The 288358-nt window shown below is 37.6% G+C and overlaps 3 protein-coding genes and 1 long non-coding RNA gene across 13 annotated transcripts; 1 reads left to right on the forward strand and 3 right to left on the reverse strand.

Annotated features, from left to right (window-relative positions):
• Positions 1-62075: 62075 nt before the first annotated feature.
• Positions 62076-182956, reverse strand: HEATR5A (HEAT repeat containing 5A). 10 transcript variants are annotated; one of them, XM_047861034.1, is made up of 37 exons: positions 182832-182956; positions 167184-167383; positions 165742-165953; positions 164422-164530; positions 161837-161986; positions 160839-161013; positions 155026-155183; positions 153637-153892; positions 152866-153021; positions 151063-151313; positions 148793-148904; positions 144741-144893; positions 143654-143753; positions 140241-140350; positions 135361-135524; positions 135094-135269; positions 126911-127016; positions 125883-126073; positions 113968-114127; positions 110386-110575; positions 109132-109301; positions 106457-106483; positions 104058-104196; positions 100702-100881; positions 96526-96765; positions 94989-95170; positions 93511-93579; positions 92131-92310; positions 89526-89748; positions 87360-87608; positions 84752-84879; positions 83294-83441; positions 81867-82139; positions 80117-80341; positions 75182-75336; positions 63843-64056; positions 62076-63545 (listed from the first exon to the last, which is right to left on the reverse strand). In XM_047861034.1, exons 2-37 carry the CDS (start codon positions 167307-167309, stop codon positions 63238-63240), a joined length of 6165 nt encoding a protein of 2054 aa, XP_047716990.1. In that variant the 5' UTR covers positions 167310-167383; positions 182832-182956; the 3' UTR covers positions 62076-63237. The 10 variants fall into 10 exon arrangements, with proteins under 10 accessions (XP_047716990.1, XP_047716989.1, XP_047716995.1 ...); XM_047861033.1 differs by having other exon boundaries at positions 75182-75333; positions 155026-155186; XM_047861039.1 differs by having other exon boundaries at positions 62076-63055; positions 155026-155186.
• LOC125167213 (uncharacterized) lies at positions 71546-89791 on the forward strand. Its single transcript, XR_007152700.1, has 3 exons — positions 71546-72475; positions 89620-89625; positions 89779-89791. It is a non-coding gene; the product is annotated as an uncharacterized LOC125167213 (long non-coding RNA).
• Positions 182957-208497: 25541 nt separating the features above from the next.
• DTD2 (D-aminoacyl-tRNA deacylase 2) lies at positions 208498-217681 on the reverse strand. Its single transcript, XM_047864549.1, has 3 exons — positions 217462-217681; positions 214389-214458; positions 208498-210327 (listed from the first exon to the last, which is right to left on the reverse strand). Exons 1-3 carry the CDS (start codon positions 217570-217572, stop codon positions 210002-210004), a joined length of 507 nt encoding a protein of 168 aa, XP_047720505.1. The 5' UTR covers positions 217573-217681; the 3' UTR covers positions 208498-210001.
• Positions 217682-231745: 14064 nt separating this feature from the next.
• GPR33 (G protein-coupled receptor 33) lies at positions 231746-236253 on the reverse strand. The gene is made up of 2 exons (XM_047864079.1): positions 236130-236253; positions 231746-232771 (listed from the first exon to the last, which is right to left on the reverse strand). Exon 2 carries the CDS (start codon positions 232763-232765, stop codon positions 231746-231748), a length of 1020 nt encoding a protein of 339 aa, XP_047720035.1. The 5' UTR covers positions 232766-232771; positions 236130-236253.
• Between the last annotated feature and the right edge of the window lie 52105 nt (positions 236254-288358).

A 288358-nucleotide genomic window follows, 5' to 3' on the forward strand; every position in this document is an offset into this window, starting at 1 on the left:
TTATTTCACTTAGGGTTATATTGTCTTGCTCTATCCATGTTCTTGCAAATGGCAAGATTTCATCCTTTTTTATGGCTAGGGAATATCCATTGAATATGTATACCACATCTTCTTTATCCAGCTATCATTGGACATTTGAGCTGCTGCCATAGTTTGGCTATTGTAAGTAATGCTACAATAAACATAGGGGTGCATATATTCTTTCATAGTGTTTTTGTATTCATTGGGTAACTACCCAATAGTACAATTACTGGATTGTAGCATAGTTGTATTTTTTTTTTTTTTTCAACGTTTATTTATTTTTGGGACAGAGAGAGACAGAGCATGAACGGGGGAGGGGCAGAGAGAGAGGGAGACACAGAATCGGAAACAGGCTCCAGGCTCTGAGCCATCAGCCCAGAGCCCGACGCGGGGCTCGAACTCATGGACCGCGAGATCGTGACCTGGCTGAAGTCGGACGCTTAACCGACTGCGCCACCCAGGCGCCCCGCATAGTTGTATTTTTAATGTTTTGAGGAACCTCCATACTGTTTTCCACAGTGGCTGCAGCAGTTTGCATTCCCACCAACAGTGCATGAGTGTTCCTTTTTCTCCACATTCTTGACAACACTTGTTGTTTCTTGTGTTGTTTTTTTAATGTTTATTCATTTCTTTTGAGAGAGAGAAAGAGCAAGAGTGTGTGTGTGCATGTAGGGGAGGGGTAGAGAGAGAGGGAGAGAGAGAATCCTAAGCAGGCCCCACGCTCAGTGCAAGATAGGGCTCAATCTGACGAATTGTGAAATCATGACCTGAGCTAAAATCAAGAGTTGGACACTTAACTGACTGAGCCACCCAGATACCACTGTTCCTTGTGTTTTTTATTTTAACTATCCTGACAGGTATGAGGTGATATCTCGTGGTAGTTTTGATTTGCATTCTCCTGATGACAAGTGATGTTGACCATCTTTTCATGTGTCAGTTGGCCATCTACATGTCTTTGCAAAATTGTTCATATTTTCTCTAAATTTTTTAATTATTTGTTTTTTTGGTGTTGGATTGTGTAAGTTCTTTATATATTTTGGATAGTAACCCTTTATTAGATATGTCATTTGCAAATTTATTCTTCCATTTAGTAGGTTGCATTTTGGTTTATTTAATTATTTCCTTTGCTGTGTAGAAGTTTTTATTTTGATGTAGTCCTGGTAGTTTATTTTTGGTTTTGTTTCCCTTGCCTCAGGAGACATAGCTACGAAAATGTTGCTGTGGTTGATGTCAAAGAAATTACTGCCTGTGTTCTCTTCTAGGATTTTTATGATTTCAGGTCTCACATTTACATCTCTAATCCATTTTGAGTTTATTTTTGTGTATGGTGTAAGAAAGTGGTTGAGTTTCATTCTTTTGCATGTAGTTGTACAGTTTTCCCAACATTATTTGTTGAAGACACTGCCTTTTCCCATTATATATTCTTGCCTCGTTTATCAAAGATTAAGTGACCATATAATCATGGGTTTGTTTCTGGGTTTTCTATCCTGTTCCATTGATTGGTGTGTCTACTTTTGTGCCAGTATCATACTATCTTGTTTACGATAGCTTTGTAGTATACCTTAAAATCTGGAATTTTGATACCTCCAGTTTTGGTGGGTTTTTTTCAAGATTGCTTTGACTATTTGGGGCCTTTTGTGGTGCCATACAAGTTTTAGGATTACTTGTTCTAGTTCTATGAAAAACATTGTTGGTATTTTGTAAGATCCCATTTTAAAACTCTATATATACTTTGAATAAACATTAAGGGAGAAGTTTAAAAGAATGTACCTCAAACTGTTAAGTGATTTCCTCTGAAAAGTGGATTCAAAGAAAGGTAATAAGGGAGAGCACTTTAATTTTTTTATATATCCCTTTTCAGTGTTTAAATTTTTTTTACAGTCACTTTTGCAATTAAAAAATTACTTTAGGGGCACCTGAGTGGCTCAGTCGGTTAAGTGTCCAACTTCTGCTCAGGTCATGATCTCGTGCAGTTCATGGGTTCGAGCCCCACGTCAGGCTCTGTGCTTACAGCTTAGAGCCTGGAGCCTGCTTTAGATTCTGTGTCTCTATCTCTCTCTGCCCCTCCCCCACTTGCACTCTGTATCTCTCACTCTCAAAAATAAACATTAAAAAATTTTTTTAATTAATGTAATGCATTAATAGTGGAAAATTTGGAAAATTTTTACAATAAAAAGAAAAAATAATCACCTACCACGTTGAGGTTATTATTAACATTTTGATAACATTTATGGCCTTTTTTTGTAGACATAAACATTTATAAAATCATACATATTACAGATTGTGATCATATTATCAAACACTATGAAGTTAATATGACATTACACAAGTCTTAAGCCTTTTTCTTGGACTTCTTACCAAAGTCCAAAATTCATCTTCCCATTACTATCCAAACTCATGTGTGAGTGAAAGAGTTTTTTATCCTTTTTATCAGGTAACTAAAGATGCCTAAGGGCTAGGTTTTGATAACCAGAGCCAGGAAAACTAGCTGTTTAAAATTCGACTCTTAGAGATCACTGTGTCTGTCTAGCAGAGTTAAAGAGGTGAACAGTTATTCAGATAAAGCTGCTTAGGATAAAAATCAATCTAGGTCATTCAAAACCAAAATTATCTTTTACTTCCCTAGAGGTCATTTGCTATAGATTATTTGTCTAAAGACCTAAGAAGGTAAATCAGAATTTAACATAAATGGAAAATTATTTTACTAACTAGGCAAATGCCAATGCCTTGAGAATACCTCCAAACTATGTATATGTATCATTAATGTGGGAATGTAGATATGCTGAGATACCTAGAGATTAAGGCAGAGAGTTTCTTGACCAAGAAAATTAACCACGAGTTAATTTTCAAGTTTTCAAGGAAATTTTATCTATACTAGTTTTTCTTTGACAATCATCATGACTATTTCTTTGCAAGGTTTTTAATTATTATTCAGTTTCTTTAGGTTTATAGTCAATTTTCTGATGTGTATATCATATGTTATATATATGTTTATATTTTATATTACAAGTCATATATATGCATTATGAAGTTTACATATAGATATATACATGTGTACATCGTAAATATGTATATATAAACTGAATAACAGGTCTATTGATGTATAATTCATATATCATGAAGTTCATCCTTTTAACGTGTACAGTTCAGTAGTTTTTAGCATATTCACAGAGTTGTGCATCAGTTACCACTGTCTAATTTCAGAACATTTTCATCACCTTAAAAAAGAAACCCTGGGGTGCCTGGGTGGCTCAGTCTTTTAAGCATGTGACTTTGGCTCAGGTCATGATCTCGTGGTTCATGAATTCGAGACCTGAGTCAGGCTCTGTGCTGACAACTCAGAGCCTGGAGCCTGCTTTGGGTTCTATGTCTTCCTCTCTCTCCCCCTGCCCCGCTCATACTGTTTCTCTCTCTCTCTCTCTCTCTCTCTCAAAAATAAATAAATGTTAAAAAAAATTTTTTTTAGGGACGCCTGGGTGGCTCAGTCGGTTAAGCTACTGACTTCGGCTCAAGTCATGATCTCATAGTTCATGAGTTCAAGGCCCACATCAGGCTCTATGCTGACAGCTCGGGGCCTGGATCCTGCTTCGGATTCTGTGTCTCCCCTTCTCTCTGCCCCTCCAATGCTCATACTCTGCCTCTCTCTGTTTCTCAATAGTAAATAAACATTAAAAAAAATTTTTTTAATAAAAAAAAAAGTAATTGAAAGTAATTGAAAAGGCAACCCATGGAGTGGGAGAAAATATTTGCAAATTATTTATCTGATAAGGCACTTTTATCCAGAATATATAAAAGCAACCCATGGAATGGGAGAAAATATTTGCAATTTTTTTTATTAAAAAAATATTTTTTAATTAAAAATAAATAAATAATAAATAAGGAAACCCCATACCCATTAGCAGTTATTACACATTCTTTCCAAGACCCAATCTCTGGAAACCATTGATCTACTTTCTATCTCTATGGATTTGCCCACTCTAGATATTTCATATAAAAGGTATCATACAATATGTGGTCTTTTGTATCTGGCTTCTTTCATTCAGTATTATGCATTCAAGTTTCATCCATATAGCATGTATCAGAACTTTCATTCCTTTTTATGGCTAAATAATATTCCATTGCATGAATATACCACATTTTCTTTTTCAATCCATCAGTTCATGGACATTTGGCCATTACCAGTTTGGGGCTATTATGAATAGTGCTGCTATGGACATTCATGTACAATATTTCTGGTAGATACATGTCTTCAATTCTCTTGGATATATACTTAGGAATGGAACTGTTGAGCTATGTTGTTTAGCTTTCAGAGGAACTGCCAAATGTTTTCCAAAGCAGCAGTACCATTTTATATCCCTACCAACAGTGTATGAGGGTTCTACACTTGTTACTATCTGTCTTTTTTTATTTCCATTTCCCTAATGACTAAGGATGTTGAGCATCTTTTACGTGCTTGTTGACTGTTCATATATTTCCTTCAGAGAAATATATATTAAAATCATTCATCCATATTTATATTAAGTTGTCTTTTCATTGTTGAGTTGTAAGAGTTCTTTATATATTCTGGGTAAAAGTGCCTTGTCAGATAAATAACTTGCAAATATTTTCTCCCATTCCATGGGTTGCCTTTTCAATTACTTTCTCTTTTATTTTTAAAAATATTTACTTATTTATTTTGAAAGAGAGAGCATGATCAGGGGAGAGGAAGAGAGAGAGGAGAGAGAATTCCAAGCAGGCTCCACGTTCAGTCAGCATGGAGCCCAACAAGGGGCTCAAACTCATGAGCGGTGACACCATGACCTGAGATGAATTCAAGAGTCAGATGCTTAACTGACTGAGCCACCCAGGTGCTCTGCCTTTTCAACTTCTTAATGGTGTGTCCTTTGAGGCACAAAATTTAAAAAAAAATTTTTTTTTTCAACGTTTATTTATTTTTGGGACAGAGAGAGACAGAGCATGAATGGGGGAGGGGCAGAGAGAGAGGGAGACACAGAATCGGAAACAGGCTCCAGGCTCTGAGCTGTCAGCCCAGAGCCCGACACGGGGCTCAAACTCCCGGACCACAAGATCGTGACCTGGCTGAAGTCGGACGCTTAACCGACTGCGCCACCCAGGCGCCCCTAAAAATTTTTTTAACATTCGTTTATTATTGAGAGACAGAGACAGACAGAGCATGAGCATGGGAGGGGCAGAGAGAGGAAACACAGAATCTGAAGCAGGCTCCAGGCTCTGAGCTGTTAGCACAGAGCCTGACATGGGGCTTGAGCTCACAAACTGTGAGATCATGATCTGAGCCTAAGTCAGATGCGTAACTGACTGAGCCACCCAGGTGCCCCTGAAACACAAAATTTTTTAATTTTTATGAAGTCAAATTTATTATTATTATTATTTTGTTAAGTACTTAAGGTACCATTGTCTAATCAAAGACCATGGAGATTTACATTTATGTTTTCATCTAAGAGTTTTATAATTTAGGCTCTTACATTAAGGTTTATGATCCACTTTGAGTTAATTTTTGTATACGTTGTGAGATGTAAATCCAACCTCATTTGCGTGTGTGTGTGTGTGTGTGTGTGTGTGTGCATGCGTATCCACTTGTCTCAGCATCATTTTTTGGAAAGATGGTTCTTTTCCCATGAATTCTTTGCCACCGTTGTTGAAAATCAACTGACTGTAAATATAAAGGTTTATCTGGACTTTCAGTTATGTTTTATTGATCTGAATTTCTATCCTTATTTCAATACCACCCTGGCTTTATTACTGTAGCTTTGTAGTGTGTTTTGAAATCAGGAAGTGTGAAGCCCCCAATTTTGTTCTTTTTCAAGATCATTTTGGCTATTGTAGGTGCCTTGCATCTCCATATGAATTTAAGATCAGCTGTCAGTTGCAAAAACAAATACAAAAGAACAGCAACAACACCAGCTCTGATTTTGATAGGGATTGCATTGAATATTTACATCAATTTGGCAAGTATTGCCATTTTAATAATAAGTCTCCCAATTTATAAACATAGGATGTCTTTCCATTTATTTGGTTCTTCTTTAATCTCTCAATGACATTTTGTAGTTTTCAGTATACAAGTTTTGTCCTTTTTTGTTAAATCATAGAGACTTTCCATGTGCATTCTGCTCTTGTTGGGTGAATGTCTGGTAGGTCTAATTGATTTATAATAGTGTTCAGGTCTTCTGTTTTCTTGTTGATTATCTGTCTGGTTGTTCTAGTCATTCTTGAAAGTAGAATAATGAGGTCTTTATTATTGTCGAATTACCTATTTCTCCCTTCAATTTAAAAAAAAATTTTTTTTACATTTATTTATTTTTGAGAAACAGAGTGAGACAAAGCATGAGTGGGGGAGGGGCAGAGAGAGAAGGAGACACAGAATCCGAAGGAGGCTCCAGGCTCTGAGCTGTCAGCACAGAACCCAACACAGGGCTCAAATTCACAAACCTTAAGATCATAACCTGAGCAGAAGTCAGATGCTCAACCAACTGAGTCACCCAGGCGCCCCTCTCCCTTCAATTTTATTACTTTTTACTTCATGTAGTTCAAGGCTCTGTTTTTAGGTGCATATATGTTTATAGTTATGTCTTCATGACAGATTAACCCTTTTATCATTATAATGTACCTTTTTTTAAGCTCTAATAACAATTTTTGTCTTAAAATCTATTTTGTGTAATATTAGTATAGCCACTTTAGATCTCTTTCACTGTTCATGTATTTTTCCATTCTTTTTCTTTCAGGTTATTTGTGGCTTTGAATCCACAGTTTGTCTTTTGTAGAGAGATATAGCTTGTATCATTTTTTTTTCATCCATTCTGCATATTTCTGCCTTTTGATTATAGCATTTAGTCCTTTTACCAAGGACTACAAATTATGTAATTATCAATAACATAGTTTTTACATTTGCCATTTTGCTACTTATTTTGTGTGCATCTTAGGTTTGTTTTTTCCTCTATTACTCCATTATTGCTTTCTTTTGTGCTAGTTATTTTCTGGTGTATTGTTTTAACTCCTTTGTTGTTTCTTTTACTAAACATTTTTGAGCTCTTCTCTTAGTGGTCATCCTAAGGATTACAATTAGCATCTTAACTTAAAAATAATCAAGTTTAGATTAATATCAACTTAATTGAGATAGTATACAAAAATGTTACTTCCTTGTGCTATTGTCATACAAATTATATTTTTATATATTGTATACCTATCAACTCAGTTTTTAATCATTGTTTTATGCACTTGTCTCTTAAATCAGAAGTGAGAATAAAAGAGTTAACAAACAAAAGTACATTTATACTATCTTTTATATTTATCTATGTATTTACCTTTACCAGTGCTCTGCACATTATATAATGGCTTATTTTATTAATATTTCTCAAAATATTCAGTTTGTGTCTGCTATTTTCCTTGAATATTTTCCCCTTTCACTAGGTTTTTACGCTGTAATTATCTAAAGCATGTGATTTAGTGAAAAGACTGAGTTTTAAATCAATAGTCCTAGCTTCTACTAATGGCTTTTCATTCATGGACTGATTTTGTAATGTAGATTAAGCCATTTTTAGTCAGTATCTGGGCTTCAATTCCTTTAACTCACAAAAGGAGAGAGTGTCATCTGGCAGTATTTGACTGGTAATTTATTTATTTATTTTAATGTTTATTTATTTTTGAGAGAGAGAGAGAAAGCAGAGGAGGGGCAGAGAGAGAGAGACATAGGATCTGAAGCAGGTTCTGTGCTGACAGCAGCGAGCAGATGCAGGGCTCAAACTCATTAACTGTGAGATTGTGACCTGAGCTGAAGTCAGATGCTCAACCAAATGAGCTACCTAGGCACCCCATGACTGATAATTTAAAATGTATCTACTCTTGGGGTGCTTCACCAGCTTAGTAGGTAGAGCATGTGAGTCTTGATCTCAGGGTTGTGATTTCAAGCCCATCTGGATCCTACTTTAAATAAGATAAGATAAGATAAGATAAAATAAAATAAAATAAAATAAAATAAAATAAAATAAAATGTATCCACTCTCCCAATTATAGGTCCTACCAGAGATGAGAGAAATTCTCTTGTAATTCTAGTCTAGCAGCTGATGTCAAGACAAAAAGGCCAAAACTTTTGCAAAATTATAGATTAGTATTTTAACAACAGAAAGAAAAAGAGAATTATTAAAAATTTATAAAAGCTACTTCAGATGATCTATTGCTGTTTGCAATATGTTTTTTTATTTTTATTTTCATTTTCATTTTTTTAATGTTTATTTTTTTATTTTTTTTAATTTTTTTAAACTTTTATTTATTTATTTATTTATTTTTTTTTAAATTTTTTTTTTCAACGTTTATTTCTGGGACAGAGAGAGAGACAGAGCATGAATGGGGGAGGGGCAGAGAGAGAGGGAGACACAGAATCGGAAATAGGCTCCAGGCCCTGAGCCATCAGCCCAGAGCCTGACGCGGGACTCGAACTCACAGACCGCGAGATCGTGACCTGGCTGAAGTCGGACGCTTAACCGACTGCGCCACCTTTTTTATTTATTTATTTATTTATTTATTTATTTTTATTTATTTTTTTTATTTTATTTTTATTTATTTTTTTTTTAATTTTTATTTATTTATTTACTTTATTTATTTTTAAGACAGAGAGAGACAGAGCATGAACAGGGGAGGGTCAGAGAGAGAGGGAGACACAGAATCTGAAACAGGCTCCAGGCTCTGAGCTGTCAGCACAGAGCCCGACGCGGGGCTCGAACTCACGGACTGTGAGATCATGACCTGAGCCGAAGTCAGCTGCTCAACCGACTGAGCCACCCAGGCGCCCCAATGTTTATTTTTTTAAATGTTAATAGACAGAGTAGGGAAGGGGAGGGACCTAGAGGGAGGGACACAGAATCCAAAGCAGAAGGTTCCAGGCTCTGAGGTATCAAAAGAGAGCCCAACATGGGACTTGAACCCACCAACCATGAGATCATGCCCTGAGCCAAAGTCGGATACTTAACCAACTGAGCCACCCAGGTGCCCCTGCAATATGGTTTTTTTTTTTTTAATTCTTCAACTTGGGGTACCTGGGTGGCTCAGTCAGTTGAGAATCCAGCTCTTGATTTTGGCTTAGGTCATGATCCCAGGGTCATGGGATTAAGCCCCACATCAGGCTCTGCACTAAGCATGGAGTCTGCTTAAGAGTCTCTCTCTCCCTCTCCCCCTCTCCCCCCCCCCGACACACACTCTCTCTAAAATAAAAAATAGTAATTAAAGTAAAATAAAATAAAAATTCTTCAACTTGAAAATTGCTTTCTAGTTGTATTTCTATAAAGAAAGTATAACTAAATGAATGATCTCATGGATACTCTCAACAATATCATAAATACCCATTGCACAGGTAAACTTATTTTGAAAAATCTAGTCATAGCTCACAATGGTTCAAAGCCTTTGGGATTCAGCAAAAGCTGTTCTTAGAGGGAAGTTTATAACAATACAGGCCTACATAAAGGAGCAAGAAAAATCTCAAATTGACAACCTAACCTTATATCTGAAGGAGCTAGAAAAACTAAGAACAGCAGAAGGAAAATAATAATAATAATAACAATAATAATAAAGATTAGAGTAGAACAAATGATATAGAAACTAAAAAAACAATGGAACAGATCAATAAAAATCTAGTCATAGCCTAACAAAGGAGTCAGGAATACCTGAATCAGCCAGCTATTTGACATAAATCTGAAAAAAAAAAAAAAAAAAAAAAAAAAAAAAAAGTAATGTTGTCTTAGTCTCCTATTCCCCTGAGTGTGAGGTCTATTATTGCTATCAGGATTTTTTTTTTTTTGGTTTTGTTTTTGGGAAAGAAAACAATTGTATTCACCTTGGAAGTGATTTTGAACAAGCCAGGTATTAGTTTTAAAGCATTAGAATCACCATCATTTACAGTATGCAATCCAGTGACCCATAAAATCCATTTTGACCATTTTCCAAAGCCCCACTAAAAAGATAATAACTGTGGTAAAATAAGGTTGAAAATATTTCCTGTTATTTAGGGGCCAAAGGTGAAATTCTTCATTGTAAACATTTAATTTAAGGATTGAATTTTAGCAGAGATTGATAAGAACAATAAGGTAATTGTTGGTGATTCATTAAACAGAAGGCAGGTTTTGGTCTTTTGCTCCTGTTGAAACAAGTCCAAGTTGAAAACACCTTCCATACCCAGGGGTTGTTGGTTGATGAGGTTCTGACCATAGTAATTCCTGAATATTAATAGAAGGACAAGTTAAAGTTGATGATCTGGTGGTTATTATATACTGGTATGATTCAGACCCTTATTTTTTAAGTTTATTTATTTTTTGTCTACACCCAATATGGGGCTCAAACTCATGACCCCAAGATCAAGAGTCACAGGCTTTTCCAACTGAGCCACCCAGGCACCCCTGATTCAGATCTATTATACAAAGATACTCTTTCTAAGGAATTTACCTTGTCCTCAATCTTGAAGAAATGTGGCCAGATTGACTGGACTGCAATCTCACTATCCATTGTATAACTCTCTCTCTCTCTCTCTCTCTCTCTCTCTTTTTTTAATGTTTATTTATTTATTTTGAGAGAGAGAGAGACACTGTGTGTGTGTGTGTGTGTGTGTGTGTGTGTGTGTGTTTGTACGTGAGTGGGGGAGGGGCAGAGAGAGAATCCTAAGCAGGCTCAATGCTGTCAGCACAGAACTCTATGTGCGGCTCAATCTCATGAACTGTGAAATGATGACCTGAGCCGAAATCAAGAGTTGGACGCTTAACTGACTGAGCCATCCAGGCTCCCCACATTGCTTAACTTTCCATATGATCCTATTTTATCAAAGGGTGGCTAGCCTTAGACTACTTAAAAACACACTCTTTTTAATAAATATATATATATATAATATTTTTAATTAAAAAACAAATATATATATTATATAAAAATGTATATATACATATCATATATATACATATACAATATATATATATTGATTTTCTTTCACACTCAAAAGAAGCTGTAGGTGTATATTCTTGTTTTCTTTAGCTAAAGAACCCTGTGTCCTGTCATTAGTGGTCTGGATCATTAGCAAACAAAGTTTGCACATGGCTTTTATATTAGTGTTACTGTCACACTGTGTACATGAGGGAGATGGAAGATTCTAAAAATAGCTATTCTAGCTTCAGAAAATGGACCAAACTATATGTGCTGCATATTCCCGCAGACTTAATCTGGGCAAGAGAATGTTTTTTCTAGGAACAAATCACAATTGAAATCCTTATTCTCTTCTCCTCTAGGGTTTTTTTCCCCTTCTCTCCCCCCAACCTGGGCATGGCTGCAGGGTTTTTTAAAAGGCAGCTTGCAGTCTCAATAAACAAAACAGAATCATCTTTTCAAGTGTTTTTTCTTCAAACGCATTCTGTATTGTTGATGAAATTTTAGTAGAGTTTTTAATAATAGGGCAATTTCTTTTCTCCATTGACCTATTTTCGTCACTGAAACAATGTTCTTCCCCCAGAGATGTGCTTATTTCTTACTGAGGGATTAATACAAATATATTTAGAGTGCTGATTTGTTTGCTTGTTCTAGTTTTTAAATTCTAAATCTTAAGTTTATTTGGGGGTGCCTGGGTGGTTCAGTCGGTTAAGCATCCGACTTCGGCTCAGGTCATGATCTCACAGTTTGTGAGTTTGAGCCCCATGTCAGGCTCTGTGCTGACAGCCCAGAGCCTGGAGGCTTCTTCAGATTCTGTGTCTCCCTCTCTCTCTGACCCTTCCCCACTCATACTCTTTCTCTCTCTCAAGAATAAATAAACATTAAGAAAAAAAATTTTTTTTAAAGAATAAGTTTATTTTTAGCTATAACACGTAAGTGGGCAGATTTTCATTTCTTTCAGAAATCAGGCAGAAAGTGATTAATATCCTCATCTGCTTCTGAATTCTTACTCATAGGTTCCCTGCCCCCCCCCCCCCCCTCATGTTACACAACATTGAGGAGCCTGGAACATAATGTCAGCGTCTTTCTAAAGGCAGTAGGTGATGTTTACACACTTAAGCTGCTGGCACTGACAGGGCGACCGGAGTCAAATGTAAACCATGGCGTTTATTATTCCTGGTCAAATATATTGTGCAATAGGTAGCAATGGGCACTGTGTGAAAGGTTGCCTAATAAGCCGCCCCAGCATCAGGATTAGTCAGCTTCTTGCTGTGAGGTGTGTGTGACCAAGATACTGGAGGTCATCAGTGATGGAAAGGCCGGCTGGCCAATAACAGGAACCAAAAGGAAAGGAAACTCGACTCTTGGCAAACAATTGCATCTTAGCATAAGGCATTTGTTCTCTGAGACACAGAGACTGAGACTCCTCTGAGAAACATCTGGGGGAAAGATTTTGTTTTCTTACTTTTTATTGTTTTACATGAAAACTTTCTTCTGTGTAAAACCTTAGATGCCAGTGCAATTTCTGGTCATGTTAATTTACACTTGAACCCAAATAATGCTTTCTGGAAAAATCTTTTTTTGTTTTGTAATACAAAGTTTTAGTATTAATAACAACATATCCACACTAAAGAAAATTAAATAAACAAACCAAGAGGAAAACATAATCCCTTTTGCTAAAAACAATCAGAATATCATAGTAGCATTCTTTCTTATCGTTTGAACTGTTTTACATGGTTGTAATCATCCAGTTATGGGATTTTGTCACATGATTTTTTGGTAACTTATCACAAGCTTTTTCCCCCACGGTGCTACATAAACATATTTTAAGTAACTGAATAATATTCCATTGAGCATATGGTTGAACCAATGTTCACTTTTTTTTTGTATTTTTCCCCACCTCATTTCACAACCCCCTCACCAATGTTCACTTAAACCATTCCAAGAGGCTGCTTCCTTTTTATTCTGTTGTTGTTATAAATAACACTAAATGGTAAAATATAGCTTTTTTAGTATAAAATGTTTAAAAATTTAAGGTGATTAGGGGCACCTGGCTGTCTCAGTCAATAGAGCATATGACTCTTTTATTTTTAATTAAAAAAAAATCGTTAGAGGGGGGTGGGAAGGGGCTGAGAGCGAGGGGGATAAAGGATCCAAAGCAGGCCTCACGCTGACAGCGGCGAGCCCCATGTGGGGCTCGAACTCAAGAGTCAGGCGCTTCTCACTCTTTATCTCAGGATCATGAGTTCAAGCTCCACATTGAGGGTAAAGATTAAAAAATAAGAGGGGTGCCTGGGTGGCTCAGTAGGTTAAGGATCTGACTTCTACTCAGGTCACAATCTGGGGGTTTGTAAGTTCGAGCAGGTGTTGGGCTCTACACTGACAGCTTGGAGCCTGGAGTCTGCTTGGGGTTCTGTGTCTCCCTCTTTGTCTGCCCCTCCCCTGCTCCCTCTCTGTTTTTCTCTCTCTCAAAAATAAACATTAAAAAGTAATAATAATAAAAATTTCAAAAAATAAAAAAATTAGGGGGACTGGGTGGGCCAGTCAGTTAAGCATTTGATTCTTGACTTCTGCTCAGGTCACAACCTCATGGTTCCCGAGTTAGAGCCCCACATAGGGCCCTGTGGTGACAGCATGGATCCTGCTTGGGATTCTGTCTCTGCCCCTCCTCCACTCATACTCATGCACTCTCTCCCTCTCAAAATAAATAAACAAATTTTTAAAAAGTAAAATAGGGGTGCCTGGGTGGCTCAGTCTGTTGAGTGACTTCAGCTTAGGTCATGATCTCAAGGTTTGTGAGTTTGAGCCCTGCATCAGGCTCTGTGCTGACAGCTCAGAGCCTGGAGCCTGCTTCGGATTCTGCGTGTCTCTCTCTCCTTCTCTCTCTGCCCCTCCCCTGCAGCACTCTGTCTGTCTCTCTCTCAAAAATAAATAAACTTTAAAAAAAAAATTTTAAGTAAAAAAATAAAATAAAATAAAAATTTAAAAAACCCTCCCTTAAAAATATTTTAAGGTGATATCGAATAAAAAACTTGTATAAAGCATAAATGAACAACTTAAAGATTAATAGTAAAATGGACACCTGAGTATCCACTTTCAACTTAAGAAATAAAACACTGCGTGTAACTTAGAAGCCTGCCTGCGTGTTTCTCTCTGGCTGCATCCTGCTCTCTTCTCCCCTACAGAAATAACCACTAGTCTAAATCTTCTGTTTATTAATTTTTTTATATTTTTTATTTTTCCTTAGGGTAAATTCTTTCTAGGAGAATTTAATAATTAAGGTAAATAGGTTGTATTTATTCTTATTAGGGCTGGTTTCTGATGTTAGTGGAAGGCATAGACTTATATTTTTCCTTCAGACATTATCAGGCTTGACACACCCAAGTAGGCAGGGCGGGCCCATACACCGGAGAAAAATTTGCCTCAGAAGGAGGTGCAGTCCATGACAGTTTTCTGCTGTATATTAAGGGTTAGGACTGAGAACCCTTATCTTGCAGAAATGATTCTGGTTTACTTACATATGGATTACCCCTCCTCTCTTAGGCATTTCTCCATTCTCTAGTTATGTCGGTTTTGGTTTCTTATTTGTATGTCATTGTTATTTTAATTACTCATTCACTTAAAATAGGCTGCTCTTTTTGTTCAACCTATTAGTGTCTGTGTTCCGGGATAAATGCCAACATAGTTGTGTTCAACTTTTATGTAGCCCCAAGGAATCAGATTGGTCAAGTTTAACTTGTCAGATTTGAAAATGGAGAAGCTAAAACAATTTAAAAATAATTGGCCAATAATAGGACCTTAAGAATGGTTAGCTTTCAGGTGAATAGCAAAAGCCCCAAATTAGTGTTTCTGATCACCTGCATCTGAATCGGTTAAGATACCTGGTAAACTGAGAGATTCCTACACCCCACCTTGAGACCTACCAAATTATAATCTCTGCATTTGGGGCCAAGGAATCTACAGTTTAATAAGCACCCCAGTTCAGTACTCTAAACTTTTTTTAAAAATTTTTTTAAACATTTATTTATTTTTGAGACAGAGAGAGACAGAGTATGAGTGGGGGAGGGTCAGAGAGAGAGGGAGACACAGAATCAGAAACAGGCTCCAGGCTCTGAGCTGTCAGCACAGAGCCCGACGCGGAGCTCAAACTCATGGACAAGATCATGACCTGAGCCGAAGTCGGACGCTTAACTGACTGAGCCACCCAGGCGCCCCTCAGTACCCTGAACTTGAGAAGCACTACTCTTGCTCAGAGGGAGCAACCCAAGAAAAGTGATATAGTGAATATTCCCATATTTTCTGGTATGTTTATATTTGTTTAGCACCCAAATGTAGGGTTGGGTGTCCACTTAGTGATCTTTTCTTTGGAGCCCATTGTGATGGATTTGGCTGGATTAAAATGGAAAAACCCTATCCATGGACATAACCACCCTGAACATGCCTGATCTCAGAAGCTAAGCAGGGGTGGTCCTGGTTAGTACTTGGATAGGAGAATTGAAAAACCCAATTCTTTACTACTATTTTGAAATATTAATACCATAGGAAGAAGTTACACTTCAAGTGAGATCTAGGGAACCACCTTAATTATTTGTGTTAAATTAGCAGCAGACTTTCATTGACTATGACCAAGAGCAAGACTGTGATACAGGATGGATGCAAGTGAAGGCATTTGCCTGAAGCAAAGACCAAGGTTCAGTTACAGTTTGTGCCAAGCACACTCTGTTTTCTTCTCGATTTGGAGGAGTGCCCTTTGTCTGTGACCTTGATACTCAAAATTGTTTTGCATGCAAACATTAGCCTGCATAGCACTGGTTCTACTTTATAATCATCTTTGAAGCAGGAATCCTTATGATCTCACCAAGTCTGGAGGGACTTACAAAGAAGAGAAGTGCGTAGAAATTAGTTGTTGAAAACCTAAAAGACAAGACTTGGAAAAAATAATATAAAGGTAGAACTAGAAAGCCAAATGGAGACAGGAAAGAAACATTAGAAGTAACCCGAGAGGCAGTGACATTCTTCATATTCATTCTCAATTAACATAGCTTGGGAGGTTGCTAAGCAAATCCATTCTGAGAATTGAACTTAAGATCCTATTTAATGCACATTTTTGTCTGGAACAGTGAGGGAACCCTCTAGCTGTAAATCACTTGCTCTGTGAAAACGATCATAACTAAAGTAGTTACTGCTGAAACTACATGATATTTGGCAAAGTTTCGCTTGCTTTTTTCATTTCATTTTTTTATGTTATCAGAAATTCGCCATATTTAAGAACCCAGTAATGATAATTAGGAATATTACTCATTTCAATATAATATGTTTAGTCTCTCTTGAAATTTGAACATAATATTTAACCCAGAGAAAATGAAGTAAAGATGAACTAGTTGGTGAATGTCAAATAGGCTATAACTATACTAAGAATCTTTCAGTTTTAGTAATAAGAATAATAGTAACAACATGAATAAAGGGGGGAGAACCAAATAATAAACTATATGTGTATTTTACATTTTATGGAGGCTATTAAAATAACATCTTAAATTAGGGGCGTCTGGGTGGCTCAGTCAGTTGGATGTCCGACTTCGGCTCAGGTCATGATCTCATGGTTCATGGGTTCAAGCCCCGTGTCAGGCTCTGTGTTGACAGCCTGTTGACTGCTCCTGATTTTGTGTCTCCTTCTCTCTCTGCCCCTCCCCAACTTGTGCCCTGTCTCTGTCTCTGTCTCTCTCTCTCAGAAATAAACATTAAAATTTTTTTAATAAAATAGCATATCCATGGTATCTTTTTTTTTTTTAATTTTTTAAATCTTTATTTATTTTTGAGAGAGACACAGTGTATGAGCAGGGGAGGAGCAGAGAGAGAGGGGGACACAGAATTGGAAGCAGGCTTCAGCCTCCGAGCTGTCAGCACAGAGCCTGATGCGAGGCTCAAAGTCATGAGATGTGAGATCATGACCTGAGCTGAAGTCAGACACCCAACTGACTGAGCCACCCAGGTGCCCCATAAGATAGTAATAATTTAGCAGTTAAGGAATTTCAGACCAATAGCCAATATCATACTGATTGATGAAACACTAATGTTGGGAGAAAGCAGGTTTCCTGCTTTATTTAACCTTATAAGGGAAATTCTAGACACTGTTCAAGAACAGAAATCATATGCATATTTAGAACAAGTTATAGATGAATATGAATCTGATGCCAAGTAGAGGTTTCCTAAACAAACAAACAAATACTAAGAACAATAAAGGCAAAAAATAAATTAAAATAATAGCTTTGACTACTTAAAAATGTAAAACTTCTTTACATAAAAGCATAAACAATGTTAAAGGTAAATAACAAAATAAATCGAAGTGATTTTCAAATATGAAATAAATCACACTACTGATGAAAGAAATGCAAATAAAAACAGTGAGAGTGCCATCATCAAATTACTCAAGATTTAGAATAAAGAAAATACTCAGTACTGGGTAAATGCAGTGAAATGGGAACTTTAAAAAAAAATTTATAATGGGATGCCTGGGTGGCTCAGTCACTTAAGTGTCCGACTTCGGCTCAGGTCATGAGCTTCCCTTTCATGGGTTAGTGCCCTGCATCGGGCTCTGTGCTGACAGCTTGGAGTCTGAAGCCTGTTTTGGATTCTGTGTCTCCCCCTCTCTCTGTCCTGCCCCACTTGTGCTCTGTCTCTCAAAAATAAACATAAAATTTATTATTTATTTATTTATTCATTCATTCATTTTAGTAATCTCTACACTAGACATGGGGCTTGAACCCATGACCCTGAAATAGTCACATGCTCTTCTGACTGAGCCAGGCAGGTGCCCCCAAATGGGAACTTTTTATTTTTGTGTATTTATTTATTTTAATGTTCTTATTTATATTTTGAAAAAGAGAGGGGCAGGGAGAGTGGGAGACACAGAATTTGAAGCAGGCTCCAGGCTGTAGGCTGTCATGACAGTACAGAGCCCAATGCAGGACTCAAACTCACAGACCACAAGATCATGACCTGAGCTGAAGTCAGATGCTTAACCGACTGAGCCACCCAGGGCCCCCCAAATGGGAACTTTTTAACATTATTTGTGGGAATACCCTTTTTTGTGAGCAATTTGTATCAAAGTTTTTACAAATATATAAAAGTGATCTGATTTATCATTCTTCCAGTGGCATTTATTCTAGGGAAAGAAATAGGGGTATGAATAAAGATGAACAGGAATGTTCACAACAGCTTTTTATGTAATATTGAAAAACTGAGATAATCAAAATCAAGAGAATGATTTAAGTACATTCACAGGATACACTAACACTAAATGATCATGAAAAATTGTATTTTTCTCACAAAATGTTGTAAATGAAAAGAGCACTAAAAATAGTAGATAAAGTCTGATCCCAATTTTTAAAAGCGTATCCATATTTGCAGAAAAGGAATGGAAGAGTATCCACTAAAAATGTTTATGGTTGTTTCCTCCAGGTGGTGGGATTCTGAGTTATTTTTACTTTATTTTATGCTTTTCCAAATTTTCTACAATAAACACATATAATTTAAAAAGTTACTTTAAAAGCAAAAATTTTAAGTTAAAGAACAGTGTTAACAAGTTAAAGAGAATGACATTCAAATTATTTCCTAAATCTTTGCCTCTGACTCACAAGGAAATTTTGCTTCTAAGCAGATCCTGATCTGTGTTAAAATAGAGGCTGGCTTAGAGTTTTTAAGTTTCCTGAGAAAGGAAGCAGAAGATAATGCAGTAAGTAAGTGGCTTTTTCACCAACAGAAACTTTATTCCAGGCCGGTCTACACACACACACACACGTTCCTATGCCTGGACTCTTGAAAAAATAATAGCAAACTCCAGATAGCATTTGAATCACAGAGAATGGTGGAGGTCAGGGATACACCAGTCCTAAACTTCCTTAAGGATGTCCCTAATACTAATTCTAATTCTGAAGCTTGCACCTCTTGTCAACAGTTCGATGTTGTTGAAATGCTTTGGACAAAAAAAACCTTATCTGTTCATTGATGATCAACTCATGGAATTATTATCAAAGATCTATCCAGGATACATGAGACTCTTAGTAACAAAGAAATAGAAGGTGTAGGGGAGGAAAAGCTTTTCCCCAACCTTCTTAGGGTCCCTGACTGGGCCTGAATATTAAACTGACAAAGACAGATTGATGAGAGAAAAGTATCAAATTTATTTAATATAAGTTCTACATGACATGAGAGACTTCATTAGGAAATAAAGACCTGAAGAAGCACAATTAAGCCTGAGAGTTTTTATACTAGGTCTGATGAAGAGTAGAAAGTCACGGAAAACTGTGACAGAAGAAAAGGGTATAAGCTAAGGGTAGTAAACTGGGGAAAACTTAGCAAGGCCTGTTTGGATTCCTCTAGGCATCCCTCCACCTCCAGAGATAAGGAATCTCCTTTCCTCTGAGTGTAGGGAGGGCACTTCTCACAAAGATCTAATGACCTGCTTCAGGGGAATAGAGGGGGTCAAAGAGTCCTTCCTGAAGCTCACATTTCTCAAATTCTTTCAGCTTAAAAATACATATTTTTTAATTTTTTAATGTTTATTTTTCAGAGAGACAGAGCACAAGCCAGGCAGGGATGAGGTAGGAGTGGCAGAGAGAGAGAGAGGGAGACACAGAATCTGAAGGAAGCTCCAGGCTCTGAGCTGTCAGCACAGAGCCTGACACGGGGCTCAAACCCACGAACTGTGGGATCATGACCTGAGCTGAAGTCGGATGCTCAACCGACTGAGCCACCCAGGCTCCCCTCAGCTTAAAATATTTAATATTCCCAAGAACCATATTTTGGGGCAGCATGTTCTGAAACCTAGGAGAGGGATACAGGAGTGTCTCTGGTGTCTTGATTTTCACCTGTGCCAGGTCCATAACCAAGTTTTCTCTGGTCTCTAGTGAAAATGTTGGAGTAAGGTTTGCAACTGTCATTTTGGGGGGAAATCTCTTAGGTTACATCCAACGTATTTTTTTTTTTAGTGTTACCATATAAAGTAATGGTGATATGTTGGTTTTTTACAAGTTCTTATTTGTTGGGGTGCCTGGGTGGCTCGGTCAGTTAAGCATCCCACTCTGATCAGTTCAGGTCATGATCTCATGGTTTGTGAGTTCAAATCCTGCACTGGGCTGCACTGTCTCCCTCTTTCTCTGCCCCTCCCCTGCTTGTGCTCTCTCAAAAATAAATAAGTTGATTTTAAAAATGTCTAAAAAGTTCTTATTTGTCAAAATAAAAAACTGGCAATCCTGTGCGTGTTGTGTCCTACCACCTCCAGTTTTTCTTTTGGAAACTCCCAAATCTGCACTGTTGATCTCATCAGACTTCCTTATTTCTATGAATGAAAAAATGAGGTTAAGAAAGGAATGGAGATTAACCCACTGTTGTATAGTGACAGTGGAGATTATTTTTCTTTTGCCTCATTGTCACGCAGTAAAGAGTCTTCAAGGGCTCATCCTCCTGAATTAAAAAATACTCAGGAAATTCCTTGTAAGCCTCTTTGAGGAAACTTCCACTTTTCAACTGATCATAGGAAAACAGCAGCTGGGCTTTTCTGCTTTAATTGGTCATTGAGTCTACCATTACAATAAATGAGAAAAGCAGAAATCACTTCTGAATGTCTTGTTTAAAGGAAATTAGAGCCAAGCAGTGGTTCAGTTAGTATAAACAGATTTTATTCAGGAACTATTATAATAGGGGAAAAGAGACCTCATATAGAACTAGGCACAGTTCCAAATACAGCATGATCAACTGAGGATTTATAGGTAGGGGGCTGGGTGGGGGTCAGTGGATAGAAAATTACTAAGGGTAATCAGGGGTAAGGACGGATTCTGGCTAAACTGACTTCATATGATTCTTGCCGAAGGCAGGCCCACGTGATTAGATATCAAGGGTGGGGGACATTCTCTAAACTGACTTTGCAGAATTCTTGCTAAAATTAGCAATACAGGGGCACCTGGGTGGCTCTGTCAATTAAGTGTCCAACTCTTAGTTTCAGCTCAGGTCATGATCTCTTGGTTTGTGAATTCGAGCCCTGCATTGGGCTCTGTGCTGACAGCATGGAGATTGCTCAGGACTCTTTCTGTCCTCTCTCTCTGCCCCTCCCCTGCTCACATGCTCTCTCTCTCACTCTCTCAAAAGAAATAAACAAACTTTAAAAAAAAATTGGGCGATACAGAGATGGACAAAGAAGCCCAAAGGTCAAGGCCTACTTAAAAAGAGGGTTCAGAGGAACCTAACTAAAGTTTGGTCAAGGAGAGTCTTTGTCAGTCTTTAGCTAAGAAGAACAAAGATGCTACAAAAGAAAGAAGACCTGGTAATAAGAATTTACTTCAAGAAGAGGGAGCACCAAAAAAAAAAAAAAAGTTATTTCAGAACAGTATCTGGCCTCCTTACCCTTCCTTCCCATACAAAAGTAAATTAATTTTAAATTTCAAAATATACTCAACACAAAGGCCAAAATACCTCCAGATTAGCATAAAATAGCTAACTTCTTATAAAAAAACATGTAAAAAATATCTTTGTATAACGTATATATTTATCATTATTTCTAATTTGCCTGTATGGATCTCTAGCCCTGGGTTCAAGTCTGCTACTTAAAACCTGCCTGATGAATAAATCCCTCTGAGCCTGTTTCATCATCTATAAAAAGGGTATAATTCGATTGGCATTGTGTATCTCACAGCATAGTTGTGAATGTAAGATAAGAAAGTATAGATAGAAACTCTTTGTAAACTGTAAAATGCAATATGAATGTTATAATTAAAAATGTAGACAAAATTTTTTTCTTCATAGCAAACCATCTGTTATAATCATAATATTTATTCAAATGCAAATGAAGTCTTATACCATCTCTCTCTTTGAGTTCAGTGATAAAATTAGATAATAGCCTTCTGGGAACAATGGCTACTCCAACAGATTTGGAAAGCAATGTGATCATTTTCATAAAATCCTGTTTTAAGTATAATGCACTGCACAGCATGGTTAAAGCAAACCATGGGAAATTGCCCATTTTTGTAGGTCAACATGGCAGAAAATCAGCAATTCCTTATGAATCTACTTATTCTAATACATCAATCTATTCAGGCAAAATCCAAAAAGAATTAAAGACCTGCTAAAAGTCTCAGGGGCTTCTCATAAGCATCTCAAATGCCTCCTGTGGCTTCACAGTGCCCATATTTCTAGGAGCTGGATAAATGTTGCTGTTCTTATCTTACAAATGAAAAAACTAAGGTACAGATTTCCATGTCAATCATGTAATCAGGTGAGCACAAAACTCAGTTTGATAACTTCTGTGTCCTGTTGAGTCCTCCTCACTTACGACAGTGGGGCAGTAGACTTGTTGAATAGACTTAACTATTCTTCCCAGAGTTTCAGAACAACATGTTCAGTTGCAGGCTATTGTGGAGGTTCTGCTGGTTCTTCAAGCTCATTATCATGTATCCATGTATCCATGGACATGTATCCATGTTCCTTCTCAAACCAGGCTATAGACTTGAAATTCGGCTCTGTCTTCTTTTCCATTCTATACCTCAAATCATAATCATCAGTCAAGTTTCTTATTTGTTTGTTTGTTTGTTTGTTTGTTTGTTTTTTAATTAAACCTACCTCCAACATGGGTATGTAACTCATGACCCTGAGATTAAGAGTCACATGCTCTACTGACTGAGCCAGTTAAGTTTAATAATATGTATAATTCAATGTTTCTTCCACTCATTGGGCTTCTCATTTCCTAATTTAAGTCCTTTGCAAATTTGCTTGAACAATTGCAGTCATCAAACTGGTCTTCCCATCTCCAGGTTTGATTTTTCTCCTTCTACTGAAAAGATCATCTTTATTCACTTTGTATCTCCTGTAGCATCCAAGATAAAACTCTTAATAAATGTTCATTGGATGTGTTGGGATGGAAATTTTTTTCCTCTACTGCAATAGGTTCTTTCATTGGTAAATTGATAAAGACAAATTAATGGGAGAAAAACTAGTTACATATAGGGGAGCCCCATATGAATATGAGACCTACAAGTAGTCACGCAGTTAAAGTTTATGTGCCATTCTGAGCTAAGGAGAAGATAGGGGTCTGAAAAAGGAAGGAAAACAGTGTATAGGAAGATGGGAAGAGCAAATGTTTGGCAAACAAATGTTTGGCATGACATACAGAGACGATGGAACACAGAGAGAAATTTGATTTCCAGGCTTTTGAGCTTCCCCCAAGTTTACCATATCTAGCCCGTATACTTTGTAGTAATCTCTGGTGATAGTTCTCTTCTCTTCCTGGACCAGGCCCCCTATCTAAAATATGTGAACCAGTTAAAGGGGAGATAAAAGCTCTTCCTGAGTCTTTTGAGCCTTGAGTGACTTCAGTTCAAAGTAATCCACATGACAAAGTGGCACGTTTTGGGGAGGCTTATTCTGAACCTGTTCAAATGAAAGGCTGGGATTAACAATCAGGAAATGAGGAAAGGGTCATACTTGTGCAGGATTTCTTTTACATGTCTGGTACTGTACTTCAGTTCATTTAATCTTTACAACTCCTGGAAGCTGATGCAGAAAACAAGATTTATTACTGTGAGTGTTTTTCCCTCCTTGCTCTCTAGAGAGAATTTTGTCCTTCCCACTTTAGTTTCTTCTAAACAGATTTTTCTCCCTTCCATTCTGGTTGTTGTTGTTGTTGTTGTTGTTCTTCTTCTTCTTCTTCTTCTTCTTTTTAACTCAGGATTAAGAGAAGAGAAGGAGAGTCTGCATCAGTCCAGACCACTGGGGAAGCAGAGGAGATGTTGGTTTGTGGGGTCTCCTTTGTTACAGAGAATGCAAGCTAAGGGCAAATTGGGGAGAATATAAATTTTTAATATACATTTACACAATATAAATTTTTAATATACAATTTATAATATACATAATAAAGAACTAAAAAGGGTAGGGGAGGGAGAAAGAAGGTAGAAAACACTCAGCAAGCAGGCTAGGGATGTGGAGGGATTTGCAGAGGTTTGGAGAATGCGCTTTGGAGAAGCTTTGGCAGAATGAGAAAGAAGAAAAAGGAGGGTTTTAAGTATTGCTGTGAATTACAAGTTGGATTTCCTTTATGGTCTGAAAAAAAAGTAAGGATGGGAATTACTCTTGAAGGAATTTTGGCTAATGGACCTTGTTTTCTTTCAATGTGAAATTGAGCCATATGGAGTCCACACTGAACAGAAAGCTAGGGCTTGGAGAGCCAACCTTTTGCTAACATCACACAAACAGTAAAGGGCTAAGCCATAATTTGAAACTTGTCAGTTTTCATTCCCACATGCTACCTGTGGGTCATAAGAGATCTGTTGAATTGTACCTCTAAAAATCCCATTAAAGGGGCTCCAAGTTGGCTCATTTAGAAAAGCATGCGACTCTTGCTCTTAGGGTTGTGAGTTCAAGCCCCACATTTTGTGTAGAGATTATTAAAAAATGAAATAAGGGGCATCTGGGTGGCGCAGCTGGTTAAACATCAGACTCTTGATTTCGGCCTAGCTCAGGTCATGATCTCATTGTTTGTGGAACTGAGCCCCACATCAGGCTCCATGCTGACAGTATGAGCCTGCTTGGGATTCTTTTTCTCTCCCTCTCTCTCTGTCCCTTGCACACACTCTCTCTCAAAATAAATAAATAGACATTTAAAAAAATGAAATAAAAAAATTAGTTGAAGTTGTAATAGGAAGTCTTGTTCCTAATAGTTGTTGCACACTTATGAGCTTTCAACATGAAAATTGTATTTCAGGGACGCCTCTGTGCCTCAGTCAGTAGAGCATCTGACTTCGGCTTACGTCATGATCTCATGGTTGGTGAGTTCAAGTCCTGCATCTGGCTTGCTGCTGTCAGTGTGGAGCCCACATTGGATACTCTGTCCCCCTCTGTCTGCCCTCCCCCACTCATTCTCTCTCTCTCTCTCTCTCTCTCTCTCTCTCTCCCCCTCAAAAATAAATAAACCTTAAAAAAAAAAAAAGAAACTATTATTTCAGGGATGGTGGGAAAGTGGAGAGGTGATTCAGTGATCCCTTTGCTGTCCTGCTACTTTCTGGCTTTCATTTAGGATTTCTAGCCCTGTCTTTCTTTGCAAGAATACTGCCTGATTTAAAAGACCTTCAGAGAAACAGTAATTTCAAAGCCTAAACCCTCCCCAGGGATAAAAGAGAAAGCATTTCTGTGAGTGTGATCTATTTACAAGCATCACAGGCTCCCATTCTGTCTAGAGAGGGAACAGTATTTTGAATCATTAGGGGAAATGGAAAGATCTGAATTTAAAAGACTGAAGGATACATTGTCTAAGAGTTTGGAAATATAAGAATCATTGGCATATAACTACCGTAAGAAACTACCATAAGAAACATGGACAAGAGGAAATATTAATAGTGATGAAGATGATGATAGGCATTACTGAGTGCTACTTGGAGCAGGCACTATGCAAAGTGTGAACCAGGGAGGGTCAGAGAGAGAGTGAGACACAGAATCCAAAGCAGCCTCCAGGCTCTGAGCTGTCAGCACAGAGCAGGATGTGGGGCTTGAAATCAGGAACTGTGAGATCATGACCTGAGCTGAAGTAGGACCCTTAACCGCTTAACCAACTGAGCCACCCAGGCGCCCTTGGTCTGTGTTGCACTTTGAATGGATCTTTTACCCCTGCCTGATTTTGTAACATCATCTACTGGCTATTCAGAAAATATCGGCTCACTGAGTTATGCAGATCTCCCAAATGTTAACATCTTCCACTATGTAATATCCAAAGATCACATTTGTTATTATCACTTCTGATCTCATCAGAAAAGTTGTTAACATGTTGGGAAGATTTTAACCTCAAGATCGTGGGTACAAGTTTTTCAAAATTCTAAATTTTATAATTGGAAACAAATTTTGTCATTTATTTATTTTTAAAAGTTTATTTATTTGTTTTGACAGAGAGAGAACAAGCCAGGGAGGGGAGGGTGGGGGGTGGAGACAGAGGACCTAAAGCAGGCTCCATGCTGACAGCAGAGAGCCCAATGTGGGGCTTAAACTGACAAGATTCTTAGGTCATGACCTGAGCCAAAGTTGGGTGCTTAACCGACTGAGCCACCCAGGCACCCCTATTTATTTATTTTAAAGCAGCAGGCTCACCTTGTTTGTTTTCTAGAAAATGCCAGCCTAATGCCCAAGTCTGAATAAAATGTTTGTCTGTCAGTAGTTCTCTTATTGAAAATGGTGTTCCACAAGAAAAAGCAGCTAGTTTATGTAGCTCACAATCAATTGCTCTAGTGCTTTGTATTAGTATATATAGCAGAAGCACATTATATGAATTTCACATTTCACCACAGATTTTTAAAGGGTCAGCATTTAATAAAAGTAATACTTGTTACTGTTTCACCAATTAAGTGCAACTGGTTGGTTTTTGTACTGCAAGTGTGTGGTAGTAGAGAATGCAGTAGCTGTTAATATAGTTTGAAGCTGTCTGAGGGGACTCCCCTTAGATTTCCTACATCCTTTTAGATTCAGTTCTTTGGATTCTGTGAATTAAACTGGCAGAAGACAGGTTAGCACGAGCAAAGACAGATTTCTTTTCTTTATGTTTATTTATTTATTTTGAGAGAGAGAGAGCGAGAGTGCTGCTCAAGCAGGGGAAAGCAGAGGAGGGGCAGAGAGAGAGGGAGAGAGAAAGAGAATCCCAAGCCGGTTCCATACTCTCAGCGCAGAGACCAACTCAGGGCTCGAATTCACGAACCGCAACGTCATAACCTGAGCTGAAATGAAGAGGCAGGCGCTTAACCAGCCGGGCCACCCAGGTGCCCCAAGACAGATTTTTATTCAACTAAAGATACACTGGAATTCACAAAGTGTGACTCCAAGAGGTGGCTAAAATTTGGGGAAGGAGAGAAGGAGAATGGCACAGAAAACAATTGATTTCTAGGGGTACCTGGCTGGCTCAGTTGGTGGAGTGTGTGACCCTTGATCTCTGGGTTGCTAGTTCAAGTCTCTAGTTGGGTGTAGAGATTACTTAAAAATAAATAGTCTTTTATTTAAAAAAAGAAAAGAAAAGAATTGACTTCGTAATAAGGGGGAGGAGAGAAAGGGCACTTATGGGAAAACAAATGATCTGTTGGAAAGACAAGTGGTCCTTTAGGCTGCTTAGGTGTAGGTATCTCATCTCTAGTGATAAGAGTCAATCTTCTCTGGTTGCTCCAGGGGAGGGGTTTATGACAGTTGAGTTCTTTTTGAGAGGCTCTACTTTTAGGCAGATAAGGGATTTCAGGAATTCACATGCCTTCTGCTCACAATAATTATTATGCTACAGTGGCATATTCTGGACCCATTCAGCGCCAGTGTGCTGATTACTGCCAGGACACCAGCAGTTTCACCCACCCTTGTTTTTGTATCATTGGTGCAAATGCCAACATGGTAAAAAGGACAGATAACATTTTACTGTGATTATGAAAATAGTTTTGCCTTCTCTACCCCCTTAAAAGGTTTTGGGAGCCCCCTGAGGTCATGGACCACACTTTGAAAGCCACTAAGTGAGGGTATCTTAGAGAATCAGAGGGGAAACCAGGGCCTGAAAAACAGATTCCTCCAGGTAGGTGGTTAGGAAGAGGGGAGAGGGGGGCTGCAAGTCCTAGAGAAGTGGAGAAAAGCGCCTTCCTTTTTGGCACCAGCATGGGGAGACAGCAAGACTCCAGAAAGGAATGGCTATTTGGTGCACCCTGGCAGACAAATTATAGGAAACCTTGGCAAGAGATTCCTTTGCTTCCAGAATGGTGTAGGCACTTCAGAGTGCTGAGGGATGAGGAGAGTACATATCCCAGCTGTCACCTGTGTGAACTGCTCAAAAGGAGAACACATAAAAAAAAAAAAAAAAAAAAAAAAGGAAACACATATACAAAGCACACACTGGGGCCTGAGCACTTCATGAGATTCTTGGTACAACCCCATGATGAATAAGGGAAAGCTCCAGGATGACCATTCTGGCTGAATGGGGGCCAGATCAGATATCAAGCAGTAATAAATATTTGTAAAATATTACTTTTCACAACTTACTTTGTAGGCCTAGGTTTACTGACTCTAAGTGTATCATCTTGTTTAATACTTGACAACCTTATAAGATACATATGATTTTTTTCATTATTAAAAAAATTTTTATTTGAGAGAGAGAGAACATGAGTGGGGGAGAGGGGCAGAGAGAGAGGGAGAGAAAATCTTAAGCAGGCTCCAGGCTTGGCGTGGAGACTGATGTGGGGCTCAGTGACCGGGGATCATGACCTGGGATCATGAGCCAAAATCAAGAGTTGGACTCTCAACCTACTGAGCCACCCAGGTGCCCCGGTAGATATTATTACTATCATCATTCCCATTTTTTTAAATGTTTATTTATTTTTGATAGAGAGTGCAAGCAGGGGAGGGGCAGAGAGAGAGGGGGCAGAGGATCTGAAGCAGGCTCTGCACTGACAGCTGTGAGCCCAATGTGGAACTCGAACTCTCAAACCACGAGATCGTGACCTAAGCCAAATGCTCAACTGACTGAGCCACCCAGACGCCCCTCATCATTCCCATTTTACAGATGGGGAAACTGAGAGAACAGATGATTTATTTCATGCATGGCTTGTAAATGACAGAACCAGCATTTGAATTATTTATTTGAAAATTGGTGCTCTTAGCACACTCTTTCTGATGATTAATATAGATAATTTCCAGGGCACCTGGGTGGTTCAGTCAGTTAAGCATCCTGCTTCGGCTCAGGTCATGATCGCATGGTTGGTGAGTTCAAGCCCGGCGTGGGACTCTGTGCTGACAGCTGGGAGCCTGGAGCCTGCTTCTGAGTCTGTGACTCCCTCTCTCTCTGCCCTTCCCCCCTCTCATGCTCTGTCTCTAAATAAATAAATAAATAAATAAATAAATAAATAAATAAATAAATAAAATTTCCCTCTTTTCACTGTCTCCATTCATCTATTAACTTCCCCAGCCATGGGATCAGGGAAAGAGAAAATAAGGTGTTTCGTTGGCTTATATTTGTCCAGTTGTTTGCGCTATTTGGAGTTGTTTGTGGGCTATTATAATGCTGGCAAGAAATGACCTAGCATATCTTGGATTCCTTAGTCTAAAATGATCCCTAGAAGGAAGGGATGGTAAATGTTGAATGAAGATGGTAAGCGCTGGTACATTTGTGGTGGGTCTGCCCGGGAAGCCCACAGAACTCATTTCCCTACTTTCTCAGCCTCACACCTGAAAGGAAGGCCAATGATTGAGATATGGAGGCTTGGAAAGCTCTAAGGAAGGGCTGATCAGACCCCATGAACATAGGGTCAGGGATGCAGCCCCATGAAATGAAGTGAATGTGCTTTAATTAGAGAAACACAGTATCCCTGACTGGCATACTCCAGGGATCCCAAGGCACTCCAGAACATGAATAATTAGTGATTCTAAAACATGTCTACAAATCAGATTCTTTGCCACGCTTCCCATTAAGAGCTGGGTTTTGTTTTTTGTAATATTTATTTATTTTTGACAGAGAAGAGAGACAGAGCATGAGCGGGGTAGGGGCAGAGAGAGAGGGAGACACAGAATCTGAAGCAGGCTCCAGGATCTGAGCTGTCAGCATACAGCCCGACACGGGGCTCGAACCCACAGACTGTAAGAGCTGAAGTCGGACGCTCAACCAACTAAGCCACCCAGGCGTCCCAAGGGCTGGGTTTTAATCCCTCTTCTCTGCAATATAGGCTGGACTTAGCGATTGACCTCTGGGGAAATGAGTGTGGCAGACTGATGGCTAAGTTAAAAAATGCAGTTCAGCTTCTGCCTGGTTCTTTCTAGCTACGCTCGCTCTCGAAACTCAGCTGCCATGCTTTGGAATGCCCAGCCCATGCGAAGAGCCATACATAGACATACACACACATACAGCTTTGCTGAGGTCCCAGCTGGCAGCCATAGGGGGGAAGTCTTTGAGAAGACTACAGCTCTAGTCACCATTTGGCTCCACCTGCATGGGAGAACCTAAATGAGTACCTCCTCATTGAGCCCAGCCAACTCCCAGAACCACGAGAGATAATAAAAATGTGATTGTTGCTGTTTTACATCATACATTTTGGGGGTGTTTTGGTTAGCAGCAATAGGAAACTAAAGACATTTTTCTTGATGGTGCTTTCTTGCAATTGCCATTCTTCGATGTAATAATATCTATTTTAATTAATTTAAAGTTTATATATTTATTTTGAGAGAGAGAGATAGCATGAGTTGAGGAGAGACAGAGAGAGAGGGAGAGAGAGAGAGACAATCCCAAGCAGGCTCTGCACTGTCAGCACAGAGCCTGACTTGGGGCTCCAACCCAGGAACCGTGAGAACATGACCCAAACCGAAATCAAGAGTTGGACACTTAACCAACTGAGCCACCTGGGTGCCCCAAATTAATAAATATGAATATATTTTTAATTTTTTAAAGTGTATTTATTTACTTTGAGAGGGACAGAGAGCGAGGGAGAGAGACTTTAAAGCAGGCTCTGATCATGACCTAAGTGGAAATCAAGAGTTGGATGCTTAACCAACTGAGCCACCCAGGTGCCCAATATATATTTTTAAAGTTTATTTATTCATTTTGAGAGAGAGAGAGCTCATGCATATGCACATACACGTGAGCAGAGGGAGAGGCAGAGAGAAAGGGGGAGAGAGAATCCTAAGTCAGTTCTGCACTATCAGCACAGAGGCTGATGTGGGACTCAAACTCATGAACTGTGAGATCATGACCTGAGCCAAAATCAAGAGTCAGACGCTTAACTGACTGAGCCACCCGGGTGCCCCATTTAAGAAATATTTATAGAGTGCCTTCTCTGTGCCTTGCCAGTCCTACTTGTTCCTCTTCTCTTCCCTAATGCCTGTGATTTTGTTCTGAGGCTCAAGAACAGAGTTGAGCCACCCTGGAAAACAAATGCTCCAGCCCCTATGATGTCCCCAGACAATTATTCAGGAGCTCAGGGGTGAGTCTCTCACACCCTTGGGCGAGTCATTTCTGGGGCTGCCAAGGCATTGTGCCACCCCCGTGATGGTGTGTCTCCAGCCAAGGAAGCAATCTGATTGAGAGCCTGACCCGGGCTAGTTGAAATGGTTGCAGGCCTCGGCTAGTTGAAAAGGTGTGGCAAAAGGGTGGAAACCAGGCTCTTTATGGCTTGTTGTGTCTACAGGGGCTGCTATAGGAAGTGGGAAAAGAATAGATACTGCAGAGAAGGAAGAAGAGTAGGAGAATGTATGGCAACAGGAAAAGGAAGGAAAAGAGGAAGAAGACGACTACAGGACGAGGAAGAGAAGAAAAAGAAGGGGTTATGCAATAGCAAAAGGAGATAGCCAGAAAGAGAACTGCTATATATGAAAACATGCAAACACTGGAAGAGAAGCTCCTAGTAAATGAGAAGAACTAATCATATATATGGAGTACTTGCCTTGTGCCAGGCATTGCTCTAACTGCGTTGTCCTCCCCTCTCCCACCTGCTTCAAATACGATTTCATTTCATCTATTCCACATCCCTAAGAAGCAGGTACTATTATTGCCTGCACCTCATTTTGCAGGTGGGGAAACTCAGAGACAGAGAAGTTAAGTAATTTGCCTGAAGGGGTGGTGTAGTTGGGCATCAACCCCAAGCAGTCTGGTTCCAGAATCTGTGCTCTTAAACACTAAACAATAGTTTTTCTCATGATATACAATATTTTGAGGCTCACGCCTCTGAATATAGAGGCATATTTGTTCTTTCACAAAATAATGAGGATAGAGGGGCACCTTGTGGCTCAGTTGGTTATGTGTCTGACTCTTGGTTTCAGCTCAGGTCATGATCTCATGGTTCTGGGCTCAAGCCCCGCATTGGGCTCCACATTGTCAGTACAGAGCCTGCTTGGGATTCTCTCTCTCTGCCCCTCCCGTGCTCTCTCTCTCAAAATAATAAATAAATAAACATTTTTATAAAAGGATGAGATTAGAAGAAAAATAAAGGAAGGTGAAAGTAGGCAAAGACAAGGTGAGGACAAAAGAAACAAGAACATAAAATCAGAGATAAGAGAAAAAAAAGTTGTAGGACAGAATGTATTATGTGATCCTATTTAAACTTTAAGAAATAGAACATAAGCATGCACACAAATACACACACACATATCTTTAAAAGGAAAAAGGGCTTTTTCAGATTCCCTAGTTTCTTGAACTGATTAGTTTTTGTCACCTTTATTTTTCAGAATATTATTTATACCAAGGGTGGTGAGAAAGCTGTTCCTTGGGAAAGAAGAAAAAATCCTACATTCCCTAATCCAAAATCTAACAGATATGGAGGATATTGTGAGTCTCTACAGTAAGTCAGGAGGCTTTGAGGGAACTTCCTCCCTCTGACTCTTCAGCGTTTATATAGACTCAGCACTTGATATGCAGTCAGAAATGCAGGATATCCTGACTTAAATAATAAAGGCAGCAGTGTGAGACCTCCAGATGAGGGTTCAAACTGTTTTTATTGTTTTTTTGTTTCCTGAGTTAATAACACTGTTCAAAAAGAAGATCCAGGCTGGAATTCTCTGCTGCCCTCAAAAGATAGATCTAAAAAAGTTGGGCTGATGGGTGGACAGTGGTCCAGTCACTATGTTCTTTGAGCTTGGAGCAAAAGGGTGTGGCTTATCACCATGGCTCAGTGGATTCCATGGATAGATGTGTGATTTTGTTACCTCTTATAGTGGGGCTTTGTCCAGCAGCCTCCAGGATCTGAGGTGGGGCAAGAGCTAGTTCCTTCTACTGAGCTTTCCTCCTTCATCCCAGCTGCCCTGTTGTGAGTTACAAGTGTGTGATCCCTACCACTTGGATGCCAGTCACTACTCTCTACAGATGCAAAGTTGGCTACTGCTGGGTCCTGGCTTGTGTTCATTGGCAGCTGGGGGACAGAGCATGAGCCTCTTCCCCTGATGGTAACCCTTAAGTCAACAGGGTTCCCAGGGACCAGTGAGCACATTTAAATAATAAAAATAATTGTTATCATTATATAAATAACCAATGATAAAACATACTGGGACAGAAAAAAAAATGATGCCTTAGAAATGAGCAGATACATTTAAAAGGGCTCAACAAAATGGAAAAATTTCCCAATAATCCCAGTCCCATGTCTAAATTCTCTCAGCCTGTCAGTGGGTAGCTGGAAGGCAGATGGAGGAATTAGAAGATGCTAGAGTCATTTTGGGACCTAACTGTCCTTTGTCTAAGAAACAGAAGTCCAGAAGAATCTTCTCACTTGGTTACCCCATGCCTTGAAAACATATAAACATCAACACTAAAGAGTGCATGTATTGGGATGTGTGTATTGTGATTTATAAAGCACCATGGAAACATTCTCATTTCCAGGCATGAGGATTATGCTGATTTACTCAAAAACAGAAGCTAGTAGAAGGGCTTACTGCACCAATGTTTCTTGTTGGGGGTTCAGTAGCATGGATGACTAATAGGGACTCAAAAGCTGTCACCAGGGCGCTTGGGTGGCGCAGTCGGTTAAGCGTCCGACTTCAGCCAGGTCACGATCTCACGGTCCAGGAGTTCGAGCCCTGCATCAGGCTCTGGGCTGATGGCTCAGAGCCTGGAGCCTGTTTCCGATTCTGTGTCTCCCTCTCTCTCTGCCCCTCCCCCGTTCATGCTCTGTCTCTCTCTGTCCCAAAAATAAATAAAAAAAAAAACGTTGAAAAAAAAAAAGCTGTCACCAAAAGGCAAAATGTTATTAAACACAATTCCAACTCTGAGATTCTTGATTTTCAACATTAGGAAGGCCAATTATGTTTTAAAGTGGTGAGTAAGGTAGCCTGTTAAATGCACCAGAAAAAGTTTTTCTTCATCACTATTTTAAATGATAAACTTCATGCTCATGTAAGAAAATTCAACAATTGGGGCACCTGGGTGGCTTAGTCATTTAAGTGATCAACTCTCGGTTTTGGCTCAGTCATGATCTCATGGTTCGTGAGATCAAGCCCCCTGTCAGTCCACACTGATAGGATGGAGCCTGCTTGGGATTTTCTCTCTATCCCTTTCTCTCTGCCACTCCCCTGTGCACTCTCTCTCTCTCAAAAATAAATAAAAAAAAAAGAAAATTTTCAACTTTAATAAAGAAGGATATAAAGTGATTCCTTGATCCCAGCCCTTAAACACCATTAATAGTTTTTTGAATATTATTCTACAAAATTCCTATGCTTATATAAAAGCACACACACACTTCAACAAATATAAAAACCGTGTACAAATAAATATATTTATATTATATATGTATAAACTATTTACAAAATCATAATTAGCATAGTATGCATTCTATTCTGTAATTTTTTCTTTCTTTTTTTTTTTTAAACGTTTATTTATTTTTGAGACAGAGAGAGACAGAGCATGAACGGGGGAGGGTCAGAGAGAGGGAGACACAGAATCTGAAACAGGCTCCAGGCTCCCAGCTGTCAGCACAGAGCCCGACGCGGGGCTCAAACTCAAGAGCTGTGAGATCATGACCTGAGCCGAAGTCGGACACTTAACCGACTGAGCCACCCAGGCGCCCCTATTCTGTAATTTTTTTAAGTTTATTTATTAACTTTGAGAAAGAGCAAGTGAGGGATAGAGAGAGAGAACCCCAGCCAGGCTCCACAGTGTTGGTACTGTCAGTGCAGAGCCTTAAGTGGGGCTTGAACCCATGAATATTAAGATCGTGACTTGAGCTAAAATCAAGAGCCAGACACTTAACCGACTGAGCCACCCTAATTTTAGGTGCCTCTAATTTTTTTTTTTTTTACAACTAAGTGTATGTTGGGCATTTTCACACATTAGTACAATTGATCTGCTGCATTATAAAAAAATTGTTTCATAGTGGGGCTCCTGGGTGGCTCAGTCAGTTAAATGGTTAAGCGTCTGACTTTGGCTCAGGTCGTGATGTTGCAGGTTGTGAGTTTGAGCCCCGCATCAGGCTCTCTGCTGTCAACACAGAGCCTGCTTCAGATCCTCTCTCTCCCTCTGTCTCTGCTTCTGCCCCGCTCTCTCTCTCAAAAATAAACATTAAAGAAATTGTTTCATATTAATCCAATGTTTGTATTACTATGTTTTAACCAGAGCCTTAGCAATGGGCATTTATGTTGCTCACAGTTTTGTTTTGTTTTTTAAATAGGTATCACTTAATTGGCCTCCAATATGTTGCACCAATTTACACTCCTACAAATGGCATATATTTGTGCCTGTTTCTGAACACCTATTGTCACTGAGGATTACCAAAACATTTCTAAATAGATTTTAGAGTTATCTAAGTCAGTCCTTTGTGGTAGCAATGTAAATGCAGTGGAAATGCATGAAATCAGCACATTTACCTGAGTAAACAAGCTAGAGATTCTAGGTCAGTGTAAGAGTAAGTTATAGGAGAGTCACTGATTTGTTTTTATTGTTGTTGTTGTTGTTTGTTTCTTTTTTTAAAGTTTATTTATTTTGAGAAAGAGAGAGAGAGAGAGGGAGGGAGGGGCAGAGAGAGAGGGAAGAGAATCCCAAGCAGGCTCTGTGCTGACAGCACAAACCCTGAGGCGGGGCTCAAACCCACAAACTCTGACATCGTGACCTGAGCCAAAATCAACAGTGAGATGCTGGACCCACTGAGCCACCCAGGCACCCCAGGGAGTCACTGATTTGTGATTCTCTGCTTTATTTTCCTAAGATTTGGGACTTGGAAAGCCTTTTCTCATTACAGTTCTCCAAGTGTTGAACAGGTGTATAGGCTCCATAAGACTGTGCTATGCCTGTGTTTTCAGCTTCCAGGATACTTGTAGTTAACATCCCAAAAATATAAGGCTGTGCTGGTAGTTTGAGACTCTAATCAATGTTTAACTATGTTTTTGTTTTTTTGAAAATACATTCAGACACCCAATTTGGGAGGCCAGAAACACATTTCCTCTCTACTGTAGCGATGTGGGGTGTAATCACCAGTGACACGGGGCATACCCGCCATGTCTTCCCCAGAGTTTTGGGTCTTGGCAAGAGGCCACTCCACCTTACATACTACCCTTGCCTGAATGAAAGACAAGCCAAGAAGCACAACTACTAAATGGAAGAAGGGGATGAGGAGTGGAAGATGGTAGATAAACATCCCCCTTGGTTATGGAGGAAAGGCAGAGGGTTTCATTTTCCTTGTTGCAGGCAAAGATGGCATGGAGCCCTAGGAACAGGCTCAAAATAGTGATCCTGGCAGGGCATACCAGACTTCTGAGATTGATTATGAAAGCTTCCAGCTTATGAAGTCTCCAATGTCTTTTTTCAGCTAGCAACTGGAATGCCAAAGGCAAGGCATTTTTCAGTAACTTGATATACTTCTATCAACTAGCAGCTCCTTCAGATTTCTTGAGTAAGGAAGCAAAGAGTTCTCTCCTATGTTGAGGGAGAGGAACTTGTTTCCCGGAAATAGCTCTGTCATATTTCACCAGAAATACCAGCAGAGCCTCACTGGTTATATTTCATAGGGCTGTGATGATGTTCTATATTCTCAGCAGGAAAGGAAAAGTAAACACAAATCTGCTTTAGCATTCTAGATGCCTGGGTGTACAAAGCATAGTGTACTTACTCTCATCTCCATATGTACCACAGTATGTGTTTCCAGCACTGAGAAACAGCATTCAATGAACCCAGAAACTCTTGGGTTTTGTACAACAATTATTGTTCTTTTTATAAATCCTACTTTAAAATGTCTGACTATCGACTGGTTTTCAAAATTTAAAATCACAACTATTTGTTGCAGGTTTAAAGAAAAAAAATTTTTTTAACACGTATTCATTTTTTGATAGAGACAGAGTGTAAATTGGGGAGGGGCAGAGAAAGAGGGAGACACAGAATCTGAAGCAGGCTCCAGGCTCTTAACTGACAGCACAGAGCCCGACATGGGGCTCAAACTCACAGACTGTGAGATCATGACCTGAGCTGAAGCCGGACGCTTAACCAATTGAGCTACCCAGGTGCCCCTATTAGTTGCAGGTTTAAAAAAAAAATAAATTAAAGCCAAGTATTAAAGAAATTCAGACAATTATCAGATATTTGCCCCCTCTCTCCCAAATGTCAGGCCTAGCTGATTTTAATACTGAGTTCTGTTTTTTTTTTTTTTTAATTTTTAATGTCTATTTATTTTTGAGAGAGAGAGAGAGAGAGGCAGAGTGCAATTGGGGGAGGGGCAGAGAGAGACACACACACACACACACACACACACACACAATCTGAAGCAGGCTCCAGGTTCTGAGCTTGTCAGCATAGAGCACAGGGCTCAAACTCGTGAACCATGAGATCATGACCTGAGCAGAAGTCTGATGCTTAACCAACTGAGCCACCCAAGCAACCTTACTACTGAGTTCTTTAAGGCACACTTAACATCTATTTTATGCAAATTGTTCTAGAAAATAAAAAAAATTCAGAAATGGTCAGCTCAATTTTAAAGACTAAGATCTTTTTAAAAAATTTGTTCACTCATGTGTATTTACTTTTTTAAAATTGAGGATTAACTGCATATAACATTATATTTGTTTCAGGTGTACAATGATTGATGTTTGTGTGTATTGTGAAATGATCACCACAATAAGTCTAGTTAATATCTGTCACCATACATAGTTACAGTGTTTTTTTTTTCTTGTGATGAAGACTCTTGGGGCGCTTGGTTGGTTCAGTCAGTAGAGCATTAGACTCTTGTTCTGAGGGTCTTGAGTTCGAGCACTATGTTGAGCGCAGAGCCTACTTACAATAAATAAGTAAATAAGAAGGCTAAAAATTTATTTTTAAATTTTTTTAATGTTTTTATTTTTGAGAGAGAGAGAGAGACAGAGACAGAGTGCAAGTGGGGAAGGGGCAGAGAGAGAGGGAGACAGAATCCGAAGCAGTCTCCAGGATCCGGGCTGTCAGCTCAGAGCCTGTTGTGGGGCTCGAACTCACAAACCGAGAGATCATAAAGTCAGACACTTAACTGAGCCACCCAGGCACCCCAAGAAGACTAAAATCTTGATTAAAAAACCAGATAAGGGGGCACCTGGGTGGCTCAGTGGGTTGAGTGTCTGACTTCGGCTCAGGTCATGATCTCATAGTCTGTGAGTTCGAACCCCGTGTCGGGCTCTGTGCTGACAGCTCAGAGCCTGGAGCCTGCTTTGGATTCTGTGTCTCCCTCTCTCTCTGCCCCTCCCCCATTCCTGCTCTGTCTCTCTCTCTCTCTCTGTCAAAAATAAATAAACATTAAAAAAAATTTTTTTAAAAACCCAGATAAGGACAATACATGAAAATTATTGGCTCTAAATCCAACAAGGTATTATGAAAAGTCATACATCAAAATCTAGTAGTATCCTAGAAAACCCAAATTAATTCAAAAAATAGAAAATATACCAATGTAATCTACCACATTAAGGAACTTAAAGAGAAAAATTATTATCTCAATTGATTGTGGAAAAAAATTGGATAAATCTTAGTGCCTATTTATGATAATTTTAATTAAAAAAATTGCTTTTTAAGTTTATTTATTTACTTTGAGAGAAAAGGAGAGCACACACAAATGGCAGAGGGGCAGAGGGAAGGAGAGACAGAATCCCAAGCAGACTCCACACCATCAGCTCAGAGCCCGATTTGGGACTCAAACTTACCATGAGATCATGACCTGTGCCTAGATCAAGAGTCAGAAGCTTAACCAATTATGCTACCCAGGCCCCCCTAAAGCAAGAACTCTTAGCATATTTTGAACAGAATAAAGCTTACTTAATCTGATAAAGATTTTATACCAACTTTAGACACATCTCTTAAGGATTGGAAACAAATCTTTATAATTTAACATAGTGCTTGTAGGGGAGGAAAAATAATTTTCCCTCTACCTTTCTGAGTTCTTAGCTGAGACCTCATAATAAAAACACAGATTAACACCACGAAAGACAAACAGAAATTTATTAGAATGTGTATCTCACATATACATGGGAGATACCCAGGGAAAAATGAGAAACTCCCTGATGCCTCTTAGAATTCAGGATTAAGTACCAGTTTAATAGGGAAAGAGGAGCAGGGGGTGCATATAGGCCTCTTAGGGTAAAGTAAATGATTTGTAGGAAAGATGAATGGGCATTTAGAAGACTAGATTATATATGATATAATAGCTTGTGACACAGTCTTTCTGGGTGTGTGTGTGCTGTTTTTAAAGTGTTTATTTTTGAGAGAAAGAGTGTGAGTGGGGGAGGAGCAGAGAGAGAGATAGACAGGGTTGGGTGGGGTGGTGGTGGGGACAGAGGATCCAAAGAGGCTCTGTGATGACAGCAGAGAGGCTGAAGTGGGGCTTGAACTCACAAACTGCAAGATGATGACCTGAACCAACGTCAGCTCAACTGAGCCACCCAGGTGGCCCTCTGGGTGTGGTTTTGACTTCTAGTCTTCTCTCCTGTGATAAGAGTCAGTCTTCCCTGTTGATGAAACTCTCAGGGGAGGGGATTTATGACAGCTGAGTTCCTTTTGGAGGCTCTGTCTTAGGCAGATAACGGGAGTTCAGAGGAAGCCTCTCTCTGCATTTGCTGTTTTTCAAGAGCCTACAGCTTAAAATAACTGATTACTAAAGTGGCATATTTTGGGCTGGCATGTCCTGAACTCCTACAGTCATATTTTGGAGTGGCATTATTCTGCCACCCTTTATGCTATAAGGAAGAAAAAAGTTATAGTAGTTTATTTTAGCAGGTTCCACACATAATAAAAGTTCCTTGATGATGATTTGCAAAATGCTGAATATATGAAAAAGGAAAAAAATGTAGACTTCTGCCATATTTTTGGTTATCCAATTTACAACTGCTTTTCCTATGTGGGAGAAATCCTTTATTGTATACCATGTAGGTGAGATGCAATGCTCTGCTTTCTACAATAAAGTTTACATGGAGACATCTTCTCTCTTCTTGAACTGTGGCATTTCAGCAGCCAGAGTGAGGTACATGGTCTTGGCTTAGCTAAAGAGATGTTCCTGCTGGGACTCAACTCTAGACAGATGGCCTCTGACGTTTTGAGTGCACTAGCTGTGGTAGAATTCAATGGAGGCAGTGTCCTGCAGCTCTCTCCCCCTCTTTTTTCCCCTCCCCCTCCTTCCCCTTCTTCTTCTTATAATCTCTACACCCAATGTGGGGCTCAAAATTACGACTCGACCTGAGATCAAGAGTTGCATGCTCTACTGGCTGAGCCAGCCAGCTGCCCTGTAGCTTCCCACTTCTTGGTCTTCCAGAGCTGCCTTGACTCTCACATTTCTTCTAAGTTTGGTGTTCCTTTCCCATTGACTTGTTGAACCCATGAGAACTTTTAATAAATTCTCATTTTTCTTTTCATTAAAAAAAACCAAGATAGTTTTGTGTTGTATGCAGCTAAGAACCTTGACAGATACACCTTGCTGTCTACCACTTAGAAGCAATTCTACTAATATTATATTTTATTTATTTTTTAAAAAAATATTTTATTTATTTTTGAGAGAGAGAGAGAGAGCGAGTGGGGGAGGTGCAGATAGAGAGGGGACAGAAGATCACAAGTGGGATCAACATTGACAGCAGAGAGCCCAATGCAGGATTCAAAATCACAAACCGTGAGATCATGACTTGAGCCAAGTCTGCCACTTAACTGACTGCACCACCCAGGAGCCCCTATTATATTCAATTTCTTTCCAGATCTTTGCTTTGTATTTTTTATAGTATTAAGGTCAAACTCTATACATTTTTGTATTTATTTATCTAGCTTAACATTCACAAATACATTATTTTAATCTGTAAATAAATTTGAAAGTTGATGTAATTATTCTATAGTATTTATATCATAATTTCCTCATGCATGATCCTACTGGAAATTTGTTCCAAAATTTTTCGGTTATTATAAATAATTCTTCAAATAAATCATTATGTTTGTTTTTCTCAGTTGTTTTTAGTATTTCTTCATGATAAATTTCCAAGAGTAGAATTATTATACCCAAGAGTAGGAGTCCTAATATTAAGCTTATGTCCAATAAATACAAAAATGCACAAGTAGAGAGAATGGAGAAAAGACACCAGCCATTATAATCATCAAAAAATTTACTGAGCACCAACTAGATCTATGACCACATTGGTCACTTAATGATAACCCTTGCCTTTACAATTGAGTCAGACATTTTCTAACTATCTAACTTGCAAACAAGATCTACTAACAAATAACCTAAAAAATGAAGAGAGTGCAGTGTGTAAACACGACACTGCATTAGAATGTGCTGTGATAGAAGACAGAATATTAGCTCTAGAAGGAACTATAATAACTTTGTGGTATAAATAAATTAAAGTAAAGAAACAGAATTTATGTTTTTCAAGCTGTATAATGATAAAGGTTTGGACAAATAGATAAATGAACCTAAATAATTTAGGTCAAGATAAACTTAAAAAAATTTTTTTTTCTGGCTACAGATATATTCAACACAAACAGTCCTCTCCAAACTAGGTTGGCTGTCCAAGTTGACAACCATATTGACTCTAAAGTGGAATTTAGTTGCTGAACCAGCAATGTGACCCAGTATTCCACCTATAGCTGTCTCTGTTGTCTTCCCTCAGTTGAGTCTTACAGGCCACTTGCCCTCTAGACCTTTCAGCAGGCCTTTCAGTCTCAGGATGGCCGCAGCACCAAGTGGCATGCAAGATCTCAGGGGGCAGATGGTGGTAATCATGGAAATTCTGGCTACTCTTCTTGGTTATGGATCAGCAGAAATGGCTAGGCAAACTGTTCCTTCATTAGCCTCATGACTTGAGAGATTTCATGACCCTCATGACATGAAGGTTGGGAATGTTCTTGTCTGCCAACTTGGGGTGCTTTGGCATTTTGACATCCTTCTTGGCCACCATCACTGCCTCCTTAAAAAAGGAGTTTCTAAATCCAACAGTATGGTGCTGGCACAAAGTAGACACACAAATCAATGGAACAGAACAAAGAGCCCAGAAATAAACACACACGTATATGGTCAATTAATTAATGACAAAGGAGGCAAGAATATGCAATGGGGAAAAGATAGTTTCTTCAACAAATGGTGTTGGGAAAACTGGACAGCTGCATGCAAAACAATGAAACTGGACCACTTTCTTACATGATACACAAAAGTTCAAAATGGGTTAAAAACACAAATGTGAGATGTGAAACCATAAAAATCTTGGAAGAAAACATAGGAAGTAATTTCTTTTGACATCAGCCATGGAAACACTTTTGTAGGTAGGTCTCTTTAGGCAAGGGAAACAAAAGCAAAATTAAACTATTGGAACTAGACCAACAGAAAGCTTTTGCACAGTGAAGGAAATGATCAAATAACAAAAGGCAACTACTGAATGGGAGAAGACATTTGCAAATGACATATCCAGTACAGGGTTAATATATAAAATATATAAAGAAGTTATACAACTTAGCACCAATACCCAAATAATTCAATTAAAAAAGGGCAGAGAATATGAATAGACATTTTTCCAAAGAAGACATATAGATGGCTAAGAGGCACATGAGAGGATGCAACATCACTTATCATGAGGGAAATGCAAATCAGAACCACAATGAGGTATAATTTTACACCTGCCCAAATGGCTAAAATAAAAAAGACAAGAAATAAGTGTTGGTGAGGTGTGGAGAAAAAGGGACCCTCGTACACTGTTGATAGGAATGCAAATTGGTGCAGCCACTATGGAAAACAGTATGGAGGTTCCTCAAAAATTAAAAATAGGGGTGCCTGGGTGGCTCAGTTGGTTAGGCATCTGACTTCAGCTCAGGTCATGATCTCACAGTTCATGAGTTCCAGCCCCTCACTAGGCTTTCTGCTGTCTGCACAGAGCCAGCTTTGGATCCTCTGTCTCCCTCTCTCTCTGCCCCTCCCTCACTTTCTCTCTCTCAAAAATAAATAAACATTTTAAAAAACATTAAAAAATTAAAAATAGAAGTACCATATGGTACAGTAATTCTACTATTGGGTATTTACCCAAAGAAAACAAAAAACACTAATTCAAAAAGATACATGCACTCCTATGCTTACTGCAGCATTGTTTACGATAACTAAGATATGGAAGCAACCCAGTGTGTCCTGATAAATGAATGGTAAAGTAGTACACACACACACACACACACACACACACACACACACACAGTGGAGTATTAGTTATAAAAAGGAATGAGATCTTGCCATTTGCAGCACCATGCATGGAGCTAGGGCATATAATGCTATGCAAATTAAGTCAGAGAAAGAAACACCATATGATTTCACTCATATGTGGGGTTTACGAAACAAAATCAACAAAGAAAAAAAAAGAGACAAACAAACACCAGACTCTTAAATAGAACAAAGTAGTAGTTGCCAGAGAGATGGGTGGGAGGATGGGTGCAATAGGTGAGGTGATTAAGGGGCACGTGGGTGGCTCAATAGGTTAAGTGTCCAACTCTGGCTCAGGTCATGATCTCAGGTTGGAGAGTTCAAGCCCCGTGTTGGGCTCTGTGCTGACAGCTTGGAGGCTAGAGCCTGTTTCAGATTCTGTGTCCGCCCCCTGTCTCTCTGCCCCTCTCCCGCTTGTGCTGTGTCTCTCTCTCCTTCGATAATAAATAAACATTAAAAAAATTAAAATTAAAAAATAGGTGAGGTGATTAAGAGTACACTTGTCTTTTTTTCTTTTCAGACTGAAAAAAAATTTTTTTTACACTTTATTTAAGTAATCTCTACACCCAAAGTGGGACTTGGACTCAATGATCAAGGGTTACATGCTCTACTGACTGAGCTAGCCAGGCACCCAAGACTAAATTTCTCTTGGTGAGCACTGAGAAATGTATAGAGTTGTTGAAAATTATATTGTACACCTGAAACTAATATAACACTCTATGTTGATTACACTTCAATTAAAAATGTAAAAAAAATTTTTTTTAAAGACACAGAGAAAGCAAGTTCTACCAAGAAGGACTTTTGTTCCCTAAGTCCTTATCTTTTCTATCTGCAAGCCTTTTGAAACAAAGGAGTTTGGGCAATACGTTTAAAAAGTTAATAAAAAAAGAGTTTATAAATGGCAATCCAGTTCTTCCTGGGCATCAACGTCACCAGGGGCTGGGGCTGGAAAGCCAAGATAAACTACTAAACTTACTCCTTTATAATGAAAATTCAGATGGTCTGCATCTTAGGACCAGAAGGAACTGCGGGAAGAGGACTCAGTCTTTTCTTGTTCTCCACATAGGGCTATTCTCAGGGAATACTCCAAGAGCTCAATTTCTTGGAAAGACTGTGGTACTTGGGAAGGAAAAAAATCCTTTCCTAATCATAGCCGATTAGGAACAACAATATCTTAAAAGTCTTATTTCATTTATGCTTGTCCCTAAAAATGGAAAGGACACAATGATCAATCTTTAGAATTCTCTAAACAACTATTTGTACTTAATCACTAAACTTCGCCTTTGTATTAACCTATAAAACAGAGATGTTTTATTTAAAAAGATTTTTTTTAATGTTTATTTATTTTTGAGAGAGAGAGTGAGCAAGGGAGGGGCAGAGAGAGAGGGAGACACAGAATCTGAAGCAGGTTCTGGGCTCTGAGCTGTCAGCACAGAGCCCAACTTAGGGCTTGAACTCACAAACTATGAGATCATGACCTGAGCTGAAGCCGGATGCTTAATCAACTGAGCCACCCAGGCACCCCAAAACAGAGATGTTTTAGTTGGGCCAGAGCAAATAGGATTTTACAGCAAGAGTTTCAGACCAAACAGGATAAATCACCGATCTGGAAAAAAAGGCACAAAATGCCCATTTTTTTCCTGGAAAATTTGGGAACACATTGAAGAATGTATCCCTGTTGGGGAGGAAAAATGGAGATCCCCTCCAATGCATTTTGTATTCTTTGGTAGCAGAGCCTGGAGCTCTAAGGTTTTTGGTTGCATCATGAATGCCACATGATATGGCCTCGAATACTTGGGCCCAGAACTCTCAGTGCAAATGCCATTTTGCTAGTCAGGATAGACCTCCACCCTACCCCGAGTCAGCCTTTCATGTCCACATTAGACTAGCTGTGCCCAGAATGCAATGGTATTACATTCTGGGTAGGAAAACTTAATGGGTCACAAATCCAGCCTTTTCTCCTCTTTGCAGAATGGTGCCTTAGATTTGCATTCAATTTGTAGGAGGATCAAACCAGTGAGTGCGAATTAACCTCCACAGGAAGGACTTAAGGAAACAACTGCTTTCAGGGGAGGAGGATGAGGTGACAAACAGAACTCCTACAAGGACCTTTTTTTTTTTTTTAAGTAAGCTTTACAACCAATGTGGGGTTTGAACTCAAGACCCTGAGACCAAGAGTAGCATCCTCTACTGACTGAGCCAGCCAGGCGCCCTCAGAAATCAGTTTAAAATATGTAACTTTACTATTAAAAACACAAAAACAAAATCCTGACAAAAACAAAGCTTTCTCATGAACTTGCCACATCTCCACAATCCCCATCTTGGAAGAAAAAAAATGTGTTGGGGGTGGGGGCGCCCGGGGGGGCTCAGTTGGTTGAGGGTCTGACTTCCTCTCAGAGCATGATGTTGCAGTTCCGCGAGTTCTGAACCCCACATCAGGCTCTCTGCTGCCAGCACAGAGCCTGCTTTAGATTCTCTGTCTCCCCCTCTCTGCCTGCCCTTCCCCCACTTGTGCTCCCTCCATGTCTCTCCCAAAATAAGCTTAAAAAAAAAAAAAAAGAAAGTAAAAAACATGGGGAAGAGTTTGTGCATCTTTTGAGATGACTGTGCCCAGCACACAGTGGGGGCTTGGAGGTTTTTTGTCAGTTTGTTTTTTAGTGATGGAGGTGCTCAGGCCTTGACCACTTACCGCTGCTCCTTCCGTGCCTGCTTCTTGGGCTCCAGGTTCTCTTGGTGCTTGTTCATCAGGCCGCACGTGGCACCTGTCTTCCCGGGCCGCAGATCTTCTTCCCCTAGTAGAATTTCCTGAGTTCTTTTTCTGAGTCTGGCTCGTGACAGCGAATACATGGGCCATGTTATTTGTGAGCAACTTGAATCTTGGAGGCTGCCACTTCATGGTGGCGCAGCTGGGACAGCTCCACCTTCGGTCTTCCAGCTGTTTACGCAACTCCTTGGTGCGAGGGGGTCTGGAGCCTTAATCTTGGCCAGTCCTGCAGAAGCCGCTGCCACTGAGGGAAGGAGGCCGAGGGGAAGAGCCAGGGGACGGTTTCTGAGCAGGACAGCACTGACCTCCAGCTGGATAGCACAAACCTGACCTTGTGGTTGATAATTGTGATACACACTTGGGGCTGAATCAGGCTTCCACTGGACCGCTTTGGTGTCATCTGATTTTGTTTGTCAGAAATTCTTTCCCAGGTAAGACTTAAAGAAAGTCAAAGTTTCCCCTCCCTCCCCCCATCCCCACAGATGAGGAGTTAAACTCAAAGGCCAGAGGAGAGGGCTGGTGGCCCATTGTTGCCAATCACGAGAACTTTGGCCACCTGCCAAATTCTAATATCTTTTAATTTCTTCACAGTCTATTAGGTGACATATCATATTTTTCAACTGAAAGAATTCAAAGTCACATGCCTAGAGAGGCACCTGGGTGGCTCAGTGGGTTAACTATCTGACTCCGGCTGGGTCATAATCTTGTGGTTCATGGGTTCCAGCCCCATATCAGGCTCTCTGCTGTCAAGGCAGAACCCGTTTTAGATCCTCTGTCTTCCTGTCTCTCTGCCCCTCCCCCACTTGTGTGTGTGCTCTTTCTTTCTCAAAATAAGTAAGTAAACATTTAAAAATGCCCATAAAAAAATAAAGTCACATGCCTAGAGCCTTCCTATTTGGTCAGTCTCACCCATGTTGACCATGCATCACCAAAAATATCTTCTGTAGATACTCATGCTGCTAGATCCCTTTACTACTATCTTGGTTATGTGTAAACAGGAATCTTCTTTTGAGTCATAATTAATCTCTGGATAATAACTCACGAATTTGTGGCTATGTTTCCTTTGTTAATAGTCTTAGATTCTATCTACTAAAGTAGAGCTAACAGAAAGGGGAGAGGAAGGGGGAAATATTACTGTTGGACACATACTTCTTAAACCAGCGTAATCTGATTTTACTGTTTATTTGAACCAGTTTAACTTGATGTTTATTGTATCTTTGGGAAGCTAGGTAAAGAGACTTTACATAACTGCTGTCTTAATTTGCTGAGAGAGAAGTTCCTTGATTTGTTACTTGGTTCCTTAGTTTGTGTTAATTTAGCGCTGTTGACTTCCTCCATGAACATTCTATTACCACTCAATAATTAGTTGTGGCTGTGTTTTGGATTCAGCTGTTTAAGAAGGAAAAACTGAGAAGGAAATTGGGCCAAATTTATTCTATGAGGTGAGATCAAAATAGGAGTTGATCATAAGCAAAAAGCCAAAATTCAGTCAGGCACAAAGAAAACGTACAAGGTGATGATGAAGTTTGCTTAAAATAAATATGAATCTGCAGCAAGTTGCTTTTCAGAGTCAGCCCAGGGCCAGCTGGCCGCCTCTGTTGTCCCTTGCAGAGTGGTAAATCCACTCAAGACTGAGTTCAGCTGTCTTCCCTCTGTTGTTTTTTTTAATGTGTGTTTTTTGTTTTTTTGAGATATCACAAGCAGGGGAGGGGTAGAGAGAGGGGGACAGAGGATCCAAAGTGGGCTCTGCGCTGACAGCAGTGAGTCTGATGTGCGGCTTGAACTCACAAACATGAGATCATGACCCAAGCCTCAGTCAGAGGCTCAACCAACTGAGCCACCCAGGTGCCCCTGTCTTCCCTCTTGATTCAAGTCACCCAAGAATCCTTTTCTTTTTTTAAAAAAAATTTTTTTCAACGTTTATTTATTTTTGGGACAGAGAGAGACAGAGCATGAACGGGGGAGGGGCAGAGAGAGAGGGAGACACAGAATCGAAAACAGGCTCCAGGCTCTGAGCCATCAGCCCAGAGCCCGATGCAGGGCTCGAACTCACGGACCGCGAGATCGTGACCTGGCTGAAGTCGGACGCTTAACCGACTGCGCCACCCAGGCGCCCCCCCTTTTTTTTTTTTTTAATTTTTTCCAAGAATCCTTTTCTTAAAAGTCATGAAAAAAAGACAACGGAATCAGTTGTCAATGTCAGCAGGGGCAGTCATTTGCTCTTGTTTGTTTTTAAAAAGCCTTTATTTAAAAAAATTTTTTAAAAGCCTTTATTAGGAAGTTGATTTCATGTGATCTTAGGCTGGAAGAAATCTGTATCAGAGAATGCTGCAAGACTCGCTGCCAAGTCAGTATCGCATACAGTCTAAACTGGGAAAGGAGCCTTCATTGGGATGATGGCCAAGGAGCTGGTCAGTTGTGGATGTAGCTTAAAAGGTCATTGGCTCAATTGCAAGAATGCTGGTAGCCTCAACATGTGCTACAAATTCCTTTCATTAGTCAATTGTTTTCGATTCTTTCCCACTGGGAACCTCAAGAGTATCTTTTGCCTGAGTGTACCATTCTCAGCTGATCTCTTTTTCCCTGAGATGTTAGGAATGATGCCCTGCAGCATCCCATGAGTCATAGGTCAGGAGGCAGGAAGTCTTCCAAGTTTTTTGCATATAGCCACCACCCTCCCTGTGTGTCCACACTCTCAAAAGGGCCCAGACGGCATTTCTGAGGCTTAGACCTAGAAGTATCAGAATTACAAAGATCTCAGAAAGCCTTCCAAGACAGGCACCAAACATGCTGTTTTACCTGGTACCGAGAAGTTTCCCGAGACACAGAACTTTCATTGCTAAAACTGGGACTCCTAAGCAAACTGGGATATGTGGTCACACTAGGCTCAACTGTTTTGCAGGGAAGAAACTGCAGCCCAGGAAGCTTGTTGCCCAAGCTAACAAAATTAGTCAGTGGCAGATCCACCATGCTAGAATTCAGTGCTCTTTCTTTGCTGGTACTTCCTTACAGTCACACAGTGCGTTGCACACAATAGGTGCTTATGTTTCTGTTGGTTGTTTTTTGAGTTTAGGGGAAGTGCTTTTAACAGATATGATAATTCTTAATTAGCAGTGATCTCACTCAGGGTCATGATGAATCAATTGTGAAACCAGGTCTCTATTTCTAGACTCTGAACAGAACAGAATGAACAAAGGGGAGGGGAGCTTAGTGAGCAATAGAAGTGGTTAAGAAAACACAAGGATTGTGCAAAGATGAAGAGGCCCATGTGTGCCGGTGGGCTGGGCAATACTATCTGCAGCTGGGAACAGAGAGAGATACAGCATTGAGGGTAAGCACCAAAGAGAAGGTTGTACTCTTTCCCTGTCCTCAGAGAGAAGAGTATGGTAGGAAGAAAAGTGTCATCATTCTTCTGATAAGGGAAGAAATGTAGCCATGGACACACACACACACACACACCCCCATGTGGTAATGCCCATGTGATGAAAACACTGTATCAACTGACATTCATGGTTGTATGTTTTCTAAGGACTTGAAAAGAACCTACCTCCCAGCAGTGTTCTTTGTCCTACTAGGTCTGAGATCTGCCCTGTTCTTGCCAGTTTTCTCCCCCCGATACTGAGTTTTTAATAAAGTATCTTAAGTTACTAGGGATCATCAGCTGTTATACCTAGAGCTTTATGATAATTTGCCTAAACTCTACTCTAGCTCATTTGACTCAGTAATCTTCTTCTTACCTGCAAGAGGCATTGGTGTTATCTGGGTAAGAGAAAAGGAGACAGCATTAGGAATGTGATGAGCTGAGGATTAAGACTAAGGAAATGACTCCTGGTAACAAAGGTCCAGGAACAATGTTATTGATCGTGGCCATTTTCTCCAACTCCTTTTGTGTGGTAGCACTTGGCACTTAATTCTTTGATCTGGGACGGAGACCAGGAAGGAAGTGGTACATGGAAACTGAGCAGCGTAAACAAAATGGAAGTGACTAAGGTGTTTTGACACTCATTAAGATGGGTGTTACTCTCAAAATGGAAGCCAGGCACCTCCTCTTCTATTCCACCACACCTTTTCCTGCTGGTGACCAGGGACAGAGTTACGTGCTAGTCTAATACCTAAAAACACAGGTGAACAAGAGACTGAATTGACCTACTTTGCAAATACCTGTTACAGTGTTAATCAGCAAACTTACTGCAGGCAGTGGTCACGTGGCCTCATAGCCTCCTGCATGAGGCTGAATGAAGGCCAGGCTGGGAGCAGACGTCAGTAAGGATGGTGTTTCTGGGAAACAAGTGCTGGTTAAAAATGCAGATTATTGGCCCTTACCCCAGACATTCTGATTCAGATTTTCTTTTTCTTTTTAAAGTAGTATGTATGGAATTAGAGTAGTTGTATAGATTTACAGAAAGGTAATGAAGATAGAACAGAGCTGCCATACATCACACACCCAGTTTTCACCGATTATTAACATAGTACGTTAGTATGGCACATTTGCCACAAGTAGTGAATCAATATTGATACTTTATTATTAAGAAAAGTTCATACTTTATTTGGATTTCCTTCGTTTTTGCCTAATTCCCTTTTTCTGTTCAAAGATCCCATCCAGAATGTCACATTACATTCAGTCATGTCTCCGTAGGCTTTTCTTGGTTGGGAGTTTTTCAGACTTTTCTTGTTTTTGATAACCTTGACAGTTTGGGAGAGTACTGGCTAGGTGTTTTATAGAATGCCCTTCAGTCTGGGTTTGTCTGATAAAACCTGATGTTTTTCTCATAATTAGACTGGTGCCAAGGGTTTGGGGGAAGAAGACCAGGGAGGTAAAGTGCCATTCTCATCATATCCTATCAAAGGTACACACTATCAACATAACTTATTGTTATTGATGTAACTGGATCGCCTGGCTTAAGTAGTGTTATAAGGTTTCTCCAGTGTAAAGTTGTTCTTTTTACCTTCCTGTTTCTTTGAAAGGAAATCACTATGTGCAACCCATACTTAAGAGATGGGGAGTTGTTTTACCTCCTTAAGTTTGCAATTCTTCAACATGAGAGATTTTCTGTTTTCTATCATTTATCCAGTCATTTATATTAAAAATTTTTTTAAGTTTATTAGAGAGAGAGAGAGAGAGTGAGAGAGCGCATGCATGCACATGGGGAGGGGCAGAGACAGGAGAGAGAGAGAATCCTAAGCAGGTTCCACATGCAGTCAGTCCAGAGACTGAAGCGGGGCTCAATCCCATGAATCCAGAAATCATGGCCTGAGAACAAACCGAGAGTCAATGCTTAACTGACTGATCCACCCAGGTGCCCCCGCCTGAAGGTAATTTTAATGAAGACTTTGGGGTCCCATGGTATTGGAAGAATAATGCTTTATACCTGGGGTTCTGAGTGTGTTCACATGTACTTTGATTTGATTCTCATTATTAAAATGTGAAGGAGAAAAAAACATTTTGTAGATGAGAAGAGTGAAAACTCAGTAAAGTGGCTTTCCTAAAATCACACAGTTGGGTGTACCAGGGCCAACAGGCAGAAACGCAACACAGAATCTGATGTGTTTGGAGAACTGAAATAGCACTATTAAGTTAGATAACTAAAAAATCAGTCTGCTGATTTTAAACAATAAAGAATTATAGTCTATCAATAAAATTGACCTACACAAAGCGAGGTGCTATTCCCAGTACTCTTTCGTCCCATCAAAATAAACCATGTTCACTTTATACATTGTGCAACTACTATGTGCCAAGTATAGCCTGGTCTCTTCTTTACAACTGACTCCAGTTTTGAAACGTGAGAAATAAATCTGTAGGAATTTGCTAAGGCTGCTGTGACAAATTATCACTACAGTAGTTCCTCCATATCAGGAGATAAGTTCCAAGACTCCTGGTGGATGCCTAAAACCATAGGTAGTACCAAATCTTATATACATACTATTGTTTTTCCTATACATGCATATTTATGATAAAGTTAATTTATAAATTAGGCACAGTAAAAGAGTAACAAGAGTAACTAATAAGAAAATAGAACAATTATAACAATATACTGTAGTAAAAATTATATGAATGTGGTCTCTCTCTCAAAATATATAATTGTACTGAACTTCCCCTTCTTGTGATGACATGAGATGATAAAACACCCATGTGATGAGACAAAGTGAAGTGAATGATGTAGGTGTTGCGACACAGTGTCAGGATATTGTCAATCTAATGACCAGGAGGATCATCTGCTTCTGGACCATGGTTGACCTGCATAACTGAAACCTTGGAAAGTGACACCATGGATAAGAAGGGAAACAACAGAAGCTTACTCTCTCACACTTGTGAAGGCTAAAACTGAAAATCAAGGTGTTGGCAGGGCCATGTTTCCTCCAAAGCCTCTAGGGGAGGATCCTTCTTTGCTTCTTTCAGATTCTGGTAGGGCCAGGCATTCCTTGGTCTCCATAACTGGTAACTCCCATCTCTGCCTCAGTCTTCACATGTCCATCTTCCCTCTGTGTCTATGTGTCTCTGTCTTCACACAGCATTCTCTTCTTACCAGAACACTAGTGTGATTGGATTAAGGGCCACCCTACCTTAATATGACAGATATTAACCATCATCTTAACTATACACATTTGCAATGACCCTATTTCCAAATAAGGTCACATTCTGAGGTACTCGGTTAGGACTTTAGCATCTTTTTGCATGACACAATTCAACTCCTAACAAATTTGTGCCATAAAATACATCTTTTTTAAAATAGAGATTTATTTTTGTTTTTTTATTTGAGAAAGAGAACACGAGCAGGTAAGAGGGGCAGAGGGAGAGAGAGAATCTTTTTGTTTTTTTGTTTTGTTCTAAAAGTTATTTGTTTTTGAGAGAGAAAGACACTGCGTGGGATAGGAGCAGAAAGAGAGGGAGAGAGAGAGAATCCTAAGCAGGCTCCACACTGTCAGCATGGAGTCCGACTCGGCTCAAACTCATGAACCTTGAGATCATGATTGAGCCCAAATCAAGAGTTGGATGCTTAACTGACTGAGCCACTCAGGTGACCCAAGAGAGAATCTTAAGCAGGGCCCCCCACCGCCAATGTGGGGCTCAATCCCATGACCCTGGGATCATGACCTGAGCCAAAATCAAGAGTCGGACACTCAACCGAGTGAGCCACCCAAGCAGCCCAATACACCCTTTTAAAGTGTGCTGTTCTGTGGTTTTTATTGTATTCAAAAGGTTGTGGAGCCAATATCACTAATTCCAGACTATTTTCTTCATTCTTCAACCCATTAGCATTCCTCCCCTCTCACCCTTCCCTAACTCCTGACAACCACTAATCTACTTTCTGACAATACAGAATTGCCTATTTATAGGCATTTCATGTAAATGGACATTTCATATAAATGCAATCATATAATGAATCATCTATATTGTAACATGTATCAGTACTTCATTCCTTTTTATGGCTGAATAATATTCAATTGTATGACTGTACATATATACATACACATTTTCTATATTCAGTTTCTATATTCTATATTTCTATATTCTCTATATTTCTATATTCTCTATTCTATATTTCTATATTCTATATTCAGTTTCTATATTCATCAGTTGATGGACACTTGGGTTGTTCCCACTTTTTGGCTATTGTCAATAATTCCACTATAAATATTCATGTACATTTTTTGTGTTTTTAATTTTTAGTTTTTTATTTTTTGAGTAGGCTCCACACCCAATGTGGGGCTTGAGCTCACAACTCTGAGACTAAGAGTGGCACATGGCACACTCCTGAGCCAGCCAGTTGCCCCTGTGTGACTTTTTAATTTTTTTCATACCCAGGAGTGGAATTGCTGGATCACATCATAATTATATTAACTTTTTGAGAAATGAGCCAAATGTTGTCCAAAACAACTCTACTAATTCTCACCAGTAATGTACAGAGGTTCTAATTTCAGCACTTGTTATTTTCTTTTTTTTTTCAATATATGAAATTTATTGAAAAATTGGTTTCCATACAACACCCAGTGCTCATCCCAAAAGGTGCCCTCCTCAATACCCATCACCCACCCTCCCCTCCCTCCCACCCATCAACCCTCAGTTTGTTCTCAGTTTTTAACAGTCTCTTATGCTTTGGCTCTCTCCCACTCTAACCTTTTTTTTTTTTTCCTTCCCCTCCCCCATGGGTTTCTGTTAAGTTTCTCAAGATCCACATGAGAGTGAAACCATATGGTATCTGTCTTTCTCTGTATGGCTTATTTCACTTAGCATCACACTCTCCAGTTCCATCCACATTGCTACAAAAGGCCATATTTCAGTCTTTCTCATTGCCACATAGTATTCCATTGTGTATATAAACCACAATTTCTTTATCCATTCATCAGTTGATGGACATTTAGGCTCTTTCCACAATTTGGCTATTGTTCAGAGTGCTGCTATAAACATTGGGGTACAAGTGCCCCTATGCATCAGTACTCCTGTATCCCTTGGGTAAATTCCTAGCAGTGCTATTGCTGGGTCATAGGGTAGGTCTATTTTTAATTTTCTGAGGAACCTCCACACTGCTTTCCAGAGCGGCTGCACCAATTTGCATTCCCACCAACAATGCAAGAGGGTTCCAGTTTCTCCACATCCTCTCCAGCATCTATAGTCTCCTGATTTGTTCATTTTGGCCACTCTGACTGGTGTGAGGTGATATCTGAGTGTGGTTTTGGTTTGTATTTCCCTGATAAGGAGCGACGTTGAACATCTTTTCATGTGCCTGTTGGCCATCCGGATGTCTTCTTTAGAGAAGTGTCTATTCATGTTTTCTGCCCCTTTCTTCACTGGGTTATTTGTTTTTTGGGTGTGGAGTTTGGTGAGCTCTTTATAGATTTTGGACACTAGCCCTTTGTCTGATATGTCATTTACAAATATCTTTTCCCATTCCGTTGGTTGCCTTTTAGTTTTGTTGGTTGTTTCCTTTGCTGTGCAGAAGCTTTTTATCTTCATAAGGTCCCAGTAATTCATTTTTGCTTTTAATTCCCTTGGCTTTGGGGATGTGTCGAGTAAGAGATTGCTATGGCTGAGGTCAGAGAGGTCTTTTCCTGCTTTCTCCTCTAGGGTTTTGATGGTTTCCTGTCTCACATTTAGGTCCTTTATCCATTTTGAATTTATTTTTGTGAATGGTGTGAGAAAGTAGCACTTGTTATTTTCTTTTTGATCATAGCCATCCCAGTGGATATAAGTGCTATCTCATTGGGTCTTTGCATTTCCCTAGTGACTAATGATGTTGCACATCTTTTCATGTGTATATTAGCCATTTGTATATCTTCTTTTGGAGAAAGGCCTATTCAAATCCTTTGCCCAATTTTAAATTGTCTTTTCATTATTGAGTTTTACGAGTTCTTTATATATTCTGGATACTAGACTCTTGTTAGATATATGATTTGGAAAGCTTTCTCTCCCATTCTGTAGATTGTCTTTTCACTTTCTTGATGGTGTCCTTTGAAACATAAAAGTGTTTAATTTTGATTAAGTCCTACCTACCTACTTTTTGACTTGTGCTTTAGGTGACATAGCTAAGAAACCATTGACAGGCACTTTAAAATGATTGTAGTGGGGCGCCTGGGTGGCGCAGTCGGTTAAGCGTCCGACTTCGGCTCAGGTCACGATCTCACTGTCCGTGGGTTCGAGCCCCGCGTCGGGCTCTGGGCTGACTGCTCAGAGCCTGGAGCCTGCTTCCGATTCTGTGTCTCCCTCTCTCTCTGCCCCTCCCCCGTTCATGCTCTGTCTCTCTCTGTCCCAAAAATAAATAAACGTTGAAAAAAAAAAATTAAAAAAAAAAAAAAAAAAAGACATTCAAAAAAATTAAAAAAAAAAAATAAAATGATTGTAGAAAATGATTATGAAACTAAAATAATGAGATATGCTAGATAGGTTTTTAAGGAAGAGTATGGAAACTCCAATCTTTTTTTTTTTTTAATGTTTATGCATTTATTTTTGAGAGAGAGGGGTTGGGGGGGGAGAGAGAGAGAGAGAGAGAGAGAGAGAGAGAGCAAGCACAAGCCAGGGAGAGTCAGAGAGAGAGAGAGGGAGAGAGAGAATCCCAAGTAGGCAGAGCCCGATGTGTGGCTTGAACTCACAAACCACGAGGTCATGACCTGAGCTGAAGTTGGACACTCAACCGACTGAGCCACCCAGGTGCCCCCCCACCCCCCAACCTTTAAAAATAGTTCCAAACTGTTCCAAATGGGTTAGGCATGTGTGTGCTCAGAGACAGATTCTAGGGTGATTTCTGGAAGTTCCAGTACATATTAAGAACATTAATCAAACAACTAAGGAAACATATTCGTATCATAGACAATTCTACAAAAATTTTAATACAACATTAAGACATCAGAATGGTCACATTACTGAAAAGAAAAAGCATCTGCAATGAAGAATGTAGCAAATGGCAGAGTACCCTGACTGGAGAACACCCCTGACTGGAGAATAGGAAGTACATTGTCTAACCACTTCTCATTTGATGTTGACAATAGGCCTGTTGACTGCTGAAACAAAAGCATTTCCATAACTTAGAAAATCTATTTTTAAGACATGTTTGTGTTGAAAAAATGGTTTAGAAGATGTGTTTCTAGGAATTGCCTGACACAAGGGAGGAAAGGTATGGGAAGACCAATCACCCTGGCAATTCAGGGAGTGGTGAGCAATTTCCCAGCATTTGATTATAACATGAAAAGTGCACAGCTTTGTTAAAATGGGAAACAAGTAACCAACAGAAATACTAGGGTTTTTAGGCCTCATTGTGTAGTAGAGAGCCTCAGTTTCGGCTGCATATGCACATTCTTTTTCTGAGGCCACGTGCATTACCTTCACTAATAGCACTAACAAAATTGCTCTTACATACTTTAAATTGCTTTTAAAAATATCATTTTTGTTCCTTCTTGGAATATTTTATTTCATAAAGCAATCCATTACTTCTGATACGTGTTGGGCATGTATATATTCATTCATCAATTATTCTTGCCTGTAGATATTTTTTCAGGAAAAAAATGATTAAATTTTGATTCCAACAAGAAAAACACTGTCAACATTATTAGTTTTTCACTGGCAGTAATGACCTATTTTTTTAAAAAAATATAGTTAGAATTCTTTAAAAAAAAAAAAAAGGTTTTTTGGAATACACTAGTTAAAGAATGATATGTGAGTGCGTACGAAGAATGGCTACCAAGTAACAAGACTTTTCCCCCAGTAGCCCGTGGAATCATCATTTTATAGAGATCCAAAGAGGAAAGCCAGCAGGAGTCCTACCCAAACAGAAATGCAATGAAAGGAATCTAGCTCCTCTGAATATACAGAAACTGGAATTGTGTTTGTGTTCTGTACTGGATATAACCAAAACAGCCCCAAATTCCCCATTTCCTCAAAGCTAAAAGCACAGGCCTGCATCAGTTAAATAGATGAGTAAACAAGAAAGTCAACACAGGACCATTAATTAACTAGTGGATGATCACCATCAGCAGGGAGTTGGGAGAATGTTATTTCTAGCAAACATGGAGGTAAAACTCTCCTGATAAACTGAGGCATTGCAAGGGCTAACAAATTATTTGTAAAGAAAGTATATTCAACTGATAGAGAAAATGCAATATATGTAATTACCTTGGCCCTACAGTTATAAATGTCAGTGGACTCTGGGAAGATACATACAGGCAGGCTGTTGACGTTTTAGGGTTGTTTGCTTTAATGCAATCATTAAACTTCCAGAAATGATCCAACATTTTAACTTTATAGGTTTTATAATTTTTTTTTTAAAAAGTTTATTTACTTATTTTGAGTGTTTATTTACTTATTTTGAGCAGGGGAGAGGCAGAGAGAGGGGGAGACAAAGAGAATCTCAAGCAGGTCCTGCACTGCCAGCGTGGAGCCTGATGTGGAGCTCAAACTCACGAACCATGACATCATGACCTGAGCCGAAATCAAGAGTTGGACGCTTAACCAACAGCCACCCAGGTGCCCCAGGTTTTTTGTTTTGTTTTGAGTAGAGTATTTCTTTCACATGTTGTCAGTTGTGTATTAACATCATCAGTTTATCAGTTTGAGGGTTGAAATTTCTTCCCTCTTAATGCAAACTAGTAATAAAAAGACAAAGGCAAATCTGTAGAATATGGCATAAAGGGAATTCTCCTCAAAATTAATGTTACAAAGAACTGCTGGGTTTTGCATTTATTCCATCAAGTAAGTACTATTCTCTAAGCCTGTATCTTATGATATTTCATGGACTTCCATGAAGTCCATCCTATAAGCCTTGTTTTTCTTCTCTGGGCTCCCATATCACTATGTTTATAATTATTTAAGTTTATTTATTTATTTAAATGTTTACTTTTGAGAGCCAGGGAGGGAGGGGGGAGAGAGACACAGAGAGACAGAGAGAGAGAGAGAGAGAGAGAGAGAGAGAACGAGAGAACGAGTGGGGAGGGGCAGAGAGAGAGGGAGACACAGAATCTGAAGCAGGCTCCAGGCTCTGAGCTGTCAGCCGAGAGCGTGACACGGGATGCAGGGATTCGAACCACAAACTGTGAGATCATGACCTGAGCTGAAGTTGGATGCTTAACTGACTGAGCCACCCAGGCGCCCCATGTTTATTTTTTTATTTAAGTACCCTACACCCAATGTGGGGCTTGGACTCACGATCCCGAGATCAAGAGTCACATGCTCTTCCAAATGAAACAGCTAGGCACTCCTATGCTTATAACACTTACAGGACTTATTGTATTGATATAAGTGCCATAATGTTCCCTTTAAGGTTGATGTTGAAGTTCTCTCTTAGAGAAGTAATATTTTACTTCAATGCTCTATTAACAGAAATCCAATGTTATTTTCTTAGTCTTTCCATGATAAGCTTGGAAACAGTGGCTTAAATAGAACTGGATTCCACTGGTAAATTTGGCTCTATTTCTTCTCTTAGAAAAATAAAAGCTCAAGACAAATATACCACTTTGATTCAGCCAAGTTACTAATCAATATATTTCATTATGAAGAGCTACCAAGCTAAGTCTAACTACTTTATCACAACTGGAGACTTTTTAAAATAAAAACAGAAATAAACAATTTTTTATGTATTTTTCAGATTAAACTATTCACCTTTAAACAAATCAAAACTTACATCAATATCTAATCATATAAACTGTTCCCATGCAAACTGTGGAGGACACAATTAAAAAACAAAACGTTTTCCTATTGACTAGAAAGCTTCTGGTTGCAACTTAGAGAAATACACCTGAAAACACCTTCAGCAAGGAGTGAGGAAGGCTGAGGGAATGTGGAGCCCTTGAAAAGAGAAAAGCTACCCTTTGACTGCCAGAGCACTTGTTTTGTCTCCAGCATGGACCTTGGATCCAAAAGATGGGTTCAAATCCCAGGTGTGAAGCCTTAATTTCCTTATCACTAAGGATACACTAAGGATATATTCAGTGTTGTATTAAACTAGGTGTTACATTAAAAAAAAAAAAAAACCTATAGAATAGTGCCTAATTCAAAGTTCCTAATTCCATGATACTTGACATATATTTTCATAACTACTGATATTCATGTAACACCTTTACCCAAACAATTCAGGAAACTATATCATTAAATGATAAGTAGAAGTCTTAGTATTTCTGGGGGAGCATAGGTTCACAGTGCTTTTATTAAATCCAAGTTAGTTAACAGAGTGTAGTAATGGTTTCAGGAGTAGAATTTAATGATTCATCACTTATATTTAACACCCAGTGCTCATCCCAAGTGTCCTCCTTAAGGCCTATCGTCTAGCCCCCACCCACAACCCTCCAGGAACCCTCAATTTATTCTTGTATTTAAGAGCCTCTTATGGTTTGCCTCCCTGTGTTTATCTTACTTTTCCTTCCCTTCCCCTATGGTCATCAATTTTGTTTCTTTAATTCCACATGTGAAATCATGATATTTGTCTTTCTAGTAGTGACTTATTTCACTTAGCATGATACATTCTAGTTCCATCCACCTTTTTGTAAATGGCAAGATTTCATCCTTTTTGATCACGAATAATATTCCATTGTGTGTGTGTGTGTGTGTATATACACACACCACATCTTCTTTATCCATTTGTCAATGGACATTTGGGCTCTTTCCATAATTTGGCTATTGTTGATAGTGCTGCTATAAACATTGGGGTGCATGTGCCCCTTTGAATCAGCATTTTTGTATTCTTTGGATAAATACCTAGTAGTGCAATTCCTGGGTTGTAAGGTAGCTCTGTTTTTGATTTTTTGAGGAACCTCCATACCATTCTCCAGAGTGGCTACAGTAGTCTGCATTCCCACCAGTAGTGTAAAAGGGTTCCCTTTTTTGTGCATCTTTGCCAACATCTGTTGTTTCCTGTGGTGTTAATTTTAGCCCTTCTGCCAGGTGTGAGGCGGTATTTCAACGTGGTTTTGATTTGTATTTGTATTTCCCTGATGATGAGTGACGTTGAGCAGTCCATTCATGTTTTGCCCATTTCTTCACTGGATTATTTGTTTTGTGAGTGTTGAGTTTGCTACGTTCTTTATAGATTTTGGATACTAGCCCTTTATCCGATAGATCACTTGTGAATATCTTCTCCTATTCAGTTGGTTGCCTTTTAGTTTTGTTGATTGTTTTCTTTGCTGTGCAGAAGATTTTTTATCTTGATGAGGTCCTAATAGTTCATTTTTGCTTTTGTTTCCCTTGTCTCTGGCATCTTATGTGGAAAGTAGTTGCTATGGCCAAAGTCAAAGAGGTTGTTGCCTGTTTTATCCTGTAGAATTTTGATGGCTTCCTGCCTTACATTTAGGTCTTTCATCCATTTTGAGTTTATTTTTGTAAATGATGTAAGAAAGTAGTCCAGGCTTATTCTTCTGCATGTCATTGCCCAGTTTTCCCAGCACATTTGCTGAAGAGACTGTCTTTATTCCATCGGATATTCTTTCCTTCTTTGTCAAAGATTAGTTGGCCATACATTTGTGGGTCCATTACTGGGTTCTCTATTCTGTTCCCTTGATCTGAGTGTCTGTTCTTGTGCCAGTACCATACTGTCTTGATGATTACAGCTTTGTAGTATAGCTTTAAGTCCAGAATTGTGATACCTCCAGCTTTGGTTTTTTCTTTTTTTTTTTTTTTTTAACATTTATTTATTATTGACAGACACAGAGAGACAAAGAATGAGCATGGGAGGAGCAGAGAGAGAGGGAGACACAGAATCGGAAGCAGGCTCCAGGCTCTGAACTGTCAGCACAGAGCCCGACGCAGGTCTTGAACTCACGAGCAGTGAGATCATGACCTGAGCCGAAGTCGGATGCTCAACTAACTGCGCCACCCAGGCACCCCTGGTTTTCTTTTTCAACATTACTTTGGCTATTCTGCATCTTTTGTGGTTCCATACAAATTTTAGAATTGTTTGTTCTAGCTCTGTGAAGAATGGTGGTGTTATTTTGATAGGTATTGCTAGGAAATCTTAATGTTTAAGAACAAACTAAATGGGATGCCAGGGTGGCTCAGTTGATTAACCATCCCACTTTGGCTCAGGTCATGATGTCACAGTTTCTGAGTCTGAGCTCTGCATCAGGCTCTGTGCTCTGCTTAAGATCCTGTCTCCCTCTCTCTCTGCCCCTTCCTCACTCATGCTCTCTTTCTCTAAATAAGTAAACATTAAAAAAAAAAAAAAGAACTAAATGAAACAGACAAAAGAACTCAAAAATCAAATTAGTGAGTTGTATCCTGAGTACAACCTAGTCTAGCATTTGCCTTGACAAAGAAGTAGATTTCTGAGCTGAAATCCATCTTCTATCAGTACAGTTCAACAGTGATTAAGTATCTACTTGATGCCACAAAGGCAGTTACAAAACACAATTCCTCCCTTGAGAAGGTGGTCTAAAAGGGAGATATTAAAATGCAGTGCGATGTTCCATGCACAGAAGAACATGTAAAATATTACAGGAACACAGGCGAGGAAGCAGTTAAATCTGCTTGGTGTAAGAGGGGGGTAAGAAATGTTAAGGATAGTTAACAAGGGGAAGTGGCATTTAAACCAAGCCTATAAGGAATGGGAATCTGCCAGATACAACAGAGAGAAGGGCATTCAGGTGAAGGAAACAGTAAGTGTATACTCAAATTTGCACAATTAGGAAGATAGAGAATCCAAACCATTGCTAAGAATGCTTCAAAGAAAGGGCTCCTCTAATAAAAATATCAAGTTTCAGAGAAGGGATATTATTTGCTCCAGAGAATTGATTTTCTGGAATCTGTGAGATGAATCAGTCATCTTTTGTAGGCAAAATAATCTCAAATACAAGAATGATAAAGAAAATTAGCTTTATTTATGTAAATTAAAAAACTGATTGTAGTGTTAGATTTTGTCAAGTGTTTTCATTCTGAACAATTTACAAGAGTATTTATATACAAACATAATAAAATAGAGTACATCACATTGTTCTTTCTTGACTCAAAGTATTTTTTCTCAATTCTGAACATGCCCCTATCACTCCAGTTTGTAACTTTTAACAGGGAAATGCTATGTTGTGACATAGTGCTTGATTCATACATATAACACTGAAGTGGAAGGAGAGTCAATGATCGTCAAGAGTTAAAAAATATTTTTTCAACCAATATGACTCTATCATTAGGTTTTTTTCTATATTAAAATATGTTTCATAAAAAAACATACTTGCATTTGGTGATGATCTAAATTTGTTGTTTTACATAAACCCATAGTTGACGTGAATCTATATTAAACTCATTGATATGAATGTCTGTCATAAATGCAAATGAACAAAATTGTCAGGAAGAGAGGCAACAGAAAATCCTCTGAGAAATTAAGTGGAGATGCCCTATTCTATTAAAAATAAGTAAAATTTCCATTTCTTGAACCCAATATAAGCCAAACCAAAAGGTGATGAAAAGCCATGATATTTATAGACACCAGATCTTAAGTTACACTGTAGGGCGGTAGTTAACTTGTACTACTACATATTGTATAATTCTAAACCAAGTTTCCTAAATAGTTTTCCAATCATTTATGTTGTTTGAGAAATTCAAGAACGTTTAATATAATTACTGAATAAGGCAGAATTTTCAATCAGCAATTGGGATACACTATAAATGCAGATAATTTATACTAGAGTCTAATCTGTATCTGTCAAAATATTAAGAATACCATAATGTGTATGGACTGTCAGAAGAAAACCATCTCATTTTTAAAGCAGTGGGCTGTTTAGTACGTTCAATTTTTTAGCACTTTCTTGAAATTCCTGGTGAGAGCTCTGTGGTTTTACTAAACTGAAAAACAAAAACAGAAAACCCACAAAAAATGTTAAGTTTGATATTACTTTGAAAAGTCACAGCTATTTAAGACAATCAACCAGACCTCCAAGTGCACTTGTGTCTAAAATGTCACTTTTGTCCCCAAAGAGAAGTAATCAACTATTTTATTAAGGTGTTTACTATTAAAACAAAAAAAATCAGAGGAAATTGGTCTTTAATTGGATGCTTGCATTCTTTCCAGGGTTCTTGGTATGTTTAGATGTTGGTATCTTGACTTTGACACTTTCCTGATTGCCCTTGATAGCAGCCTCAAGGCGGGCTTTCAGGGCTGGAGAAGAAGCCATTACATTTTTAAAAACTGAAGAATACTGAGGCCCAATCTGCATGAGATGTTGCAAAGCAAAGTCATGTAAACTTTTCATTATGGAAGGTGCTGATCCCAGAGTATTATCATCCAAAAGGAAGGAAATGAGGATGGGCAGAAGACAGGCCACCAGCTGAGAACCTGGCAAGTAAATAAATGATATAAGTTCTGGGTTGAAGGGTGTAAATGTTCGTTATACAAAGTTGTAAACTCACTTGATCTGTTGATCTGTACACGTTTTTCCCCACTGAAGGGGGAAGAAAAATCCTTCTAATCTCTCAAATTAACACTCAATAATATCAATACTGGGAATTAACCACTGACCTTTAATGTGGAAAAATGTTAAGTGACCAACGGAATGTTTTACATTTAAAATAACATTAAGTTTCTGATTTGGGACAGGTTTTTATTTAGTATGAATTTAGTGATGACACTTACGGTGCTGTTCTTCAGCAATGGCTACAAGTGCTTCCAAGACCTTTATGCCTTCTTGAAAGACCTGAAGCTCAGTAGTGTCTTCTGGCTTTCTCTGGTCTATTTCTTGCAATTTTTCCACAATTGAGGATACTAAAGAGTAAATATATGGGTAGGAAACAGCTGGATTTGGATATTGAAAAATAGAAAGTAGGAGCTGATAGGTCTTGATTTGTACCTAATCAGGGAAGAGACAAAAATAATATAAACTGTAAATATAAATTTATGTTTATATTAACATGCAGATTGTAATGTAATTTTTATAAAAAGAGAATTAAAAACTGTGAATTAAAAACTTTTTTAGACAAATCTCTTAAAAAAGGCATTTAAATTTCTTGTTAAGTTTATGTATTTATTTTGAGAGGCGAAAGAGCCCATGCAGATGAGTGGGGGAGAGGCAGAGAGAGAGGGAGAGAGAATCCCAAGCAGGCCCTGTGCTGTCAGTGCAGAGCCTGAGTCGAAATCAGGCACTCCCATTGAAATTTCTTTTTTTTTTTTTTTATTATTTTTTTAATGTTGGTTTATTTTTGAGAGAGAGACAGAGTGTGAGTGGGGGAGGAGTAGAGCGAGAGGGAGACACAAAATCCAAAGCAGGCTCCAGGCTCTGAGCTGTCAGCACAGAGCCTGACACGGGGCTCAAACTCACAAACCGCGAGATGATGACCTGAGCCGAAGTTGGATGCTCACCGACTGAGCCACCCAGTTGCCCCAAAATTTATTTCTTAATTTATCTTTAATTTTGGAAGTCCAAGTGCTAACAGGTATTATAAGTGGGACAATAGGCCCAAAACGGAGTTACCTGGGAGAAGTCCATGTCACCAAACCAAGACTCAGTACCTAACTTATTACAGTTTCAACCTCTCCCAGTATTGGAATCTTAAACCAGTCAATCCATAATTACCTGGTCAGCACTAGTGAAGTACTGCCTGACAGACCCCGGATATCGCCCTCACCCAAGGAAGGTGGCTTTGCCTAAAACAATCCACTCTTTGCTATTAACTTCCTCATCCCTCCCCATTCTGTCTAGAAATCTTTGATTTTGTCCAGCTCTTCAAAGCTCTTTTCAATTTGGATTCATTTCATGAATCGTTGAATAAAGCCAGTAAGATCTTTAAAATTTACTCAACTGAGGGGCACCTGGGTGGCTCAGTTAACCATCCGACTTTGGCTTAGGTCATCATCTCACAGTTTGTGGGTTTGAGCCCCACACTGGGCTCTCTGTTCTCTGTGTGGTGCCCGCTTCGCATCCTCTGTCCCCCTCTTTTTCTGTACCTCCCCTGCTCATGCTCTCTCCCAAAAATAAACAAACATTTTAAAAAATTTACTTAGTTGAATTTTGTTTCTTGACAGATTTGGGGCAATGTGGTGCTAAGGAAATTTCTGAAGGTTTCAGGGACAAGGAGAAACACAGGTTGGACTGGTGGTTCAGTCTGCAGTCACCATTTGTTGGGGTCTTCTGGTTCCGCTCCTTCCCCAGCCCTCATTTCCACACTGGGAATTGATGGTGATGCACGCAAGGGCTTCTACTGGCCAGTCCGCAGTAACATCAGTTTTGTTACTCCTGGTGTGTTAATGTGCACATGAAGTAAAGGCTACTGCAGATGGAAATCTAGGAAGCTAAAAAACTGCAAAATTGGTAGGCACAGGTGGAGTACATAAAAGTTGTCAGAGTGTTTGCTACCTGACTCTAAGACTCCTGTGTAGGATAAACTGATCATGGAGTGGGTTAGACAGACACAGGTTACCCACCAACCTCAAGAAAATTTCTTTGCAGCAAAGTACACTGTAAAACACCACACAATCCCCAACTCAGCAGCACATCCTTCACAGGTATTAGTTTGGCTCCGAGAGACCCAAACACTTCAAAGAAATGGGATCCTTAAATTCCAAAAAGTTAAGCACTGCACCTTCTGGGACACCTGCTTATGTCTAACAACTACTGTCTCTGTAGCCATAAAGACCTACAAAAATGGCAAAATCTTACTAAAGGCAACCTAGAATTACAATGGCCATTATGGAGAAAGTGCCAATTAGACAAGGTCATTTATGTAAGACATGCACTTAAAAGCAAGGGTTCCCAAATTCAAAAAGGATGGGATACCAATTTTAACTGTTAAGCAGAAGCTTCCAAAAGGCTTCAAGATTCCAAAATAGCTTCACTGAAAGTTTCATTGCAAAAAGCAAATAAAAAATTAAAGACACAAAAGGTATGTAAAACAACACCTCCTGCACTGCCGCCCCCTGGGTGCCCGTCATCAAAACCCTGGCACAGAAATTGAGGTCTCGTTTCTAATTAATTAACTGCGATACTGGAAAAAAGATTGTTCTCAACAGTTTTGTGCAAATCCTTCAACACTAATTTGAATGTCCCCATATGGGCCCCTCCCAGAGCTGACGAGATTCTGAGGGAATTTCTGGTACACTGCTATGTTATTCTTTAAATAGACAAGGAAAATTGTCAAACAAAATTAAAATTGATGGAAACCTCACCACATCCTGGTAGATACTGGAGCTACACTGTCTAGGTAAATCCCATTCACGGCCTGCACATGGGATCCTGGCCAAACTGGTAGAAGCCAACTTAGGAGGATAATCCTTACCAGAATCCACTCTCCCAGATCTCTGTAGTAACCAGGAGAGAGAGGAATATAAAACATCTTTTGCACCCTCTTTGAGGATGCCTTTTGAATTCAAGGGGTTGTTCGACATGGCCAGGAATATTTACTATTTGTCCTAGCTAAAACCTTACATAGTATTTGAAATAACTTTTTTAAAAAGTAACTCTATGGTTAGAAGTTGGCCAAACCGGAAGCTGATTTTCAGAGCCTAATGAGAACATTTAAGGATTCCTTCCCTAAGCTAAAATGAAACTATGTGCCCACTAAAACATTCCAAAAACACACAACTCTAAATCTAAAACACAGGCATCTTTTGATTTCCATCTCATTTGAATATCTTCCAGATATAAGAAAGCAAACTGAAGATAATGTGGTTGGACAGGTGAGTCAAGCTATGAAGTCTTTTAAGTTGCAAATCAATTCTTTGAGGAATTAAAAGCAACCATCCTTACTTTACAAACCTTTGCAAAACTAGAAATGAGGCTCCAGAAACAATTCAAATTCTACCCATCCTTTTTATCAATCTAAAAACTTTCCCTTTTATAAGTATTGTAAAAATTCAGGCCAAAGGGAACAAAAGTCCTTTCTGGAAGAACTTGCATTCTTTGCAGTGCCTTTGAGATGTAAATAGTTTACCAGGTATTCTTTGGGAACTGTTACCTAGACCATCCCCAATTCCAAGGACTGAAGGAATAAAAAGGGAGAAAGGCTTTTAAAAAATATAAACTGCTATATAATGGAATATTAGCCACCAAAAAAATGAAATCTTGCTATCTGCAATGATGTGATGGAGCTAGAGAGTATTATGCTGAGCAAAACAAGTTAGAGAAAGACAAATATCCTATGATTTCACTCATGTGAATTTAAGAAATACAAGCAAAGGGCAAAATAAAAGAGGGGGCAAACCAAGAAACCAACTCTTAAGTCTAGAGAACAAACTGATGGTTACCAGAGGTAAGGTGGGTGGGGGAAGGGCAAAATAAATGATGGGGATTAAGGAGTGCACTTATCATGGTGAGCACTGAGTAAGAATCGAGTTGCTATACCTTTCACCTGAAACTAATATAACATTGTATGTTAACTATACTGGAATTTAAATAAAAACTTAAAAAAATATATAAGCTGCTATAGAAAATCCCATGCCACAAATCTAGTCCACAGCTTCCATACGATTATCTGTCAAGACAAATCTTAAATGTCTTTTCTACAAATATTAGTAAAGAAAACTTTAGCCATTTGAGCAGATAACCTTATCTCAGCGGGCAGAAACACAATGTGGACCCAACTGCTCTTTTTATTTTTTTATTTTTTATTTTTTTAATTTTTTTAACGTTTATTTATTTTTGAGACAGAGAGAGACAGAGCATGAACAGGGGAGGGGCAGAGAGAGAGGGAGACACAGAATCGGAAGCAGGCTCCAGGCTCCGAGCTGTCAGCACAGAGCCTGACGTGGGGCTCGAACTCGTGAACCACAAGATCATGACCTGAGCTGAAGTCGGACACTCAACCGACTGAGCCACCCAGGTGCCCCCCAACTGCTCTTTTTAAAAAATTTTTAAAAAATGTTTATTTATTAGAGAGAGGAAGAGAGAGGCAACACAAGAGGGTGAGTGTGTGTGTGGCAGGGGGGGGCGGGGAGGGGGGTGGTGGCAGAGAGAGAGGGAGACACGGAATCCGAAGCAGGCTCCAGGCTGTCAGCACAGAACCCAATGTGGGTCTTGAACCCATGAACCGCAGAGATCACAACCTGAGCTGAAGTCCAGTGCTTAACTGACTGAGCCACCCAGGTGCCCTTTGGATCCAACTGCTCTTGAATCAACTAGTGAGTTTTGCATCATCATACCCATCTCATGGCTAACATTTTAAATGAAAGCTGTTTGCTTGGGAACATTTAAGGAGTGACCAGGCAGGGCTATCAGTTCTCCACTATTACTGATTCCAAACACCTTGACGCCAGGACCCCTGGCTCCAGGGCATAAGGAACTTAGTTAAGACACCTGAGCACTCAGTCCTTGTTTGACCAGTTCCTGCATGCCTGAGAGGACATATACACCAGACCACTATCCTCAGTAAAACTCCAGACTTCCTAGCAAAGATAAGAGTCATGTTCCTTTTTCTTTCTGAGTCTCCCAGATGGTTTGTATCTGCTCTGTCTTCAATAAATTCTCTTGCTTCCTTTAGGCTTGTGTTTTATTTCCATTATGCGCAAAGCCAAGTACCCTCTTTGCGGGCCCTGTGGCACCCCTTTGGGTCCTCTAACTTTGCCTGCTGACATCAGTCTGTCTACTTAAAAATAGTTTCTAAAAATCTTTTTGGTGGGGCGCCTGGGTGGCTCAGTCGGTTAAGTGACTGACTTCAGCTCAGGTCATGATCTCACAGTTTGTGAGTTCCAGCCCTGTGTTGACCCCGTGCTGACAGCTTGGAGCCTGCTTCAGATTCTGTCTCTCTCTGTCTCTCTGCTCCTCCCCAACTCTCTCTCTCTCTCTCTCTAAAAAATAAACACTAAAAATATTAAATAAATAATAAAAATAAAAATCTTTTTGGTAACTTGAAACCTTAAAAATTATACTGAGATAAGTTGAAAGAGATATCACTGAATATCTAGATCATTTCCAAATAAAATAAAAAACTGAAACAATTACTAAACATAGTTTTATCTATTTTTGGCTTATTACAAAGAAACTTAAGATAGGTGGGTCTATTAATAAACATGTTTGGTTCCCAGGGCACCTGAGTGGCTCAGTCGGTTAAGCATCTGACTCTTGGTTTCGACACGGGTCATGATCTCATGGTTTGTGGGTTTGAGCCCTGCATTGGGCTCTGCACTGGCAGCACGGAGCCTGCTTGGGATTCTCTCCCTCTCCCTATCCCTCTGCTTCTTCCCTGCTTGTGCTCTGTCTCTCTCTCAAAATAAGTAAATAAACGTTTAAAAAAATCCAAATGTTTGGTTCTCCATGGAAACATTTATTATGAGGAAGAGTATCTTTTGAGAAATTACAAAATGTATTCATAAATTTGTCAATCTGAAGAATGTTGGTGTAACAGTTCATAGTTATTCACTTAGTTTTCCATTAAAAATTAAGGTTTCCGAGGGTTAAAAATTTTAATATATGTAATTTAACTACTAGAAATAATTGTCAGCAAGCCCTCTATAGACCCCAATAGTTAAGACCAGAAACAGACAAGATTGCTTAACTCATATGCTAACTGAAACCCATTGTTCTTATTTCTTTTTGTATTTTCTTGATGCATTGATGAGAGACATTTTGCAATGATCTGAACACAATTGCCAGGCCAGAAAAGCCCTGATAGCAACGGCATGCCTAGAAGACCACATTTCGGTCCCTTCCCTGCCCACGATCATATGCTGAACATATACCAACCCCCACCCATGATCCTGTGCTCCCTGCCCTCTTGCATGTATCTCCCCATTCTTCCTCTATAAAACTCCAGGTGTCCATTTTGTTGGCAAAGAGGTAGTTGTTAAGGCTTGAGCCACCTCCCTGGCTGCCGGCGCCCAAAATAAAGTTCTGCCTTTCTCTTTTCCAAACCGTTGTCTCTTGAGTGATTGGCTTCTCTTGCAACTAGTTTATCTGAGTTTGGGAACAGTGTTGGCAAACCCAGACAGGAGCTATGCTTTCAATGTGTCCAACTGCCTTGGGACTCCCAGGAATGGAGCAGTTTGCTGAGGCAGCTCACAGGGCTTACCCATTTGTTTCCTGAGTTAGTGGCTGTGATGCATCGATCAATAATAGAATCATCTTTGTATACTAGGAAAGTAGGATGTGGGTTTTCAGTAAAAGAAACCATGAGAAATGCAGATGCAATTTTGTTGAGGGAAGAGAAAGTAATTCTGTCCTAAAGTGAGGCTGGTGATTTCAGAATGGGAAAGAGGAAAATCAGAGAATAAAATCCAAAGGTACAAAATAAAGTTGTAGAAAATTTGTGATAAGGGATCTTGGGAAAGGAATTTTATGCATGGTCAAGCTGCCTAAGATTGGAATAAATTTGTTTAAATACAAAAAGGAAATGAGCTTTAATATTAAAAATACACTGTTACGAAATTAGAATTTGGTTTTCTATTAAAAGGACATAGTTTCTTGGATTACTGGTCTGCTCTTGATAAGAGATTATAAAGGTTTTTCTTTGCCTTTTAAAATAATCTGCCTAGAAAACAAAGATTCTTTATTTTATCAAAATAATTCCCTGTGTTTCATATTTTCTTTATCAAGTCTGATTCCTTTTTTTTGAAAAATTTTTTTTAACGTTTATTTATTTTTGAGACAGAGAGACAGAGCATGAATGGGGGAGGGTCAGAGAGAGAGGAAGACACAGAATCTGAAACAGGCTCCACGCTCTGAGACATCAGCACAGAGCCTGACGCGGGGCTTGAACTCACGAACCGCGAGATCATGACCTGAGCCGACGTCAGATGCTTAACCGACTGAGCCACCCAGGCGCCCCATCAAGTCTTTGATTCCTTAAGAAAACAATCTTTCCTAGTAAAAGAACTAAGTTTTTTTTTGTTTTTTTGTTTTGTTTTTTGTTTTTTGTTTTTTTTTTAAGACAAGTATGTAACTTTCTGTATTGCCTGTGAAATCTTTAACTGTCTTTCTGGTTAAATGGATAACCAAGTAATGTTTCACAGTGACCTAGAGTCCTACTATTTGACCAAATATTTTAAAACCTTTTGATATTATTAGTAAACTTCTCCAAAATCTAATTCTAAATGAAATCTTTTGACTTGGAACCAATTCCGGGATTTTTCATATGGCTCCTAGAAAATCACAAAAGAAGTTTTCTTGCTCCTTATAAAAACAAAGCTGTTAGGGGCGCCTGGGTGGCGCAGTCGGTTAAGCGTCCGACTTCAGCCAGGTCACGATCTCGCGGTCCGGGAGTTCGAGCCCCACGTCGGGCTCTGGGCTGATGGCTTGGAGCCTGGAGCCTGTTTCCGATTCTGTGTCTCCCTCTCTCTCTGCCCCTCCCCCGTTCATGCTCTGTCTCTCTCTGTCCCAAAAATAAATAAACGTTGAAAAAAAAAAATTTTTTTAAAAAAAAAAACAAAGCTGTTAAACTGATTAGGCTATTTGATATTAAATTATGTGAGAAGCATTCTCAAAAGGAAATAATACTAAGTCTTCTTTATGTTGTATTTATGTAGGTATAGGTTATAAATGTTACAGAAAAAATGAAACTCCTGGAAATCTGACATGTCCTAATATTATGTTATTAGTCATAATTCCCATTATTACCTTAAAATATTGTGTGTCATAACCAATTTTCATGTCAGCTGCATTATAATGTACTGTCATCAGAGCTTTAACCATGGACATTTTTAAGTTTCTATCATGTACAATTACTGTTTTACTCTGATGCTTTTGCAAATGTGGGACTCATGGAAAAGACCCTACCAACAACTGATGCCAATGCAGATTACAAGATGTTGAACTTTGGGTGTGTATTTCACAACTTAAGACGGTTCCCATGGACATCTGGTCCTGTGCAAATACTGGAGACCTTGAAATCAAATTGACTAGGAAGAGAAGTAGCAGACATCAAGGTAGATTGCTTCTATTCAAGATGTCAGATCAAGACTTCTCACTATAACTAAACATGAAATTCTCTCTTCTCTTTCTTCCTTTACTTTGGTACTAGTCTGGGGAAAGATAATGCCATCATCTGTACCTCCCAGGCCATTCTTAATAAACTACAATAGATCTCCTTAGAAGTTACTTACTGAGTCTGACTTTTATGGCCAGAACATCCACTGCCTTGTTTTTACTCTTCTCTGATTATCACTATACTTGCCCAATTAGACACAAATGCCTATGCAAACTGTAGTATATTTATACCCATGTTCTTATGATTACCTAAATCACATCTGCCCCCAATTATGAAAAAGATCTCACCAACAGTACTCACCTGTGCAAGGCATTTAGAACAACTCTTTACTTCAAACTAGATTTATGGAAAACCTAAGTGACCCCTGGCTTATACAGAAAATGCAATAATCCCTGCAAATGAAGCCATTAATAGTGCCACCTCGGTGAGAGTGGTTTATGCTTCCAATATGATTTATCTTGGTCTGTGGTGGTTATCATTCTCCTTGGGCCTGCAAATGTCTAGATGGCTGGCAATACCTAGGAAATGTCTTAGGCTATATGATTATTTATAAGCAAACTGAGACACCTTACTGCTCAACTCCCTGGAATTTACAACGTTGAGTTAGACCTACAAGGAGGCAATAATAATTCAGAAGAAGGTCGTTCTTGATAATAGGATAGCCCTTTATTATTTTTTAGCTGAACAAGGTATCTGTGTTGTGGTCAATACCACTTGCTGTACCATGACTATGCTTCTGGGGAAGTTGAAACTCAGCTACATAAGATTTGTGAACAAGCCATACAACTTAAGAAACTGACTCCTGCAGTGGGGTCTTCTGTGATTTAATTGGATTTTAATTGGTTTGGGTCTTGGGGACTGTGGCTGCAAAGTGCACTCCAGACGCTGGGAAATATCCTGCTGATAGTAATCATTATAATAATCTCCCTGGGAGCTCATGGGTGGCTCAATTGGTTAAGTGTCTGACTCTTGATTTTGACTCAGGTCATGATGTCATGATTTGTGAGATTAAGCCCCATGTCAGGCTCTGTGCTGACAGCATGGAGCCTGCTTGGAATTCTCTCTCTCTCTCTCTCTCTCTCTCTCTCTCTCTCTCTCTCTGTCTCTCTCTCCTTCTCTTTTTTGCCCCTCCTCAGCTCGCACTCTCTCTCTCTCTCCCCTAATAAATAAACATCAAAAAAAAAAAAATCTTCTCGGTCCTGTTTTTCCTCAAAGGTTTTAAATGCATGCTCATAGCTGCTAACCACCATGCAAATGATGTGCAAAATATCGGAAAAGGAACACAAAGAATGACCAACTTAAAAAATGTGAACCTGAAGTTGTGACTTGTGAATACCACACAGAGGATCAGCAAACCCTGCAAGAACTTCAGTGGTAGCTGGGAGGGTTGCTAATGCTTTCAACTTGGATCCCATCTCTCAGTTAAGCTGAGAGTATGATCAAAAGGGGGAAGATTGTTTAAAAAAAGGAGACAACAGGCCCAAAATGGAGTCACTTGTGCTAAAGCTCCTGTGACCAAACCAAGACTTAATACTTAACTTAGTTACAGTCAATCTGGAATTACCTGGTAAGCACTAGTGCGGTAATCTGCTTGACAGACCCCTGCTGTCTCCCAAAGGAAGGTGACTTTGCCTGAAACAATCCATACTTTGCTAGTAACTTCCTTGTCCTAACCGCCTCCTGTCTGTAAGTCTTTCATTTTGTATGGCTCTTCAGAGCTCTTTTCTATCTGCCAAATGGGATGCTGCCCAATTTATGAAATGCTGAATAAAACGGTAAAGATCTTTACTATTTCTTCAGTTGAATTTTGTTTTTTTAACACAGGCATTCAAATTTGCATGCTAACAATGGCTATGACAGTTTGGAGTGAGAATAGAGGCATATGGGTTACACAGTATAGCATAACTATGAATGGCTAACTTTTTTTTTTTCTTCTCTACTTCCCATTTTCCTTCTCATATGCCCCTCTGTGATATAAGAAAAAAACAGAACCAAACACAGACACAAATGTGACAACTAATTTGGGGATTTCAGAAAACGTTCTAGGTAAAAATCACATATATCTAAATGTTCAAATGGCATGATCTTAAAGTTTTAAGCAACCACGTCTGGACCATATTAACTTTGTGTCATCACACAGCAGAACCACCCTTTGAGACTGCAACATAAAGCTCCTATGAAGCTGAGAACAACAAATAGGACAGAACAAAAGATGACTATACATTGGGGTGTCTGGGTGCCTCAGCTGGGTAAATGACTGACTTTGGCTCAGGTTGGGATCTCATAGTCTGTGACTTTGAGCCCCATGTTGGACTCTGTGCTGGCAGCTCGGAGTCTGGAGTCAGATTCTGTGTCTCCCCCTCTCTCTGCCCCTCCCCCCACTCATGTTCTGTTTCTCTCTCAAAAATGAATAAACATTAAAAAAATTTTATAAAAAAAAGATGACTATACATCAAATATGTAAATCATACTTTACCCAATTCACTATGACAGTATTTGAATGATTATTTTTTCCTGAGAGAAAATTTGGTTCTTGTATTTCAGGAGTCAATGAATTTGTGCCACAAACTCATTTTGCAGTGCATAAAGGAATAGGAAGTTAATGTAGCAAATCAAGGGGTCATAAAAGAATGAGATTAACTTGAGCGTACTGCTTTGGGGAGGGTCTCATACTTCATATAAAGAATACTTCATATTCTTGAAGGTATGTGAAGTCTTTCTTTTTTAGGAAATCCACTATAATAAGCTACAAAGTATCTTACTTTGTAAGATGTCCCTTATAATTTCTAAAGATGTATCAACTTTAAGATGCCTCTATTTCAAATTAATTTTTTTAAAAAACATTTCCTTTATCTTTCTCCAACTACACTGTATCCTTGGGGCCAAATAATAAGACCATTATTATTTGGCTTTGTCACCCCAAGAATAAGGAATTACTCCACACCTACAAATAAAAAAAAATTAGCTGGTACTTCTTGTTGGAGCCAACAAAATCACAAAGAAAGTTCTGCAAAAGCCTAAACATATTCCTATTACAAACCTCTTTCTACTAAAGAGACTTACCACAGGATCTTTTATCTCAAGAGTAGCCTTAAATTTCTCAATACAACGCTTCTGAAGGCATGGAATGGTAGTAACTTCTGGACTGGTAGACAAAATAAATACTGTGATAGCAGTAAGGAGACTGATTTCATCAAGTTCTTGATGTGTTCCATCTACTAAAGAGAAATGATCTATCAGAAACATCCCAACATTGACAATTGACATATTTATTGTTCTATATATCTGTGAAGATGCATCTAGTTTGACAGCCAACAATTTCTTTTGTGTACACAACAGTTACAGGCAAACACTGATGGAATGATTTTAAGAATCCTGGAAAATGTCATAGGTTTCAAAATGTGCACTGTAAGTAATTCTAGAGCCAAAATTTACGAAAGTGATTATATTCTTCACAGGTAGACATCTGTAAATACCATGTGTAGATTTACCAGGAATATACATTTATTAGTTGTGTGACCTTGGATATCTAACCCCATTTGTCGTTTTCTCATTTGTAAAATGGGAGTATTAACAGTACTTATATTTTATAAAGTTATGAGGAGTTATTCAAGTAAATAATTTAGAATAGCATGTTATACATATGCTCAACATGTGTTAGCTATTATCATTTTTGTTGTGAAGCAGATGAGAAATGAATGTACAACTGATTTTTCTTGGTTAAGAATAAGGTATTCATATTTTCATAATACAAATGTCAAGTTTAACTACCTCGTGCTTTGCTATATATATATAATTTCTTAACAGTACAGAAAAACCTAAAATTATTGCATGGGCCACATTCGAGGAAATTTTCTAGTAGATGTAATTTTCCTTCATTTCCCTCCATATTTGCCTTCATATTCTCATTCAATAATTTTAATGAGCCTGCTGTGAAAACTCAATGTTATTTGAAAAGGAAAAGGCATAGCAAATTCGAGTCACTAAATTGTGTAAGAATGGATTGCTACTTATGAAGAAATGATATACAGAGATAGAGATAATAGCTTTGCTAACATTCATTCAGTAGCTAAGAAACATTTACTATGTGCCAGTACTCTTTCTGGCACTGAGAATACAATTCACAGAGAAGATATACTGTGTACTAGAAAGTAAATGAAGAATTTAATTTCAGTTCATCACAAAGTCTATGAATATAAAAAATTCATTAAAAGATAAAAGAAAGCAACCCAGGAGTTGCTACATTGGGTGGTCAGAGAGAGCCCTGAGGAGATTAATATCTGAGCTAACACTTGAGAGACAGTAGCAATGAAAGCAAAATATTATGGATGACTGGGATTTATTTTATAAAAATAATTTGAGTAATATCAAGGTAAAAAAGTACATGGGTCAACACTTAAAATTATGACAGCATCGTTATAAGTACTTCATATATATTAAATGTTTAATCCACACAACAGCACCATGAGGTGGGTATTCTTATTTCTCCCATTTTATGGATGAGAGCCTGAGGAATAGAAATTAGTCATTTGCCCAAGCCACACAATTAGTAAGGCAGAAGGTCTGATTCCAGAGAGCATAGTGTTAATCATGATGCTATACTGCTTCCCATAGAGTTGGCACTTTCAGTTATTCATGGCAACTTGAAACTACAACAGTAGTTTCAACAGTAGTAAACTAGTCTGTTTGGTAAAAATGTCTTTTTACTTTCAGTGAGATAAAGTTCTCCTGGGTTCCTCTTCCCGTTTCTTCTAAATTCCTTTATTCCCCCACCCCTGCCCAAATTCCCTTATTCTCACCCTCTTTTACCTAGAATAAACACAAGATTCCCTTAGCATTAGCCCCATGGAGAGGCCTTTGTGGTACAGAAGCGAGGCTTCCTGCTAATAGCCAGCAAGAGGCTGAAGACTCTTTCCAAGAGCCATGAGTGAATCATCTTGGAAATGGATCCTCTAGCTACAGCCCTGGCCAACATCTTAACAGTAACCTCATGAGAGAGAACCACGCCCCTATGCTGCTTCAAATTCCTGACCTATAAATTATCAGATAATAAATGTTGTTTTAAGCCACAATTTTTGGGCAATTCCTTACACAGAAAATGGTTAACCTGTGATCATCAGTTCCTGCTTTAATTTCTCTCAGTAGATAGTCTAAATCCTCACGGTCCTAACTGCATTCTCTGATAAAAAACAAAAAACCGTATGTGTGTGTATGTGTGTGTGTGTGTGTGTGTGTGTGTGTGTGTGTGTGTGTGATGGAAGAGGCAAGCTCATTGTTAACTCTCAACATAAAAACTTATACCTATTACTTCCTATCTATACCTCGTTTTCTTTCCTCAATTGGTAGAGGTTAATCCTTCTAAATGTGCTATGAATTTTATTTCTTCCTGCTTAGAAAGGAACGTGGCTTCCTTCCCTAATATTTCTAACTCCAATCCCATCTCTACCTTCTTTTCTCCCACATATGCACAAATTCATGCTAGAGTTTCATCTTAAAAAAAAAATTCCTTGATCTTGTATTGTCCTTGTCCTCCAGCTTTCTCTTCTTGTCAAGAGAAGTCTACACTCTGGGGCGCCTGGGTGGCGCAGTCGGTTAAGCGTCCGACTTCAGCCAGGTCACGATCTCGCGGTCTGTGAGTTCGAGCCCCGCGTCAGGCTCTGGGCTGATGGCTCAGAGCCTGGAGCCTGTTTCCAATTCTGTGTCTCCCTCTCTCTCTGCCCCTCCCCCGTTCATGCTCTGTCTCTCTCTGTCCCAAAAATAAATAAACGTTGAAAAAAAAAAATTTAAAAAAAAAAAAAAGAGAAGTCTATACTCAATCCTTCCCCTTTTCTTACCTCCCGTTTACACCATATTTATACTGTTGACCACTCTCTCACCATTAAAACTCTTTTCTCTGGCTTCTGTGACTGCATTGTCCCCTGAATCTCTTCCCATTTTGCTCCATACACTCAATTTGGGTGATTTTATCCATTCCGTAGGTTGCACTGACAACTCTCAAATGAAATACACATAGTCTAAATCATCTCCAGCTCAAATAACTTTCTCGAACTCCAGACCTCTACATATTTTGCTTCCCTGGATTATCCGATAGGTATTTCAAACTCAATTCGCTACATTCCCCTGAAAATGTTCACTTTGGAATTTCTGTTAATGCTCAGTCAACCCACCCTTTCAATCCCTGAATCAAATTATCAGTAAATTCTGTTAATACATGCTTAACGTTTCATTTTTCATTATTCTCTTTAACCTTACTGCTGCTATCTTACCTCCAAGTATCTTGCTTTGTTTTCTATAGCTGCCACAGTGATTCTTCAGAAATGCAAATCTTAACACTTTACTCTCCTCCTTAAAACCCTTTAGGGATTCTACATACATATTAAAATCAGCCCAAGTTACAAACCATGCAAACTCTCCATAAAACTGGCCCCATGTACCCTTCAGCCTCATCTCTTTACTAATCACTATTCATCACCCTCCTCTTTTCCCATAACCCCACATTCTTTCTTTACTCTATACCTGCTGTCCCCAAACATACCATACTATTTAGGACTACAGATAAAAATGTTGTGCCTGGAGCCCGTTTCTATGATGTCCATGTGGAAAATGCTTTCTAATCCTATAAGAAATTGCCTGAAAAGTCTCTTGGTAGATATACAGGTGTACCACTGAGATCCCCTTCATGGCGGAAGGTGCTGCCCAGCCATGGGGAGTATGGTCAGCTAGCTCCTTCAGGGTTGGCCTCAAACTAGAGTTGCCTTGACTGAGATCACATCTTTCCTGGGGTAGCCCACATCTGAGGATAAAGTACAGGCCATTTCTGTCCTATGTGAGACACTCAAATGAGCAGGCAACCTGTAGAGCTCCCAACAAATCTGCTGAGCTTTGTTGGGGGCTTGCACCGGAGTCAGACTTCTTTGCCCAATGTTGCCTTCCCCTACTCCTTTCACACCTATCTACAGATGTTGTTCCTTAATAAACCTCTTGCTTCCCAAACTCCATCTCAGCCTGAGCTTCCAGAGAACCCTACCTGTTACACTCTGCCTGATTCACTCACATAGAGCTGATTACTCTAAGTTTTTATCAGTCTCTTTTTTACTGTACTTAGAAATGCAGTGATAATTAAGATATTACTGTTGCCTTCAAGGAGTACTTTGTGGTAGTAATCATACATGTTAATCATATGACAATTTGTAGGAACTAGACTCCATGAGACTCCCAGCTTTGGGCACAAAGTAGGTGGTCAATAAATGCTGACCTCAACTGAAACTTTTATACCATATAAAATAGTGTATGGTGAATTGTAACATTTTATAAACAGAACAAGGAAGGCAGGGACAATCTGTAATATGTCTAAGGACTTTTTACAATCACCATGATGTCATGTTGAAAATGAAAACTGCACAATAACATGGGTGAACCAAATTTTACAGATACTGAACATAATACTATCATTTATTGATATATGTCAGATAATAAGCAAGATGCTTTCCATGTATTATGTTACTGCTCTAACGATTTCCTGCAACACAATACCCTTATTCTATTAATGAGAAAACTACAGCTCGGAGAAGTTGAGTAACTTGGCTAGTCAGCCAGTAAGTGGTGGAGTGAGGATATAAACCTGATTAGTCTTATTTTAGATTTACAATGTGTACTTACGCACTTTTGCCAGCTAGTTATGGATCATACTGTATCTGTAAATTAATTACTACATTTGAAGGTCTCTCACTATTAACTTAATATACAGGAGGCCAGTCATTTAACAGCATTAAAGAGTAAAGATACTAAAATGAGAATACAGATGTTTCTGCTTATACATATTCTCTAAACACATTACACAGTGAATATGTGGTCTCCTTTAGGTGAGAATGCCAAACACCATCAGTTAAATAGCTTATTCTCAAAAAAAAAAACAAAACAAAACAAAACACCCAAAAAACACATTCCACTTGGTTTTTAAAGCAAACTGAACAACTACTTCCAAATAGCCTTAATTACCTGGATCCCAACAGTCAAGTACTGTTGTTAAAGCACTACGGAGAAGATCAGTCCAAGCAGTGTGACTCTTTTCTGCTCTGGCCATGGGAGAGGACAATATTCCTTTCAGAGCCTGTAGGGAAGCTGCAACAGTTGAAGATAACTGGCCCCCAGGTAACTTCACAGCAGTTTCTCTGAGGACCCCAATTGTAAGGTACAATATAGTAGGGAGAATTGAGATGCTTCCTGTAAGATACATTTTTAAAAACACTCTGTGTTTCAGTCTATATATACAGTTCCTAAAAAGAAATCATCAATGAGTAAGGCACTGTCAAAGATTTCTAGCCTTTAAGACATTTTTCATAAAGGATTAAAACTGTTAAGATAATTTAGGTAGGGTTAAGATTTTTAAGACCGGATTACATTTTGGTTGTAATTGAAAATGTTATTTAAATTGTGTCACAGTTTCATCATCTTTTGCTGTCTTACTTGGTGGTTGACAAATGGTGAATTTATTTTTATTTTTTAGTGTTATAAAATACAGATAACATAAAATTTATAATTTTAACCATTTTAAAGTGTACAATTCAGTGGCATTAAGTACATTCACAATGTTGTGCAACCACCGCTAGTATCCACCTGAATTTATTTTATATTAAACTCTTTTTTTTAAGGAACTCAGTACAAATTATTAAACATTTCATGGTCACTAAAGAGTTAAACAGTTAGTTATGTTTAAAATGAGATTAAAATTAGAATGGTAAATTTTATGTTTCTAGAGGCTACTCAACAGAACTCTTATGGTGTATTTTTATCCCATATCTTCTATTAGTCACTTTTGCTGCCACTCTTGGGGCAAAGCAGTATGTGAGAATAAGGAATATAAGTTTTAATTCAAATTGAAACTAAAAATCATGTTAAAAATACGATAGCACATAAATTGATCAAGACATGTTTAAGCAAAAAAAATGCTTACCAATTAAGAAATCTATTAAGTACTAAGTATGTATTAAATTTCCTGAAGGATACAGTATTTCATTGGAAGCAAAACATATTTGTTTGTATATAAGTTTTTCTTTATACGTAATAACCAATTATATATAATGTCTCTATATGATACATAAAACCTATCTACATACAGAAGCAACATTATACACACACATATACACGTATGAAAATGCAAAACTCATTACGAGCTGGAGTTTTTAAGGAAGCATTTACAGGTGACATAGGCCTGGAAATGAACTTCAAAGGGAGGCAAATTATAAAAAAGGGGAGAAGGGATGGGCCTCTTCAGATCATGGACAATAGCACAACAGTGAGGAGCATGAAGGAATCAGGAAGAGACAATGATTCAGCAGAGCCCTATGGAGACTTAAATGCTACATTAAAAGTATGGACTTGATTTTGAACTGATGACAAATTTCTGTCATTGAGACAGGAAACTCTGTTATGTATTTTTTACCAAAAAAAAAAAAAAAAAAAAGCCTAAGAGCTAATCATTGCCACTCACAGGTTAAAAATATTGTCAACCAAAGAAGAGCATTACCTGTCTAAAGTCCATGCTATCTCTATATTTACCTTCACCCTTTTAGTAAAACAGATTTTGAGAATGCACTGTTAATCTTAGAGGATTAAAAACATTACCAACCAAACCTTTGGGTCGGCATTTGTTTAATGAGAAAAGGACTGGCGACCATTATCTCCTTTATTTATTAATACCATTTGTCTCCTTCCAGGTCAAAAAAAGCAATCACATCCCAGAGCATACCTTCAGGAGAGCACACTGCAGGGAGTTCCGAGAGGATAACTAATGCTGCTGACACCAATCTGCTTCCATCTTCTGACAGCACCTGTGGCTTGGTAGCTTTTACTCCTGGGCTACCTGTTAATTTAGGATTTAATTCTGGAAGCTGTCTAACTAGAATGCATACACACAATTCCAGGGTTGCAAAAACCAAAGATTTCCCAGGCACAAGTCCTCCTGTGTCCTTTCCCTCTCCAAACTCTGGCAGGGTTTCCTTTTCAGCAGCCCCATCATCAACTAAAACACAGAAAAAACAAGTATTGAATAATCACTCTGTGTTTGCTTTGCTTTGGGTTGATGGCAATTTCATTTCTGCTGTAGGTAAAACATTTAAATGGCTAAAGTCTTGGGTGTTAAAGACTGAAAGAGAAGGTTACAAAGGTAAAAGGAGTTGTCTTTATTATGGCTTCTTACTGCAGAGGATCAAAAAAATTCTGTGTAACCCTCTCAGCCTTAAAACATTGTCTGGTTAACACCTTGCTGTTAAGAATGTGAACCTGACAGGTCCAGGTCCAGCTCCAGTGCCGACCAGCCCAGGACTGCCTGACTCTGGGGCTCCTTCTGAATGACAGAATAAGTCCTTGTGTTTTAAATCCACTCTTAGATTGAGTTTTCTGTTTTATGTAGTCAAATGTAATATTAAATGATAAACTCATCAATACCAAATTAGACTTATAAACAAACAATTTAATTACTTTGCAAAAAGTCAGTCATTAAAAAATTGTCAGTAGTTACGGGGCACCTGGCTGGCTCAAGAGGAAGAACAAGTGACTCTTGATCTTGGGGTCGTGAGTTTGAGCCCCAATGCTGGGTGTAGACATTACTTAAATAAGTAACTTAAAAAAAAAAAAATTGTCACGGGCACCAGGGTGGCTCAGTCGGTTAAGCATCTGACTTGATTTTGGCTCAGGTCATGACCTCACGGTTCTTGAGACAGAACCCTGTGTGAGGTGCTGCACTAACAGTGCAGAGCCTGCTTGGGATTCTTTCTCTCCCTCTCTCTCTCTCTCTCTCTCTACCTCCTCTGCTCATGCTCTCTCACACACACTCTCTCTTTCAAAGAAATAAACATTAAAAAAAATTGTCAGTAGTTCTTCTGTGTACATTGGTAAACACAGCTAAAGTAAGTACTTAATATAAGGGATATTTTCTCCCCTTCCAGTATTTTGTTAAAATTCTCATTTTCCCCAGGAATAGTGGTTTGGCTACTGACAATACCCAAGCTAACATGTAGAGGTGAATGAAAAGACTTAAAGTTATACCTAGAGAGGTTTTACTTGTACTACACACAACATATTGTCAGAACAACACAGACTTAAGAAGACTTTAAGACATAATGCTGATTTGATTATAGTAATATGGTTAATCTGGCATTATGGGTTAACATTCACCTTCTGCACTTCGTCTTTTCTCCTTGACATGTTCTTGAGCTGCACAGATAATCTGTCTTACCACTTCAAGTGAAGCCAACTGAATAGAAGGTGATTCTCGGGTCAAAATTACTCGATGTAGTACATTCAACAACTCGATGCCCAAGTCCTATCACAGAAAACATTTAGGGGAAACTGTAGTGGAAATCACATACTTTCTTTTTTAAAAATACCAATGTTAAATGCCATGAAAAAATTGAAAAAGAGAATATAACAAATTGTTCACGAAGAACAAAGGTATAGGTACAATAAAGTTAAGTAATACTTGTTCTACTTTAAACCAACTCCAGATTGGTTTTTGTCCAATCTTGCAGGACATGGCACTATGACAAAAGATCATTTTTACACAGGTCCTAAAGTGGGAACATGGAAAGGGAAACTTCCAAAACAAGATGAGAAATGTGACTAAAAGAATTCAAGCACTGCCATCTAGATTTCCAGACCTATACTGAGATTTTCTAGTAATAGCAACAAAGAATGATGGAGAAGGATGACATTAAAAGTGATAAGTTAATAAGCATACAATGGACATCTTTCTCAAGAATAAAATACACTGGACAAATATTCTCTCATTTTCCACTTTTCTCTTCTAGTGCTTACTCTGTTGGCTTTTTTTCATCTTTGAAAATAACAGAGTAAATCTGTCATTATTGTACTTGTTTTAACATACAGAATAAGCAAGAACAAAAAGCTCACAATTTATTTAAGTACAATCCAAGTCAGGTAGGAAGCTGATTAATAATATAAACCTAATAAACAACAGTGTTAATAGGTTAACTTACAGTCTACATAGAAAAATCATAGTTGCTCTTGGGAAGTAAGTTAAAGGAAATGCCATACTTTTACAGTGGTCCTATTATCATGCTCACAACTGGTTAAGATATTAGTGTTTGACTCCACCTACAGGCTATCCAGTAGTCTCTTTAACAACCAGGAAGGAGAACTCAGGCAATGGGAATATTCTGTAACAGACGTAACTACATGAACCAAGTAGATTCTCTCTTGGGGAAAGGGAATAGAAGATACAGATGTATATAAAGAACAGGGTGCACCAAAGCAGAAAAATACAAAGAGGGAACGCCACACGGAGCTAGTGGCTACTATACTGGCCATTAGAACATAGCTTCTTCCCATCATGATTGCTTAAGTTCAACTGAAGAGCTGCTATAATGAGTGGTTAACTGGTGGCAGCAGAAATCAGCACAGAAGAAGCAAGGACAGAAAGTGACGTCAGAGGCATGACTGCTTCTGGCTCAGTACAGTTGCTGACAGTATTCCAGTTCTGAGACCTAGTTGGACAGAAGTTTAGTTTTCTTTTTACTTCTCTGTGTTCATTTTCTGTTTGCTGTGGTAACCTGAACATGTTTGATTCCTGTTCCTTGAAATCTACAGAAGCCTAACAAAAAAACAAGAAATCACCTGATCACTGCCAATTTTAGATCTGGGCCAAGGAACATCTAGAAGAGCCTGTAATGCATGTAAGCAAGCAGTAATGCTTTCCATGGTTGCATCTGAGCGTAAGGAACACAGAAATTCCACACTGATTCCTGTAGAAAACCGAAAAAGAGAAGGAGGCTTCTTTGAGATCCTTAGTTTATGAAGTTAAGGAACTCATTTTATATTTTGATAAGATATATAAATAAGCTTAGCAGAAAGGTAATATAAACAAACCACAATGAATTTAAGAGTAAGCAATTAAGGGGTGCCTATGTAGCTCAGTCAGTTAAGTATCCGACTCTTATTCTCAAGGTCGTGAGTTCAAGCCCTAGGCTGGGCTCCACACTTGGTGTGAGCCGACTTTAAAAAAACAAAACAAGACAAAACAAAACAAAAAAACACTAAACAATTAAGTGATAAAGCAAGTCTTCTTTGTTAGTTGTTTTTATCCACAGGTACATATAGAATAATCTCAATTAGGCTTGTGTACTACTACACAGTTGCTATGAAATAGTTCAAAGATACAAAATTATAATAAAATTATACTAGAGAACATGTAGTTTGTTGTTGTTGTTGTTGTTGTTTTTTAAATAGGTCCACATACCAATGTGGGTCCTGAATTCATGACCCCAAGATCAAGAGTTGCACGCTCTACCAACTGAGCCAGCCAGGCGCCCCAACATGCAGTTGTATAACCTTAACCTTACTAAAAGTGAGTGATTATCATGGATCACTGTATCTTTACATCTACCATTTCATTTCATTCTCATCATAGCTGACGAAGTAGGTGCTATTTTTCTTTGTTAAGATTTTTAAGTAATCTCCACACCTAACATGGGCCTTGGACTCACAACCGTGATATCAAGAGTCTCATGCTCTACTGCCAGCTGGGCACCCCAGGTACTATTACTAACACTCTTTTTGATAGAGAGATGAACACACAGAGCTTAAGTTATTTAATTGGCTCAAGGTCAGTTACAATGTGGTACACGAAGAATTTGAACTGAGGTAGTCAAACTGCATAGCTTATGCTCATAGTAACTGCCCTTCTTTATTCTGAAGTTTGTTTTTAAAAAGCTCTTATCTCAAGGCAAACGGAAATAAAGTTTAATATACCCAAGGATATAGGAAATCTGATCATGTCTGGCCTGAGAAGGAATAATAATAGAAGTTTTCTGAACCATAAAGTTTATTTAATCATTTATATTTGTAACCCTTATATTTTATTTAATCAATAATTTCTTTATAGGTAATGAGCTAATGTGTTGTTTTCTAAGAACTAGGTAAAATATGAAACCTTTCTTTCATTTATTCTAGAGACTCACTGTATCTTAGAAAGATTATTTCACTTTAAAAATGAAGTTCCTCAGGGTACCTGGATGACTCAGTTGGTTAAGCATTCCACTCTTGATTTCAGCTCAGGCCGTGATCTCATAGTTCGTGGGTTCAAGCCATGAGTTGGGCTCTGTGCTGTGAGTACAGAATGTGCCTGGGATTCTCTCTCTCCCTCCCTCCCTCCCTCTCTCTTTTTGCTTCCCCCACCCCCTCACATAGGGGCTCTCTTTCTCTCAAAATAAATAAATAAACTTTACAAAAGTGAAGTTCCAGGAAAGCCAAAGAATGGATTAAACTTCATAATCTAAAAAAATCTCATTTATCTTTGACCTTAAATATTTGCTTGCACTTTTGTACCTTTTAGTATACTTGAACCTTGTAATTCTTTTTTTTTTTTTTTAATATTTTTTTTTTCGTTTATTTATTTTTGGGACAGAGAGAGACAGAGCATGAACGGGGGAGGGGCAGAGAGAGAGGGAGACACAGAATCAGAAACAGGCTCCAGGCTCTGAGCCATCAGCCCAGAGCCCGACGCGGGGCTCGAACTCGCCGACCGCGAGATCGTGACCTGGCTGAAGTCGGACGCTTAACCGACTGCGCCACCCAGGCGCCCCAGAACCTTGTAATTCTTAAGAATGCAGATAGGAGCCTACAGTGGGGACAGGTAGACTGCCTCAGTATATTGATATTTTTAATATATACAGAGAAATTTAAAAATTTTATAATTAAAAAAATGTTTATTTTTGAGAAAGAAAGAGAGAGAGAGAGAGAGAGAGAGAGAGAGAGAGCGAGCATGAGTGGGGTAGGGGCAGAGAGATAGGGAGACACAGAATCTGAAGCAGATTCCAGGCTCTGAGTTGTCGGCACAGAGCCTTATGTGGGGCTTGAACTCATGAACTGTGAGATCGTGACTGGAGCTTACAAAGTTGGATGCTTAACTGACTGAGCCACCCCGGCGCCCCCAAAAAATGTATAGATCTACATGGATCTTTTAAAAATTATCTACAAAGAACTAGGATTGTCTTATAATTTCTATAATTCATTCAACATGATGCTGAAGCCAGCCTGTAAATGGGATTCTAGACTTAATGACAACTGCAATTTTGTAAAATGTATATAAGTTCACTCATTTATATCAAGGTTATCACTAACACCTAACAAAGATGAAGTAATCACCACCAAGAGTTGATAGGCAGTGAGGCACAATTCAAGAAAAACTTTGTAGGGTTAGAAGATTGTTAGTTCTTTTACTGACCTAAAATAAGATGGAATCTATCAGTGCAGACATCCTCAGGTGACTTTACTGTAGCCCCAGATGATGAACCTTGACACATAGAAGTAGGTGTTACAGGTCTTGAAAGATGAGACACTCCTTCATCTGGGTCAGCAACCACAAAGCCTGTGCTGGTAAGCCACAATGCTGTAGCATGCAGGATAAGTGCCCAGGAGTTGTAATAATGCAATTTTGCATTTTCACTAGTCTCTGCTGTGTAGAAAGCACCGCCTACAAAAAAGCAGAAGCAGTTTAAGGAGGAATAAAAGAGATTAGCTCCTACTACATCTTTTGTCTTCTTTGTTGTAAGATAACAAATCATTCCTATCATCCCAAGTTTCTTCAAGGAACTTACATGTGGTGTGTATTTGAAACAAACATTGCTGCCCATTTACTTACTTACAAGATTAATATAAACATTTTGCCTTTCTTAAATCATTACTTATAAAAAAAAGAAGAAAAAAAAAACCTAGAACTTAGTTATACCACTAATTTTTATCCCTCTTTCTATAACCAATCTCTTCAAGTCAGTGTGAAATCACTCCCACAATAGATGTTTGTATTCATAAATAATATGTGCTATTATTTTGTGTTTAACTTTACTTAAAAGACCCCATATTGTATGTAACCTTTTTTTTATTTTTGAGAGAGAGAGAAAGAGAGACAGAGCACAAGCAGGGGAGGGGCAGAGAGAGAGGGAGACATAGAATCTGAAACAGGCTCCAGGCTCTGAGCTGTCAGCACAGAGCCCGACTCGGGGCTTGAACTCACAAACTGTGAGATCATGACCTGAGCTGAAGTCAGACAGAGCCACCCAGGTGCCCCATATGTAACCTTTTTTAACTTGCTTTTTTTCACCTAACTTTATGTTTTTGAGATTTACTTATGTTGATTCATGCCTGTCATTCACTAGTGGCTGACAACTATGGCAATAAATCAGTTTATTTCCATTTTGATGCTACTGAAAAGTACAAAAACCACTCCTATCTTTTTGTGTATAATTCCAGGTAAAATTCTAACAGGAGTTGGCAGGCTGATTTAGAATTTATCAAAGAGTAAAAACAAAACGTTTAAAACAAAAAACCAAAACACAAACAAACCCCCACACACAACATTTTGGAATAACATGAAGAATAAAAGTGGCTACCAAATATCCAATCCATAAAATGCAGTATTAATCACTGACTACAAAATTAGATGTTATCCCCATTCCATACACACAAAATAAATCTAGCTGCACTAAAGCCCAAAATGTAAAAAGCAAAACTGTAATGCTTCTAGTCTTTATGATCTTAAATAAAAAAATCTATCAGGTATTACACAAAACCACAAACCATAAATGACTGATTACATTAGTTTTAGAAAAATAAAGAATAAGCTATAGACTTGGGAAGCATGCAATCATAAAGGAATGATACTAAAGTTACATAAGAGATTAACAAGCCAGTAAAATCATGACAAATACCAAGTAGAAAATGGACAAGGCCTATGACTAGGTGATTGATGGAAGAAGAAACTTAGCCCATAAACCTATAGAAAAAGGTTTTCAATCAATGAAAAAACAAAATAAAACAATGAAAAACTATTTCATACCCACCTAATGGCAGAAATTATCAAGTATGACAACACATAATGGTAGAAGATGTAGTGAAACAGAAACATGCTGTTGGTGGGCATATGAATTGTTTTAACTGCTAGGGCCCCTGAGTGGCTCAGTTGGTTATGCATCAGCCTCTTCGTTTTGGCAAGGGTCATTATCTCATGGTTTTTTGAGTTCAAGCCCCTCAATGGCATCTGTGCTGGCAACATGGAGCCTGCTTAGGATTCTACACCGCAACCCCCCACCCCGCCCCTTCCTCACTTGCATGGTCTCTGTCTCTCTCAAAATAAATAAATAAACTTAAAAAAAATTGTTATAACTGCTTTGGAGAGCAATATGGCAGTATCTTGTGAGGTAAGATGTGCATGCCTTATTATCTAGAAGGTCAACTTCAGGGTATCTAGCCTCAAGCAACACTCACATGCTGAGTCTATAAATGGAAATTATTCTACAGAAAATGTTTCAGATAAATATTACTTGCTAAGGGATAAATTCTGAAAAGTTACTGTCACTCTAGGAATTATGTACATCTATTACAAACCCCTTACCTTCAACAGGAAGTTGGGAAGCAAATTCTGAAGGCAAAGTTAAGAGAGCAAAATCCTGAAGCGCAGCAAGCCAGAGCCTACTCAGCGTGCCCAGGTCTGTGTGAACCAAGTCAAGGAGTCCATCTGATGAATATGACCCATTTCTGACACTCTCTTCTGAACAGGTGGTAGTCTTCAAAGGTTGTCTGTGGCTTTTATGTCTTTCTACAGCAATTATGTAGACCTGTTAAAGGGTTAATTTGTAATTAGGAAGCTCTTATACCCATTAAAAAGGTGCTAAAATATTTTTATCTTGCTGAGGAGACCAACCTTACTTTTAAGCATACTGTACTTCAAATGCACTCTGATACCAAGGTATACACATGTAGCCACACACGCAAACTGGGATAGAAAGATCTAAAAATATTCTCTTTAATGGGATACAACTAGGGATAGCAAATGCTTGACAACTATGCCGCCATTCTGCACTTTGACATCCCTGAAAGCTCCAACTAAATGATCACAACACTCTTTCTCACTGAGTCTAGTTATGGCCCTATAATCCACCTCAATAAATGGCTTCAGATGGCCATTTCTGAATGGCAATAAGCTGAAATACTAAAAGTATTCTTTCAAAGTTACTTCTAAATCACCATAAAAAGTTTACATAAATAGAATCAAGATGGACTGTTCATAGGACTGTAAAATGTGAAAGTAGGGGAGCCCCAGTGGCTCAGTCAGTTAAGCATCTGGCTCTTGGTTTCGGCTCAGGTCATGATCTCACTTTGTTAGTTAGAGCCCACTTCGGGCTCTGTGCTAACAGTGTGGAGCCTGCTTAGAATTCTCTCTCTCCCTCTCCCTGCTCCTCCCCCACTCTTGTGCATGCTCGCTCACTCTCTCTCAAAATAAATAGAGATTAAAAAAAAAAAGAGAGGCCTATATATGTTTTAGACATTATTCCAGAAGTAACATGCAAAGAAGATACTTTATTTTCATTTCATGGTAAAAGAGCTAAGTCTGAAATCTGTTTTTTTTATGGTCTTGAGTTTATGAATGTTTTTCAGGGTCTGCTGGTAATGGAATAAATTTGATTTTGATATCTAAGAATTTCCTAAAGATAGATTTGTAATAGACAAAGCATGTTAAGTTACACATGAGCCTGCATTTACATTTTGAACATTTTGAAAGCACAATTGCAGTGTTACTAAATTGGAAGCTACCATAACAATAGTTTCTAGATGACCTCAGGGCACATACAAGTAAGTGAGAAATGTTTACAGATTCTCAGACCAAAAAAAAAAAAAAACAAAAAAAAAACAAGAATGTGAAAGTATTCAACACAGGATATAACATGTACTACCCCTTTATCTACAATTCCGACATCTAAAAAGCACTGAAAAATACTTAATTTGGTGGCAAAATTGACTGAATTTATTTGAGACGATTTATAGTCTCCATTCAACATAGTGTGAATATTCAATCATTTTACTACAACTATATCAATGTGCTTGATTATAGATTCTATGGTATTGCTTCAATTTTTTGGAGGGATACATGGAATATGTACTGTATTACTTTTCAAAAATTCCCCAAATTCTGAATTCCAAATGTATCTGGCTCCAAGGATTTTAGATAGGAGATTATGGACCTTGGTTGTACAGAATCTGTTCATCAGTCATTATTTTTACTGAGGAGAGAATGGGAGATAAGGGGCTTACGCAAGAGCCCAGAGATTAAAATTATTATAAAGAACACTACATAAGCAGAGAATTATTTATAAAAATAGGTTAGAGAGATGAGAAAATTTCTGTTTGCTCTACTAACAGCAAATGTTTAAAAGCATACAGAGTTTACTGTTAAAGATCATTAGTTCTAGGCAGAACTACTTCCTAAATAAGGTTTGTCAAACCCAAATAATGACAAAAATACATGGACTCCAATATTCAGGTTTTAATTTGCTCTAATGGAGGAAATGTTTTTTTTACATATTGGTTAATTCTCTCAGTTGCAATCTGAGACTATATACCTTCATTAAGATGATATATGAACTGAGGCTGGCCAAGCTTGGGAACTGCTGAAACCCCAATGATGTGTATACATGAGCGCATTATATTATTCCATCTACTTTCGTATGTGCTCATTTTCGTAGTAAACCTAAAAATTATTTCTCTTTCTTCATGATTAGAACAGTAAATAAAGTTAAACATTTTCCTATAAGATTTCACTAATTTTGGAAAAGAAAATGACTGTTATTTAATAATTAAAAGCTATTCTGTGAAAGAGCTCTAAAAAAACTGTGAAGTATGTACAGAATTGATATAACATACAAGCAAACCCACACTTCCAAAATTCAGATGTCAATAAAAGTTGATTTCCACTGGTTATTTTAAAGTCCTTGCAGCTCATGGCTGCCCCTGCCTAAAGTAGCAGATAACAGGCAATAAAAGATATTTTAGAATGCTTGGCTAAAAAGTCAATTAATATATAAAAAAATCTCATGTTGAACATCTTTTCTTAACCTTAAAAATGGACTTACTGCGTTTTAAACAGTCAATTTCAATTTATAGCCTACAGTGTTTATTAACAACTTCTAAAATTCCAGTTATAAATGGAGAAGCACACTAACCTCTGCCCAGGCTTTCAGCACAGCTAAGATCTCCATGGTAGAAGCACTTTCATTATATAAGTGACTCAGAGCTTCTTTTCCAGCCTGTATTTTTGTTAATGATGAAACAAGCAACTGATGAACTCTTCGGAGATCATTAAGGTCACTCACAACTCCACTTGCTATCCAGGCACTGCAAACCTGGTTTTTAAGAAAATCAAGTTACATTTAAAAATTATAAATACCTCCCTTGTAAGTTCAGCAGAGCTCACCCATATCTCAGGAATCTAGACAATGAAATCATCTTGCTATCAGGAAACCCAAAGGATGTGGCTGATAATGCCAGTCAAAAGCCAGCATTGTAAAAGGGAATGAAGTCTAAGGTTGAAGCAAGGAAACCAGTGCTGGTTAGTATATAAATCAGAGAGTTTCAGGTGTTATTAATATGGAGAAATGCAGCCCCAAAGGGACCACTTTAATAAATGTTTGGATTAACATTTGAATTAAATCTTCAATCTTGATTGGAGCGCCTGGGTGGCTCAGTTGGTTGAACGTCCAACTTCAGCCTGGGTCATGATCTCGTGATTCGTGGTTTGAGCCCCACATCTGCGCTCTCTATGCAGAGCCTGCTTGGGATCCTCTGTTCCTCTCTTCTTCTGCCCCTCCCCTGCTCCCTCTCTCTCTCTCTCTCTCTCTCTCTCAAAAATAAATAAAACATTAAAAAAAAAATTCAATCTTGATTATTTCTTCTTACTCTTTTAAAAGCAGAGATTGTGTGGTTAATATAACTGCTGAAAGATAAAGAACTTAACATTTAAAACCCCAATGAAAATTTTGGTTATTTTGAAAATGAGATACTAAAAATGTTTTAAAAGAAAACATCATTAATAATTCTCCAATGCAAACAATTTGCTCAATTATCAGAGGTTTTCCTGGATCACAGTATTTTTCTTTTTCTAGAAAAAACTAATTTTTCCTCTTCCATCTATTTATTTACTTCCTGTCTCATTTAACAAAAGATTTTAATGACTTATAGCAAGAATACGAACAATGAAGTGATAATAGAGACCTCATACAACATTTAATACAGTTCCCTGAATATTCAAGGTACTAAAATACAAGTGAATTCAAGTGAATAAAAGAAAGTTGAAAGAATGGACTAAAGTTAGTTTATTCCATTATGTTTAGAAATAATTCAAGTCAGTTCTGCTTTAGGGCTGGATATTGAAAGTCTGACAATCACTCCCAGAAAAGTAACTTTAAAACTGTAGATTATAATGGCTCTTAGATACATGAAAAAATGTTCACAATCTCACTTGAAATACAAATCTAAAGTATTCTAAGATACCCTGTGCTAAGAGAGGTTTTTACTTTTTAAGTTCTGTCTTTTTAACCATTTACCTGACATGCTTTGGCAGTGACATCAGGTGGTGTCTCTGAGGCGAAGGCTGGCCTAAGTGCTGCTCCTACCTGGCAACAAATGATAGGAAATACCAACCATCAATAAGTAAGACAGCGCAAACTCTTCATCTCTTTAATATTTTTAAATTGTTTACAATAAGTATTCTGGACACCTGTTTCTTTCTGCCTGTCCACTATATCTGTTTTTAGATAAAAGCACCTCAATTTTCCTTTGAGGAACCTCCTCTTATCTCCTGTTGTTGCTACGGAGATGAGAGCACTGGTGACTCCAGGGATCCAACCAGGGGTAATGAAAGCTCTCCTTGAAGACGTCTGCTGGGAATACTGGGACAGAAGCATGGTCTCTTTTTAAGACTGGGTGCGTGGAGCACCTGGACGGCTCAGTCGGTTAAGCGTCTGACTCTTGGTTTCAGCTCAGGTCGTGGAGCCCTGAGTCAGGCTTTGTGCTGGCAGTGCAGGGCCTACTTGGGATTCTGTCTCCTTCTCTCTCTGCCCCTCCCCTATCTGCACTCTGACTCTCTCAAAATAAATAAATTTAAGAAAAAAAAAAGACTGGGTGCTAAGAGAGAGCCATTTTGATACAACTTGGAGAGAGCAAACTTGAGAATAAAGCTGGTGTAGAAGACAACAGAGCCAACTGCGATTCTTGAAAATAATTTTCCTCTTCAGTTTAAGTGAGCTATAATTATATTTATATCATTGCAATTTTTTAAAACAAGCTCTATGCCCAACATGGGGCTCGAACTCATGACCCTGAGATTGAGAGTCCCATGCTCTACCCATTGAGCCGGCCAGGTGCCACTCATTTGCAATTTTAAGAGGGCTAAGAATATAACAGAGCTCCCCTTACAGTGAATTGTAATATTTCATTCTAATATGACAGTTCTATATAACTCAAGTCCCTTCCTTTTGCTTTCTCCTGGAACATACATGGGCATTTCCTGCTAGGAAGATGTGACAGAGACAGCTAGTCAACTGGTAAACTGTTCCTGGCTCCCTAAATGCTAACCCACAAAAGCTGCCTCTGAATCATGAGAGGTAGGGAAGGATAAATGTTGCTGGAGGATTACATGTAATGTGTGTGATAGAACACTCATCTATTCCAGGAGTGACAAGCATGTAGCCTAAATGGAATATTTAGTAATGATTTAGCATATCTTAGGAATATTCAGGTATTTTGTAAAGAATTTAATTAGCAGAGTACTTTATTCCCCCACATTACCTAGCAGGTTTTGACTATTAACCTTTACTGTTATAAAAGACCTGTTTATGTACCACTTTGCTTTTACTTCGGAGATTTCTTCTTCAAACATACACATTTTCTATATGCTGATTATATATTGGTGACATATTAGCAGAGACATATACTCATTATGTAAAAAAAAAGTAGTAAATACTTTCACAGACTTTTTATCCAAGGTGTTAAAAAATAAAATTTTCTAACAGAAAGTGCTTACATTGGCTTGATACTGTTCCAGGATCACATGACCTGGAAACTCTGGTTCTGGAATAGCTGCAAATCGCCGAATAACAACTAACAGTGTTTCAAGGCCAGAAAGACGGAGCTGGTCACTATGATCTGTGGCAGCCATAAAGGCCATGCGAATTAAGTCGGCAAGATGTAGCACCAAAAAGTCATCTACAAGATTAAAAAAGTCTTATCAAGAAAAAGCATATGCTGGAACTAAGATTTATGTTAAATAATCATTTCTTCTCCCTTTGATTTCACAGACATTTCTAGACTTTCTTTTAAATACCTCTGATTTGATTTACTGTTTTGTCTTACTGTTTGTTAAACATAGACTTTAAAGATGGAGTTACTAGGCTCCTGCAAACAATCACAGCAAGAAACTCCCAAAGCAAACAATTACACAGCTATTCAAAAACCAAAGGCAAAATTACCATCCTTTAAAAGAGTATTAGTAGTACTATCAATAAAAACTTTGTTCGGACTTTTCGATAAAAGCATTTTAGAAGATATTTAGGAAACTTTGGGTGTTGACGAATTAGGCAGCTAATTTTTCTCTTTGTGCCAAGTTGAAGCTAAAAGACTTAACGTTTCTTTTGAAAAACAGTTTTATGTGGTTCTTTATTTGGACTAGATTATCTTATTTTTCTATGTCTTGGCACACATACAAATAACAGGAGTATTAAAAAATATTTGTAGCTATAAAATTATAAATGAGAATTCCTTTCATTCCTACAATACGTTCTTCGGTATAATAATTCTACAGGACACAGGACAATCCTTTAATAATATTCCAACAATAAAATGTTCAGGGGTACAACTAAATTCTACCTAAAATATATCTGGGACTAATTTTAAGAATGTTATGGGTCACAATAAAGAAACCAACACAGATACCTAATTCGTACTCCCACACTGACAATAGCAACATTTTGCTATATAATTCTTTTGTCTGGTAAAAAATATATCCATGGCTTTTAGATATGTGCACTGTGTCTTTGAACATAATGTGCTTAAGTGAATTTTGAAAATTAGACATCAAACCATAATACACACACAGATCCCTTTAGGTACAGACAATAAAACTGAACAAAAAAAGGGGGAAATGATCTTGCAAGCAGGTTTACTTTACAATGTGATACGCTCAAATGTTTTCTGGGTAATATTTATGAAACCAAAATAATCTATAAGCAAAATTACTATAGGTTATAATTCAGAAAATAAATTTTCGGAGCTAGCTAATAGTGCACAAACTACTTTCCAAGAACATGATTATAAACTTAATTCATGCACATGCCCATTAAACATAAGTAAATGACTATTTAAGAAACTTAATCATTAAAAATGTGTTTAAACATTAGAACTATGCTTAACTTTTAGCTTATATAAATATTATAGTCAGTTTCATAACTGATTTGGAACAATACAAACTCTTTCTAGTTTTACTTCTTAAATTAATATTAAAAACATAGGCAGACAACATTTTTATGTATATGCTTTGGTCTCTTCATTATTATGTCACTTACTTCTTGAATCCCTTTTTTTCATTTCTTGTGCTAGAGCAATGTCAAAATGTGCGCTGTGTGCATTTTCACACTGGTTAATTATCCTACAGACACATTCGGCAGCAAAGACTCTAGTGGCCCATCGGGGATTGGTAAAGGGATAGGATTTGTCATCATTTCTGGTGGTCAGAACTGAGGCATCATCCCCTTTATCTCCTTCCTCTTCTTGCATTGTATCCACACAAGTTACAGTTGTAAAATCTTTTATCAAGGGAGAATACATGTAATTACAATCAAATGGAAGACATATTTATGACTTCAAATTGAGACTAGAATTGTTGCTTATACATCTTCAACAGTGTAATATAATCATATCTAGTAACTACAGACAGCAGCGGTATACAAAGAAATGCTGTAAGAACTGTTCCAGGTCAAAATGACAAAGTTGTTCCAATTATATTGAAAGTTAACAAACTAAACATGATACTATAGACATGATAATAAATACTAGGATAATCATCAGTCCCCTGTATGTAGACAGTTATGCTTAAGGAGGCTCAAAATTCTCTCATATCCAGAGTATGAGGGATTGCACTAGGGAGACTGTTTTAACACTAGGGCCTTGAACAGATTTAAGAAGGTTCCTGAACCTACTAAACACGTCTGAAAATATTTTTCTTAAGATAGGCTCATTTCTGTCATTTATAGTCTCATATTTTCCCAATGGCCTGAGCAGTGAGGAATGAATTATTTCTTCCTTATATTAACTGTTAACTTATTACCTGTGTTTGACTCAACTTCAAATTGAACTAGGCTATAAAAGAGACCAACCTTTTTTCCCTTAAAATACCTTCTTTTAAACTTTTTTTACTTTTTGGGGCGCTTGGGTGGCTCACTTGGTTAAGTGTCTGACTTCAGCTCAGGTCATGATGTCATGGTTTGTGGGTTCAAACCCTGTATCGGGCTGACAGCTTGGAGCCTAGAGACTACTTTGAATTCCGTGTCTCCTTCTCTCACTTTCTGCCCCTCCCCCACTTGTGCCTGTCTCTCAAAAATAAATGTTAAAAAAAAATTTTTTTAAATAAATTGTTTTTATTTTTTGAGAAAGAGTGCACATGCAAGCAGGAAAGGGACAGTGGGAGACAGAGGGAGAGAATCTTAAGCAGGCTCCACACTCAGCATAGAGCCTGACAAGGGGCTTGATCTCCTGACTGTGAGATCATGACCTGAGCCGAAATCAAGGGTCAGATGCTTAACCGATTAAGCCACCCAGGGCCCCTTAAATTATCTTGTATGTCAACATTTCTTGAGTGTGTTATGAAAGCAAAGATGTCACAAAATTATAGCAAAGTCCTGTCTTAAGACTAAGGTAATAAGTCAACAAACAGACTGAAATGTGTGTTTTCATTTTTTGTTTAAAAAATTTTTTTAAATGTTTATTTTTGAGACAGAGACAGCACACAAGTGAGGGAGGGGCAGAGAGAGAGGGAAACACAGAATCTGAAGCAGGCTCCATGCTCCTAACCATCAGCACCTAACCTGATATGGCGCATGAACCCATGAACTGTGAGATCATGATCTGAGCCGAAGTCAGATGCCCAATCTATGGAACCACCCAGTCGCCCTATGTGTTTTCTTAATAAGAAAGGATAAAGCCAAACTACAAAGGATAAAGAACAAATGGTAAAAGAAAACTGAGCACAAAGCTCTGGGAGATACCAGAAATAGGTGAGATACCAGAAAAGTGTAATCAACCTGTTTATCTACGCACATACAGATTTTCCAAAGGAGAAGTTCTTGTAAGTTCTCAAGTGGTGGGATAGAAGAGAGTCTCAACAAAGGAAAACATATAAAGCATAGTAACTGAAAGAACAGATATAAATCAATGGAAGAGAAGAGGAGCAATAAGAATCAAGGGAGACAGTGGAGAATGTAAAACAAAGTTTTAAAAATGATGCCTTTCTTCCTTTAACATAATTCAGATAATACATTAAATTATAAAGCTTGAGTAACTGAGTTTAAGAGCTACTGAAATATAGTAGGAAGCTGAATTTTACTATTATTTTTTAAAAGTTTTTATTTAAATTCTAGTTTAACATATAGTGTAACATTGGTTTCAGGAGGAGAATTCAGGGATTCATCACTTACACACGACACTCAGTACTCCTCACAGGTGCATTCCTTACTACCCATCACCCACCTAGCCCATCTCCCCCACACCTTCCTCCATTAATCCTCAGTTTGTTCTCCATAGTTAAGAGTCTCATGGTTTATTTCCCTCTTTTTGTTCCTTAAATTCCTATGACTGAAATCATAAGGTACTAGTCTTTCTCTGACTGACTTTTTTCACTTAAACAGTCTAGTTCCATCCATGTCACTGCAAATGGCAAGATTTCATTCTTTTTTTTTTTTTTTTGAGACAGAGAGAGCATGAGTGGGGGAGGGGCAGAAACAGAGGGAGAGAAGGAGAATCCCAAGCAGGTTTCGCATTGTCAGCACAGAGCCTGACACGGGGCTCAAACTCACATGAGACTATGACCTGAGCCAAAATCAAAAGTTAGACACTTAGCTGACTGAGCCACCCATGTGCCCCAAGATTTCATTCTTTTTGATGGCTGAGTAATATTCCACTGTATACATACACCACATCTTTTTTATCCATTCATGGATATTTGGGCTCTTTCCATAATTTGGCTATTGTTGATAGTGCTGCTATAAACATTGGGGTGCATGTGCCCCTTTGAATCAGTATTTTTCTATCTTTTGGATAAATACCTATTAGTACAATTGCTGGATGGTAGGACAGCTCTATTTTTAATTTTCTGAGGAATCTCCATACTGTTTTCCAGAGTGACTGTATCAGTTTGCATTCCCACCAACAGTGTAAGAGGGTTCTCCCTTTCTCTGCATCCTTGCCAACATTGGTTGTTTCCTGTGGTGTTAATTTTAGCCCTTCTGACAGGCGTGAGGTGGTATTTCAACATAGTTTTGATTTGTATTTCCCTGAGGATGAGTGACGTTGAGCATCTTTTCATGTGTCTGTAAGCCCTCTGTATGTCTTCTTGGAAAAATGTCTATTCATGTTTTCTGCCCCTTTTTTTCACTGGATTATTTGTTTTTTGGGTCGTGAGTTTTAAAAGCTCTTATAGATTTTGGATATTAATCCTTTATCAGATATGTCATTTGAGAATATCTCTCATTCCATAGGTTGCCTTTTAGTTTTGTTGATTGTTCCCTTGGCTGTGCAGAAGTTTTTGTCTTGATGAGGTCCCAATAGTTCATTTTGCTTTTGTTTAGGAAGGTTTCTGAGAGCAGAGTGTAAGTAGAAGCAGAAAGAGAGGGAGACAAAGAATCCAAAGCAGGCTCCAGGCTCTGAGCTGTGAGCACAGAGCCCAATGTGGGGCTCGAACCCACAAACTGTGAGATCATGACCTCAGCCAAAGTCAGATGCTTAACCAAGTGAGCCAGCCAGGTGCCCCATGGAAAGCTGGATTTTAAAGTCATGCAGGGTAAAGTCTGAATCTACCTGTGTATGTCTTTGGACATATTCCCTAACCTTTCCAAACCTTGTTTTCTCTTGTGCAAAATGGAATATTAACTGCCTACTCACTGGATGGTTAAAGTATTAAATCAGATAAAGTATGTACAGTACCTGGAACAGAACTGATTTGTCTCTTTTCTTCCTTTCATTTATTTTCTCTCTTACTCCAAAGATATAAATTTGAAAGACTCTAATACACATTCTCACTAACCATTATCTTATACTCACAAATACATTAGGTAAATAACACTATTTTTTAACTCTGTTTGAAATCAACATTATTAAATATAGAGAAACTTGCTTGCTCAGAATGTTGTAACTTTTGATGATTTTTCTACTAAGTTGATTTGATGCAATCCCTCAACTATTATATGCATGAAAACAAACGATGGGGCTACTGTAAGTCAGGTAATCCATTTTATAGTACAAATAACCCTACTTTTTAGTTTGTTTTAGACAGGGAAGTCATAAACGACAATCAGAAGAATACTAAAACCCACAGGCCTAAGTGTTAGACTTAAACACTAGAATTTTCACTTGAAAAATGCAACAAGCAATTACAATCCAAATACTCAGACAAAATTGTCAGTGGCAAACAATTTTATAGAACATTTTCACTTTCAATTTTATTTCAACTGGTAACCACCAATACTCACCAGCGGATGCAGCAAGTACATCTTTACAAAGCTTTAACCAGAAGGAGAGCTTATCCACTGCCATAGACGTAAGCATATGATTTAAAGTCTCTTTGATATCATTGCATAACTTCTGATCTGTCTCTTTGTCTAGTAGGGTCAATAATGCCCCTTCAAGGCCTACTTCTCTGATGTTAGCATCTGACAAGAAGAAAATCGATGATCTAAGTAATACAGAAAACAAAACTGCCATATGAGAAGTACACACATTCTGGAGTTATTAAAATACTACATGCAAATATTCTCACTGCAAAGTAATAAAGCACCTCAAAGGAGAAACATAAGCCCCGTCTAGCATCCATTTCCTCTAATTCTGGAAATGCCAAAAGAATAAATTTTCTCTTGAAGATTTAACTTATCTAGCATGTATGTATGTATGTATGTATGTATGTATTTATTTATTTATTTAATGTATTTATTTATTTGTTTTTCATTTATCTATTTTACAGTTGAGAGAGGGAGAGAAGAATCCCAAGCAGGATCTGTGCTGACTGACATGGGGCTCAATTCCATGAATTGTGAGATCAGGACCTGAACTGAAATCAAGAGTCAGACGCTTGACCAACTGAGCCACCCAGGCAACCTGAACTTATCTAGAATTTATGAAAGCATTTAGATTCTAAAGATAATGCTACTATTATCTATTTTGTAAGAGAAATTATCTTTTAAAGACTAGAAGGAGACATCAGAGGAATAAAAGGTATAGCATAGGGCATATAAGTCAGTGGTACTATAGTAGTGTGGTATGGTGACAGATGGTAGCTACACTTGTGAACATAGCATAATGTTTATTTAAACTTGTGGAAACACGATGCTGTACATTTGAAACAAATTAACACTGTGTGTCAACTATACTTCAGTAGGAATCAGTAGGAATGTTTCATATTAGGAGTCTAAAGACACAGAACAAACAATGTAATATGTGAATCATGGCTGGATCCTAAATTTGGGTGGTGGTAAGGGAGGGTAGTAAGGAGTCATAAAGAACATTTTTTGGATAACTGGGGAAATTTGTGTGAGAACTGCATATTCTATGATGGCTACTTTATCAGTGTTAATTTTATTAAGTGCAGAAATGATGTGTGGTCATGAAGGAAAATGTATGTATTAGGAGTGAGCTGTCATGATGTCTGCAGTCTGCTTTCAGACGGTCTGGCAAAAGATATGCATCTGTGTAAGTATGGAAAGAGAGAAAGTTATATAAAATGAATGCCATAAAGATGCTAAGTAGGTGAATATATGCGTTCACTGCACATTTCTTTGAACTTTTTCCATTTGAAAAATCACAAAATTAAAAAAAAATTTTTTTAACATTTATTTATTTTTGAGACAGAGAGAGACAGAGCACGAACAGGGGAGGGTCAGAGAGAGGGAGATACAGAATCTGAAACAGGCTCCAGGCTCTGAGCTGTCAGCACAGAGCCCGACGCGGGGCTCAAACTCGCAGACCGCGAAATCATGACCCGAGCTGAAGTCGACCGCTTAACTGACTGAGCCACTCAGGCGCCCCCAAAATCACAAAATTTTAAAAAGGAAATATATAATGAGTTCTTTACTGTATTTTACTCCTATAGCTAAGTCAAGAATTCTAGGAACATATACAAGCATATTGATGCAACAAAAGCCTAAAGCAAAAGATGCAGATAATTTCAGTGGTAAATATAAACTGAAGGTCACTTAGGCAGAATATCTCACATGGTTAGAAGATTAAAATTTCTCTGGTTAAGGTAAGTAACCTATTGTTTTCAAATGAGGTCTGCCACCTGTTTGGGTGGCTACCATACTAGTTCAGCAACGCTGATGAACTCAAGTCAAACAGTTAAAGTCTTAGTCTAACAACAAACTAAGGAGCACAGCATGACAGTAAAACACACTGATCTGAGAGCTTTAGATATTGGAAAGCTTTGTGAAGCCTGAGACTTTCTCAAAGTGTGACAGCACTCTGGAAACTATATACATAAAAGAGTAAGACATTACCATTACTATTTTTGGAGGTTGTATGAATTTATATGTATATTTGGGTTACTCACATAATTTTAAAATAAAGACATACAGACTTAAATCTAACCAACTAAGAAATCCTTTAATTCAGTTCTAAAATAAAGAAGGGGCTAAAAACCCTTCCACCTAAAGACGACTTATCTATGATAAATTTTATTAAATGAGATTTTGGAGGAAGAAAGCACAAATGGTAAATTACTTAAGGGCTAAATCCAACTTCGATGGATTGTTGTGAAAAAACTTGCTCTAAAATTTGAGTAGCTCTCAAATTTCAATATGCATTAACAGGGATTGCAAAAACATAGAAAACAGATTGCTGGGCTTTACTCCCAGATTTTTGGTTAAGCAGATTTTGGATGGGGCCCGATAATTTGCATTTCTAACAAGTTCTTGGTGAGGTGGATATTGCTAGTTTGGGGACCTAAGTTTGAAAACAATTTTTCTAAACCAGTAACATCACTGGTTGGGAATAGCAGTAATTGTTAGTAACTGTCTCTTGTAGCAGGTTTAAGACATTATATATTAACTTTTAAATTTCATTTTAAAAATTCATGTTTAAATGAAGACTTAAAATTAAAACAATCATTTGAGGTACGCCTGGGTGACTCTGTTGGTTGAGCGTTCACCTATGGCTCAGGTCATGATCTCATGGTTCATGACTTTGAACCCAGTGTCGGGCTTGGTGGTCAGTGCAGAGCCTAGTTCAGATCCTCTGTCCACCCCCCCCCCCCCCTCGCCCTGACTTCTCTCTGTGCACCATCCACCCCCTGCTTGTGCTCTCTCTCTCAAAAATAAACACTAAAAAAAATTATCTGGGATGCCTGGGGGGCTCAGTCAGTTGAGTGTCTGACTCTTGAGCACCTGACTCTTGATTTCGGCTCAGGTTGTTATCTTCCAGTTTGTGAAATTGAGCCTCATGTCAGGCTCTGTGTTGGTGTGGGGCCTGCTTCTCATTCTCTCTTTCCCTCTCTCTCTGCCCCTTCCCCACTCAGGAGCCCTCTCTCTCAAAATAAATAAAAGAACTTAAAAATTTTATTAAAAAAATCATTTGAGGGGCGCCTGGGTGGCGCAGTGGGTTAAGCGTCCGACTTCAGCCAGGTCACGATCTCGTGGTCCATGAGTTCGAGCCCCACGTCGGGCTCTGGGCTGATGGCTCAGAGCCTGGAGCCTGTTTCCGATTCTGTGTCTCCCTCTCTCTCTGCCCCTCCCCCGTTCATGCTCTGTCTCTCTCTGTCCCAAAAATAAATAAACGTTGAAAAAAAAAATTAAAAAAAAAAATCATTTGAGCTGGAGATAATGTTGACAAAAAGAATTACCTAGAGTCAACTCTTCTCTGCTATCCTTAGCAAGCATAACAGCATGTTCTGAAACTTCAGCTGCTTCTCTCTGTACAAGCTGACGTAAACAAGCCAGTACTGCTCTTCTCAGTAACAAATAGGGACTACAAAGATTCACCTGAAAAATACCAATTGGGAAATGAAAGAGCTGAAATTCTTGGTGGCATTCATAATAAGTCTAATAGACATACACTGGATCCCTCCTGATTCTGTCCAGCTCATCACTAGGCTAGATTCAATTTGTTAAATACACAGAAACTTCTACAAACTATTCTAGTACATATTTTTTATTACAATTTAGAAATAAATAGCTTAAGGAGTAATACATGTACTTGATTATGAAATATTCATAAACACATCCAAGCAGAAGCCTCTGGACAGTGTTAGAAGACACAAAATTTACATGAATAAAACAGTTTCGAGATAAAAGAAATACAACTGAGAAAGACTTTATTTGTAGCTTATACAATTGTGCTCATGCAACAACATTATAATGTTTTACCATCCTCTAAGTAGAAATTTATATAGATCCATATAAGCAATATAACATACTGGTTAAAAGGGAGGCTCTAGAGTCAAACTGCCTCACTTTGAGTCCTAGATCCACCATTTACTAGCTGTGTGACCTTGGGAAAATTATTTAACCTCTCCGTGCCTTAGTTTCCTTATTTGTAAAATGGAAATAACACTACCCCCATCTTATAGGGCTGTTGCAAAGTTAATTCAGAGAAACATGCAAAAGGGCTTAGCATAGTTTCTGGCACACAGTAAGTGCTCAATAAATGTTAGTTATTAACTATTATTAACAGTCTATCACTAGTCTTTTATTCAGATGCCAGAGTAAGTAAATGCATTTTCAAATAAAGACAGAAAAGAGTTTTACTCAGAAAACATATTCACCAAAAACACTCTCTAGAGACACACATTACAGACAACAGGTTTTATATGTATGTATATCTACTTGTATATAATGGATATACATGTAGGTACATAGATGCTACATATCAGAGATAAAGAATATTTCTGCTAGAATGACAGACTCTTTCCACATATTTTTCTTAGAAGTGTTTGAACAATGTAAATCTCAACAGATTGTGTCTACTGAAGGTAAATGGTATGACTGCGATATACCTTAAATGAACAATTAAAAAAGCCAAAAGTTTCTGGATACAAATTTTTTCTAAGTGATTCATAAGTAGAATAAAGTCGAGTTTTTGCAATTTATTTTTTTCTAACAATGAAAGCAAAGACCAGTAAAACTGTGGCTTATGTCAATGAATATGTGTCTTATGCTATTGATTTTCCAAGCAAATTTGAGAAAGAAGGGCATACTTCGTATAAGTGATCTTTATTTAGATATGGTGTATGTGAGAAAAAACAGAACTGAAGTAGGTGAGTTTGTTGAAAAGAGCAGAGGATAAATTCTGAGAAAAAGAGTAGGTGGTGACAGCTGGTTTTTAACACATTAAAAAAAAAAAAATGCAAAGAGAGTGAAACTAAATTTTATCAGAAGCCAAAGACAGAACAGGTTTGTGAATATATCATCAGTGAAACATATGGATGGGAACTGCTTTATAAATATATTTTATTATACCCTCAAGACATATCATGAACTGAAAAGTCGAAAGAGGAATGCCATTCACAAAGTCTAAAGTTAATATTCCAATCATGTTAAAGAACCACTGTTAGAAACTAGTACATAGGATAACAAGGGAGTTAAAATGTAAAGAGATTAAGTTTATTCATGCCCAAGATTATGGCTGTATTTTACAACAAAAACAAAAAAAGCATTCTACAAGGCTATTTTAAAGAAAAGTTAATGAATCTACTAGTTATCTCACTGGAGTTTTACAAACATATAATACAAGGCAGGCGCAGCATTTATTCAGGCTGTTCAAACAATCTTTTAGAGACAGCATGCTTATAAAAGTACTCTTTACTTGTTTGGTAAAAAAAAAATTGAAGGCAGTCACACAAAGCAAAACGGAACATTTAATATCTCCACGTCATTCTCCAGCATTTATATTGGGAAGAGGAACAGAGTGAATTAAGGCAAACAAACCAAGCAGGCAAAATACAGAAATTAGGTCAAACTGTAATTATAATTCCTTTCTGAAATGAATATATTAAATCAAAATGATGCAAAATTAAGTGCAAGGAGTGAGTGCACGGGCTGGAGAAGGTTAGGGAGGATTTGTTTACACTGGTATTAAATAATCACCAGGTAACATGCTACACATACTGGACTTTGCATTAATGGTTAGCTTAAACAAAGAGATGCAGGGGAAAACAAGAACATCTACAACCAAAATAACGACACAAAGAAACAGCACTGCAAACCTCAAAAAAAAGTTAGGAATTGAGGGTGAGGGACCTACCAACACAGAATTATCCAACAAGATCTCCTGCACAAAAACAAACGACAGACTGGTCATGACAAAACCAAAAGATAAATACTAGGATGATTTTGACAACAGTCAGCTAAGCATTAAAATATAAATGTTGATAGAGCTATCATTCAAACTGGCTTAGCTTCGACTTTAAAACTATGCCATGAATATTTCATTTTCCAACTTAAAATAGGAGTTGAACTAAGATCTTGGAAACAGTCAACTCAAGATGTAAAGATATAAAATATACAGTAACTTAAAAATGTACATTTATGTAATTAGATTTTCCTTTGGAAACTCTCATTAAGCCTCAGTAACAAAGCCAGATCAAATAGACATGAGTGTTAAAAGAGTGATCTAGATTGCATTCAAATGAACAGGTGTCCAGCAAGGGACAAAGTTAATGATTTACTTCATCACAAGTTAATTGTAAATTTTTTACTCTTGGAAGCCAACTTTTAAAACTTAGAATACTCAGAATTGCTAGTGTAGCTAAGACCAAGTTCAGAATGGAAGTTAAACAGCATGCAGTTAGAAGAAAACCCTTTCAGTAAGATTCTTTCCTAATGACGAAATATATTCTGAATCTTCAGGGAGTTTCAATTAAAATGAAAACACTTCATGCTAAATAATTAAATTCTTTATAGAAAAGAAAATCTGATTATAAAGTTCTTAAACAGCAAAGCAAAAGCAATTTTCGTACTATAGGAAATACTCTAAAATATAATAAATTCAATCTAATAAATTTAGAATAAAAGCTTACTAAAAAATTAAGACATGAAATTAACAAACTATAGTGATAGCAATTTTTGAATGACTTCTGAATAAGAAAAAATCATTTTACTGCTTAAATATTATGAGTAACATAAATAATATTTGTTAATTGTTAATTTTGATTTTCACAACTGCTCTTAATATTCCAAGAGAAACATCCAATAGTAATCTCTATTCTTTATATGTAAACTTTCTCAGTCTGGGAAAAAAAAGAGTAACAAATTTAATCAGTTCTAATTCACTAAGAATTAGTAAGTTTTGCTCTTTATTTATCAATAAATATAATGGAGAGTGAAAGTCTGACCAACTTGCAAAGGAATGGCTATTTTTCAACAATTGGTTTTGGGGATGGTTCTTTGAATGAGAGAATAATATTCCTAGGGAAAAGTCATTGAGTAGTAAAGGTAAAAAAAAAACCCTTTTCTAGTAACTGATATTTTCTCTAATATGTGTTTAACCTAGAGAGGAACCAAGTTTCTATCAGAAAAGTCAGTCACATCCTTTTTTTAAGAGTCTTACATAACTTTGACCATAAAAATCACTATGAACATTAACATAATGTCTAAGTTATATGTTAGAAAATAAAAACTACTACATATTGAGTGGTTATTAAGTGCCTAGGACATGTGCCTTAATGGGTGGTATCTCGTGAAATCTTTGTTTTGTAGACAAGATAGCTGAGGCTGGAAGAAGTTATGGGACTTCTCTAAGGCCACAAAGCTAGTAGGTGGTAGAGATGAGGTGAAGAGCTAATCAAAACTACAAAGTCAGTAAGAAATAAAGAAATGGGAACTTAACAAGGAGTTCAGAAACTGGATTCTAGGGGCGCCTGGGTGGCTCAGTCGGCTGAGCATCCGGCTTGGGCTCAGGTCATGATCTTGCGGTCCGTGAGTTCGAGCCCCTCATTGGGCTCTGTGTTGACAGCTTGGAGCCTGAAGCCTGCTTCAGATTCCGTGTCTCCCTCTCTCTCTGTCCCTTCCCTGCTCATACTCTGTCTGTCTCTCTCTAAAATAAAAAACATAAAAAAATTAAAAAAAAAAAAAAAAAGAAACCTGGATTATAGACTTAGAGCTACCACTACTTCTAGATATGTTACCTTGGACAAATTATTTGACTTTTTTGGTGCTTGGTTTTGTTTTGTTTTGTTTTGTTTGGGGGGGAGGGGAGATTGGTTTTAATGATATTTGAAGTTCTTTCAAGGTCTGAAATGCTGTATATCCTGCCTTCAGCTTGTGAATGAAAGGTCTGTCTAAAGTAATAATTCTCAACTGTCATGTTACTAATGGGAATGTGTTGTAAACATTCTAGGGGCAGAAATAGTTTAAAAGCAATGGTGTCAAGTTTTAATTCCAAATGTAACTCAATTTTTGAGGCAAATTTAGATAGAAACTGGTGATACTCAAGGTAAATCTTAAAACCATTGATGATTATGAACCATTTACCAGAACTTTTAGCATTTAGCTTGCATTATTTATTAAACATATTATTAGAACCCAGATATTGATGCATATGCCACTAGAATATTAAGGAAAAATGTTATTTTCCCATCTGAGGTGGAGAGAACTTTATATATAATTATTTGAAATAATGTCACATACATTTTTTCCATGTCCTATAGCATTTATACAGTACCCAGGACATTTGAGCATCCAATATATGTTTACTGATTAATGAATAAACATTCCAAATGGTAAGTTCAAAATTAATAGAAAAAACTGAATCAACATATGAGAGGTTTGAGATGTGATTACATGAAATTTGGCCCTACCCGCTAAAAAAACCAGAAACGAGAGGAAACAGCTATTGTACACAGACTAGAGAATTATTAAAAATAAATCTAAGTTTCCAATGAAAAAAAACTAAGGACTCACTTAAAATTTTATACTCACACAGAGGCAGCTGACCAAGCTAGACAGGTTGACATGTCTTGGAGCAAACATATGAAGCTGCTGAAGGCAACAGATGGCCTGAGCTTGAACAAGGCAGTCTGGGTTATCCTGCATCACCGCACAACCCAAAAGACAGGAAGTCCTTAAGGTGGAAATGGAAGTACTATTACCTAAAATGAAAGCACAAATCTTTGAATAATTTGTCTATGAAATCATTCCTCTTTAAACTCACATTACTGAGTTTATTAATTTTAACCAACTTTAAACTTAAGGATCTGTGAAGTAAATTTCTTCTACAAAAGAAAGCCAGGTGACAGATTTTTGGGTTATATTAGTTACTCCTAGTCTGAAAAATTTGTCAATACAAATCACTAGGCGAATAAGAACCTCAGCCTATCTGAAGGGTACACCAAAATTTCATGAAAAGTGGAATTAGAATGGCTAATGAACTTAGCCCTGCTTATATTAGTTGAGTTTCTTTCAAATATTAAAATCATTCATGGACTTTACATTTGAAAAGATCAGATTACCTGAGTTTTGGGACTTAGTCATTTATTTCTTAGAAGAGAGAAGCTCTTTACACTATTCCACTTGAATTTTTCACTTCAATTGTTAAGAAAAGCATATTAAAAATACATCTAATCTTTCTAAATACAACACTCCTTATCTTTTCAAGGTAAAAGAAATCAAACTAGATGGCATTTCACAAAATATACTGATCACCTACTATGTGCCAATCATAAAGGCTTTTCAACTTTTCCCTCATTTGATAGAAAAGGAAACCAAAGACCAAAGACAAAGATTTTCCAAAGGTCATCCAATTAACTGGTGGTGGAGTGGGGCATCTCGCTGGCACAGTTGGTTAAACATCCTACTCCTGATTTGGGCCCAGGTCATGATCTCATGGTTTGTGAGACTGAGCCCTGTGTTGAGTTTTGCACTGACAGCACGGAGCCTGCTTGGGGTTTTCTCTTTCTCTTTCTCAAAAATAAATAAATAAACTTAAAAAAAAAAAAAAAAAAAGTAGTGGTGGAGCTTACATTAAGTTTCCTACTTTCTATGTTATTTTCTATTATGTCAACATGCAGGAGTCAAAATCTTCTTCCTGACTCTCAATATTCTGCTCATGTATTTGCATAGAACACTGTGCTAAACTCCACTTCACTGACAAGTATTTGAGTCAGTAATAAGAAGTGAATTCATTTTCACATGTGTATTTTTAATTTAAAACATCACAAAATGAGCTATGCATACCCTGTAGTTCTGGACCCAAAGTAGTAATAAGGGCATTCAAACAGCGACCAAGACTTTGTTGAACTTCAGCATGAGTAGGAGGCACATTTAACAATAACATTATAATAAGAGAAAGGGTGGGTTCCACATGCATATGGTACAGTGGGCCAGCAGAATCAATAATCAGTGATAGCGAATGTAGTGCCCAGGTCTGTGAAGACAGAGAAAAACAATTTAAAATGCTACAGCAGCATTAAGAAACATAAAACACAATGAATTGTTCTTTGTTGAAGGAAGTGATAAAGTAACGAGACAGTATAGTACTTGTGTGCTATTATAACTAACCTCGAAAGAGAAACAGAGAACATACAAAGTTTAAGAAAAAATTTCTCTCAAATATCCAGTAAAAAACCCTGGCAATCATCTAATTTCGAATGCTAAACTTAAATCTATCTCAGTACTAAGAATTCCAAGATTGGGGTGCCTGGGTGGCTCAGTCGGTTGAGCATCCAACTTCAGCTCAGGTCATGATCTCACAGCTCATGAGTTCAAGCCCCGTGTCGGGCTCTGTGCTGACAACTCAGAGCCTGGGGCCTGCTTTGGATTCTGTGTCTCCCTCTCTCTCTGCCCCTAAACAACTCCCATTCTGTCTCCGTCTCTCTCAAAAATAAGTTGACATTAAAAAAAAAAATTAAAAAAAAAAAAAAGAATTCCAAGATAATGTTTGGTTCTTTAACTAATAGCTTGAACTAAATCTAGTTTACCGTAAAGTGTTTTTTGTTCAATCTACGTGGAGAACAAAAATTCAAGTTTTTAAAAGATTCAACAAGATTTACAATTACATGCAGTAATATGGACAAATCTCTTGAACGTAATGTTGAAGAAAGCCAGACATAAAAGAGTATGTACCATATGATTCCAATGATATAAAGTATAAAAGCAGGCAAAACTAACATATGATGCTGCAAATTAGGATAGTGGTTATCCTAGGTAGGACAGGTAATAACTAGAAGAGAACGCTTTGGAGAGCGTTTGGGGTATTGATAATGTTCTATTTCTTGATCTAGGTGCTGGTTACATGGTGTATTTAGTTTGTATACTTTACTCACAGAGACACACACTTATGATAAGTGCACTTTTACAAACATATAAAAATAAATATATATGTATTAAATAAGTGTATACATTATATATATATTAATATAGTAAACAAACAGATTTGCCTTTGAGACAAATCTGCCCTGCCACATGGTTTTATAAATAAAGCTTCACTGAAACACAGTCGTGCTCATTCATTTGCATACTATTTATGACTGCTACTGCTACAATGGCAGAACTGAGCAGCTGACAGAGAGTGTATGGCATGTAAAGTGTACATAATTTACCATATGGCTCTGAAAATAATAAGTTGGTCAACTCTGGTTTATCTATTTATTTTTTTTTAATTAAAAAAAATTTTTTTTTTAACATTTTTTATTTATTTTTGAGACAGAGAGAGACAGAGCATGAACAGGGGAGGGGCAGAGAGAGAGGGAGACACAGAATCGGAAACAGGCTCCAGGCTCTGAGCCATCAGCCCAGAACCCGACGCGGGGCTCAAACTCACGGACCGCGAGATCATGACCTGAGCTGAAGTCGGACGCTTAACCGACTGAGCCACCCAGGTGCCCCGGTCAACTCTGGTTTAAATGAAACAAGACTCTACCAGTACCTCAGAATGAGGTTGTCTTTGGAGACAGGGCCTTAATGAAGTTAAAATGAGGCTATTAGAGCAAGCCCTAATCCAATGTGACTAGGGTCCTTCTAAGAAGATAAAATTTGGACAGAGTAATGCTAAAGATGCACATGCACAAAGGAAAAACCATGTGAAGATACAATGAGAAGGTGACCAACTGCAAGCCAAGGAAAGAGGGCTCAGAAGAAACCAAACTGGCTGACACTTTGATCTAGGACTTCTAGCCTATAGAACCATGAGAAAACAAATTTCTGCTATTTAAGCCAACCAGTGAATGAATGAATGAATGAATGAATGAATGAAAGAAAGAAAGAAAGAAAGAAAGAAAGAAGGAAAGAAAGAAGACTGGCCATATACTGACAACCAAGCAGTCAGACAGATGATGGGTATAATAGATTCCTTATAGTATACACTCTATCTACTTCTATATACATTTGAAGGACATAAAAATTCCTCCCTTTAGGAAATTCAGAAAGCTTTATCCCTCTTATCAATGAATGTATAAGAAAGCTTAGAGTACTAAACATTCTACAAAAATAAACTGTTAAGTCAGAGACAGCAGTAATCAAAAAGAGTCAGATTTAATGACACTGGAAGCCACTAAAAGCATTTAAATTAATCAACTGAAAAAGTATTCGATGTAAATGTATGTGCATTTGCAATAGACTTCTTGAAGGGGGAGAAGAGAAATATAAAAATAGAAACAAAGGAGGATGAAAGAATGGAACACCTTATAAGTTAACTCAATCAACTACTGGATAATGATGACGAAGAGACTATTAGTATTATGGTAGTAATTCAAAGAAGGAAAGCTAACTGTGGATTAGGGATGTTGAAATTTAACAAGAAGGTGGTTAAACTGGATTTCAGAATGCTAGAAAATTTGGATGATCAGATAGGACCAGGAAGGGAAAAGAACAATAGGAAAATATAAGTGCAGACATGAGAATGGCATGAGTGGAATGAGAACAGGCAGACTGCCTATGAGAGAAGTCAGTATTCTGGGGTAATGATAGATAAGGTTCCTGGGTCAGCTGATAGGACTTGAATGAGAAGGAGATTTAGGAAGCAATAAGCAGTTTCCCAGCTTTTTGACAGGAAAGTTGCAAGATGAAAGCCTTTCAGGAAAACAAATGTGGCTTCATATCTAGGGAGAGTTGAAAAGAACCTAAAAACACTACTATAATAATTAGGAACACACGAGGGGGACAGAGATAAGATAAGGAGAGTAAAAGAACAGGAAGAATAACAATCAATCAAGATTTGATTTTAAAAAATTTGATTTTAAAATATCAAGAGAATAATGATTTTAACTGACATGGGTAAGATGTGTACAATAATATGGTAAAGTGGTTAAGAGCATGGGTTTGGAGCCCGTGACTTGTGTTATTGAACTGATTAGATGATTTTTTAGCTTTCAGCTGTGAGCAAGTTACTTAGCTTCTGTAAGCCCCAGTTTTCTTTTTGTTAAGGGGAATATACCCTAGATTACTGTGAGGCTTACATATGTTAATATCTTGTTAGAAGAATGTGATACAAAGCTTGGTACTTATTAAGTTCTCCAAAATGGTAAATGTTATTATTAAGATGGAAGGAAGATCGATTTCAGAAAAAAAATACTAAATTTGACTTTAGAAACTCCTGAGTGTGAAGTAATGATAGCAAGATTTGACTAAGACTTGAATTTCAAAAATCCGTCCAAGTTAACAATGGCTTAGACATTTACTGGGCGGTGTGTGTGTGTGTGTGTGTGTGTGTGTGTGTGTGTGTGTGAGAATTATTTACAAGTTACTAGTGGCCGATAAAAACATAATCTGCATTATCTACAAATCATGAATTTCAAGAAAAGTATCACATGGAGTATTTACCTGCACATCAGGAGAAGTACTGTCCTGAGACAAAGTATAAAGGATTCCGACACAAGAATTCAAATGCTGAGAAGAACTTATCCCTCCTAAATATCTATGTAGGGATCCCAAAGCCAATGAGTATCCTGTTCTGGTAACCACATCCCTTGCTGATTTCAGTCTGTAATTATGGAAATAAACAATAGTTACTGAAAAAAACTAATGCATGTACACTGTTATTTAGGCAAAACTTTTTGTATGAATAGCTGCAAAATTCAAAAATATATGTTACTGATAAAAACATTTTGAAATAACCTGAAAGGTATCTTAAAAAGAAAAACATTTTAAATAAAAACGTCTTCACATTTTTAAAGATTTAAGTATGAACAATTTCAATGTTTTTCAGAGATGCACACACTAAATTTATAAAACAAGCATTATTACTTTACTGTTAAGTCACTCTTTAAAAGTTCAAGTATAGGGGCGCCTGGGTGGCTCAGTCGGTTGAGCGGCCGACTTCAGCTCAGGTCATGATCTCGCGGCCCGTGAGTTCGAGCCCCGCATCAGGCTCTGTGCTGACAGCTCAGAGCCTGGAGCCTGTTTCCGATTCTGTGTCTCCCTCTCTCTGACCCTCCCCCCTTCATGCTCTGTCTTTCTCTGTCTCAAAAATAAATAAACGTTAAAAAAAAATTTTTTTTTAAAGTTCAAGTATAACCAACATACAATATGCTATTAGTTTCAGGCGTACACTGTAGTGATTGACATTTTGATACATTATCAAAAGATCCTGACAATAAGTCTAGTTACCATCTATTACCATACAAATTTTCATCAATTTTATTGACTATATTCCACATGTTATACATGAGATTCCCATGACTTATTTATTCCCTTCACCTATTTTGTCCCTCTTCCCCTGCTTCCTGTAACGAACAGTTTATTTCTTGCATCTATGACTTATTTTCTTTGTTCATGCATTTCTTTTCACAAGTAAGTGAAATTACATGGTACTGGTCTTTCTTGGTCTTATTTTACTGAGCATAATACACTCTAGGTCCATCCATGTTGTTGCAAATGGCATGATTTCCTTTTTTATGGCTGAGTAATATTACACACACACCCATCTTCTTTATCCATTCATATATTAATAAACACAGGTTGCTTCCATATTTTGGCTACTGTAAATAATGTAGCAATGAACACAAGGGTGCATATAGCTCTCTGCATAACATGACTTAAAAAAAACAAAACTTTTTTTAATGTTTGTTTATTTTTGAGAGACAGAGCATGAGCAGAGGAGAGGCAGAGAGGGAGATACAGAGTGTGAAACAGGCTCCAGGCTCTGAGCTGTCAGCACAGAGCCTGATGCGGGCTCGAACTCATGAACCATGAGATCATGACCTGAGCCGAAGTTAGATGCTTAACTGACTGAGCCACCCAGGTGCCCCATAGCATGATTTTTTTTTTTTTTAGCGTTTATTTATTTTTGAGAGAGAGAGAGAGAGAGAGAGAGAGAGAGAGAGAGAGAGAGAACATGAGAGGCAGACGGGCAGAGAGAGAGAGATGGAGACACAGAATCAGAAGCAGGCTCCAGGCTCTGAGCTGTCAGCACAAAGCCCGATGCAGGGCTCGAACCCATGGACTGAGAGATCATGACCTGAGCTGAAGTCGGATGCTCAACCAACTGAGCCGTCCAGGCACTCCTGCAGATAGTTCTCTGAATTGATGTTTTCATTTCCTTTGAATAAATACTCAGAAGTGGAATTGCTGGGTCAAATGGTATTTCTATTTTTAATTTTTTTAAGAACCTCTATGCTGTTTTCGATAGTGGTTGTACCAATTATATTCCCACAGTGCATGAAGTTTCCCTTTTCTGCACATCCTCAACACTTGTACTATCTTTTGGATACAAACCAATTAGACAAGTGTGAGCTGATATCTCATGGTGGTTTTGATTTGCATGTCCCTGATGATTAATGATGTTGAGAATCTCTTAATGTGCTTGTTGGCCATCTGTATGCCTTCTTTGGGAAAAAATTTAATCACATCGTCTGCCTATTTTTTTTAAGTTTATTTTTATTTTTTTATTATTTTTAAATTTATTTATTTTTTAATTTACATGCAAGTTAGCATATACTGCAACAGTGATTTCAGGATTAATGCCCCTTACCCATTTCGCCCATCCTTCCTTCCTCAACCCCACCAGCAACCCTCTGTTTGTTCTTCGTGTTTAAGAGTCTCTTATGTTTTGTCCCTTCCCCCCCAGTTTTTATATCATATTTGCTTCCCTTCCCTTAGGTTCATCTGTTTTGTATCTTAAAGTCCTCATATGAGTGAAGTCATATATTTGTCTTTCTCTGACTGACTAATTTCGCTTAGGTTAAAACTCTCTACTTCCATCCACGGAGTTGTAAAAGGTAAGATTTCATTCTTTTTGATTGCCGAATAATACTCCATTGTGTGTGTATACATAGATTTACACACACACACACACACACACACACACACACACACACACACCACATCTTCTTTATCCATTCATCCACTGATGGACATTTGGGCTCTTTCCATACTCTGGCTATTGTTGATAGTGCTGCTATAAACATGGGGGTGCATGTGCCCCTTCTAAACAGCATACCTGTATCCATTAGATAAATACCTAGTAGTGCAATTGCTGGGTCATAGGGTAGTTCTATTTTTAACTTTTAAGGAGTTATATTTTTAACTTTTTAAGGAACCTCCCTACTGTATTCCAGAGTGGCCGCACCAGTTTGCATTCCCACCAGCAGTGCAAAAGAGATCCTCTCTCTACACATCCTCGCCAACTTCTGTTGTTGCCTGAGTTGTTCATGTTAGCCATTCTGACAGGTGTGAGGTGGTATCTCATTGTGGTTTTGATTTGTATTTCCCTGATGATGAGTGATGTTGAGCATTTTTCATGCATCAGTTGGCCATCTGGAGGTCTTCTTTGGAGAAGTATCTATTCTTGTCTTTTGCCCATTTCTTCCCTGGATTATTTGTTTTTTGGGTGTTGAGTTTGGTAAGTTCTTTACAGATCTTGGATAATAACCCTTTATCTGATATGTCTTTTGCAAATATCTTCTCCCATTCTGTCAGTTGCCTTTAGTTTTGCTGATTGTTTCCTTTGGTGCAGAAGCTTTTTATTTTGATGAGGTCCTAATAGTTCATTTTTGCTTTTGTTTCTCTTGCCACTGGAGACGTGCTGAGTAAGAAGTTGCTGTGGTCAAAGTCAAAGAGATTTTTGCCTGCTTTCTCAAGGATTTTGATGGATTCCTGTCTTATATTTAGGTCTTTCATCCATTTTGAGCTTAATTTTGTGCATGGTGTAAGAAAGTGGCCCAGGTTCATTTTTCTGCATGTTGTTTTCCAGTTTCCCCAGCACCATTTGCTGAAGAGATTGTCTTTATTCCATTGGATATTCTTTCCTGCTTTGTCAAAGATTAGTTGGCCTTATGTTTGTGGGTCCATTTCTGGGTCTCTATTCGGTTCCATTGATCTGAGTGTCCGTTCTTGTGCCAGTATCATGATGTCTTGATGATTACAGCTTTGTAATACAGCTTGACGTCCGGGATTGTGATGACTCCTGCTTTGGTTTTCTTTTTCAAGATTGCTTTGACTATTCGGGTTTTTGTAGTTCCATACAAATTTTAGGATTGTTTGTTCTAGCTCTGTGAAGAATGCTGGTGTTATTTTGATAGGTACTGCATTGAATACGTAGATTGCTTTGGGTAGTATTGACATTTTAACAATATTTGTTCTATCCAGGAGCATGGAATATTTTCGCATTTGTGTGTGTGTGTGTCTTCTTCAATTTCTTTCATAAGCTTTCTATAGTTTTCAGTATATAGATTTTTTACCTCTTTGGTTAGATTTATTCCTAGGTATTTTATGGTTTTTGGGGTAATTGTAAATGGGATAGGTTCCTTGATTTCTCTTTCTGTTGCTTCATTGTTGGTGTATAGGAATGCAACCAACTTCTGTGCATTGATTTTATATGCTGTGACTTTGCTGAATTCATGGATCAGTTTTAGCAGTTTTTTGGTGGAATCTTTTGGGTCTTTCATATACAGTATCATGTCATCTGCGAAGAGTGAAAGTTTGACCTCCTCCTGGCAGATCTGAATGCTTTTTATTTCTTTGTGTTGTCTGATTGCTGAGGCTAAGACTTCCAATACTATGTTGAATAACAGTGGCAAGAGTGGACATCCCTGTCTTCTTCCTGACCTTAGGGGGTAAGCTCTCAGTTCTTCCCCGAGGATGATGTTAGTGGTGAGTCTTTCATATATGGCTTTTATGATCTTGTGGTATGATCCATCTACCCTACTTTCTTGGGGAGTTTCTTATCAAGAAAGGATGCTGTTTTTGTCAAATGTTTTCTCTGCATCTATTGAGAGGATCATGTGCTTCTTGTCCTTTCTTTTATTGACATGATGAATCACATTGATTGTTTTGTGGATATTGAACCAGCCCAGCATCCCAGCTATAAATCCTACTTAGTTGTGGTGAATAATTTTTTTAATGTATTATTGGATCCAGTTGGCTAATATCTTGTTGAGGATTTTTGCATCCATGTTCATCAGGGAAATTCGTCTATAGTTCTCCTTTTTAGTGGGGTCTCTGTCTGGTTTTGGAATCAAGGTAATGCTGTCTTCATAGAAAGAGTTTGGAAGTTTTCCTTCCATTTCTATTTTTTTGGGACAGCTTCAAGAGAATAGGTGTTAATTCTTCTTTAAATGTTTGGTAGAATTCCCCTGGCAAGCCATGGGGTCCTGGACTCTTGTTTTTTGGAAGATTTTTGATTAGCAATTCGATTTATTTATTGGTTATGGGTCTGTTCATATTCTCTTTTTCTTCTTGTTTCAGTTTTGGTAGTTTATATGTTTCTAGGAATTTGCCCATTTCTTCCAGATTGCCTATTTCATTAGTATATAATTGCTCATAATATTCTCTTATTATTGTTTGTATTTTGCTGTGTTGGTTGTGATCTCTCCTCTTTCAATCTTGATTTTTTTTTATTTATTTATTTTTCTTTTTGATTAAACTGGCCAGGGGTTTATCAATTTTGTTAATTCTTTCAAAGAATCAGCTTCTGGTTTCATTTATCTGTTCTGTTTTTGTTTTGTTTGTTTTTGTTTCGATAGCATTGATTTCTGCTCTAATCTTTATTATTTCCTGACTTCTGATAGTTTTGCATTTTATTTGCTGTTCTTTTTCCAGCTCTTCAAGGTGTAAGGTTAGGTTGTGTATCTGAGACCTTTCTTCCTTCTTTAGGAAGGCCTGGATTGCTATATACTTCCCTCTTATGATTGTCTTTACTGCGTCCCAGAGGTTTTGACCTGTGGTGTTATCATTTTCATTGGCGTCAATGTACTTTTTAATTTCCTCTTTAACTTCTTGGTTAGCCAATTCATTCTTTAGTAGGATGTTCTTTAGTCTCCAAGTATTTGTTGTCTTTCAACATTTTTTCTTGTGGTTGTGAGTTTCATAGCATTGAAAATATGGTCTGAAAATATTCATGGTATGATCTCAATCTTTTTGAACTTGTTGAGGGCTGATATGTGTCCCAGTATGTGATCTATTCTGGAGAAGGTTCCATGTGCATTGGAGAAGAATGTGTATTCCGCTGCTTTATGATGAAATGTTCTGAATGTGTCTGTTAAGTCCATTTGGTCCAGCATGTCATTCAAAGCCATTGTCTCATTGTTGATTTTCTGTTTAGACGATCTGTTGATTGCTGTAAGGGGGAGGGGGTTGTAGTCCCCTACTATTATGGTATTATTATCAAAGAGTTTCTTTCTGTTTGTGATTGATTTAAATATTTGGGTTCTTCCACATTTGGAGCATAAATGCTTACAATTGTTAGGTCTTCTTGGTGGACAAACCCCTTAATTACGATATAATGCCTTTCTTCATCTCTTGTTACAGTCTTTATTTTAAAGTCTAGATTGTCTGATATAAATGTAGCTATTCCGGCTTTCTTTTGGTACCATTAGCATGATAGATGGTTCAACATCCCCTTATTTTCAATTTGAAGGTGTCTTTAGGTCTAAAGTGGGTCTCTTGTAAACAGCATATAGATGGATCTTATTTTCTTATCCATTCTGTTACCCTATGTCTTTTGATTGGAGCCATTTAGTCCATTGACATTTAGAGTGAGTACTGAAAGATATGAATTTATTGCCTTTATGTTGCCTGTAGAGTTGGAGTTTCTGGTGTCCTCTGGTCCTTTCTAGTCTTTCTTGCTTGTGGTCTTTTTTTTTTTCTCTCCCCTGTCTTTTCTGCCCTCAGAGAGTCCCCCTTAAAATTTCTTTCAGGGCTGGTTTAGTGGTCATGAACTCCTTTAATTTTTGTTTGGGAAACTTGTAATCTCTCCTTCTATTCTGAATGATAGCCTTGCTGGACAAAGAATTCTTGGCTGCATATTTTTCCAATTCAGCACATTGAATATATCCTGACACTCCTTTCTGGCCTGCCAAGTTTCTGTGGATAGGTCTGCTGCAAACTTGATCTGTCTTCCCTTGTAGGTTAAGGACTTTTTTTCCCTTCCTGCTTTCATGATTCTGTCCTTTTCTAAGTACTTTGTGAATTTGAATATGATATGCCTTGTTGATGGTTGGTTTTTGTTGAATCTAATGGGAGTCCTCTACTTCCTGGATTTTGATGTCTGTGTCTTTCCCCAGGTTAGGAAAGTTTTCTGCTATGATTTGCTCACATAACCCTTCTACTCCTTTTTCTATCTTCTGGGACCCCTATGATTCTGATTCCTTTTTAATAAGTCACTGATTTTCCTAATTATTTTTCTAATTTTTAATGTTTATTTATTTTTGAGACAGAGACAGTATGAGCAGCGAAGGGGCAGAGAGAGAGGGAGACAAAGAATCTGAAGCAGGCTCCAGGCCCTTAGCCCGACAGGGGCTTGAACTCACGAACTGGGAGATCCTGACCCAAGCCAAAGTTGGACACTCAACCAACTGAGCCACTCAGGAGCCCCTGATTTTCCTAATTCTCAAATCGTGTTCTTTTGCCTTAGTCTCTCTCTTTTTTTCTGCTTCATTATTCTCCATGAGTTTGTCCTCTATATCGCAGTTACAGCATTTTTTATTTTATCCAGACTAGCTTTTACTTCTTTTATCTCCACAGAAAGGGATTCTAATCTATTTTCAACCCCAGCTTGCATTCTTATTATTGTGATTCTAAATTCTGTTTCACACAACTTGCTTGTATCTGTGTTAAGTCCCTGGTTGTCGTTTCTTCTTGCTCTTTCTTTTGGGGTGAATCCCTTCATTTCATCATTTTAAAGGAAGGAAAGGAGTTAATTAGGTAAAAGAAAATTAAAATTTAAAAATTAAAAACAACACACAAAAAAATCAAGTAAATAATGCTAGATTCTAGGTGTGTTTTAGTCTGGTTGTTGAAAGGAGATTGATTAGAGAAAAAAAGGGAAAGATAAGAAAAGAAAAAAATGGAAAAGGTTTGAAATTTGAAAAAGTGAATACAATGAAACAATATTTTTAACAAAAATTGAAAATGAAAATAATTTTTTTCTTTCTGTACTGAAGAATAAAAGAAAAAAAATTGAATAGATGGACCAGGGAAAAAACTGAAATACGATAAAAATTACATCAGTTTCCCCTAGAAGACAAACTACGAAGCACTTTATAGTATGTAAACTAAGCAGGCAGAAAGACTTGTGTTCCTGAAGAGTGAGGTTGGCCTAGAAGGGCGGAGCTTAGTGTAACAGCTCCATTCTCCACTAGATGGCACTGCTTAGCTTACTGGGGTGGATTGCTGTGGTGCTTGCAGGTGTATCCACACATGCACGGGAGGCGTGAAAAAGGCATCACCCAGCTACCCAGTCTCTAGTATCAGAATTCTGTTCTCCTCAACCATCAATCACACACCCATCCTTTTGTCTGTGGCTTCCTTCTACACCCCACTTATACAGTCCGTGACCAAGCCATCAGGTTGCCAGGTGGCAACTCCCTCTTGAGTTTTATCTCAGATATTGCTGTGTTCCCCAACCCCTCACTTCTGAGGGACTGCGGCTTTGGCCCATTCTGATCCTCTGGGGGAGAGTCTCTTAGAGAAATGGCCAGGTGCCCACCCACCCCAAGAAACGTTCGTGGGACCGTGCTGCTGCTGATGCCCAGAGACTGCAGCTGGGTGCAAGCCTGCCCCAGAAAAAGTTCACAAGAACATGTAGCAGTGTTTCAGGGATTCTGGTAAATCACAACACACATCTGGCACCAGGTTTCCCCTTAACATCCTTGTTCTAGCACCAGTGAATCTCTGGGGTCTGCTGGCATCTTTGCCTGCGGGGTGGCCACAGAGCCTCTACCAGATGTCTTCTTAGCAGGGGAACCACCTCTCCCCATGTGACCCAAGGACCCCTCAGACTTCACTCTCTGCTCCTGGGGATTTGCCCTACCCCCCCCCCCCCCCCCCCAGAGCTCCTCCAGGTATCAAGCTGCGGAGTTTCCGATTCTGTGCTCCTCCTGTTTATAGAGTCTTAATGGAATTTAAACCCTCTCCTCTCTTTTTTGTTCAGTCCCAGTGGCTGTTTCCACTTTTCCACTTTCTCTCCAGCTGCTTTTGGGGGAGGGGGGTGCTTTTCCCGTACTCTCCTCCTCCCCCCAACCCCTCATCTCCATCCTTTCTCCACAAGCAAAAACAGCTCCTTGCCCTCCGCAGCTTCTCTCTCCCCCAGTTCACCTGTGTGTGCTGCATACCTGCTATGTTCTGTGGTTCAGGTGGTGAAGATTGTTGTTTTAATACTCAAATTAGTTTTCTACGTGTGCAGGATGGTTTAGTGTTGATCTGGCTGTATTTCATGGACAAGAAATGCAAAAAAAACTCCATGCTATTCTGCCATCTAGTCCCCTGCCCATTTTTAAATCAGGTTGTTTTTTTGACATGAAATTGTAGAAGTTCTTTACATAATTTGGATATTAACCTCTTATCAAATATTTGATTTGCAAATATCTTCCTCCATTCAGTAGGTTCCCTCGGGTTTCTTTTTTCTTGATGTTTTCATTCATTGTACAAAAACTTTTCAGTATGATGTAATTCCATTTGTTTATTTTTGCTTTTATTGGGATTGCCTGAGGAAACGGACCTCCTTCCCCCAAAATATTGTTAAGACTAATGTTTTCTTCTAGGAGTTTTATGATTTTAGGTCTTACTTCAAGTCTTTCATCCACTTTGAATTTATTTTTGTAAACAATGTAAGATAGTGGTCCAGTTTCAATCTTTTGCATGTAGTTATCTTCTTTTCTCAACACCATTTATTAAACAGACTGTCTTTCCTTATTTCCTTATAGTCCTAATTTACTATATATGCTTGCATTTATTTCTGGGCTCTCTATTCCATCATGCTGATCTGTGTGTTTGTTTTGTGCCAGTAACATACCATTTTAATTACTCCAGGTTTGTAGTACAGTTTGAAATCAGGGAGCGCATCTCCAGCTTTGTTCTTCTTTTTCAAGACTGCTTTGGCTATTTGGGATCTTTTGTGGCTCCACACAAATTTCAGGATTTTTTTGTTCTAGTACTATGAAAAATGTCATTGGTATTTTGACAGGGATTACACTGAATCTGTAGAGTGCTTTGGGTAGTATGGATATCTTAACAAATTATATCTTACAATCCATGAGCACAGCGTGTGTATGTGTGTATGCATAAATGCACATATATGGGATGCTTCATGAATTTGCATATCGCCCATGGGGAGTATGGTATATCTTTTCATTTATTTGTGTCATCTTCAATTTCTTTCATCAATGTCTTACAGTTTTCAGGGTACAGGTCATTCAGTTCTTTGGCTAAATTTATTCTTAGGTATTTTATTCTTACTGACAATACTAATTGAGATTGTTTCCTTAATCTCTTTCTGGTAACTTGTTATTAATGCAAAGAAACTGATTTCTGCATGTTAATTTTGTATCCTGTGAGTTTATTGAATTCATTTAATTCTAATGGTTTTTGATGGAGTCTTTAGGGTTTTCTATATACAGTATCATGTCATCTGCAAACAATGACAGTTTTCCTTCTTCCTTTCCAATCTGGATGGCTTTTATTTTTCTTGTCTAATTGTGTGGCTAAGACTTCCAAAACTAAGGTGAATAATAGTGGAGAGAATGGGCATCCTTGTTTTGTTCCTAATCTTAGAGCAAAAGCTTTTAGCTTTTCACTGTTGAGTGTGTTAGCTATAATGCTGAGGTATGTTCTTTCCATACCCACTTTGTTGAGAGCATTATTAACTTGCATTTTAAAAATGCACATTGCTGAGACACTTTATTTCCATACAAAGAGACTTTGGGGGTACATGGGTGGCTCAGTCAGTTAAAGCCTCTGATTCTTTATTTCGGCTGAAGTCACTATCTCATGATTTGGGAGATCTATCCCTGTGTTGGGCTCTGTGCTGACAGCATGGAGCCTGCTTAGGATTCTCTCTCTTCTGCTCTCTCTCTGCTCTTCTCCTGCACATGTGTCCTATCTCTCTCAAAATAAACATTAAAAAAAAAAAAAGAACTTTGATTTTAAAATTAAATATAGCCAAGAAAAATCAATGTTTACTAGTTTTATTATGCATTCTGTGCTAATTTAAGTGTTTTACATTTAGTCCTTTATTTATTTATTTTTTTTTTAAATTTTTTTTTTCCAACATTTATTTATTTTTGGGACAGAGAGAGACAGAACATAAACGGGGGAGGGGCAGAGAGAGAGGGAGACACAGAATCGGAAACAGGCTCCAGGCTCTGAGCCATCAGCCCAGAGCCCGACGCGGGGCTTGAACTCACGGACCGCGAGATCGTGACCTGGCTGAAGTCGGACGCTCAACCGACTGCGCCACCCAGGCACCCCTATTTATTTTAAAAAATATTTATTTATTTAAGTAATCTCTACACCCAATGTGGGGCTTGAACTCACAACTCTGAGATCAAGAGTCACATGCTCCTCTGAATGAGCCAGCCAGCTGCTCCTATGTTCAGTCCTTTTTTAAAAAAAATTTTATTTATTTATTTTTGAAAGAGAGAGACAGAGAGAAAGAGCGTGCGCCCATGTGCACAAGCAGGGGAGGTGTGCTATCTGTTTAGAGCACGACGTGGGGCTCGATCCCACAACTCTGGGATCATGACCAGAGCTGAAATCAAGAGTCGGATGCTTAATCAACTGAGCCACCCAGATGCCCCTACATTTAGTCCTTTAATCCTCCCAACAACTTTGAGATTTACACTATTATGAGTTACTTTTTACAGATGAGAACAGAATGATATCCAAAGTAACTCTTACAAAGTAACCATTACATGAAGATTGGGATTTGAACCAAGTTAGTAATCTAACTTTAAACTTCAAACTGTTGACCAAATCAGACACATATATTCAGTAGACTGGAAGGTGAAAGTGCTATATTTATTATCTCATTTATCTTAACATTCTTAAGCAGGCGGGGTAGTATTGAAAACCTTGTATTTGAAATAGAGGAAAACAAGCTGTGCGGTTTGCTCTCTGCTTATGATCTCAGAGCTAGCAAAAATGAAAACATAGTTTGTTTCCTGATGATGAAAACCTAGACTTTACTCTTTCCAGTACATTGTTATTACTACCTATTATCTATATTTTACATGATAAAATTCCCTAAATTTCTTAGTCCCATCGTCCATTCCAGAGATGGCCAATTATACTACTCATATAGTGATCTTTCTCTTATTAAATAAAAACTAAAGCCAAAGTAATAATAGTTCTATATTCCAAGATGAGCAAAGGGGAGGCTTGCCTTCATATAAAGTATCCATGTTTATCAATTTTTTTCTGAATTAATTCCCAGAATGGAGTTTCACTAGTTCCAAAAAATCAACAAGCTATACCCAGTTTTGACAGATAGTCTCTGCATATTAAATAAGAAATTCACTTACTTGTCAAAGCTAACTTGAGCTAACGCAGCAGTAAAAGCTCCATCATCAACCACTTGGGCTAATCTAGCCCATGCCTCTGCAGCTGCACATCTCAAGAGGGGGTTGGGACTTTCTAGGGCTCCCATCACCAATGCCACGGCAAGTCTTCTCATTTCTTCTGGACCCAAGTTTCCCTTGGAGCCAGCTAAGTACTGAAATATGTAAAGAACAATCTAAACTTACAACTGTAATAAATTTTCCAATCCAGTTTGGAATATATATTCTGGTTGACTAAAGATGTTCATACTTGGATTACTATTTAAACATAAACATACACACACACACACACACACAAATTTGATTTTTCACAAAGTTCTGCATAATTAAAAAAAATTTTTAATGTTTATTTATTCTTGAGAGAGAGAGAGAGAGAGAGAGAGAGAGAGAGAATGAGAGGGGAAGGGGGAGAGAGAGAGGGAGACACAGAATCTGAAGCAGGCTCCAGGCTCAGAGCTGTCAGCACAGAGCCTGACGCAGGGCTCAAACCCATGAACTCGTGACCTGAGCCAAAGTCAGATGCTTAACCAACTGAGCCACCCAGGCGCCTCAAAAAGTTAAGAATTTTAAACCTCTAGGCAAGCAATTGTCACTACAGTATGTATGTATTCAGAAGAACATTAATAGGAATTTCCATAATATAACCAATGAAGCATACTATATTTTAGTTAGAAACATTTAAGTCATAAATGCAACAAGCCAGATTTGGCCCAGAGGCCACAGTCTGCCAATCCCTGATACAGGATATTAGGCTGAGTAGGTTAAAGCATGGTTCTAAGCCAAGATTCTAGGTTTAATTTCTGACCAACAACTTTTACACAGAGAAAAAGTAAAAGGGGGATTATAAATCCTGAAACATTTTCATCAGGAGACTAAGAAAAAAGGGAGAAAAAAAAAAAGCAGCAGTTCTTTCAAGACACCCTCCTCAACCTATTTAACCATACTTAGAAAAAAAAAATCAAGCAAACATCTGAATTTAAAAACGGAATTACCTTCAAGAAACTAGAGAGTGAAGAAACAACATGTAACTGAACTACTTGTTGACGAGCTCCTTTTGTGTGCTTTATACTGTCCAAAAGTTGTTCCAGTATAAGAAGCCTAAAATCAGAAACAAGATTTAACAGCAAATAGTATGACATTGGGTTTGTTAATTAAGTAAGCGAGAGGATATTTCTGAGTATCTATTGCTAATTTGTTTTGTTGCGTTATTTTGTGGCAACTGCTAAAATGAGATAAACTATTGCTGAATATTCTAAAACATTTTAAGAAAATATAAAACATACAAAAATATTTTGGTTATGTGTCATTCTGACAGTGGTGGATAAGTATTATTATTATTTTTGTTTATTTTTGAGAGAGAGAGATAGGGAGCGTGTGCAGCAGAGTGTGCTAGTGGGGAAGGGGCAGAGAGAGAGGGGGGACAGAGGATCTGAGGCAGGGCTCTGTGCTGAGAGCCCAAACTCACAAACTGCAAGGTCCTGACCTGAGGGGAAGTCAGATGCTTAATCAATTGAGCCACCCAGGTGCCCCAGGGGGAGAATTTTAACAAAAGTATCACTTAATAAATATTTACCTGGGCAAATTCTGCTATCTTACTATTTTCTAAACAAAGGATAATCTTTTTTTTCCTTTTAAAGTAAACTCTATGCCCAACATGGGGCTCAAACCCACAATCCCAAGATCAAGAGTTGCATGCTCTACTGATCAAGGCAGCTAGGTGTCCCTAAATAACACGTATCTTAAAAGTTACTTGCAGCTGGGGAGCCTGGGTGGCTCAGTCAGTTGAGCATCTGACTCTTAATTTCAGCTCAGGTCATGGTCCCAGGGTCTGGGATGGAGCTCTGTGACCAGATCAACTCTGTGCTGAGTGTGGAGCCTGCTGAAGATTCATTCTCGTGCTTGCAATCTCTCTCTCTCTCCCTGGCTCCTCTCCCCAGCTCAAGTGCGTGCTCTCTCTCAAAAAAGTTAACTTGCAGTAATAACCATTTTGTTCTTAATAGGACTTAATTGGATTCAAATACATTGATTCATGTCATCTATAGGTAATGACAACACAGCCCTTTCAGCCCCCAACTATACTTTAAAAATGTACTTGGTATCATACTATATATTAACATAATTTTAACTCCTGTATTTCTCATTTAACATTACCTCCTTAGCACCTGTCAAATTATTCTTATTCTTTGGTAACTTTCACGAAGTCAAATTTTACTATGCACATGCATTACCATTTGTTCAATCATTCTCCTGATGGAGACAGCAATTTTCCAGTTTTCACTATTCTAACTATGATGGATATATACATTATTTTTGGTCTGGGGTTGAATGTGTCCATTAGCTATTTATGTAGCTTCTGTGAATTGTTTTACAGTCCGTTACAACACAGGGCTTTTATTTAATTATTTTATTTGCTATTTTTTAATTGAAAGTACAGTTGACATAGGATGTATTAATTTCATGGGAATGCAAGCTGGTGCAGTCACTCTGGAAAACAGTATGGAGGTTCCTCAAAAAACTAAAAATAGAACTACCCTGCGACCCAGCAATTGCACTACTAGGTATTTATCCATGGGATACAAGTGTGTTGTTTCGAACCCCCATGTTTATAGCAGCAGTGTCACCAATAGCCAAAGTATGGCAAGAGCCCCAATGTCCATCGATGGATGAATGATAAAGAAGATGTGGTATATATATACAATGGAGTATTACTCGGCAATCAAAAAGAATGAAATCTTGCCATTTGCAACTACGTGGATGGAACTGGAGGGTGTTATGCTAAGTGAAATTAGTCAGAGAAAGACAAAAATCATATGACTTCACTCATGAGGACTTTAAGAGACAAAACAGATGAGCATCCTGAAATCCTGAAATCATTGTTGCACTATATGCTAACTAATTTGGATGTAAATTTAAAAAAATAAAAAATTAAATTAAAAAAAAATTTAAAAAAAGGATGTATTAATTTCAGTGTATAACAAAGGGATTTGACATTCATATGCATTATGAAGTGATTATCACCATTAAGTCTGGTTACCATCTGTCACCATACAAAATTATTACAATATTATTGACTATATTCCCTATGCTTTATTTTCATCTCCATGCTTTATTTATTTTATAACTTGAAGTTCAGACCTCTTAATCCCCTTCACCTATTTTGCCCATCCTGTGCCATCCCCCTCCCTTTAGCAATCATCAGTTTGTCCTCAGTATGTATGTATGTATTTGAGGTTCATTTATTTATTTAAAGAGAGAGAGAATACAACAGGAGAAAGGCAGAGAGAGAGAGAGAGACAGAGACAGACAGAAAGAGAGAGAGACCCAAGCAGGATGCGGGGCTCAATCCTACAAACCGAGAGATCATGACTTGAGCCAAAATCAAGAGTCGGATGCTTAACTGAGTCACCCAGGTGCTCCTGTTCTCAGTATTTATGAATGTGTTTCTGTTTTGTTCTATTTGTTTATTTTGTTTTTTAGATTCCACATATAAGCAGCACAGGGCTTTTAAATCCTTATGATGAGATTAAAGATAGGTAAGCATAAAATAAACCACCCCAATTTTACACTATTATCTCCAAGGTTTTAAAAACATTGCTTCTAAAAGTTACAGAGAGGAAAGGAGGCAAACCATAAGAGACTCTTAAATACTGAGAACAAACTGAGTGTTGATGGGAGGCGGGCAAGAGGGGAAAGTGGGTGATGGGCATTAAGGAGGGCACCTGTTGGGATGAGCACTGGGTGTTGTATGCAAACCAATTTGACAATAAATTATATTTAATATGAAAACAAACAAACAACAACAACAAAAAAAACACTGCCTCTGGGGCACCTGGGTGGCTCAGTTGGTTAAGCATCTAACTTCGGTTCAGGTCATGATCTTACAGTTCGTGGTTCAAGCCTCACAGTGGGCTCTGTGCTGACAGCTCAGAGCCTGGAGCCTGCTTCAGATTCTGTGTCTCCCTCTGTCTCTGCCCCTCTATCATTCTATGGAGGCAACAAAGCCTAAGTCAAGTTCTCCAAATGGCACCAAAAAAGAATGCATAGATATGGGCACTGTACTTTTAAGAAATCCAACTGTGGAAGAAGTTAGAAAAAAAGGAAGAAAAGTAGGAGTCTGTGGATTTCATGAGTTGGGGAAAGGAGTATATATAAAATCAATTCACAGAATGTAATAAACATAGTAGAGCACTAGATATTTTGGGAAAACCACAGTAACCTTAAGTACTTGATTTATTTAAATATTTCCTTATTTCAAGGTTGAAAAAGTGACAAAGGCAAATGAAAGAAAAAGAAATTCATCCCTTATCCCACCATCTAGAAAGAGCCACTGTTACCATTTTGGCATATTTGTTTTAGTCTTCCCCACAAAGACAGAGGAGTATCGTTTTTAGAAAATTAGGATCACAATGTATACTTTGTTAAAATATTTTTTCCTCCCAAACATCATTCCCATCTTGTTAACTATTACATTGAAATCATTTTAAGCACCTATTAGTAAAATATAGTCTGGCAATATAATAGTTTATTTTACCAATTTCCTAGTTTGGACATTTAGGCTACTTCTAATTTTCATTATAAACAATATGACAAATATACTATATATAAAACTTTTTCTGCCTGCGTTTTAAGACCATATTAAAGGCATTTTGTTTCAAGAACGTATTTATGTCTAAATTGCCTGTAGAGAAGACTATGGAGAGGTTATGTAAACAAGACAACAAAGAAAATAAGGATAACCACATGGTCAGACTCACAGATTTAAAAACCTAAAATGTCATTATTAGATCATATCCTCATCATCTTTTATCAATGGAACTATATCATGCTGAAATTAGTAAAAATACCTAAGGTTATAGCTTGACAATTTTGTTATATTGTAATAAAATTTGACCTGTACAGGGGACTGCCAGAGCCCTCTATTTTTTCTCCACCCTGTATCCCCAAATGCTGATGGAGATCTCAACAAAACATTCTGAATCTTCAGGAAGATGGAGGTGACTTGTTTTTAGTAATACTGAATTAATATGCTTAAGTAGTATTGATTATAACATACAATTATTAGTTTGGAATGAAATTAGATGCTGAAACAAAGTTTTGGATCTAGAGAAATTAAAAATACACCACCAACTGACTAAACAGCAAGACATAACATCTGAAAATGATGATTTAATATGCTTTCAGGGAAGGTGTCTATGGTGAAAATTTCTAGTATTGTGAACCAGAACTATGCTTTTTCTCTTTCTCCATCAACTCACAATCTATAACATTTTACAGCATTTATAGCAGTGGTTCTCACCCTGGCTGCATGTCAGAATCACCTAAGAAGTTTTTAAATTTTCAATACCTAACATATATGCATACCATACTATTATTTTTATTTATTTTGAAAAAGAGAGTGATATAAAGAGAGAAAGAGAGAGAGAGAGAGAGAGAGAGTATGCCAAGCAGGCTCCACAATGTTAGTACAGAGCCCTGATGCAGGGCTCAATCTTAATGAACCGTGAGATTGTGACCTGAGTGAAACCAAGAGTCAGAAGCTTAAGGGACTGAGCCATCAGGTGCCCCACATACCATACTATTAAATCAGAATCTACAATTTAAAAAGTTGTCCATATGACTGCAACGTATTGTCAAGGTCAGAACAATCTTCAGGTGAATTAAGTAATTCATTCTTTGGATGTAGGTGCAAAATGTTTGAAAGTAACTACAAACAACACAAGCACAAGAACAATCACAGTTTTTTTCTATATAAAATTATCTTAACACTCTAGAAATTTAAACATTTTAGTCATTTAAAATTACCAATGCAAAGTTTTCTTACTTTTAAAATCCTATAGTCAAAATAGAGAAAACCAACTGACTTAAAGACAACTTAATTTCTACGTGCATAAATAAAATATGAAAAATGTATTTCTAATCTTAGGGCAATCTCTTGTTATAAAAGAATTTCTTTTAAGCTGTTTAAACACAAAGCTAACCTCAATGACAACAAAATGCTTTGAAATATTCAGCTGTTGGTTGTCAAATATAGTACTTTGATTAAAAACATTTTTTTTCTCTAGAAATGTAAATATACAGCCAAAAGAAAAAGGGTACGCATTTTTAACAAGTGTCATATCTGGACAACAGGAAATGAGAAACTTAACTTTCTTATTTAAGTAGTTTCTCTCCTCTGGTCCTCTAATGACACCCAATGGTGACTGTTAATGGATGCTTATGACCCACTTTTTGCATCTGGGATCCTGCTAGACCACTTCCTTTAAAAATCTCCAAAGTACTGCCTACTATTTTTTTTTTTTTTTGATGTTTATTTATTTTGAGAGAGAGAGAGAGGAAGAGAGAGAGAGGGAGACAGAGGATCTGAAGCAGGCTCTGTGCTGACAGCAGAGAGCCTAATGCAGGGCTCAAACTTATGAACTGTGAGATCATGACCTGAGCTGAAGTCGGATGCTTAACCAACTGAGTCACCCAGGCAACCCTGCCTACTATTTTTATTCAGTTAGACTCTAAACACAGTATGTTTTGCTTTTACCAGGTCTCAATATTTTTATTAAACAAAACCTCCCCTCATTAAATATATATTCATTCTATATACTATTTTAGTCCAGGTGAGGTTAAAGAAACTTAGTATAAAGTTAATTAAATTTTAAACAGAAGTGAAAAGCCATTTTCCTAAACTGCAAATGGGCAATAACTCTTAAAAAAAAAAACAAAAACAAAACCCAAAACCCAAAAAACAACTTCTCTGAGAGTAATATAATCAATTTTTTACTTTTGTTAAATTTTTTTTAAATGTTTATTTATTCTTGGGGGGGGGGAGGAGCAGAGAGAGGGAGACACAGAATCCGAAGCAGGCTCCAGGCTCTGAGCTGTCAGCACAGAGCCTGATGTGGGGCTCGAACTCACGAACCACAAGATCATGACATGGGCCGAAGCCAGATGCTTAACTAACTGAGCCACGTGACTGAGCTTGGTGGGGAGTAACCATGCACCCTATAAAATCAATTTTTTAAAAGGAAAGTTTGGAAGATGTATATTCCTTTCTTTTTTACTTTTTGTCTTAGATCAAAAAGAGTTAGTGGATCCATTTAAGAACATGCTTAATTTAAATATTTTACCTACAAGTTTCATCACTGCAATTACTACTGTAATAACCCAAATTAATTATTTTAAATTGTACGCTCTATAACACAGTACAGTTACAGACTAGTTCAACTCCCATCCTCTCTATCAATTCTTTGCATATTCCAGACTACTGTGATTTTCCTCTCATCTTTTAGTGCTATGACATTCATTTATAATTTAGTCATAAGTTGTCTAAATACCGTAAGTTTATGGTTACAGTATACACAGGGAGCTATTGGCTATAAATAAATTTGGGAAAAATACCATGTTTTGAAATTTAAGTTCTGGAAAGACATCTCAAAGTGTGTGTGTGTGTCTATCTTATGATACTGAGGAAATACCACCATCATTTTCAATAAAATGACATGAGACTATTAAAACTGAACATAAAGTTTATTCACTTTTCAATCCCCTGAAAGTAAAGTATCTAAAGACCTGTTTCAAAAATGTGTTGTCAGGGTCACATAGTTTGTAGAGCATGTGACTCTTGATCTTGGGGTCATGAGTTCAAGCCCCATGTTGGACCTAAAGCTTACTTTAAAAAGAAAACAAACAAAACCCAAAAATGTGTTGCTGATAAGATTCAAATATTTTTGTGAATGTTCGTCAAAGAGAGTAAATTCTCTACCTAATTGGTATTCTCTGGAAGACATAACTAGATAAAAATGATATAAAAGCTATGATCTAGTTACATGTATTATTTTTAGTTTAGCATGCCAGAAGCAGAGAGGAAGAAAGAGAGGGTGAGAGGCAGTGGGGTGAGGGAGAGAGGGAGAGAGAAAGAGAGCAAAGGGAAGGAAGGAAAGAATATGAATAAATGAGGATACTTATTAATTTGTAAACTGTTAAACAGCATAGCCTATAGGAGAAATTCACGTCACATTTAGTATCTCACAGAATTTCCTGAATACTAGATACAAGTAGTGTTTTTTGATCTCCATGAAAGGTATTACTTCAGTTATCAAAAGAAACTGTCATTCTCAATAAGAAACCATTTATTAGCCTGTGATATTTCAAAACTGAAGTTTACTTTGAGTGGACAGAAATCTACCAAACTGAAGACTAATCAATTTTAATCTAATTTTTGAAATCCACGAAACTATAATGGCTCCACAAAACCTCCAAGGTAAGAAAGCCTATGAGACCTAATCTAAGCAGAAAACCAGTGTTCTTTTTTGTAACAATAACTCATAAATCAAAAATTTTTAATTTTTTTTAAATAAAAAAAACCTTTTAAAGTTTATTTATTTATTTTTGAGAGGGAGAGAGCACACATGAGCAGGGAAGGGGCAGAGAGAGAGTGAGAGGAAGAATCCAAAACAGGCTCCATGCAGATAGCACCATGCAGGGCTCAATCTCATGAACCATGTGATCATGAACCGAGCCAAAATCAAGAGTCAGACACTTAATCAAATGAGCCACCCAAGTGCCCCTAAATCAAAATTCTTGTATCAATGAGTTTTTTAATTTGTATTTTCATTTGTATTGTCGGTGAAGTATTATATCACAACAGAGCTTAGCAGTTTTCAGTTTAACTGAATTTAATTTATTGACTTAACACTTATTAGGTATTAGCCAGGTGAATTATTAAACAAGAGCCTTGATCTCACTTTTACTTGTTGTCATCTGTAAGAAATCTTTTATAGTGGGGTACCTGGGTGGCTCAGTGTTTAAATGTCAGACTCTTGATTTTGGCTCACGTCATGATCTCACAGTTCATGGTATTGAGCCCTGTGTCCCGCTCTGCTCTGGCAGCACAGAACCTGTATAGGATTCTCTCTCTCTCTCTCTCTCTCTCTCTCTCTCCCTCTCTCTCTCTCTCTCCTTCTCTCTCTGCCCCTCCCCTGGTCACGGGTACATGCACATGCATGACTCTCTTTCACAAACATTAAAAAAAATCTTTTATACTAATGAGAACTTCTGACAATATTTTTCCTACGCACCAGTTTTATTACATATTCACTGAACCAATTACCAACTCTTAAATATTATATTTCAGGGTAAGTGAACAATTTAATTCAGGATAAGTGAACTACTAAAGATGGTTTACCTTTGAGCTTCTCCCACATGAGCACATACAACTCCAAAGAGCTTGACTGCAGAGCTAATAACGGACAGTACTGGAGGTAGGGGCTTAGGCACTGAATCTCCCAATACATCTTTCTCATAAATAGCATAAGGGTCATACTCCAAACTTCCACAAGCAATACCATTACCAAGCAGGAGCTAAAAACAAACAAACAAAAATATATATATAAAATTAAAATGACTGTTCACAGAATGAATCAACCCAAGAGTCAATGGAAAATCACTATACCTGTTCTTCAATAAATCTATGGTCAGTTTCTTGTAGCAAAGGACTTAATATCACAAGATCATCCCTATGACAGAGGGGTGGAAGTAAAAATGCAGATGCTGCCACCTGTATATCAGAGGCAGTCAAGTCAGCAGCCAGCTCTTTGAGGATGGCACAAAGGTTTCCTGTTGAGTTAGAGAAATCAGCAATTAGCAATTTAGTAAAAGCAGTTAACCAATTAGAGTACAGGGTTAAAAAAAAACAAAAACAAGCAGAACTTAATCTACACATCAGCCAACTTTAATCTATCATAGCCAAAGATGACGTATATCATCCTTGAAAAATGCCCTACAAACAAATGGCTCAACTATGTGTTACTGGTCACAAGGCTAAGAATACATACTGAAAAGACATCTCAAAGTATGTGTGTATATACCTTGTGATGCTGAATAAATACTACCGTCATTTTAAATAAAGTGACATGAAGTACAAAAATAGAATTAAAAAAGATGAATATAAAAGCAGATAAATTACATTTGTTTAAAAAAAAAACACAGCCTAAAAAAAATTTATGAACATTAGACACATTTTCATTATGGAAAATTTCAAACATATACAAAAGCAGACATAATAGTATTATGATACCCCTCCCCACCACCTCAGCATCTTGACCAGCTGGATCAATTTTGCTTCACCTATACCTCCATCTACTATCTCACCACCTCTCATATTATTCTGAAGCAAATCGTAAAAGGATTTCATTTCATCTATAAATATTTCCTTGTGTATCACTGAAAGTTAAGGACATTTTAAACAATCTTATTATAATGTCATAGTTTTTTTTAATGTTTTAAAAACCACTAAACATCAAATATTCACTCAGTATTCAAATTTTCAATTGTCATAAATGCCGTTTTTGTTTGCATTTGTTTGAATCAAGGTCTAAGTAAAGCCTATATGTTTTAACTAATTGATACATCTTAAGTGTCATTCAATCTAAAGGTTGTCTCTCTACCGTCCCCCCCCCCCCGTAATTTATTTGAAGAAATGAGGTTATTTGTTCTGAACAAGTTTCTACAGTCTGAGTTTTTGTGATTATGCCCTCCAGTGCAGCTTAATTTGTTCCTATATTGTCTGTATTGTTTTGTAAATTAATAATTTGGAACTTGAATCCAGAAAGGATTCATTTTATTTGTGTTTTGGGGGTCAACCTAGTTCACAGGTGGCATTGCAATCTTCTCTAAGACATGAGACAGTATATGGCTGTCTCTCTTATATGTACATTTTGATAAATTTGTCCATTATCACATTAACCTAATTACCATTTCAAACATATTTACAACTAAATAAATAGTTTCTCTATTTCTCACTTATGTTTTTAAAGATTTTTTTTATTTTTAAGTAATCTCTACACCAAACATCAAAGTCAAACTTAGAATCACGAGATCAAGAGTCACACACTCCATGGACTGAGCCAGCCAGGCCCCTCCATTTCTCATTTAAAGTGACAGCTCACCTAAAGGTCCCTAAACAAAGTACACTTAAGGATGATTCCATTTTCTTTTATATTTTTTCAAAGTTTATTTTTATTTATTTTGAAGAGAGAGAGAGATAGATAGCACAAAGTTGGGGAGAGGGGCAGAGAAAGAGAGAGAGAGAGAGAGAGAGAGAGAGAGCGAGCGAGCATGCAAGAGAATCCCAAGCAGGCTCTGGGCTATCAGCACAGAGAAAGATGTGGGGCTCGATCTCACAACCATGAGATCATTACCTGAGTAGAGATCAAGAGTCAGACACTTAACCGACTGAACCACCCAGGCACCCCAAGGATGATTCCATTTTAAAATGCGGATATGCTTTTTTAATAGACATACATCACTGACTTTGTGATGCTAATGAGGAGCAATATCTAGTGTAGAGAATATTAAAATACTTGAAAGGGGATTCATAACAATACTGAATAGGAAATAAAAACTAAGAACCCAATTTTTACTAGGCAAGCCTCAGAAAACTAAGTCACTCTCATGAGAAAAATCTGCATCTGCTGAACAACCACAAAGAAAAGTCATATAAATTCTTAAATAAGTCCCATGTAACAAAAACAATTTCCTATTATGTCTTGTAAACTTACCTTCTGACAACCCACTGTACCAAGTGATATCATTAGAACTTTAAGCTTCTGTTTTGTGGGGTGACCAGGTGGCTCAGTTGGTTAAGCAAATGCTCTTGATCTCAGCTCAGGTCACGATCTCGCAGTTCCTAGGAGCTCTACACTGGGCACTGTGCAGTCTGTTTGGGATTCTCTCTCTGCCCCTTTCTCTCTAAGCTCCTCCCCTGCTCATGCTCTGTCTCTCAAAATAAATAAAATCTTAACACAATAATCTTCTGTTTTGTTTCTTGCCATATTTTCTGAGATAATTATATATATACTTTAAAGACTACTACTTCCTTTTGTATTAAATATTTAGAAATTACTATAGGTTATTATTGTATGATGAGCCATTATTTTAAGTGTCAATTGATATTTTAATGGTAAAGTTCTGATTGTTATGCTCCATGCACATTTATCTATTAAATAGATATCTATTAAAAAGAGTACCATTAAAAAAAAAAAAGTCTTTAAGGAAAAAATTCTTAATTTTATTTCTATAGTTTTAAAGATAGAAAAAAGATAGCGAAGAAATGGCAAATTACTATTTTTGGTTGAAACAAAACTATTAATACCATCATATTTTCATTTTTCTATTAACTAATTTCTTCTTTAAGTCATGTTAGAAAAATAGATACACTTGAAACTGATAAAGAAGGTAAATTCAGATTCTATTTTTCAAGAAGTTTAGAGTAATTTCCAACTTTGTCTTCCTGTGAACACTCTGTAACTAATTTAAAATCTATACATGTGTATATCTGTTATTTCTTTAGGAATTCTGACTGCATTCTCAAACTCCAATTCTGAGAAAAAAAGCACAAGACTTTGTTCTTCTCTTTAAGTCCTTATAGGGCAGACTTATATTATCATCATTAGAAGATACACTGCAGATCTTAAATTGATATCTTGGGGGCGCCTGGGTGGCGCAGTCGGTTAAGCGTCCGACTTCAGCCAGGTCACGATCTCGCGGTCTGTGAGTTCGAGCCCCGCATCAGGCTCTGGGCTGATGGCTCGGAGCCTGGAGCCTGTTTCCGATTCTGTGTCTCCCTCTCTCTCTGCCCCTCCCCCGTTCATGCTCTGTCTCTCTCTGTCCCAAAAATAAATAAACGTTAAATTGATATCTTGGTATTCATAGATATTTAATCAAGACTGAAAAATAAGTCAATTTCTGTCATCTGTAGTTTGAAACTAAACTCCAAAATATGGTAAAATTGATATGTCTAAAGGGAATTGCTTTTGCCAGAAGTTGACAACTATCTGGTATGGAACATAGAAATTATCCCTAGGGCTTTTATTAGATATCTAGGAGGTAAATACTTTTATGTAGTAAGAGATAGCACACAATGAGACAGACTTATCATTAAGCCTTGACTGTTAAGTCTTTTGTAGGTTACTTATAAACAGTATACAGCACAGCATGAAGCATATCTATAATCTTGATTCCATTCTTTACTGCATATATGTTCTTGAGTTGGTTTTTTTATAAATTTGCTGTACCTTTATCTGTCTAATGAGGAAAATGTAACTAGCTCATTGTATTATGCTAAGATAAATGAAGTAAATAATATATACAATCTCTACCACAGTGTCTGCCCTACAGAAATGATTCTTTTGATACAGTCCTTGGGAAATGACAATGTACCCATCTTTTTCCAGTTCTTCTTATACTAAATGATTACTTTATCATCAAATATTTTGCTAGGTACATTTGTGAACCAGGAAGAGAGGCAGTGGGAACAATACCATTCACATAATAATAAAGGCCAAAACAGAAATTACAAGTTATAGGTTTGAACTAATGTGGTATATATTATACTGCATTTATTTGCAGAACAAGGATATAAGCCAATAAAAGTATTTTTACAGGAAACAGATTTGAAAGTCATAATCAACTTAATTATTAAGACTCTTAAAACAAGCATCTTGAGTATTTGGCAGTAACAATATATTTTCTTAAAACTGTGCTTTAGATTTACAAGAAAGCTTTTAGGACTATTTTAAAATAGGGGCAAGTTTATTTTATGATTCATAGTGTGCCAGTAATCTAAAGTTGTATTTGAACCCAATAAAGGCAAAACCTATACCCTAAACATTATAAAATCAATCATATCTTGGTAGTTCAGTATTTTTGTAAATGTTTACTTATTTTTGAGAGAGAGCACAAGTGGGGCAGGGGCACAGAGAGAGGGAAACAGAGAATCTGTCTTCTACAAGTGGGCTCTGTGCGGACAGCAGTGAGCTGGATCTGGGGCTCAAACTTGGAAAGCACGAGTTCATGACCTAAGACAAAGTTGGATGCTTAACCACTGAGCCACCCAGATGTCCCTTGGTAGTTGAGTATTAAACTTCTATCTGGGCAGAGTGAAGAATAGAATAGTGCAACATAATATGTACAGCAGAAAATCACTATAGAAGGAAACTAGGAATGGCCAAATGTCTAATAGACTTACATTATATATTCTGTACCAAAGACCAGAGCAGAATCAAGACCAATCTTTGTGACTCATTCTCTTCCACACAGTGGAACTAGGGTCTTTTTTTCCCAGAGGAGAAAAGAAAGTAAGACATTATTTACTATATAATGGTGAACACAATGGCTAAGATTGAACTCCCTAAACCTCCTAGAAGTAAGACACTAAATAAATGCCATATCATTCATTCATTCATTCATTCATTCATTCATTCATTCATTCAGGTATTACTTTCCAGGCACTGTCCTGGCCACAAACAAAACATTTTGGTTTAAAGCACATACCTTCATAGGTTTCAGGAGGTAATAAAATCAATAAATCATAAAGCCTCTGTCTATAAACTAATGATGGTGTTTTCAAAGGACTTCCATATGCTTTTAGCACTGAAGAAAGCCTTAAAGTAAAAGAAAAAGTGTATTTTAAGTACATAAGTTATACAACATATAAACACCAAACAGGCTGACATATAAATGCAAAATAGCTACACATATTATTAGTAAACATGAGTGCTCCTTTTATGTTTCTTTTTTTCCTTTTTTTTTTTTAAGTTTATTTATTTATTTTGAGAGAGAGAGCACACACAAGGGAGGGGGAGAGGGAGAGGGGGAGGGAGGGGAGAGAGAGGGAGAGAGGGAGAGAGGGAGAGAGGGAGAGAGGGAGAGAGGGAGGGAGAGAGGGAGAGAGGGAGGGAGAGAGAGAGAGAGAGAGAGAGAGAGAGAGACAGACAGACAGACAGACAGAGAGAATTTCCAGCAGGCTCCAAGCCACCCAGTGCAGAGCCTGATGTGGGGTTTGAACTCATGAATTGTCAGATCATGACCTGAGTTGATGCTAGGAGTCAGACACTTCACTGACTGAGCCACCCAATTGCCCCTTATTTAGCTTTAAATGGTAGTAATCTAGTTAACACATGTGGGGAGAGAATATAAATAAGTATTATAAAGGGAAAAATCCAGAAGAATCTAAAAATAAATGTTTAATACAGGAGAGTTTAGCAAGGTGGCTGGATATAATCTTAATTACATTTTTATATAATAGCAATAAAGAAATTATACATACATACACTCTCCCACTACCACATACTTAATTGATAACTGCAATGAAAAATATAAAGTATCTAGGAATAAATTTTTAAAAAGACTATTTGTAAATTAGTGAAGTAGAGGAAATATACAGACCTAAGTACTTTCTCAATTTGTTTAAGAAAAATAACAAAAGGGGTTTGTATGTTTTAACTTAAGAGAGGAAGCAATCATTTATGCAACAAAAAAACTTATTATATTTTATCACCTAATAAAATACTATTTTAAAAAAATTCTTGGGGTGCCTGGTTGGCTTTAGAACGTGACTGTTGATCTTGGGGTCGTGAGTTCAAGCCCCACGTTGGGTGTAGAGCTTGCTTACTTACTTACTTACTTACTAAAACAAACAAGCAAAAAGACATATACGACTTTCATAGAAAAAAATTATAATTTGTAGAGGACCTCAATAATAGGAAATGTGTTGGGGCGCCTGGGTGGCGCAGTTGGTTAAGCGTCCGACTTCAGCCAGGTCACGATCTCGCAGTCCGTGAGTTCAAGCCCCGCGTCAGGCTCTGGGCTGACGGCTCAGAGCCTGGAGCCTGTTTCCGATTCTGTGTCTCCCTCTCTCTGCCCCTCCCCCGTTCATGCTCTGTCTCTCTCTGTCCCAAAAATAAATAAACGTTGAAAAAAATAATAATAATAGGAAATGTGTTTGATTATTGTAAAAATACCAATTATCTTCAAATTTATCAATAGACTCAATGTAATTCCAATTAAATTTCAACAGCCTACCATCAGAAGTGTTAAGAAGGGTCAAATTATGCCTAAAGATGAATAAGGCCAACAAGCTTGCTTTAACAGATACTAAAATTTACTAGATAATGTGGTACTGGCCCAGAAAAGGGCAAACACACCAGTGGAACAAAACAGAGAACATGGAAACAGACCATGTATACAGGAATACAATACATGACAGATGAATGGCAACTGCTGGAGCTAGTGTGGATTCTTTAGTAAAGAATGGGACCATTTGTTATCCATATTAAAAAGTAAAATGAAATTGGATCCCTACCTCACTCCAAACACAAAAATCAATTCCACATGGATTAAAGACTTAAATGAAATGTGAAAGACAAAACCTTAAATATTTTAGAAATATAAGAAAGTAATTTTATAAATCTGAAGATTTTTTAAACCAAAAGACAGAAAGTACTAACCAAAAAGTAAAAGATTGATAAATCTGACAGTTAATGTCTGTTCATCAAAAAACTATTTTACCTAAAAATAAAAGACATGCATGAATACGGATTTCCTAGAAGGGGACATACTAAGGAATGATAAATATATAAAATGACAAATGATTAGGAACCAGATATAGAAATTAAAATCATAATGAGATACCAACTTATATCTACTGGAAAGCTAGAAATGATGTCTGAGTAAATGTTAGTGAAGAACTGGAGCAAAGGATACTCACATATACTATTGACATAAATATACAAGAATTCTGGAAAATATGTAATTTGGATATTTCACTGACAGAATTAGGATAAGTTATATACTCACACAATTAAATATTATATAACAATCAAAATGAATGAACAAACTTACTCATAGACAAAGTTGAGAAACATGATGAGTAAAAAAAGTTAAGTCTCAGAAACAGTATACTATATGCCTGATCAAAACCAAGCAAAACTAAACTAAACACTGTTTAGGGAAGCATATATATATGTGATATACTTTCTGAAAATGCAAAGGAATGACAACTATAAAATTCAGGACAGTGATTACCTCTAAAGTAAAGAGTAAAGAATGGTGTTAGAAAGGAAGTCATAGATAACTTCAATAGTATTGCTAATGTTCCAGTTTAAGGGTAGCTAACACTGGCCCATCTCTGTTTTGGTAAATTAAGTTTTACTGGAACACAGCCACATTCACTCATTTATAGATTATGTATGACAGCTTTTGAGCTACAACAGGGTTGAGTAGATGCAACAGAGACTGTATGGCCTGCAAAGCCTATAATGTTTATAATCTGGCCCTTTACAGCAAACATTTGCTAATCCTTCCTCAGGTTGTGTTGGATTCACAGTGTTCATTTTATTATTATGCTTTGTAAGCCAGACCTTAAATGTATTTTTGTGTAATAGACTAAATTTTATATCATTAAATACTTTCTGGAAAAACTTTCTTTAAACTATACATTATATTAATTTGGAAATTACAAGTGCTCTTGACATATATTGGATTTTCTTTATGTTTTCTTATATGTTTAAGTCGAATGTATGAAAAATAAAAACAACAAAAAACTAAAACTGTTAACAAGCATCTGGTTCTTATGAACACAGAATAGCACTAACAAACCAATAAAATGCATACCTGAAAAGGTTAACAGGCTTAATATTTAATTTCTTGGTTAAATCTTACTGTTTGGAAGATACAATATCCACCAAGTAACTTTCCTTCCCTTTTAATATGTATTTTTCTTTCAAGATCCTAGCCTAAAAAAAAAAAATCACGTAACTAAATGTTTGCCTTCCACTGCAAAAGGAAAATCATTCACCAACCATACAAACTTGGCCTTATTAATGTACTAAACAGCTATTAACACAATCCCACAGTAACTGACTGCTATTAAAAATTTTTATCATATCTAAATAGCAGATCCTTACTGAGTTAGCAAATCCACAGCACAAGGAAGTGGTGGAAGAAGACGCTGAATTACTTCCCCAGTAAGGAGATCACCACAGTGGGAAACAAAACTCTTGACAGCTGAAAAACAGAACAGATTTTTATTTGGCAGAGTGTAATGAACCATGAAAAAAAGCATTCCAGTATGGTACAGTATTCTGAATTTTTATTAGAGGAATAAAGAAATGTGCTAAAAACAAAAAATTCTTGAAACTCTAGTACAAAGAGGAAGCTAGGGTCTTTTACCTCTAATCAAGCTGGAAAAAAAAACAAAAAACAAAAAAACCCAAAAGACAAAAAACAAAAAACAAACAAACAAAACAGTTCCTAGAATCACTGAAGGAGACCAAAAACCAAGTTAACAAAATGCTGCTTTCCTGGGGTTTACTCAGCTTCTGAGCTAAATTAGCTTAGAACCTCAAGTTTGCCAGTTCTACACTAATTATGCAAAACTATGATGACATTTGAGTCAACAGTGCTGGGTTCTAATAGGTGTTACCTGAAACACAAGTTTTCAGAAGGAGTTACTTCATATGTAGAATAAAATAAATATTTTAAAGTTAGACTGAGTTTCAAGATGAATTTCAAAACGGTCTTCATTTTTTAAGGGTAAAAATGCCATGAATAAACAAACAAAACCAAAATCAATGTTTCCATGTCTTTCCAGAAATACTTTCTTCCTTAGTTCAAATATTCATGGTAGATGCTATTTTTAAATGGTTCATATACTATGGGAGGGTACAACTTTCATATACAAAAAACTAAATGGAAACTGTACTTAATTAAATCCAATCCTAGTATTTCTAAAAAGAGGAATGAATGCCTACTAAAGACAAAGCAATCTTGACAGTTCTCAGTTGGATTGCATCTAAGAAAACATGCATTATCCTAAGGATCAGAGCTCTAACTTTGGTTTATCGTACATTTGTTATAATCACTAACTAATTATATACAATTACAAAAATATCCTAAGTAGATATTTCCACCATTAAAGATATAAACACATGAAAAGTTAAAGAATGGGAAAAAGCCAAAGGAAAGCGAGAAAGCAAACCAAACTTGACCTACCACAGAGCGCACCAGCTCGTCCTTCCAAGGTTACCTGCCATGTAAATGAATCTCCTCGGTTCTTTTCTGTTTCTAGATCTTTAGGAGACAATGGAAAGACACACTTCCACAACAGCAGAACTCGAGCAAGGTGATGACTGACAACTGCAGGACCTGTAATTTATTTAACTTGTCACTTATAAAAAAACCCAAAGCGTTAATCTTTAAATTCAATTAATAAGCAGGAACTTCTCTCTTCAAATAAACGTATTTTAATCCACTACTGCAATTTGCCCCTTTTCTTAACTTCTGTTTCCAATAAATGTGCTACTTCTGAAAGAACTGCTATCTAAAGTACTGTGGATTACAGAGAGAAGAAACAAGGAACAGTAGAGTATGGGCTCTATGGTCAGCTCTTTTACTAGTGCTGTGACCTGTAGATTTGGTTTTTTAACTATGAAATGAAGGTAGCACTACCTACATTACTTGTCTCCAAGGGTTTGTCAGATCTAAATGACAGCGCACACTTCACAGTACTTTGAAGAACTGTACTGTATCGTGTAAATCCAAGGTACTACTGTTTGGGTAACAAGTAACAGTGTATACTGAGAGTAATGCTAATTTTTGAAAGCAACTTGTTCCAGGCCAAAAATCAGGTGATATATCTGATAGGACTTAAAAAAAAAAAAAAAAAAAAAAAAAAAACTTCAGGTCAGTAACATTTATGAAATGAGAGATCACAAATAAACTCAGTCATGAAAGGCAACGTACAATGATATCATCTTACTTGATAGCGTCAAATTAAGAAAAAAGAAAAACTAGTTAGTACAAAAAAACAAACTCACAGCTTTTCTCCCAAAGTTATTTTCTTTAAAATTACAAGTTATCTTAAAGTATCTTATAAGTATTCTTTTTTTATTATTCCCATGTTGTGCACTGTATGTTTTTCCTCTGTAGTAAGGCAAAATAACCTAGAACTAGTAACAATGGCCTCTAGAAAACCACCAGGTTAATATCCTGGTCCATCCAACTTACTAGCTGTGTAAACTTGGGTAAGTTAACCTTTTTGTGCCTCAATTTCCTCATCTATAAATGGAGTAATAATTGCATTTATTTCACTGGACCCTTTCCGAGGCTTATATGAGCTTATATATCAAATAGTGTTTCACTCATGATAACCATTTATATGATGTTTGACATTAAGCAATTATCATTCAAAATTTGCATATGAAGAGATGAGCTAAAGGCAAAATGACAGGGCAACTGCAAGCCAATCTTTTTTTATGCTTTTGATTTATAGTAGATTAAAATAGAATTAATTTCTTCATTTTTTTTCTGACCTTTTTGGGAAGAAGCCATATGCTAACTTCTACAGCGTAATTCAAAACAAGCATAATTCTTTACTCTTTGCTCATTGCTTTCTTTGATGAAGTAGTACTAAAAAAAACCCCAAGCATTGTAATAAAAAAGGAAATCAGAATAAGGCCATTAAGAGTAAGTTAACCATAAGGTTTGTGTTTGTGAATACATGTATATGCACACACACACATTCTACATATACTAGGCTGTGAGAAAAGAGGAAATTCTGAAGGGAAAATTTAGTCAGATACAAAAAAAAAAAAGTGTAGCGTCACTGAAAATACCCACAGTTGACAAGTTTCATATATTTGTCATTACATCCTTAAGATATCTCACTAATTCAGTAGTGAACAGTGCCTCTTTCCTACAATGTCATTTCAGAGACATATATGAATTAACTTAATAAAAATGAGTACATAGTAATTACAAAGAGAATACATAAACAAGAGTAAGTTTATTCACACCAAGAATAATGTACCTAGCAAAAACTACACACTTTATCATTCACAGATCTATAAGCCATGTAGATGTCTACAGGTGAATCCAAGTTATTTCAGGTGGTATCAGATAAAGTGGGAAGTGTAACAAAAAAAGTTTTAAAAATGCTGTAGTTTACATCTGAGGAACCGATTTGAATGTGGTCTATTTGAGTTTATATTAGTTCAGAATAGTGAATATATTTACAGTGATGGAAACTGTTAATGGTAAAGGAAATGCTGAAAATGTAAAAAAGGTGTTAAAACTTCAAGGCAAAAATTAATGAAGCACTCAGATGGTCTACATACCATTTCCCACAAAAAAGAATGAACACTCCTTGGAAAATGACTGGTTGCAAGCCTGGAGCAGAAAATGTAATGTAAAAGCTAGGACATCTTGTTATGCCAAAAGTAAACATGTTATCAAAGAATACCAGGTTCATGTCAAAAGGATACATGAACCAGCTTGAAGGGGCTTTCACTGACAATTTGAGGATCAAAAGGAATATGACTGCAATGGACTGAAACACATATATAAAAATCTATGAGTTCATAATGATACTTAAGAGTAAAAACCTCACTGACACCCTTGACAGCTGCTAGGTTATTAGCAATATATTCTAAAAATTGATAATAAAGGTAAATAATAATACATAAAACAAGAGATTAAAGCCCAAGAAAACACAGTAATTAACAATATCAATTTAAAATTTTAATCCTTTTTTGTATGTTGACTATGATTATGCAGTAAAATATGATATACTAATAATCTCTTTAAAAGAGAAGGGATTTCTTGTAGTCGTCTTCCAATGGAATTACTTTGTTCTGAAAAGTTTTGTTCATTGAAATATTGCACTTATTAAGTAGTTTATTTTCTCCTTTAATTAACCAAAATCATCAGTATGGCAGGCAAGAAACACCCAGTAAAAAGCAAATAAAAGTTTGACCACATTATCCCCATCACATGGTGAAATGATGACCTATGCCAGGGGCCTAATTTTCTGTAATGGGTTAGACAGTAAACATTTTTGGCTTTGCAAACCATATAGTCTCTGGCAATAACTTAATTCAGCTACTGTAGTGCTTAAAGGCCACAGACAGTATATACGATAATGGTTGCACTCTAATAAAACTTTATGTACACTGAAAACTGACTTTCATGTAATTCTCATGATCACAAAATATTTTTTTTAACCATTAAAAATGTAAAAACTCTTCTTAGCTCGCAGGCTGTATAAAACACAGGGCAAGTCAAATTTGGCCCATAGGCTGAACCCTGATACAGTCCAATAAATCACTTTAATCATCAAGAACATTATTTAAAATGGTTCTTCAATTATGATTGCTTATTTTAATTTAATTTAATTTAATTTAAATTAAATTAAAGTAAAATTTTTGGGGGGAGTATTCCTTTTTTTTTTTTAAAGTTTATTCATTTATTTTGAGAGACAGAAAAAGAGAGAAAGAATCCCAAACAAGCTCCATGCTGAGAGCTTAGAGCCTGACACATGGCTCAAACTCATGAATCCATGAGATGATGACCAGACCTGAAACCAAGAGTCAGATACAACCAACTGAGCTATCCAGGTACTCTAATTTAAGCTCCTTTTAGATCATATTACTTCAGAGATGTCAAAATGATTTATTGGTTAAATCCAGCCAGTTTTATATCTTGGCAACAAATGATATTATAAAAGAGAGATTTAAAATGCAACTTTAATAAAGTAATAAAATTGATTTTCAAAGTTATAGGATGCAAATACAAAAGTCATGACCATAAAATACTTGCTGATTTTTAATAAATATAATGAACCCTATCCCCTTCAATTATCTTATTAGTGTTACCAATTCTCAAAACAATTACAGAATTGGATTTACAGGCTATGGTATGGTCTCTTGCCAACCCTTACATTGTGGAAATTTTTTTCCCCTGAAGATGGATGTGAATGATTTTTGGAAAAGTCAGAGTCATTCAGAGTTAAGCCTGAACTGACTTATCCTAACAAGGCTCATAAATTGGTCTTGAAGAGAATTTCAAATAAGGAGATCTGAAAACATTTTGAGGAATGGAATAAATATATGGCTTCCTAAGGTGACTGCCAGAAGAAAAATGTTTGTGTAGATACTTAAATTCTGGCATATATTAAAAATTAGTCTTCTCAAATCATACAATACTTCACATTCAGAAAACACAGAGTACTTCATAATTATGTAAACCTTCCACAAGACTGTCATTACCTAATGTCATCAGAGCAGCAATCAACAACCATCCAGCCTGTGTGCGCTGGGCTGAAAGACGACTGTTTTGAGCAGCTGAACACAGCAAATCCTCTGCTAATGTCATAATAATCTATTTACATGGAGAAGAACAAGGGGAAAAAAAAGCATATCAATTTATAGCTTAATGACAAATGACAGCAACTAACAATCTCTTGAAAAATTAACCCTTACATGACAAATGAAAGTGAAAAAGTACTGTCAATCATGTAGACTATACCACAGGACAACATTATAGAGAAAACTACAAAAACTGTTACGTTTTAAGGTTAAATACTGGCATATTAGGTTGTATACAGCAACCCTATAATTCTTTGTAGAGCACATATGATGACATTGTATAACTGTTCAAGTTAAGGTATATAGAATTTGAGTTAATTTTAGTTTTAAGCAATTACCTTAAATCTGTAATTACCAGAAAAAGTTTCATCATAGGCATCTGTCTTTTTAAAAATTTGCATACTATTTTGATATCTGAGTGGCTGAAAATCTTTCCAGAGGCAATATACTACAGAGGTTAAAAGTACTCAAAATAGTCTCGCATTGAAGTGAGTTTCACAGTAGAGTGGGATTCATAAAAATGTTTTATTTTAAAAGTCTATGAAATTGGCAGTATTGTAAAACAAAGGAGGAAAACCCAGATATTTCATATTTATGGATAATGCATACTTTTATACTACAAAGGCCAATGTTGAGGCATCTATTATCTGAGAAAACATCTCTGTTACCAAACACCACTAGAAAAGCAGCAAGTATTATGAGCTGGCATATAAATTTTATAAACAGGAAGGCTAGTATATTTTAAAACTAACCAAAAGAATAAAAATATAAATAAAGCAAACCAATCAACTTACTACTAACTTAGGACTACTTGCAGCCTATATAACCAATGGGTAACACTCAATAAGAACAAGAATGAACCAATCCTTTCTGCCTAAACTAGTAAAATCTGAGGATATTAAATTTAATTAAATACATGCAATGGCAATTCTTTGCTTAGTAAGATACATATGTTAGTTTCAAATATAACTAAAATAGTAAAAGAATGAATTTAAATCAATATCACCTCCCAAAGTTGTCAATCACCATACTCAAATGGTACTGGCAATCCTCAAAATAGTTTTAGAACCTCTGAAGTAATGGTATGTTCTTTTGTAAAGCCTAAACGGCAAATACAATACTAATAATGACATAAGAGTGACAGTGAGAAAGCAAGGAACAATGGTGATTTATTTCTAAAAAAATACTTATATATGTGTAAGGCCTAGATTAAAAAGGCTTTCACTGTCAAACAACATTCTCTGATAACTTATAATTCCTAGTTATTCAAACCACTGTTACTATTTTTTATTTTGATGCACACATTATCCCATCTTTGGTCAGCAGGAGGCCCTTAAGTTACCTTCTGTATTCTATTAAAATGAACACAGTAGTCTTTGATGACTTCCTTGTTCTCTGGCATGACAAGATATTTGAGGTTTATATTGTGCATTTCCTACCCCGGATCTGGAACAAGCCGTTCCTTCATGTAGCCCTGATTCCTTTTTACTAAAATGGGTTTTGAGCCATAATCTGAGCACTGGGGGTTTTCCTTGCTACCAGGTTGTCAATGCTTTTAGGTCCTGTCACTGGACAGAGTGAGGATTTAAGTATTTTTGAAAAGAAAAAAATTATCAGGGAACAGAAATATTTTCCATTCAAATTTAACATAGGGGGCTTTTACTTCCTTGATTTTACAGCTGCAACTCTCTTTTTTTAAATATGGAAAATCTTGATTCCTAAGAACATTAACTATTTTCAAAATACTACTAATTTTAAAATACTATTACCAATAGTACTATAACCCACAAAATTACTTTAGAAAGTTTAAGATTTGTCCTTTACAATGTGATTTTATTTTATTATATTTTTTACATGCAATTTTAAATGCACTTCTATGGCAGAGCTAAATATATAGCAAAACAAAGCCTTCAGGAACAAATTCTGTTACTAAAGGAAGATATTTCCAATAAAAAGCACAGAAAGCACTCCTGTTTAAGAGTGGGTAAAATATTTTTTACTATCCCTTCATTTTTCACAGCAATTATTTGATAATATTTAAAAATTAAGTAAGTTAGCTGACTGGTCAGAAATTTGTCCTACATGGCTTTGACTGGGTGATACACAAGACGATGATGTTTTTAGCAAAAACTGGCAACGTCATTATCATATGTGGAGAATGAAACCATTACCTTGCCCTTTCCATGAGGAATTCCTAAAGGACAATGTTTCACTGCTCCCAACAAAGCTGCCACAGCGAAACTAAAGCCAGTCACTGCTTCAGGTGAAGACTTAAGTACAGTAAGCCGTTCCAGGCAACGGTCTAAAAGAGGTGTTAGGTAAGAAGGTAATGCCACAGCAATGCAGTGTAAACACCAAGCTGCCGCTAGTCGAACAGAAATGCTAGGATGCACAATAACTGAAATGACACTGTCAAGAATGCCTGGAAGGACAGGAAAAAAAGACTTAGCTCTACAGATAAACTCACTTAGCCAAAAAAAAGTCAAAAGAATAAGCAGCCACATGGATATAAAATATATTATCTTTATCAAAAGTCAAACCAGAATAGAAAAAAGACCATAGTTATAATTTTTATTTGTAAGAATTACTTCTACTAATATGTCTCATGAAAAGTGGTTTAAATTAAAACACAAAAGAAAAATTTTATTTCCTAAATAAGCCAATGTTCTGCTTTTTGATCTTGAGATCACTATTCATTTGGTACTTGGAATAAAAATTATCAATAAATAACAAAAACACCTTGAAAAGAAATGTCACATTATGCTCCATCCTCCTCTTTTTAAAAAATCTCTTTTGGCACATTTATCTACATAATTAGTACACTTCCTATATGCCATATCACTCTTACCTGAGAATAAAATGTTAAATAAAACAGGCTTTGCTAGGTCCTCAGTAGTCTACTAACCAATTATGAAGACAGTGGAGTACCACTACGAGTTAAGAAAAAAAGTCTGTATTTGCTGTAATTCAACATACAACTTCACTGAAACATGTAACAATTCACGTTGACTACTACTTCAATAATATGGGATAAGAGCTTACAAACTAAACATAATGTAAACTTCAGTCAGCAGGAAAAACATATCACAGTCAAAGGACAAAAGCCATCCAAAGTGAGTTTTAAAAATGATTAAATAAAAGACCACATATTCTTATGATTTCATTTATATGAAATGTCCAGAATAGGCAAATCCATAGAGATAGGAAGTAGATTAGTGATTATCAGGGTCTGGGGGGAAAGGAAATGGGGAGGGACTGCTAATGGGTATAGGACTTCTTAGTGTGATGAAAACATTCAGAAATTAGTGGTGGTAGTTATACAACTCTGTGAATATACCAAAACCACTGAATTGGATACTTCAAAAGGGTGAACTTTTTGGTATGTGAATTATCTCTCAAAGTGATTAATTTTCTTAAAAAAATTTTTTTTGGCGTTTTTATTCATTTTTGAGAGACAGAACACTAGTGGGGTTGAGGGCAGAAAGAGAGGGAGACACAGAATCTGAAGCAGGCTCCAGGCTCTGAGCTGTCAGCACAGAGCCCAATGCGGGGCTCAAACTTATGAACCACAAGATCATGACATGAGCTGAAGTCGGACGCTTAACCGACTGAGCCACCCAGGTGTCCCTCAAAGTGATTAGTTTTCCAAGAGAGTAAGAAAATGGAGACTGCTTGAAAGGAACTTTGAGGAAGTGAATTACTTGTATCATACAAGTTTTCACTGTAGATGAAAGACAAGAATTGAGGTTTGCTTCTTTTTTCCATGTTATCTTAAATATCTCCAAAAAGGGAAACTAAGGGGGTGACTTAGAGAAAAACCTTTAATTATAAAAGAAAAAGCTGAAGTATATACTTATTTTTTTTAATTTTGATTATATACACTTCATATATAGGGAGACTCTCTTCCCTGGAAAAAAGTTGTCTAGAGTAAAAGTAAACACAAGGTACACAGATGAGTCACAAACAACATGTACCTGAACTTGAATCTTGCAGCAAAGGTGCAGCTGTGGTGCCAAGACTGTATGTGAGATTTCCAAGTTCTTGTAGAGCACACACCAGCATATGCTGGCTGGCTGTTACATCTGTGGAGCCAAGCCGGGTCTCCACATTACTGTCACTCATCACAGCATCTGACAGAAGCAGAAGAACTAACTATGCATCAATGTTTCATTAAAATATATTGTAGGGGGTGGGTGTTAGGAGCATAAAATATAAAGGTAAAAATTAATACTTCCACTCTTCATATATGAAACCGTTAAGGCAGTTAACTGAAATACTAAAATGGGGACATGCATTAATTGAGAAAGAAATGAACCAATATAACCAATTTAGTTCAAGCAACCTGACCATCAGCCCTTAATTACTCTTACAGCAAGTCGCACTGAAAGGGAGAATTCATGGAAAACTAAAAAATATTCTAATTTTATTGGTATACGAGATAAACAGAGTGGACTTAAAATAGTACAGGAACTGACATGGATTGTTTCAAAACACTTTTATCAACTTCTAGGGGAAGACTATGAATTCTGAGGAACTATTATCACCAGCCTTTAAGACTTAACATATATATGACAGGTCTTACCAAGTGAGATAATTTATGTCTCATCTATGTATTAACAACTTTGCCCTAAAACAAATGACCTCTATTACAAAAGTGTTTTTTGTATTAATGTAGCCAGTCTAGCTTTTCTGAAAGGACAATTCCTTTAGAGCTGTTGAAACAGAATGTTGTAGTAGATCCATACCCATAACTTTCTTTAACTTCCAGATAGCCTGGCAAATATCCTTGGCAGCAGCAATTTGAGCTTTTTCTCCAAGAAGGCCTCCTATAGTAGCTCGGAGGATAAATGAAACACAACGGCGACCGCAGACAGCGTCAGTCTGAGTTTGGGTGGCTTTAGGGTGCGACTGTGACACAAGACTTAGAATATGGGAAAGAAAGGCAGCAAAATTTTTCTCTAGCCATGTTCCTCCTAGTGTTGAAACAAATACCACATAAGCCTAAAAAAGAAAAGAGTTTTATCTTCAAAATGAAATAATTTCAATTCTGTATTAACATTTTCTCTTCTACTAAACATACATGTTATTGTTTCTTTTTACTCTTTCCACATTTTTTGTTTGTTTATTAAGCCAAATATGAAGTACACAGTCTTTCAACTGGTATTTCATTTATGCTGCATTTAATTTGGTCAGACTGTGCAAAGTTGCAGGATAGTGAGCAGAGCCAGCCAATACGCAGGATGTGCCTCTGGCTACTCTGAACAAATTCAAGCTCTTTAAGATTCTGAACAAGAAAAGCCAAATCAAACATGAACACATTGTAAGAATTAAATATATTCCAACACCCTAACTCTAAGGGAATTTAGGTCCAGAAATGTGAAAGGATCACTGCTCTTTACTTGCATGAATGTTAATGGCTGGTCTTACTCCAGAGATACAAAGACAGTAGATTTCTTATGTAATCTGTTCTTTTAGAAATACTCAGTTTACAATTATACTGGGATACCTTACATTCTCAAAAACTCTAACATCTGTATACAGTATAAAACAATGAGAACATATGTGAATTAACAACATTCACTTTGAACCTTAAGGGCATTTAGAAAACAAGATAATTCAGAGACCTCTGTGTTGTTTTATTCTAAGATACTTTTCCTAGGTTTAACTTAGATTATATGCTATGATTTTTACTTAGGAGTTGAAACCACATAAAATGGAAATACAATATTACCCATACTGAGTGATACATACCTAACGTGTACCTTATATCTGAAATGTAAAAGCACACAAAAGCACAATGGAAAACATGTTAAACTACAAGACACATGAAAGCATAAGGCCTAGAAACAAACAAATGTTGTTTGTATTTCAAAGGAAATAAAAATTTCTATTAGGAACTAAAGACACATTGTGAGTAATAGCCTATTTCATTGGCTTTTAGGTAACTATGGTTCTCTTACTTTTAATGTAGCTTTTAAAGAGTGTTGTAGCCTTACCATGTCTATTTTATAAATATGAGAGCATAAGTGATGACCCTGCACAGTATCATTTATGCCTGGAATATGCAGATACTAATATCCTTATTAGAGAGGCCAGTGAGCATTACACGTAGATAACTGATATGTGACTCTAACCTGAGTAACTCCAACTCGAACATCCCTACTGACTGAACTGGTTCCTTTCAGCATATCTCCACTGGCTCGAAGAAATCCTGAACTCCCACGGAGAAACCCTGTTCCTAGTAATTCCAGAACTTCCTCCAGAGATACTCTGCGCATGCTTTGACGTGAGGCTGCTATAACAAAGAACAAAACATGTGATTCGTACTTTACAGACTAAAATTTTAATGCATGACCCTGATTTGTATGATCTTGGTTAACATGTTAACTGTAACAAAAATAAACTAAAAATCCAAACAAAATGCAGAACTGACAGGACATTACATGCGTTAACACACAAAGTTATACAAGGGTTCAGAGGTCAAATCATAACAGATTCTGAAGTATCATGTCAATGACATCTTAAACACTAAGCCACTTTGAGATTATGCCCTACTACCCTCTTTTCCACAAAGAAGTTAAAAGGCTAACCATCCTCTATAATAAAAAACATAAACTCCCTTCATTTTCCAAAAATTCTTTTGAAATATTACATGCTAAATGTTACATGTTAACCAACATGTCCTATTTTTTAAAAATTTTCAACTGCAGGCACAACTTTTTTATCCTCAGTCTGTAGAGAAATCAAAGCTAAATATTACTAATTTGCTCAGTTGGCCCTTAGGCTATAATAATTAAGAGATTAATTAAGGCAGAATATTTACTTTCAAGTTTGTCTGCAGTTTGACATAGGTGAATTTCTACCTGTGAATATCTAGGGAATAAGAGGTCCCAGAAAAAAAAAAAAAGAAAAAAAGAACCCATTTTCTCCCTTTCATTCTTCTGAATAGCGATGGTCATGAGCTCTGACACCATTATTGGCTCAAGTCATACACAGTGGGGAAATAAACTTCCATTAATCAAAGTTATGAACAAAAAATCTACTCCTTAGGCTAAGGAGGAAGTAACTATCTGAAACAAATGAAAATCTATATTGGCATTTGGGAGAAAAACATTAGTGAACAGTATAAAATCCGTGTCCTCATGGATCATAAATCCTAGGAAGGAAAGAATAATGAACATAATAAATGACCAAATATATAGTATACTGGGCAGTAATTAAAGCCATGCAAAAAAATAGAGCAGCTCAGGAACACTGGGGGGAAGTGTTTGTGTTTTGGTTTTTGTTTGTTTTATTTATTTTGAGAAAGAGGAGAGAGAGAGAGAGAGAGAGAACGAACATGTGGGAGAGGGAGAGAAAGAATCCCAAGCTGGCTCTGCACTGTCAGCAAAAAGCCCAATGTGGGACTTGAACAAACATGAGATCACAACCTGAGCCAAAATCAAGAGTCGGTCACTTAAATGACTGAGCCACCCAGGTGCCCCAAATGCTTGTGAGTTTTAAATAGGGTAGTCAAGGGATCTGGCTGGCTCAGTCGGTTAGGCGTCCGACTTCAGCTCAGGTCACGATCTCACAGTCTGTGAGTTCAAGCCCTGCCTCGGGCTCTGTGCTGACAGCACAGAGCCTGGAGCCTGCTTCAGATTCTGTGTCTCCCTCTCTGCCCCTCCCCTGCTCATGCTCTGTCTCAAAAATAAATAAAAACATTTAAAAAATTTTTTTAAGATAAATAGGGTAGTCAAGGTAGGATTCATTGGAAAGGTGACATCTAAACATTGTTTGAGGACAGTGAGGGAATCAGGTATGCAGATATATGGAGAAAAAGTGTTCTAGGCAGAGCAAATAGGTAGGGCAAAAAGGCCTTTCAGAAGGATATGATGCCCAATGGGTTCAAGTAGAGTTATATGAACAGAGCAGTGGAGGAATCTAGTATGAGACATGGCAGAGTATAAGGATGGGGAGAGAGAAGACATTGAACCTTGTAGATCATTATTATAAGGATGTGAGTGAAGTGAGTGGGTCTAATGATGGACCTCAAGCAGAGCAGTGATATAATCTGTCACTTTGCTTCTGTGCTGAGACAAGAAAACCCACTAGAAGCAACTCAGTAATGCAAGCAAGAGACGATGGTGGCTTAGATCAAAGTGGTTGCAGAAGAGTGAAGTTGGATATACATACATATGTATTTTTAAGTTTTTATTTCAAAAGTTTTCAAAAGTACGTTATAAAAAAAAGCTGCAAGAATTGTAAGATAAATTCCCATGTCCCCTTCACCTAGAGTTACCATATTTTCCTTATCACTTTGTCATTCTTGAAGAAAACATTTATAGAACAGCACTCAATCTGAGTTTGTCTAGTATTTCCTCAGAATTTTTGGCAGGAGAACCATGTTAAGTAATGCCATAATCCTTTTCAATGTATAACATTAAAATGCACTGTTAGTCTGTCCCTACATTGGTGTTATGATCTTTGAACACATGAATGAGGTTTGTCTGCCAGGTCTGTCCACTGTAAAATATCAACTTTCCTTTTGTAATTACTATGCAACCTGTGTGGTGATCCTTTAAGACAGTTTAAATATGCTATAACCCATCAAACTTTCATCCAACTATGTACAGAGGACTCCTACCTGCATAAATTATTACTATAATGACTGCAAAAGGTCATTATCTAACAATCATTCCTTCAATATTTATTAGTTAGCATTTACTGTAGAAAAGAACTTTCTCTTTTATTCTCAGTAGGCACTCATAGATTTCTTTTTTATTTAATAGGTTATAATAAATTTCTGTCATTATTAATTTTGCTTAACAGTCCTGGATGTCACCAGTGGGTCTGTCTTCAAGGAGCTGGCCAGTGGAAGCACCTTATTTTTCTGGCACAACAATAAGTTCCAAGCTCATCTTCAGGTAATTCCTGCGTCAGCCTCATCATTAGCCAATCCTAAAGGTGTCTCAATTCTGGGTACATTTGAAGATTGTCTGGTAGAAAAGCTTTTGAGTGTGAGAGATAAGGGTCAAGGGTGACTTTCCAAATTTTTATTTGAACATCTGGAAGGAAGGATAGAATTGGCGTCAACTGAGATTAGCAAGCCTGTAAGTAGAACAGGTATGTATATTTTCTAGGGGAGGTGAGATCAGGCATTCCCTTTAGGGCAAGTTCACTTGAAACATCAAATAAACTTCCAAAGAGATGTCAAAGGGGCAGCTAGATATGAGAGTTGGGTGCCCAGGCTAAAGATACAAATCCAAGAATCCCTGAAAGATAGTATTTAAGCCACGAAACTGGGTAAAATCACCAAGAGGATGCACATACATACGCTGCAGAAGACCAAGTACTAGGTAAGGGGCTTCTTCTGTAAAAAGATAAGGAATCATCAAAGACGGAACAGGAATTTCTAGTGGGGAAGAAGGAAAACCAAGAGAGAATGAAGTCCCATAGGCAAGTGAAAAAAAGAGGAGGAAAAGGATCTGCCAAGTTAAATACTGCTGAAAGGTCAAGTGAGACAACTGAGAACTGCCCACTGATGTTGGCATGGCGGAGTATTAGAATATAAGCTCAAAATAGGCACTTTTGATTTGTTTTGTTCAATGACATAACCCATGAACTCAGAAAAGATACTGGCCAAGTATAAACACTCAACAAATATTTACTGAATGAATGAATGAACATGGAGGTCTTTGGTGACCTTAACAAAAAAAGCAGTTTTGAAGGAGTGAATGAGGAGAATCCTAACTGAAGTGGGTTTGAAAAATATGGCAGGAGAGAAACTAAAGACAGTATCAAGAACTCTTCGGAGGAACTCTGCTGCAAAAGGAAGAGAAATGGACCTCCAGCTCACTGGGAAATGAGACAGAAAAGGATTTATTATTTTTTTTTAAAGATGGGAGAAACAAAATCATGTTTCTGTAGGTAATAATCCAATAGAGAGGGAAAAGCTGATATAAGAGAGGAGAGACTTCCTAGGGCAATGTCCTTGAGCAGGTAAGAGAATGATAGAGTAAAACCTTGGATTGCAAGTAACTTGTTCAGCAAGTGTTCTGCAAGACAAGCAAACATTTCTAACAAATTTTAACTTGATAAATGAGTGATGTCTTGCAATACGAGTAGTACATGATGCTAAATATCACGTGATCACAACTGAGTCAATGTTTCTTGAAATTTGCTTTGATATACAAGTGCTTTGGATTACAAGCATGCTTCTGGAACGAATTATGCTTACAAATGAAAGTTTTACAATATTAAATTAGATATTAAAAGATCACATCAATTCCTACAACTCGTTCCAATGATAGGAAAATGTCATACTCAATCCCTGCTTTTTAAGTGCCTTGGAGCAACATACCACCCGTTTGAATGAAGCCTGAATTTTCTAAATTATTCAGCACTATGTTGCTATTAGTCCCCACCTTTAAAAACTCTATTATGATACCTAGATCACTTCTTAGTGGTACAAAAATAACTCGACTATTTGCAGGCTAGAATTTATTGATGCAAGATGACAGAATTTCTAACAAAAGATTAGGCTAAATCCTAAAGATTTCTTAGTGTGGATGAAGCTGATTCTTCACTTTGCTCAATCTGATTACAAAAACACTAGCATTAGTTTAGTGCTACCATCAAAGCATATACACTTATTTATTCACATTTCTTATGCATTTCTACATTTTGCTTTTTTTACTGCAACTGTGTGCCAGCGCTAATGATACATTCATAGAAATGAGCAATCCACGTTTTCAAAAGGATTAATTCAAAAGACATTAAACATGTTTTCTAACTTTAATTTTTTAGGTGGCTTAAGATTTAAACTCCTAACTGTCCTGAACAACTTTTTTTATGGTTTGGGCTTTTTTGTGTGTGGCTTCTTCCTGTTCCTATTCACCCTTTCCTCACCACCCGATAAGTAAGAAAGTCTTAATGAATTGTAAGATTAGAGAAACTGTAATAAAAATAAAAATTTATTATAAATTTTACTTATAATCTCAGAATGAGGGGACTGTAGTTTATTAATGTTCCCCATGTGACTGTGATATGCTGTGCTTACTGTCTTCTCCCATCCCTGGTTAAGAAACACTGGCTTTAGAAAAAACAATTTCCCTTTATATAATGGTAATGATTTCTTAAGCAACGCCTCTCTAATTTTAATGTGCATTATGAATTATCTGGAGATCTTGTTCAAATGAGAATTTTGATTTAGTAAATTGTGTGGGGCCTGGGTTTCTGCATTTCTTACAAGCTTTGAGGTGATGCTGATACTACAGGTCTGCAAATGTTTAAGAAGCAAGGTTCTATAGAACAATCACATTTTCATTTGTGTGAGATTGTTTATTTTTTGGAGACAGAATGATAAAGCAAATTTTCAATTACTCATCAATGTTTTACATACACTGTTGATTAAATCCAGGCAAATTCTTGTTTCCAAAAATATCCCATCTGTGCTCATTGCCTATAAGTGTAGGAATAGGGAATAAAAAGTAACAAAAGCAAATTGTCCAAGTATGGTGAATTTCAAATATCTGTTGTTTGTAATTATTTACCAATTGTTTTTACCATTGTTCCCTTATACCAACCTAGAAAATAGCAAGCCAAAAATAGGGAATCAAATGCATGTTGCTTAAAAAAAGAACTAAGATACAGATCATATCTATTATTAGATAATGTTTCACAATTTACTTTTTAAAAAAAAGCAAAGACCATAGTATAAAGAAAGACAATGACTAAATAAAGTGTATTTCTTCAAGAGTTCATTTTTTTCCCTCAAATTTTTACTGAATTGTTTAAAAATGAAATCTTGGGACCTTTAGCAATGTTTATAAACTAAAATTGATCTCTAAGATATCCTGCAGCTCTTCAGAATTAATACTGGATAGTAGTAATACTCCTTTATGTTTGTATAAACCAACTGGGAAAAAAATCATAAGACATTATGAAAATAATTATATAAATTTACCTGCTCCTGGATGTTTAGAAATTATAGCTTTAGCCAACACCGTGCCTAGTAGCTTTGAAACTGAAATCCTCACATCATAATTGGAACCTTCAAAGGACTTAAAACATAGTGTGGCCACACTATCCAGGTCCGTACTCCACATAAAGATGGCCTCTTTCTGAAGTTCAAGGAGACACTATTTAATTGGAAAAAGAGACATTAATGAACAACAAAATGTTAACTGTCAGGTTCAGAGCTATATAAGTTGTAGAAACTATCAAGTTCTAACAAAAATGATACACAAATTTAAAGTATGTAAATAATGACTGCAGGGACAAAAAATGAGTACTTACTAAAAGTCATAAAAGTTATATTATATAAAACAATGTGTCCGCAGAGGGTGGGAGGAAAATCCATTCTGACTCAATAGGCTAGGAAAAATGTCTTTAGAACAAATTTGTCGGCTATGAGCAATTGTGACAATGATTACAACAACTTTACCATACTATCTAACCAACTACATTAAGAAGGCATGATAATTCTGCACAGGATCTCAAGACTTGGCCTGGATCCTTAGAAGACTAGACTGCCTTAGTTTGATTCTGTTCCTAGCTTGCAAAAAGTGACATATTCAAAAGAAATTAAAATGTCAAAATCTAAATCCTAGACTTAAAAAAAAAGGCATGATAAGAACAGATCTCTTTCAAATAACGTAAACTTTACATGTAAAATTTAGTTTACAAAATTACAGAGAAGCATGGTAGACTGAAAGGAATACTTAGAGTCTGGTAACATGAATTCCCCACCCTCCAACAATGTGCTGTGAACTACTTGAAGAACCTTGGGAAATCCATAGAATTCTCTGGGCCTCAGTTTCCTCATATACTAACATAAGATTAGTCTCAGCTGATTGCCAAGGTTGTAGCTTTAGGATCATGTGGCTGTTATTAGTGTTTTCACAGGGATAAACTAATTTAATTTTCTTTATTTTGAGAAATTCTGCTTATTAGACCATTTACCTTTGCAGCAGCACAACGAACAGCCATGGATCTATCTGTTAGGCAGGATTTAGCAGCTTTATAAACATCCCTGTGGCAAGGTATAGCAGCAGCTCCTAGTCCATTTAATATATTTTGTAGACTCAGCATAATCTCATATCGACCTTGAGACTACCAAAAAGAAGAAATTTAAATAGTAAGAAATTCACTGTGAAAAGCAGCATTTAGCATAAAAATTTACCTCCTACATTAGTGACACTTACCTATCTGTGTATACTAACCAACCCACCCAACATTAACAGCTGTTATTTTATGTACTGTTTACTATTTGAAAAGTGTTGTCTATATTACATTTCAACACAATACAAAGGGTTGATGTGAAGATTAAATGAAATTATATGAAAAGTACCTACCACAAAGCTTGCATGTTGCTAAGCATTCAATAAATGGTTGCTGTTAATGAGGCAATATGGTAAGAGTGTAGGGTCTGCCACCTAGCAGGTGGGTGACCTTGGACAAAACTGTTTCTTCATCTGTTAAATGGACGTATCCACCTCAAAGGCTATTGTGGAGATCAAACAAGTTACTACAGGTAAAGTACTTAGAATAGTACCTGACCTATAGTACACGCTCAGATTTCATAGCTTTTAACATCATTTAATGAGTCAAGTAGTTTAACCCTGAGGACAAGTCTGGGCTTCAGACTTAAAAAGACCTGGGTCTGAATCTTGGCTCTGACCCTTAGTACCTGTGTGGCTTTAAGTTGTTCCCACTTATTTCTCCATCTATAAGATGAGGATAAGATGAATCACATAGAGCCAGTATGAGAAGTAAATAAACCCTTGTGGGGAAAACATTCACCACAGTGCCAGGCACACAGTAAACACACACAAAAAATAGTAGCTCCTCATGTTACTGATGTTTTACTAAATGCCCCCAAATGATTTCTATATCCCAGGAAGTTAAGGCCACTAAAGATAACTAAAGTTGAGAGAAGACAAGATCAACATCAAGTATCCTTTTCATAGGAATATTAATTTATTTTATCTGTTTAAAGATATATGAACATCTTCGTTCATCTTTGTCATGACCTGAGCCAAAATTAAGAGTATGACACTTAACCAACTGAGCCACCCCAGGTGCCCCTGATGTTTTTAATTTATATATTCATTTTTGAATATCTTTGTTCAAAGGAGCACAATAGTGAATAATTACAGGTGGATGTAACAAAATGGGTCCTAAGGTGAAACTTCTGAATTTCTTTCTATCCCAACTTTATGTTGTCTATTACTGAAAGGTGTGGATCAAAGGTGGGAACCCTTTTGATATATCCAACATGGTGTGGTACCTGATCAACTAAATCATAAAGGCAAAAATAAGAAGAAATAAAATCCTTAGCAATAACTTTACAATTTCAGAAACCTATACAGCAATTCTCTGTCAACTATAGGGCCTGAAAAGAAGACAGCTTAACTAATGGGAGTGAAGTCAGAAAAAAGTTTAAAGTGGTCATTCCTCACTAGATAAAAGTTCTTACAAACATTTCCTCTAAAAACAAAAGATTAAAGATGCGAACAATCTCTTCTGCTAAATCACCTTCTTTAATCTTTCAGCAAACCACTGCTCAGAAGTGAATTCCTGAGTAGATTCTATCACCAGTATTATATAATGAGCATCACTTCTTGAATCAGCTATGTTCTTTTTAAGATTTTATTTTTTTATGTAACATCTACACCTAACATGGGGTTTGAACTCACAACACTGAGATTGCAAGTTGCATGTGCTACTGAGACAGGCAGGCACCCCAAATCAGCTATGTTCTTCTCAAAATTTAGCATATTTTACATTTGAACTTTCCAATGTTGTATCTTGGTGCATTAAAAAAAATGTGTTTAACTAGACAGCATTTTTCTAAATTATTTCAGAGCTGTTTTCTAGACTTCTTTTCTAGGTAAGGTTAGAACAAGGACTGGTATGACATTTTTATATTAAAAACATTTTTTTTTGCTTATTTTTAGGGGCCCCTGGGTGGCTCAGTCAGGTGAGCGTCCACTTTGGCTCAGGTCATGATCTCATGTTCCATGGGTTCAAGCCCTGTGTCAGGCTCTGTGCTGACAGCTCAAAGCATGGAACTTACTTCGGATTCTGGGTCTCCCTCTTTCTCTGCCCCTCCCTGTTCACACACACTCTCTCTCTCTCAAAATAAATAAACATTTAAAAAATAAAGTTTATTTTTATTTATTTTGAAAGAGAGATAGCGAGTAAGTGGAGGAGGAGCAGCTTGTCCTTATTGACAAGCACTTGCTGTAGTACTAGTAAGCAGTATTGGGGAAAGGTGATGTGAGAGGAAGAAGCAGGGATGGGTCTGCCAGAACAATACCTTAGTTTTTGCCTATCTGAATTTATCTATAATCTCATATTATGGGCTTTCTAATAAAGATCCAATATACCAAGTATCTATGTCCATCTCCCAGAAATATTTTTATGGATAAATTTATATACATACCTACATATGCTTATCATATGTAAAGAAATTTTATTGGTTCAAGAAATCATAAAACCTATATAATACTACCTTTTTATTCTTTGGTTGAACTTGCACTCACCTCTGCACTCTTCATAGCTTTAAGAATATTCCCCACTGTATCGGTAAAGGTGTTAACCAGGATTCTCCCCAACTTCTTGTACAAGGAACCCAAACATACCACAGCAGCACTGAAACAACATTTAAATTAGAAATCAGTCACGAGGGAAAAAAAAGGAAAAAAAAATCTTAGACTATTAAAGGTGACTATTTAATTTTACCTTTAAAGGATAAAACTGCCCAGAATCGACTCCACAGTTAAATCCTAAGGCATAACACTTGCATGAGTATCAAATAATTATACTTTCAATAACAAGAATTTTAAAAAGATGTATCTTCAAATAATCTAAACCTCAGCCCAAAGATTCCATTCCCTCAAATTTTATAAAGTAATTTTTCATACAAGTGACCTACATATATTATTAGATAATCAAAGATACTCTTAAAGATAAAAGATAAGTAAAATAGGAAATAATGTTCTTATCAAGTCTGAAGTCTGAAACCTGTATGGGAAAATATATCCTGTTATAAGCTAAAAGATCAACAAAAATTTCTGTAAAATAACTACTGTGGAACCATACATGGCAAACTGCCTTCTCTAAAATAACAGATGAAAAAGTGAACTGAATAATACATTGAAAAATTCTAAGCTGTTTTTTTCAGGAGCTCGGAAGAGTATTTTTCTATATTGTAGTTACTATTAATTTTTACTAATAAGAACTAACAAATTGAAAGAACACCCAAGATGTGGAGAATTTAAAATCTCTTTTTCTTAAACACTCAACTGCTAAGATTTTTTGTATGTATCTTTAAACATTTTTTTTTTTAATAGTTGACATATATTAGCTTCAGGTGTACAACACAGTGATTCGACAATTATAAACATTACAAAATGCTCACCACAATAAATGCAGTCACTATCCTTCACCATACAAAACTATTACAATATTATGGACTATATTCCCTATGGTGTGCTTTTCATCCCCATGACTTATTTATTTTTATAACTGTAAGTTTGTACCTCTTAATCCCCTTCACCTATTCCACCTGTCCCCCCATTATCCCTTACTTCTGGCAACCACCAGTTTGTGTTCTATATTTATGAGTCTTCAACTGCTAAATTTTTAGTGAGAGTTTTGATTCCCAAATCAAGACTTCAAATATGCCTAAAATATTTTTTAGAACAGTCAGTGGAAAAATGTTAGATGTTTTTTAAAAGTTAGATTTAAAAAAATGAGTGAAATAATTTGTATTCAGTTTGGGTACAAGTAGTTTGGGTTCTTTAGAGAAATGATACCACAAGGAAGCACTATTTTATGTTCAATTTTAATATTTAACTTACAGTTTAGTGGGAAGATAACTTGGAGAATCATCTTTGCTACGAATAAGATCATTACATTTATCGATTGTCTCATAAACAGAGAACGTGTCTCCAATACTATAAAGAATTCCGAGATTTTTAGCCAGCAGTTTGCGGGTAGGAGGCCCTGGAGAGCTGTTCAACAAAGATAGGAGCTGTTCTACCAGAGTCTTCTGTTTCTCCCTTACATCACTCTAGAAAGGAAGGTAACAAAAAGACAATTCAAAGTCAACATAATTACATGTAATCCTCTAATACGTTTTTCTTTCATATATTTAAGAATTAAAAATTCTAGAAAAATGCAAAATTATTTTGACTAAAAATTACAGATCAGTTGGTGATGTAGTCATCTATACCAAACGAACCGGTAGTTCGTTGCCCTGAGGATATCTCTAAAAAATAATTTCTGGGCCAATATACACTGGAGTCTCTGTAAAGAAAGACAAGGGCTCTATTTCTTCTAAATCTTTGTCTAGTGAAAGGTAGAGCAAAGTCATATTCTAACTATTAAGCCTCTGCCATATGTATATGTACATGAGCAATGTATAATCGATCACTAAAGTTGACCTTGTCATGAATGATTATTTGTTTTACTTAGATCTTTTTCTAAGTTTAGTGCAATTTTCTTTTTGCAAACTTATGCATTTAATGCCAGTAATGTTACTCCATTTTACTTGTCTGCTCTCTGAAAAAGGAGTACAGAGTATCATTACAGCAGTAACGGTACTCAGGTGATCACTAAGGTCTAAGCTCCTACAATGAAGTATTTGTTAGTGTATGGATTTTTGCCTTATTAAATTCCAAATGTTTCCATGAGTAGTGTCTTTGCACCGCTTTTGCATTGCATATGATATTGTGAGAATATCCTCATTTTTAGTAGATGTATGCAAAAGTACTTAGGTGTAAAACCACCACACATGGCTTGGTAAATCAGTCAAATATGGCAAAACGTTAACAAATGCTGGATACAGGTGAAAATACGAGCGTGTCTTTTTTTCTGGTACTTATTTCATAAGCTTAAAAGTGAATATGTTTACTAAAAGACTTTTCCAATTACATTCTCCTTAAAGAGCTCACAACTTTTTAAAACTCCCATTCAATATTTAGCAGTATCTTACACAAGGGCTTCATGCATATGAAGGTGAACAAGATAGTGAAAATGAAATCTAATAAAATGTGGTTCATAGTAGTTTATATTTTTATACATATTTTAAGTAATATAAAAAATATTGGCTGACTTCTTCCTGCTTTTTGAAAGAACAAATTTCTTGTAATATTTCATTATAAACTCTCAATAAGGTATACCATTTGAAAGCTAATTTAGGTTATTCTGGGTAGAACTAGAAAAGCAAACCAAAGGAAGTAAACATTATCCAGCATTTTAAAAAAACACACACAAAAACAGTTTTTGCAATTTTACCCACCCTGCTGGTTGCCAGCAAGAGCTTCTCCAAATATCTCAACCAATCAAAAATAAACTCTGCCCTCTGAACTTCACCTAGTTGATTATATGCTTCTTCATTCAGCAATAAGCTATGAGCTAATTCCATTCCTTGCAGAAAATTCTCCTAGCTGGTCACAATTCTTCTCATTAAACTTCAGTTGATATGCCTAAGAAAAAAATCTGTAATAGAGGAAAAGAACATATTTTAAAAGGAGAGTAAAAAGGAAGGCAATCATAATACTGAATCTTCCACAGAAAACACAAAAGCATAATTAAAGTGACAATATTTTTTCTAATAGCTCTGGGGTGAAACTGGGAAATACCAATCCCAAACTCTTAACAATGACACAAAATCCACCTTTGACTCCTTTTTTAGAGAGCAGACAAAACAGACATTCAGGCATTATTCATATACAGATACAAAAACTTGCTAAACAGAAGAGAAATTTCATTAAAATCCTGAAAATTTTTAGGTTGGGCTATTCAAATATTAGTTTTCCATTTTCTTTGTAGGATAAATACCCTTTCACTAAAATAAAATGAGTCATGAGTACATATCAACAAATGACCAAATATCCAGACCTCCTACTAAAATTCTATATCTCCCTGGGCATATATTCTGTCTTTTACCTAGCGATTTAAAAGGACTTATTCCTATTAGCATCTGTTCCCCTAGCCTAATATTCTGTGTAGCTTGAAGCTAGGAGTTTTAGGAAAAAGTCTCATCTCTATCAGAATAGTCTCCTTATTTCCGTGAACCTTGTGAAAGCAAAGTCCTATTATTGAAGGTACTTGGATGGATGGTGCCCAGGGATTGTAGCAATAAAGATCATATCTGCTATGACCCAGATCCAAAGTAGCCTTCACTCCTGTTGCAGCACATTAAAAAAGATAGAGAAGATTTTGTTTGTTTGTTTGTTTTAATTCATGAGCATGTCCTGGGCATACACTTTCCAGAACATAAATAACATGTAAGTGTACACACACACACTTGTAAGATGACATTCTGATTATAGAATCTTTTATTTTTAGGAGCATGCTCAAATTTACAGCAGTAAAGCAGCGTGTCTGCAACTCATTTTTGAATAAGTAAATCAATTAGCCATAAAATATAGTAAAATGGTAACAGCTTTTTAAAAAAAATTTTTTTTTGAAAGCAAAAGAGAGCACAAGTCGGGGGGGGGGGGGAGAGAGAGAGAGAGAGAGAGAGAGAGAGGCAGACAGACAGATTCCAAAACAGGTTCCAGGCTCTGAGCTGTCATCACAGAGCCCAACATGGGGCTTGAACTCACAGACCACGAGATCATGACCTGAGCGGAAGTCATACACTTAACCGAATGAACCACCCAACACCCCAAAATGTTAAACAGCTTTCTGTACATAGTGGGTATGTGAACAGTTATTTCACTATTCTTCATTTTTTTCTGTATTTTTAAAAAGATCACAATAGAAAGTTGGAAGAATTAGTTAAGAAATGAAGAAACACACAAGCAGGATGCCTGGCTGGCTAAGTGGTAGAGCATGAGACTCTTAATGTTGGGGTCCTGAGTTCGAGTCACACTTTGAGGGCAGAGTTTACTTTAAATTTTTTTTTAAAGGGAAAAGTTTAAGAAAAAACACACAAGCTGGTTTTTAAAAAATAATCATCAGGGCACTGGGTGGCTCAGTCAGTTCAGCGTCTGACTTCGACTCAGGTCATGGTCTCACGGTTCATGAGTTCGAGCCCCTTGATAGGCTCTCTGTGACTAGCACAAAGCCTGCTTTGGATACTCTGTCTCCCTCTCTCTCTGCTTCTCCCCTGCTCACACACATTCTCTCTCTCTCTCTCAAAAATAAATAAACACTAAAAAAAAAAAAAATCATCACTACTACTTAAAGGAAAGACAACTATCATCAAGAACACTAAATAGGGAAGGCACCTGTTCAATAATGTATCAAAAATAAATTTGATGTATTATATAAAACTCCCAGCTAAATAGAAACAGATAATTAGAATTGCATGGAAATACAGTCAGAATGCTACAGGTAATTAGACTAAGAGATATTAATACATAGCTAATATTCCCCCAAATAAATCTCAATCTTTTATAGAGAAGCCAAAGATGTATTAGAGAGAAGTAAAGATGTATTAGAAAATCAGATGGGAGACATGGGGAAGGCTTTTCTTTCCTTTATTCATTTTTTACTCCCAGAGAGTTTACTGATATAAGATTATCTATAGTTTCAGATCATCAAAATTATTATAAACTTGAAAAAAGCCCCCTTAAGAGACAGTAGTTACAAACTGGTACCCTGTTGGCCAAATTTAGCTTGTAACTTATCGGTGGAAAAAATGACTTACTAACATTTAAATGTAAGATTCTACACAAAAACCTGGGTCCCTATCCCCATACAGCAACAAATGGCTGAATTTAAGAGAGGGACTCTCCAGCAGGCCACAGCTGCCACATTCACTTACATTACTTGCCGACTTCTACAGGTTTTTTTTTTAATATTTTTTTTTAACGTTTATTTATTTTTGAGAGAGACAGAGACAGAACGCGAGTGGGTTAGGGGCAGAGAGAGAGGGACACAGAATCCGATACAGGCTCCAGGCTCTGAGATGACAGCACAGAGCCTGATGCGGGGCTCAAACTCACAAACTGTGAGATATGACCTGAGCTGAAGTCGGACACTCAATCAACTGAGCCACCCAGGTGCCCCAGGTATGTTAAGTTTTTAACTCCTACTCTTTATCTTGCTTGTGTCCCTCTGGTTTGGGCTAATATTCTAGATTCTGACTATGATGCTGCCCCAGAGCCCAAAAGACAGCTTTTACCAATCCATACCCACCAACCCAGTGTGCTGCTTTAGCCATCTCGGTTGTCCCCTCCCAGTGAGTCCTGCCTGCCTACTGGATACCACCCATAACCTGTACTGACAGTCCTCAAAAAAAAGGAAAAAAAAGTAAATATTAGGTTATTTTTGGAAATGTCAATTTTAAAGAACAAGAACAATATAAACAATGGTGCTAACAAATTCACTTTTACAGAGACATGAAGTTTTAGATTCTTGCCTTAAAAACCCTCCTTGGGGGGCCTGGGTGGCTTAGCTGGTTAAGCGTCTGACTTTGGCTCAGGTTATGATGTCGTGGTTCATGGGTTCAAGCTCCGCATCAGGCTACCTGCTGTCAGCAAGGAGCCTGCTTTGGATCCTCTATCCCCCCTCTCTATCTGTCCCTCCCCTGTGCTCTCTCTCAAAAATAAATAAACTTAATAAAAAAAATTTTTAAACCCTCCTTAAATTATCGAAGCCACCTGACCAAAATACATACAAATAATTATAAAGTTAATAAATACTAAAGAAACAATTTCTGGAAGAAAACTTCTAAGTATACAGAAGATGAAAGGCAAGTTTGCATTCAATATCTATGATTGCATGAGGAAAAAATATTACCTCAATATCATAGAGAAAATTTCTTATAACCACCACGGCAAGTCAAAATTCTATCTTAAGAATCAAATTACCCTTTTTAGAGGTCATTAGGACTGCTGAAGAGACTTTTTTTTCCTTAGGCAGCAGCAATATTGTGGTGTAAAATGATCTATCAAGAAGCAAAATAGCTAACACAATGCAATAATAAATAATTCAGTAAAAAGCTTGAGACCATAAGCAGGGCACAGAGTTATCTCCAATGTCTTCAATACATTCCTCTCATAAATTACTCCTAAAAGTAGAAAATTCATCCAAGTAATCTCACATCTAAACACCAAAGTCTAAAATGCACCTGTGATCTCCACACATGCACTATCAATGGGATAAGCAAATGCTTTCTGCAAATAACAGATGTTCCTATTACTACCTGAAGTTTCACTTTAGGTAGACGAATACAAATGCAGTCAATCTACTACAAGTTTTAATATAATCACACCCTAGAACTATATGTATGTGGAGTCTGCTTATTTTTCTAATTTTCCCTTATTTCCCATTTTTCTGTTTCTGTTGCAATCACAAAGTAATTAGTTTATTAGAAGTGAACATATATTACAATATATTTTTCAAACAACAATTATGCTACTTAAAAAAATTCGTAAAACTACAGCTCCCACTGTAATGCTTGCCATTATTTTTGACAGAAGCTAACATTTATTGGCAACTTACTATAAGTGCTTTACATTTTCTTGAATAATTCACAGAACTGTTCATGAGGCAGCTAGCTATTTTTAGATGAGGAAACTGAGGCACAGAGAAACTAAGCAGCTTCCTAAGGTCACAATGAACCTGGACATACACATGAGCAATCTGACTCTATATACATGTGCTTTAACCACTACATACTATTCTGCCACTCAAGTATTCAATCAAGCCCCTCAGATGCCTTCAAATCAAATTTTTAAAAAGCTTAGAACTTGTAGACAATTTGTGGATAGCATGGAACAAAAGACCATCATACTGTTTCCTAAAAACTGAGCACCAAATTCCTTACTTTAATAAGTTTGAGAATCTAGGAATAAAAGTTACCCAAACGATTTCTCAGGATATCTAATAAGATTAGTGTGTACTATTAATCTCAATGAATAAAATGCAGCCTAAAGTATTAATCAAAATACAGCACAATGGTAATTTCCAGACCTAAGTAAGCTGTCTCATGGAGAAACAGTAACATGTACCTGTTATGGCCACTTACTCTGTATTTTAAAAATATACACATGAATATTACTTTACCATCAAATATTATATATGCTAACATAAAACCAATAGTTGAACTAAGCTTACAAATGCCCTTCAATGCTTTTTAGACCATACATTTCTCTGAGGCACTGTTTACTTCCTTTGTGATAACTGTTTGTATTTTATGTATGCCAGATACTCCGAGTGACTCAGTCATAATTTTCATCCCTCAAGTCTATACTGAGAAAAGCAGGCACTGTGTACTAGACCTAAGGCCCTAAGGTACAGTCCTACCATTTCTAAGGCACTGTGGCTCTCCAAGTGGGAAAACCCCAGCAGAGTGCCAACAGAATTGTATTGGAGGATAAAATTTTACTTAACCATTTCCCCCGATATTAACACATCATTTTATACTAAAATAAATATGCATTCAATATGCACTAGAAGGCAAAATTAATAGTGTTTCAAGATAAAACATGAAACTTCAGAGAAATTCTAAGCATGACAAACCTTTCTAGGCTTCTTTTTTAAAAAGTCACTCCTTTTTACTGGGAAGAATACTAGTTTAATGGAAAAGTTTAAGAACAACTAAGCTATTAACCTGAATTATATGAACTGCCATTTTTATAGGTCAAGAAATGGCTGAATATCAGCAAATTCATATGATTCGATTTTTAAAAAATTTTTCTTAATGTTTATTTATTTTTGACAGACAGAGAGAGCATGAGCAGAGGAGGGGCAGAGAGAGAGGGAGACACAGAATCTGAAGCAGGCTCCAGGCTCCGAGCTGTTGTCAGTACAGAGCCCGACGCAGGGCTCGAACTCACAGACTGCGAGATCATGACCTGAGCCGAAGTTGGATGCTCAACTGACTGAGCCACCCAGGCATCCCCATATGATTCGATTTAAATAACATATTCAGTCTTCAAAGATTTGACTTAGTGTAGGAAAGTCTAATGTTTATAATCTGTCTAGTGTTCTCAAGCCAATGACTTTATTGCTCTAGAGTAATACATATGTATAAATATCGTTAACTGCTGACAGAAAGAGAAACCACAGGAGGCCAAATCTCCAAGGCCCCGGTTTGCTAGAGTAACTTACTCCAAAGCCATCTCCAAGAGAAGTTAATAGTCTTATCATGAAGGGCTAATTTTCCATCTGAAAATGAGTTAATGTCAAATTTACACAGGCAAAAAAGTTTAAGCACCTTCAACAATGTTAAGGATAACACAAAACAAAACCATACAAAACAAAACAAAACAAAACATGTAGCATTAACATGATTTTCTCTATCTAGGGTTTAAAGATCTGTTTTGGTAGGCATGGGAACATATTTAAAATTATGGTTAAAATTTACAGGGAAAAAGAATCTTCTTAATCTTTTTGGTCATTTTGTTTCTTATAAAGATTCATTATATCATTTTGAAAAGGGAAAAGTGGAAAGATCACAAGTAGTCAGAGACAACAACAAACAAAATAAGATACATCTGTTGGGTTTGCTAGGTTTTTTTTTCCCCCAGAGGATGAAAAGACCAATTTACAAAACGAACAAGCCACTACGCAATAAATGAAACTAATTCCAGAATGTATCAGGCCTTAAGTTTTGAAATATATCATACTTCACTTTCAGTTACTGTCCTTCCTCCAATTTTCACTTCTCCAAAAGATACCACAACAGCTTCAACACAGCCTCCAGTCTAGTTTCTCAGTTTTGTCCAAAAAGCATAAAGTAAGCCAAAAAAACCCTCCAGGATCTCCCACAATTTAGGAAACATACATAAATCTTAAAATCCAAACTTTTCCAAAAAACACAAAGCAAAACAGTAATTAGCATTACTCTAGAAAGAAGGTGGCTCATTCTATTCTGACCTAAATTAAGATACTCTTTGACCTGTGATTCTGGCTTTGCAAAATTATAGGTTACAAAATAGCAACTCACAAGTTACAGAGCATGCTTACAATGTTGCCAGAGGGAGGCTGGTAAAGAAAAATGGAGGTCTTTTTGTAATCCTACTTTAAATATCTCTAGGCATAGTCCTAAAGTTAGTTTGCTGACACAATGAACCACTGCACTTCACTGGTTTTAGGCTAAAATGGATACTGAAGAAAATCTTTTGTAATTTTAGAGTTCTTTAATACAGTTTTATCTTCATTATTTTTAAATCTTGTATTTATTCCATCTTTGAATCTGAAATATCTTGCTTCTTTCTAAATAAACTCAGCATTTTAAAATTCAGCTTAAAACAAAAATCACTTCCAGACTTCAAGCTGCATTACAAAGCTGTAATCATCAAGACAGTATGGTACTGGCACAAAGACAGATACTCAGATTAATGGAACAGAATATGGACCCACTGACGTATGGCCAACTAATCTTTGACAAAGCAGGAAAGAATATCCAATGGAATAAAGACAGTCTCTTCAGCGAGTGGTGCTGAGAAACTGGAAAACAACATGCAGAAAAATGAACCTGGACCATTTCTTGCACCATACACAAAAATAAACTCAAAATGAATGAAAGACCTAAATGTAAGAAGCCATCACAATCCTCGAGAAGGCAGGCAAAAACCTCTTTGACCTTGGTAGCAACAACTTCTTACTCAACATGTCTCCAGAGGCAAGGGAAACAAAAGCAAAAATGAACTATTGGGACCTCATCAAAATAAAAAGCTTCTGCACAGCAAAGGAAACAATCAGCAAAACCAATGGAATGGGAAAAGATATTTGCAAACAACACATCAGATAAAGGGTTAGTATCCAAAATCTATAAAGAATTTATCAAACTCAACACCCAAAAAACAAATAATCCAGGAAAGAAATGGGCAAAAGACAAGAATAGATACTTCTCCAAAGAAGACATCCAGATGGTCAACAGACACATAAAAAATGCTCAACATCACTCATTATCCGGGAAATGCAAATCAAAACCACAATGAGATACCACCTCACACCTGTCAGAATGGCTAACATTAACAACTCAGGCAACAACAGATGTTGGTGAGGATGCTTTTTTGCACTGCTGGTGGGAATGCAAACTGGTGCAGCCACTCTGGAAAACAGTATGGAGGTTCTTCAAAAAATTGAAAATAGAACTACCCTATAATCCAGCAAGTGCACTACTAGGTATTTATCCAAGGGATACAGGTATGCGGTTTCAAAGGGGCACACGCACCCCAATGTTTACAGCAGCACTATCAACAACGGCCAAAGTATGGAATGAGCCCAAGTGTCCATCGATGGATGAATGGATAAAGAAGATGTGGTATATATATAGTATGGAGTATTACTCGGCAATCAAAAAGAATAAAATGTTTCCATTTGCAACTACATGGATTGAACTAGAGGGTATTATGCTAAGTGGAATTAGAGAAAGACAAATATCATATGATTTCATTCATATGAGGACTTTAAGACACAGAACAGATGAACACAAGTGAAGGGAAGCAAAAATAATATAACAACAGGGAGGGGGACAAAACATAAGAGACTCTTAAATATGACTATGGGCTAAATGGGTAAGGGGCATTAAAGAGTCTATTCCTGAAATCATGGTTGCACTATATGCTAACTAACTTGGATGTAAATTAAAAAAAAAAAATACAGTATTTTTTTTTTTAAAGTTTTTCTCCTTTAAAGAAATAAAAACTGGACCTCTTTCCAAAAAAAAAAAAAAAATCACTTCCTTAGGAAACCTTTAATGATTAATTCTCCTATTCTTTTACTGCTTCCTCTCAGTATAGCACTTTTTCCATTATATTTATGGTTCTTAAAATATATTTGGCTTCTGCAGCTATCACTTAGATGGCAAGATTCTTCTGGTGTTTTTCCAAATCATGATCCAAAAATCTTAACCATAATTACTAGATCCGTAGCATTATGGATAAAGTTCTCTATCTCCAAATTTTTAGAGATTTAAAAATTTTTTTAATTGAAATTCTTAATAACCAATAAATAAACTAAATTTCTGTTATAGATTACTAACTTTTAAAATTCACAATACTACTTGTTAGCATCATCTTGGTACTGTCACAAATGAGGAGGACACATGTATAAGCCTGCTGTTGTAGTTCCTGGCTATGTCTTTCATCTTCCTAAGAGACTCCCAAATCACAAAATGACAATGATAGCTATTACTCATTGAGCTAGCAACTTTTTAAGTGCTTAATTTACACCATCTCTAATCACCACAAGGAAGAAAGCAAGGAAGGTATTACTGGTCCCCATTTTATGGATAAAGAAATTATTAAGATGTCAGTAAATAGTAGAACTGAGAGAATAAACCCAGGTCTGTTTGGCAGCAAAGCTCATTCTCTTTCCTCAATGCCAGGAAGCCTTTCCACAGGGGGGGAAAGGAAAAACCGTGTTTTTACACGAAGATGTAAGAAAGAAAATGTGCAGAACAAATGGCAGGGGGACGGGACAAGATCATTACTTTACATTTGGACTCCTCCACCTATTTCCCCCTACATCTTTCAGTAAATCACAAAATCAGTTTCATCTCCTACTTCCTCCAAGGATAAGGAGTCCAAACAATTAAAAAAGGGAGCGTTGGGAAACAGCAAGGGGGGATATAGGAGGAGATAGGTAAATTGTTAAAATTAAAGGCAACTAAGCATGTCAGAATAGACCTATAATAATGCAGACTAGTGGTTCATGACTCTAACTGCTTTAAAGAAAATACCAAACCTGGGAGCCTGGGTCGCTCAGTCAGTAAAGCATCTGACTCTTGATTTCAGCTCAGATCACGATCTCACGGCTGGTGAGTTTGAGCCCCGCTTCAGGCTCTGTGCTGACAGTGCAGGGCCTGCTTGGGATCCTCTCTCTCCCCATCTCTCTCTGCCTCTCCCGTGCTTATGTTCTTTCTCAAAAATAAATAAATACACTTAACAAAACAAAACAAAACCCAAGCCTAAAACAAATGAATCAGAATCTCTAAAGGCTGGGGTGCTGTAATAAATGGATTTTTCATTTAACTGCCACCATAAAATATCTACTAGCACTACTAATTTACAGATAAGAATACTGAGGCTAGATTACAATAAGGAGGATTTTATTTTATTTTATTAATTTTTCTTAAGGTTTATTCAAGTTTGAGAGACATGGACAGAATGTGAGCAGGGGAAGGGCAGAGAGAGGGAGACACAGAATCTGAAGCAGGCTCCAGGCTCTGAGCTGTCAGCACAGAGCCTGACTTGTGGCTCAAATCCACGACTGTGAGATCATGACCTGGGCTGAAGGTGGATGCTCAACCAACTGAGCCCAGTCAAGATCATGTGACTCTTGATCTTGGGGTCACGAGTTCGAGCCCCATGTTGGGGGCAATATTTACTTTAAAAAATTATAATTATGAAAACTACAAGTATAGAAGCTTACATATTAAGAGAGGGTCCAAGAGGTAAAGCAATGTTTCCTAAAGTGTTCTGTAGAACAGTAATGCCAAAGGATGAGGCTAAGTGTCCGGGGGCGGGGGGGTCCAAAAACCAAATTCTTTTGGGAAATGCCACATTGGCACTTTTCTTTCTGACAGAGAGTCTCCATAGGTGTAATATGGTAACATGTACTATATACTGCCAGGAGGGCATACATACATAGCATTTGATATTTTAATTACAGACCTCTCCCCAGACTACCTCTTTCTCTCTTTTTTTTTTTGGCCCCAGCTGGGAATGTTGTGAAACTAGTATTCTATAGAACACAATCTTTGAAACACTAATCATTAAATACTATAAAGCAAGAAATTTAAATATTCCTTTGTGTTCATACTATGATAGGATTTTTATTAGAAAACTATATAACAAGTCAATGTCACACCTACTTAAAAGTGGCCATTTCTTTTTTTTTTTTTTTTTAATGTTTATGTATTTATTTTGAGAGAGAAAAAGAGAGAGTGCTAGCTGGGTGGTGGCAGGAAAAGAGGGAGAGAGAGAATCCCAAGCAGGCTTGAGCTGTCAGCACAGAGCAGGATGCAGGACTCTACCTCACGAACTGTGAGATCATGAGCTGAGCCAAAATCAAGTCGGACGCTTAACTGACTGAGCCACCCAGGCACCCCAAAAGTGGCCATTTCTGATTAATATTTTGAAGTACCTAACATTACATATCCTAAATATAAATAGACTCTTCTCTTATCTACTTCTGGATTATGAATAAAGGGAGAAAAGATACTTTTAATTAACCTAGTATATTAATTCAGATAAAAATGTATGTTACTCATATCTATAATTAAGTTTCACATCACACTCCTTCCAAGCTGAAGATGGTTTGCTGCACCATGAATTTTTTTTTTTTTTGGAATTATGAATATAAATTCTCATAAAAACTTAATCCATGTTTCTTGCCATATCACAAAAGGCTAACTTGTAACATGCCCATTCACAGCACTATCTTATTTTAATATATAATGAAAATACATCAAGCATAGCAAGATTCCAAGAGTGTTTCCTGCAAACTGGCTAGGAATGAGGAGAATGCTGCTATTGCTCATACTACAAGCCAACAAGAATGGCAGATACATGCAGCTCCAGGAACCAATGGAGAACACATCCTATGAGATAAAGTTAGGATGACAGAGGAAAGACACAGGAGTTACAGGGAATGTAAAAACTGGCATAAGGGGTGCCACAAGTGGGGATGCGGCATACTTTGCTTTCCTCCTCTATTTTTCTGAAGTGCTGCAGATTACTACTGTTCGGGATGAGAACAACGACAGAAACTGAATTCAGTGAGGGAGACTGCCAATGGGGGCCTTCCTGAAGAAGTACTGCTGGCTCTGGCAACTCTGCGTCCAGATTACAAAAGAGAAACCCTTAAAGGATAAAGGAAGTATTGTGGGGGAGGGAGGGAGGAACTGAGCAGGAGGGACCAACGCTAAGACAGTGAATGGAAAAGGAACTAACATTTTTTGACAATTTACTTACTAGAAACTTTTAATCCTCATAACACTGAAACTTAGATATTATTATCCTCATTTTACAGATGGTGGTAACAAGAAATGTGTCCAAGGTCAAGACGTTATTTAAGTGGAATAAGATAATGCCTACACCTGTCTGATTTCAGTGTCCACGTTCCTTCAAGTACTTCATACAGCCGCTGCATAAAGTCTCTCTAATCCCTGACAGTTACTGACAGTTAGTGCCATACCAACTCAAGCATCTAATCATTACAACTTTGTTGCTCTTTTTTATCACTTCATTCTCCTCTTACGTCTTAAGTACTTTGAGGCTTTATGTTAAAGTGTGAGGTCTTCTAGAGACATCAACTTTAAAAGGGCTCTTCTCATCTAGATGTAAATCAGTAAGTACCAACAGTGTTAGTTTAGTCTTTGGATATTCTTGACAATTTTTATCACTTTGTTCCACAGACCAACTCTTCCATCTCCCCCTGGGAAGACAGATTCCATTCTGGACACTGAGGAGTGACACATGGTAGATTTTAAGGTACAAAACTTATTCTTATCTCCCACCTCACTCATCTGAAAATAACTACCTAAACAATCCCACTACATGGTACCTCACTGAGACTCCAGTAACAAGAAAACAAAGTTTTGTGTGTATGTGTGTGTGTTTAAAGATATACAGTAAATAATTGTTTCAAAGATCATGAACTTTACTGACCAAAGTCTCTTGGTCCCTCACAGCTTACTCATTTCAGTTTAGACATGACTTATCTGGATTCTAGCTAGGCTGGAATAGAGCACCATATTAAAAGTAAAGAAGCAAAGTCATTGAGACCAGGAAGAAGTCAAAACAGACTGCTAACAGTGATGGAAGTGACCAAAATACTATTTGATAAAGTATAGACATTTTAAAAAGCAAGGCAACATGAGACTAGTAAGTACAAGAGCAAAGTGTGTGCAAGATGCCATTCATTATTTCTCTAGCTCAGTTGAGGCCAGGAATCCTTGACCAATTTTCCAAATAACCCTATCCTTGTATTTGCTGCTCATGCAATCCGTCACCTAGGACTTCTTGGGTTTAGCCATTAGACCCTGCCTGCCTTAGAGTCCTGTTTCCCCTCTGCAAACTGTGGCTCTCACATCAAAGTGAGCATTCAAAGAATCACCCTTAATCCACACTATGGTCTGATATCTTGGCTTTTCCTCATGGCTCCCCACTTCTAATTCACAACATAGCTTATAGAATACCCAGCCTAGAATTTAGCTACATTTCAGAACTTCTTGGAGCCTTACTGGAGGGATTTTATTGGCAGACACTGCTTCTTACCCCATGCCAGATGCTCAGCTAAGCTCTTAACTTTACAAGTACATCTCCCTGGAACAACTCCATTATTACTCTGCCTTCTGACTGCTATCCTCATGGCCCCACCCAAGTAATATAGTGAACATACTATTACCTCTAACTCCCCAAGACAGTCTGGGGCAGCACTCCATCAATCAAACTCACTGATATTTGTGCAGCAAAAGATAAAACATACCCACACAAGGTGGGATTAAATAATGACTGTATTTAATAATGTTAAATACAAAGTAATATTATATTTTGCTGCCAAATGAGTTAAGAAAAAAACTTTCCCGAGCCTTTTAGACACTGGAATTAAGATTTTGTACATGTATGTTTTTCTTTCTTTTTTTTTTCTTTTCAGATCTCCTCCTAAAATATTTCAAATAATTTTGTTTCTAATGTTTCATAGGTAATCAACTTTCTGATAATTTTACTTAAATAAAAAATGTAGTGGAAAAGTGAGGAATATTTTGCATATATACACAAAAACATGCATATATTCATCATATAGATACCTACAAACACAACAGAAAAGGATATAAATAGATGCTGTTGTATATTTACCCACAAAGAAGCATTATCTGGGCAGTAAGTACAACTATGTTACTGAAAAAGTACACACATAAAACATTTTATTTATTGAAATTAGAGCCATACTACAGTTTTAAGATTAGTGAGTGTATGCTCAGCTTCAAATATTTTGAATTATCACCCTGTAGAAGTTTTCCCTCCTCCCTGTACATGCGTGGCTCCAATTTCTGAGGCAGGTATCATAAACATAGGGCTTTTAATAATGCTACCTTATGCTACTTTTCTAGAAATAATCCTTTTGTTACTATTTTTAAAAAAGAGGAGGGGACCCCTGGCTGGCTCAGTGGGGGGAGCATATGACTCTTGATCTTGGGATTTTAAATTTGAGCTCCACAAATTGAGATTACTTAAAAATAAAATCTTAAAAAAAAAAAAAAAAAAGCCCAAGCATTCATGACTCATGATAGATGATCCTAAAAAGCATTGTTTTGTTTTGAAATGCAGAGATCATTAAACTAGTTTTCCAGGATTTAGAATAAAAGAATTTTAGAATAGTAAGAGGCCTAAACAAATCCAGTTTAATCTTTATTCTATTCATAAGATAATTAAGAAACGCTCATAAAAGTTATAAATGGTCTCAATCCCCTTTCTGAAGTAAAGCGGGATGGAAAGCAGATACACTGCTTAAAATAACAGCCCTTAAATTTTTTTCCTTTGAGAATGTACTCATTATTTGCATAATTTTTAAAAATGTTAAGGTACTCTGGAGTATGTATTTCCTGTCATTAAAGGCAGATGCAATGATACGCAAAGAGAAAGGAAGAGAAAAGTGACCTAAGACCCACAAATTGTAGTGGAGGAGCTTAACCTAAATTCAGGTATCCTTTCAGGTCAGAAGTCTTTTCTTATATTATAGTTAACTATATAAAATAACTGCATTCTAAGACAAATCCAACCTCCCATACTTTTTTCCAAAGGTCACTGTTCCTATGTTATAAACCCTGCCTGCTTCCCCAATAAAGAAAAGAAAATCGATGGCATTAAAATGTGGCTTACATCTAAAATCACTTTGTCAAAGAAACGCTTTCTAAAACATTTAGAAAATGAAACAAGATAATTCTCCTCTCCCCACCCACCTAATGCTCAGCTCTAAGTAGATTTCTGCTCTCCTTGCACTTTAACCTCGCTTATCTTCCCCCAAAGTCCTGAACAGAACTTGTGGGCACATATCCCCCCCCCCCCCCCCCCCCCCCCCCCCCCCCGCCTAGCGTCTCCTCCAGGCTATGAGTTCCTGCAGGGTGCCAAGCCTACACATAAAAGATGCTGAATATTTGAATAAATGAACGTACATAAAAATAAGGTATAATTATGATCTTTAATGAAGGAGCTCCGATCACTGGACTCCTATTACAGGACTTGAAAGTTATGAAAATTATCTCAACAGCCAGAGGTACATTTATCGTCATTAGTCAGCACCGTAAAGTACTTAATGAAGTTTCTAAACACTTTGTAATCACTTGAAATGACGTTTAGCGGGCCGAAGAGTACGGTAAGAAGAAACGTCTCCTCACACGATACAAATGCTACCCTCACACGATACAAATGCAAAGACAGTCTTTCCTCGCGAGAAGGACTGGAAAAAGTTCTCGCGTAGAAGGGGATCCCTCTCGACTACGCTTCTGGAAACCCGCCTTGAGGGTGAGGCGCGGGTGCTCGGAGGACCTCGCCCAAAGCCCGGCTTGGGGCCCCGCTGCTGACCGACCTGGGGCGCAGCAGGCGCGCCACTTGGGCGGGTCCGGCCCGGCGGGCTCCGACCTTCCGACCTTCCCCGCACGCCCGGAGTCTCGGGCTCCCGCCGGCGGGCAGACTCCACGCCTACCTGTTGTGCTCGGATAAAACCAGACTTTCCCAGAGCCGGGGGAGAGGACGGACCGCACTGGCCATTCAGCCGTCCTGGCGCCCCACTCCAGTCCCTCCTCGGCGGGCTCCGGCCCCGTCAGCCACGACACCGAATCCCCCCACCCATGCCCACGCCCAGGGTCCCGGCTTCCGTCACCGCTTGGCAGCCGCGACCACCCCGGGGACCCCCAAGCCTCTCAACTCCCAGTGCAGGCCCGGGTGTGATATCCCTCCCAGTGGGCAGGCAGCCCGGGCACCGCCCCCTCGCGCCCGCAGCGCCTCCACTCGCAGAATCCCGGACAGCTCACCTTCGGGGTTCCCCCACGACTCAGCGCCGGTCCCAGTCCTGCCACGTTACCGGCTCCACGGCGCAGCAGGACAGCGCCGGGACTTGCCGGCGGCGGCGACTGCGAGACAGTGCGGCGGGACGGGCGCGCGCGGGGCGGAGCCGGAAAGCTCGGATCCGCGAGCGCGGCCGGAGCCAGCGATTGGGAGCGCGCCCTGCGCCGCGCCGGTGATCCTAGGCCCCATCAGCCGACTGCCGAGCCATCGAACGCCCACTTTGGCAAGCGTGACTGCTCCACCGCCGAAAGAGCGATGGGGAGGCGGGGTGGGTGCTGCCCAAGTTGAGGCCAGGACCGTAGCTTTGCAGTCGGGAAATTTGGGCCACAAGTATTTTTGTCTGTTGTTATCGCCAGCCAGAATCGCTAAGGGCGGCACTGGGGCATCTGAACGCTAAGACACAACTGGAGCCTGCAGAAATTCAGGAAGGGGAGTACTGTGGGTGTGGATGGTGTTGTGTTAGACATGGAAGAGACCTTACGGAGCCTTGTAGTCCTACTCCTGCTTTTATAGCCTGAGACTCTGGGGCCTGACAAAGCGTCTTACTCAAGGTCACAACCCGAGTCAGTGGCGGAATTGGGTCTGACAGCCACTTGGCTCCAAGTCAAGTGTGGTTTTTCCAGTATACTCAGCGTTTTGAATATAATTTTCGGTTTTTATTTTGAAACAAGTCTCAAGCTTACAATAATGTTGCAAGTATGGGACAAGGAATATTTTGTCCTGAACCATTTGGGATTTAAGTTGCTGACATGATGCTAAATACTAAATACTTCAATGTGTATGTCTTATTAATAAGCACCCTCAACTACACAATCACAATCTATCATAATCAAAACACTTATAGGATACATTGGCCAATTGTCCCAGTAATTTTCTTTACGGTAAAAGTATTCAGTTCAGAATCAAGCACTGTGTTTACTTGTCACGTATCTTTAGTTGCCTTCAATATGGAAAACTTCCTCAGTTTTTCCTTGACTTTCATGTCCTTGACACTTTTGAAGATTCCTGGCCAATGATCTTATACAGTGGCTTTCACTTTGCATCTGTCTGATGTTTATTTATGATTAAAATCAGGGTAAATGTCTTTGACAGGACTGTCACAGAAGTAACACTCTGTTCTTCTCATTGTGTGGTCAGATGCTTGGTTCCTCACCCTGTTTTGAAAGCATAAGCAGAACTATAGTTGTATTAGTTGCATTATTCACTTAGCTGCACATACTGTTTTGTTTCCTACTTATGTTTTATGTACCTCTTATCAATCATTAATTTTGGCTTTTCCACTCCTACTGCCTGTTTACCCAATGACTGTAGAAACCTAATGGGGACTCGACAATAACATTTGTCTTGAAATTATCTGACATACCTGATCTTACCAGGTCTCAAATGGTGCCCATTGTCCAGAAGAATGCATATGTCCAGATTGTTTCAAGCTCCCCTCCCTTCAAGGTGTCAAGAAATCCTTCACCCTCCTCTCATGTATTCACCTGCTTCCGCAAACATATATAAACTGTCTCTAAGCTAAACAGGACACAGCAACATTGGGATTAATCCTCTGCCTTCTCCTTGGGCTGCTTTCTGATAGTAAAGCTTTCTTTGCTTCCAAACTGGTGTCTAGTGGCACCAGGCTGGCTCAGTTGGAAAAGCGTGGGACTCTTGATCTTGGGGTTGGAACATTGAGTCCCACGTTGGGTGTAGAGATTAAATTAAAAATTAAAATTAAAATTAAATTAAAAAAAAAAACTAGTGTCCAAGACATTGGCTTACTGCAAATCAGGTGCACACACAAATTTGAGTTTGGTAATGTTGCATCCTATCGAGTGGCATATTTTAATTAGTCACATTATTGATGTTTATTTTAATAAAGCAGTATCTTCCAGGTTTCTCCACTACAAAGTTATTTTTTGTCCTCTTTGTAATTAATAAGTATTTGGGGGGGGGAGATTCTTTGAAATTATATATTTTCTCATCAAAATTTTAATTTATTTTTATCACTATAGATTCAGAGTTTCCTATTAAATGGGTTATAAAATGTTTCTATCATTATTTATTTTGATGTTCAAATTGTCCCAAGTTTGGTCAGGGGGAGCCCCATTCATGCTGGCTTCTATGTCTTTGTGTGTTTTAAATTCTTTTGCAATATTTTATTGTAAAATATTTTTAAAATGCAGAAAATTTCAAAGAGTTTTATATACCCATATACCCACCAACCATATTCTACATTAATATTTTACTATTCTGCACCTATTATTCTTTGAGCACTCCCTTATTTTCTGGCACAATAAGCTGTTCTAGGCTCTTTTTGCCCCAACCCTGGATGCAGCCATTTATCGAGGAGTCCTGGCTCCTTTTAGTGGACAATGGTATTTAGAAGCACTAGGTGTGCTCACTGCTCTTGGGGTATCACTGCTCAGTCTGTCTTCATGGATGCAGCTAGGGAATGTTTATACATTCCTACAGTCCATCTATATATGTATCTATATATGTATACTCACACTCATTTATAGCTATATATCTTTGACTAACAATATATTTTGAAAAACCATATGTTCACAGTAATACCTCCAATCCAGCATCACACAGTTTATTCCAGTTTTCTCTCACATTTGTAACTCCTTTCTCCTATAGAGAGAGACCTGGATCCTATTATCCTTGAGATATTTACTTGTTTGAATACCTCCTCTATATTTAAGCAATCACCCATAGCTGCCATTTCCCCCTTTGGAGGATGCTGCCCTTACCCCACTATGATTCTGAAACTCCTGAATTAGCCACTGCAAGCCCTCCTACTTTCTCTTTTCCTTACCCCTGCTCCTAAACCCTGTGCCAGTGCCCAGTCCATAAGCCCTCACCACTCCGCTCAGGCTCTACTCCTTTCCAAGCATTCCCCTAGGTATCCTCTTCCATTCACTTGATACATACACACACACACACACACACACACACACACACACACACACACACTGGGTACTGGGTACTGTAAATTATCCTGAGAAAGTTACAAAAGTATTATAGATCCTAAAGGAGAGAGTAATTACTATGAAGTCCAGTTAGGAGGCTCATGAAGGGTTTAAAGAAAAAGATGTCATTTAAAATGGGCTTTGGAATGCCTGGGTGGCTCAGTTGGTTAAGTGACCAACTCTTGATTTTGGCTCAGGTCATGATCTCATGGTTTGTGGGTTTAAGCCCCACATCAGGTTCTGTGCTGACAGTGTGGAGACTGATTGGGATTCTCTCTCTCTCCCTCTCTCTGCTCCTCTCCCAAATAAATAAACTTTAAAAAAATCTTTTTAAAATCTTTTTCAACATTACTCATTCTGAGAGACAGAGAGAGACAGAGTGTGAGTGGGGGAGGGGCAGAGAGTAACGGAGACACAGAATCTGAAGCAGGCTCCAGGCTGAGTTGTCAGCACTGAGCCTGATGCAGGGCTGGAACTCACAGACTGAGACATCATGACCTGAGTCAAAGTTGGGCACTTAACCAACTGAGCCACCTAGGTGTCCCTAAAAAATTTTTCTTTAATGGGCTTTGAAGGATGCATAAGAATGAATGAGTAAAATGTATGGAAAAAATCCTGGAAAATAATTTGAGCCTAAAGCAGAGAAAGTAATTCATTTTAACTGAGTATGTGGTACAAAAATAACACTAGAATTTTAGAGCTGGAAGGGATATTATGTATCATTGTGTCCAACTACTAGTTTTTCAGAGGATTAAAAGAAGATTCAGAATTTAGAGCTTCAATGATTAAGAGAATTAACTTAGAGGGAGGAGTCAGTTTGGAAGGGTAAATAATGCATTTAATTGTAAACATGTCACATTTGAATAGAGCATTTAAGAAGAAACGTAGGACTACAGCTTTGAAGAGGGGTCAGAACCAGAGATCTAGTTCAGGACTTTTCCATATGGAGCTGACGGCTGACAGTGAAAGAGAAAATAAAGAGAGAAAACAAGAAATCTAGAACGCTGAAAAACAAGTTTGTTTTTAATCAAATAGAAATGTGTTTCACCTTTCAACTTCTATTTTACTTTGTTCAATCTCATGTTGAGATTTTGAGTCACAATAAAGAGGAAGCTGTGTTATAATTAGCAGAAAGAACACAGCTTTGGAATTAGGTGTCTCGTGTTCAAATCCTAGTTCCACCACTTAGTAGGCATGACCTAGGGAAAACCACTTCACCTCTTTATATCTTTAAAGCTCAGTTTCCTCCCTTTATTTTTTTTAATGTTTATTTATTTTTGAGACAGAGAGAGACAGAGCGTGAACGGGGGAGGGGCAGAGAGAGAGGGAGACACAGAATTGGAAGCAGGCTCCAGGCTCTGAGCCATCAGCCCAGAGCCTGACGCGGGGCTCGAACTGATGGACCACGAGATCGTGACCTGAGCTGAAGTCAGACGCTTAACCGACTGAGCCACCCAGGCACCCTATCAGTTTCCTCCCTTTAAAATGAGAATAATGTCTCCTCTCTGAGGTGTGCTGAAGATTCAAGACACAATAGAAATAACTAGCATGCTGTCCACTGTCGAATGATAGCTAGTATTATCAGGCATTTATCTCATTTCTCTGTCCCAACTTATTCCAGCTTGTTAACTCAGTTGGTGTCACTGTCTGGCACAAAGAAGCCTCCCATCTGGTATTTGTTGAAGAAATTCAGAACTGTATATATTTTCTATTTTTTTAATACTCATCACTATAATGCACTATATTATATCTTCTTGGCTTTTTATAAATGAATCACTTCAATAAATGATGCATTCTTATAAATAGAATTGTTAGTATTTAATGATGTATGTAAAAATTATGAAGTAAATCAGTAGTTATCCATTTGCCTAGCTATGTGATATCTTGGTTTAATTTACTGTTCAAACACATCTGATACAAATGACTCTAGGTTCTAACCAGCATACATTTGGGAAATTAAAAATGATAGATTACCTAAGATTGCCTCTACCGGGGCACCTGGGTGGCTTAGTCGGTTAAGTGGCCAACTTCGGCTCAGGTCATGATCTTACAGTTTGTGAGTATGAGTCCCAAATTAGGCTCTCTGCTGTCAGCATAGAGCCCACTTTGGATCCTCTCTCTCTCTCTCTCCTTCCCGTTCTTGTGCTCTTTCTCTCTCTCAAAAAAAAAAAAAAGAAAAAAAAAGATGGCCTCTTCCCCTGAAATTATAAAATTCGATGATGTTAGTGTTAGAACAGCATATCTAAACAGTGGACTCCAGTGCACCCATGGAACTCTAGGGAACTGCTCTAAGTTGTACTCTTCAAGAGGTTAATAGGTATTCTTTTAAACAGGCATTCTTAAAAAAAAAAAAAAAACATTTATTTTGAGAGACACAGAGCATGAGCAAGGGAGGAGAGAGAGACAGAGAGAGAGAGAATCCCAAGCTGGCTCCATGCTATCAGTGCAGAGCCCAATGAGGGGCTTGATCCCATGAATCACGAGATCAAGACCTCATGAGCCAAAACCAAGAGCCAGACATTCAACTGACTGAGCCACCCAGGCGTTCCTAAAGACACATTCTTAAGTAAATTTAAGAAAAATTATATGTTAATATAGCCATCTCCTAGAGAGGCATCATATATATTACTATGCTGAATTTCATGTAATGTTTCCCAAGCTTACTTGGCAATGGAATAGATTATATTTTTTTAATGAATGCATAATAGTATCTTTGAGAATTAGTGTTTCTTTGGAGCAGACTTTGGGAAATACAGCTCTGGAAATTTGTTATTAGTGATCCACTCAGTCATGTCAGGTTGCTCAGTGTTGATGAAACCAGGAAATGAGCAGACTGGAGTGTACATGTGGCAAGCTCATGTCACAAAACTCATGGTTGGGTGCAGCTTCCTCTCTGTCAATTTCAATATGCTCAGAAGCCTGAAACGACACTGATATTCCACTCCAACAAAAGATCTGTGGGTTCTTTGTGATACAGCTTTCTATTTTTGGTCTATCAAGCATTATTTGTCAATGTAATGCTGAGCTTGCTGTAATCTGTGACAGCTTCTAGCACTAAATTTCCAATAAGAACTTTTGGCCGTAGGTAGGATTTTCTTCAGTAGGCAAACTACTACTATAAATATTCAGCCAAGAAGTGCTACTTACAACATAGCATAGACCTTGATCTATGATCGCAAGTGAATAATAGTAAACCATCTAACCTTGAAAGAAGCAGTTAAACTCAGGACTAGTGCTTCTAAGCAGGAATACTGAGCAAATGTAGATTTGTAACTATGCATTCAATAATACTTTATACAAGAAACTACTGCAATTATGCTCATACTTGACTAGGACACCTAAAGTCCCTTCCAATTCCTCATTCTCTGATTAGATTAAGAAATACTGTGTTTTACATGTGCATACATTTTATGGTTTTGTTCCAATGTTGCTGCCATATAATTTTATAAGCAAGCCATTTAATCTCTTTGGGCATTAATTCCCCCCTCTGGAAAATGAGCATGTATATGAGAAAGTCTCTAAGATCTCTTCCAGTTTTAAAATTCAAATATTGTTATTTTTACAAAAACCCTTCAAGGTAAATAGAATAGCTATTATTTGGAAGGAGTAGAAACCAAAGCCCAGAATAGTTAGGTAATTTGTCCATGTTTGGAACAAGATTCCAGAAGTAAGGTTTTATTTTATTTTATTTTTTAAGTTTATTTATTTATTTTGAGAGAGAGCATACAAGCGTGAGAGGAAGGAGGGGCAGAGAGAGAGAGAGAGAGAAAGAGGAAGAAAGAGAGAATCCTAAGCAGGCTCCATTCTGACAGCATAGGGGAAGACTCAGGGCTCGATCCCATCGTGAGATCATGACCTGAGCCAAAACTAAGAGTTGGACACTTAACCGAATGAGCCACCCAGGTGCCCCTAGAAATAAGATTTTAAAACTAGGCCTTCTGGGGCATCTGCATGGCTCAGTTGGTTAAGTGTCCAACTCTTAATTTTGGCTCCAACTCCTTTTTTTTTTTTTAATGTTTTTTTATTCTTGAGAGACAGAGCATGAGTGAGGGAGGGACAGAAAGAGAGAGGGAGACAGGGAATCCGAAGCAGGCTCCAGGCTCCAAGCTGTCAGCACAGAGCCCAACACAGGGCTTGAACTCACAAACCACAAGATCATAACCTGCACTGACATCAGACTCTTAACTGACTGAGCCATTCAGGTGCCCCTTGGCTCCAACTCTTAATTTTGGCTCACAGTTTGTGCTTACAGCAGCATGGAACCTGCTTGGGATTCTCTCTCTCCCTTTCTCTCTGCCATTCCCCTGCTCAAGCTCTGGTGTTCTCTCTCTCTCTCTCAAAATAAATAAATAAACTTAATTAAATAAATGCCAGGCCTTCTGGATCTTTGATATCTTTTTCATATTATCACAGTACCATACATATTCAGAATTGTACAAAATATATCAAATTAACAGCACTTTTAAAAGTTTTTCTTTTACACATATGTAGTCATATTTATTTTAAAATATTATTATTAACATCATTAAATATTAGCTTAAAAATATGACTTTTAAAACTCAAGGAAACAAAAACATAACCCCACTACCTCCACATGAGAGTCATTTTCATTTATTTGGTTTTCATTTATTTGGTTACTCACATGTCTAAGCAAAGCCATATCATATGGAACATCGAATTTGTATTCACAGTCATTTCATTACTATTGGCCATATAAACATCAGTTCCTGGTTATAACATTGCTAGCATTTAGTCACATGGACCTGAGAGGAGAGGGAAAAACTACCATCTCCTACTTGTAGGTAGGTGTGATTGGCAAGGAGTGAAGAGGGCCCAAAATGACTCTGTAGTTTGCTATTATACTCCTTTTCCCTCGTTTCTGGCTTTAGAATCTCATGATTAGAATCATTCTTCTGGTTTTCATAACATAAGGAAGGAGACTTCAGGAAGTCAAGGTTAACATGCTCTTACGTGGGTTGGGAGAGAGAATCCTGGAGATCTCTTCTGGCATATTCCTTTAATACAGTTTCACCTTGGAACATGGGGAGACTGTGACCCTGAAGGAATGAGCATCGGGACAGGAAGGTTTACTATGGTGAGGGGGAGGATTGGGCAGCAATAAACCTATAGTAGCCAGGGAAGGAAGGTTCTGGATGATGGGATCTAGAGCAGATTCCAGGAAGAGGGGAGGAGGTGTCTGTGGGGAATCAATAAAAATGGGGCTGAGAGGAATTAGATGAGAGTTTTTGGTCAGCTTGTCAATTTTTCCCTGCCAGAAAGTTCCTGATGGGAACCACAGGAAGCACCATCATAAGCCAAATTAATCATGAAGTTAATCTATCAAGGTGAAGGAACAAAATTTAATGTCATTAGCAGCTTGGTTCTAAAAATGAGCCAAAACCCAAGGAATCGGATAGGTCAAGCCAGAGCTAGGACTGAAAGGAGGGCTATTATACTAAATATTACTTAAACTATAGACTTCAGCTGCAAGCACTTTAGTCAAGTAAACTGTTTACCTATAGATATGTACCTTAAGAGAATTTAGTGCTTTAATTTTTTAAAGTTTATTTATTCATTTTGAGAGAGAGAGAGAGAGAGAGAGAGAGAGAGAATGCGAGTACATGAGCTGGGGAGGGGCAGAGAAAGAGGGAGAATCCGGAACAGGCTCTGAACTATCAGTGCAGAGCCGGACTCAGCACTTGAACTAACAAACTGTGAGATCATGACCTGAGCTGAAGTCAAAAGTCAGAGGCTTAACGGACTGAGCTACCCAGGGGTCCCTTAAGTCCTTTAATTTAGGGAGATTTCAGCCTATATAAATAGCTTAGAAGGCATCCCACCAAAACCTTATTCATAAATTAGAGACATATGAATGTAAGAACTCATGATGGATAATTATCTACTTAACAATGAAATATATTGGAATAATCATAAAAGATAACATGATAATATTAAGATCCAAAGAGTTGTTGTAAAATTCATAATCTAAGATTATTTGTGTAACTCAAGATATTGAACCTACCCAGTAAAAGGACAAAACTCCACCTGGTTGATTAACAGTATTCTTACTGAATTTTCATATATGAGGAAAAACTATATACAATATTATAAAACATACTTATGAAAGTTCATATCAGTTACTGTGTTTATGAATACAAGTCTATTATTAACTTCTTTGGGACACCTTATTCTTGAAACAACTTCTAATAAAAATTAGTTTATATGTCAAACTTCTTGTTTAGCTATAAACTTAGAAGAGAGAACATTATTTGGATGCAAATATTTAACTGACCAGTATGAACAATAACTCAAAATTAAATTAACCATATAATATGATTATGGTAATCAGTGGAGCCAGAGTCATAGATCAGGAAGAAAAAGAAAAATGTTAATAATATGGAATACAATTATATACTCTTGAACTCAATTTGCCAACCTACCGGCATTCACAGACCAGAGCACAAATCCATTTATAGACTATACTTGCTCATCTTAATAATATTTTATTGACTTACACATTTTCTCCTTTTGTCTGCTTCCTCTCCCTTACACTCCCTGAGATCAAAATAAAAAAACAATTTCTTATATATTTATGATAAAATATTAAGCCTTAAAAAAAGCAAAAGCAAAATATAAAAGCCCTTTATAACTGAACCATGTTAAAATACGTGTGTGGTTATGAACAAAGATTATAAGGGAATAAATAAAAATTAGTGTATTTGAACAATGAGATTACAGGGCTTTTTATCTCTTCAATATTTGTAATTGCTTGTTTTGCTTTTACAAAAAAAGAAAGAAAGAAAGAAGGAAAGAAAAGCATTTTTTAAAAAATATTTTTTATTTATTTTTGAGAAAGAGACAGAGCACAAGCAGGGGAGGGGCAGAGACAGAGGGAGACAGAATCCGAAGCAGGCTCCAGGCTCCGAGCTGTCAGCACAGAGCCCAAATGTGGGACTCAAACTCAGGAACTGCAAGATCATGACCTGAGCCAAAGTCAGACGCTTAACTGACTGTGCCACCAACGTGCCCCAAGAAAAGCATTTTTTGTAAGTTTTCTCTTTGTAATTTCCTGTTGCTACTTTCCCCCCTTTGAAAAGGTACCTGACACATATTATGTGCTCAACATACATTAGATGGGTAAGTATACAAAATGGCAACTACAATTGCTGGCATATTTCCTTTAAGAGATGCCAAGTGATGGCACTGGATATGTTGAGGTAAGCATAAAATAAATCAGTATTTACTCAACCACCTGCTCAGGGGCTTCTAATTACCTATCCTTGAGGTTGTCATTTGTAGATTGTCCATATAATTTGTTGTCTACCAGGACACTTTTGAGAGTGAAAAGCATAGCTATTTATAAATACACTGGGTTCTTATACATGGCACCTAAAATACAAGCAAGCAAAGAAAAAGATAGATTGGACTTCATCAAAATTAAAAACCTTTGTTATTCAAAGGACATTATCAAGGAAATAAAAAGACAACCCAGAAAATGGGAAAAAATATTTGCAAATCATTTACTGATTAAGGTCTACTATCCAGAATATATAAAGAACTCTTGTAATCAACAATAAAAAGACAACCCAACTAAAACGTGGAAAATAATTTGAATGGGCATCTCTCCAAAGATGATATACAAAAGAGGAGTCAGCACCTATAAATATACTCAAAATTGGTCATTAGGGAAATTAGGAAAACCAAAATGACATACCACTTCACATGCACTAGGATGGCTATAAAAAAAAAAATAGCAGGTGTTGGTGAGAAAGTGGAGAACCCTTATATATTGCTAGTGGGAATGTAAAATTATGCAGCTGCTTTGGAAAACAGTTAGGCAGTTTCTCAAAAAGTTATAGTTACTGTATGATTCAGCAATTCCACACCTAGGTATATAATCAAGATGATTGAAAATATATGTCCACACAAAAACTTGTACTTCAGTGTTTATAGCAGCATTACTCATAATAGCTAAGAAGTGGAACAAAGCAAATGGCTATCCATTGGGTAAATGGATAAACAAAAATGTGGTATACCCATACAATTGAACATTATTTAGTCATAGAAAGGAATGAAGTTCTGATACATGCTGCAACATGGATGAACCTTGAAAACATTATGCTTAGTGAAAGACACCAGACATAATAGGTGAAATATTATAATTCCATTTATAAGAAATTTCAAGAATAGGCAAATCCATAGAGACTAAAAGTAGTTGGTGTTTGCCAAGGGTTTGTGGGTGAGTGGAAATGGGGAGTGAATTTAATGGGTACAAAACATCTTTTTAAAATGAAGATATTCTGGGGGCCACCTGGCTGGCTCAGTCGGAAGAGCATGCGACTCTTGATCTAAGGTTGTGGGTTTGAACCCCATGTTGGATGTAGAGATTACTTAAATAAACTTTTTAAAAAATTAAAATATTATGGAATTAGATAGTGGTGATATACAACTATTGCAATATGCAATATTGAACAATATTGTGAATATTCTAAAACCCATTGAATAGATACTTTAAAGTGGTGAGTTTCATAGCATGTGAATTACATATCAGTAATAGATACATACATAAACAAACAAACAAATAATCAGGCTAGGATAATGGGGTGAACTGGAATTGAATTATGCTCATTGCAGATCAGGCATTCAATGTATTTCCAATCCTGAAAGATAAATAAATACTTGGAAAAAGTTGGGGTTGGAGAAGATGCCTAAATGTTTTTTTCCCCAAAACAAAATGTTTAAACTTGAAATCTAAAACTTTTTTAAAAAATATTTTTATTTTATTATTATTTTTTTAATGTTCATTTTTGAGAGAGAGAGAGAGAGGCAGATCACAAGTGGGGAGGGGCAGAGAGAGAAGGAGACACAGAATTTGGAGCAGGTTCCAGGCTCTGGGCTGTCAGAACAGAGCCCAACCAGGGGCTCGAACTCATGACCTGAGATCATGACCTGAGCCAAAGCCCAAAGCTTAACCAACTGAGTCACCCAGGTGTCCCTGAAATCTAAAACTTTATTTATTTATTTATTTATTTTTTAATATATGAAATTTATTGACAAATTGGTTTCCATACAACACCCAGTGCTCATCCCAAAAGGTGCCCTCCTCAATACCCATCACCCACCCTCTCCTCCCTCCCACCCCCCATCAACCCTCAGTTTGTTCTCAGTTTTTAACAGTCTCTTATGCTTTGGCTCTCTCCCACTCTAACCTCTTTTTTTTTTTTTCCCTTCCCCTCCCCCATGGGTTCCTGTTAAGTTTCTCAGGATCCACATGAGAGTGAAACCATATGGTATCTGTCTTTCTCTGTATGGCTTATTTCACTTAGCATCACACTCTCCAGTTCCATCCATGTTGCTACAAAAGGCCATATTTCATTTTTTCTCATTGCCACGTAGTACTCCATTGTGTATATAAACCACAATTTCTTTATCCATTCATCAGTTGATGGACATTTAGGCTCTTTCCATAATTTGGCTATTGTTGAGAGTGCTGCTATGAACATTGGGGTACAAGTGGCCCTATGCATCAGTACTCCTGTATCCCTTGGATAAATTCCTAGCAGTGCTATTGCTGGGTCATAGGGTAGGTCTATTTTTAATTTTCTGAGGAACCTCCACACTGCTTTCCAGAGCGGCTGCACCAATTTGCATTCCCACCAACAGTGCAAGAGAGTTCCCGTTTCTCCACATCCTCTCCAGCATCTATAGTCTCCTGATTTGTTCATTTTGGCCACTCTGACTGGCGTGAGGTGATACCTGAGTGTGGTTTTGATTTGTATTTCCCTGATAAGGAGCGACGCTGAACATCTTTTCATGTGCCTGTTGGCCATCCGGATGTCTTCTTTAGAGAAGTGTCTATTCATGTTTTCTGCCCATTTCTTCACTGGGTTATTTGTTTTTCGGGTGTGGAGTTTGGTGAGCTCTTTATAGATTTTGGATACTAGCCCTTTGTCCGATATGTCATTTGCGAATATCTTTTCCCATTCCGTTGGTTGCCTTTTAGTTTTGTTGGTTGTTTCCTTTGCTGTGCAGAAGCTTTTTATCTTCATCAGGTCCCAGTAATTCACTTTTGCTTTTAATTCCCTTGCCTTTGGGGATGTGTCGAGTAAGAGATTGCTACGGCTGAGGTCAGAGAGGTCTTTTCCTGCTTTCTCCTCTAAGGTTTTGATGGTTTCCTGTCTCACATTTAGGTCCTTTATCCATTTTGAGTTTATTTTTGTGAATGGTGTGAGAAAGTGGTCTAGTTTCAACCTTCTGCATGTTGCTGTCCAGTTCTCCCAGCACCATTTGTTAAAGAGGCTGTCTTTTTTCCATTGGATGTTCTTTCCTGCTTTGTCAAAGATGAGTTGGCCATACGTTTGTGGGTCTAGTTCTGGGGTTTCTATTCTATTCCATTGGTCTATGTGTCTGTTTTTGTGCCATGAAATCTAAAACTTTAAAGGAGATGCTACACTAATAGTAAATAGTGCTTCTAGATCATCTCCATTTTGCTTCATCTCTCCTGGACAATATTGAGGCATAATTAGTGTTTTTGTTGTATTAACATCCCTTCCCTCTCTCCATTTCTTTTGCTTTATCTCTGACAAAATATTCAGTGAAAAATTGGCACTATAATTCCATTCATTTCTTCTCTCACCTCCCTGCAACTCTTGTGTACTTCCCAATGCCCTGTCCCTTCATTATGTGAGTCCCTCTAGCCACTTTTCTTTTATCTGCTCTCTTTCCCATACAACTTAGCTTGCTTATGCCCCTATTGATCCCACTTTATCTTCTAAAGTACCATCCTAATTGCTAATAAACTTTTCTGTACTGTTAACCTGTCCCTAACAATGCTGTGATTTCTTTGCCATAATGGAAACCCAACTTCCTCTGGACCACACAGCTCCTTTTAAGTGAAAGTGATTCCTATTTCAAGACCAGAAAATGAAGCTGACATTTCCCTGGCTGTATCAGGGTGTTCAGACTAGTTCTCCTATGCTCCTCCTGTGAAGTTCACATTCTTTTGAAACATTACTCTTTCCCCATAGTCAACTCTGTCTTTTGCTGACCTTCACATTACACTCTCACAGTGATTAGAGATTTGAGCACAGGGTTAAGGGCATTTCTGTCTGTTCTGAGTTTTAACATTCTGGTTACCTTTATTGTCCAGACGAGGTAGTCATCCAATACACTACCTTTTAAATTCCTTGACACCTCCACTGCAACTACACATTCCCATGGTCTCATCCCAGATCTTTTTTGACTCATAATGGCTCTTCCTCAAAGGTCTCATGCTGTGACCAGTCTCTAATCCTTCCACATCTCCCTAACTCTCTTTGAACTTTCCCTGCTAATTTCTTTCCCTTCTAGTCTTCTCGACCTCTTCCCTCATCTAATCTGTTAACTCCTTGCTGATTTTATTATTATTATTTAATCTTTTCCGTGTGCTCTTTGGTTTATGAGGTCAGTTGTTTCAACTATTTTCCTACTTGCACTCCCAATTCCTTCCTCTCCATGACCATAATACACTGTATCTCTCCTGCCAATCCCTAAATGAGGGTCAACCCAACCATCTGCTTTTTCCAATCTGCTCTTGGACTGCCACAAGAGCTATATAACTCTGCTTTCTAATTTGCTGCATTATTTATGATTTCTAGACTCAACTAGTTGGCTCACTTACCCAATTCCTAAAGTGGCTATGTCAAACACTCACTGTGGTTCTTCAGCCACTACCCCACACCATCTTCCTCTCTCCCAGATAATCAGCTTTATATTTTATAGCAAAAGTAGAGGGCATGATTAGAACTCCTCCACTCCACAGATTTTTCCTCTTACCTCAGAGGATATATGAAGTTTTCCAAAAACATCTTTCTACCTATGCTTTTGATATGGGATTTTGCTCCATAAGCCTCCCTTTTTTCCTTCAATTTCTCCTCCTACTTCCTCAAAACACACGCTCAGATTTTCTGAATCTTAAAAAAATCCCTTAATACTGTCTTCATACAAAACTATAGTTCTGATTTCTTTTATCCGTAACTTCCTTGAAAGAGTTGTCTATACTTTTATTTTCCAAATTCCTATTCAATCCTCCAGATATTTGGCTTACATAATTCCAAGGAATCTGTATTCAGTAATGTTCACTAACCTCCTAATTGTCAATTCCAAAAGCTTTTTAAAAGTTCTTTCCTATTTGTCCTCACTTGTGGATTGGATATTGTTTACTACAACCTACTTGAATAGAACTTCTTCCTTCTCATGGATTCCATGATATTATACTCTTAATTTTTCTGCTTCCTTTCTTCACACCCTTTGTTAGCCTCTTGGTGGCATCTTAATCTGCCTGTTACTTAAATATACAGCTTACTACTATTTCTTGACATATTTTTTTTTCTTTTTTAGAGAGAGAGAGGGCACAAGTGAGCCAGGGTGGAGAAAGAGGGAGACAGAGAATCCCACGAGGGCTAGAGAGAGCGAGAGAGAGAGAGAGAGAGAGAGTGAGAGAGAGAGAGAGAGAGAGAGAGAGAGGAAGCAGGGCTCACCCAAAGCGGGACTCGAATTCACAAACCATGAGATCATGACCTAAGCTGAAGTCAGATGCTTAACAGACTGAGCCACCCAGGTGCCCTCTTGACATCTTTTGTACACACTCTTAGACAATGTCCTCCATTTCAGTGAATTTTTTTTAAGTTTATAGTTCAATGGTTTAAGTATACTCAAATTTTATATTTGTTACCCAAAACTGTGTATGTAGCAAGTCTAACTAAATTCTTATTTAAAAGACTATGCCTTTTGGGGCGCCTGGGTGGCTCAGTTGGTTAAGCATCTGACTCTTGATTTTGGCTCAGGTCATGATCTTGCCAAGTTCAAGCCCCACATTGCACTCTGTGCTGACAGCGTGGAGCCTGCTTGAGATTCTGTCTCCTGTCTCCCTCTCTCTCTGCCCCTCCCCTGTTTGCTCTCTCTCTCTCTCTCAAAAATAAATAAACATTTAAAAGACTATGCCTTTTGAATTCTGAGCGTATCTAATGAAGAACTCCTAGGAGAACTAAAGTCCAATATTCTTTCTACTGATTACTATGTAATTCAGGATGAATCACTGTTGTAAACTTAATGGTTAGGTATCTTGCAATACACGTATCGGTATGCTTATGTCTACCACTGCTTTTCACATACTAAGTAGTATCTGGTTAATTAAATCTCAAATATTAATCAAACTGAGAATAGTGGCTTAGTATTAAAATACTTGCATAATTTCTTATTTCTAAATAAAGATATCAAGAAAAAAAGAGGAGAAAATATGGGAATTAATATGCCATTACTCAATTCCTACACATATATTAGGGTAAATGTAATGTGGGCTATATACTGGGTGGACTTTATTCTGGTTACATGATCTCAGTAAATAAGAATCTGCTAATAAGATTTTTGGAAAAGTTTAGCAAAGAGCAAATTTGTAATACCACTGAAAAGAAAAAGATTTTTTTTTTAAAGTTTTTTAAAACGTTGTTGGAGGGTATGGACACTCACCATTATTATTTATGAGATGATAGCAGGAACACTGAGTAACATTTAAATTAATATTCTGAAATCATCTTGAAACTAAAATTCGGTCCAGATGTATAATGGAAAAAAAAAATCCTACCCAACACGAGGGTGATTGAGGGTACAAAATTTAATTGTTGCTTAAGACAATCAGACATTTTCTCTTTCTCTACTAAATACAGCTTTAAAACTTGCATTAACTTCAGCCAATTCAGGACCCTGAGAAAGTAAGTCACTTTCTTCATGGAAGGGGAAGAAGGTTACTATCAACAATGTAAAAGGAATGCAGAGTGGCAACATTTCAGAGTGGACCTGGCAGACTATGAACACTGGAATCACCAAGGAAACATGGAGCTATGTTTCCCGAAACGCTTGAAGTTCATTAAATGGCTCAGCTTTTAAAAACCAAATGAAAACTCATGAGATGCAAGAAGAATTTAGTTATTTTGGTGAGTAACTCACATACTTTGAATTAAAGGAAACAACGATGGCTCAAATGAATATAAATCTGAACATTTTTTTTTTTTCCGGTTCATCTGATTAAAGTTTCACCAACAGCTTCTAATTTACAAGTTCAGTTTTAAGAGTTCCACAAAATGGTAGTGCTGAACAGAATCTTAGGATCAAGAGATCAAGAATCTTAGATCAAGAACAATTCCTTCCCTTTCATGATAAGTCCTAGAGGGATTGAGTTACCCTAGGGTAGTGTAACACATACAGTCCGTGGGAAAGCTGAGACTGCAACGGAAAAGCCTCTTGGCTCTTGGTTTGGAGATATTACCACTAAAAAATTCTCAGGTGCTAGTCTGTATAAGAGTCACAGGTGGGTCAAAGTGACTGTTAAAATGCAGATTCCCAGGCCTCATATTAGAAATCCTGGTTCAGTAGTTCCAAGGTGAGATGCAGGAATTTGCATTTTTAACAAGTTTTCCTAGCAATTCTAATTAAGGTCTTCTTCAAACCATTTTTTTGATAAACTGCTAGAAAGCTAGACAAATCCTGGAGTCATTTAGAAATAGCTACTCTATTCTCAGGAGGACTTCCAGGGATATCTAGCTAAACTAACTTGAAGGGTGGGAATATAATTTCTCCCATGAACCATCATTTGGGATCTTTCTTTAAAGACAGAAGAGGGGCACCTGGGTGGCGCAGTCGGTTAAGCGTCCAACTTCAGCCAGGTCATGATCTCGCGGTCCGTGAGTTCGAGCCCCACATCAGGCTCTGGGCTGATGGCTCAGAGCCTGGAGCCTGTTTCCGATTCTGTGTCTCCCTCTCTCTCTGCCCCTCCCCCGTTTATGCTCTGTCTCTCTCTGTCCCAAAATAAATAAATAAACGTTGAAAAAAAAAATTAAAAAAAAAATAAATAAATAAAAATAAAGACAGAAGAGGTTTTGCCATAAAGTAAATATAGTGAATTTAGGCATATAGCAGGCTCACACTCAACCTGGGCTTCTGAGGGGAGAAGCTAACAAGTAGAGGCAAAAAGTGAGGAAAGAAAAGAAATAAACCCTTGGCAAAAGAAAAAAAAATGGATGTATGGATAGATAGGTATTAAAACTAACATAGCAAGATGCTAACTGCAGAATCTAGGTGGTGGGCATATGGGTGTTAATTATATAATACTTTAAACTTTCCATATGTTTGTACCCACTTCCCCAATTCTTGAAACCTTAACTTCCAGGATACTGGTGTTTCCACTTATTTTTCCCACTTTGTACACCTACCTATAACAGTCTGATCTTTCTTTCCTTTGTCAATTTTTCCTTTTCCATCTGTTGCCCTAATTCTGGTTGAAACTCAGGTTCTTGGTTATTCTCTACATCCTCACTCTCATGTCTCTTAATCTTGAAAAATTACACTGAAATGTTAGTGCTCCCCTAACTAGATGAAATCTCTTCCATCTCCAAACTTCCACAGTACTGTTTTTATCTCTCTCTTTTAGCACCTCCAGTTCCTCTGTGTTCCAGTGAACTATCTTAACACATCAGTTGTTATAATCTCCATAAGGATTGAAATTACACTTTTCTGTTTTAATGTACTTCTTATACTTACCAGAGTAGGCACTCAGTGAATATTGGATGATTAAATTTTGTCTATTTCTGGGGCTTCAACTATCACTTTCATAAATAAGACTTCCAAATCTGTACTCTCTCTGCCCTAAGAAAGAAATCTGTTTGACATTTCCACTTGGATAAACTTCAGGTGTCCCAAACTCAACATATCAAAATCCGAATTTATATTCTCTAGTAACTCACACATGAGATTTTAGAGTAATTTTTGATTCCTCTCTTTAGCCCTGCCACGACTAGTCAGCTGCCTTGAAATGTGTTTGTTTTCAAACACCTTTCAATATCTCCAGTTATGTTTATTTCCACATTTACAGCCACTATCATGTTATAAGTGAGCCCTAATCTCCTGTCTCCTTACTAAAAAAAAAAAAAAAAAAGTCTTTCTGGCACCAAATTTTCTTCTCTTTGAAATCCTTATGTACCACTGCCAGGTTTATCTTCCTTAAAATTGTTTTAATTATGGGGGCACCTGGGTGGCCCAGTCGGTAGAGTGTCTGACTCTTGATCTCAACTCAGGTCATGATCTCATGGGGTTGTGAGCTTGAGTCCCGCGTTGGGCTATGCACTGTCAGTGCAGAGCCTTCTTGGGATTCTCTCTCTCTCTGTCTCTGTCTCTCCTCTGCTCAGGTGCTCTCTCTCCCAGAATAAATATATAAACATAAAAAAATTAAAAATTATTTTAATTATGTCACTCCTCTTTAAAAGCCTCCAGTGGAAGTTTATTATCTTTTAGTCTGGACAGAGTTTGAAATGCTCACTCCTCCACCCCTTGTGCCTATAGAAATTCTACCCATTCTTCAAGGGATAGCTCAAGTTGCCATGCCTTTTTTAACAACAGAGATTCACCACTCCAGCCAGAAGTTTCTCCTCTATCTGCTGGCATTCCACAGTTCATAGATAGCATCGTCCAGATATCACTGATCACATATCTGTGTGTATCATGTGTTTATATCTGAGTATATCTGTGTTTGTCATGTCCCTTACTATGTGGTAAATTCCTTGGGATTAAGGGTCATATCTTAAACAATTTATATTTCACACAGCTCTCAGCTCAACTACTGGCCCACAGATTCTAAAGACTACAACCTTTAAGTGGAGAGCAACTATCCATGATGCAATATTAATTAAGCAAATGTTAACAGAAACTTTTCAATGGCTGGCTTCAAAAAGGCAAGTATGCACACTATGAAAAGAAATCAAAGCCATGAGGAACACTTGAATGTAATGAGGAAATAAATTAATCCAGGCACTGAGCAAACTAAACTTTGAAGATAATCATATCCACTCATAAGGATACTTACCTTGGCTGCAAAGTGAATTAAAAGAATGCCTTGAGTAGAAAATGTACCTGGGGAGCCTGGATGGCTCAGTCAGTAAAGCATCTGACTCTTGATTTCGGCTCAGGTTGCGATCTCATGGTTCCTTGAGTTTGAGCCCCGAAGTCACGCTCTGTGCACTGACGGTTCGGGTGTGTAACGTGCTTGGGATTCTCCCTCTCTCTCTGCCTCTCCCCATCTTGTGCTCTCCGTCTCTCTCAAAATAAACAAATTTAAAAAAGAAAAAGAAAAAGAAAGTGTACTTTAGTTTATCTATGGGAGAACAAAGCTAAGTAAATAATCTAAGTTGGAGCCAAGGATGGCATTTTTGCTAGCATGGTCAGATGTTCCCTAAAAAACTCTAATTCCCCCTCCCCTTAAAAAAAGTCCACAATTTCTTTGCCAACCCCACTGTTTATAGCTAATGGTTCTCAGACACTGTTACATAGGGTGTGGTGAATTCTCTACATAAATTCTTCTCACATTTGGAAGAAAAGCTGATGTAATAGGTCAAACTTTATTAAGCTTCTTAAGAGAAAAAATGCGGCTAACCCGGTGCAACAGAATTCATTCCTATGGAAAAGTCCAGTAAAAAGAATTAGGGTCATACTTATCACAAAGTTCGCTATTTGTGATGCATCCCACAGAACTGCTTTATTTTGTAATATAGAAGGGTTTTAATACAGCTTGATGCTTCGAAATTCATATTTATAAGTAAAGATATTTTTTTGCTTCACAAGAAATTTGTTTTACGAAGGACTCAAACACAGGTTTTCCTAAATGAAATAGTTTCCCCTTCTGTGTTTTTAGACAGGCTTGATTTTTGCACACGTTTTTTAGATACAGGGCTATTATGTAAATAGTTACACTATCTATAGAGAACCTTAAGAAAACATAAAGTGACCGCTCTGATGTAATAAAGTAATAAAATAGAAACAGCAATTCTCACAATTGTATTGAATCTCAATCTGTTTCAGTTTGTCTCTGCCTTTTCTAATGGTGTTATCTATTGTATTGAAGCAAGGCGTAGCTATATTAAACTCACTTCCTGTACATTCCAACCTCTTTTTATTCCTCAGTAGCAAAGAAATCTATGTCTGACGTACTGGTATTACTGATCCAAAATCAAGGGTATTCTGGCCACTGACATATCTTCATGTTAATTTATATAATATTTACTGAGACTTATGAGCATGGACAACATAGACAGTGCTGTGGAAATACTGTGGGAGATTAAAAAAATTATACTATATTATGTGTGCTCACTATTATATTGTCTCTGCCCAATGTTATTTATACTCATGACGTTAAAACACATGAAATATAAAAAATTTAAGGCCAAAGTACTCAGTCTCTTAAGACACATCACGAATGTTAAGAACGAGACAACCACAAATGCTGAGGAAGGTAGAGGCAGGGCAAATTACTCTGGGGTCAGAAGAGATTGCCTTCAACTAAATATTGAATGATGACAGATTTAGGAGAGCAGAGAGCAACTTAGGTACAGGCATGATCTAAGAAAAATACAGAGTTAACTGGAAAATTTCTGTCAGGAGTTGTGGGAGAAAGGGAGCCAGAGTACAAATCTGTGAAAGCAGCCTTGGAAGTCTGGGCTTCACTCTGAGCAACGGTGGTTCTGGGATACCAGGGTACACCAGAATCCCCTGGGGGATACTGGTGAGTAGATAGATTCTAACTCCTCTAATTCAGGATGTTTGGCATGGTCCTAGAAAACTGCATTTTGTTAAAATCATAGGCTCCAGGTGATTCCTGGAACACTGGTACAGTTTGAGATACTCTGCCCAAGGAAAAAGGTTAAGAATATTTTTCTATTTCTACTAACTCTTGTAAGATTTACTTCAATTTCCCAGAAGCTTGAAAACACCTAACTGCTAGGCCTAGAGGTCTTTCCTCAGTCTTTACATTATCCACTTTCTTAGTATGTAGTACTGACTTTGTCACTGTTTACATCTTGAAAATTATCTTCTATTAACGTCTTTGGGGTTCTCTCTGCATTTCTGACCTATATAGTGTCCTCTAGCCTCTCATTTGTTTGCTCTTTATGTTTCCCCAAGATTCCGACATTGGTCCTCTCTACAGTTCTCCTTGCCTGATTTCATTCACCCCTTTCAAGTATGGAGAACATTCCCGCTCCAGAAGTTTAGACTTTGATCTGTACATAAAAGGTTATAAAAGTTTCTGAATGGTAATATAACACTGTATGTTAACTATCCTGGGGTTAAAATAAACAATTAAAAAGTTTCTGGGGTGCCTGGGTGTCTCAGTTGGTTAAGTGTTGACTCAACACAGGTCATGATCTCACAGTTCGTGAGTTCAAGCCCCATGTCAGGATCTGTGCTGACAACTCAGAGCCTGGAGCCTGCTTCAGATTCTGTGTCTCCCTCTCTCTCTGACCCTTCCCTGCTCACACTGTGTCTCTCTCTCTCAAAAATAAACATTAAATAAATTTTATTTAAAAAAAAAGTTTCTGAACTGTGGAATATCATGGAGAAAAGAATGCTCTAGGATCATCAACTTGGGAGATGGTCTGCAAACAAGGATTAGAAATAGGAGAAATAGGAAGAAGGGAGAATAACTAGGAGGCTATCAAACATTTAAAGTTGTCACCAAGGTGTGGCTTCCGGATGAAAAGGTTACTTTTCTCGTGGATCTTTCCTTTCAGAAACTAGTATTTCAATAAATTAATATGTAAGACATTTCTAGTTGTTTTTTTAAATTTCAGTAAGTTGGGGAATGTAAACTTACCAATAAATACATTTAAGTATAACAAGTCAAGCTTTCTGTAATGTTAACCATACATAGTAAAAAGAGGACAGGTCATTTTTTTTTTTAATGTTTGTTTATTTTTGAGAGAGATTGTGTGTTGGCGCATGCACAAGCAGGGGGTGAGCAGAAAGGGGCAGAGAGAGAGGGGTGGAGCATCTGAAGTAGACTCCGCTGACAGCAGAGAGCCTGATGCAGGGCTCAAACTTGAGAACCATGAGAGCATGACCTGCCTGAGCCGAGTGAAGTCAGATGCTTAACCGACTGAGCCACCAGGCGCCCCAGGTCACTGTTGTCTTTTTTTTTTTTTTTTTTTCCTTTACCTATTTGTGGGCACATATCCTTTTGAAGGCAGGAAATGTTTCTGGTTCATTACTATTCTTCTCTGTTCTTTTTTTTTTTAAATAGTTTATTTTTTAATTTACATCCAAGTTAGTTAGCATATGGTGCCACCATGATTTCAGGATTAGATTCCTTAATGCCCCTTACCCATTTAGCCCATCCCCCCTCCCACAATCCCTCCAGCAACCCTCTGTTTGTTCTCTATATTTAAGAGTCTCTTCTGTTTTGTCCCCTTCCCTGTTGTTATATTATTTTTGCTTCCCTTCCCTTAGGTTCATCTGTTTTGTAACTTAAAGTCCTCATATGAGTGAAGTCATAGGATATTTGTCTCTCTCTGATTGACTAATTTCGCTTAACATAATGCCCTCCAGTTCCATCCACGTAGTTGCAAATGGCAAGATTTCATTCTTTTTGATTGCCAAATAGTACTCCACTGGATATATATACCACACCTTCTTTATCCATTCATCCATCAATGGACATTTGGACTCTTTCTACACTTTGGCTATCGTCGACAGTGTTGCTATAAACATTCGGGTGCATGAGCCCCTTCGAAACAGCATACCTGTATCCCTTGGATAAATACCTAGTAGTGCAATTGTTGGGTTATAGGGTAGTTCTATTTTTAATTTTTTGAGGAACCTCCATACTGTTTTCCAAAGTAGCTGCATCAGTTTGCATTCCCACCAGCAGTGCAAAAAAAGCATCCTCACCAACATCTGTTGTTGCCTGAGTTGTTAATGTTAGCCATTCTGACAGGTGTAAGGTGGTATCTCATTGTGGTTTTGATTTGTTTTTCCCAGATGATGAGTGATGTTGAGTATTTTTTCATGTGCCTGTTGACCATCTGGATGTCTTCTTTGGAGAAGTATCTATTCATGTCTTTTGCCCATTTCTTTACGGGATTATTTGTTTTTTGGGTGTTGAGTTTGGTACGTTCTCTATAAATCTTAGATACTAACCCTTTATCTGATACATTGTTAACAAGTATCTTCTCCCTTTCTGTTGGTTGCCTTTTAGTTTTGCTGATTGTTGCCTTCCCTGTGCAGAAGGTTTTTACTTTGATAAGATCCCAATAGTTCATTTTTACTTTTGCTTCCCTTGCCTCTGGAGACGTGTTGAGTAAGAAGTTGCAGCGGCCAGGGGCACCTGGTTGGCTCAGTCGGTTAACAATCCGACTTTGGCTCAGGTCACAATCTCACTGTTCGTGAGTTCAAGCCGCACATCGGGCTCTGTGCTGACAGCTCAGAGCCTGGAGCCTGCTTTGGATTCTGTCTCTCTCTCCCTCCCTATCTCTCTGCTCTCCCCCACTTGTACTCTGTCTCTCAAAAATAAATAAACATTAAAAAAAAAAGTTGCTGCAGCCAAAGTCAAAGAGATTTTTGCCTGCTTTCTCAAGTATTTTGATGGTTTCCAGTCTTACATTTAGGTTTTTCATCCATTTTCATCCATTTACTTTTGTGTATGGAGTAAGAAAGTGGTCCAGGTTCATTTTTCTGTATGTCGCTGTCCAGTTTTCCCAGCACCATTTGCTGAAGACACTGTCTTTATTCCATTGGATATTCTTTCCTGCTTTGTCAAAGATTAGTTGGCCATATGTTTGTGGGTCCATTTCTGGGTTCTCTATTCTGTTTCATTGATTGGAGTGTCTGTTTTTGTGCCAAGAGGTCACTGTTGTCTTAAAACACCAATGTGAATTCTTATTCTCCAAAACAAGTGGCATAGGACTCTACTGTATTTGATCCTTATACTTGTTAAATTCAGCTCTTTCGTTATGGAGTCAATAAATCATCACCAATACAGATATGGTTCATAAATGGCATGTCTTTTTTTTACTTGAGTAAGTGTGCTTGATTTTACTTTGTATATTTAAGATATTAAAACCACATTCATTGATCATCTGTCTTATATACAGTATTTTCTATAACTGAACCCATGACATTTCTAAATGGGCACACAAAATAACACTTAGAAATGACATTCTGAGACATTCTAGAATCTTCAAAAAACAGGCAGAAGGCATATAAATTAGGTGCAAACCTACCACCATCAAATTTAGTAAGTAAACCAATTTACTGGCTGTTCTTTCTCAAATGATCCACAGTGGAAGATGCTAATCCTTTATCAATTTCAGTTTTTAAATAATTCTCACTACAGGAAGTTAGGAAGATGGAAATTATTCCCCCTTATTGTGTGATCTTGGGTAAATTATTTAAGCACTGTCTTATTTTCTATAGCACTATCGTCATTATATACTGGGAAGATAAAAGGAGGTAACTATTGAAGGTTCTTTGAACACCCTGGGCTAGAAGAGCTACAGAAAGCCAAGGTGTAGTTATTTTTAAATCCACTATTTTCTTCTGCCTTTAGTCTCTGGTTCTAGCCTCCTTGGAAATGAAAGTTGGCCATCACTTTTTGGTTAATAATCCTTCATGTTGTTGAATTTGCTCCTCTCCACAAGTACCTCAAGCAAATTAAAAAAAAAAAAAAAATCAAAACTGCCTGAACTATAAAACAGCAATCTAGAACTATGAGTCAGCATTTCACCTACACACAAAATCAAAATGATTTAAAATAGGTAACACATAATTTTTCAAAAGACATATATACCTCCTTGGAGAAACTCTGAGAAAATTGGAGTTCGAAAGTTTATGAATAGTTTATTACATTTCAATAAGTGTATCATGAATCAATAAAGCAAAAGTTAAGGACAATGAGCTCATTACCAAGCCAATTATTGATTCTTAAGTTCCAAAATAGAATAGTACAGGAAGGATATAGAGAAATAGGTTTTTTTGTGATAACAAAAACTTTAAGTATCTTAGGAAGGTAGACCTAAAGGAATTATGACATAAAGGGACCTTCAGAAGCTACGTAAGATGTTTATTCAAGTTAATTTCATCTTTTGGTAATTAGAAATATTATTTGGTGTTTGCTCTTTAAAATACCTTTTTAAATCAAGTCAGAGGCATTTGAAAAACCTGAATATTATATTTTACTGATCCATTTATTCTTTGACTTTCTTATATATCTTTCTCTCTTAACTGAGAAATCTACCTTATTACCTGTCTATCTTTTATCACTGTCTTTGTCAGCTCATGTCCTAACAAAATACCATAGACTGAGTGGCTTGAATAACAGAAATTTATTTTCTCTATTAACCCTAATTACTTCCCAAAGCCCCATCTTCAAAACCATCATGTTGGGGGACTTCAACATATGAATGGGGGGTGATGGGCACAAACATTCACTAACAGAAAAAATGACAGTGGCTCCAAATCGTCAGGTAAGTAATATGGAAAGGAACAAGTTGACTTGTTTCCAAATAATTCCAGTTGAAAGCTTCCCTTTTTCTTCTTCTTCTTTTTACAGCAATATAATTAAATAAGAAAGGACTTCTTATGAACGTTAATTTCACAAAGCAGTAACTTTTAAAAACCAAAGACAGAAAATAAGACATACATTATTTTGGTAAAAAACTGAGAAACTGAAGTGTTAACCCATACGTATATTAAATAAAAACAATTTTTAAACCTCACACTTTCTTCTATCAACTAAAGAGTCTTAAAATGATTTAAAGCACTTAGATGTCCTTAGAAAGTAACAAAATGTACAATAACATTTCTATATTACACTTTCATAGATATTATTAAAAGGAATAGTCAGTGGCATATTGTTCCATTCAAAATATGGAAAACTGAAATAGTAAAACCTAACTGACAAAATTGTAATTAGTTTGTGTGGGATTTCACCTAATTTTAATAAAAATAATTATTTTTATTACACACCACATACATTTAAAGGTACAAGAAATATATCTTACTAGATTACACAATATTCTTCACTACAAAATGCTTTTAAATACAGCTCTCTAAGAACATTTCCACAATGACTATGAAATGAATAGAAAGCATTTTTCAAGTTTTCAAGTGGAAGTGTAGGGGAAAGCAGAATGAAAGGTGACTGAGATCGAGTTTGTGACTTGGCAAGGTCGTTCCATTATCAGGCTGCATAGTTATGAGCGGGAACCAGGATTTTCTTGTCTAAAAATGCTGCAGATTGTGTATTCAAGAAGAGGAAGAAAATCTAAATATAGTCAAAATCATTTTATACTAGAAAACAACTAGAGAAACTGACTTTTAATTTTTCAAAATTCAATTAGGTGTGTGTATGGTCCATTGGTATCCAGCTTTAACACCTGCCTGTTCCCGTAAGTACCATGTTCCACCACAACCCCAGCTTCAGCACACTTGCTGTTAGCAGCTAATTCTTTCTCACACAGAGTCACAAATTGGGAATAAAGTTCTAACCCTTCTTCTTTTCCAGAGTTAGAATGATACTGCATGTTTCTTCCTTTTACTCTCCCTCCAAGAGTGGCTTGAGGGATGATAAGAACATTGCCAGGTAGATCCAATATAGACACGTGCTTGCCATTTTCTGTTTCACTTAATTTCACATTTAACAGAGTATTAACTGGGTGGGGAAGAAAGGGAAAACATCTTGAAGTGAGAAACAAACATGAAGAAAACCAACAATCATCCAGTCAGCACATCTCATGTTTAAAACCCAGTTTGTCAGCTCATGCTTTTTTACCCAAAGTCTCTATCCAGATTTAAAAAACTGCTTCCCTAAGCTAAATGATCTAAGCATGAAAAACAAGGCAAATTTCAGGCAAAAAATGGCATGATGTTCTAAATCCAACTGGGCAGTCAAGATCTAAATGATAAATTCAGGCAGAAAAGACTAAAAATTAACTGTAAACTGAAACCTTAAATATTGTTGCCCCAGGGGGATACATGAGCAGATTTTACCTTTTTGTTCCTTTATATTCTGTAAGTAAATCTCATTGGAAAAGGTCACGATAAATCCTCCTCACATAAAATTCTGTTTTACAACAAATAATATTAAATAGAAATCTTAGTGTAACTTAATTGCCTAGAGTTCTAAGCTGAGACAAAGGTTCCAGTTTATTCTCATCATAAACCAGATAATTTTGCAGTTTCATAACCTCCAAGGCACTATTATCATGTCTAATCATTTGACAAATGTAACCCATGTAACCACCCATAAAGGTGAAGGCAAGAATCATCAGGAATTCACTATCACAATTGAAAAAGTAAATCAAAAGGTGTATTGGCATTAAGTTCATACATACACAAGAAAACATGGTATTATTTTTATGGCATTATGAAACTATATTCTTCTTATAGTGAGTAAGAACTGCCAAACAAATGCCATAAATATCTATAAGTAGCTAAAAATCTAATCTTAGAAAACCTTTTCATCTCAACATTAGCCATTCTCAAAACAATAAATAAAAGAAATACCTAATAGAAATAGCCTAAGGGTCTTCTTGACTCTATAAAAGGTATAAATAACTTCTGCTTATAAAGAATATTCCTGGGGTGCCTGAGTGGTTCTGTTGGTTAAGCGTCTGACTCTTCATTTCAGCTCAGGTCATGATCTCATGGTTTGTGAGTTCGAGTCCCACATAAGGCTCTGTGTTGACCTTGGAGAAGCCTGCTTGGGATTCTCTGACTCCCTCTCTCTCTGCCCCTCTCTTACTTGCTCTCTCTCAAAAAATAAACATTTTAAAAAAAAAAGAATCTTTCTCAGATGATAAACGGTAAAAGAAACGATGAACTGTAAAAGAAACTATATAAATCTCACAGTCCTGCCCAGTAATTAGGCTTGAAAAGGTATGCTTTCTAATAGGGTATCCATGGTTTTAAGTCTTGGAGGGTTTGTAGTAAGTATCAGTAAGGATTCAGAATGGTTGCCCCACTCTACAAATTAGGGAATTAACCTGGTAGAATCCTGCCAAGATGAATACACAAATGAATTCCTAAGCAATGCAAGAAGCACTATCAATTTTCAACTAACAGCTATTTTAAAATACATCTAATTTTCTCTATTATGAATAGGACTTTGCTCTATGGACAGTGGTCGTTATTGATTGCTTCTAAGGAAACTAACTCTTCAGAGCATTTCATTCCAAGGGAAATCTCTACCCAGTTATCCAGGCCTCAGGCTACTGATAGACTAAGTAGACAATTTTGGAATAACAGGCCAGAGAGGTAAGTACAATTTATTATACTTCCACACACCTCCCTCTACTGGCGATAACTAAGAATTCAATTAATGCTGTTGGTATACAAATATCAGTATGTACAAGTAATTATAATGCAAATATGAATGTCAGTATGTAGAATTAAAATGAGACAATGAATTAATGGCATGTTGGAAACTCTAAGATCTGAAGACAGGTTATCAATCAAGTATCTCTAACGATGTATATGGGAAGTTAAGCTTTGACAGGTCCCTGGATCTCAGTTCAATTATACTGAAGATGAATTGAGAAAGATTCTGCACATCTCTATGTTAGCCACGTTATTTCAGAATCTGTGGATATAACTGGTTATATTCCCAAGGGGTACATGATTTGATTAGAAAGATCTGAATCCATGTAATACGTATGAGGTGGGGTTTAAGAGAATCCCATCACATTGGCTTACTTTGCCTCCTGGAATAGAGGGAAGTACAGGCTAATGCTATCAATAATAGATGGACTCTTTTTGCTCATCACTCACACCAGCAGAATGTGATTCTTAGATTCACAGTTCTTTACTGAGAATCATGATATATGAAGTTTTGTTTTAGACTGTCCACTAAAAGAGTTAAGGTGGACCTCCCTCAGTGTTTTTAATTTACTACAACCTTATGCATGTATTCAGAGAGAACTCAGAGGTATATGGAAGCACACAGGATTTACTGACTATAAAACAGAATGTGGGTTTCCTGTGTGGCTCAGTTGGTTAAGCATACAACTTTGGCTCAGGTCGTGATCTCACAGTTTGTGGGTTCGATCTCTGCATCAGGCTTGCTGCTGTCAGCACAGAAGCGGTTTCAGATCCTCTGCCCCTGCCCACCCCCACCCCTCCCCTGCTTGTGTGCACACACTCTCTCTCTCAAAAATAAATAAACATTTAAAAAAAAACACAAAAAACCAAAATGTGCTTGGATTTGGTTGGTTCATTTCATCTTATTATGATTAAAAGTCACTTAAGAAAGTATGAAACAACTTTAGGAGTCAATCTTAAGTTACAATGACAAAAATTCTCTTCCTGTTTTTACATATTTCTACTATACTCCTTATAGTTAATAAAGATTTAATTCCAGGCAATATATTAACTTAGGAAAATGGACAGCATGTCCAATACCCATGCCATAGGTCCTAGAAAATTACTCTGTAACAGGAGCCCTCAATTCATTTTCTCTCTCTCTTTTTTTTAAGGTAATCTCTACATCCAACATGAGCCTCGAACTCACCACCCCGAGATCAAGAGTTGCATGCTCCACTGACTGACTAAGCCAGATACCCTGCATTTTCTTTAACCCCTGCAAAGCTCCCTATTACCTTCCAGATTCAAATTTCAAACTATCAGTTATTGGCTTTCCATCCTCACTTTAAGTCTAGTTTTCACCCTCTGACAAAGTTGTCAAACATGTTTGATGTCTCAGTATAAAATTACCTCTAGGAACTTTCAGCCTTTTTCCTAAGTTGTTCCCCACTGGGCTATTTACTCTTGAGTTTCACTACTTGAAGCTCTTCCAGGTTAATTTCTGCATGCTGCAACTTCCATTTGTATACTTTATATTTCTTATTAATCCAAACTGGGTACTGTCCTTTCCTAATGAAGAGAATATAACCTGTCCCCAACCTTAGGGATAGCTTCATTAGTTCAGGCTTTTTTGGGTACGTTATTATGTTATCAAATACTGTCTTAAGATTTGATGTGATGTATCTGAACCTATGTAATTATCACAAGGAATGTCCAGTGCTATGGGCTATCCAGGACATTGGAAAACTGCAGGCAGGTAAATACCTGTTCAGAGGTACCTGAACACTGACCTTGCTTTCCTGTCCCTGGAGGAGGTGTGGTTGTGATGACACTGAGCTTTGTTCAAGATCAGAAAAACCTTACATTTAAATACATTTTTTATAAAAAAAAAAAGTACATAAATGGTTAATTTAAATTTTTCCATAAGAATGATGCAAGTCCTAGCTGTCCAGATTTGATGGGAACCACATCTTACACATACAGTGTCACCTACATGCCCCTGTCAGGGACTCTGGGAGATAAGGAAACTATGTTAAGAAATAAGCATCTGCTTCTTCCTATGTGGCCACCCTGCTTTTAACAAATTTTTGTATCCCTGGCTGAAACTCAAGTGTATTGTGTGTGTGTGTGTGTGTGTGTGTGTGTGTGTATGTATGTACACTCTTCTAAACCAAACTATAAGCCATGTGAAATGGTGCTGAGGTTTTTAAAAAATTCCACCACATTTTCTTACTTTAAACTTTGGAAAAGGCAAAAATAACCTAATAATAAAGGCAAAAAAAAAAAGCCAACAACCATAGAGTCAACTCATTTATAACTTACCAGTACAATTTAAGGTTGTGTTTTTTGCCCCTTCTGGCTCATCTATCACTATTCATTTTCACTCTTAAAAAACAAACATCAAATACGTACCCATTTTGGGAAGAAGTTCTTTATTAGCTCCCTTGAAAAAACACACATAGATCACTAATCCCCTCTGAACCTATGAAAAATCAGCACAGAAAACTTAGATTAAAAAAAAAACTTCTACACAGAGATACAAAGGTAAGTGAATAAAATTTCAAAAGTGCTATATAGAGATTAAACCCAAAGAAAGAGAAATAAGTTTTTACAACAGATTTGATTTCTTAAATGTGATAAAACAAAATCTTTTCCAATATTCAATCACCTCAATCATCATTTGTTTCAAAAATTAAGTTTAAAAAATATATCCAAGAGCAGTGAAGACCACAAGTTGTACCCTCAAACATTTACTTCTAATCAAAGTCATTATGACTACGACCCAGTCTCCTCTCCCTTAAGGTTGGGACACTTAGAAATGTTTAGTTTGCAGGGCCCCATTTATTCAACAAATGAATTCACATTAGATATGGCTGATTTATAAACAGCATGACTGATATCTTTTGACGTCATCACTCTTTATTCTTCCTAATCCATTTACCTGCAGCTAATAAAAATAAGGATCTCAATCTACTTCATTAAACTACCAAGAAACTGTCCAACTATTTTTTTGTTATTGTTAATGCTTTAAATCAACATAGTGATTAAGCACTGGAAACTGCATTTATGATATTAAGTCCTGACTGTTATCAGGAATATTAAAAATTTAATTTTATATAAATACTTGGATATTTCTTTATTAGCTCTTGTAGTTTGCAGAAAATAGAATTGATAAATGATCCTGATTTTGCCGCTGAATCATCAAATTGTTTATTTTGTAGTTTAACCTTGCTGACTCCAAGAACTATTATAAAGACTAAATTAATTAATATTTGTAAGGTGCTTAAAACGGTGCCTACTTCACAGTAAGAACTAAATGAATGTTTATTAAATGAGTAAGTAAAAATAAGTTTAAAGGCTAAAGCACAATTTATTTTACATTTTAATTCCCAAAGCATTTTACAGACTATTTTGTACACGATAGGGACTCAATTTATCTGTTGTTTGCATTTAAGTTCAATTGTATCTTACAGGCTCTGTGTTATCTAAATAGCCTTCTATATAAACATAAATGCAGCTTGCACTCATACCTGATTTCCTGGAAAATCAGCAATTTTTAAGTGCAAATGTGCTTCTGGAACAAGCAAAGTTCTCCAAAGCACACCCACAATTAGGAGCAGACAGGATGAATGATATTTGTATCACTGTCAGAGGTCTCTCCACGGGGATTATTTTAGTACCAGACAAAATCTCAAGCACATTTACTCAAAATCTCAGGCATATTCATATTTGGACACTCCCGATGTCAGAATTAAGTATCTAATTACATACAAAAATAGACACCAGTTCTATTAAGTATCTAATTATATGCAGAAATAGACACCACATTATCTCATTAAGGTATTTTCTTTTAGTTTATTCCAATAATAGATTTTAAATTGTGACCTACAAAATCCCCATTTCAAGTCAGAAACCACTTTTCTTGTAGTTTCTTTTGGTATAAAACTTTTTAAATGTTTGTTTATTTTTGAGAGAGAGAGAGAGACTGAGTGTGAGAGGGGGAGGGGCAGAAAGAGAGGGGGACACAGAATCTGAAAAAGGCTCCAGGCTCTGAGCCTGGCATGGGGCTTGAACTTGTGAACCTTGAAATTGCAACCTGAGCCAAAGTCTGAGGTGCAACCAACTGAGCCACCCAGGCATCCTGTGGTATAAAACATTTTAAATATGTAGGAAATGACAGGTTAATTCTCAGCATAGTTTTACAAAGTTCAGTCTCAGGAAGAACATTAGCCTGTGACAGCAAAGGTCTAAATGAATAAAAGTGAGAACACTAATCTTCAAATCTTTTGACAATTAAAACAATATTTTCTTTAAATTGTAACTTTTAATAGAATAGGAAAAGAGGATGCTCGAGAAAGGAAAAAAATTTACTTTCTCACTATCTAATTACCTGTCAGCTCTTCATAGTATTTAGCTGTGTGTGGGAGTGGGAGGGAAAGCTTTGTAATAGCTTTAAAAGTTTATCAACACAACTGGTAGTTTGGAAGGCTGCAATAAAATATCTGATTTTGCATAAGGAGATGTGGCATGAAGATATAAAAAGATAAAATAGATGGAAGAAAGCTAAATGATTAACAGTTTGGGATTTATAGTCCCAGGAGTTAGCCATAAAAAAAAGCAATTTGGATAGGCTGGCAAATATGAAAACATGGAAAGAACAAAATTCCACAACATGGAAGAGAAATCAAGACGTCAAAAGGGGGGGGGGGGGGTAACAAAAATAAGAAACATGAATTTTTGAGAAGGAAATGGGGAAAGGGGAAATACAGGAATATATTTGCTTATAAATCTTTTAAAGGCAAATATTCAAGTAAAAGGAAATCCTATCAGTGTAAATGGTTTAAATTCTTTGGAGGAACAGTGTTCAATAACACATTACATTAGCAGTAGTAGTGTTTGTTTCTAGTTGGAAATAAGTCAAAATTTTAAGTCTCCTGAAAAAAGAATTGTTTCATGGGAAATCTTATTTCTATGCTGAGGCCTAGCTGCAGGCAACATAAAATGGAATTCCACGGAAAATGAAGCACAAGTGACTTGAAAGTCTGCAAATAATCTAATCTACAAGCTCCAACCAGACCAGCACTAGCCAACAGTAGCCCGACCAATGCGAAGGGCATGCCAAGGTCCTGGCTCTTTGGAAGCAAGAGATCTGATACAATTAGGCCTCAAGTGCACCGAGCTCAGGGAGGCAGAAGGTGAGAGGAAGTTCAAATTCTCGCGGTCCTGAGCAGGGGACACACTCTTCCGCTGACCGAACGGTCTAAGGCAGAAAGCTCCAGAACCAAAGAGCCAGACGGAGCCTGGCAGGTTGCTGAGAGAAAAGATGGGCGGGCCGAGCGGAAATCGGCACCGCCTACAGCACGTGCCAGGGCCACGTACCGCCCGCGCTAGGAAACGTAGAGAGCGGGGACAGATCACCAAGAAAACGGGGGAAGTACCGCCCCTGCGCGCCGGAATGTAACGGAAGTGGCGGGGCTGGCGTTACCTCCACCCATTGAGTCTCGGTGTCCCCCTCGGCTGGGCGTATTTGCAGGCGGGCGTGCAGGCACTGCTGCAGAAGTGCCCGGGCCTGAGGAATCCGGCCGCTGTCAGCCATAGTTCGAACCCTCGTGGCAGTCCAACAGGTTCAGGCACCGAGCCGCTCAAGCTCCTCCTCCAGCGCGCGGGGAGGACGTGGCGCATCAAGGCGGAGGGACGTCCTTATCGCCCGTGGAGCCACCCCTGGAGGGGCGGGGCCTCTGCCTGGCTCTAGGGTGACCCGGATGTGCTGCCTTCAAAGACAAAGACCTGACTGCTACGCTGAGCCTCTCCAACTTTGCAGAAAGCGCCCAGTGTATGCTTTAAACGTGTGAGAAGACTCACTGGCTCTCTTCCCTACGCACCATTTAAAGACACATTTTTCAGTTCAAAGAGTTTACGTTTTCAGACACTGAGAAATTTTAAATCTGCTTAAGTCTATGTTATGCCCATTATAAAGGTAGGTAAATTGAGTGAATCAATTGAATCACAAAACAACCAGAGATGAAACTACAAGCCATGTCTTTAAAATTTACCCGTATTCTAACGATGTCTCCATTGTCAGGAATGCTGTAAATCATTCTGATCCAGTAGTAATGGAAAGATGTTGGTATGCTATGTGAATGCACGTTTGGAGTTCAATTTTTTGGAAAATATCCTCACTAAAACTATTCTTATCCAAGAAAGTGTGTCATTGTTAATAAATATTTTAAAAAGAAAACAACATAGTCCTATGCACATAATGATAATTTTGGGGGGTTTCCTCTAAGTACAAATTAGAATGTAAATAAAATTAAACAAAGGCTTGATCTTTCCCACACAACGTATTTCTTGAACATGGATCAGATTAGCATTATTTTTCTATGGGCTTGGAGGGTTTAGATGAGGAATAATAGTGTTACCATGATTGCATTACTCAGGTCATTGATTTGGGCTCAGTTGGCACAATATGCCTATACATTCGGGTCTGTTGTCTTAGAAGATGACATCACTGATAGTGTTGCTACCCATATAAAGTAGTATGACTGAAGAAAATAATCCATGCATAATCAATGGTCTTTTCTACACAAAATGGAAGCTGCCTGTTTGCTGGTTATCTAAAGCAGGCTGCTTTACACTTTTTGCAGAAACAAAAAGCAAAAACTCTCATGATCTCTGCTGCATTGCAGGGGTTCCTGTGTTTGTTGACATTTGTCTGCAAAGCACATACAAGTTGCATTGTTTTTGCCTTTATGTCGTTATAACTATTGAGTCTCTTTTTTCTTCACTCCCAGACTCAAGTTTTACAGGACTGTAAGGAACTTTAACGTAAAGGCCTTTAGTCATGACCCAGAGTAAGAGAGGACTAAGGTGTCGATTTGTATGTAAGTATGGGAGATAGCAAGTTCCCTTGAAAATAGGATATGTGGCTCCCAGATATCTTTCCACGGTGAAGGGACTTTAGCAAATTGGTAAATCCTTCCTGTGAATAGGTGGAGTCTGGTTGGTAATGGTTATCCTTTCAAGAATCACCAGTTGCTTTAAACCTTCTGTTAGGTGAGAATCTCTTGGACACTGCTGCAGGTAGTAATAGGTTGTGACTCCCTTATTCTCTCCTTACACCTGCAGAGGGCAGTAGAGAGTAGGCACTAAACTATTCCTTTCTGTATTTTATTAATGTTTTTCAGCATCCAGTCTCATTCTACAAAGAATTCAAGAAGGCAAGACATACATGCAATAAAATAGCAAAATGTGAATAAACATAAAGCACTGGGAGGAAGGAAAATAGACTTTTGTCAGTAAGTCCCAGTAGGGGAAATTGAAAACAAATAGGTAAACACACTGGTCCTTGCCTAGAGTGCTGAGAGTATACAGTAAGCAGCAAAGTTTTCATAGCTACATTACTTTTTGTTGTAAAACAATTATATCCATTGTCAATCAAGAAGAAGAAGCTGTAAAGCAGCCAAAGCATTTATTTTGGGGTATTAGGGATTACAGTCCTGGGGACGGAGTGGACTGAAATTGAAAGCGTGTTCGGAACTGTAAGTGGAAAGCACAGGCTCACAAAGGCAAAGCCCATAAGGTTATATGACTTCTTTGATTGAATTAGGATTGGTGCTGACAGTTAAACTATCTAATAAACAATTGGCTATTTAGCTGATACATGTTACATTATCTCTATTTTAGTCCAAAGTAGAAGGAGGCATTCTGGAAGGTAGTGAAGGTGCAATTGACAAAAGTCAAAAGTCCAAGGTGTTCCAAAAATTGAAACCGAGGTCTATGGGCCTTGCTTCTCCAGTATCCTCCTGACCCTATTTTTGAACGACTCTCTTAGCAATGTTTATTTAACTTTGGAATTTTCTTTCACACTATCATATGTAATGTTGAGGCAGAGCACATTTACGATTTCCTTGAGGTTAGAAGTAAAAGATGAAGTGCGGTATTAAGATGGCTCTAGAGGAGGATGGTGGTTGACTAGGAACATAAGAGAGCTTTGCCTGTGAGTATGCAAGAAATCACTGTCTGAGCAGGAATAGTTCTCAAACTGTTGTAGTGCTAAAAGGGGACTGTATGGTTAGTGGGTTATGTAGGAATGCATTCTAGGCCCTCTGAGATGTGACAAGAATTGATTTAGAGTTTTTTAAATTGTTTGATTCATTCACGTTGGCTGCCCCAAATTCAAAAGTATTTCACAAACATGAAAAATTTGAGAACTACTTCTCAAAGATCCTTTATAGTTGATGCTAAGCTTCTTGATGTTAAAGAGGAAAGGAAAGAGAGAGGAACTGTAACCTGTTTCATAGTTCTCAAAATAAGCAGAGCTTTCCCTAAGATTCAGCTTTAGAATGAGCCTCTTACCTGAGCCCCTTACCTCTTTACCTAGGCGTATGTTCATCAGTAGAAGTGCAACTGAAAGAGGTAGGTGTTTTAATCTTACAGAGGCTGGAAGAAATCTAGCCCCCCACCACTTGAAAGTTCAGGGATTTATTTTTTTCAGTAGCCAGGGAGGTGATCAAGTTCTGAGAAATTGGTTCATACAAATATAAATGCACATGAATTGGGGTAGAACTAGAATACTTACTTATTCATTTAGAATGAGAAATATTGCTGTGACATAGAGTGGAAATTCTCACATAGGGCATGACCAACACATTTTCCCTTTTGTTCAAGCATTTATACTAGGTTATATTCAAAAGTCTCTTTATTAATTTACTATGAGAGATAGTCACTCTTCTACCAGGGCATGGGAAACTGAGGTTTGAAAGACCCATGTGGATTCTGACTTTAAGACACTTACCACATGCATTAAGACTGTGAGGAAAGAGGAAACAAACATATTTAAGTAGTGCCTGAAACAAAAAGGCCAAAGGCAAATGCTCCAAACTGCAATCACATATTTTGTCATGGAGCCTCTTTTTACACAGGCAGAAACTGAGGCCAGGAGTGTTAATCTAGTTGAAGCTCCTCTATGTGGAAATATGAGGACTGGGAAAATGATAGTTCCCCACCTAAAAGCTGAGTCTACCTTTAACATGAGTAGTTTGTATAGCCAGGTAGGGGGTGGAATTTGGAACCTGGTATTGATTGTTCCTTTGTTCAATTTGCTTTTTTAAATTCTTATTTTATTACTGCACCATTTGTTGGTATGTTGCCTAGGAAACTTAATATTGCAAGTGCTTTTAACTCTAAGGCAATGATGTATATCTGGCAGTCTGTAGCCCCTGGTAGGCTGATAAATTATCTTGATCTTTGGGTTATTTTTCAGTCTGTAGTGATGTGATAACTTAGCAAAGTATTGTATAACCTTTTGAATATTTGTATACTTCTGTTAGTCATTTTGTCAAGTCATGCCTGGCTGTTGTAAGGGCTTTTTATAATTTGGACACCTACATTCTTTGTAGGAAAAAAAAAAAACTGAAAGATTTTGAATGGGCAGAGGAGATTCCTAGATATCCTTTTAAAGGAATGCTGGAGCCTCTGGGGATTACTTTGGTCCTATCGGGCTATTTTGGATTTGTCTTAGTCTAGGCTGTCTTACAGCTCTTTAGAGATAGAGTTGGTTTGTTAAACATGAATAGTAAATAAATCATTCCTGTCCATAAAAATGTAAAATTTGATTATTACTCTATGGATATTGAGTGATTTTGTCAGTTTTGCATACTCTTGTAAATCCATTTTAGCATTCTTTATCTGACTATAAATGTACAGCACCTTGAATTTTCTCTCTTTTGAAAATAAACTTTAAATTTTACAATAGATTTAGATTTATAGAAAAGATGCAGAAATAGTACAGAATTCTTATATACCCCCTCACCCAATTTCCCCTTTTATCAACATCTCAAATGACTATGGTATGTTTGTTACAACTAAAGGAACCAGCACTGGTACATTAATTAAACTCCATACTTTTTACGAAAGCCTTTTTCTGGAATCCTTCCAGGATACCATGTTACATTTAGTCATGATGTTTCTTCAGGCTGTGGCTGTTTCTCAGATTTTCCTTGTTTTTGATGACCTCGGCAGTTTTGAGGAATACTGGTCACCTACAGTGTACGATGTTCCTATATTGAATTTTATATTTTTCTTATGATTGGACCAAAGTTATGGGTTTTTGAATGAGCATCACAGAAGTGAAGTGACATTCTTATTACATCATATCAAGGATACATGCTGACAACATGTCTTTTTGCTGATGATATTAACCTTGATCGCCTGGCTAAGGTGGAGTTTGCCAAGTTTCTCCAGTATTAAGTTACACGTTCTCCCTTCCACAATGTTCTCTTTGGAAGCAAATCACTAAACACAGCCCAAATTCAAGGGGTGGTGTTACTGTCCACCTTTTTAAGTGGGGAGTATCTGCATAAATTATTTGGAATTCTGCATACAGGACATTTGAGCTCTTTTTTTTTTTTAAACTTTTTTCAACGTTTATTTATTTTGGGGGGGGGGCAGAGAGAGACAGAGCATGAACGGGGGAGGGGCAGAGAGAGAGGGAGACACAGAATCGGAAACAGGCTCCAGGCTCCGAGCCATCAGCCCAGAGCCTGACGCGGGGCTCGAACTCCCGGACCGTGAGATCATGACCTGGCTGAAGTCGGACGCTTAACCGACTGCGCCACCCAGGCGCCCCTGAGCTCTCTTTTGAACTGGTTGTAATATATTACTGGTTTCTTCCTTACTGAGTTAAATATGAATGAAATGAAAATCTTTGACACATGTCTATTTTATATTTGTATGACAGTTGTGATTTTACTCTTTTAAAAATTATCCTCTCATATCCTCCTACCAAGAAATGTGTGGGAATTATCATTTATACAGTTCTTTGACATCCATGAGTAAATGCCATATACAAATATATTATTTTTGGAAAGAAGATACTGAAAATTATTTATAGTCAAAAAATACATAAATTATTTTATCATACTGACTGTATCAGTCAGGGTCCTATTAGCAATCAAATATGTTCTAAATAGGATAACCTGAGAAAGTGTTATTTACAAAGGGACTATTCACAAAGTTGTGGGTGTAGGAGAACTATAGGAGTAGTGTAGTATCTCAGGGCATAGTAGCAGCTGATATGTAACCAGCCCCTTGGGATGAAAGGAAAAAGGGAGGGAGTCTGGAATCCAGAGGTAGAGACTTATGTAGACCCTTAAGAGAAGGAGTTGACATTCTGTCAAGAAACACATCCAACTCCAGTTGACCCTTTAGGGAGGGAGCTAAGGAAATAAATACTTGGCCCCATACTGTATCTTCCTTGTATTTCCTGCCAGAGGTCCTCATTGGCAAAACCCTACCAGAAGCTAGCAAGCAAGGGACCTGTTGCTCTCCCAGGCTCCAGGGCAAAGGCAGGGTGGAGAATGCTTGAATGTGAATCTGGAAGGCAAGTAAGACACCAAGCACATGGACTGAAGGGGCTTAAAGGCCAACATCTTTTTGTTGGAAGGTAACAGCTGGGTAGACAGAGATATCTGCAGTTAACATCTCTAATGGAAATCCTTAATGTCTCTAAAAGTTGAGAGAGGTGAAGTTAGACTTTGTGAGTTATCAGCATAACATGAGTCAAGGTCCTTGCACCACTACCCTCTTTTTTCTGCCATTGGAGGTATGGCTAAGACATCAGAAAAGAAAGGTTGCTGGGATCCTAGCCTTGGTGAAAATGCCAAAAGAAGAGATGGAGCTGCTGCCTCCAAGGGGTGTTGTAGAATTGAATAAAAGGCATGTTAGGGGCTCCTGGGTCGCTCAGTCGGTTAAGCTTCCAACTTCGGCTCAGGTCATGATCTCACGGTTTGTGAGTTCAAGCACCGCGTCAGGCTTTGTGCTGAGAGCTCAGAGCCTGAAGCCTGTTTCAGATTCTGTGTCCCCTCTCTCTCTGACCCTCCCCCGTTCATGCTCTGTCTCTCTCTGTCTCAAAAACAAATAAATTTTAAAAAAAAATTTTAAAAAAAAGGCATGTTAGAGGGGGCCATGAAAGACTTCAGTGTCCTGGGGCACCTGTGTGGCTCAGTCAGTTAAGTGTCCAACTTCGGCTCAGGTCATGATCTCACGGTTTGTGGGTTTGAGCCCCATGTCAGGCTCTGTGCTGACAGTTCAGAGCCTGGAACCTGCTTTGGATTCTGTGTCTCCCTCTGTCTCTGTCCCTCTCCCACTCACACTCTGTCTCTCTCTCAAAAATAAATAAACATTTTTTAAAAATTAAAAAAGAAAAAAGACCAAAGTCCTTAGCGCTTTCATGGAATCCTTTGGATTGTGAGGGAAGGGACTCAGGACCAGATTTGGTTTTATATACAAAAAATAGTGAAACACTTTTTTAATGTTTATTTATTTATTTTTGAGAGAGAGAGAGGGAGAGAGAAAGAACCTGAGTAGGGGAGGGGCAGAGAGAGAGACTACCAAGCAGATAACATGCTCAGCGAGAAGCCTGACCCGGAGCTTGATCTCACAACCATGAGATCATGTCCACAGCCAAAATCAAGAGTTGGTTCCTTACTGACTGAGCTACCCAGGCACCCCAGGGCTGTATCATACCTAGGCAACTTCTTAGTCACCAACTGACTCTCTCTTAGGAATACCTCTCTGTCTTCTTTCTCTTTTATAACACTTCCCTATACATGAATTATGCGGTCTTCAGGGTCTCCAAAGTTCACTCCAGTCTTAACCTTCAACTCAAAAGTTTTCCTTCCTTTAGGCCACAATCCAAAGTCTAATATTCTAAGTACTGTGTTTAGGTACACTCTGCTGGGTGTGAAGCTGATTAAAGTAATTCCCATTAACTTGTGAATGAAACTTAACCTTCTTAAAAGGTATATTTGCATTTTAATAGCAGTCCCTTAGCACAAATTAATCTCTAATTGGTAGAAAGTGTGAGAATTACTTTTTGTGGGAAACAGGAGGTGGAATTACTCCTTAATTCTCCAAGTTTAAAAAAGTTGCTCCTCTCAGAAGGCTCTGGATTCTCACCTCTCAGACACTCCTCAGCATGGTGCAATTTTGTCTCTTTCTGAAGCTAATCATTTCAAAAAGCTTTTTAGGTTAAATTTAATGGACGTCATTGTCTTTCGAGTAGCTTTTATGTTTGGGGAAATTCCTACATTACAAGCATCCTTTTCCCTCCCAGGTGGAAAGCGGAACTCAGCTCCCCAGCCTCCTTTGCAGCTAGGATGCAGGCACGCCAATTAGATACCTTCATGCAAGATTATATTCAGAAATGAGCAATGTGAATAAAACAGGCTCTGTCTGCATGGGGCTTCCATGTACCTGATGGCCGTGTTGGCAGAGCTTTTAGGCACAGGACAGTTCAAGATTTGATGCAGACGCAGCATTGATGTCAGTAGCAGTTGTAATAAAACCAAGTGCTGGTATTTGGGGCTCAGTGGCCGCAGTGGCAGAAGCTGGGACTGTATAGTGAAATAGAGAACACCAGTGACAGGTTCCTGTTCTGGGTGGTTCTGTAGTCGAGTTTTGGGCACTGTTCCTGGGAGCTTAGCCTTGAATGTTTCCCCAGCCACCCCAATAGTTCTATGAGCTACTTAATATCCTTTAATAAATCAGTTTGTGGTCAAACCAACAGAATGAAATCTACTGTTTGCAAGTAATTGATACAGGCATCACCTTCAACTTTTGCCCTCTGGTTTAACTTTGCAACCAGCAGAATTAACCGGACAAGACTCTCTGGTTTTCTCCGTCCCCACTCCCACTATCTTAGTTCAGGCCAATCATCTGTTCCCTGGATTACTCCAACACTGTCCAGTTTGACTGCTCACCCCCAGTTTTTTATTAAAAAAAAATTTTTTTTTAATGTTTATTTATTTTGGAGAGAGACAGAGACAGAATGCGAGTGGGTTAGGGTCAGAGAGAGAGGGAGACACAGAATCCGAAGCAGGCTCCAGGCTCTGAGCTGTCAGCACAGAGCCTGATGCGGGGCTCGAACTCATGAGCTGTGAGATCATGCCTGAGCTGAAGTCGGACGCTCAACTGACTGAGCCCCCCAGGCGCCCCTCACCTCCAGTTTTTACCTCTTCATCAAAGTAGCCAGAATGATCTTTCTAAAATGAAAATAGAGTGGCACCTGGGTGGATCAGTTGGTTAAGTGTCTCAGCTCAGGTCACGATCTCATGGTTTTGTGGGTTCGAGCCCTGTATCGGGCTCTGTGCTGACAGCTTGGAGCCTGCCTGGGATTCCCCTTCTCCTCTCTCTCTGTCCCTCCCTCTCCCTCAAAATAAGTAAACATTTAAAAAACATAAATAAAAATAAAATGAAAATAGAATTCTATTGCTGTTTGGCTTATGATCTGGTAGCAGCTCCCTAATGCCCTCAGGATAAAGTCTAGGATCAAATCCAAACTCCTTAGCAGGGGCATTCAGGATCAAGTTCGGGTTGACCCTTCCCACTCATCTTGCTTCTCACATCTATACCCCACTTTTACTCTTCTCTTGCTCTGAGCCAGCAGTAATGGATCCCATGGGATCTTGTTAGAAATGCAGAATCTCGGGGCGCCTGGGTGGCGCAGTCGGTTAAGCGTCCGACTTCAGCCAGGTCACGATCTCGCGGTCCGTGAGTTCGAGCCCCGTGTCGGGCTCTGGGCTGATGGCTCGGAGCCTGGAGCCTGTTTCCGATTCTGTGTCTCCCTCTCTCTCTGCCCCTCCCCCGTTCATGCTCTGTCTCTCTCTGTCCCAAAAATAAATAAAAACGTTGAAAAAAAAAATTAAAAAAAAAAAAAAAAAAAAGAAATGCAGAATCTCAGCCCTACTCTGTACTGGTGAAACAGAATCAGCATTTTAACAAGATGATTATGGGATTCGCATGCATATTTACGTTTGGAAAGTGCTGCTTTGTGGCCCTGTGCTCTCTTTCCCTTGGGCTTTTACACCTTGGCTTCCTCTGTTGTACTCCCCTTCCCTTTCTTAATATGTTTAACTCTGTTCTCCAGGATTCATCTGGGAAAACTGGTGAAAGCTGGGCTGGGGCTTTCATTTGTTTCCCCAAACATGGCACTTATTCTTTGTACCATAATGACCTTTAACTTCTTTTTCTTTCCCACTAAACAGGGCTTTTCTGTTCTGGTTCTACTTTAGAGTCAGCCCAAGAATTTTAAAAAAGGACAGATTCCTGGGTCCTGTCACTAGAGATTCTTTTTAAATTTTTAATGCTTATTATTTTTGAAAGACAGAGAGAGGCAGAGTGTGAGCGGGGGAGGGGCAGAGAGACAGAGGGAGACACAGAATCTGAAGCAGACTCCAGGCTCTGAGCTGTCAGCACAGAGCCCTAGGAGAGGCTCCAACACATGAACTGCGAGATCATGACCTGAGCCAAAGTCAGGGTCTTAACGGACTGAGCCACCAGGGCGCCCTGAGAGATTGTGGTTTACTCGATTTGAGTAAGGCGTGGACACTGGCATTTTAAGAAGGTGTTCGAGATGATTATTATGTGAAGCCACATTCAAATCCTGCACACAACACTTTAAGCTCCTTGAAGACAGGGATTGTGTCTTTTCACTGTTGTATTCTCAGAGCTCAGATTCTCACATGCCAGGTACATAAACTCTGGTAGTAAATCATTGTTGCCCTAGTCTCAGGGCTATGGATTTGACTTCTTGTGTACACATAGTCCTACCTTATACCCCACCCCGCCTCCCACACGTCATCCGCTGAGCAGCCCAATCATCTCATTAAAGCAAGGAGCCATTTCTTGAGGAAAGAACTCAAGCTGGCATTTGAAAAATATCTCTAGTCATCTCTATAGTCTTTTCTTGAGCCAGTTTGATCCTGATATAATGAAGCAGGTTTATATAATTGGATGCTAATAGGCACATTGTTTTGTAAGATTGTCTCCAAGCATGAGTTCCAAAAGCAAAGCCACTAATTCTTTGTTTATAAAGGGGGCCCCGAGAATTCACAATAGTGAGAACGTGGATGAGATCAATACAACTATAACAAATAGGTTTTCTAAAAATTAATGATTGTTTTATGGAAAGTTAAAAAATACAGTTTGGGAAAATTTTCTTAAGTTTACATCCCATTTTCTTAAAATGTAAAGTGACAAATTAAAAAAAACCCTTTTAAGAGTACATTTATATAGTGTTTTACATTTTAGAAGTAGCTTCATATCCACAATCTCATTAAGAGATGTCCCCATATTATAGATGAGGAAGCTAAGGCCCAGAAAATTTGTATAACTGCCTCATATAAAACACCAAGCTAGAGGCAAAGCCAGACCACCACCCAAATCTGATTATAAGTTCAATGCTATTTTTCGGTTTTTACTTTGTGTGTGGATCCTGACATTGTCTAGGCATTTCTATTTGATTTTTTTATTTTTAACTTAATTAATTAATTTTTTTAAAATTTACATCCAAATTAGTTAGCACATAGTTCATCAATGATTTCAGGAGTAGATTCCTTAATGCCCCTTACCCGCTTTGCCCATCCCCCCTCCCACAAGCCCTCCAGTAACCCTCTGTTTGTTCTCCATATTTATGAGTCTCTTATGTTTTGTCCCCATCCCTGTTTTTATATTATTTTTGTTTCCCTTCCCTTATGTTCATCTGTTTTGTCTCTTAAAGTCCTCATATGAGTGAAGCCATATCATATTTGTCTTTCTCTGACTGACTAATTTCACTTAGCATTTTTATAGCCAAGAAGGTGCTTTTTGTTGAAATAAATAGCCTAGGTGGATCTGGGCTTAAAGCCCAGCCTGACTGGCCCCTAGCAGTGATGTCAGGCAGTGAGTATAATGGTAAAGAACATGGATTCTAGCACCAGACTCCCTGGGCTTACAGTACTGGTTCTTCTAATTGCTTACTATATGGCCTTGGACAAGTGTTTCAGTTTCATAGTCTGTTACATAAGGGTAATAAATGGGACCTAATTCATAGAATTGTTGTAGGATTAAGTGAGTTACTATTTGCTTTTGTTTTTAATGTTTATTTATTTCTTTTGAGAGAGAGAGAGAGTACGAGCAGGGGAGGGGCAAAGAGAAAGGGCAGAGAGAGAGAGAATCCCAAGCAGGCTCTGCACTGCCAGCACAGATCCTGACACGGGGTTTGAACCCACAAATTGTGCAATCATGACCTGAGATGAAACCAAGAGTCAGACGCCTAACCGACTGAGCCACCCAGGTGCCCCAGTGAGTTACTATTTATAAAGCACACAGAATCATGCCTGCACACAAGATAAGTGTGATGTAAGTATTTGTTAAATAAAACTCTGGTTCAATCTTATTATTTTATACCTAAGGTCATTTTGCAAATCACATACAATTGTGATTACCCATATACAATTTTCATTGAGTATCTTTTATTGAACAACAATTGTGTATAATAGCAGAGAAAAGAAATAGTGGGACTGATAGGCTTCTTTCTGTTCTTGAGGAGTTCACAATCTATAGAGAGATGAACAAAATATTTTTGAAAAACCAGGAAAGCACATTCTTGTTTATTATTGGAGACGAAGGCTCTCTCTGTAGCTTCTAGGTATCCAAAGCTATTCTTTTTTTTTTTTAAGTTTATTTATTTATTTTGACAGAGATAAAGTGAAACAGAGAACACATGCATGTAAGTGGAGGAGCAGAGAGCAAGGGAGAGAGAGAATCCCAAGCAGGCTTCCTGAGCCTGATGCACAGAGCCTGATGTGGGGCTCGAACTCACAAACCATAAGATCATGATCTGAGCTGAAATCAAGAGTCGGATGCTTAACCTCCTGAGTCACCCAGTTGCCCCTAATGCTCTTCTCATTTCAAAGAATCATATGTTCCATCTAACAGCTTTCTTAAGTCCTGCATTATACACTTCAGCGGGCTTGTCAGGACAGAGGAGTGTGGGGAGGGATGAGGCACTGGCCCTTACTTGCTGCAGGGACACTTGGAGCCACAGCCTAGTCATCAATCCTATTCCTCCTGCTCTGGGAAGACTCTTCCAGCTCCAAAAGCTTGTAATAGGGGCCAACAATGAAAGTTTTCATCTACCCAAAGCTTTTTGTTCCTCATACTCAAAGAGAAAGAGAGAGACTAAGCCCCTAAATGCCCAGGGAGGCAGTGATGCCAAGTCAATTAGCAGCATTTCTAGGGCATCAAACTACTATTATTTCCCTTCTAAAAAAAAGTTAGTAATGAAGGTTAATTTCCCTTCATTTCTGTAACCCCTTGTAATTAATATCATCCATTCTGGGGATTTCTGAGTAGGATATATGTCTGTGGCTTGGAATAGTTTGTGCAAAGCTAGCTGGAATATTTAGGGACTCTGTGTGATGTGGCCTAAATGTCTGCATTCTGCATCAGTTGAACTAGACAGATAGAAGTATGTACCGATTGATATTTATTGGGTGATAGATAGAACTAATGAGTTAAATATATAAAAGGTAATAGGTCAGTGATACTATGTGGTCCTACATAATTTTGGTGCTTTAAGGTATTGCAAAAATTTAAAGCAAAACTTGAAAACCAGGGAAGATAAGTTAATATTGTTATGGCTATTCTAAAATCAAGTACATTATGACATTACCTGGGCAGATTCTTAAATATTTATAATTATCTTAGTCACATATTTCTGAGATAGTTTAATCTATGAGTATTGAAAAGAGACATTTAAGATATCTTTTTTACACTGAAAACGTTAAAGCATAAATTACTTTAACATAGATATGAGAAGATTAGTGCCTTGTCATCCCCATGCTAAATTGGGTCTATACCAATTAAATTATTTAGATGCTATGTAAATTAAGAGGGATGTTGGTCCAAATGTCTGTTTGCCAGAAGACTCTGTGACAGAAAATTCAGATCAATAGACACTATTTGTATTTAGAAATTGATATTCCTAAAGTCTCAAAAGTCAAAGATTAAGAATCACATTTGCACCATTTCATACCAATTAGGATGGGTATAATTGAAAAAAAAAAAAAAGGAAAATAATAAGGGTGGGTATGAAGGGTATGAAGAAAGTGGACATTTTGCACCTTGCTGGTGGGAATGTAACATAGTACAGCTGTGGTGGGAAAGTATGGTGGTTCCTCAAAAAGTTAAACACAAAATTGCGATATGACCCAGTAATTCAAAATAATTAAAAACAATTGGAAACAAGGACTCCAAAGATACTTGTATATCAGTGTTCATGGTAGCATTGTTCACAATAGCCAAAGGTAGAAACAATCCAAATGTCCCTTAACAGAAGAATGGATAAACAAAACACACAAGGGAATAAACATACAATGAAATATTATTTTAGCCGCAGAGGGTACAGTTCAGATACATTTGACAACATGGAGGAACCTTGAAAACATTATGCTAAGTGACATAGGCCAGACATAAAATAAGAAATGTTGTATGATTCCACTTACATGGAATAGTTAGGATAACAAATTCATAGAGACAGAAAGTAGATAGGAAGTTATGAGGGGTTGCAGGGAGGGTGAAATGAGGAGTTATTACTTACTCAGAGCAGAGCTTCTCTTTGGGGTAGTACAAACTTTTAGAAATAGATAGTGGTGGTTGCAAAGCCCTGTGAATGTAGTTAATGCTACTGAAATGTACATTTTAAAATGGTGAAAATGGCAAATCTAATGTTATATACAGTTTACCACAGTAAAAACAAAGTAAAAATAATTACTTTTGGAACACCACCCATTGCTTGGTTTCTTACAACCCTTTTAATATTCATAGATCTAACTATAGTATAGTTTAGATGTCTCTCTAATATAGGGACTATATTATATAAAAGCAGAGGGGACATCTCTGGTGGTATAATTGACTAAGAGTCCATTGTTTGCTCTGGGATCCAAAATTTAAATGTAGGCTTCTGAATTTAGGTTTTGTATCCTTTCTATCAAAGAGTCCTCACTGAACGTTGACTCAAACAGAGCAAGAATGGACTTCTTGAAAACATTTTTGAAGTCCTCCCCAGTAAACAAGTAGAGTGTAGGAGAAAAAATAGCGTTGAAAGAAATGGTTATGACTGTAAGTATCAGAGTCAACTGTAAAAGTACTGATTGGTTCTTAGTGAGGATTAAGCCCTGGTGCACATGGTAGGGCATCCAGCACACAAAGAAAGAGATAATGGCAGTCATCATGACTTTGAAGGGCTTATTGGACCTAGACAGGCCCCTCTCTTTCATCTTGTTGGCTACTCTTTTGTAGCAAAGGGTGATGGTAAAGAAAGGCAGAAGGAAGCCTAGCAAAAAGCGGCCAATGAAACAGGCTACATGAATCCATTTCCTGAATGTTTGCATCTTTTTGCTTTCCCAGTTAGTAGACACAGCATAGTTATTTTGGCAGGTCACTCTTCCTTTATGGTCATCATGTGTCTCTCTGAAAACCAAATAAGGCATGCCGAGGGCTGTGGCAGAGATCCAGATTCCCAGGATGATCCTGGAAGCCCAGCGTGGGGTTCGGTGCAGCTGTGACCACACTGGGTGAAGAGTGAGAAGGTAACGGTCAACACTGATGGCTGAGAGGAAGAAAATAGAGGCGAACATCCCTGTAGACAAAGTGGCATTGAAGACCTTGCACATGGCAGTTCCAAAGCTCCAGTGATTGTCCTGAAGGTAGGAGGCAGCTATAAATGGTAGAATCAATATTGAAATAAAATACGAGAAAATGAGATGAAAAAATAAGAGCGTATTGACAGTCTTTTTCATCTTGAAAAAGAGCACCCATAGGTAGAGCCCGTTGGTGATGGTACCAATTATAACTGACAAGTACAGAAGAAGGGCAATGATCACGTTTGAGGCAGGAGCTGGAAAGTGAGTGCTGTTTCTTACTAGAGTGGAGACATTGAGCAAATTGGTGAAGTTGATCAGATCCATAATTACCTGTGGAGAGAGAAACTGAAAGTAATCACAAAAAAGAAGCAAAAAAAAAAAAAAGGTTAAATATAGAAATTTGAACAGTAATTTGTGCATAGTAAAAGTCAAAATGACACTATTTTAAAAATGGCAAACATCAGGGCCACCTGGCTGGCTCATTCAGTAGGACATGTGACTCTTGAGTTCAGGGTCTTGAGTTCAAGACCTACATTGGGCATGGAGCCTACTTAAAGAAAAGAAAATTGTAAAATGGCAAGCATAATATTTCCACAATAAATGCAAATCAGATATTTTCCTAAGGTCCATATTTTTATTTGGTATGAAGAATTAAGATCAGATTAACTTGAGCATCAAAAATGGAAATACTACAGATGAAATTAATGTGAAAGAGAAATGAAGTTTGGAACATTTTGACTTTAAGTATTAATTTAGGTAGCTAAAAATCTTCTATTTAGACATGAGCCATAAGTCTGACCTTCCTTGATGGTCATAACTTCTTGAATAAGGCATTGTAGGATCAGTTTTGCTTGACTAAGACTTGATCAGAGCAAATGTTGCTAATGAAATTGAGTAACAAAAATAGCAACTGCTGCAAATCAATAATAATTTGGAGCTATAATTAGATTTCTCCCATGAGCTAATTATATACAGTAAATGCTGTTAGCTAGTATTAAAGTCAGCATGTAATAAGAACCAATATTCATTTGGGAACCCTAGGCTAGGGCACTATATGATTGTGAGGTGCCTTCACAATCATCAAAGGGGAACATGAATTGTTGAATATAGTGGTAGTTCTTTCTTACCTGGGAAAGGAAAAGAGGCAGAGAAGTCAAGGGATTGATATTTATCTAATACTTTTTATATGCCAATAGCTTTCTATAAAAGTAATTTCTTTTTTTCTCACAAACCAAATATTTAAACAGAAGAGAAAGTGAAGTTTGCAGGAGTTAAATTTCTTATTTATCAGCATTTCCCACCATGCCCTCGTTGTGGCAGGTGGGGAACCCTACCAGTGGTTGTGTTACTTCTTTGAGAATTGGTAATTCATGTGTAGTGTTTTGATAATGCTCCATGAATCAGAATATTTGATTATCCAAAACATCCCACTTCTTGGTTAATGATTCCTAGAGTATTGAAAATATGAACCTGAGAATGTTTTGGAAATAGCTAATATATATAACAGTCATATCAACAAATTGGTTTTTGATAAATTGGATATAGCAGTAGAAATTACTAATGATTTTTTTCCACTAAGCAAAAACATTCTAAGAATATAGAGAGAGAATAAATAAAATAATTGCTATATCAAGACCACAATTTCCTCAAGTTAATTCTGCCTTCTAAGGGAGTTGCAAACTTTTTCTCCAAAGTAGAAAAATGGCTCTCTTCAGGAAAATGCCTTACTAGTCTGCTTTGAATAAAAAGTGAAGCCTAAGGACATTGACTGGAGAGGCAATGGCGAATGACAGAGTGGGAACCTGGGAAAGATGCTGTGGGAGGGTCCTGGGACCATGAGAAGAAGGAGGAGTGAGGATGGTCTTCAGAGAGGAGGGCACAGGAAAGACATGGTGGGAGGTTAGGAGGCTTGAAGAGGAGAAAAGTTCAATGAGATATTCTAAAAAGCAGAAATGACAGAGAGGGTTTAAAATGAGGAATTTCTAATATTCAGTTTTAATCCATGTGCTATGCTTTGACGTGGTGTAATGTCCCGAAATCAAGAGTAGGTCGCTTAACAGACTGAGCCACCAGGTGCCTCTATAGGGAGGTTTTTTATGTTTTTTATTTTTTTATTTTATTATTTTATTTTTTTAGATTTTTTTTTAAGTTTATTTATTTTTGAGACAGAGAGAGAGAGACAGAGTATGAACAGGGGAGGGTCAAAGAGAGAGGGAGACACAGAATCTGAAACAGGCTCCAGGCTCTGAGCTGTCAGCACAGAGCCCGATGCAGGCCTCGAGCTCACTGGCTGCGAGATCATGACCTGAGCCGAAGTCGGATGCTCAACTTACTAAGCCACTCAGGTGCCCCTAGGAGGTTTTTTAAACAATTGTGTGGTTGAGACCTGGAAGGGCATATGAAAGTAATGTGGGACTTGAGCAAAATCAACGTGGGTAGTGGTTCTGAATAGCATATTAAGTTTCCTAGGAACCTTGATTTATTGCATATAACCAGGGGATTTCTTCTTCTTCTCCTTTGTTTTTAGATTTCTTCATTCTTAAAGATCTTTTTCCATGCATGGTTTTAAAGTACATGAGTATAAATTAGTGGGGCAGAACTTGGGCTCTGGCATCCCACAGAACTGGATTTCCATTCTATTTGTACCACTTACCAGCTCTGTGGACTCTTAACTCTGAGTCCCTTTTACCTTCTAAACCCCAATGAGCTTCTATGAGGATGAAATGACATAATTTAGCTCCATTCATGGCACATATTAAGCACTCAGTAACTTTTTACCTATTATTTTGCTCAACTTGTTATATTAAGGCTAGCAAGTACTTCCTTTTCCCCTTTTAATACTGTAGTCCACATTCCTTCCTCCTCAAAGCCTCCCTATTGAGTTCTAGAGTACTACCAGTGATTTCTAAAAAAATCCAAGTGTTCATCTATTGGGACAGAAGTTCTCAGATTTAGAGTTATTTTGAGGCCTTGCTGTAGTGACACCTTTGGCATAGTGGCTTTCAGATAGATGCCACCTTTGCTTAGGAACACTGTGCTTCTATTGGGGGGGGGGGGGCGGGTAGGCATGAGAACCTCCAGAAACTGATCTGTGTTAATTTAGATACTTTATTGTAATTTAGTAGTACAGAAGTAACATTAATTGGAATGTTCTTTTCTAACCTTTCCACTAAAGCTCTAAAAACTTTCCCCAGAATTAAACAGATTCATATGATATTCCCTCAACAGTTTGTTCATCATTAGCAATGGCCTGTCCCATATAACGTAACAGCATTTAACTAAAACATAAAGCACTGGCCTTCCCCCAAATGATACTTTTCCTTTAGGATGCTCACATCTGGAGGTTTTTGATACATGTTGGAGGTCGCAGGGTCTCTAGGCCGTACATCTGAATTTTCTGTTCAGTTACTTGCTCTGGCGGGCACTGTTCCCTGGCAAATAGCACAGCCATTTACAATCTCCTCCTCACTGCCCGCTACGGGGACTAGAAAGCTGCACACTCATTTCCCCAAATTTCCTTAAAGCAAGTGATTCAGTTTTAATCATCAAGTGATTCATGTGATTCAGTGAATCATTAAGAGATGCCACCTGTGTAGTTTCTGGGGTTGGAAAGCTGCTGTGGAGCATGCCTGGAGGGTTTATTCAGATAATAGCACCAGGATAAACCTGCTGGCCCAGGGATCCTTACCTTGGAGTTATATTCCCATGTCAGATAGTCTTAGGTAGGCCAGAGTGACTCTAAATCAGCAATCTTCTCTCCATGGACAGGCAAAAATCAGTGACACTTTGACTTCATTTCATCTGCCTTTCTTCTGGCCGATGGTATTCCCCAACTTTGAAGCTACTATTTAAATATTCTGTGAGGTCTTCTTGCTCTTTTCCAGTTCCTTTTTCTGTGTAATGTATGATAAAGAGGTGGAGATAGAAAATTAAGTACTTCTTCAAATCATTTCTCCATTTTAAGAGGAGATTTAAAAAATTCTGTAAACAAAGCCATTCTATTTAAGGTTGATAAGCTCATTTCAGATGTTAAAATGCTGATTAAAAATTATCTTCTGGGGGCGTCTGGGTGGCGCAGTCGGTTAAGCGTCCGACTTCAGCCAGGTCACGATCTCGCGGTCCGTGAGTTCGAGCCCCGAGTCGGGCTCTGGGCTGATGGCTCAGAGCCTGGGGCCTGTTTCCGATTCTGTGTCTCCCTCTCTCTCTGCCCCTCCCCCGTTCATGCTCTGTCTCTCTCTGTCCCAAAAATAAATAAAAAGAAAACGTTGAAAAAAAAAATTAAAAAAAAAATTATCTTCTGTATATGGTCATCCCACTAAGCACCCACTCTGCCTCGAGTGTAGCACATTCATTAGCATATGGAGCATGCTGTTGGGTACATAGAGAGACTGGGTAAATACCAAGCTTGGAAAAAACTGAATCTGGAAATTAGCAATCTAATCCCCTTAGAGTGAAGATGGTCAGGGAAGAAAAGCAAACACTGAGTTTCACATTCAAATGAAATGTATGAGTACAGGCCAAAGATTAATATTATTTAGTTTGGGAAGATGAAGACTTTTATCTTTCATTTACATCTGTACAATTGTTGAGAATGGTTGGAAAGAACACAGAGTTGGGTACCATATCCTGGAAGACAATCTCATTATAAGAAAATCCTGAACACAGATCATGTATTTATGAACTGAATCTTACATTTTCTATTTGCCTCTCTCCAGTCCATATCTGACATTTTTTAGGATCAGCTTCTGTGCTGACCTCAGTGTCCTGATTTCTTTCCTGCTTGGTTTCCTCTTGATCTCTGCACTGCCAGTAGAGAAAAATACATCAAAACCTGTGTGTGGCTTCAGTGCTGAAGCTTGGGAATCAGTTATCCAGTTTGCGTTAGAATTTTAAAGCTTTCATTGCTACTGTAAACTTATTAGAAATAGGCTTAAATTTAGTTCTTAATTCTTTGGGACTGTGACCTTCAACCTAAGAACTGATCTTTGCTTCAGGATAAGTTTTCAAACTTGCTACTGCATTTTAAGAGTGATTTCTTGCTAGGTTTTCATGCCCTTTGGGTTAATTCACACATCTAGAAGCAACCTGAGCTACTATTCAGTTCAAACCTGCTAATTTTGAAGATTAGCAAACTGAGATGCAGAGTTAAGTGACTCAGAAGAGGTTTTCAGCAACAAAAGAATGAGAGAGCTCTTTCCACTGTCGTATGCTATTTCATTAATTAAAAAAGGGGGATGTGTGTGGATTAGGTTCTCGCTCCTCTTCCTTTCACTCTGTATTTTTAAATTTTACAATTAGTAAAATTCATAAATAACAAATATATCAAGGACGAGTGTTTAACACCCCTCTCACCAAATGCACAAGGACTAGTACCACCATTAGATAGCCTAAAATTTGACTCTTTCTTAACTGTTCTCAGAAATACTCTCATTAGTGAGCATTTTCTTCAAATAGGTAATTAAACCAATGACATTAACTCCTTTGGGCAATATGCACACTGCTTTTGAGGAAGTATTTTCTCTTTTGTGGCTTTGTTGATGTGGCTGCATTCATTTTACTTTTCATATTTCAAATTAAGTGAGGTGGTTTCAAGAAACCAGGGAAACTCAGGGAAATGGAAACTGTTTTATACAGATCTGATATAATCACAGTATGAAATATATAGAAATGCAGAAGCAGATAGTGTTGCAAAATCAAATGCTCAAAAGTCTAGGAACTCATGCTTGCATCTAATTTTTAGAGCTGGAATAGTCCAAGAGGTTAATTTCATCTAATTCCTGATCCTGTAGGTGAAGAGACTAAGACCCATAGAGGTATTTGAGAGCTTGTCCTAGATCTCATTATTAGTTAATAAATGAGTTGAGGCAGAAATAATGTTCACTAAAAATACTGATGTGTATATGACTACACAATAAAGGATAGGATAGAAAAAAAAAAACCCTCCTAGATATAACTCTGCTACTTACATATGTATAACCTCTCTGCCTCTGTTTTCTCATTTGAAATGTGAAAAAAAAAAAAAATGAAAGAAAGCACCTCTCTTTTGAAGTATTCTTTTGAGGAGTAAATGAGATATTATAGGTAAGGGCTTGGCACAGTTCCTGGCAAATGGTAAGTATCAAATAAATGATAACTAGTATTAATATGTAAGTTGTAGCAAGCCCATCGGGCTGAAGAAAAATCTCTGAGCAGTGCAATTCAAGAAATATTTATTGAGGGGGTGCCTGGGTGGCTCAGTCGATTAAACACCGGATTCTTGATTTTGGCTCAGGTCATGATCTCACGGTTCCTGAGTTTGAGCCCTGCATCAGGCTCTGGGCAAATAGTGTGGAGCCTGCTTGGGATTCTCTTTCTCTCCTTCTCTTCTTCTCTCACGCTGTGTCTCTTCCTGTCTCAAAATAAATATATAAACTTTAAAAATAAAAGAATATTTATTGAGTATCTAATACATGCCAAAGTGTTTGAGACTGGGAAACAAAGTAAATAATTCAAAATAATTGTCTTCAGTGTTTATAGTTACTAAAAAAGATGATTCCTGAACTGACTAGCTTAGGAATGTTGAGGAAAACAAACTCTAGGCTTTGGAACAAGTGTGGTAAAAGGCTTAGCAAAAGAGAACAATCTTCATTTGTTGGCCTGGTTTTACATTTTTCAAGATCATTTCTCACCACCCTTTATGTCCCAGTAAAGGGACAGTAAAGGGGAGCAACAGTGTAGGTATTAGCCCAGTGGTTTCCATTCGGGCTGATGTCAGAATCACTTGGAGGTCTTTAAAGAAAATGCAGAGTATACCTGAAACTTAATTCATTTATCTAGTATTTGTCAAATACTTAATGTATTTGATTCTTGGCTTCAAATGTTGAACCATCAAAAAGCATTAAAAATTTACCATTCTAAGAAATATAATAACACTAATTCAAAGGGATTCATGCACTCCCATGTTTATAGCAACATTATTTATAGTAATCAAGATATGGAAACAGCCTAAGTGTCCATCTATTGATGAATGGATAAAGAAGGTGTGACATCTATCTTTCTTTTTTTTTTTTAATTTTTTTTTCAACATTTATTTACTTTTGGGACAGAGAGAGACAGAGCATGAACGGGGGAGGGGCAGAGAGAGAGGGAGACACAGAATCGGAAACAGGCTCCAGGCTCTGAGCCATCAGCCCAGAGCCTGACACGGGGCTCGAACTCACGGACCGAGAGATCCTGACCTGGCTGAAGTCGGACGCTTAACCGACTGCGCCACCCAGGCGCCCCAAACATCTATCTTTCTATCTGTCTATCTATGAATACAGAATATTATTCAGCCATAAAAAGAATGAAATCTTGCAACAACATGGATGGAGCTAGAGAGTATAATGCTGAGCAAAATAAGTCAGTTAGAGAAAGACAATTACCATATGATTTCACTCATATGTGAAATTTAAGAAATAAATGAGCAATGGGGAAAAAAGAGAAGTGGGGGTGGGGGGAACAAACCAAGAAACAGACTCTTAACTAAAGAGAACAAACTGGTGGTTAGCAGAGGGGTGAGAGTGGGGGGATGGGTGAGATAGGTGATGGGGATTAAGGAGTGCACTTGTGATGAGCACTGGGTGATAATATGGAATTGTTGAGTCACTGTATTGTATACCCAAAACTAATATGAAACTGTATTTTAACTAACTGGAATTAAAATAAAAAAAAATTACCATCTAACTTCCTCTGCCCCCCCTCCCCCCCCCCCCCAAAAGAGGAAGAGCATTACCTTGGACCTACTTTATGTCTTGCCCATGTCTGTCAGTTCCATATTGGCTCCGTTCTATTTCTTATCTGCTCTTGCTCTTCTAATTGTGTCTCTCCGTTTATTGGAATCTTTGGCTCATGATTTTTCAACTTTTCTCCATGGTTTATGGCTTGCTGCCTGTGCAGAGCCCACCTTGGAGCTTGAAATCATGAACCGTGAGATCATGACCTGAGCTCAACCGACTGGGCCACCTAGGCACCCCAAGGAATTAAATATTTTAATGTACTTACACTTACATAATTGCATCCTTTAAGATACTTTTATGAAAGCCAAGGTCAAATGTGGCTCATTTATGTTTTTTTCCCAATTTGTACATGTAGACAGTATAAAAACTAAGGCAACTCGGGCCTATGGTAGCTTAATCAACATAAGCCATACCCAATTTGGAGATGATAAGTTTACTAACTACCAAAATCTCATTTTTATGAACTCTTTAGGGAGTATGGAATAGACTTCCTTGTTTTTTTAAAAAAAATTTTTTTTTCAACGTTTATTTATTTTTGGGACAGAGAGAGACAGAGCATGAGCAGGGGAGGGGCAGAGAGAGAGGGAGACACAGAATCGGAAACAGGCTCCAGGCTCTGAGCCATCAGCCCAGAGCCTGACGCGGGGCTCGAACTCACGGACCGCGAGATCGTGACCTGGCTGAAGTCGGATGCTTAACTGACTGCGCCACCGAGGCGCCCCTAGACTTCCTTGTTTTATAAATGAAGGATTCCCCTGAAAAGCCTGGGCCACCACTTAAAGGGTGGCTGGTGGCACCTGGGTTGGTTAAGTCTCTGACTCTTGATTTTGGCTCCGGTCTTGATCACATAGCTTCGTGGATTTGAGCCCTGCTTGGGCTCTGTGCTGGTAGCACATAGCCTGCCTGGGGTTCTCTCTCTCCCTCTCTCTCTGCCCCTTCCCCACTTGCACCATCTATGTCTCTCTCAAAAATAAAATAAAATAAAATAAAATAAAATAAAATAAAATAAAATAAAATAAAATAAATAAAATAAACAAAGGGTGACCAAGGAAGTAACCTAAGAAAGCATTAAAAAAAAGCTTTGGATCTTTGGTTTCAGATACACCTGGATTCAAATTCTGGCTTTACTTTTTATAAGATATGGCCTCAGTATTATTACTTCGATTCTCTAAGTTTGAGCTGTCCCCTGTTTATCTTAAAGAGCTTTTAAAAAAGTGTATAATTCAGGGGTGCCTGGGTGGCTCAGTCAGTTAAGTGTCTGACTTCAGCTCAGGTCATGATCTCATGGTTCATGAGTTTGAAGCCCACATTGGGTTCTCTGTTGTCAGTGCAGAGCCTGCTTAAGATCCCCTGCCCCTCCCAGCCTTTCTGCCCTTCCCAGCCTCTCTGCCCTTTCCCCTTTCTCTCTGCCCCTCCCTTTTCTCTCCTATACTTTCTCTGCCTCTGCCCCCAACCCCCCTCCTGTGCATGCTATCTCTCTCTCAAAAAATAAATAAATAAATAAATAAAAAATAAAAAATAAAAATCAAGTATATAACTCACTAGATTTGTTGCTGTGTTCCCATTTAATAATATGTTATAAATGTTTGCCATATGAATAAACTACTATGTTAATAAATATACATCTGTATCATCATGTAATATTCCATTTCAAATGATTTTGAGGTTTAAATGTGATAAAATATGTGCATATAACTGTCATATAATAATTTAAAAGCAACTACAGGATATAAATGTTACCGAAATTCAGATTTCATATAATTAGCCTGGTGATTGACATTTGCTAGCCAGCCACCATAGTGCAGGTGGTCTCCAGCCCCCTTAAAGCAATACCTCCACACAGAATTGCTTCCTATGTCAGGACCAGGATTCATGTGTTTCAGACATCACCATAGGCATCAGAACGAAGGTAGTTCAGGGACCTGCATAAGAGATATGGTAGATAATGGAATAATATTGATGCTTTTTGGAGAACAAAAATATGTATTATAACTGGTTCTAGACCTGGAAGGCCAGCAGACCCTCAGAGGTTTTCTCAGAGATCATTTCTCAGAACAGAAAGTTAATTTTCATTTCTGTGAAGTCCTTTATTTCCAGCACCCTGGAAGTATTTGTTCCCTTCCTTGTGAAACAAAACTCAGTTAATGACCTTCCCCTTAAGGAAGATTATCAGAACATGAGGAACACTTCAGGTTTCTATTTGAAAATGTGTGTTCCTCCTACTACATTTCTAGTTTAAAAATTCTCTCTTTAACATTCCAAGAATTATTTTTGTAAATGATCTTGGCTGCAATTCATAACACTGTATGTAACATTCGCCAGACTAGTTCATAGTTCTCCTCTGAGTACCATTTTATAGAAGTAGACTCAGATGCTCTGGGATTGACACAGATCCTATGGGCTGAGCTCCATGATGTCTCCTAAGTCACAAAGGGCTGGATCTATGAGAAGAACTCTGAGGTCTATTGCTAGCTGTTCCTCCTATATATTACATCTCTTGAGGAGGATACTCTGAGCTATGAATGCTGGTGAAAATAGAGACTGCTGGGAAGACGGGCTGCATATTGACATCTTATGGTGCTGTCCCGATGGCTTCTCCAACTAAGCTAGCTGATGTCTCAATTCCTCAACAGAGGTGGTTGTGAATATTTAAAGAGAGAACCTGTTATATGGTTAACTAATATTTATTGAAGGCCTCCTATTTGTCAGGTGCTGTGCTGGCACCATAGATAGAGAAGTAAACAAATGGGAATAGTTCAATTCTTGTGGACCTTCTGAATGAGTGTAAAAAACAGGTGATATGAAGCAAATAATGGCAACTGTGTTTAGGGAAACTTGACCTAGACCAGAATTCAAGGAGATTTCCCTGAGGAAGTGACATTTGAACTGAGACTTGAGTTTAGATGGGTAATGAGGGTGGGGGACTGGCACTTCCAGCAAAGGAAACATCTTGTGAGAAGTCCCAGGTGTGTTTGAGAATCGAGAAAAGAGACACTTTGGGTGGCTCAGTTGGTTAAATGTCTGACTCTTGTTTTGACTTGTGTCATGATCTCCTGGTTGGTAGTTTTGAGCCCTGCTTTGGGCTCCATACTGCTGATAGTACGAAGCCTGCTTGGGATTCTCTCTCCTCTTCTCTTTCTCTGTGAATCTCTCTCTCTCAAAATAAATAAAGAAACCTAACAAAAAAAGAACTGAGAAAAGTGCAGTAAGGCTAGAGGGCTAAGAGCTAGGGAGAGAGATGAGGCAGGAGATATGCATAGGGCCAAATCATATAGGGCTATATAGGCCATGCATATTACACTGCGTTTTATTTAAGGGTAGTGGGAAGAGGGAAGATACCATATGTATGAGTTTGTTAGGGCTACAATAGCAAAATACCACAGACTGGATGGCTTAAACAACAGAAATTTATTTTCTCACAGTCCTTGAGGATGGAAGTCCAAGATCAAGGTGCTGTAAGAATCAGTTTCTCTTAAGGCTTCCGTCTTTAGTTTGCAGATGGTCTTTGCCCTTTTGCTGCCTCTTTATATGATATTCCTTTGTGTGTGTATGCCCCCAGGGTCTCTTTATGTATAGAAATTTCCACTTCTTATAAGAATACCGCCAGATTGGATTAGGGCCTTCCATATAGCCACATTTTAACTGAATTGCCTCTTTAAAGGCCTTATCTCCAAATGCAGTTACATTCTGAGGTGTTTGGACTGCAACATGTGAATCTTGGGGGGACACAATTCAGCCCTATTGTGTCACTATTAATGTGCCTGTATTGTGGAAAATAGATTGGTGAAGGGCAATAGTGAATACCCATAGGAGTCTATTGAGAAAAACGATGGTGGCCTGATGAGGGTGTGTGTTGTGAAGATAAAGCAAGGGCAACAGGTCTGAGAAGGATATTGGTGGGGGATTGATGAGATCTGAGTGAGGGTCAGAGAGAGGGAGGAGTCAAAGATGACTCCTACGTTTCTGGTTTTTGCATCTGGCTAGATAGTGATTCACTTTATTTCGATAAAGAACAGTGGAGAAATAGAACAGTGGTTTCTGGGGAAGAGGATGGGTTTTGTTCTTCTCGTGTTGAATTTGAGGTGCCTGTCAGTCATCAGGTGGAGATAATGAGTAGATTGTTTACTGGAGAAGGAATCAGCCTTTGTAATGGGCAGAGCTGATTATCATATATACAAATGTCTATAATAGACAAAGTTGCTCTTACCTGGCCTTTAATTTACTTTCTAAGGAAAAGTCTGTAGCCTTCTTCAAAAATGTGCTCTTGACATCCTTAGAAATTTATTCTCAAAGTTTGCTAGACTAGGGTTTGGTAGCTTCTTATAGTCAATATTGTGGAATATTTCTTTTAACAATTTTTCTTAGTTTGACCTGTGACTTAACATGCTTAAGGAAATTGCCTAATGTTTATAGCCTCTTCTTGAGGATAAAACAAATCTTTTCATTTCCTTCCTGCATGCCAGAACTCAGGAAAGGATGAAGTCTTGCACTAAAAATGAGGTCTGTAAAACTCTGATGTAGATGGTAGAACAGAGAGCCTTTTTAGTGGCAACATAGAGTCCCAGGCAGTACAGCTTTGTGGGGATTTGATGGCCCCTCAGTGGGAGCAAGGGTGTGTTAGTGGTAGATGGGGAACAGAAAGGCAGTGTCAAGAGGCAGTGAGCTTTGGCACCATGGTCACAGTTAGTGGTATCCTTGAAATGAAGGCTGAACTTTGGGGCAGCTGGAAGCAGGCTGGAGCTAAGTCAGAGATCAGGAAAGAGCTGGGTCAGTCCTGGTAATAGAAGATTTTCTTGAGTGCCCTTCCCCACATTAGTTCAAGGGCTAAAGAGGAGATACAGCCTTGCTAAAAGGCAGCTGTAAGGATTTAGGGTGACTAATCTGCCTGGTTTGCCTTGGTCAGACAGGTTTCTGAGGTGAGGAACATTCAGTTCTTTATTTATTATTATTTTTTTAAATGCTTCCTTATTTTGGAGAGTGAGAGACAGAGTGTGAGTGGGGGAGGGGCAGAGAGAGAGAGATCGGGAGACACAGAATCTGAAGCAGACTCCAGGTTCCCAGCTGTCAGTACAGAGCCTGTTGTGGGGCTCAAACCCACAAATGGTGAGATCATGACCTGAGCCGGAGTCAGACCGCTAACTGCCTGAACCACCCAGGTGCCCCGAGGTACTTTCACTTCTAAAACTAGGAAAGTCCTGGGGAAACTTCTATGAGTTGGTTACCCTATAAAGATTTGAATAGAACTGGGATCCTGGGTCCTTAAGTGGTCTTAGAAGAAAAAAACCTTTAATCTAAAGCAAATAAAACTGTGTGACTCACTCATCATAACCTTCTTAGTAGAAGGACTACTACAATTTCCTTCACATTTTTAATAAATCAATTAATTTATGTTTGTAATAAATTGGAGATCATTAGAGTGACCTAATTCTAGTTTGCCTGGGATGATCCTGGTTTATACCTGTTGTCTCATGTTATTAATAGTGTTCTTTTCAGTCTCAAAAGCATCCTGATTTGAATGATAACTTGTGTGGTCACACTATCTTTAATAAAATGGTCTTTCTCATTCTTAAGAGTATGGTTTTGTGAACCTTGGCAAAACAGGCCAATTTTTATATCATTATGTTTGACAGTGTTCCTTTTAAGATGATTTACTATTTACTAATCTTACTAAATTAAATTTTAAAAAATAAGCTTTCCTGTTTAGAAGTACTTGACCATAGTTCCATCTCTCAAATCAGAGGTTATTACACACATATATTCTCTTTATCTCACATTCTACCATCTCATTATTTCAGAGAAGTATCATGAATTTTAAAATTTATTTCTAATCAAAATTTTCATAACATGTTATAAGCAAGAAATTAGAATTTGAAAGGAAGAAGATACATACTAGCAGAGAGTCAATGACAAGCAAGGGAAGAGGGAAAAGGATTATCTTCTTAAAGAAAAAAATTAAAATTAATGATGTGTTTTTTGCTCAAATTTATCAGATAATTTGGTGAAATCAAATGATTTCAGAAATCAGATGAAAATCACATTTTATGAAAAATAAATTATACAGAATGTCTAAAAATTATTAGTATGAAATATATATTATTCAAAGAATAAATATAGAGAGTATCAGTGGTATCTAAAGAGATTGTATCTCAAATAAACCTCTTTTCAGATTATGAGACATAGATTTGAATACATTTCACATTTGTTTACAACAGAATTGAATATTCATTTCCGCCTTTCACCCATCTTTAAGATCACCCTAGTCTGGGTTTCCATTTCAATGAATGTTATTGACCACTAGAGGGAGAAACAAGAAAAGCTTTGAAAATTTTGATGACTCTGAGAGATTAGTTAGATGTCAGTAGTAAAATGTGCTAATTGTAGCGAACAAAGATTCAAGGAAGGCATTAACAGATACTGTTGGTTGTTGGACATCTGCAAATTCTATGGGATCCTATAGAAATAAGGTAACAGAAAGATCATGTGGCTTCTTTAAAGCATGATGAACTACATATTCTGTGGTTGATCAGCTAAATTACAGTTTTGTTCAATTTGTGCCTTTAAACCGAAAGAGTAAGTGCAATAAAGAAACATATTTAGGGGCGCCTGGGTGGCACAGTCGGTTGGGCGTCCGACTTCAGCCAGGTCACGATCTCGCGGTCCGTGAATTCGAGCCCCGTGTCGGGCTCTGGGCTGATGGCTCAGAGCCTGGAGCCTGTTTCCGATTCTGTGTCTCCCTCTCTCTCTGCCCTTCCCCCGTTCATGCTCTGTCTCTCTCTGTCCCAAAAATAAATAAAAAACGTTGAAAAAAAAATTAAAAAAAAAAACATATTTAAGGATGAATGATAAAAGGATTAGCTTCAGGCTTCACAGGGGAGAAAAGTGGCAGTAAAGGAAAAATACTATTATAACCAAAGCAATTTCTCTATACTTTACATTAAGTGAATTTGACAATTAATACTTAAAATTACACTTAAATATGAAGAACATAGCTGTTATAAAGTGAAAATCTAATCAGCTAAAGGTGTGGTTATCTCAAACTAATCAATATGTAGATTTATCAAGAGACAACTTACTTCATTAGAAAATGTCTTTGAATTATTTGTTGTCCAAGAAATTATGGACTCTTACTGCACAGAAAATAATAAAAAATCTATTAATTTAATAAATGTTGAACATCTACTCCATGTATGGTAATCAGGAGATTTAAGACTGACTTGGACATGAATTCTTTTCTCAAGAAATTTATAGTCTACAAAACCTGTACATAAAATCTATAAAATAATGTAGTTGTTGGACACACCATTAGAGGAGCAGAATCAGGGCACTATGGGTGCTGGGAAAGAAAAGTTACTCCTAGTTTGATGTGTCAGTGGGGGGTGGTCAGACAGAAGGAATCAGAGGAGGCTTTCTGAAAGATGTGGCATTTGAGCAGGACCTGAAGATATTTAGAATTTAGAAACGTGGCAATTACAGGAAAAGCATTCTAGGTGCAGAGAGCAGAATGAACAAAGGTATGGAGGTAAAGTCTTGCTGAACAAATGCAAAATGTATAAACACACAAACATAAAACAGAGAAAAGGACAGATAATCTAAAAAGGCATACATCTAGTCCAACATGTGAAATATGATTGGTTTAGACTATACCTGATAGTTGATTTTATTTATCAACTTGATTTGGTCAGGGGGTGCCCAGATATTCAGTCAAATAGTCTGCAAGTTTCTATGAGGTGTTTCTGAAAGAGATTCTAACTGATTTAACAGTTAAATCAGTAGACAGAGTAAAGCAGATTGCTGTCCATAATGTGGATGGGTCTCAGCCAATCAGTTGAAGGTGTGACTAGAACAAAAGGCTGACCCTCCCTCGAGTAAGAGAGAATTCTGTCTGATAGCTTTTGACTAGAAGTGGGGCATCAGCCCTGGAGATTTTGGATTTGCCAGCCTCCATAACTGTATGAGCCAATTCCTTATACTAAATCTCTTTCTCTTTCTATAGATATATCCTATTGGTTCTCTTTCCCTAGAGACCTCTGCCTATACACTGTTAATACTGTCTAAGAACAAACATCTAATAATCTATGAACAAATATCTGTTTGGTACCATTTTGATCCTAATATTATCCTGAACAATGGGAGAAGTACTAGAATAGCATCAATTTGCAGAGAATTCTTATAAACCTGAGAGTCACTTCAAAAAGGGTAGTTATATAGCTGATAAAACTAATAGATTTAGAAACTAATGTTCTACTTTATTTATTTATTAAAGTAAAAGAAACAATTAAAATTTTAACTTGGAGGTAAGAAAACTAAATTATAACCCCAATAGCCCATCTGATACAACCACTGTTAGCATTTTGATGTATTTTTTCTTTTTTTTTTTTTTTTTTAAATTTTTTTTTTTTCAACGTTTATTTATTTTTGGGACAGAGAGAGACAGAGCATGAACGGGGGAGGGGCAGAGAGAGAGGGAGACACAGAATCGGAAGCAGGCTCCAGGCTCTGAGCCATCAGCCCAGAGCCCGACGCGGGGCTCAAACTCACGGACCGCAAGATCGTGACCTGGCTGAAGTCGGACGCTTAACCGACTGCGCCACCCAGGCGCCCCTTGATGTATTTTTTCAATAATTTTTATAGTATATATAAATTTTAATGCATCTAAAATCAGGTAGTCAATTTTCTTCCTTAACATTATGTCATAAATATTTCCCTATATTACTTCATAATTTTAAGAACTATAATTTTTAATGCCTGTTCAATATGTAATTTGCAAACTTACTATAATTTTTGCAATCATGGCTTTATTTTTGAATATTGAGATTGTTATTCAGATTTTTCTCCAATTTTTAAAATCATCAATATAAGTATCTTTGTAATTAAAGCTTTTTCATATTTTGAATTATTTCTGAATAAATTTCCATAAGTGGTAGTATAGATCAGCAGGTATGAATATTTTTACAGTTAGTCTAAATTGCTTTATACAAATGCTGTATCAACTTATAAGGCCTCTGAAATAAATCATACTTGTACTTATTCAATACTGAGTCTCGTTTTTATTAATAAAAGACTTTCTTTGGTAGGAATCTGAATCTGTACTGTTATAAAAACCTCACTTTTCAGACTCCCTTGCAGATAGGTATGTTCCTATGACTGTGTTCTGGTGTATTAAGATTGCTTCACTGAGCTAGAAATATTTTTGTTTTACTAATTAAAAGGCACCAGTTGGCACACACCTTTTCTTCTTTATTGTTCCTTTCTTCTTCCTGACTAAAATTAGAGCAGACTTCTTGAAAATTTGAGGATGAAAGCTACAAGTTAAAATTTGTAGAACAGGAAGCTAGGAGCTTGTGACTTTCTTGAATTCCTGCACCAGCTCTGGACTCCTTCCTCTGGAATTTTTGTTTATGTGATTAAATTAATCCATATTTAGTTAAGAAACTGTAGTCATATTTCTGTTACATAAAACCAAAAGAAAATCTAATAATATTTGTGCATAATTATTTCTCCAAAATAATGGGTATTGTCACTCAAATTGGGGGGAGGGCACTGTATTAGTACTCTTGATTACAAATAACAAAAACTAACTTAAACTAGTTTAAACAATAAAAGGGAATTTACTGGTTCATATACCAAGAGAAAAACAGGAGTTGAACTAAGCTTCAGAATTTACTAAGCAGCATCAATGATATTCTGAGGTTAGATCTCTTTCTTCCTTCTTTTTCCTTCTCTCTCCTTTATACTATCTCTCCTGTGCGTTGCCCAACTTGGCCTCTTCTATTCTACTGAAATGAATTCTTTCATACAACTGGAGAGGTTGGCCAGTAAGCATCTCCAGGCCTATGTTTCTTCAATGTCATTGAAAAATATGGGAAGAGAGCATTTTCACTTTTTTCAAATGTCAGTGCTAGGGAAGGACTCTGGCTGATCCAACCCATATCACATGCTCATCCAAGGATGGAGGGTCACAGGACAACTGTGACTGTCAATCTTACCAAGATCACTGGAATAGGGAAGGGACAGTTCTTCAAAGAAAAAGTTGTGTGTTGACATAACATAGCAGAAAGGCTAAAACAATCTGTCACCAATAACTATCTTTTATTAATAAAATGTTCTTTATTGTTATTCTGATTTACCTTTTTTGAAGTTGAAAATTTTGTCTTTTCATTAATTTTATTTTCTTTTTTGAAAATTCCTCTTTTAAGACACTGATTGTTCATTGACAGTCAGAATAAGTTTATACCTGACAAATGAGGCAGTTGAATATTCTTTTTATTTTGAGCATGATGCTCATTTTGTGCTTGTAATACAATACTCTGTATCTGGAAATGCCATCCTCAAAGGATGGATATATATATATATATATATATGTATATATATATCTGAAACTTATCTGAAACTAATATAAAACACTGTATGTAAATTATTCTGGAATAATGTATATTATATTAATTATATCAAATTAATATATATTAATAATATATGTAATTTTAATTTCAGTATAATTGACATACAGTGTATTATATTAGTTTCAGGCATATAGTGATTCAACAGTTTTATAGATTACTCACTGCTCATCATGATGAGTGTACTCTTAATCCCCTTCACCTATCACTCATTCTATGCCCCCACACATCCCCTCTGGTAACCATCAATTTGTTCTCTATAGTTAAGAGTATGTTTTTTGATTTGTTTCTTTTTTCCTGTTGTTCATTTGTTTTGTTTCTTAAATTCCACAAGTGAATGACATCATATGGCATTTGTCTTTCTCTGACTGACTTATTTCACTTAGCATTAAACCCTCTAGATCTACCCATATTGTTACAAATGGCAAGATTTCATTCTCTTTTATGGCTGAATAATTTTCATTGTATATAATTATATATAATATAAATATATATATTTTTCTCCTTTATCCATTTATCTGTCAATGGACACTTAGACTGCTTCCATAATTTGGCTATTGTAAATAATGCTGCAGTAAACATAGGGGTGCATATATGTTTTTGAATTAGTTTTTGTGCAAATACCTATTAGTGGAATTACTGGATCATATGGTAATTCTATTTTTAGTTTTTTTGAGGAATCTCCATACCATTTTCCACAATGGCTGAACTGGTTTGCATTCTAACCAATAGTGCATGACAGTTCCTTATTCTCCACGTCCTCACCAACACTTGTTATTTTTTGTGTTTTTGATTGTAGCCATTCTGACAGGTATGAGGTGATTTCGCATTGTGGTTCTGATTTACATTTCCCTGATGATGTGTGAGGTTGAGCATCTTTGCGTGTCTGTTGGCCATCTATATATTGTCTTTGGAGGAGTATCTTTTCATGTCTTCTGCCATTTTTAATTGAATTATTTGTGGGGTTTTTTTGGTGTTGAGTTGTATAAGTTATTTATATATTTTGGGTACTAAAATTTTTTTGGATATGTCATTTGCAAATATTTTCCCTCATTCAGTAAGTTGTCTTTTACTGTTGTTGATTGTTTCCATTGCTGTGCAGAAGCTTTTTATTTAAAAAATTTTTTTTAATGCTTATTTATTTTTGAGACAGAGACAGACAGAGCATGAACCAGGGAGGGTCAGAGAGAGAATGAGGCACAGAATCTGAAACAGGCTCCAGGCTCCGAGCTGTTAGCACAGAGCCTGACGCGGGGCTCGAACTCACAGACTGTGAGATCATGACCTGAGCCGAAGTTGGCCGCTTAACCGACTGAGCCACCCAGGCGCCCCCAGAAGCTTTTTATTTTGATGTGGTCCCAATAGTTTTTGCTTTTGTTTCCCTTGCCTCAGAAGACATAGGTAGAAAAATGTCGCTATAGCTGATGTTACAGAGATTATTGCCTGTGTTCTTTTCTAGGATTTTTATGGTTTCAGGTCTCACATTTAGATCTTCAATACATTTTGAGTTTATTATTGTGTGTGGTGTAAGAAAGTGGTCCAGTTTCATTCTTTTGCCTGTAGTTGTCCTGTTTTCCCAACACCATTTGCTGAAGAGACTCTTTTTGCTCCATTGCATATTCTTGGTTCCGTTAATTGACCATATAATTGTGGGTTTATTTCTGCACTTTCTATTCTATTCTGTTGATCTATGTGTCTGTTTTTGTACCAGTACCATATGGTCTGGATTACTACAACTTTGTAGTACATTTTGAAACTGGAAATTGTGATACCTCCAGTTTTGTTCTTCTTTTTCAAGAATGCTTTGGCTATTCAGAATCTTTCGTAGTTCCAAACAAATTTTAGGATTGTTCTAGTTCTGTGAAAAATGCTATTGGTATTTTGATAGGGGTTGCATTAAATCTGCAGATTGCTTTGGTCAGTATGGACATTTTAACAATATTTGTCCTCCCATTATATGAGTGTGGTATATCTTTCCATTTGTGTCATCTTCAATTTCTTTCCTGAGTGATTTATTTAAGACTTTTCTTGCTTCTTGGGCAACTAAGTGGCTCAGTCATTTAGGCATCCAACTCTTCATCTTGACTCAGGTCATGATCTCACAGTTCGTCAATTTGAGCCCCTTGTTGGGCTTTGTGCCAAAGGCATGGAGCCTGCTTGGTTTCTGTCTCTCCTTCTCTCTGCCCCTCACCTGCTTGTGTGTTCTATCTCAAGATAAATAAATAAACTTAAAAAAAAAAGGAATTTTCTTGCTTCTGAGGTAGGCCTGCATTGCTATAAGCTTCTCTCTTAGAATGGCTTTTGCTACATCCCAAGATTTTGGACTATTGTGTGTGTGTGTGTGTGTGTGTGCGCGCGCGTGTGTTTTGATGTTTATTTATTTTTGAAAGAGAGAGAGAAAGAGTGTGCACACAAATGGGGGAGGGGCAGTGAAAGGGGGACAGAGGAACTGAAGCAGGTTCTGCGTTGACAGCAGTGAGCCCAATGTGGGGCTTGAACTCACAAACCATGTATGTGATCATGACCTGAGCTGAAGTCAAACACTCAACCGACTGAGCCACTCAGGTGTCCTTGGACTGTTGTGTTTTTATTTTCATTAGTCTCTATGTATGTTTTTATTTTCTCTTTGATTTTTTTAGATGACCCATTCCTTAACCTCCATGTATTTGTGTTCTTTTCAGATTTTTTCTTGTGGTTAATTCCTAGTTACATAGTGTTGTGGTCAGAAAAGATGCATGGTATGACTTTGATCTTTTTGAATTTGTTGAGACTTGTTTTATGGCCTAATATGTTATCTATTCTGGAGAATGTTTCACATGTACTTGAAAAGAATGTGTATTCTGCTGTTTTAGGATACAATGTTCTGAATATATGTGAGATCCATTTGGTCCAATGTATCATTCAAAGTCACTGTTTCCTTGTTGATTTTTTGTTATTGGATGATCTACACATTGATATAAGTGGAGTGTTAAAGTCCCCTACTATTATTATATTACTATTGATTACTTCCTTTATTTTTGTTATTAGCTGCTTTATTTATTTGGGTGCTCCCATGCTGGGTACATAAATATTTATAATTGTTATATCTTCTTGTTGGAGTATTCCCTTTATGATTATATAGTGTCCTTTGTCTCTTGTTACAGTCTTTGTTTTATTATTTTTTTATTTTTATTTTTATATTTTTAGAGAGAGGGCACAGTGAGCGAGGGGCAGAGAGAGGGACAGAGAGAGAAGTGGGGCTCACCCGAAGCAGGGATCCTGTTTTTACCTGAAGCAGGGCTCATATTCACCTGAAGCCAAGGTGGGTCTCGAGCTCACCTGAAGCAGGACTCAAACTCATGAACCATGAGACCATGACCTGAGCCGAAGTCAGATGCTTAACTGACTGAACCATCCAGGAGCCTCATAGTCTTTATTTTAAAGTCTATTTTGTCTGATATAAGTATTGCTACCCCAATTTTCTTTTCACTTCCATCTGCATGCTGAGTGCTTTTCTATCCCTTCACTTTCAATCTGCATGTGTTTTTAGCTCTGAAATGAGTCTTTTGTAGGCAGCATATAGATGGGCCTTGCTTTTTTATCCATTCTATCACCCTGTGTCTTTTGATTAGAATATTTAATACATTTACATGCAAGCTAATTATTGATAGGTATATACTTATTGCCATTTTGTTGTTTGTTTTATAGTTGTTTTAGTAATTCTTCTTATTCCTTTCTTCCTCTTCCTCTCTTCTCTCATTGTTTGTTGGCTTTCTTTGGTACACTTGGATTCCTTTCACTTTATTTTTTGCATATCTATTACTGGTTTTTGATTTGTGGTTACCTTTAGGTTTGTATATAACATCTTCTGCATGTAGCAGTCTATATTAAGTTGGTGGTCATGTAAGTTTGAAGCCATTCTTTACTCCTCTCCCCCACCCCTTGTTTTAGGTATATTGTGACATACTTTACATCCTTAATTTTTTTTTTTATTTTAAAGAGAGAGAGCATGAGTGGGGAGAGAGGGGCAGAGTGCAAGAGGGAGAGAATCTTAAGCAGTCTCCACACTTCGTGAAGCCTGACATGGGGCTCAATTCCATGACCCTGGGGTAATGACCTGGGCCATAATCAAGATTCAGATGCTCAACTGACTGAGCCACCCAGGTGCCCCAACATTTTTATTTTGTAAATTCTTTGACTTGTTTTTATAGATACACTTGTTTTTATTGCTTTTGTGCTTCCTTTTTTTTTTTTTTTTTAATTTCTACTTACGGTTTTTCCTTGTAGCATTGGTTTAGTGATGATGAATTTCTTTAACTTTTGCTTATCTGGGAAACTCTATCTCTCTATTCTGAATGATAGCCTTGCTGGGTGTAGTATTCTTGACTGCAGGTCTTTTTCTTTCAGCACTTTGAATATATCATGCCGCCCGCTTCTGGTCTGCAGTTTCTGCTGAAAAATCAGCTGATTGCCCTATGGGGTTTCTTTTTTATGTAACTGTTTTCTTTTATCCTGATGCTTTTAAAATTCTCTCTGTAACTACTTTTTGCCATTTTAATTGCCATGTGCCTGGGTGTTGACCTCCTTGGGTTGATTTTCTTGGAGGCTTTCTGTACCTTCTGGATCTGGGTTTGTTTCCTTCCGCAGATTCAGGAAGTTTTCAGCTATTATTTCTTCACATAAATTTTCTCCACCCTTTTCTTTTCTTTTTTTTTTTTAATGAAATTTATTGACAAATTGGTTTCCATACAACACCCAGTGCTCATCCCAAAAGGTGCCCTCCTCAATACCCATCACCCACCCTCTCCTCCCTCCCACCCCCCATCAACCCTCAGTTTGTTCTCAGTTTTTAACAGTCTCTTATGCTTTGGCTCTCTCCCACTCTAACCTCTTTTTTTTTTTTTCCTTCCCCTCCCCCATGGGTTCCTGTTAAGTTTCTCAGGATCCACATAAGAGTGAAACCATATGGTATCTGTCTTTCTCTGTATGGCTTATTTCACTTAGCATGACATTCTCCAGTTCCATCCACGTTGCTACAAAAGGCCATATTTCATTTTTTCTCATGGCCACGTAATATTCCATTGTGTATATAAACCACAATTTCTTTATCCATTCATCAGTTGATGGACATTTAGGCTCTTTCCATAATTTGGCTATTGTTGAGAGTGCTGCTATGAACATTGGGGTACAGGTGGCCCTATGCATCAGTGCTCCTGTATCCCTTGGATAAATTCCTAGCAGTGCTATTGCTGGGTCATAGGGTAGGTCTATTTTTAATTTTCTGAGGAACCTCCACACTGCTTTCCAGAGCGGCTGCACCACTTTGCATTCCCACCAACAGTGCAAGAGGGTTCCCATTTCTCCACATCCTCTCCAGCATCTATAGTCTCCTGATTTGTTCATTTTGGCCACTCTGACTGGCGTGAGGTGATACCTGAGTGTGGTTTTGATTTGTATTTCCCTGATAAGGAGCGACGCTGAACATCTTTTCATGTGCCTGTTGGCCATCCGGATGTCTTCTTTAGAGAAGTGTCTATTCATGTTTTCTGCCCATTTCTTCACTGGGTTATTTGTTTTTTGGGTGTGGAGTTTGGTGAGCTCTTTATAGATTTTGGATACTAGCCCTTTGTCCGATATGTCATTTGCGAATATCTTTTCCCATTCCGTTGGTTGCCTTTTAGTTTTGTTGGTTGTTTCCTTTGCTGTGCAGAAGCTTTTTATCTTCATCAGGTCCCAGTAATTCACTTTTGCTTTTAATTCCCTTGCCTTTGGGGATGTGTCGAGTAAGAGATTGCTACAGCTGAGGTCAGAGAGGTCTTTTCCTGCTTTCTCCTCTAAGGTTTTGATGGCTTCCTGTCTCACATTTAGGTCCTTTATCCATTTTGAGTTTATTTTTGTGAATGGTGTGAGAAAGTGGTCTAGTTTCAACCTTCTGCATGTTGCTGTCCAGTTCTCCCAGCACCATTTGTTAAAGAGGCTGTCTTTTTTCCATTGGATGTTCTTTCCTGCTTTGTCAAAGATGAGCTGGCCATACGTTTGTGGGTCTAGTTCTGGGGTTTCTATTCTATTGCATTGGTATATGTGTCTGTTTTTGTGCCATCTTTTTTTTTTTTTTAATATAAGTTATTTATTTATTTATTTTTTATGAAATTTATTGTCAAATTGGTTTCCACTCCATCCTTTTCTTTCTCTACTCCACAATTTATTCCATCTAGTGTAATTTTAATTTTAGTTATTAAGTTCTTTATCTGATTGATTCTTTTTTATGTTTTATATTTCTTTGTTAAGAGTTTCACTGAGATTGTCCACTCTTTCTCAAATCCAGTGAGTATTTTTATGACCATTACTTAGAATTTTCTATCAGGTTTATTACTTACCTCTGTTTTGTTCAGCTCTCTTGCTGTGATTTTGTCTCATTCTTTCATTTGGGACATATTCCCCTGTCTTCTCATTTTGTCTAACTCCCTGTATCTGTTTCTATGTGTTAGAAAATTCAGCTCTGTCTCCCACTTTTGAAAGTAGTGGCCTTATGAAGAGTAGGATCTGTAGTGCCCTGCAGTGCCATGTCCTCTATTCACCAGAACTGGGTACTTCAGGGGCCTAGAGCAGAGGCCTGGTTGGAGGTGTGTGTCTGCATAGGGACTGGGCACAGTTAGCAAGTTAGGTGGTAAGTGTTGGTTCTGGTTGGTTCCTGCAGGTGTCCTTGTGTCTAGGTTGAGGTGACTGGGGGAGGGAAATGGCTCCTGCCAGGTCCTTTGTTCCTAGAGAAGTTCTCCTGATGATCCCTGTCCCTCCAGCACATGCCCTGAGATTACTAAACAAATCTCCCTCCTGTATACCCCAGGTGTCTTTCAAACTGCTGCCTCCCTCCCCTGCTCATTTTCTCTCTCTCTCTCTCTCTCTCAAAATAAATTTAAAAACTTAAAAAAAAGGGGGGGGGGGTGCTGGGTGGCTCAGTCAGTTAAGCATCTGACTTTGGCTCAGGTCATGATCTCATGGCTCATGAGCTTGAGCTCTACATGGAGCTCTCTGCTGTCAGCACAGAGCCTGCTTCAGATCCTCTGTCCCCCTCTTTCTCTGCTCCTCCCCTGCTTGTTCTCTCTCTCCCCCACCCCTTTCTCAAAATAAATTAAAAAACATAAAAGCAAACAAACCCTGCTGCTTCTATGTTGTATATCCTGGGGCTGTTTATTGTGTTGTCTCTTTAAGGGTGGGGCTCAGTTTCCTCTCACCCTCTGGTTCTTCCAGAGCTGAGCTGCTGATTAAAAAAAAAAAAAAAAGTTAATGTTTATCTACTTTTGAGGGAGAGAGAGAGAGAGAGAGAGAGAGAGAGCCAAGCGACTGAGAGAGCACAAGCTGGGGAGGGGCAGAAAAAGAGGGAGACACAGAATCCAAAGCAGGCTCCAGGCTCCTAGCTGTCAGCAAAGAACCTGACACGAAGCTCAAACTCACAAACTGTGAGATCATGACCTGAGCTGAAGTCAGATGTTAACCAACTGGTGCACCCAGGCGCCCTGAGCTATTGATTTTTAAAGTTCCAGGTGTTAATCACTGTTGATTGTAAGAACACATGAAATTTAGCCCCTCTGATTTTCAAAGCCAAATGTTATGGGGATTCTCTATGTGAGCTACTTGGTGTGAAAATCTGTTTCTTTCCCTTCTCTGTGCCCTCAGCATCCCTTCCTCCCCTAGACAGTCCTGCAGTTCCTTTTAGCTCCCAACTACCTTCCTACACTCTTCAAAATGGCCTCTTCTCTACATATATTTGTAAAGAGTTTGTTCTGCTAGTGTTTAGGTTGTTTTATGGATTATTTACACTAATGTGGGTATTATCTAGTTGTATCTTTGGGACGAGGTGAGCTTAGGGTCCTACTACTCTACCATCTTCTCCAAGAACTCTCCTCTTCAATGTTTTATAGGTTTTAGAGGATAGGATTTCCACCTTTGTGATAAACTTTATTCCTAATTATTTTATTTTTGGTGCAACTATAAATGGTACTGTTTTCTAATTTCTCTGCTACTTCATCATTATTGTGTAGAAATGCAATGGATTTCTTTATATTGATTTTGTATCCTGCCATCTTACTGAACTCATTTATCAGTTCTAGTAGTTTTTGGTGGAGTCTTTAGGGTTTTTTATATATAGTATTATGTCATCTGCAAATAGTGAAAGTTTGATTTCTTCCTTATCAGTTTGAATGACTTTTATTTCCTTTTCTTGCCTGATTGCTCTGGTAGGACTTCCAGTATTATGTTGAATAAAAGTGGTGAAAGTGGACATTCTTGTCTTGTTCCTGATTTTAGGAGAAAAGCTCTCAGTTTTTTTACCTTTGAATATAATGTTAGCTGTGGTTTTTTCATATATGGACCTCATTATGTTGAGGTATATTCCCTCTAAACCTACTTTGTTGAAGTTTTTTTTATCATGAATGGAAACTGTACTTTGTCAGGTGCTTTTCCTAAATCTATGGAAATGACTATCTAGTTTTTAATCCTTTCTCTTATTGATGTACTGTATCCTTTGATTGATTTGCAAATATTGAATCACCCTTGCATCCTGGGAATAAATCTCACTTGACTGTGGTGAATGATTTTTTAAAATATATTGTTGGATTCAGTTTGCTAATATTTTGTTGAGGATTTCTGTGTCTGTCTTCATCAGAGATAGATCAGAGATTGTAATGTCTTCATCTGGTTTTTGTATTAGGGTAATTTTAGCCTCATAGAATGAATCTGGAAACTTTCCTTCCTCTTCTATTTTTTGGAATAGTTTGAGAAGAATAGGTACTAACTCTTCTTTAGATACTTGATAGAATTTACCTGTGAAGCCACCTAGTCCTGAACTTTTGTTTTTTGGGAGCTTTTTGATTACCGATTCAATTTCATTACTGGTAATTGGTATGTTCAAATTTTGCATTCCTTCCTGATTCAGTTTTGGGAGGTTATATGTTTCTAGAAATTATCCATTTCTTCTAGGTTATCCAATTTGTTAGCATGTAATTTTTTAAATGTTTTATTTATTTTTGAGAAGAAGAGCTCGTGTGGAAATGGGGATGGGACAGAGAGAGAAAGAGGGACAGAAGATCTGAAGCAGGCTCTGTGTTGACAGCAGCAAGCCCAATGTGGGTCTCAAACTCACAAATTGCGAGATTATGACCTGAGCCGAAGTTGGATGCTTAACTGACTGAGCCAGCCAGGTGCCCCAGCATGTAATTTTTTTTTTTAATGATATTCTCTTATTTAAAAAAAAAAAATTTTTTTTATGTTTATTTTTGAGACAGAGAGAGACAGAGCATGAGTGGCGGAGGGGCAGAGAGACAGGGAGACACAGAATCAGAAGCAGGCTCCAGGCTCTGAGCTGTCAGCACAGAGCCTGATGCAGGGCTCGAACTCACAAACCGTAAGATCATGACCTAAGCTGAAGTTGGTTGCTCAACCGACTGAGCCACCCAGGAGCCCCTGTAATATTCTCTTATAATCCTGTGTATTTCTGTGGTCTTGGTTGTTACTTCTCTTGTTTCATTTCTGATTTTGTTTGTTTGAATTTCCTCTTTCTCTCTCTCTCTGATGAGTTTGACCAAATGTTTATCAATTTTGTTGATTTTTTCAAAGAACCAGCTCCTAGTTTACTTAATGTGTTGTATTATTTGTTTAGTTAGAACAATATATTTTTTATGATGTTTATGTAGACATATTCTAAAGGCACCAAATATAGTGAGAACAGTGGCAATAGTTCTAGACAGTTATTTAATCAATAGGTATACTTGAATCATGTAATATGTTAAGTATGGAGAGTTAAAAAATATAGCAGATTTCCCTTTTTGAAGCTAACTGAATTGATTTTAATATATTACTTTGTAAGAATGCTTCTTTAGCTATTACACTGGCATAGTGGCATAATGGGTTGTTCCCCCAAACTCGGAATTATTCAAGATAAGAGTTAAAAACACATTCATGATTTAAGTTTTAGATTAAGGCTGAAAAGTAAAGCACATTTTTTTCTTTCAAGTAGTCTAGAGGATCTTTTGGTAAACTATAAATATTTTATTACTTTTTAAATTTACTAAATATTCATTCAGTTGGTGTCTATGGTAGTCATTTCATATTTTGTTATGGTTCACATGGGATCTTATGATTCTTGAGAACAGAGGCAGTGGCTGCAGATTCTCTAATTCTTTATCCAGGCTTTGATGTAAGGGTAACTCTAGGGTATTGCATGAGACAAAGGACTGAGAAACTTAGTCACTGCTATGTATAGCTTTGCTCATGTAATCCCCCCAAACTGAATTTATTATTTATTTATTCAAGTATAATTAACACACAGTGTTATATTATTGTCAGATGTACAGTATAATGATTCAACAATTCTATATATTACTCAGTGCTCATCACAAAGTATACCCTTAATCTCTTTTACTGTTTCACCCATCCACCTCCACCCCACCCAACTGAATTGTAATACCCTTCAAATGAGGGATGATCATGACATAAACATGAGTGCTGCATTGATTGTACCAAATACCCAGTATATTAAATCAGCTTGATTCCTCTCTTCCTTCCAGAAAAAGGGCTGGTGATACAAATGAAAAATTCTTTTCTGTGCCCTTCATATCTGCTGCTATGTCTGGCTGCTCCAGACCAGCTGCCACCTGCAGTCATGTACCCTGGTATGCATTTGTGCTGAGATAGAGCATTTTTTAAAATCTTTTAGAGTATAAAAAAATAATAGGTAAAAATATCTGAGACATACTGGTCTCAGACGCTCCTGGGAAATTTTTACATAATATTAATTACATCAGGAGTTGCACAATAAAGGCTTGTTCAAGGAACTTAGAATACCTGAGAGATCTCATTTAATTTAAAACCTGAAGCACTGAGAAGGCACCAGTTATGGAGAGGGAGAAGAGGGTCTGCTGGGAAGGAAAGAATGACAAGAAATGAGCTTAAGAAGGTAGGTAGGGCCAAAGGGCCAAACCATGGTTCTCTTTTAGGTGATAGGGAGTTACTAAAATGAACAAAGCCCAACAATGTGTTTATAGATATGAGCAGGTCAATGCTTTATCAGTTTTCCTTAATATATGCATTGTAACAAAGGTCTCCTAGAGATAATCTCCTTAACTCAAAAGAATGCTCCACTGGTGGGCAGTTCACTGCCTCTCAGATCACATTTTATATTGGGTGACCTAGATTTCCCACATTAGAGAATTCTTTCTCAGGTTGTATCTGCTTCCCTCAATGCCCAGGAGTCTGCAGAGGTATATTGGCCATGTATAGCAGCTATGCATGAATCATGGCTCATCTCTCCTCTTCAGTTATGGCTAGTAAATTAACTACCTAGTCATGATTTTCTCGGATTGATTGTAAATGTCTATGGCAATATAGTTTGTTAAGATGAGTTTTTTTCTTTTCATTTTTTTTTTTTTTTGAGAGAGAGACAACATGAGTAAGGGAGGGGTAGAGAGAGAAAGAGAGAGAGAATCCCAAGCAGGCTCCAAGCTGTCAGCACAGGGCCTGATGTGGAGCCCAAACTCACGAACTGTGAGATCATGACCCAGGTGGAAATCAAGAGTCAAATGCTTAAGCGACTGAGCCATCCACATGCCCCAAGATGAATTTTTATTTATTTATTTATTTATTTATTTATTATTATTAAAAAAATTTTTTTAATGTTTATTTTTGACAGAGAGAGAGAGAGAGAGAGAGAGAGACAGAGACAGAGCATGAGCGGAGGAGCGGCAGAGAGAGAGGGAGACACAGAATCCAAAGCAGGTTCCAGGCTCTGAGCTGTCAGCACAGAGCCCGATGCGGGGCTTGAACTCACAGACTGAGAGATCATGACCTGAGCCAAAGTCAGACACTCAACCGACTGAGCCACCCAGGCGCCCCCCAAGATGAATTTTTAAATCTTTAAATATGTTTGCCATATTTGCACTCTTTTTCTCTCTATAAATAATACATATTAGAATTTTAATACAAATTTATTATGTAATTATATATTCCATACAATTATTATATTAGATCTATATATAGATAATATATATTAAATAGTAAGAATAATCTTTTTTTATAGAGAACTAGAAAAGAATTAATTTCCAAAAAGCCTTATAGTTATATGTGAAATAGAGATTGAGATTCAACAACAAGAGCTGTTTCAAATTCTAAATTCTTGGGTTTGATTAGTTTGTGTTTATATTAGGAGTCAGGCTCTGTATTCAGCTTTCAGATTTATGTTTAAGTATTGTGCATTGATGTTTACTGAGAACTTTTAGATTCACACATATTTATAAATGAAAAGCTTAGTTATTTATTATTTTTGTGTCTGGATCTTACTTATTTTTTACCAATCAAAAATAAAATGACCCTTTATTAGAATTCAGACTTTTTCAAGACCACTGAAAAATCAAACAAGATTATAGTGAGGAAAGCATTCTTTTGATTCTTTGTCTAAAAAAGCAAGTCTATACAATATATTCTGAGTGTTCACTTTGAGAAGATATATTATTATAAGCAATCAAAACAAAGCTGTCTAGCATAAAAATAAAATGAAATCAACAAATATTTACTGAATGTCTACAGTATACCAGGACCTGAGTAGTCACTGTGAGGGCTATGGAATAGTGTATAATCTGTGCTTTCTAGGAGCTTACACATGGCCTAACAAGGGAGACAAATGTAAATGGAGTTGGGGGATGTGGACACTGACATGTGTGGAGTACCTACTATGGCCTAGGAATTGTGCTATCTCATGTTTAACATGAGTTATCTCATGTAGAGCAGAGTTCATCATCATACCTTAAATTCTTTAGTATTCTCTTTCCCACTCTCCAACCAGTCATCCAGCCTTCAGGTCATTCATAGTCCCCACCACCCTTGCTAACCTCCCACATCCAATCATCACTAAGTCCTGTTCCTGGATGCTTCCAGTGGCCTCCTGTCTGGTCTCATTGCCTCTGTTCTCTTCCCTTATTAGCCCATCTTCTTTCCACATTGTGCACAGAGAGAATTCTCTAAAAGGCAAATATCATTAGATTAATTACAACTCTTTTGGGATGCAAGTAACAGAATTCATTTAAAATAACCTAAGCAAAGGAGGTAATTTATTATTATGACTACACAGTGTCTGTTGGGCCCCAAAGGCAGAATACAGCTGGGTCAGATGAACACAATAGGTGAAGACTACAGTCCTTTTCTTTCTGTGTCTTGTCTTTGCTCCCGTCTACATATCTGCTTCATTCCTTACTTCATATCAGCTCTTCTTTCTCGGTCCCAGAAAATGGCAACCAGAAAATGACGTGGCAGAAAATGACAACCAGACTGAGCCTGGACTATTCCAGTTTCCATTTAAAATTCCTCATTGGATCAGTTTGGGTCAGGTGTCACTCTTGGATCAATCACCAATGGTAATCAGAGTTACTTTGCAAGGTAACTATAACCATGTTGTTGGAAGGAAGGAGGAGCAGTTTTCAGAAAAAGCATTTCTAGGCAAATCAATCAGCAAGTTTTTCTTGAAGAGGCTGAGCATTTGAGTTGACTGGAGCTTATGGTTGAGTTAGGAGTAAGAAATAAGGTTAAAGATGGTTTGGGGTACCAAAATTTCAAGAATCTTTATGTGAAGCTAAAGAGTTTGAGATTTATCCTATAGACATTGGGAACTATTGCAGCTTTTAAAAGGGAGTGACATGAATATTATTTAGGATAACTAATCTGGAAGCAGATTAGATATACTTTAATTGGGAGAAATTGGGGCAGAGCCCACTTAGGAAGATGTTGCAGAATTTGAATATGATGCTGAGAGCATTGGAAGAATGTGATTAAAAATATTAGGAAAGACACAGATTGCTTGGACAGAGTGGGCTTTTGTTTTTTAATCTTCATGAAATTTTTGTGATGATCATACTGCTATTGTAGAAAATAAACTCCAAATAATAAAAACACAGATCATATGTTTCAAAGTTCATAATGCTGAATCTATGTCCTTCTGACAACTCAGTCACATTTCTGACATTTTCAAAATTTCTTTCCTTTGGGTGATAAGGGCCAGGGTTTCTTTTATTGTTGTTTTTTGTTTTTTTCCCCCTCTCCCTCACCATCACCACTCCAGTTTACCACATATTTGGAGGATATTATTAGAAATAGATATGAAGCTGCAAAACTCAGGGGACAAGTTAGGCAGAGAGGCAGAGACAGTGACAAAATAGTGATGAATTATTTTCAATTCAAGATTGGAGTTCCTGTAACAAAGAGAAATACCATTAAGAGTACTGGATAGTGAGTCATTTTTAAAGTTTGGTCAAGTTTTCATAGCATTTTCTGTGTAAAGTTTACTTTAGCATTTATCACAATGCATTCTAGTTGTCTGTCCATGTGGCCGCCTGCACCTTGTGCTGTCAACTTCCTTAAGGCAGAGACTCTTGCCTATTAATCTTTATATCCATGGTGCTTGGCATAGCATTTGATGTATTTAGATGTCCAACAAGTGTTGAATATCCTCCATCGATTATAGGATTTTAAAGGTAGAGTCTGTGCTTCTTCATATACCTTTAAACCGCTTGGGAAGGGTAATTGAACACAAATTACAAATATACGAACTACCAGCTTTTCTTCTGTCCTGGTTCTTTTGAACTTTTTAAAAATAAGAATTGAGGGGCGCCTGGGTGGCGCAGTCGGTTAAGCGTCCGACTTCAGCCAGGTCATGATCTCGCGGTCCGTGAGTTCGAGCCCCGCGTCGGGCTCTGGGCTGATGGCTCAGAGCCTGGAGCCTGTTTCCGATTCTGTGTCTCCCTCTCTCTCTGCCCCTCCCCTGTTCATGCTCTGTCTCTCTCTGTCCCAAAAATAAATAAACATTGAAAAAAAAAAATTAAAAAAAAAAAAAAAAAAAAAAGAATTGAGACCAAAAAAGGTGTGAAGCAAAGAACCAGAGGGCTAGAGTTGGGTGAAAAGTTTTCTGGGGGCAGGTACAAAAGCAGGAAAGGACTACCTGGTATGTGTGAGGACAGTGGATGGGAGAGAATACAGGGGATTTTAAGAAGTGTTGAAGTGAATTGTGTATTCCCTTCTTGGTATTTGAGTTTTTTAAAAGTCCTTTTTGTTCTTGGATTGTGTTCTTTTTTTCTTTTTTTTTTTAATTTTTTTTTTTCAACATTTATTTATTTTTGGGACAGAGAGAGACAGAGCATGAACGGGGGAGGGGCAGAGAGAGGGAGACACAGAATCAGAAACAGGCTCCAGGCTCTGAGCCATCAGCCCAGAGCCCGACGCGGGGCTCGAACTCACGGGCCGCGAGATCGTGACCTGGCTGAAGTCGGACGCTTAACCGACTGCACCACCCAGGCGCCCCTGGATTGTGTTTTTTTGAAATCACCATTCTGGGATAGAACTATATGGGCAAGAGATACATAAATTTTTTATTTGTTTAGTAAGGATCTGTGAAAGGAAGGAGAAGAAAAAGGATAGCTGGAGAGAGGACAGTGAAGGTTAGAAAAATAAAAGAAGGAATTAAGGGACACATTAATGTCAGATTGCACAGAGGAGATCCATGAATGTAAACCATATACCTTGATTTCCATTTTGAAACTAGTACAGTTCATTTGAATTATATATAATTTTTTCCCTGAAATTAGTGAGATTTCCACTCAGATATAAGGGCCTTAGTTTCAGTGAGAGTTGAAACACCAGGAGAAGTTCATTTGGTATTAAGAAATTCATCTGATCTTTTTTTATAAATGAAATGAACAGTGCATAGTAATTCTCATTAAAGAAGGAAGTTTTAACATTTAAAAAAACCTCTATTTTTAGTTTTCAAAGTAAATTATTTTATAGCAGAGACCAAAACATTTCTTCCCCCCACCCCAGGAAATATTTCTCTTAAAATCGAGTATTTTTATATAGAAGCATCCTTTTGGGAATCAATAAAAAAATAAAATTTTCAGTGACGTACTTAGATATTGAGACTAATGTAGTATAAGATATGAGACTATACCCTGAGGAACTTTAAAATGCAACATCAAAAGTATTCAAAGGGCAACAGAAATAAAATGAATTCATTTTTAGGAACATGTATAACTACTACTGTTATGTAACATAATCCCCAATGAATAAATTGTAAATGTGCATAAACAAGCTAGAAGCTTAAAGATTTCTTGAGGCTTGTTTACATTTTAAAAAGTTGAGTTATTGATTACAGAATCATAGAATTTGAGAACAAAAAGGGACCTTTGAGATGATTTTGTTCAACCCTCTCATTTTATAGATGACTAAAATGTGCTATTTAGGTAGCAGCAAAACCAACATTTTCAACAATGCTTCTCTACTGGGACTACAACTACTTTGACCTAATAATTCCTTCACCAAAATCTGCAACACGCACATGCTGCAACGCAGAAATAACGAAAGCAACCTCAGAGTTCTCTGGCATTGATAATATCCCCTCATGCTGAGCTAAGAAAATCTTAACCAGCAAGGCGGTTGTCTTTTTTTAATTGAGCTTACCTCTGTGTTATAAGGGTGGATGTAGAGACATTTGGTGACTCCACTTGAATGGTGTGGTAGCCAAAAAGAATTATTCTCATCCTCATGAAACATGGTCCAAACAGTTGTTTCTTGGTGGTTGTAGAGGGACTGCTCTTAGTGAGAGTGTTGTTGTCAAGTCAACCTGGAATCACAGGTTCTACAGCAGAACAGGCTGTTGTGCTACTGCTGACCCATGTTACACTTAGGGTAAGATACAAGCTGCTCTCCTGAAATAAATGAGCAAAGACAGTTCTATGATAGCAAAGTGGCCTTCAAATATCTGATAAGGTGTGATTTCTCCACTCCCCAAACCCATCATCGGAATTAATCCAGCAATATTGTAGTTATTAATTTATATGCCTTTCTAGATGACTGGAAATAAATATCTTAAGGGTAGGGATAGTCTTCTTCCTCTTTGTATATTAAACACCTAGCACATGGAAGATATTATATAACATTTTAAAAATTGAATATGTTGCTGTTGTTGTTTTTTGGTCTTGTAGGGCCTTATCACCTATATCTGGTTAAAGATATTTGAAGTGAATATTGAAACAGTAATAATAACAAGATAAACATGGAAAGAGTGCCTTTAAGTATTTGTAAAGGATACAAAGGTGAATATGTCAAAGACTGTTCTTTGGAGAGGCTCATATAAACAATGGACATTTATTAGTGTGTTGGATACCATAACAAAATACCACAGACTGGGTGGCTCAAACAAAATAATTTATTTTCTTATAGTTCAGAAGACTAGGAGTCTATTAAGGTGCTGGCAGGGTTGGTTTCCTCAGAGGTCTTTCTCTTTGCCTTGCAAATTGTGGCCTTCTCCCTATGTCCTCACGTGGTTTTTCATCTGTGCATGCACATTGCTGGTGTCTCTTCGTGTGTACAAATTTCCTCTTCTTATAAGGACACCAGTCAGATTGGATTAGGGCCCACCCTAAAGACCTCATTTTAACTTAATCACTTAGTTAAAATGTCCTATCTCCATATAGTCATATTCTAAGGTACTGGGCTTTAGGGCTTCAACATATAAATTTTGGAGAGACACAATTCAGCCCACAAAAAAAGAAAACAATAACAAATAGCTTTAATACCATTGAGCTCTAATGAGTGGAAACTGAAGGAAGGAGGCTGTGACAAGATGTCAGCAGGTGGAATGGAATTCAGAGTACCACTGATAATTAGGGCAGCCTCCTATTATTGGAGTCTAGAGCGATTTGGTGAGAGTTGAGAAATCTGGTTAGTTAAACTGGTTAATCTTTCTGACACACAATTGTCATCCGATTCAGATTTTCCTTAATGGATTTCACCATCCTTTTAACTTGACCACCTGTTTGAGGGAGTTAAATTGTAATGGTGCCAGATCAGGCAGAGTTTTCATGTTTGAATCCAATAACCCTAACTGGTGCACAGATTTGTACTCATTGAGAGAAACAAATACGGTAAACTCTGTTATAAATAAGTGGCTGAGAACAGCAAGCTTCGCAGCAGAGCTCCGAGATAGAAATTTGAATCTTAAATGGTGTCTAGAATAATCAAGACATTCTCTTGAAGTCATTTTACAAAAACCAATATGAGTTTTTTTAGGGGCGCCTGGGTGGCGCAGTCGGTTAAGCGTCCGACTTCAGCCAGGTCACGATCTTGCGGTCCGTGAGTTCGAGCCCCGCGTCAGGCTCTGGGCTGATGGCTCGGAGCCTGGAGCCTGTTTCCAATTCTGTGTCTCCCTCTCTCTCTGCCCCTCCCCCGTTCATGCTCTGTCTCTCTCTGTCCCAAAAATAAATAAAAACATTGAAAAAAAATTAAAAAAAAAACCACCAATATGAGTTTTTGAAAATCTTATTTGGAAAGTCATTGTCTAACTGGGTGAGATGGCCTTGCATGAATTACACTTACAGCCTGTAACGTACGGAGCAGTAGTTTCTTAGCTCTGATTTTGGAGTTAGCCTGCCTGGTTTGAGTTCTCTCCTGTCAGCTTCTATCCTCTGTTGCTTATTCTCAGGCAAATGGCTTGTTGTCAGTCTCAGTTTCCTTTGTTATTTGTAAAATAAGGGTTCATGCTTTACTTACCTTGTGTTCTCTGGCAAGATACTTATCCTTTTCATAACTCATTCATCTGCAGAATAGAAATTGTAGTAATACCTACTTCATAAAAGTTCCTTTCAGGATTAAATAAACAAGCATATGTAAAGCACTTAAAATAGTACCTGGCATTCAGTAAGCATTTAGTAGGTATTACTCATCATTCATATAGTAGAGTTAGTTCTGCTTAAACATTTGTTATGTGAGTGAATGACGCTGATTTTGAGTAGTAAGAAATTGGTGACGTTCTATAAGTAAGCATACATCCAAAATTGTATGGTGCAGGACCACTGGTAGAGAATAATGGCTTATGCTAATGATGTGTTAGCAAAGACCTGGAAGTAGGTTTCTGATGACCTCCTAGAATGTGTGCTCTGGTACACCTTTTCCAGGAAATAATGGTTGTTTTTTGAGGGGGGAAAAATCCCCAGAAAAATCAAATGCTCAAGGAGGCTGTAAAACTCTTGCTTCATTTCTGATTTGGCACAGAAGAAAGGGACATACTTCATTCTGAGCTGAAAGATGTACAGGAAAGTTTTTATTTTGTATTTCTTTTTTGTTTATATAGCAGGTTTAGCTAATGCCCACCCAATATTCCTGCTCTTGTCCTTGCCAGTAGAGTCCTAATTTTGTTCTGGTATCCACCCCGCACTCACTCGACACAGGTAAATCCTGATTAGTCTAAGTCAATGATGGTAAACTCCTCCCAACCATCCCAGCAGCCACACAAAGTCTGATTACGAAGGGGCATGAGACACAGTTCTGGCCAATGAGAAAAGAGGGGAAATTTGCAATGGAGCCTTCTGGAAAATATTTCCTTCCTCATAAAAAGAGACACACAGGACAAAGTGCCCTCTTTTTCTGCTAGACATTTCCATTTCAAGATGGAATGTTTGGAATTATGGCAGACATCTTATAAACTAGCTGTCAAATGTAAATAATTTTTCTCTTTTGAATCAGTAAGATTCAACCTATAGTAGAAACTTAAGCCTTAATGTAAGAAAATTATGCCTTCAGTATAAGAAACTTAAGCCATCAGCGTCTCATATGAAGTGTGTGGTTATCTGGTTATTATATTCTAAATTTTTAGACTTTTGGTCCTGTACATTCAAATATGTTGACAATTTTTAGAATTAAAAAAAGTGTTGCTTTAAATCTGTCACCTCTGATTCTTGTTTTCACAAATATCTTCAATCAATTCCTTATTTTTTAAAGATGATAGCTTTACTGAGACATAATTCCCTTATTATACAGTTCACCAATTTAAACTGTGTAATTCAGTGGATTTTAGTATATTCACAGGATAATGCATCCATCACCACAATAAATTTTAGAATATTTTTATCACTCCAGAAAGAAACCTCATAACCATTAGCAGTCATTTCCAATTTATGCTCCAAACCCCCAAACACAGGCAACCACTAATTTACTTTCTGTCTCTAGGGATTTACCTGTTCTGGATATTTCATGTAAGTGGGAACATATGTAGTCTTTCATGATGGGTTTTCTTTCACTTGGCATTATGTTTTCAAGGTTCATCTGTGTCGCGGCATTTATCAGTACACCATTTCTTCTTATTGCTTTTTATTGTAATGAATAATATTACATTGTATGGATATACTGCATTTTATTTATTTATTTATTTATTTATTTATTTATTTCATCAGTTGATGGACATTTGAGTTGTTTCCAATTTGGGCTATTATGAATAATGTTGCTATGAACATTTGTGTAAAAATTTTATGTGGACATGTTTTTAATTCTCTTGGATATATACCTAGGAGTAGAATTACTGGGTCACATGGTAACTCTACATTTAACCTTTTGAGTAACTGCCAGACTGTTTTCCAAAGTAATTATACGTTTCACATTCCCACCAGCTGTATGTAAAGGTACCAATTTCAATTTCTCCACATCCTCATCTGTCTTTTTTTTTTTTTTTTTAATGTAAGCTCCACACCCAATGTGGGTCTTGAACTCACAACCCTTATATGAAAGAGTCGTATGTTCTACCGCCTGAGCCAGCCTGGTCTTCTTGGTTGTAGTCATTCTACAGGTGTGAAGTGGTAGCTCAATACAGTTTTAGTTTGCATTTTCCTGTTGGCTAATGATAATTGAACACCTATTGTGCACTTCTTGGCCATTTATATATCTTCTTTGGAGAACTATCTATTTAGATTCTTTGCCCATGTTTAAAAAAGTAATAAATTTTAAGAGTAATTTATAGAAAAAATGAGCAGAAAGTACAGAGTTACCATATACTCCCTTTCCCACAGCTCCCCCTTCCTGCCTCCCAGTTTCCCTATTATTAACATCTTGCATTAGTGTGGTACACTTGTTATAATTGATGAACCACTATTGATACACTATTAACTGAAGTCCATAGTTTACATTAGGTTTCACTCTTTGTGTTGTAGTTTCTATGAGTTTTGACAAATTTATAATGACATGTGTTCACCATTATGGTATCATACAGAATAGTTCCACTGCTTTAAAAATCCCACATTCCACTATTCATCCTTCTTGTCTCCCCTTCTCCCTTCTTCTGGCTTCCACTCATTTTTTTACTGTCTCTATAGTTTTGCCTTTTCCAAAATTTCATATAGTTGGAATCATATTGTATGTAGTCTTTACAAGTAGGCTTCTTTCAGTTAGCAATATGCATTTAAGGTTCTTTAATGTCTATTCATGGCTTAATAACTCATTTCTTTTTATCACCAAAAATATTCAGTGTATGGATGCACCACAGTTTATCTATTCATTTATTAAAAGATATTTGGTTCTTCCAAGTTTTGGCCATTATAAGTAAAGTAGTTATAAACAGTCATGTTCAAGTTTGTGTATGGACAATATGTTTCAAGTCATTTGGATAAATACCAAGGAGTACAATTGATGGATCATGGTAATATGTTTGGTTTTCTAAGAGACTACCAAGATGTTTTCTAAAGTGGCTGAACCATTTTGCATTCCCATCAGTAATGAATGAGAGGTCCTGTTTCTCCCTTTGTCCATTTTATTTTTATTTTTGTTTTATTGTATTTTATTTTAGAGGCAGGGTAGGGGCAGAAGGAGAGAGGGAGAGAGGAAGAGAGAGAATCTCAAGTAGCCTCCATGCCCAACACAGAGCCCAATACAGTGTTCCATCTCACGACCATGAGATCAGGACCTGAGCCAAAATTAAGAGTAGTACACTTAACTGACTGAGCCACCCAGGCATCCCTCCCTTTGTCCATTTAAAAATTGGATTGTCTTTTCATCAGGTATATAATTTGCAAATTTTCTTCTCATTCTGTGTTTTTTTAAAATGTTTATTTATTCATCTCATTGGGGGGAGGGCGGTAGAGAGAGGGGAGAGAGAGAATCCCAAGCAGGATCCACGTAGACATCTTAATAATTAGTCTTATGATGTACGAACATGGGATGTCTTTCCATTTATTTAGATCTTTAATTTCTTTGAACAGTGTTTTGTAGTTTTCAGAGTATACATTTTATCTTCTTTAATTGCATTTATTTCTAAATATTTTATTCTTTTTCATGCTATTGAAAATGGAATTGTTTTCTTGATATCAGTTTGGGTTGTTTATTGCTAGTGTAGAGAAATATAATTGATTTTTGTATCCTGTTTTATTATCTCTAATTGTTTTCAATAGATTAATCAGGGTTTTCTATATATGAGATCACATCCATCTGTAAATAGAAAAAGGTTGACTTTCTCCTTTCTAATCTGGATGATTTTTATTTCATTTTCTTGGTTACTTGCCTTGGCTAGAAATTCCAGGACAGTGTTGAATATAAGTGGCTAAAGTGTACATCTTTGTCTTGCTCCTGATCTTAGGGAAAAAACATTCTGCCTTTCACTATTAAATATGATGTTAACTGTGGGTTTTATATACAGTTAATGGCCTGTGGATTAACTGTGGATACCCTTTATCAGGGGTGCCTTGAAAGAGGAGAGATAGCAAGGAAGCAATGGAAAAATAGATGTTGGTGGATCTGATATTGAAGGTCTTTTGCCCTTCCTTTTGGACAAAGCACTACGGAGAGAGTAATACCCATGATTATTTGAGGTGTCCAAGAACAAAGCCTGACTATGGCATGATCCATGTAGGCAGAACTAGGGTTTGAAATAGAAATTCAGTTAAGTTGTAGGAAAACAAACCAAGTTATATTTCCTCATGGATATTGGGAACTGACTGTAATCACAGTACTATTATTAATTGTGAAATCACTTTTATATAAGGTCTTTTTTCACTCATAGTTAATAATAGGTATATATAGTAATAATTTTATGTAATGCACTCTTTTTTGAATGCCAGTCCTGTTCAATATGAATCAATCTAGTGACTAAAATTAGTGAATGAAATTTTAAAATTCTAAAACATTTTTTGGAATTAGCATTGATTTGTTAGGGAGTCTCCTGTGAATATAGCAAGGTATCTTTAATTGATTTGGAGACAGAGAATAATACATTTATAGAAAATACAGTCTCATTTTACACAGAAATCAATGGCATTTTAGCTTATAAAGACTGTTAGAATCCTGACTAAAGATTTGAATCTTGACACGTTCTCTTTTGCACATTCAAAGGAAATATTTATTCATCTGTATAAAATTAAGAATTATACTTTCTTATTTTGTAGAATTGTTGTGTAATCAGTAACAGGATTTCGTGCAAAATGTGGACATACATTATGATTTTCCTAGCAAGATAATTACTACACTGCATTTTAATTAAAGGAGAAATCCATCTAAGTTCTAGAATTTGGCATCTGACTTGAAAACAAAAAATACTTAAAATACTCTTTTCCCTACTTTTTCATATATTTACTCATTTTAAGAAGTGTACATTATTGTATCTGAGTGCTTATTTCATTTCTCCTGTTTGAAAACAAAGAAAGTATTGATTTTGTTGCTCTGTCTGTACCATATAGTCAGTCATTGTTATCCTGTCTTCTGGCTTCAAACCCTAGCACTCAGGGGGTGAAATCACCCTCTTAGAGATGACCAGTGACTTCTTATCTCCAGATCCAATAACTCACTAGTGTCTACTGCTGGTCCTTCCCTGCATTCTTCTTTGCTTTCTGTGGCATATCTGCTGGCATATCTGTGGCAAGTATCAAACTGTTTTTTCTACTTCCCAAACCATTCCTGTTTCCTTTGCTGGCCCCATTTCTTCTTGTTTGTCCCCAAGGTGTAGACATATTTCATTATTGTGTTCTTAGCTCTCTTTTCTTGCCTATACATGCTTATGAATTCACTTGATTTCTTTCTGCATATATTCCCTGTAGTCAGTAGATGTTATCATGATTAGGCTACCCATACCCCCTCAGGATCCATGGGCTCATGTCCATGGGCTACCATGGGGTAGCAAGAAAGATAGAACCTGGCTTGCAAAATCTTAGAAAACTATCATTTTCATGATGAGTCCTGGGATTATAGAGGTCAGGGATGTGATGTAATATCTAAGACAGATTCACAGGAATTAACTTTGACAATGGTTTATACTTCCTACCTCAATAAACTGCAAACCCCATGAAGAACTGCCTGTTGTATCCCTAACATTTAGCAAAGTGCCTTGTCCCATATTAAGTGCTAAAAAAAGTAAAGACTGGCACATCTTCAACATCAACACATTTTCAGCTGCTTCTCAGTTCTGCTTCTCTTATACCACACTAAGTTTCGTGCCAAAATGAGTAGGGGGGTGGGTGAGAAGAACTTCATTGTGGATGAAGATGTTTGTTCTGAGTGGTTTTTTGAGTTCTCTCAGGATATGACATATAGCATCCAGTCATGAGCCCTGGAAAAGTTCCTAGATGGCTGCAGATACTTTAGAGAATAAGCTATTGGTATCTTAATTTTCATCAAACCTTAAAATTCCATAAGTCATAACAATACTATTTAACTATAGGTCAGTTCCAAAAGAACTATACATTGTTGTAAGTAAAAAGGAATGCAAGGAAAGGTCTGTAAGGGGCCTAGAAGAAAAGGAATCAATGGATAAAACTTTGATATCATGTTTTTTCCTCTGTCTGGGAAGACAGTTGACCTGGAAGAAGCATTACTGTCCCTTGGCAAAATTCTTTGTAGCTTAAGGAATGCATGAAGCAATCACAACCATTGACAATTGTTCAGTTCATTCTCCTAGCTCTGGTTCTGTGATAAGCAAGAAGGAGTCAGATATTCTACCTAACTACATAGACTTTTCTACAGGTATTAACTAAATAAGGTGAGCTCTCCCACTAAATTGGTAGTTTATGTTTTTAATTTTAAAATTAAAATTCTGACTTTGCATCAGCATGTAGTTTTAGCATGAGTTAGTTGTCTCAAACCCAATCATTTCTAGATACACTGACAAAATAGAGTTACTTTGACATGAAAAACTGGAGGTCATACTGGGCAATTTTAGTGGCTACATCAAGTACATAGCACCCTGTGAACAGTAAGCTGACCCCTTAGACAACATGTCTGGCTCTCTTGTTTCTGACTCTGAAATCTCTATTTTGTACCACTAGCTCTAACTTATCTTGAGTTCCAGTCATCTGGACACCTCCATCTGGATATCTCAGGTCCATCTCAGACTAATTTCTAAATGCAAATTAATCATCTCAAACTCTTAGTCCCACATTCCTGCTTTGGATTTCTTCATAGGACATCTAGCCTTCATAGCACTTATTTGTTTTATCTATTGTCCTCTTCCTCCACCAGAATATAAACTCTATGAAGGCAGAAATTTTTGTATGTTTTGTTAACTGTTGTATTCCCACTACCTACAAAAGGGTTAGGTGTGAGGTGAGTATTAAGTGGATATTTGTTGAGTGAATCTTTATACCAGACTTGCTCCTTTCCTGGACTAATGCCCTTACTAGTGTTCATAGCACTATAGTTTTCTAGTTTATTCAGACTCAAATCCTTATAGTCATTCTTGACTCTTCCCTATTCTCCTCCTATATCTATCTATCTATCTATTTATTTATTTATTTACTTAATGTTTATTTATTTTTGAGAGAGAGAGAGCATAAGTGGGGGAGGGTCAGAGAGAGAGGGAGACACAGAATCTGAAGCAGGCTTCAGGCTCTGAGCTGTCGTCACAGAGCCTGATGAGGGGCTTGAACCCACAAGCCCTAAGATCATGACCTGAGCTGAAGTCAGATGCTTAACCGACTGAGCCACCCAGGTGCCCCTCCTATATCTATTTAGTAAACAAGTCCTTTCAATGTTGTTTACAAATCTATTTTAGCTTAATGTCATATTTTCCATTCTCCTTGTCACCATTAGTATAAGTTAGATGCTTGAAAACTGTAACTGGGACTATGAAATAGAAATTTATTAAGTCTCATGTTCTCTAGGTTTTTGTTACCCTAATTGATCTTAAATATCACTGCCAGATCAATCTTACTTGGAGCTCAGCTCTCATTATGTCACTCCCTTACTTGAGACTTGACACTGTTTAAATACAGAATCCTCATTCTGGCATTTGAAACTGCCACAATATGACCCCAATCTGTCGCTTCAGTTTTATCTCCTACTTTTCCTTTACAGATTCTTTATGGTACAAACTGGGCTACTTGTTCTTTGAATACTCTTTGAACTTTCCTACCTCTGTACTTTTCTCATGCCATTACCTACTTCAGGAATATTCACTACCAGCTGTTTCTTGTGTTATTTGCTTTTGTAAAGGTAAATAATATCCATATACTACAATCTTTTGAGTCATAAGTTTTAAAAATTGACTTATTGTGATAGATGAGGGTTTAGCTCTTCTACACTATCAAACTTCACCTCTGTGCCAGGTGTCTCTTGTCTGTCTCTCTAGTTCCACCGTTCACCTCTCTCCCAGGAGTCTCACCTGTGTGAACCACATATATGGCTGCCATACTCTATGGCTTTCTGTTGAGTTTGGTTAATGGGAAACAGGAGGTCTGAAGAAGGGAAAAGAAAAAGGCAAGAGTATTTATTACCCAACTCCCTCCCAGTGTCTCTCAAACAAAGGTCTTTGTTCTTTTCCAAGTGGTCTCTCCTCACAACATTCTTCCTTTGGGTTTTAGTAACTGCTCCCTCCCTTCCTCTTTTGGGACTAGGGAGTCTAATCCTGTGAATTCTTTACGTTCTTCCCATACCTTTCTGAATAATTCCTTTGTAAAGATATTCTTCTGACTTATCCCAATTTGATTTTCTTCCTGTTAGGATCTGACTGACAGGTATACACTCCTTTCATCCTCCCAATTCAGTTAAATTAAAATTTTTGATTAAGTCAGAACTTACTGTTTATAATATTATGACATTACAAACATTAGTATTCTCTAAGTATATTTTCTTCCTGGCATAGCCTTTTATTTTTCTACAAGTTGGTTATTGTCTCATTATCTCATTTTGTATGTCATTTTTGCTAATACCTCCTGGGAAGACATTGAATCAGACATTCTATAAATTCTATCTGTTCATAGAAACTTTGCTCCTGGGCCTTACCATCTTTCTGTTCAATCATGTTTAGGAATTGTCTGGACCTGCTATCAGTATCTCCAAAATCCTATGAATTTCTCTTTCCTGGTTTACTCTTTTGCTTTCCTGAAGCATGTACCTCTAGTAGCTTCCCAAGAAATGATACATAGGAGGTAAACTTTAAGAGGCTTTGAATATCTAAAGAAGTCTTTGATAATTTGGGTATAAAATTCTTGGTTAAAAATGGCTTTTCTCTCATAATTTAGAAGGCATTGCTTTATTATCTTTTAATTTCTTGTGTTTCTGTTGAGAAGTAGTGTCATTGTAATTTCCTAACTTTTGAATGTGACTTTAAGAAGTGTTTAGGAGATGTGTCTTTGTTTTGGTCTTTTGATGTTTTGACTGTGGTATACTCTTTCAGCCTGAAGATATGTGTCCTTCAGTCTTAACATTTTTCTTGCATTATTATAGAAGACATTCTTAGCTGACTGGACAATAAACATTCTCCCCACATTCCTTGCTAACAGAGTTCTGATTTTATTTAGGCAACAATGTGCCCATAATAGCTAAAGCCAGTCATGGTAATCCCATTCTTATTTGCCAGATACATACTTGTTTTTCCATTTTACCTTGTAACTAATGGTGGCCATGTAATGCTTTTCTGGTCAAGGAAATAAAATAAATCTGCTGGAGGGAGTGAGAGCTTCAGTAAATAGTTTTATTTTCTGATACGAATCAGATGCATAGGAAGAGGTCATTGTATTGTCTCTGTTTTCCTGCTTTGGATGTGATTATGAAAGGGCATGTTGTCATTTTAAAATTGTGATAGCCATATTTTTTATTGAGAGGAAACAAACCTAAGGACCAAATGCCAAAATACTGAGATATGGGAGACTTGATTGAGTCAAAATACCAAACCTAGAACAGCCTTTCTCCAGACTTGTTGTTATACGAGATAAAAACTTTTATATTTTAGCCACTTTTTTTTTCTCTTTTAAGTAGGCTTCACGGCCAACATAGAGTCCATGCAGGTCTTGAACTCACAACCCTGAGATCAAGACCTGAGCTAAGATCAAGAGTCAGATGCTTAGTCAACTGAACCACCCAGGCACCCCACCTTAGCCACTTTTTGTTTGGTTATTTTGTTAGCTGACTTCTTTTTAATTTGAATTTTTAATTTTCTTTTCAATTTAAAATTTTTCCTGTTTATTTATTTATTTATTTTGAGAGAGAGAGAGAGAGAGAGAGAGAGAGAGAGAGAGAATGTAAGTAGGGGAGGGGCAGAGTGAGAGAGGAGAGAGAAAATCCACACTGTCAATGCAGAGCCCGATATGGGGTTCAGTCTCATGAACCATGAGATCATGACCTGAGCCACAATCAAGAGTCAAAGGCTTAACTGACTGAGCTACCCAGTTGTTCCCAAATGACTTCTAACTAACGCATATGTCACTGATAAGTTTTCCCCCTTCAATTTCTCTATTCTCATTCTGGAACTCCTATTAGTTGGAGCTCCTGGATTAATTTTTTTACCCTTTTATCTCCCCTCTCTTTTTTCCCCATCCTTTTTTTCAGTGTTCTAATTTTCCAGGAAATTTCCTCAATTTTAGCTTTCAACCACTCTACTGAATTGTGAACGTTAGTTATTAGTTTTTTAATTTCCACAACTTCTCTGATAGAAGAAATATATCTTGTCTTGTTTTCATGGATGTAGCATTCTCTTGTAAATCTGAGACTGTTAATTATTGTTTTGAAAAGTTTTCTTCTGCTAGGTGTATTGTCTCTATTTCTTCTGAGTTACTGTTTTCTGTTTGTTGTCTTTTAGGTTGGAGGCTTTCCTCAATTATAGGGTAATATTAGGTTGCCTTTTTATATTTGCAAAAGGTCCTAAAAAGGTGATTGGAAGTTTTATGCATGTGAGTGGATTTCTTTGTAGGGTGACTGGGCACCAAATATGTTTTTTTTTTTGGAAGATATTCTAAAATAGAAGTATTTGTAAATATTTTCTTTTAGGATTTTAATTTCTTCAAAGAAGAATCATCAAAAAGGTACGCATACTGGCAATCATTGTAGGAGGGGAGGTGGTGGTGATGCTGGTATTGGTGCTGGTGAAAGTGATGGTTGGCCCCACAATTCACTACCTAGACTTTCACTTAATCCTTCTCAGTGATGTGCTGGTAAATATTAGCAACCAGCTCTCTGAAAGAAAAAAGAAAGAAAGAAAGAAAAAGAAAGCCGTGATTTGTAGCACTTGCCAATGTTTGAAGTATAAATGTTCTTATTACATCTAATTTCAAGCTACTAACATGATATCACTAAGACTTGGGAAGATATGCACAGTAGCTCAGCATTATATAGTATTTCTACTGTACAGATATAATAGATGTAAATAACTTTGAGAGAATAAATTTTAGTAAAATATAGTAAAAAATAATTAGGAAGTTATGAGATTTGAGTAGCTATTATGTCCACCTGATACAATTTAGTTTTTTGTCAGCTTATATAACTTAATGTTAAAAATGACTGTGTTTAACAATTGGCTTGCAAAATTCCTGAATATTTAGCAATCAGTTCTAGTGAGCTGATACAAACTAGCTCTGGAGCATCACTGCTGTTTCCAGTCCTAGGCCCACTTCACTGTGTCTGTTTTTTCTAACTCTCTAGTTTTGATTTTTCTGCTGAACGAATAGTTCTGGTATCCTGCAAGGGGGTGGGGGAGGATAAAGAGTGATGGCCTAATTGCATGAGTTGTGAGTAAGTTAACCTAGGGATCTTCAGCTTGCTGTATAAGCTTTCAACGAATCCTAATATACTCAGCACCATACATAACTCTTGCCTTTTGAGATACCTGGTGCCACAAAGCCCTGAGCTCCCTTTGGCTTTTGCCAGCCAAATGAGCTTCTCTACTAGTCCTTGTGAGCAGATGCTCTGCTTTCCTGGGTCAGTTGCTACTGTTCCTTCTGCTTCCCATCTTCTAAGAAGATGTTGACATAACTTGTTATTATCTTCTCTCCCATTTTCTTTGTTCTTGTGGGTTTACAACTTTATATTTACTTCCCCTTTTTTCTGTGGGAGCAGATAAATAAGTGTGTTCAATTAGTTTTTTTGTTAAGTTTATTTTTGAGAGAGAGAGAGAGAGAGAGAGAGAGAGAGAAGAGAAGAGGAGTAGAGAGAGAGAGGGAAAGAGAGAATCCCAAACAGGCTCTGCACTGTCTGTGCAGAGCCCAGTAATGGGGCTCAATCTCATGAATGGTGAAGTCATGACCTGAGCGGAAACCAAGAGTCAGATCCTTAACCAACTGACCCACCCAAGTGCCCCTAGGTTGTTTTAATTGGAAGGAGAACTCAATAAGTACTACATTTAAAATTTGCTGAATTGACTTAAGAGTCTGTGGTAGCAACTAAACTTTGTCAATTAATAGGACCTCACTAACTGATGATTTAATGTATTATTGTATTCCAGGCCATAAGATATCCACTTTGATTTTTCTTCTACATTATTTTTTAAAAATAAATTTTATTATCATTATTATTTTTAAAGTTTATTTATTTATTTTTGACAGAGAGAGAGGGAGAGAGAGAGAGTGAGTGAGCAGGGGAAGGGCAGAGAGAGAGGGAGACAGAGAATCTGAAGCAGGCTCTGTGCTGTCAGTGCACAGCCCAACTGCAGGGCTTCAACCCACAATAGTGAGATCATGACCTGAGACGAAGTCAGATGCTCAGCTAACTGAGCCATTCAGCTGCCCCTAAAATAAATTTTAAATTTTAGAATAGTCTTAGATTTATAGAAAAGTTGTGCAGAGTATTTTCATATTCTTTACCCCCACTTTTCCTTATTACAAATATCTCACCTTTATACATTATTTTTCATAAATAACCAATATTGATATATTATTTTTATTTTATTTTTTATTTATTTATTTTTTAATGAAATTTATTGACAAATTGGTTTCTATATAACACCCAGTGCTCATCCCAAAAGGTGCCCTCCTCAATACCCATCACCCACCCTCTCCTCCCTCCCACCCCCCATCAACCCTCAGTTTGTTCTCAGTTTTTAACAGTCTCTTATGCTTTGGTTCTCTCCCATTCTAACCTCTTTTTTTTTTTTTTCCTTCCCCTCCCCCATGGGTTCCTGTTAAGTTTCTCAGGATCCACATAAGAGTGAAACCATATGGTATCTGTCTTTCTCTGTATGGCTTATTTCACTTAGCATCACACTCTCCAGTTCCATCCACGTTGCTACAAAAGGCCATATTTCATTTTTTCTCATTGCCACGTAATATTCCATTGTGTATATAAACCACAATTTCTTTATCCATTCATCAGTTGATGGACATTTAGGCTCTTTCCATAATTTGGCTATTGTTGAGAGTGCTGCTATGAACATTGGGGTACAAGTGGCCCTATGCATCAGTACTCCTGTATCCCTTGGATAAACTCCTAGCAGTGCTATTGCTGGGTCATAGGGTAGGTCTATTTTTAATTTTCTGAGGAACCTCCACACTGCTTTCCAGAGCGGCTGCACCACTTTGCATTCCCACCAACAGTGCCAGAGGGTTCCCATTTCTCCACATCCTCTCCAGCATCTATAGTCTCCTGATTTGTTCATTTTGGCCACTCTGATTGGCGTGAGGTGATACCTGAGTGTGGTTTTGATTTGTATTTCCCTGATAAGGAGCGACGCTGAACATCTTTTCATGTGCCTGTTGGCCATCCGGATGTCTTCTTTAGAGAAGTGTCTATTCATGTTTTCTGCCCATTTCTTCACTGGGTTATTTGTTTTTCGGGTGTGGAGTTTGGTGAGCTCTTTATAGATTTTGGATACTAGCCCTTTGTCCGATATGTCATTTGCGAATATCTTTTCCCATTCCGTTGGTTGCCTTTTAGTTTTGTTGGTTGTTTCCTTTGCTGTGCAGAAGCTTTTTATCTTCATCAGGTCCCAGTAATTCACTTTTGCTTTTAATTCCCTTGCCTTTGGGGATGTGTCGAGTAAGAGATTGCTACGGCTGAGGTCAGAGAGGTCTTTTCCTGCTTTCTCCTCTAAGGTTTTGATGGTTTCCTGTCTCACATTTAGGTCCTTTATCCATTTTGAGTTTATTTTTGTGAATGGTGTGAGAAAGTGGTCTAGTTTCAACCTTCTGCATGTTGCTGTCCAGTTCTCCCAGCACCATTTGTTAAAGAGGCTGTCTTTTTTCCATTGGATGTTCTTTCCTGCTTTGTCAAAGATGAGTTGGCCATACATTTGTGGGTCTAGTTCTGGGGTTTCTATTCTATTCCATTGGTCTATGTGTCTGTTTTTGTGCCAATACCATGCTGTCTTGATGATGACAGCTTTGTAGTAGAGGCTAAAGTCTGGGATTGTGATGCCTCCTGCTTTGGTCTTCTTCTTCAAAATTCCTTTGGCTATTCGGAGCCTTTTGTGGTTCCATATGAATTTTAGGATTGCTTGTTCTAGTTTCGAGAAGAATGCTGGTGCAATTTTGATTGGGATTGCATTGAATGTGTAGATAGCTTTGGGTAGTATTGACATTTCGACAATATTTATTTTTCCAATCCATGAGCAGGGAATGTCTTTCCATTTCTTTAAATCTTCTTCAATTTCCTTCATAAGCTTTCTATAGTTTTCAGCATACAGATCCTTTACATCTTTGGTTAGATTTATTCCTAGGTATTTTATGCTTCTTGGTGCCATTGTGAATGGGATCAGTTTCTTTATTTGTCTTTCTGTTGCTTCATTGTTGGTGTATAAGAATGCAACTGATTTCTGTACATTGATTTTGTATCCTGCAACTTTGCTGAATTCCTGTATCAGTTCTAGCAGACTTTTGGTGGAGTCTATCAGATTTTCCATGTATAATATCATGTCATCTGCAAAAAGCGAAAGCTTGACTTCATCTTTGCCAATTTTGATATATTATTTTTAAAATACATACTTTAGGCAGGATTCCTAAGTTTTTACCTAATATACTTTTTCTGTTCCAGGATCCTATCCAGGATACCACATTACATTTAATCATTATGTCTTCTGAGCCTCCTCTTGGCTGTGACAGTTTCTCATACTTTCCTTGTTTTTGATGACCTTGACAATTTTAAGGAGTACTATTTTATAGAATGCCCCTCAACTGGAATTTCTGTGAAGTTCTTTTCACCATTAGATTATCTTTCTTGGTAGGAGAACCATGGAAAGAGTACCATTTTTATCACATCATATCAAGAGTACTACATTATTGCAATACAGTTCTGATGGTAACTACCTGGAGTTAGCATAGACTCCAGATTAAGGGCACAATTCCAAGCAAGAATGGTTCACATAATTCAGGAAAGAGCTATACTTAAAATTACAGCTTTATTATAAAGGACACAAAACACAGAGCTTTTATACCCTTTCCCCATGGAATCAGGGCGTGTCATTCTCCTGGCACAGAATGTGTTCACCAATCAGGAAGCCTGCCTGGGCTTTGGTGTTCAGACTTTATACTGGGGTTTCATTACTTAGGCACAATTGATTGACTCATTAGCTATGTGATTGAACTCAATCTCCAGTACACCTCCCCTCCATGGAGGAGGTTGGGCTGGGCTGATAACACCTGGTCCAAAGCTCCAACTCTCTAATCACATGGTTGGTCTCTCTCTGGTCTCTCCCTAAATACTTCTGTCTTAAGTCCTGAGCATAAACTCAGGTGTGGTCCCAAGGGTTTAAAGATGAAAAAGATAGGGGTGCCTGGGTGGCGCAGTCGGTTAAGCATCCGACTTCAGCCAGGTCACGATCTCGCGGTCCGTGAGTTCGAGCCCTGTGTCGGGCTCTGGGCTGATGGCTCAGAGCCTGGAGCCTGTTTCCGATTCTGTGTCTCCCTCTCTCTCTGACCCTCCCCCGTTCATGCTCTGTCTCTCTGTCCCAAAAATAAAAATAAAAGTTGAAAAAAAAATTTTAAAAAGATGAAAAAGATAGTAGTACTTGGGAAATCCCAAGGATTTAAGAGTTTCCCTCTCAGGTACCAAAGATGAAAGCCATTCAATTTTTTAATTTCACAATAGTTATATATTATCGACGTGACTTATTACATTTATTTTTCCTTTCATCACCTGGCTGGGGTAGTGTTTGTCAGGTTTCTTTACTGTAAATCTTCTTTCTCTCTACTCTTTTCATAGTGTACTCTGTGGAAGAAAGTCACTATGTACACTTAAGATATGGGGAGTTATGCTCAACCCCTTTGAGAGGGAAGTATCTACATTAAATTATTTGGAATTCTTTGACAAGGGAGATTCATCTCTTTCCCCACATTTATTTATTTATTCATGATTTACATCAGTCTGACTTTATACATATTTTATACTTTCAATTATAATCTAACAGTACTTTATTTATTTTAGTGCTCAAGTTTTTTCAGCTCTGGCCATTGGGAGCTCTTTCAAATGGATCCTGTATCCCTTTGACATACTCCCATAACTATGTTATTTTTGGTGTTTTTTTGTTTTGTTTTGTTTTGTTTTGTTTTGTTTTGTTTTGTTTTGTTTTCTTTAAGAAGCACTTCCTTACAATCTGGCACAACAATATGCTCCAAGCTCATCTTGTATATTTCCTGCATCAGTCTTAGCATCGGCCATTTCTCCAAGGATTACTGGTTCCTTTTTATTGGGGAATGGTGTTACCTACATACTTTTAAACCATTTTCTTTTCTCCAGAGTCCGTATTTTAACTTTATTTTTGGAAATAATATTACTAGCCAGTGCTCATTCCCATTTTGATTTGTATGAGATTACAAAGATCTGGAAACTCTAAATCAGAGCCTGGTCTTTCTCTTGCACAGGAGATAAAAGCAGAGCTTTAGGTAAAAATTGCAGTTGTAAGGGCGCCAAGTGTTTCCTTTTTGATAACACTCAGAATCCCTGAGGGGTGGAATTATCTCATATGAGATAGAGAAGTGAAGCTCAGGGAACTGTAGGATGAAGCTATGGAAAAGAGCTGGAGAAAACCTGATTTTGACTTCATGATTTTTTGTCTCAATTTATATTTTGGAAATGTAGTACTGGAATTCTATCTCTGGAAGGCCTGGGTATCTTTTTTCTCACCAACATTTTTTTAGGAAAAATTCAAACATATAACAAAGTTGAAAGAATTTTAAAGTGAAATAATTTTATAGTGCAGTCTATTCATACTACCTAGATTTTACTGTTAACCTCTATTTGCTCTACCACATATCTGTCTATCTATTCATCCTTTTTTCAATCCATCATTCTTGATGCATTTTAAAGTAAACTGCAGACATCAGTATACTTCTCCCTAAATACTTCAGTGTGTGTGTATCAATAACTAAATGATGTAAATCTTATGTGTATATTTGCTGAGTTTTGACACATATGCATGGATAAATGCAAATCACCATGACCATGTGGAATATGATCATCACTCCAGAAAGTACCCTCATGCCCCTTTCCAAATAATCCTTGCCCTTACCTCCTCCAGAGACCATGACTGGTCTAATTTTTTTCTCCACCATGGATTAGTTTTGTCTGTTCTAGAATTTCATATAAATAATATCATCCGTTTTACGTTTCTTTCACTATCATAATGTTTTTGAGATTTATTTATGTTGTTGCATATTTGTTCCTTTTCTTTGACTTTTACTTATAAATACACAAAATTTTAATTTTATTCTTCTATTTCCAATTTGAGGCTACTATGAATAAAGCTGTTGTGAACACTTGCATTCTAGTCTTTGTGGGACATGTTTTCCTTTCTCTTGGGTAAATGCCCAGGAGTAGAATTGCTAGCCATGTGGTAGGTATATATTTAAGTTTTATAATGCCAGACTATTTTTTCAAAGTGGTTATACTATTTAAAATCTCTACCAGTAACATAAGGAAGTTCCAGTCACCGCACAGCCTTGTCAGTGTTTGGTTTTGTCATTCCTTTAAATTCTAGACATTCTAGTGGATATGTACTGACAGATATATCATTGTGATTTTAATTCACACTTTCCTATTGATTAATGATGTTCAGCACTTTGCTCATGTACTTATTGGCTTATTGTACTTCTATGAAACATCCTTTTTTTTTTGAAGTTCATTTATTTTGAGAGAGAGAGAGTGAGAGACCACACCTGCACATGCAAATGAACAGGGGAGGGGCAGAGACAGAAGGGGAGAGAGGGAGAATCCCAAGAATGTTCTGCCCTGTCAGCGCAGGGCCCAATGCAGGGCTTGAACTCACAAACCATGAGATCACGACCTAAGACAAATGAAGAGTCGTATGCTTAACTGACTGAGCCACCCAGGCGCCCTGAAACACCTTTTCAAAACTTTTGTTTTAAAAAACCTTTTGTGTATTTTTTATTGGATTATTTATTGTGAGTTGTGGTATTTCTTTATATTCAGTACTTCATAGTTAGTGCTGTCCAGTGGAATTTTCTGCATAATCCTATATGTTTATTGTAAAATATGCACTAGCCACATTTTAAATGAGGAAGTATATTTAAAAATTTTAAAATGTTTATTAAATTAAAGTAATTAAAACATTTTTTAAAAATGTTTATTTATTTTTGAGAGAGAGAGAGAGAGAGACAGAGAGCAGGGGAGGGGCAGAGAGAGAGGGAGGCACAAAACTTGAAATAGGCTTCAGCCTCTGAGCTATCAGCACAGAGCCCTACGTGGGGCTTGAATCCACAAACCATGAGATCATGTCCTGAGCTGAAATCAAGAGTCAGATGCTTAACTGACTGAGCCCCCACATTGTTTTATATAGTATAATTTTTATGACTTTTAATAAATATTCATTTTTTTTTGTCCCTGTTATCAGTTTAGGTACTTTTTAAAAAAATGTTTATTTAGTTTTGAGAGAGAAAGAGAGACAGAGCATGAGGAGGGAAGGAGCAGAGAGAGAGGGAGACACAGAATCTGAAGCAGGCTCCAGGGTCCGAGCTGTCAGCACAGAGCCCGACGCAGGGCTCGAACTCACAAACTGCGAGATCATGATCTGAGCCGATGTCGGACTTCTCAACGTTTATTTATTTTTGGGACAGAGAGAGACAGAGCATGAACGGGGGAGGGGCAGAGAGAGAGGGAGACACAGAATGGGAAACAGGCTCCAGCCTCTGAGCCATCAGCCCAGAGCCTGACGCAGGGCTCGAACTCACAGACTGGGAGATCGTGACCTGGCTGAAGTCGGACGCTTAACCGACTGAGCCACCCAGGTGCCCCCCGATGTCGGACTTCTAACAGACTGAACCACCCAAGCGCCCCAATCATTGTTTAGATACTTAGAATTTGTATATTACTTTTGTTAGATCTTGATGGTTTCTACAACTTATATAGATCTGAACCTGACAATTACATTTTGTCTTTAATTAATGTGTTTTTCCAATTAAATAGTGTCTCCTTGAACTTCAGAAAGAGGCCATCTTTATGTGGAATACAGACCTGGATAGTGTGGTCACACTATGTTTCAAGTCCTTTGAAGATTCCAATTATGATGTGTGGATTTCAGTTTCAAAGCTTCTAGGCACAGTGTTGGCTAAAGGTGTAATTTCTAAACATCCAGGAACAGGTAAATTTATTTAATTTATATATAATTATTTTCAAAACGTCTTGTAATTTTTTCCCAGTTGGTTTGAACAAACATAATGTAGTATTAATACTACCCATTATTAATTTTAAAAAGCAGTAGGATATCTTATAAATCAATTTTGGTTTGTAAACATTGCTATAGGTCTCAAGATTTCATTTTCTTTTTTTTTTTTTTTTTTTTTAATTTTTTT

This window comes from Prionailurus viverrinus, chromosome B3 (assembly GCF_022837055.1).
Source record: "Prionailurus viverrinus isolate Anna chromosome B3, UM_Priviv_1.0, whole genome shotgun sequence".
Lineage (NCBI taxonomy): Eukaryota > Metazoa > Chordata > Mammalia > Carnivora > Felidae > Prionailurus > Prionailurus viverrinus.

Bases quoted from the DNA above. Each gene is read 5' to 3' on its own strand.
- HEATR5A (XM_047861030.1), bottom strand. From the start codon at position 167,309: ATGGAATTAGCTCATAGCTTATTGCTGAATGAAGAAGCATATAATCAA. The intron at 161,987-164,421 runs GTGAGTGCAAGT...TCTTTTTGGTAG, and splicing joins AAGCTATGAAGAGTGCAGAG to TCTCAAGGTCGATATGAGAT. The intron at 110,576-113,967 runs GTAAATACTCCA...CTGTCTTCACAG, and splicing joins GTACTTCTCCTGATGTGCAG to ACCTGGGCACTACATTCGCT.
- DTD2 (XM_047864549.1), bottom strand. From the start codon at position 217,572: ATGGCTGACAGCGGCCGGATTCCTCAGGCCCGGGCACTTCTGCAGCAG. The intron at 214,459-217,461 runs GTAACGCCAGCC...GATTTTTCATAG, and splicing joins CCGAGACTCAATGGGTGGAG to GTTCAGAGGGGATTAGTGAT. The intron at 210,328-214,388 runs GTACGTATTTGA...TTCCCCACCCAG, and splicing joins AGAACTTCTTCCCAAAATGG to TTAATACTCTGTTAAATGTG.
- GPR33 (XM_047864079.1), bottom strand. From the start codon at position 232,765: ATGGATCTGATCAACTTCACCAATTTGCTCAATGTCTCCACTCTAGTA.